Genomic DNA, 276,624 nt, shown 5'->3' with positions numbered 1-276,624 from the left:
AAATTAGCCAGGCATGGTGGCAGGCACCTGTAATCCCAGCTACCAGGGAGGCTAAGGCAGGAGAATCGCTCGAACCCCGGAGGTGGAGGCTGCTATGAGCCAAGATCGTGCCACTGCACTAAAGCCAGGGCAACAGAATGAGAAAAGAAAGACAGAAAGAAAGAGAGAAAAAAAGAAAAAAGAAAAGAGGAAGGAAGAAAGGAAGAAAGAGAGGGAGGGACGGAGGGAGGGAGGGAGGAAGGAAGATAGGAAGATGGAAAGAACAAAAGAGAGAGAGAGAGAAAGAAGGAGGGAGGGAAAGAAGGAAGGAAGGAAGGAAGGAAGGAAGGAAGGAAGGAAGGAAGGAAGGAAGGAAGGAAGGAAGGAAGGAAGGAAGGAAGGAAGGAAAAGGAGAGAGAAAGAATAAAGTATCTCGCAGAGGAGAGATTTTCATAGGATGGGGACAGGTTGTGTCAAAAAGACAATGGTAAAAATTCTATTGAGGAATTGGGAAACATCCACATAAATGTTTAAAGGAGTTACAAATATTAGAAATGTAACATTTGTGTGGAACATAAGGTAGCCCTCTGGAGCATTTAGCACACAGTGCTTGATTTATGTCAAGCCTCCTCCAACTCACTTCTAAGAACTCTGCAAAACCCATTCTACTCGCAAGCAGCCAGCCAGCTGAGTATCTGGGGGAGGTTCCCTAAGCAAAGGGAACGTCAAAACAACATTCTTTGTTCTTAGCGGGATGGTAAGACAACCAAAAGCCCCTTGGTGTCTCATGCTCTCTATGTCCCTCAAGGTTAAGTAATAGGGCACAAAGGAGGCTCTGTAGCAGGATTTCTGAAACCCATAACCACCCCTCTGCACAGGGCCTTCTTCCCAGGCCCTTTGCAGAGAGGGTTATTCCACCAGCACAGCCAACTGCTCTCTTCTTCCGGCACCTACGTCAGTATCTTGTACTCAATGACTTCTTCAAAACTTTTCCAGTAATTTTTTTCTTCTTTTTGATAATTTAAGCTTTGTCTAATTATTCTAGTTGGGGATTTTGTGTTTGTGGGTTGTTTTAAAAGATAACTTGTATCGCTTTTTATCCTAACTATAAAAGTAAGACATATTTCATAGAGAATGTTTAGAAAAATTATAAGCATTAAAACAAGATTCATCCATAATCTTACCACCCTAATATAAACACTGCTAACATTCTGGTCCACTGCCTTGCATCTGTTTGTCTACTAAGATTTTTACATCTTTAATATCATGTTTTACTTACAGTTTTCATCAGATATGTACTATTATTTGTTATATCTTGAACATTTTCCCATGTCATTTAAGTATCTTTATAAACATTATTTGTAATTGATGCATAATATTCCATTCTATAATCATATCATAAATTGTTTAACAAACCCCTAGTGTTGTTACCTTTTTTTCTTTGCTATTTTAAAATGCTAGAGTCAAACTCTTTGATGACCTAGCTGTAAGAGGAGGCAGGCTTCGTGTCCCTCCCTCCTGATCTGATAAATGACAGATCAAAAGTATTTCCCCTCCTGGTAGACCTTCTTTGTTCACACTTCAATTCTGCCACAAACACAGTCTTTGTGAACTCCCCTTACTAACACATCTTTTGGTCCTTTGGAGAAATTTGTCCTTGGAAATGATTCATTCACCCTTCTGAACCGCAGGTAAGTGACAAAGCCATGCCCTGAGTGCTGGAGAAGATTCACTTCTAGAATTTGACTCAGCCTTCCTGGCTGTGATCCTCTATCCAGTTAGGGGAACCCATGTCTTACCCAGGGCCTGAAGTCTATCTGGGGAAAATTTACAGATGGCAAGGTGACCTTTCCTAAAAGGTCATCCCTATTCTAGAGCCACCAGACTACCCAGATCTTAGAACACGAGGCTCTGAGACTCATTATACATACCGAGAATATACACAGTAGAAACATAGATACCCAGTAGTTTTCCATAATCAACAACAAAAGGCTAAGGAGTGAGTTAATAACTGTCTTCAAGCATGTTAAAGATAACTACATAGCATCTAGTTAATACTATGTAAATAATAGTAATCGGGTCAAACTTAGCTGAAAAAGAAACAGTTCACTCATCTGGTCTAACTCCTTTATCTTGCAGAGAAGGAAGCTGCAGCCCAGAGAGGTCAGCTGACTTATACGAATTCACAAAGCAATAATTAAATATTATTGGCCTTATTATTTGACCAGCCATATTTGATTTTCATTCCATAGAATAAAAAGAAACACAAACTTTGACATTTGCCTTCCTTTGTTTTAACATGTATGACACTAAAGAAGCAAACCATTTTATTAGAATCCTTTCACATTTGCTTTTGAAATCCAATGGCATTCGCATATACCAAGAGGTAGAAATTACAGAAATAACATAAGGACCTTAAATCCAGCAATACACAGGATACTGAGACCCTACAACATTTTCAGTAAAAATAATAGCATTTCCATACCAAGAACTTTACATTCCAGATCTCATTTAATACACAACCTGTGAGGAAGATTATTATTATCCCCATTTTACAGATGAGCAAACTGATCTGAGGGGGGTTAAGAATTATCAGAACAAAAGAATGTCATTTTTCACAGAATTTGCAAAAGCAATCCTAAAACTCGTGTGGAATCCAAAAAGAGCTGAATAGCCAAAGCAATCCTAAGCAAAAAGAACAAAGCTTTGAGGTGTCACATTACCTAACTTCAAATTATATGATAAGACTATAGTAACCAAAACAGCATGGTACTAGTATAAAAACAAATACATAGAACAATGGAACAGAATAGAGAACCCAGAGATGAAGCCACTTACCTACAACCAACTGATCTTCAACAAAGTTAACAAAAACATGTGCTAGGGAGAGGACTCCCTATTCAATTAATGGTGCTGGGAAAATTGGCTAACTATATACAGAAGAATGAAATGGGGCCCATACCTCTCACCATATACAAAAATTGACTCAATATGCATTAAAGCCCTCAATGTAAGACCTGAAACTATAAAAACTCCAGAAGAAAACCAAGAAAAAAACTCTTCTTTACATCTGCCAAGGCAAAGAATTTATGAACAAGTCCTCAGAAGCAAAGGCAACAAAATAGACACATGAGACTTAAATAAACTAAAAAGCTTCTGCACAGCACAAGAAACAATCAACAGAGTAAGCAGGCAACCTGTAGAATGGGAAAAATATTTGCAAACTATATGTCTGATAAAAGGCTGATAACCAGAATCTACAAGGAACTGAAACAACTCAACAAGAAAAAAACAACTCCATTAAAAAGTAGGAAGAGGACATGAACAGACATTTTTCTTTCTTTTTGTTTTTTTAAATTTACTTCAAGTTCTGGGATACATGTGCAGAACATGCAAGTTTGTTACATAGGTATATATGTGCCATGGTGGTTTGCTGCACCTATCAACCCATCATCTAGGTTTTAAGCACCATATGTATTAAGTATTTGTGCTAATGCTCTCCCTCCCGTTGCCCCCCACCCCCTAACAGGTCCCAGTGTGTGATGTTCCCCTCCCTGTGTCCATGTGTTCTCATTGTTCAACTCCCATTTATGAGTGAGAGCATGCGGTGTTTGGTTTTCTGCTCCTGTGTTAGTTTGCTGAGAATGATGGCTTCCAGCTTCATCTATGTCCCAGCAAAGGACATGAACTCATTCTTTTTAATGGCTGCATAGTATTCCATAGTATATACTTGCCATATTTTCTTTATCTAGTCTATCATTGATGGACATTTGGGTTGGTTCCATGTCTTTGCTATTGTAAATAGTGCTGCAATAAACATACATGGGCATGTCTTTATAGTAGAATGATTTATAATCCTTTGGGTGTATACCCAGTAATGAGTTTGCTGGGTCAAATGCTATTTCTGGTTCTCGATCCTCGAGGAATCGACACACTGTCTTCCACAATGGTTGAACTAATTTACATTCCCACCAACAGTGTAAAAGAGTTCCTATTTCTCCACAGCCTCACCAGCATCTGTTGTTTCCTGACATTTTAATAATCTCCATTCTAACCGGCATGAGATGGTATCTCATTGTGGTTTTGATTTGCATTTCTCTAATGATCAGTGATGATGAGCTTTTTTTCATGTTTGTTGGCTGCATAAATGTCTTCTTTTGAGAAGTGTCTGTTCATATCCTTTGCCCACTTTTTATGGGGTTGTTTGTTCTTTTCTTGTAAATTTGTTTAAGCTCCTTGTAGGTTCTGGATATTAGACCTTTGTCAGATGGATAGATGGCAAAAATTTCTCCCATTCTGTAGTTTGTTTGTTCACTCATGGTAGTTTCTTTTGCTGTGCAGAAGCTCTTCAGTTTAATTAGATTCCATTTGTCAATTTTGGCTTTTGCTGCCATTGCTTTTGGTGTTTTAGTCATGAAGTCTTTGCCCATGCCTATGTCCTGAACGGTACTGCCTTGGTTTTCTTCTAGGGTTTTTATGGTTTTAGATTTTACATCTAAATCTTTAATCCATCTTAAGTTAATATTTGTATAAGCTGTAACAAAGGGGACCAGTTTCAGTTTTCTGCATATGGCTAGCCAGTTTTCCCAGCACAATTTATTAAATAGGGAATCCTTTTCCCATTGCTTGTTTTTGTCAGGTTTGTCAAAGATCAGATAGTTGTAGATATGTGGTGTTATTTCTGAGGTCTCTGTTTTGTTCCATTGGTCTATATATATATGTTTTGGTACGAGTACCATACTGTTTTGGTTACTATAGCCTTATGGAACAGTTTGAAGTCAGGTAGCATGATGCCTCCAGCTTTGTTGTTTTTGCTTAGGATCCTCTTGGTTATACAGGCTCTTTTTTGGTTCCATATGAAATTTAAAGTAGCTTTTTCTAATTCTGCAAAGAAAGTCAATGGTAGCTTGATGGTAATAGCATTGAATCTATAAATTACTTTGGGCCATGTGGCCACTTTCATGGTACTGATTCTTCCTATTCATGAGCATGGAATGTTTTTCCATTTGTTTGTGTCCTCTCTTACTTCCTTGAGCAGCAGTTTGTAGTTCTCCTTGAAGAGGTCCTTCACGTCCCTTGTATGCTGTATTCCTAAATATCTTATTCTCTTTGTAGCAATTGTGAATGGAAGTTCACTCATGACTTGGCTCTCTACTTGTCTATTAGTGGTGTACAGGAATGCTTGTGATTTTTACCTATTGATTTTGTATCCTGAGACTTGGCTGAAGTTACTTATCAGAAGTTGTTTTTGGGCTGAGACAATGGATATGAACTCATTCTTTTTTATGGCTGCATAGTATTCTATAGTATATATGTGTGATCTCAGCTCACTGCAACTTCCGCCTCCCGGGTTCAAGCAATTCTCCTGCCTCAGCCTCCCAAGTAGCTGGGATTACAGGTTTGCACCACCACGCCCAGCTAATTTTTGTATTTTTAGTAGAGATGGGCTTTCTCCATGTTGGTCTGGCTTGTCTCGAACTCCCAGCCTCAGGTGATCTGCCTGCCTCAGCCTCCCAAAGTGCTGGGATTACAGGCATGAGCCACCACACCCAGCCCATACACGTGCCATAGTTTCTTTATCCAGTCTATCATTGATGAGCATTTGGGTTGGTTCCAAGTCTTTGCTGTTGTAAACAGTGCTGTAATAAACATATGGGTGCATGTCTTTAGAGTAGAATGATTTATAATCCTTTGGGTATATACCCGGTAATGGGTTTGCTGGATCAAATGGTATTTCTGGTTCTAGATCCTTGAGGAATTGGCACACAGTCTTCTACGATGGTTGAACTAATTTACATTCCCACCAACAGTGTAAAAGACTTCCTATTTCTCCACAGTCTCGCCAGCATTTGTTGTTTCCTGACTTTTTAATAATCACCATTCTAACTGGCATGAGATGGTTTTCTAAATATACAGTCTAAATATACAGTCTTCTAAGTATACACATAGGTTTTCTAAATATACGGTCATGTCATCTGCAAGCAGAGACAATTTGACTTCCTCTCTTGCTATTTGAATACCCTTTGTTTCTTTCTCTTGCCTGATTGCCCTGGCCAGAAGTTCCAGTACTATGTTGAATAGGAGTGGTGAAAGAGGGCATCCTTGTCTTGTTCTGATTTTCAAAGGGAATGCTTCCAGCTTTTGCCCATTCAGTATGATATTGCCTATGGGTTTGTCATAAGTAGCTCTTATTATTTTGAGATATGTTCCATCAAGACCTAGTTTATTGAGAGTTTTTAGCATGAAGGGGTGTCGAATTTTATCAAAGGCTTTTTCTGCATCTATTGAGATAATCATGTGGTTTCTGTCATTGGTTCTGTTTATGTGATGGATTATATTTACTGATTTACGTATGTTGAACCAGCCTTGCATCCCAAGGATGAAGTCGACTTGATCATGGTGGATAAGCTTTTTGATGTGCCGCTGGATTCAGTTTGCCAGTATTTTATTGAGGATTTTGGCATCAATGTTCATCAAGGATATTTGCTTGAAATTTTCTTTTTTTGTTGTGTCTCTGCCAGGTTTTGGTATCAGGATGATGCTGGCCTCATAAAATGAGTTAGGGAGGAATCCCTCCTTTTCTATTGTTTGGAATAGTTTCAGAAGAAATGGTACCGGCTCCTCTTTTTACCTCTGGTAGAATTCAGCTGTGACTCTGTCTGGTCCTGGGCTTTTTTTGGTTGGTAGGCTATTAATTACTGCCTGCATTTCAGAACTTGTTATTTGTCTATTCAGGGATTTGACTTCTTCCTGGTTTAGTCTTGGGAGGGTGTATATGTCCAGGAATTTATCCATTTCTTCTAGACTTTCTAGTTTATTTGCATAGAGGTGTTTTTCGTTGTTGTTTTGTTTTTGTGTGTGTTTTTTTAAGACAGAGTCTCACTTTGTTGCCCAGGCTGGAGTGCAGTGGCGCGATCTCGGCTCACTGCAAACTCTGCCTCCTGGGTTCACACCATTCTTCTGCCACCATGCCCGGCTAATTTTTTGTGTTTTAAGTAGAGACAGTGTTTCACCGTGTTACCCAGTACCCTATTTTTTCGACTGTTAAGTCCTCCAGAAATCTGGGTACTTTCAGTTTCTCCCAGGAGCAGCCCTATATTAAAATTCTGAAAAATTAAAAATCTTAACAAATACTTCTTGTTATTAAGCCACGGTTAGAGTTTTGGAGAGGGCCCAATAAATAGAACATACTGGGGAATGATCCAAATGACTGGCAGATGAAAGCCAAAATACCACGTTTGTGATTGGTCAGGTTAGGTTGGAGGAATGGCTTAGTGTGAAGACCTGTAAATCTACTAGCTGAGCCCAGAATTCATCAGTCTTTCCTACCCAGTCTCAGATGGCATGAAACCATGTCAGGGAGAGTCTATTCCTGGAGGAAAGTAGAGTGTTTACTTTTTTTTTTTTTTTCTTCTTGAGATGGACTCTTGCTCTGTTGCCCAGGCTAGAGTGCAGTGGTGCAATCTTGGCTCACTGAAACCTGCAGTTCCCGAGTTCAAGCGATTCTTCTGCCTCAGCCTCCCAAGTAGCTGGGATTACAGGCGTCTGCCACAGCGCCCAGCTAATTTTTGTATTTTTAGTAGAGATGGGGTTTTGCCACGTTGGCCAGGCTGGTCTCAAACTCCTGGCCTCAAGTGATCTGCATGCCTCGGCCTCCCAAAGTGCTGGGATTACAGATGTGAACCACTGTGCCGGCCTAGAGTGTTTGCTTTTTGTGGGCAATTACTCACCAGGGCAAAGCTAGAAGGGTAGAGTCTGGCAAGGGCCCCATGAAGGCAGCTTATGTTCAAGAGGAAGCCAGGTGGGGCTGGGCCACTCATACCTAGTTATTTCTTCAAAACTTAACAGGCTTTTCTGCTGCTTTGGAGAAGAGTGAATTAAGGGCGTCATTCTTTAGTTTATTCAACTTACAGACTTTCAGGAGTTAGCCACACTATTAAACAGATAATTACTAACTTTTACAGATGGAGACACTGAGGCTTGGACAAGTTAAGGGACTTGCTTTAAGTTACAGAAATTAGTTAATGGTAGAGCTAGGATTCAAATCCAGGCAATGTGGCTCCAGGGCTAGTATTCTTAACTCTTTCCCATGTCACAGGCCAGTGCTGGAGACAGGCCTGTGAGCAAATAATTACAGTGTAAAGAATGAGGTAAGTGCTAATGGAGGGACATACACTGCGCTAAGGGAATGAAGGAAGGAGTGACTAAGGTTTTGTGTAGGACATTTGTGCAATTTCCCTTGCCCACTGCCAGAAATTAACAAAGCAGAGTCTTTTGGGGGTATGCTTTGTTTTACTATACATGGATGCAGATATAGAACTCGATTCATGTTGCCTTGCTGCCCCTCCCAAACATAACAACACTTAAAATAATTTCTTCCTGACATCCTGGACCCCCTCCAAGAGTTTGTCCCAGCTTTTGGACAAGGCAGAAACAGGAAAAGGATGTCCTAATGTTCCCTGACCAGAGACCTAAATTGGAACTTGGAATAGTTTTGTAATTTAAATCATTGTTAAGATTTTATTGTCCTGTACTCTGTAGTGTGTGTGTGTGTGTGTATGTGAACATTATATATCAGCCACCACACATGTACTATATATAGTCACTAAAATCAACTGTGAGATTGTTTAAATTTTCTATAGTTTGTAGATCTATGTTTAAAAGATATTTTGTTTTTTCATAAAGGAGAATTAATATTTCTCAACTCAAATACTTTTTTTGCTATGACTTAATCATAATTTGGTAGTAATATGTCACAGTTTCTGCTAATAACACAAAAACAAACTCGCTTCTATGTTTCATTCTCTCTCACTAGAAATTGTTTCAATTTGGCCCCCTATACTGATTCATTTCTCAGCTTATCTTTGAGATATTGAACATCCATACCTTTGGTATTTTTATATTGCTTGATATTAGAGCGTCATTGAGTTCATTTGAATAGACTAGACACCATAAACAGGTGCTGTCTGCCGTCGCCAAGTGATGGCCTATTCATGCCAGGATATTAAGCATATCCTGCAGTTTGGTAAACAGCAGGTGGGATTCTAATCCATTCAGCATGGAGCCCCTCGTTCTTTCCTCTGTAGTGAAGGCAAATCTCTGGGAAATCCCTGCTCAGGAATTCTCTATAGCTTTAGCAGCCAGTGAGTCTCATTCCAAAACGACCCAAGAAGAGGACTGGATCAATTTATCCCCAAGCTTCCTCTCCACATAACCTATTTCTTGAAATGACCTCAGAAATCCCACAAAAGTTCCAAGTTGCGATATAGCGCCTTTCTTTTACTTTACTCCATTGGGGTTTCCGGGTTGGAGAAATCCTCTCTCCTTTCCAAAGCTGAAACTGCCTGGGAGCTTTGAGTCTCTGACTCACTACTAGATTGCTCTCCTATTAGGGCCATAGAGAAGACAGAGTGAGACAGGCCATTCTCACACCATAGAATAACCTCTGGGGCTTATGGTCATCAAAGCAGATTCTTTGGTCTACAGGAAAAAGGTAACACTCTTAGACCCAGCAGAGGCATCATCAAGGGAGTTTTGCAGGAGGAGGGACAGCCCTGCTTACTCAACTGGTCAGGGGTTACCACACACAGTAGCTCTACCCTCATAGCCTTTCCTTGCTTAGGCATACCAGTGTGTCATAATAGTGCAGCTAGTCTGATAAATGGAGCAGTTTTAGAGGGAAGCACACTGCAATAGCTTTGCAACAAAAGAGGCTATGTCTTGTCCATCATGCAAAGGAGTTATCTGAAAATCAACGACTGTAGCAAACCACCAGCTGTCCTCCAACATCAATTCTTTTTTTTTTTTTTTTCCTATAGTAACAGAATTCCCAACATGTAGCTGGGAACAGCCATAGCCATATAGGTCTGAGGTCAGCAGAGTTACATGATAGAAGGCACCTGGGTTCCAAACCCTTAGCCAGCCATACTGGTCCTGGACTGCTTAGTTCCAGATTGTTAGATGAGACAGAGAAAACCATCTAGTGTGCTTAAACTGCTATTATTTTGGGTCTTTGTCAAGGAAGTCAAGCTTTATCCTAATTCAGTGACTCTGGATTTCAGCAGAATAGAGTCAATGTTAGTTGAGAACATGGCCTCATTACCCCAAGTCACCTGTTTTCAACAGGTAGCCTTACTTCTCTCAGAGATAGGTTCCTGGGACACTGCAGTTTCCATTGAGGGTGCAGCCTTTTGGGGACTACTATAGAGATGATTTCTCCTGTCTCATATAAAAATCTGGACGTAAGCAGCCCAGGACTGGTGCGGCAGCTCAAGTATCTGGAGCCCAGGTGCCTTCTATCATGTAAATCTGCCAACCCATATGGCCTGCCTCTTCCCTTTAAGGGTACAACCCAGAAATGGCATCACTTATGCTTACATAGAGAAAGAAAGGGCTATGATATTAGGCCTCAGAAAAGGGAGTGGAGATCTAGACTTTTCACTTCAACTCAAAAATCCTGCCCAAGACTGACACTTACTCCTTTAAACATTGCCATATTTCTCCAGCACACCCAATGATTGACGTCTGAAAGAGCAGCAGCACTTTCTCAGACATGACTACAGTGTTTAAATGTGTTGCTAGGGCATCTATGGAATTTTCATATTCTATCTTGGGAAAGAAATCTGATATTTCTTTGATGCTACATTCTTCTTTAGCCAGAAATACAAGGAAACCACTGTTTGCTGTGGCGTTTTGGCAGAACTCTGAAGTGTGGTCTGGATCTGGGAACCCACAATCTAAGAATAAGGCACCATTTACGTACAAAATTGTTGAATTTGGATGGAAACTAGGTTCAGCCATACTTGTGAAGCCACTGTCTTGCAGGGTCAAAAAGAGCTTATTTTTCAAGTAAGTGTGTTTCACTGTTTACTGGTGACTACCAAAATAATTATTTCCTGTGTGGGTCAGTAGGAGTGAGGTAATCTCAAGGAAAATGTTCCATTGTGCTTACTGGGCTGGGCAGTGCAGCAGCTCCAGACATTCTCTTAAAGCAACAGTAATTGCGTTGAATGGTAAAGTCTGCTTCATATGCCCCTGGGAGGGAGATTCATTTTCTCTTTGATACTTTGAGAATCTTGTCAGAGACAACAGATGTGAATATATACATACATATACACATGAACATATCTATGGATGTGCTTAGCAGGTTGGTTCATTTAAATAGTTTTATAGATGTTTTAGAAAGATAGTTTTGGCTGGGCATGGTGGCTCATGCCTGTAATCCTAGCACTTTGGGAGGCCGAGGCAGGTGGATCACGAGGTCAAGAGATCGAGACCATCCTGGCCAACATGGTGAAACCCTGTCTCTATTAAAAATACAAAAATTAGCTGGGTGTGGTGGCACGTGCCTGTAATCCCAGCTACATGGGAGGCTGAGGCAGGAGACTCACTTGAACCCAGGAGGCAGAGGTTGCAGTAAGCCGAGATCGCACCACTGCACTCCAGCCTGGCGTCTCAAAAAAAAAAAAAAAAAAGAAAGAAAGAAAAAGTTCTTTATGAGCTACGATAATGTGCTCTGCTTCTCTCAATGTGAAAGTAGAACCTCACCTTGTGCAACTTGTCATTGGTTTACTTGTCTGTTACAAGCCACTTGAGGGCATGCTTTATTTGTCTTTGTCTTCCCAGCCCATACTAATGGGTCTATCACTGAGTAAAATTCTGATTAATCATTTGTTGGATGAATGAATGGCTTGCAGAGGAAGTGAATTGCAGGAAGGTGACTACCACCCACAAGTTGACTTGTACCATGACACTGACATGAGAGAGTTTGCCAGAAGGAGTGCTTAGCCAGCCAGGATTGGAACATCCTTGAGGTGCCAAACTCCATGGTTCCAGAGATTAAACAGCTCTATGCTTCATATCACCATCTTTCCTGGAATCAGAATTATCCACCCCAGTTGTTAGATTCTGGCGCAACAAGTAGGGTGAATTGTGGCAGCTGGATCAACAACATGTGACAGACAAACTAGGCCAAATGGGATATCACTTCTGGCCCATGAAATAGAGGGATGCTTTTGAATATTTGATACTTCACCCCACTCACTACCTTCCACGACTGCTCTCATATAGGAGCCAAGAGCGTACATTGTATATTATAGAGACTATTCCCCTATTATAAGAGGGAATATTTACTATTGATTAATCCACTTACCAAATTTTCGTTGTGTGCCTGCTATGCGCCAAGCGTTGTACTGCTGCTGGAGTACACAGGTGGACAAACAAGATGTGGTTCTTGCCCTTAAGAAGTTCACCCTTTGGCTGGGTGCGATGGCTCATTCTGTTATCCCAGCACTTTGGGAGGCTGAGGCAGGTGGATCACATAAGGCCGGGAGCTTGAGACCAGCCTGGCCAACATACCGAAACCACATCTCTACTAAAAAACACAAAAATTAACCGGGCGTGGTGGCACACGCCTGTAATCCCAGATACTCAGGAGGATGAGGCATGAGAATCACTTGAACCAAGGAGGCAGAGGTTGCAATGAGCTGAGATTGCGCCACTGCACTCCAGCCTGGGCAACAGAGTAAGACTCTGTCTCAAAAAAAGAAAAAAAAAAAAAGTTCAGCCTTTAGTGGAAGAGTCAGACAAACAAAATACATAAAATAATTATGTTTTATGTGGCCAGTTATGAAAAATAAACTAGATACTGAGATAGGGATGAAATGGAAGTACATAGGGGGGTGAGAAATAACTGTCAGGAGGAAGGGAAAGGCCTGAGATGAGTAAAGGGGAAGAACATTTTAGAGGAAAAAAACACATGTTAAAGACTCCAGGCCTAAAGTAAACTGGCGTTTCAGAGGATAAAAAAAACAATGCCCATGAGTCTATAGCAGAGTGAGTGAGGGGGTGAGTGTGTCCTCACTGGCAGAAGTCCTCTAAGGATTTTTGGATCTATTGTCAAGGACATGATACCAAACGGTGGATGCTGACTGTTTGCAGAGCACTCAAGAAGCTTTACATCATTACCCACAGCAAGAGGTCTGAGCTTGAGTGTGGTCCTCCCACTGCACGTGTAATCTCAGATACTACATGTACCACCCTGCTGAGTAATAGTGAGTAGAACTGAATGTTGGACTTTATCTAAAATGTGGGAGTAAAAAAGTACATGTGAAACTGTAGAGCTTATCATTCTGGTCCAGGTATCACGAAGAAAGGAGAAAACCATGGTTGGGAGCGGCCATCCACACCCAACTAGTATTTGGAACTGGAGGCTATAGCGAATTCTGCTACTGAGGTCTACAATATTATTTGCACTTTCTGCTCCTTGATCTTTCACTGCATAAACCATCTGGGAAATGTCCTTTATAGTTGTCATTAAAATGCTGCCAGATTCCAGTATTGAGACCATAGGGAATGCAGTGGTGTGCATGCATGTGTTTGTGAGTATATATGTGTATGTGTCATCCACGTGTGGGTAGATGAGATGCTAACAAGAACAGGATATACTGACATATTCAGGGGTTCTTAACTAGGTGTCCAATGTAAACTCAGTTGAGAAAAAATTACACCTTCATTTTCATTATCATCTCTAACTGAAATTTAACATTTCAATGATATATTTAAATAACAAACTACAGTATTTTTTGCAGTACTTGTCACTTTGTCATCAACAGAATCACAGATATTTTCATGTCACATTATAGTTGTTGTAGGTATCTCAAAATATGACTTATGCTTACCACACTTCAAAACTATGGTAGTTATTGACTGGATGCAGAGGCTCACGCCTGTAATCCCAGCACTTTGGGAGGCCGAGGCGGGTGGATCACGAGGTCAGGAGATTGAGACCATCCTGGCTATGGTGAAACCCCATCTCTACTAAAAATAAAAAAAATTAGCCGGGCGTGGTGGCAGGCACCTGTAGTCCCAGCTACTCAGGAGGCTGAGGCAGGAGAATGGCATGAACCTGGGAGGTGGAGCTTGCAGTGAGCCGAGATCGTGCTACTGCACTCCAGCCTGGGAGACAGAGCGAGACTCTATTTCAAAAAAAAAAAACAAAAACAAAATTATGGTAGTTATCATACCATAGTTAGATTTAATATGTTAATGAAGCATATTTATTACTATATCATGAACATTTGTTTTTAAAAAAATTTTGAAAACTACATTTCAAAACTTTCAGTTTTCTTTGCAATCCTATGTATTTTATTTTATGCATTTCAAAACATAATTGTGAGAAGGGGTCTTCAGGTTTCCAGACCACCAAAGGGGTCCCTGACACAAAAAAAGGTTAAGAGCTGTCAGACTTATTGGACAGAGTCTTGCCAGTTGGATATAAGAGGAATGTTGGGGACAAAATGCCCACACATCCTCTTTCATATGAGACATTTTTTTGCATTCTGACTGAGTGGAAGAAGGGAAGAGGCAATAAGTACTTAATCTCATGCTTGCACAGAAACACATACATAACTTTGTCCAGCTTGTAGACTAATTCAGAGACTGAATTTCTGAGAAATAAAAAGAGAGTAATAGATATAGAGAGCTTAGAGAGAGATCTGAGAGAACAAACCCACAATCTTGGGTACATATTGTGCATTTCCATAAACCTTCCCTAAGTAGAGATCTGGGAAAAGAAGGGACATAATTTTCTCGAAACTCTGACCCCTAGGACCTGGAGAAAGTCCATTCAGCCAGCCAGAGCCCTCCCTGTTCCCTTGGGTGGTAGCCTCAGAGTCCTCAGGGACAACATCTGCAAGCGGAATGCAAATCACTAGCCTGTCTGCCACCCGTCATTGCTCAGCACCTTATCGATGCTATTTACAGGAAGTCTGAATTTCTCAATAGAGCCACAGCATCAACAGCAAGCCCTGAGAAGTTAGCCTGATTTTCCACATGTCTGAGGGTGGACCCAGAGTAAACACTTCACCTTCACTTCCCTCTGCTGAAATTAAAATGCTTCTATTTCTGCAGCTTGAAGGGAAGAAAGAGAGAGGGAAGAAGAAATGTTTGTTCATTTCTTCAGAGATTTTAGAAATTGAACTTGCAAGGAGGGTTTGTCTCCAATTAATCAAATAAAAATTCTTCGTAGTATCACAAGACAATTTAAACTAGAAAAACTCAGAAACTGCATCTGACAAAGGTCTAATGCCCAAAATCTACAAGGAACTTAAATAATTCAACAAGCAAAAAACAAACAACCCCATTACAAATTGGGCAAAGGACAGACTTCTCCAAAGAAAACATACATGCAACAAACAAGCATACAAAAAATCCTCAACATCCCTAATCATTAGAGAAACACAAATCAAACCACTATGAGATGCCATCTCACATCAGTCAGAATGGCTATTATTAACAAGTCAAAAAATAACAGATAATGGCAAAGTGGCAGAGAAAAGGGAACACATACACTGCTGGAAAATGAGGCCATTCACTCACCTCCATCCTCCACTTCCCACCCTCCACCACACAAACCAAACGATGGTTTCTGATAATGCCCCTTTCACTCATTCATACAGTCTAGTGGAAGCTCATTCTGAAGTGATGGTTTAATGGCAAAGAGCAAGAAGCCACAGTCAAAGAATCCATCAGCTTTCCCAAGATTACAATCTTAGACTGGAAGGATTGTGTTTGAATCCTCTTCTGCTACTTACTAGATCTTTCCATCTATAAAATGGAATAATACTGACTCCTATACAGTATTTCTATGAGATAACATGTGTGAATTGAAAAGTGCCTGATCAACGCTAGTTAATCTATAACTGCTATAACTTCTGTTTTCCTAGAGAAGTGTGACAGTCTCAAAGGAAGCTTGCTCCTGTTTAATGAGTGCTAAAGTATTAGCTGGCATCCTAGGGCCATTTCTCATTGCCTCGTTTTTTTCTCCTGCACATTATCCTCTTCTGTTTATATCTTCAGTCTTTCTCCCTCTGCCTCCTGCTGCCACCTGCTCCCGCCTTGGGGACCTGCCTCCCTGCAGAAAGCAAGCGTCCTGCTCTGGACCATGTGGTAGCTTCGTGGTAAAGACTCTCTCCCTTTAGGTGGTACCTGTGGTTTCTGGGCAAGAACTGTGATGGGTGGGTAGGCCTGCCTAATAATTCTGGGGTGCTTGTTGTGACTGCATAGCTCAGCCACGTTCTCGGGTAGTCCTCTTATCAGTGACATTTTCCTCTGTGTCTGCCTGACTCCTTTGTCTTTCTTGGTCTGTCTTATAGGATTTAGATCTGAATTAGCAAGTAGGAAGGAGTAATTTATTAGCCACCTCAAACTTCAACAATGGAAAAATGCCAGGATTTAAGGGACAGGTGGGGAACAGCAGCCTGCAATCTGATCTGGGTTCATGACTTTATTCTCACCCTGACCCGGGAGTCCCAGGAGTACTATTTCCTATGCACCTCCTCCCCTTCCTATGCTCCCATTGAACTGATAGGAAGTTTCAGAAATCCTGTACAACACAGTGAGTCAGACAGCTGATTTCAATCCGTTGGCGCTGCTGTAAGAGATTCAACCTATTTGAAATCCTGGCTTTCATATGCTGCTGCCTCCTAAATCTGTCCCAGCAACCCAGACCTGTGTGCTGACCCATATCATGTCTCGGGCTGTAGCCTCTTTACTTTTGCTCTTTACCTTACTATTGGGTATCTTGCAACATCTCAGATTCAGGTATTTTTTTCTCCCTGAGTTCCTTTATTTTTCCTCCAGTATTTCTAGGAGAAAGCACACAGTCTTCAGTTTTATTACCTGTACCTATGAGAGGTTAATAAAGGCTTTGTGTGTGTGTATATATTAAGATGTGGAAGTATAGTCACTTAGGGAGAAAGAAAGTTACTGCCTTTTCTAAAACTTAAAGGAAAAATTAAGGCTTAAAAACTTGGGATGCTTTTAGCTTTGTGCTATATCTAGCATCTAGCAAATGCTTGATACATTTTGGCCATAATTGTTATTATAATTATTAATATTATTAATAGCAATGATAGGATTTGGTACGTGAAAATAGGTTGTATTTATACCAATGCCAAAAAGCAAGTGTGGGGAGTATACTCTGCTGGCCCTAAGTTCCCCATAGGAAGTAGAGATTGCATATATTAGCTGGAACTCGCCCAAGCTACTTTTGGGACAAACAGGATAATGTGTTCGGAACAGAGGTCAACAGCTGTTACTGCTCTGTGACATTCTGGAGATGTGGACAGATGTATTCAGATTGACCTTCCTTATTCAGTGAGTGTGGGAACTGGTGGGAAGGGGTAGGGGGAAGGGAGATACAGTGAGGGGGAGGATGAGAAGGTTCCCATGGGGGCCTGGTAACATGAGAGACCACTGAGAGCAATGTTGAAGTTAACAGTTCTATTTCCTGGAGGTGCTGTACTAAACAACATGTTAGGGGAGGAAGGCCCTTAAAATTGTTCCAAAAGGAGGAAAACCAAGCATGACAGTTTTCCCAAGGCTAGGACAAGATTGCAGTTCCTGAAGGGGTCAGAGGTTGCTTCCTTACCATTCCACTGATTGCACAGTAGGGAATCAGAGAGGGTCAAATTAGGTTCAATACAAGATGTGGAGTGAAATGCATTCCTTACCTTGCCCTCTCAACTCCAGTCATATTTAATTAACATTCCTGTTTCCAGAAAATATACAAATGTCCTAGTGGTTTCAAAAAAATAAAAAAAAAATAAGCCAAACACAGAGCTGTTGATACCTTTGTGGAATGTCAGCAACAAGGCAGGTAGCTGGGTCTCAGTGAGCCCAAGAAGAGCATGGCTCAGTGAGACCATTAGATCTTCAGAATAACAGGATTTTTGAGAAGTGTAGATTTCCCTAATAACAATCTCTTTGGGTCCTAAGACTTATAAGTTTACACTGTCATAATAATTTAGATGGAATATGATTGGTGATAGTTTCCCCCGCCTTTAATGATGGCAATTGACTTTTTTTTTTTTTTTTTTTTTTTTTTTTTTTTTTTTTTTTTTTGAGACAGAGTCTCACTCTGTCACCCAGGCTGGAGTGCAATAGCACGATCTTGGCTCACTGCAAGCTCTGCCTTCCGGGTTCACACCATCCTGCCTCAGCCTCCCAAGTAGCTGGGACTACAGGCACCCACCACCATGCCCAACGAATTGTTTGTATTTTTTAGCAGAGACGGGGTTTCACTATGTTAGCCAGGATGGTCTCGATCTCCTGACCTCGTGATCCGCCTGCCTTGGCCTCCCAAAATGCTGGGATTACAGGCGTGAGTCACTGCGCCGGCTGCAATTGACTTTTTTCTATCTGTCACTCCCCTTCTGCTTTTTTTCAGATGATCAAGTGAATGGACCTTTTGTCATGGAGCTATCCTGAAGCTCAGATCAGCACTGCCTGGGTTCATGATGTATCTCTCTTGCTGACAGTACACAAATTCATGATCTGGTCAGGATTAATTTCTCCAGGATGATGTCACCACTACACAAGTTTTGCATCTTCTATTGTCTGGATCTATGTGAATATAAAGTCAGCAGGGAAGTAATAAGAACCACCTCATATCCTGGAGTAAAGGAAGACTTTGCAAGTCACACATAGACTTCTGCTGAATCTTTATAAAGTTGGTGGCTGAAGGTCAGATTTGCCTATACAGAAGGTACATTTCTCTGTAAAAACCTTGCTCTTAACCTCTGCATTATCAATCAATCGTATGATTAAGCTGCTAGTTTGTCAGTGTCTATCTTTCACATGATGCTCAAATCTAGAGTTTCATTTTTTGAGTCAAAGTTGAGTTCAGATCTCTTCTTTTCTACTTGCTGTTTCATTGTGGACAAATTACTTAAGTTTTGTAAGATTAGATTTGCTTATCTATAAAATGGAGATAATAGTAGTACCAACTCCCTAAGTTGTCATCAGGATTAAATGAGATAATGCATGCATAATGTTTAGCACAGTACCCGGGGGCAGGATGCCTCTAATAAATGATAGCTGTTGCTTTTAGAACTTGAAGTAATAGGCCTGTCTCTCTAAGTGATCAAAAGATTTTTAGGTAATTGTTTTAAGCGATTTTTAACCATGTTTTTCATGTAACACATTATTTTTCATGTAATCCTTGATAAAGCCTCATGGATTGTTCCTGCAAATATGTCTTTTTGTGATATTTGTTTATTCAGTGGGATTAGTCAATCAATATGGCCATTATTTCTGATTTTTCTTTCTCTTAGGCTTAGCATAGTGTTTGTTTGTTTGTTTGTTTGTTTGTTTGTTTGTTTGTTTGTTTTCAGGCTTTGGTCCTGCTGGTGTGTGATAATATGCATGACTTTCTTAACTTCATCTTTGTCTTTTTTTTTTTTGACAAAGTTTTTCATAGCAACAGCTGGAATAATAACACACAGCTCAAACATAAAGTCCCAGGCTTCATTATTTCCCCACAATCACCATGTGATAATTCGAATCTCTGTAAGGCAGAGCTTTGAGGAAGATTAGAAACTGAAATGAAAGGCAAGTTTCTATCTGGAATTTAGACCAAAGAAGATACTATCCTGGTAGGCTTGCTGTGTACAAGAGAGCCATGGGACTTCTCATTGACCAGCTTGACCACAATAATTCTTAATGACACTTTGCAGTTTATACTGGTATATGTTATTAAAGGATTGTACATCAAGGAGGAATACTATGTTAATTTAAAAATAGGGTTCTGGTGGCATTCATGCTGTAGAGTAAAATCAATCCACATAAATATATTGAACATATATTCAAGGATACATTCTGGTTGCTCCAACAAAGATTTATTCAGCCCCTACAGTAAGTGTGAAATGGAGATTCATCAAACTTTCTTTGTGTCTTAAAGCCAGGGGAGATTTACACTTTGTGTAAGATATGGACAATATATCGAGTGAGGTATTCTCATCCCTATTTGACACATGAGGAATTGCGGCTGTGACTTTCTGAAATTATTATATAACTAGAAAGTGGTCCAACTACATTTGATCCCTAAATCTGTGAGACTTCAAGTCTGTGTGTTAGCTGCTGGAATTCCCAAGTCAGTTACCTTTCCTGTTCTGCATTCTAAATGGTAAACTGAGTCTGGGTTTGCATTCTGTGCAGGAAGCTCCTCATCTCTCAAGGTCCAGATGGGAACCACAGGAGGCCCAGGAGAAAGAGGAGGGAGATGCTGAGTAGCTAAGCATGACTCTGGCCTTGGCTGTAAGAGAAATGAGTTGGGAAGGTGTTAGGTCTTTGAGTCTTCTGTATCACTGAGCACAGCTCAGACAGGAATATAGGGTAGAGAACAGACAGCAATATATACGTCCTAGCTAGTGGCAAAATGCTATTTTCAGCAAGAATATATCTATTATCATATCCCTGGGAAACCAGGGATGGGAAGATTACCATGCCCAGAGTACCAGAGAGAAAAAGATTCACAATTGCAGGCATATTAATTGGGGGTCAGAGAGCAACGGTGGGTGTTTCATTCCTTCAGTAAATGCCTTATTGAGCCCTTACTATGAGCTAGACAGAGGGGATACAGCTGGAAATGACAGAGACATGGATTCATCCTCATCATGTTTATAGTCTACTGGAGGACACAGACATTTACACATAACACTTAATGGCACGAACACAACTGTAGTTACTTTTTTTTCTTGGCATTCCCACTATGCCGTATAGAGTGCAGTGGACATTATAGCAGGGAGACTTGGTTTAGATGGGTCAGAAGTGGGGAGTGTGTGTGTGTAGTCTATGATGGCTGGAGACAGTATCTTTGAAGAGGTTCTGTTTACTCTGAACCTGGAAGAATGAGGGCAATTTACTCAGATTGGAGAGAAAAATCCTGACCAGAGAGCAGTAAGTGGTGAAGGCCTTGAGATTCATTCCTCACTCAACTCCCTCACAGGATCTTATTTTCAACCTTAGTTCCTGTTATGTTTCAAACAACCTATAGAATTTGGTCACCTGTATTATATTTTTCTCTAGCAAGCAATGTGGTTGGGACTTCAGTCTGTTCATTGATTGACTAAGGTTGTTTGTTTCATCATGATGCATATGTCCTTGAATATCAAGGGCTCGTGTGGATTTAACAAATCTGGAATTTCTCCAGAAAAATACAGGTACACTTTTATGAAGCACAGTTAATTATGACTTCCCGGAGCCATTTGGGCCACTCCACCATTTCCTAAGTGACTCCACTCAAGCTCTAAAGAGATACACCATATTAGACGTCTTGCAACTGAAAGGTAAGGAATACCCTTATGTTTTTGTCCCGATAACTCTTAAAATTAAAAATATATATACTTAGGAGGAACAAATACAGGTTTCTAACATGCATATATTGCATAGTGGTGAAGTCTGGGCTTTCAGTGTACCCACCATCCAAATAGTGAGAATTGTACCCCATAGGTAACTTTTCAACCCTCACCCACTTCCCACCCTCCCACCTTTTGGTGTCTCTAATGTCTGTTATTTCACTCTGTATGTCCATGTGTACATTGTTTAGCTTCCTCTTTTAAATGAGAACATATGTGTTTGACTTTCTGTTTATTAGTTATTTCACTGAGAATAATAACCTCTAGTTCCATCAATGTTGCTGCAAATGATTTCATTCTTTTTTATGGCTCTGTATTATTCTATGGTATCTGTGGATGTGGATGTGTATATCTGTGTGTGTGTGTGTGAATATATATATGTACACACGTACACACCACCTTTTATACATATATGTGTGTGTGTGTATATATATATCCCATGTGTAGCTATATCCTATATTCTTTATTCAGTCCTCTGTTGATGGACTCTTGTGTTGATTCCATATCTTTGCCACTATGATTAGTGCTGTGCTAAACATAGGAGGGCAGGTATCTTTTTGACATAATGATTTCTTTCCCTTTGGGTATATACCCAGTGGTGGGAGTGCTGGATCAAATGCTAGTTCTATTTTTAGTTCTTTGAGAAATCTCCATACTGTTTTCCATAAAGGCTGTACTAATTTACATTCCCACCAATGGTATATAGGCATTCTCTTTTCTCCTCACCATTATTAATAAATAGCCATTCTGACTGGTGTAAGATGGTATCTCACCGTGGTTTTAACTTGCATTTCTCTGATGATCAGCGATGTTGAACATTTTTTCATATCTTTATTAGCCATTTGTATGTCTTGTTTTGAAAAATGTCTGTTTAACAAGCAAATGCTGAGGGATTTTGTCACCACCAGGCCTGCCTTACAAGAGCTCCTGAAGGAAGCACTAAATATGGAAAGGAAAACCTGGTACCAGCCACTGCAAAACAAAACCAAAATATAAAGTCACCATGAAGAAACTGCATTAACTAATATGTAAAATAACCAGCTAGCATCACGACAATAGGATCAAATTCACACATAAAAATATTAACCTGAAACATAAATGGGCTAATGCCCCAATTAAAAGACACAGACTGGAAAATTGGATAAAGAGTCAAGACCCATCAGTGTACTGTATTCAGGAGACCCATCTCACATGCAAAGACACACACAGGCTCAAAATAAAGGGATGGAGGAGTATTTACCTAGCAAACGGAAAGCAAAAAAAAAAGCAGGAGTTGCAATCCTAGTCTCTGATAAATCAGACTTAAACCAACAAAGATCAAAAAAGACAAAGAGTGCCATTACATAGTGGTAAACAGATCAATGCAACAAGAAGAGTTAACTATCCTAAATATATATGCTCTGAAAACAGGAGCACCCAGATAACAAGTTCTTACAGACCTACAAAGAGACTTATATTCCCATACAATAATAGTGGGAGACTTAAACACCCCATTCAATATTAGACAGATCAACGAGACAGAAAATTAACAAGGATATTCATGACTTGAACTCAGCTCTGAACCAAGTGGACCTAATAGACATCTACAGAACTCTCCACCCCAAATCAACAGAATATACATTCTTTTTAGCACCGCATAGCACTTATTCTAAAATCGACCACATAATTGGAAGTAAAACACTCCTTAGCAAATGCAAATGAATGGAAATCATAACAAACAGTCCCTCAGACCACAGTGCAATCAAATTAGAACTCAGGATTAAGAAACACTCAAAACAGCGCAACTGCATGGAAACTGAACAACCTGCTCCTGAATGACAAAATTAAGGCAGAAATAAAGAAGTTCTTTGAAATCAATGAGAACAAAGTACCAGAATCCCTGGGACACAGTTAAGCAGTGTTAAGGGGGAAATTTATAGCACTAAATACCCATATCAGAAAGTGGGAAAGATCTGAAATGGACACCCTAACATCAAAAGTAAAGTAACTAGAGAAGCAAGAGCAAACAAATTCAAAAGCTAGCAGAAGACAATAAATAACTAAGATCAGAGCAGAACTGAAGGAGACAGAGACATGAAAACACCTTCAGAAATTCAATGAATCCAGGAGCTGGTGTTTTGAAAAGATTAACAAAATAGATAGACCACTAGCCAGACTAATAAAGAAGAAAAGAGAGAAGAATCAAATAGACACAATAAAAAATGATGAAGGGGATATCACCACTGATCCCACAGAAATACAAACTACCATCAGAGAATACTATAAACACCTCTATGTGGCCAGGCACGATGGCTCACGCCTATAATCCCAGCACTTTGGGAGGCCAAGTGGGTGGATCATGATGTCAGGAGATCAAGACCTGTAGTCCCAGCTACTTGGGAGGTTGAGGCAGGGTGCTGGTTGTTCTCTTTTTGCCTGTCCAGATCTATTTTTATCACTTCTCTTCTTCGCTGCCTCTCAGGAGTTGACCACCTTGGACCGCATCATCTAGGCTTTCTTGCTTTCTGGCTTCCAGTTGGGCTCCACCAATTGCAGGAGATTCAAGGGTGAAAAGAGAGAGACCAGAGTATTTGCTCTGCCTACTCTTTCCCTAAGTGGATGCATTCCTCTACTTACGTCCACAGCTTCTCTTCTATAGATGCCCCTCTCCCAGGGCTACTGTTCTTTCTGGTTCTTTAACACCACTCACTCTCCTTGTCCCTGCAGGCCTAGGAGCAGAAGTAACAGCTTCCCAACGATGCTAGTGCCCTAGGTGCTTCATCATCTTTGTTAGTCCCCTTAATCCTACCTGCAGCCCTACAAGGAGTCCCTTTGTTGAAGTCTCTTTCTCTTCAAGGAAACCTTTGACTGTGCCATCTCTTTCCCACCTGGACCATGATTGAAATAACTGATGAAGAAGGACAGGAAGACCCATTTGGGGATGGACCCATAGGTCATGCAAAGCCCAATATCAATACACATTTGTCTCAATTAGAAAAATTACCCTTATTTTGATTATACCTCTTTTAGCAGCCTTCTAATAGTCTGACCTTCCATGTTGTTTTGGCTAAAGACACAGAAGACTTTGGTCAAAACGTCCCTATAGTCAGAGTCTTGTGAGAGCTTAATATCTCTTCTCAAATCACTAGATACTACATGGGAAGTCAAAAGGAAGTGGTTGTGACAGAGTTAACTCAGTTTACTTTTAGTTCTCCAGGAAAAAAAAATATATATCAGCTGGGCGCAGTGGCTCATCCCTATAATCCCAGCACTTTGGAAGGCCAAGGCTGACAGATGACCTGTGGGAGTTCAAGACCAGCCTGACCAACATGGAGAAACCCCATCTCTACTAAAAATACAAAATTAGCTGGGTGTGGTGGATTACATGCCTGTAATCCCAGCTACTCAGAAGGCTGACGCAGGAGAATCGCTTGAACCTGGGAAGCAGAGGTTGCAGTGAGCCGAGATCGTGCCATTGCACTCCAGCCTCAGCAACAAGAGCAAAATTCCATCTCAAAAAAAAAAAAAAAAAAAAAAAATCAGAAATTTGAAGGGGTGGCATTCTAAGATGAAGAGCTCTAAGATCTGGGTTCAAAGATAAAGAATCTGAAGTTCAACAGGCACAAGCTTCTGAGAATACAGCCACTAAGCGAGCTTGGATTCAGACTCAATTTTTGTAGTCTAACTTTCTGATCTATTTCCATCTGCCCCTTTATATTTTAACATGCATGACTATTGACCTATGTTTACAAATGAAGGCAATTTCTCACAACCTAAGATTTTAATACAAGAATAAATTCTCACTCAAAGGATAATATCAGTAAAGATTAGTTCATTGAAGCTGGGTATGATGGTTCATGCCTGTAATTCCAGCACTTCAGGAGGCTGAGGCAGGAAGATCCCTTAAGGCCAGGAGTTCAAGAACAGCTTGGGCAACATAGCAAGGCCCTGACTCGACAAAAATAATTTTTCTTTAACTAGCCAAGCATAGTGGTGCACACCTGTAGTCCTAGCTACTTGGGAGGTTGAGGTGAGAGGATCACTTGAGTCCAGGTTACAGTAAGCTATGACGGAGCCACTGCACTCAGCCTGGGTGACAGTGCAAGACCCTGTCTCTCTAAGACACAAACAAACAAAAAAGATTGCCCCATTGAGAGAATTCTAAAAGGCAGCAGCCAAACAATAATTACTCCTCTATAGAAAAAGTGGGAAAAAAAAAAAACCAACCACCTTGGTCTAGCATTCCAAACCTTTTACAATCCAAAGCCATCACACCTCCTAAACTCACTGACATCAAAAACATACCATGCTCCTTCCTGCCATTTGGCCTTTGCTCACTCTGTGACTCATAACCTGAAACACCTTCCCCTGTCCTCTCCATCTATCCCGACTGATTCTTCGGCCTTCAACCCTCAGATGCAATCCCCATTCCTCCACAATGCTTTTCCAACCATGGCAACACATAATGTTTTCTGTCCTCTGAGTATCTCTGGCACTTACCGACATTGCTTACGGAATTACATGACACCCTATTCTTTGATCATTTCACTGTCTCCCTCCAATTACATTCCTGGGGTAATTCTTGGTGATTTCAGTATCCGTCCAATAACCTGACCTCTGCTGTCTTTTTGTTTACCCCTATTTAGTTGTCCTTTACAGCACTTCACCACCTAATCCCTTCTTGTCATTACCATTACTACCATTAACTGAACCCCCTTCATAATCTTAATTTCAAGCATTTCATCCTCTATCACAACCTGTAATATTTCAGATGACTCTGACTATAACCCAATGCCCTCCAGTTGACAAAGCCTACCATCTTATCATCACCTCTCAAGACTTTCATGTTCTTGTTTTTCTCCTTAACCAGCTTAAAGTCCAATATTCATCACGGTATTCATTAATCTATTAGGTACACCTTTAATTCCCTATACCTTCTCTACCTCCTTCATGCTCTGCCTATTCTGTACCTGTATTTGAATACGGCTTGGAAGAAGCATAGAATCACTTTGACTGTTCTTAATTTAAATTGTGACTTTCCTTACTGACTCTTTCTTAAAGCATTCAACTTGGGTTTTGTAGAAACAATAATCCTCTTTCCTTTTGCATTCATAGGCTTACCTCTTATTTCATTAAATAATAACTAAGTATAGTAACGAATGCAACCAGTATAAATGGGTTTGGGAATAAACCAAGTTTACTCTAAGTAAGCATAAAACTGAAGATAACAGAAGCGTGGGGTATAATAGTGAGTAGCCTACTAACATAGAGTGTGCAAAGTGCCATGGACCTCAGCGGGATGTATTACAGAGGATGTGGAGAACCTCTATTAATCTGGCAAGTCAATTAAGTGAGAGTCAGTTGTGAAAATGTCTACTGTACATGTATCCCTGAAATTATAGATTCTGTAAATTAAAATCTGCAGGCCAGGCACAGTGGCTAAAGGCCTGTAATCCCAGCACTTTGAGAGGCCGAGGTGGGCAGATCACGAAGTCAAGAGGTCGAGACTAGCCTGGCCAACATGGTGAAACCCCGTCTCTACCAAAAATAAAAAATAAAAATAAAAATAAAAGTAGCCGGGCGTGGTGGTGTGTGCCTGTAATCCCAGCTACTCGGGAGGCTGAGGCAGGAGAATTGCTTAAATCTGGGAGGCAGTGGTTGCAGTGAGCCAAGTTTGTGCCACTGCACTCCAGCCTGGGCAACAGAGCAAGACTCCGTCTCGGGGGAAGAAAAAATCTGCAAATAAGCCAAAACTGATTTACCTCTTATGACTTCTTTATTTCCAGTACAAGTAGTCGATTTGGGGCTATATTTGTTGGGTTTATAGTAAGGCTATTGAGAAGCCTATCCATTTGCCTCAAGCTTCTCCACCATTTGGTAGTCATGGTACCATTTTAGCTTCATTCAATAATGGTCATTTCCTAGTTGGTGTTGCAGTATAAATATCAAGCTCTTTAAGATAAAGTAGCTTCACCCAGAAGTAAATTACCTCCTCTACAAAGTATGAAGATACAATTAAGGCCAGTGTCTCTCTCAATCATTCGTTTTCATTATTGTTGTCCCCCTAAAAAACATTTTCAGACGTTTTTTCTTAATTGCCCCCATGAAATTTTAATATTATATAAACTATGTATCTATGTGTTTTATATACATATATATATATATAGCTTTATACATTAAAAAGTAAGATTACATATACTCATGACCAATTTTCACTTCCTTGGGGATGACATAGCCCCTGTTGAGGATGCATGACTAATGGCATATGAAGTGCACCCTGTATAAGGTTCTTATTTGGTTGTCCTCCATGGTTGACAAGGTAAACACAAATGGGAAGCTCATTGGGGAGGTGGAGGAAGTCTACTACAATAGTGAAGCAGTGAGTAGTGTCCCATACTTCTATTTTTTTTTCTTTTCTTTCTTTCTTTTTTTTTTTTTTTTTTTTGAGATGGAGTCTCACTCTGTCACCCAGGCTGGAGGCCAGTGGTGCTATCTTGGTTCACTGCAACCTCCGCCTCCTTGGTTCAAGCGATTCTCCTGCCTCAGTCTCTCACATAGGTGGGATTGAAGGCATGCACCACCATGCCCAGCTAATTTTTATATTTTTAGTAGACCCAGGGTTTCTCCATGTTGGCCAGGCTGGTCTCGAACTCCTGACCTCAGGTGATCCACCCACCTCAGCCTCCCAGAGTGCTGGGATTACAAGTGTGAGCCACTGCGCCCAGTTCACTTCTTTTACTCTGTCTTTCTTTCTATCTCTCTTGCTGTCTTTATTCTTACTAACTCAGCGCTCATATTTTTATTAAAATGGTAAGCAATTCAATACCAGACTAGGAATAAAGAAGACAGTATTTTCATCAAACATTTTACAGTATTAAGCAACAGTAACAAATATACCTTTCCTTTTCAAATGATTAGCAGTTTCTTTTACCTGAGAAGTAAAATATCTGTGAATACCATTATCCAGTGTCATCACACCATTTCATGTGCCCTCTCACCTTCATACTTGCTTATTGTCAGTAGCATATATATCATGTGTGTTAGCAGCACAGTTCAGAGATCCACATGATAGCATTCCGAAAAAAAGAAAAGAAAAAAAATCAAAAACGAGAAAAATGTGGAAAGAAAGGGAAAGAACACTGGGTGGAGGAAGAGGAATCCTGATTTACATCCAAAAATTTCAAAGGGAACTATGAAATATCAACTTAATAGTAGTTTATTGTCCTACTATATTAAGGTCAGTTCCTTCAATGTTCATCTTCTAATACTGAAGAGTTATTTTCTTAGATCTGGAGCCAAAAAAACATGTGTATCCTGTTTTGTGTATAATTATCTCATAAGCTTCTAAGAGTAGTCTTTCTTAAAAAAAAAAAAAAAAAAAGAGTAGTCTTTCTGACATTTGGAGAGCAGTGCAAATTATTATTACTCCTATTTTCTATCTCTATATCCATCTGTCATCTCATTTGCTTTTTTGGTTTGTTTGTTTTCTTCTTGCATTTCCCTTTCCTGGCATATCCTCTCATACTCTTAATGTGCAGGAATAATATCCCTGATTATAGGCGATGGTAATTTTTTAGAGCCTTAAAACTTCTGTGCAAAATTGGATTCTGACTTGCTTAATAGTTATCTGGATGACGAGAAAACAACTTTGGGGAAAATCAAAGTACCACTAACGATTAGCTGGTGTCTGCCCAAAAAATGGGTTTTTGATTTTACAAACTCAATTATTGCAAGAGGCTAGAAGGGAAAAGAGGAAACAAATATAAGACACATTTCTTATAGGCATCCAAAAACTTGGCAAAACTTTAAATTTTCCTGCCATTTTCAACTCAAATCTTTTATTTCAATATTTTTACCTACATTGTTTCTTTTGATAGAATTAGGAATTAAGTATTTGAGTGATTATTTATATAAAGTTTGTCTTCCTCCATCAGACTGTACACTCCACAAGAGCCAATGCCTCGTCTATTTTGCTCACCATTACATCCCCATGACAAACATGTGACCTGTACATGGTAGATGCTCAATGCATTAGTGTTATTGAATAGACTGGATGGGAGATTCGGTAGTTGTGCAATTAAATAGATTGGATGGGAAGAATAGTTTGATATGACACTTTTCTCGATGCAGAATGATGCCATGAGAACAACTGTTATTTTTATTCATTCATCTTGATTCCTTTATTTATTCATCCTAGGGCTATGTGGTGCCTGAACAAAGACTATTAAGACCGTCCCTGGCCTTTAGTGACTCCTAATCTATAGAGAGAGACAGATGTAACCCAATAAATCATAATACAATGAGAGATGAGAAATAATAAATACCAAGTCAAAGGAGAGAGAAAAATAGCAATCCAATTGTCTCTTGTTGAAATCAGAGTTGTATCTCAGGCAGGTAATAATCTAAAGTAGAAAAAAACAAAGGATTTAGAACTGAATTTTTGTTTTGTTTTGCTTTGTAATGGGATCATTGAAAATGAAGCCAAACTAAACTGGGGGCTTTGTCCGTCTAACCCTATTCAGGTCTTGGTTTAAATATCACTCCTTCAGAGAAATCTCCTCTGATCCCTCGCTGCACACACTCACTGGGTTAGGGCCCCTCCATGCCCTTTCACTTGACTGAGAAGTTCATAAGGTCAAAGAACACGTTCGTCTAGTCCACTAACTATTATATCTCAAGAGACTAGAACTATCTCTGGCACTTAGTAGATGCTCAACAAATGTTTAATGAATAAAGTCTCCCTTGCAACATATTTACTTTTCTCTTTTCAAACCAATTTATCTCACTTTTCCACTCAACAAACAGAAAAAAATCTACTCCTCTCCAAATAATCTTCTTTGCCTTTTCCTTCAACATGACTATTTTTCTAATGTTTCAAGACATTATCATTCAATAACTGGAAGTAAATTACATTTTCTATATCTATATCCAGTAGGGAATCGGACCTGAAGAGATACCTGAGGCTTCTTCCTCCACCCCTGCTGAGCATCCTCAAAGACTAGGCCTGTTTGTAGACTCCCAGTTTTCCCATGGAGTTTCTCCACACCTCATGTGCACCGTTTCCACAAGATTTGGCCTGAAGAAGGGAGACTTTCTTTTGGAGAGTAAAGTGTTCTCAAGGGAACAATGAAAAGTCAGCATTTACTATCTATGCCCGAAATTAATTCTCACCCTCTGCTTTCAGTAAAGCGAGGAGAAGCAGCTCAAAATCTCAGTTTAAGGCTTTATGTGCTTCAGATATTTAGAAACAGAAATTTAAGAAGGACCCTGAAAGAGGCTCCATTCCTAAAGCACCAAGTTCTGAGGTCAGTAGATCCTGTGTTTGGTGCTTCCCCAGGCCATCTGGCAGTCAGAGAGAGATATTTTAAGTCATGGCAAGGCATGTGGCAACCTCAAAAACCACACCCTTTGAATGTCAGCCTCCTCCACCAACATGGGTAAGTCTGACATGCAGCAAGAAATAAAGGCCAGGCCATGAGGATATCAGCCCCACTGAAATGCTGTTGACTTTTTTAAAAAAATATGATTAGTACAAATTTCTTATTCTTTTATTTACTAAATGTTCTGCTGTAAACTGGAAAAGTCAGTCAAATTTGGATGTTTCCAGATGTCCAGATGTGTCCTAGATACAGCCTAGATGTCAAGAAGAAACTTGAATTGATTTAAATATGGGGTATTTTTTTTCACCATAGAAATATCTCTTCTGAATTATACACAGTCTTTCACATGACCTGGGAGGAAACAATAAAATATAATTACTGAGGAGGGATATGACTGATGCTCACAAATATTGGCTAAAAGTAGACACAGGATTAGAAAAGTTGAAAAGTTTCTTTTAGTAGTGTCCTTTTCTCACACACACATTAAAATGATTACTAAAAGAACATATGGGGACTTTTCAGCTGGGATGCCCTGTTTAGAGGGGGGATTGAGAGGTGAAGCCAGTAGGACTTCCTTGGTCAAGTGGGGACTTGGAGAATTCTTCTGTCTTACAAGAGGATTGTAAAACGCACCAATCAGCAATCTGTAGCTAGGATTGTAAAACGCACCAATCAGTACTCTGTAGCTAGCAAGAGGATTGTAAAATGCACCAATCAGCACTCTGCAAAACATACCAACCAACGCTCTGTAAAATGCACCAACAGTGGTCTGTAAAATGCACCAATCAGCAGGATCCTAAAAGTAGCCAATCACAGGGAAGATTGAAAAAAGGGCACTCTGATAGGACAAAAACAGAACATGGGAGGGGCCAATAAAGGAATGAAAGCTGGTCACCCCAGCCAGCAGCTGCAACCCGCTTGGGTCCCCTTCCACGCTGTGGAATTTTTGTTCTTTTGCTCTTTACAATAGACCTTGCTACCCTCCAAGAACAAAAAGAAAGAAAGAGAAGAAAAGAAAATATGGGGACTTTGTAAAAGTGTATTAAATATATACTTGCTGTTTTCATTGTAACAGATGTTATATCACTATATAGCAACTGTAACAACTGATATAACTGAAATCTCCTGGAATTTCCTGTTGGTTCTTATTTCATCTAGAAATAAGGATTTCTCTTTGTTTTCTTTAGTTAAAATAATTCACCTTTAAGGGAGGAGTACCACCTTCTGAGGTCCTGAGTTGATGGCAGCAGACAGAACATCTCTGGATGACCTGGTTCTGGTACCAGTCCTACTACATATTATTCACCAGAAAAACAGACCAAAGTTCTCATCATAAAAAAAAAAAAAAAAGGGTAAGTATGTGAGGTAATTTATATGTCAATTATCCTGCTTTTGCCATTCCACAATGTATACATATATCAAAACATCATGTTGTACACCATCAATGTATATAATTTTTGTCAATTAATTGATTGATTAATTAATTGAACTAGATCAAAGAATATCTCTAAGATTCTTCTTCATGCCAGTGTCCCACAATTCTTCAGTGCCCCCACAATTATTTTGAAGACAAATTAGGGAAGGACTGGGTCAAGGGTCTGCCTAAATACAGCATGCAGCTAACTGTTCACTGGAGTTTTAGAGCTTGCTCTCAAAACTTAGGAGCCAAATACTACTTAGCCCAGGACCTGGTGGCTAGGTTGGTTCTCTCATTTCCAGTCGAGGGCCTCTGCTGCAAACATGCTCTGCTAGATCCTCAGTTATTCCAAGAAGCAGCCAAGCTTGATGCCCCTCTTTGTATTTATTGGACCTGGAGGTCCTGGAGCAGCAGTGTATCTCTTGTGTCTGGCATTGTTCAATCCAGATGTTAGTTGGGACAGAAAGAATAACCCAGGGCCCTGGAACAAACTGGGTCCCAAGGATCAATACAAGTTCCACTCAGTGCATTTGGATTACAGCAAACTGAAGAAAGAAGGTCCAGATTTCTAAGTGAAATGTTTCACTATAAAGCTGCTTTAGAATGAAGGTTTTCCAGAAGTCATCCACACAATTTTCCACTTAACCAGGAAGTATTTCTCCTCTAAATACATAAAATCACGTTGATATAATGTGTTGAAGACTACACTTTAATCAATAACTGAAACTTGAAAAAAAAATTATGAGCCTAGAAAAACCTGCTGCTTTGTATTTTTTGTTTTTACTTTTTGTTTTTGCAGAGATGAGGGCTAAACCAATGAGGAAGAGGAAACACAGGGAAGATAGTTAATGCTTCAAAAATGACAACAAACTTAGGAGTCATCAGCTCATAAAATATGAGCCATAAATTGGAATGAAATCACCCTGGGAAGATATATAGAGTGAGAAAAGAAATAAGACTGAGATCTGGGCCGGGCGCAGTGACTCACGCCTGTAATCCCAGCACTTTGCGGGGCCGAGGCGGGCGGATCATGAGGTCAGGAGTTCAAGATCAGCCTGACCAATATGGTGAAACCCCGTCTCTACTAAAAATACAAAAAATTAGCCAGGCATGGTGGTGAGCACCTGTAGTCCCAGCTACTCAGGAGGCTAAGGCAGAAGAATTGCTTGAACCCAGGAGGTGGAGGTTGCAGTGAGCCAAGATCACACCGCTGCACTCCTCCCTGGGCAACAGAGCGAGACTCTATCCCAAAAAAATAAAATAAAATAAAATAAAATTCAACAAAATGTAAATTCAATTATTCAGTCACACATTTCAAGTATTCAATAACCACATGTGGGTTACTGAGTACCAGTAGCTACCATGTTGGACAGCATACATATAGAACACTTCCATCAGCACAGAAAGTTCTACTGGACAGTACTAGTCTAGAAAATCTCTGGCCACCATCACAAAGAAGTAGAAGAAGATGTGCTATCTGCCTCAGTCTTTGGATAAAGGTAGAAAACTCTCCCAGTGAGAAATCGATACATTAAGCATGTGTCCCTTCCAGGTGTGAGGTACAAATTTGTACCATCCTTATGTGCTAGAATCCCAAGCCAAAAATTGTACACTTAGAGTCCCAGCAGAAGTAAGTGCAGAACTTAATACACATCCACAAAATACTCCAGAGTATATATTCACAACCCCAGACACACAGGATTCCACAGTAAAAAGTAATCTTATCTAAAAATGATCTAATGATAAACAAGTACAAACCACAGAAAGAATTTGAACAGGCACTTCACAAAACTCTCATACACTATTGGTGAAAATGTAAATTGTGTGTCTAATGACCCAGCAATTCCATTCCTAGATATACACAACAGAAATGGGTACATACGAACATGTACCTAAGAGCATGTGCCCAGAAACAGTACAAAAGACAAGATATTCATAGTAGACTATTCGTAACAGACAAACTAAAACCAACTTAACTGTCCATCAATAGAAGAATGAATAAATAAATTATATATATTCATACAATGGAATAATTTAAGGCAATGGGAATAAACAAACTACTGCTATACCTAAAGACATAGATGAATCTCTCGAAAACAATGTTAATGGAAAGAAGCCAGACAAAAGAGTCCATATAAAGTTCAAAACAGGCAAAACTAATCAATGATCACAGACATTAGGATCAAGATTACTTTTGAGAGGGGTGGTGACTGAGAACCGCTTTGTGGGGCTTCTGGGGTGCTAGTAATATTCTCTTTCTCGATCTGAGTGGTTGTTACCTGGGTTATATTTCCTTTTTGAAAATGTTTCAAGTGCATAGTTATGATTTGTGTACTTTTCTATATGTATATATAAAATTAAATTTTTGTTCAAATAGTAGTAATTGGAGGGATTAAAAACAAAATGGAACTGAAATTCTAGAAAGCAACAACATGGAATACAGGATAGGGATGTCAGAGCTCAACTATTCCATAGTGTTTATATTGTTCTGAGGGAGAATAGAAATATTTATTAATGTTAGTTAAATAGGCATGTTAAGTAAGTATGTTAAATTTTTTTTTTTTTTTTTGAGATGGAGTTTCGCTCTTGTTGCCCAGGCTGGAGTGCAATGGCGCTATCTCAGCTCGCTGCAACCTCCACTTCCTGAGCTCAAGTGATTCTCCTGTCTCAGCCTCCTGAGTAGCTGGGATTACAGAAGCATGCCACCATGCCCAACTAATTTTTGTATTTTTAACAGAGACAGGGTTTCATCATATTGATTAGGCTGGTCTCGATCTCCTGACCTCAGGTGATCCACCCACCTCAGCCTCCCAAAGTGCTGGGATTACAGGTGTGAGCCACCGCACCCGGCCAGCATGTTAAAACTTTTAAGGTAACAAACAAAGAATAAGAAAAAAATGCCGGGCGCGGTGGCTCACGCCTGTAATCCCAGCACTTTGGGAGGCCGAGACAGGTGGATCACGAGGTCAGGAGATCGAGACCATCCTGACTAACACGGTGAAACCCCGTCTCTACCAAAAATACAAAAAAATTAGCCGGGTGCTGTGGCAGGCGCCTGTAGTCCCAGCTACTCGGGAGGCTGAGGGAGGAGAATGGCGTGAACCCGGGAGGCGGAGCTTGCAGTGAGTGGAGATCGCGCCACTGCACTCCAGCCTGGGCGACAGAGCAAGACTCCGTCTCAAAAAAAAAAAAAAAAAAAAGAATAAGAAAAAAATGTAAATTTTTGAAACAAAGAAAAGAAATATTTCTTTTTTAAAAGTGATGCTAAAATAGTAAAAGAAAAGCACAAAGAAAAAACATAAAATTTCTTTCAAATGGTGATATAAATATACCCAAATAAATCAGTAATCATGATAAATATAAACAAGTTAAACTCACCAATTTAAGAAACTGTTATCCTCAGATTGGAATAAAAACAAAGCAAAATGCAGCTATAAATATCTTACAAGAAACACACCTAAACAAGGAAACACATGTATAAAGTAAAGGGATAAAGCTGTTGGATTAGTCACGGTTCTCTAGAGGGACAGAACTAATCGAATAGATACATATCTACGAAGGAGTTTATTAAGTATTAACTCACACAATCAAAAGGTTCCACAATAGGCCGTCTGCAGGCTGAGGAGCAAGGAGAGCCAATCTGAGTTCCAAAACTGAAGAACTTGGAGTGTGATGTTAGAGCACAGGAAGCATCCAGCAGGGGAGAAAGGTGTAGTCCGAGAGGCTAGGCCAGTCTCTCTTTTCACATTTTTCTGCCTGTTTACATTCTAGCAGAGCTGGTAGCTGATAGATTGTGTCCACCCATATTAAGGGTGGGTCTGCCTTTCCCAGCCCACTGACTCATATGTTAATCTTTTTTGACAGCACCCTCACAGACACACCCAGGATCAATACCTTGTATCCTTCAATCCAATCAAGTTGACACTCGGTATTAGCCATCACAGCTGTCTAGTCAGAAGTTGGATTGATCTAGGGTTAAGGACTTGGGTGAGTGCAATGGATGGAAAGTAAAATAAAATGGTGAGAGAGTGCTCCAAGGGATAGGTTACAAGTCTAGGCTGGCTTTTAAGGAAATGATGCCAGAAAACTGCTGACAGTGGGAAAACAGAACAGTTGAGGAAGTGGGACAGTCAAGAAAATGACAATCTAGTGGGTCCCAAAGCAGATGTGATAACACACAGCAAAGGAGCAAGCTTGGGTTCCGTCAAATTTAAATTTAGATTTAAAAGGCAATTCAGTCTTTTCTGTATCTTATCCAACTTTCTTATTGTAAATAATCTATAGGGCTCTGCAAGTCGTAAAGAACATAATTCACAGCAATGTCCTCTAAAGTTGAAGTAATCAGTCTTTAAACTATAGACAGCCTTGAATTCCATTTTAGAATTGTGTAGGCAGGGCCAACAGAAAAACCAGGCATCTGGTCAACAACCAAAATCTCACTGGGTCTTGAGGCAATCAGGGCACAGAAATTTAAAACAGTATCTAAGCAAACATTGACCTTTCATGTAACAAAATGTAACACACATTTCCTTTGGTAAAGTTCATTTCTATTTTTCTGCATTACCTACCACTTACATGAGGGGAAATAACCCTTACAATGTATGTGAGGTTCACTAAGTGGAAACTTTAGATTTAGGTTCAATATAGTAAGTACATCGCTATAAACTCCTTAACAGGCCTCCATCTACTGAAATCCTTTTTTTTTTTTTTTTTTTTTTTAAGACAAGGTCTCACTCTATTGCCCAAGTTGCAGTACAGTGGTGTGATCATAGCTTACTGCAGCCTCGAATTTCAGGGCTCAAGCAATCCTACCGCCTCAGCCTCCCAGGTAGCTGGGACTACAGGTGCACACCACTATGCTTGGCTAATTTTTTTTCAACTTTTTTAGTTGAAGTAGGGGAGGGAGTCTTGTGATGCTGCCCAGGCTAGTCTTGAATTCCTGGCATCAGGCAATCCTCTCACTTCAGCCTCCTGAGTAACTGAGATTACAGGTGTGAGCCACCATGCCCAGCTATGAAATCTTTTTTTTTTTTTTAGACGGAGTCTCGCTCTATCACCCAGGCTGGAGTGCAGTGGCGTGATCTCAGCTCACTGCAAGCTCCGCCTCCCAGGTTCACACAGTTCTCCTGCCTTAGCCTCTCGAGTAGCTGGGACTACAGGTGCCTGCCACCACGCCTAATTTTTGGTATTTTTAGTAGAGACAGGGTTTCACCATGTTAGCCAGAATGGTCTTGATCTCCTGGCCTTGTGATCCGCCCACCTCAGCCTCCCAAAGTGCTGGGATTACAGGCGTGAGCCACCGTGCCCGGCCTGAAACGTTCTTAATTTTAAAGTCTCAGCCCACGTGCCACAGCCTCCTTAAGCCATCTCCAACTTCCTCAAGCAGAATGTATTACTGTTTCCTCTGCATTCCTTCTTCACATTGGTAGTATGGTTGATATGTCAATTTTTCTATTCTGCCTTTAGTATAATTATTTACATAAATCCTCATCTCTCTTAAAATGATGAATATCCTGAGGACAAGAAGCACTCTTGAACCTACTCCAGAATACAGCACACCATCCTATAGTGAAGAAGGGGCCATAAACTGGACATAGAGAGTTGATCCACTTCCCAGATAGGGAAGTATGATTTTGTTTCATGGTATTTTACTTTTCTCCTTTAAACTGAAGAGGCTGCTCAGCCTAAGAGTACCAGACTGACATAGGAGAACAACTGATCTTCCAGAAAGTGGTGCCAACATCTCTCCACTCCAAAGAGCTAGAATACCAATACACCTAGGGAGATCCAGTGATCTGGATCCTGACCTCGTGATCTGCCCGCCTCGGCCCCCCAAAGTGCTGGGATTACAGGCATAAGCCACCGCGCCTGGCCCAGTTCAGTATATTTTGATATTGCATCTTCCTAATGTTTGCTTCAATTAGGGACAACTCTGAACCACACACACACTTTTTTGTAATGACTTTCTATGAGTAAACCCTTGAGGAGTCATATAAACCATGCCTATCTTTCAAGTGTGTCTGTACCAACCTTCCCGTTAAGTCCGTGAAGAGAATCCATTATATTAGTATATTATTTCTTATGGCAAAGGCTACCAATACATGAGCCACGGGTTCACTGTGTGAACAATGCCTGATGAGAATCTTACTAAAATATTTTCCTTTCTTTTCTACCTTCATCGTAAGGGAGAAGGGAGATGTCAAGAAATAAAATCTCATTGGCTCAGTCAGGTGCAGTGGCTCATGCCTGTAATCCCAGCACTTTGGGAGGCCAAGGTGGGCGGATCACCTGAGGTCAGGAGTTCAAGACCAGCCTGGCCAACATGGTGAAACCTCGTCTCTACTAAAAATAGAAAAATTAGCCAGGCGTGGTGGCATACACCTGTAATCCCAGCTACTTGGGAGGATGAGGCAGGAGAATTGCTTAAATCCAGGAAATGGAGGTTCCAGTGAGCCAAGATTGTGCCACTGCACTCCAGCCTGGCCGACAGAGCAAGACTCTGTCTCAAAAAAATAAATAAATAAAATCTCATTGGCTCTCAGGGTGATCTTTATAGGGGTCCCAGGATAGGGTTAAATTGTTACTACACTTGTGGCAGACCTCAACAATGCAAAGCCCATAGAAACACATTAGTGCCCATCATTGTTAAAAAAAAATAGTATTAAATGTGCTTAGGCACCGGAACTATAATCTAAGAGGCAGAATTCAAGTCTTAAGTCCCAATTCCTGTTTTCTAAAGCATAGCAAAGTAATTTACTCTCTGAGTAAAACAATCTTTCTAGATCAGTGGTTCTCAAAGGATGAGGTTTCTAGATCAGCAGCATTAGCATCACATGAGAGCTTGTTAGAAATGCAAATTCTCAACTGTGCAGCCATAAAAAGGAATGAGATCATGTCCTTTGCAGGGACATGGATGAAGCTGGAAGCCATCATCCTCAGTAAACTAACACAGGAACAGAAAACCATGAGGCTGGGTGTGATGGCTCACGCCTGTAATCCCAGCACTTTGGGAGGCAGAGGCAGGCAGATCACTTGAGATCAGGAGTCAGCCTGGCCAGCATGGCAGAATCCCCATCTCTATTAAAAATACAAAAATTAGCTGAGTGTAGCGGCAGGCGCCTGTAGTCCCAGCTACTTGGGAGGCTGAGGCACAAGAATCACTTGAACCTGGGAGGAGGAGGTTGCAGTGAGCTGAGATCATACCACTGCACTCCAGCCTGGGCGACAGAGTGAGACTCTGTCCAAAAAAAAAAAAACAGAAAAACAAAACCAACACTGCATGTTCTCACTCATAAGTGGGAGTTGAACACTGAGAACACATGGACACAGAGAGGGGAACAACACACACCAGGGCCTGCTGGGGGATGAGGGATGAGGGGAGGGAACTTCGAGGACAGGTCAATAGGTGCAGCCAACCACCATGGTACACATATACCTTTGTAACAAACCTGCATGTTCTGCACATGTATCCCAGTGTTTTGTTTTGTTTTTTAGAAGAAGAAAAAAAGGAAAAAGAAAATGCAAATTCTCAGCCTCACCCTCCACCTGCTAAAGCAGAAACTTCAGGTGTGAGGCCCAGCAATCATGTTTAAACAAGCCCTCCAGGAGAAGCTGATGCACAGCACAATTTGAAAACCATGACTCTAGACCAGATCAAACAGTGACCTGTGGAGCACAGCATTAGCATTTCCTGGGAGCTCATCAGAAAGGCAGCATTTCAGGCCTCACCTCAGACCTACTAGATCAAAAACTGCAGCTGAACCAGATCCTCAGGTGATTTGTATATACATTAAAGTTTGAGAAGCAGGATCAAGGATCAAACTGAGAAAGTTAAAAACCTGAATAAATAGGCAGAGCACGGTGGCTCACACCTGCAATCCCAGCACTTTGGGAGGCTGAAGGGGGCAGATGACCTGAGGTCAGGAGCTCAAGACCAGCCTGGTCAACATGGTGAAACCCCATCTCTACTAAAAATATGAAAATTAGCTGGGTGTGGTGGCACATGTCTGTACTCCCAGCTAGTAGGAAGGCTGAGGCAGGAGAATCACTTGAACCCAGGAGGTGGAGGTTGCAGTGAGCAGAGATCACACCACTGCACCCCAGCCTGGGCGACAGAGCGAGACTCCATCTCAAAAAAAAAAAAAAAAAAAAAAAAAAAACCTGATTTTATAAATATGTCACTGCAAAACTTACAGCATACTCTCTTCCTCATATAATTCTCTCAATAACCTTGTAGATTAGGTATTGTCATGACCTCCATCTTACGTATGAGACACAAGGAGAGTGGATAATTTGCTGGATGCCACAAAGCCAGCAAACAGAAGAGCCAGGATTTCAACCTAGGTATTTTGACTGTGAAAGGTAGGCTCTTAGCCAGCACCTATAACAAGTTATTCTGATTGTAACTCCAGTAAGGTCTTTTTTTCTCTCTCTTTCACATCACACTGCCTCTCTAACAGCAATTACATTCATCACAACCAATTACGCCTTTCCCCTAAAACTAAGAATAATATATATCTATTTTAGTTGAACAAATATTTATGGAGGTCTTTTTTTAGCAGAGAAGCCTGACCTGGTGGAGCTTATAATGCTAGGTTAGTAAATGTAGGTGCTCAATAAATATTTGCTGAACAATGAATCAGTGAATAATTTTATTATAATATGCTAAGTGATTCAGGAGGAGAGATGAGAGCCCTGTATACATTCTGCGGCCTCAGACATTTCCTGTAAATGATGAATGCTGAGCTGAACCCATAAAAAGAGGAAGTGTCGGCCAGGCACGGTGGCTCACGCCTGCAATCCCGGCACTTTGGGAGGCCGAGGCAGGCGGATCACAAGGTCAGGAGATCAAGACCATCCTGGCTAACATGGTGAAACCCCGTCTGTATTAAAAATACAAAAAAATTAGCTGGGGGTGGTGGCGGGCGCCTATACTCCCAGTTACTCGGGAGGCTGAGGCAGGAGAATGGCATGAACCTGGAAGGCGGAGCTTGCAGTGAGCCAAGACCATGCCACTGCACTCCAGCCTGGGCGACAGAGCGAGACTCCGTCTCAAAAAAAAAAAAAAAAAAAAGAGAGAGAGGAAGTGTCAGCCAGACAAAGAATAAGGGAAACAGGATTCTAGTCATGCTAAAGTGCTGGGGTTTTATCTGAGGATGACAACAATCACTAAGTATTTAAGGGAACCATATGGTCAAATAGATACGTAGGAACACACATACATAAACAGTTATACCAAAAAAAAAATCAAAATACCAAGAATCTACTCCCCAAAGCCATTAGAACTTCCAGTGTCAAATAAACCACTAGGATTAGATTATTAGCAACCATACTCTGTCAGAATATATGAATGTGTGGTTTGTAATTAAGATCTTACCTCCCTGTACACGGGAATGCAGAGAAAGGGCTTAGTGGTCTGAGTTGCCTGCAGGATTCAGAGGGCCAAAAAAAGATAAACGAAACAGAGCCCAGGTCTGGGGATCTTCAGAAAATAATGGGAAGCCCCCTGCTCCTGACTTAGTTTCAGTATAAATTCTTATAGAAAATAGGAACAAGAGGGATAAATTTGAGTGACACACCATTTTTCTTTTTGAAACATAAATGACACATCATTAAGATGTCTGCTCTTCAGAATTCCTCAGAAGTGAAATTCTCCTCCTCCTTAGCTTCCTGGGTTTTTTGTTTTGTTTTGTTTGTTGTTTGTTTGTTTTGAGTCTCACTCTGTCACCCAGGCTGGAGTGTAGTGCCGCAATCTTGGCTCACTGCAACCTCCGCCTCCTGGATTCAAGCGATTTTCCTGCCCCAGACTCCCCAGCAGCTGGTATTACAGGCATACACCACCACGCCTGGCTAATTTTGTTGTCTTTTTAGTACAGGCAGGGTTTCACAATGTTGGCCATGCTGGTCTCTTAACTCCTGACCTCAGGCGACCCACCCACCTTGGCTCCCAAAGTGTTGGGATTACAGGCATGAGCCACCACACCCAGCCATGTATGCTATTTTTTTACATAGATTTCCTAGAATTTTTATTAATGATTATAGATGCCCAAGCAATAATTTCCATATCTTACTGTCTGTAAACCATAAAGCAAATATATGTATTTTTTTCTTTCTCTCCTACTTTTGCTTACATTTTGCTTTATCTCCAAATAACTCAAAATTATTAAATAGATTAAACAACAATATTTAGGGAGGGAGGGTTACTTGTATCCTCTGTTTTAGGCATCAAGGTAGTTCCTCATCAAAAAAATAAATTTTCTTAAGTTTATTAGGGCTCCAGGATTAAAAGTATTTTTCTTGAGGTGTTTTATAAAAAGGGCAAATGGTTCAAAAAAAAAAAAATTTGATTCTTAGTTGCCTAAACCAAAGTTCAGACATGTAAAGCTTCCTCTTCAGTAGGGTGTGTTGGAATCTTGATGGATTGGGCCATGCAGCCAAGGTCCCCACAGTTGGGAGTGCAGGGACAGCGTTTCTTCCTTGTCCAAACACCAACATGAACTGGGGATCCTCAAAGAAAGACATGACCCAAGAGATCAGGGTCACTTGTCCGTCTAGCAGAGATCAAAGCAGCCTTCCTTCCGAGAAGCACCCTCAACTCCCCAGCCTGTCCTTAGAGAACATCATCAACAGTCTGCACAGGGGCAGAAGGAAAAGAGGCAAAGGGTGTGTGGGGAATAGCGGTTCACTTCCCACCAAGACATGAAAGCAACTCAAGAATATGCAACCACCTGCCACAGCCTTGTTTGCCCTTAGACTTTAGACTTTTTTCATCCACATCTTGGCATCCTCAGTCAAAAATATAATAGGTCACCCAAATATTTTAATAAAACATTTTCTAGGGCAGACTCAAGAGTATTAAAACTACCTTAAACCAAGCAAGCATAGCAATGAGAAACCTCATTTCAACTGCTCCTTATAAAAAGACTTGGTTCAAAGATCAATTCTTGAAATTCTTTTTTTGTCATAAAAGCATGAACTGCATTTAGCAGAATTTTGATGAATAAATTTTTAAATTATTTATAAATTTCTAACAATTTAATACAAATATTTTCATGGGCATGTATTTGCTGCAGGCTTAATTATATGAGCAAGTAGATATTTATATACATAGTTATGGGTCTATTTTTGAAACTGCTTATGAAATATTCTTCTATTTTACAAAGTACTTATTTCAAATAAAAAGTCCATATAGAAGCCAGGCCTGGCGGCTCACACCTGTGATCCCAGCACTTTGAGAGACCAAGGTGGAAGAATCACAGGAAGACAGGAGTTCAAGACCAGCCTGGAAAACATAGCAAGACTCCATCTCTACAAAAAATTTAAAAATTAACCGGGCATAGTGGCATGCACCTGTAGTCCCAGCCACTCTGGATGCTGAGGCAGGAGGATTGCTTGAGCCCAGGAATTAAAGGCTGCAGTGAGCCATGATTACACCACTGTACTCCAGTCTGGGTGACAGAGTGAAACCCCCATCTAAAATAAAATAAAGGGCATATAGAGGTTGTGCCTACATTGCACTGAAATTACTATTCATTTTCACTACCCCCAATGTTTGGAGACATTTAAAAAACTGGTTATTAATAGATAAGCAAGCATTCGATAAATATCATCTGCTTGATTTCCCACTCTTTAGAAAACCATGAACAAACATTTGATCTTTACCACTTAGCATTTTAACATTTCTTGGTCATACAGACAAGTAGGTTATTGAAGAGACTAACATACTCGCATTTCCTCTTTTAAATATGACTTCTAAAATAGGCAGTTTGAAAATTATAATTGCCATACCATGTCAAGTGGCTCATCATCTAGTGTGATGTTTTGTCTCTGAGTACAGCCCAACCATGGCCTGTGTGATGCTATCGTTGTTCCCCATAATGGCAAAAGATAAATATCCCTCTTCTATTTCCCATCCCAGAAAAAAGAAGCGCACTTCCCCCTACTAAAGGCAAACCCCCTCCTTACATACTCTCAACCCTACCTTCTCCCATATCCTCTGAGAGCTTTTCAGTAATGCCTTATCCCAACCCCATTCCCACCCCACCCCCACCCATTTATCTACACAAACCCCAAATCATATAAATGTCTTATCTCAACTCTTGGCTACTATTTCATCTCTCTCTTTCTTCTCTTTAGGAAATCTCTTGGACTCTATACTCTCTGCCTCTACTTCCTCTTTATCCCAGCTCAATCCTTGAAAGTTGGCTTCAAAACCGTAACTATAGACCAAAACATTTTCTCAATGGCCTCTCAATGATCAAATCCACTGGCCCCTTCCCCACTCCTCATTCCCATCAGCTTCTCTTCCTGGCTGAAACTGATTCCTCACCCCATTCTTAGGACCTTCTTTGCACTGTCCGCCACTTTCCCTTTTCTAACTCTGCTTTCTTCGTCTATCTCTGTCTCCCTTGCAGACTCTACTTTTTCTTCTTGTCCTGGGTGTAAAGCATTATATATGGATCTACTCTTGGGCTTCTCATCTCTCTGGGCCTCATTCTTTGAAGATCCTTTATAGGTAAAAGATCCCCAAGTGTGCCAGTTCTGATCTGAACTCCAGGTTCATATTGCTCACTGCCTGCTAGAGATCTCCACCTACATACATCTCAAACTCAGTATGTCCAAACTGCTCTTAACCTTCCCTTCAATGTCTGTTCCTCTTTTCCAGACACTAGGAAAAAAATCTAGGCATCATCTTCAATTATCTTCTCTTTCTCATTTCCCACATTTAGTTACAATGCCCTATATGTTCTTCTGTTTTTTTTTTGTTTGTTTGTTTTTTGTTTTTTGTTTTTAAGACAGAGTTTCGCTCCATCACCCAGGCTGGAGTGCAATGGCGCGATATTGTTTCACTGCAACCTCCACCTCCAGGGTTCAGGCAATTCTTCTGCATCAGCCTCCCAAGTAGCTGGGATTACAGGCACTCACCACCACGCCCAGCTAATTTTTGTATTTTCTTTAGTAGAGACGGTGTTTCACCATGTTGGCCAGACTGGTCTCAAACTCCTGACCTCAGGTAATCTGCTCGCCTCAGCCTCCCAAAGTTTTTTTGTTTTGTTTTTATGAAGTCTCACTCTGTTGCCCAGGCTGGAGTCAATGGCACCACCTCGGTTCACTGCAACCTCCGCCTCCTGGGTTCAAGCAATTCTCCTGCCTCAGCCTCTCGAGAAGCTAGGACTACAGGCGTGCACCACCATTCCCAGCTAACTTTTGTATTTTTAGTACAGACAGGGTTTCACCATACTGGCCAGGCTGGTCTTGAACTCCTGACCTCATAATCTGCCCACCTCAGCCTCCCAAAGTGCTGGGATTACAGGCGTGAGCCACCACACCCAGCTTCTATGTTCTTTTTACATGTTCTCACTTTCACTATTGCCTTCTGTGTGGATTGTTCCAAAAGTCAAGAGATGGTTCTACATATCCAGTCGTCTTCTTTCCTGACCCCCAATATACCCTACACACTGCTTCCAAAGTAACCCTTGAAAATGTGGTTCTTTATGGTGTCACTGCCCTGCAAAATGAAGCCCCAATACCTTAAGATGCTATTCAAGCCCCTACAAAACAGCCTGCCTCTAAATGCACCTGCTCATGAATCCTTCACTGCAATAATACTGGATGCTTCAGCTACCAGAGTACCACGCTGCCACTGTCTATGGGTATTACTTCTACCCAAAATGTTCTTCTCCACCTCTGAAACCCTCTCCATCCATTAAAACTAAGGAACATTTCAAATTCTGCCTCTTCTGTGAAAACTTCCCTGTTCTCTTAGAAACTTCTCCTTTATCTATGAGACATAGAACTCAGTGACATTGAACTAAAGAAATGTCTTTGCAAACTTACAAATGTGTGTGGAGATTCTGTTGTGCCAAATCTTGTATTTAGGATGTAGAGAATACAGAGTCCCTGTTTTTCGGAAACTTCTGCTTCTATGGGATAGAGAATGCTTAGCATACTAAATTATAACCATGGCTAGGTGTGGTGGCTCATGCCTGTAATCCCAGCACTTTGGAAGGCCGAGGCGGGTGGATCACCTGAGATCAGGAGTTTGAGAGCAGCCTGGCCAACATGGTGAAACCCTGTCTCCACCAAAAATACAAAAATTAGCCAGGCACGGTGGCAGGTACATGTAATCCCAGCTACTTGGGAAGCTGCAACAGAAGAATCGCTTGAACCCAGAAGGTGGAGGTTGTAGTAAACCGAGACATGCCATATGCAATCCAACCTGGGTGACAAAAGAAAGACTCCATCTCAAAAAAAAAAACAAAACAAAAATTGTACCCATGTTTGCATTCTGTGCTACAGATGCTCACAGAGGCACAGGGAAGGAGCACTGAACCCAGCCTGGGGTGTCAAGATGACTTTCCAGATGAGCAACACTGGAGTTTAAGAAAGTACGGTTGTCCAGACAGATAGGCATGAAGAACATTTCAGAAGTAAAAACCTCACATACGGAAAAGCATAAAAAACCATGTTCCATTTCAAGAATTCAAGTAACTCAGTTGCCTGAAGCATAAAACACATGGGAGCCAAGCAGTGTAGCTGACGCCTATAATCCCTACACTAGGAGGCCAAGACCGGCGGATCACCTGCGGCCTAGAGTTCCAAACCAGCTGAACAACATGGTGAAACCCATCACTACTAAATATACAAAAAAATTGCTGGCCATGGCAGGTGTCTACATTCCCAGCTACTCAGGAGGCTGAGGCAGGAGAATCGCTTGAACCCTGGAGGCAGAGCTTAGTAAGCCAAAATCGCGCCACTGCACTCCAACCTGGGCAACAGAGCAAAATCCTGTCCTGCTAAAATAAAACAAAAGCTATGGGGGAGGGGGGACAAGAAGCTGGAAAGACAAGCACTAGGTGTAAACAAGCTTGAGTGCCTGTATCAGTTATTTACTACAATCGTGCTGCATAAAAATCATCCTAGAACTGTGACTTCGAATAGCCGTGTCTGGTGCAATGGTGTGTCCAATCAGTGGGTTCTTGCTCTCACTGACTTAAACAACAAAGCCGCAGGCCCTCACAGCGTTATAATTCTTAACGATGACGTGTCTCGAGTTTGTTCCTTCAGACGTCAGAACTGTCTGGAGTTTTTCCTTCCTGTGGGTTCGCGGTTTTCCGATTTCAGGTGTGAAGCTGCAAACCCTCACAGCGATTATTACAGCTCTTAAGATGGTGCGTCTGGAATTGTTCACTTCTCCTGGTGGGTTCCTGGTTTTACCAGCCTCCGGAGTGAAGCTGCTAACCGTTTCGGTAAACGTTACAGCTCATACAAGTAGCACAAACCCAAAAATTGAGCAGCAGCAAAATTTATCACAAAGCCCAAGAGAACAACCCTCCTACACCATTAAACACGACCCAAATGGCTTGGCACTAGCCGGGGCAGCCTGCTTTTCTTCCCTTATCTGACCCCACCCACATCCTGCTGAATGGTCCATTTTACAGAGCACTGATTGGTCTATTTTACAGAAAGCTGATTGGTCCATTTTACAGATAGCTGATTGGTCTGTTTTGCCAGAGTGCTGATTGGTGCGTTTACAATCCCTGAGCTAGACACAGAGTGCTGACTGGTGCATTTACGATCCCTTAGCTAGACATAAAAGTTCTCGAAGTCCCCACTAGACTCAAGAACCCAGCCAGCTTCACCTAGTGAATCCCTGACGAGGGCTGTAGGCAGAACTACCTACCAGTCTCGAGCCGCGCCTGCACTGGGCCATGGAGCAGGAGACTGCGCCTGTCAGGCAGGCTCGCGCCGTGCACTGGAGCCCACCGCGGAGCGGGGCTCAGGCATGGCGGGTTACAGGTCCTGAGCCCTGCCCGGCGGGGAGGCAGCTGAGGCCCGGTGAGAATGGGAGCGCAACCGTTGCCGTCAGGCAGTGGTGGTGGTCCCGGCGCACCCTCTGCAGCTGCTGGCCCGGGTACTAAGCCTCTCCCTGCCCGCGGCCGGCGGTGCCGGCCGGCCGCACGGAGTGTGGCGCCCCCCGGGCGGTGCACGCGGGAACTCGCGCTGGCCTGTCAGCGTCGCGCACAGCCCGGGTTCCCGCCCACGCCTCTCCCTCCACACCTCCCGGCAAGCAGAGGGAGCAGGCTCCGGCCTCAGCCAGCCCGGAGAGGGGCTTCCACAGTACAGTGGCGGGCTGAAGGGCTCCTCAAGCGCCGCCAGAGTGGATGCGGAGGCCGAGGAGACGCTGGGAGTGAGGGCTGCTAGCACATTGTCACCTCTCAGTGGCACGCAGGTATAATCCCAGGTACTCCAGAGGCTGAGGCGGGAGGATCACTTGAGACCAGGAGGTGAAGGCTATGCTGAACCATGATTGCACCACTGCACTCCAGCCTGGGTGAGGGAGCAAGACCCTGTCTCAAAAGGCCATTTATTCTTGCTTATAAATCTGTGGGTCATCGGAGTGGTTTCTCTGGTTTGAACTGGGGTCATGTAGTCATATGCAGTCAGAGTGTGCCCTGAGAAACACTCCTGCTGATCTTGGCAGAGCTGTCTCACATGTTTCGGAGTCAGCAGGCTATGAGGGGTTTCGGATGGCCATGAATCTTCCCCGCATGTGTCTCACATTGGCAGTACGTTAGCCTAGGCATGTCACGTCCTCATGACAAGGAAGAAGTGAAAAAGAGAACACACCCAGTCATGCAAGAGGAAACGCATGTGCTTTTCAAGCCTCTGTTTGCATTATGTTTGCTAACATTCAAGGGCCAAAGCAAGTCACATCCATGAGCCCAGAGTCAGAATGGGAGGGAACACAAAGGTTCAGGGCAAAGGCTGTGAAAACTGGGAGGGGCCGTTAATGCAATCAGTCTACCATAGTGCCCTGTAAAGGAGTCTGAATTTTTATACTTATAGGCATGTTGTTATTCCTATTGATTAGAAACTCTCGAGCACCAGGACTGTGTTTTATTCATTACATTGTCGTAGCAGTTAGCATAGTAATGTACCCAAAGTACACATTCAATAAATTTTGATAGAGTATAACTGAATCCCTAGTTTATACAATAATTTATTATACATACTAGCTGCAAGTTTTCTAAACACTTATCAAATAAATTTATATATTCAATCTATATCATCCTTGGAGTACAGAGTTCTGTTTATTACCTGCTGTGTAAAACAGTAATGCCTGTTCACTGCCTAAACACCACCTCCTTTAAGCTTAGCTGGGCTAATTCTAATGTTGAAAGGGAAGGTGAACAAATATGTGGGTTTTTTCCGCAGCCCTTCATAATTTTGCAAATTTCAAACTGGCCCTCTCTCTTCTATAAAAAAGACTTCAAGCTTCTTGGCCCATCTTCCAATAGTTTAAACAAAGATTCTTCTTTCTACTGGAGCAATTAAAATGGCCCCCAGGATGGCAGAGGAAATGTTTTGGTTTGGTTTGAGGTTTCCCAAACATCATTACAGACTCAGGACACCAAATATGTAGCTGACAGCAAAACAGTTTATAATTATGCACCAAGAAACAACCCACCGAAATCCCCGTTCTATGCATAGCCTGTCTCCCTGTGCCCTCATTCCTATCTCCACAATCCCACCCACGGTTCTCATCTAGAAAGACCCAGGGAAATGGCCTTTCTCTGGGCACCAAGTGGTATATACATTGGAGTCATCTTTGACTCCTTTGTGTGTGTGTGTGTGTGTGTGTGTGTGTGTGTGTGTGTGTGTGTGTCAGAATCTCGCTCTGTCACCCAGGCTGGAGTGCAGTGGTGCGATCTTGGCTCACTACAATCTCCACCTCCCCGGTTCAAACAATTCTTATGCCTCAGCCTCCAGAGAAGCTGGGACTGCAGGCATGCACCACCAGGCTAATTTTTTTATTTTTAGTAGAGACGGGGTTTCACCATGTTACCCAGGCTGGTCTCGAGCTCCTGACCTCAAGTGATCCCCCTGCCTTGGTCTCCCAAAATGCTGGGAATACAGGCATGAGCCACTGCCTCAGCCTGACTCCTCTCTCTCTTTCACACTCTACATTCAGTCCAGCAGCAAAGCATGTCAACTCTGTCTTCAAAATACGTCCAGAGTCTGACCACCTCTCATCGCTGTCACTGCTATTATCCTGGTCCAGACCACCATGAGCTCTCACTTGAATGATCAAAATAGCCTCCTACCCACTTTCCCACCCACCGTGCCCTCCACACGGTAGCCAAAAACATAAGCCTGATCATGTCATTCCTCTGCTCAAAATCTTCCAGTAGATTACTCAGAATAAGAGCCAAATTCTCACCTCAGTCTGTAAGGACCCACATGATTCCCCTGCACCGTCATCTTACCACTTTCCAGTGCTTTCTTGGCTCACTTTGATCCAGCCAAGAAGACAATGGTCTTTCTGCTGCTCTTGAATGTGCCCACTATGCTGCCTCCTCAGGGTCTTTGCCTATGATGTTCTTCAGCCTGGAGTACAGTTGCCACAGACACCCACATGGCTCACCAGTTCCCTGTTCAAATGTCACCTTATCAGAAAATTTTCCCTACCTACCGGTTATGAATTAGCACTCGTGGCTCCCTCCCCACTTCATCACTCTCGATTCCCTCCTTATTTGTTTGACATGTTATATATACATTTGTATATTGTTTATCACTTGTCCTTCCCACTAAAATTTAAGATCAGCGACAGTAGAAACTGATCTGTCTTGTTCACTGTTTTATCCCCAGAAACTAGAATATAGATTAGGTAGATGGTAGACCTTCAACAAATAATTTGAATAAGGTAGCTATGCCTTACCCACACTGCACATAAGCATTAGGCACAGGCTTATTCTGAATGAAATTTGTTGAGTTTTATTCATTCCTTCTCTTTTTGATTCATTTCTCCAAACTACCCAGGATTTACATTTGCCTATGATGCTAAGAAACTTGAGGAAAATGCATGCTGTAGTATTTAAAAAGGATCAACTTTAGATATTTGCTTTAAGAAAAACGGAAATAAAGTTTCCAGCCAAATTTTCCTAAATTAATGTGCATGATAATAAAATAAACTTGCCTAATCTTCCTGGAATCACTTGGGTAATTCCAAACACAGAGTGATAATACCACAAGCTTCTCTAAATGCAAGGCAGACCCTTGCAAACCTGAGCTTTTAATACCAAACAAGTGCTAACTTTTTTTTTTTTTTTTTGAGATGGAGTCTCGCTCTGTCGCCCAGGCTGGAGTATAGTGGCGCGATCTCGGCTCACTGCACGCGCCGCCTCCCAGGTTCATGCCATTCTCCTGCCTCAGCCTCCTGAACCGCTGGGACCACAGGCGCCCGCCACCACGCACAGCTAATGGTTTGCATTTTTAGTAGAGATGGGGTTTCACCGTGCCAGCAAGGATGGTCTCGATCTCCTGACCTCGTGATCCGCCCACCTTGCCCTCCCAAAGTGCTGGGATTACAGGCGTGAGCCATGGTGCCCAGCCCTACAAGTGCTAACTTTTGAGTATATATGTGTAATGTTATTCTGCACATATCCACAGCTCTACATCATCAAACTGTAAGAACCCACTGACATTCTAGGACGTTATCCAGGCTTCACCAAGAAACCTCATGTCCATATGTCTCCCAGAGCAATCAACTCTTAAGTGGCACTAACTGGAAAAGCAGCCTCCCATTGTCATCCCACAAGGAGAAGGGCAAAGGTCTGCTTTCAGATGCCAGTGTAGGGCCATTGGGCAAGGACCCTCAGATGCTGTTTCGATTTTTTCTTTCAGTTCTTTTTTTTTTTTTTGGTGGGGGGGGCAGTGTCTCACTCTTGCCCAGGATGGAATGCAGTGGTATGATTTCAGCTCACTGTAGCCTCTGCCTCCCAGGTTCAAGTGATTCTCCTGCTTCAGCCTCCTGAGTAGCTGGGACTACAGGCGCCCGCCACCACGCCCAGTTAATTTTTGTATTTTTAGTAGAGACGGGGTTTCACCGTCTCTACTTTCACCGGGTATGGCCTCATTCTGCTCTTCTTTTATTGTGATTTACTCTTCAGATATATAAGGCAGTGGTTTTCCAACATAGTATGCTATGGCACCTCATTTGTTTGCCAGAATTTTGTAAAATCTATTTTTGTTGCAACTGAGTATACATATGGTTACACCAAGGTCTATCAAAATTCATTCTGGAAAAAGTAAAGGTGGTGGCATAATGACAGATTGCAACCAAGAACAATTACATGTTTTCCAAAACATGGAAACACTGTTCCCCAAACATATAAGAAGATATCTTGGGAGGCTGAGGCAGGTGGATCACAAGGTCAGGAGATCGAGACCATCCTGGCTAACATGGTGAAGCCCCATCTCTACTAAAAATACAAAAAATTAGCCAGGCGTAGTGGCGGGCACCTGTAGTCCCAGCTACTTGGGCGGCTGAGGCAGGAGAATGGCATGAACCCAGGAGGCAGAGCTTGCAGTGAGCCGAGATCACGCCACTTCACTCCAGCCTGGGCAACAGAGCGAGACTCCAGTCTCAAAAAAAAATGACATCAAGGTAAGGGCAGTGAACTGAGCAGTCTTCAAACCTAGATGTGGCATGGAAAGGGAAGCATAGGAGCTGTGCCTTTGCTGTATGCACTTGTATGGATACCATAAGATACTGTTTTATCGTAATGTCATACTGAACATGGTGGTATCGTTTCGATTCCTTTAAGCCCTTATTTGTGTTGCCAGTACTTACAGCACTTGAAAGTGTGCTACAAACGCAGGAGACTGAGAGCCTCTAGTATAGCAGAAAGCTTTATACTTGCATGGAAGACCAGGGGAATAGATAACAGATTTATTCTGATTTAGGTTACATAAGGATACTTCCTCATATAGAATATGGAATTAGGAGAAGGCTTAATTTTTTTTTTTTGAAATGGAGTCTTGCTCTATCACCCTAGGCTGGAGTGCAGTGCGCAATCTTGGCTTACTGAAACTTCTGCCTCCCAGGTTCAAGCCACCATACCCGGCTAGTTTTTTTGTGTTTTTAGTGGAGACAGGGTTTCACCATGTGGGCAAGGCTGGTTTCAAACTCCTGACCTCAAGTGATACACCTGCCTTGGCCTCCCAAAGTGCTAGGATTACAGGCGTGAGCCACCACGCCCAGCCAGGGGAAAGCTTAATTTAAGGATGGACTCTGTGTCCCACAGGCAATTTTCAGAAATGAGTAGTCAAAGAAAATTAGACCAACCTGAAATCTGATGTCTCTATCAGAGGATATTCAATAACCTTGGGAATTATCTTTAGTTTGTGCTTTAAGATGTAACTATCCCTCAGGATTCCAAAAATAAAAGACAATTGCTATCTCAGTGCTTGAAACTCCTAGAAGTGTTTCTCCTTCATCTGCCTCTCTTTCACCTGTGTTTCACTGGCAGCATTTGTTTTCCTATGAAGGTTTGTTTCTGAACCAGAGGAAAATGCTGGGACCTCTTTTGGAGAAGTTTTGGCTTCAGTAAATTTTATAAGAGAAATAAATGTGAGACCTTCCCATCTCTGTCAATCATATTCATTCAAAATAATAGCCCTCGCCAGGACCGGGGGTTGTGGGGAGGGAAGAGGCGGGGCAGAAGGTAATGTCATGAATTGTTCCCCTGCAGCTGGTATTTCTCAGTGACAACTGTACGTACAAAACAAAACATCTCTTCAGAAAGCCAGGGACAGACAGGCCAACAAGAAGAGATCATTATAATCATATTTTAGAGATCAAACAGCTTGAATTATATTTGCTTGAGCCCAGTTAGGTTTCCTGGTTGTTTCAAATAGAACATAGCAATTTAGCATACCCTAACATAAGAATATAATATAATGGCAAACATACATGATACTATCTCAAGGCAACTACTAGGTAGCAGGTTTGTTATCTTCTACTTCTTACCTTCCACAGTGCTGGGGATAAAAAGTAAAAGATATTCTAACACAGGGAGGCAGTATAGCACAGTGGTTAAGAGCATAAGCTTGGCATCGCATCACGATAGAGTCCCAGCTTTGCCTCTTACTACTGTGTTACCTTGGGCAAGTTTCTTAACCTCCCCAAAGGCTCAATTTCCTCAACTGCTAAACAGAAGTTGGAATTTATCTACTTGATGGTTATGGTAAGAATTGAGAGAGAGAACACATGGAAAACATTGAGCACAGTACCTGGCCTGCAGAGAGGACTTAGTGAATGTTTGCATTTACAGTCAATAAATGTCTGAGTAAACAAATACTTTGTTTTTCCCTAGACGTCTCATTTTCTATTCTCATTCTACCCCCAATGTAAACAAAAAGGAGGGAAGTATGTGGAAGTCATTGCAGCATGTTCATCATGTCATATTGCTAAAAAGGAATGCGATAACTAACTTGCTAGGCTTGGTTTTGCTGTTGGATCAAAAGCCTGCTACACAGCTGTGCTCCTGCAAAGGACTCTTCCCCTCTCTCCTAGTGTGTCCTCTGTACAGCTGCAGGACTCCAGTACACAGCAGCCACCATGACTGTTCACAGGGGGAGGTGAATATTACATGTAAGCAATCAGTTGGCTCCCATCCAGGAAGTAAGGCTTACAAAACGTTTATCCAGACAGTAGTCTTCTGGGACAAAAGTCTACAGTGCTATCCCCAGGCAGGTATTGGGAGTCGGACCAGGAGGCTTCCAGGAAAACATTCTTATCTTTTATTATTAAATAGACAAAAATATGAAATGTGCCTAGCTTTAGAGCTTGGCCAGTTCTCTAAGATGTTTCCTTAACTGTCTATAACTTATTCAAAACAGCATTAATAATGACCACACACTGGGGCTGGGCCCTGTGGCTCACACCTGTAATCCCAGCACTTTGGGAGGCCAGGGCGGGCAGATTACAAGGTCAGGAGATGGAGACCATCCTGGCCAACATGGTGAAACTCCGTCTCTACTAAAAATACAAAAATTAGCTGGGTTTGGTGGCACGCACCTGTAATCCCAACTACTCGGGAGCCTGAGGCAGGAGAATAGCTTGAAGCCGGGAGGCAGAGATTGTAGTGAGCCAAGATCGTGCCACTGCACTCCACCCTGGCAACAGAGGGAGACTCGGTCTCAGAAAAAAAAAAAACAAAAGAATGACCGCACACCACATAACCAGAAAAAACAAAAAGGGAACTCTATTTCAGTCCACATGAACGATGAAATTAAGGAGGAATTTTACAATTACAGGTTTTCTTTGACAAAAGGGGTTTTACGACTGTTTTGGCCTCAGAAGTGGGTGGTGCTTTCACTTCAATGCCTTAAAAACTAAATGTTCACACCAGGGATAAGAAATCTGGTCACATGCAAAATCCAACTGCTGCTTCTAATGAGATGCTGTTAAAACCACGTTTTAAAAATCCTTCCTAAAAGCATACAGAATGCATAAACATGAAGGTATTTGCCTGTGTCCAAAATTACGGAAGTGCTAAACAACACTGAGTTTAACTGGCCCAGAGCCAAGTGAAGCACTTCACCCTGACAGAAATTATAGTGCCATCATTGTGTTGTAATAAGCCTCTATAAAATGGAGCATTGTGTTTCTGCTGAGTCTTGAACAGAAAATGAATCAGGATCTGGCATCCTTAGACGAATGGGGAGAAGTGTATTTTTGCTTACAGAGAAGAGGATATTCACTAGGTTCCACAAAGTAAATGTTTTGGTCATCTTTTTAAAAATTCTGCCTTTCAAAAGGAGCTGTCTTTGACCCACACTTGAAAATGCTTATGTTCAGAAGATGTTGCCATCTTTTGCTCTATAAACTTTTAGAAAAGCACTTGCTGTTTGGCTTTGGAGTTGTGCTTTTTGTTGTTGTTGTTGTTGTTGTTGTTGTTGAGATGCAGTCTCACTCTGTCACCCAGGCTGGAGCACAATGGCACAATTTCAGCTCACTGCAACTTCTGCCTCCCAGGTTCAAGCAATTCTCCTGCCTCAGCCTCCCGAGTAACTGGGACTATAGGCACACACCACCACACCCAGCTAATTTTTCTGTATTTTTGGCAAAGATGAGATTTCTCCATATTGCTCAGGCTGGTCTGGAATTCCTGGGCTCAAGCAAGTCTGCCACCTCGGTGTCTCAAAGTGTTGGGATTACAGGCATGAGCCACTGCTCCTGGCTGTTCCCACATTTGTAAGACTCAACTGTTACATGGAAAATAAGCTCAGGTACATATGCTCAAGTGCAGAAAGGTAAGCCTGGTAAAAACTAATAATAGCCCTAGTGCAAAAAGACTCAAGTAGACTGTCATTATGAAATTAAGTTGGTTGCTAGTTGGAAAAGAACAAAGGTCACTGTGGTTCAACTTTTACATTTTTATTTTTTTTTTGTTTTATTCCCTGGAATTGTATAATGTGGTGTTTTAGGCTAGATAGGGGCTACAGTTATTTTTTTTTTTTTTTACCCTAATAAAATACTCTTATGGTTACTACTACCTAGCCCAACCCTATTCTTCCCCTATTTCAATACTCCAAGCATGTGTTTTAAAAACTTCATAAAAACCTAATTTTTATTAACTGACATATGTTCTAAATTGATTTTACTGATAGCCTAAGCCCCTAATCTCTATTAAACTTTTAGGTTATTTTTGCCTTCAACCCAGAGGTTGATGTGTCCACTAGAACGGAAGGCAAGAAATAGCCAATGACATACACATATATATACACATATTAGGATAGCTATACCTTTGAGGAAATAGCAATAGTTACAGCTATCCTTCATCAAGTATTATAGTAGGCACCTTGCTAAAGGCTTTAAAACATGATCTCCTTTAATCCATACAACACTTTTTGAAGTAGAATCTATATCTTCATTTTACAAAAGAGAAAATTAGGACTTAAGCAACTTGCCCAGGATCATAGATCTAACAAATCAGAGAGCTAAGAGTGAAATCAGGCTAAATTAACGTCCATTACACAATGCTGTCTCCCAGGCTCCAAGTCTGTTTACCCTGGGCAAATATTACACTTACATTTCAAAAGCAAAGGGAAAAGAGGGAAGTGGATGCTTCTAAATGGGAGAGAAGCAAATGGAAAATTTTGTGGCTATTTTTTCATCCACAAAGTTTATTAAGGGACAAACACACCGTATGAGATGGTTGCAGGATTGCAGTGCAGTTCCTGTCTTCAGAGAGCTAACATTAACTGGAAAGACACCTAAGAATATAAGTCAAAATTTAAAAAGTGCTCCAATAGAGGTATACCCAAAGTATTGTGTGTAGGGGCATAAAGAAAAAAGAGATTTTTTTCTGACTACGTGCCAAACAGTTGGATAGACTTGTTTTGCCTTCTGATCATTACTATCACGTTCATTTAATCTACCCATTAAGAACATTTGACACCTGTTTGCCAAAATTAATGCATAGTAATTCTGAATATTTGAAGACTTTCAAGTCAGTGAACTGAAAAATCTGCTGCTATACTCTCAGATGTTGGTAGCAATGAAAGCTGGTAAAATATATGTATTACATGTATACATTTATATAAATATTTATATATAAAATAAGGTTTTAGAAAGCAAGCCAGTTTTGGAAAAGTAAATCAGTAACATGAATTGGACTTCTAGGAATTTATCTACTTTACCAATAAGTTCTTGGAGTTAAGTGCTAATTCAGTCCTTATTATAATAATAAGTTGGAAGCAACCTAATGTCCATCAGTTGGGGATTAATTAAATTCTGGCACATCCATACAATGGGTTGCTATGCAGTTGCCAAACAGAATTTAACACTCATTAAAAGAAAGAAAATCTCCATGGCAGATTGTTGAATAAAAGACAAAGTACAAAAGAATATGATATCATTTATATTAAAAATATATATGTGTATATATATATATACACACACACAAACACACATATGCACACATATGGATAAAATAAATGCATAGAAAGCTATCAGGAAGGATGTTTTTGAACATGTCAACTTTGGGAATTAGGATAACTATTTCTTAATATATTTCTGTTTTTTGAATTTTCTGCATCAATGTATTATTTTGGTAATCAGAAAAGAAAAACAGGAAAACTATTATTTTGGGAAGAGGAGGAAATGTTGCTCCCTTTAGAGTTAAATATTATAAAATTATATGTTCCAGAAATAATATTTCAAAATATATTTCTATTGAAGTAGTAGTAACTCATTTTGAACAAAACCTTTTATTCCTCAGATAATAGATTTGAACTTACTTTGTGGTTTTGTCATCGTCAGAAAATCATAACCATGTTGATAGCAGGAGGCAGACAAATACTTAAGCCGATGGGGCGGGTCCCTGGTGAAACCTCACCTTCAAGCCAAAAACAGTCTGAAGCTTGAAAGACCAGGCTGCTGGTTCCAGATGAAACTCATGACCCAGAGTGAGAATTTCTATTCCTGTTTGCCCACATTTTCCCAATTCGTTATTTCCGAATAATGCCTTTTAATCAATTGAATGTATTTTCTAATACTACCTACGGACTGCCCCTCCCCCATCCTGCGCCAATTAAAACCCCAGACTGAGCCACACTGAGAGAGACCACTGACTTCGGGTGGCAGAACCACCCTTGCAGCCCCCCTCCATGAGAGCGATTTCATCACTTAATAAAACTCCTCTCCACCCTTCTCACCCTTTGATTGTCAGTCTGATCTCATTCTTCTTGGACACAGGACAAGAACTTGGGACCCCAGTGAACACCAGTACGAAGAAGGCAGTAACAATGTAGCCCCCCACACCCCCACCAGCACCCCGCAGCTGCCCCACATGACAGGAAGCGGCAGGGCCAGCCAGGTCCGGAACCATGGACCCGCTTCATCGGGCTGCAGACTGCAGGGCTACAAGAGCTGTTAACACTTCATAAACCCTCTCTGAGGCTTTGGGATTGCAGCACCACCATGTTCCCCTCATCTGGACACTGGACTCCACCACAGGAGTTTGCTTGCAAAACACCTGGTTCAGCTGCAAGCCCTGCACAGAGCCCACTCCTGTGCCAGCACTTGGAGATTCTGGCCGGGCTTGCATTTGCTTGCTCACACACCCTGCTCCCACCAGGGGCTGAGCACACAGTTGCAGTGACCACGGGATCCATGCTGGAGTGCAAGCCAGGTGCAGCCTCGTTGGCTGAGTGGGCGGGGTACCTCCTGTTGCCAGGCCAGGCCTAGTAAGGCCCTGGCAGGGGCGGGACTGGCTGGAGGTCTCCAGGTGGCAAAGTGGCTGAGAAAAATCTTATGTCAATGTCAAATCTTATGAACATGAGGTTGGACTTGACTACCTTGCTCAATGTAGAGAAACAGTCAAAAAGAGCCAAAAGTTCCATTTAGCATATGAAGTATATTCTAGCAGAGAAAATCATAGGTCTATCCTTTTTGAGTCTACTCTAGAGGCAACAAGGAATATCACTAACTTTAGGGGCCTTTCTAAGATGATTCTGCTAATATGTGACCTGGCTTCATGCCAAAGAGCCCAAGTAGCTGGAAGAAATAGGCTATACTTTTGTTCTCATTTTCTTCTTTCTCTACCAGTGATTCTGTGTTTACAAATTAAATAATAGAATCCAGAAAGCATTCCCAACTTTGCATGCATTATAATACACACCTCCAAAACCACTTCCACTAAGGAAGTAGGCATTATGGACTCATTTAATCAATAATATAAAGAAACATCGTTTGGGTTATATGAGTCAGATTGCTGACTGATGAAAAAAATTTGCACAAAGATCCCTGAACTTTTTTTTCCTTGTGTGCAAAATTAGGCCTCTTCCATGGCTAACATTCTAAGATTATATTATTTACAGTTCTAAAAAGTGTGCTGTTGAGGACATAGTTCTCAATAGATGATATTTCAGAATAGAACTCATTCCAATTATGGGGATACACTGATTATATTAGGAATATGTGTTTTTGTTGCATTCCTGTCATTACCAAAAAAGAATAATTATCAGTTTCTAAAAAATAATCAAGTGCATTTGATGTAAACAATCTCATGCCAAGTGCTGAGATTTAATGAAAACGTATGTAACTCAGTAGTGAAAAGTAGAAAAAAAAGTTTGTGGAGGAGAAGAATGAAGGAAAAAATGTTTTTAAAATTGAAAAGTGTAGAAAGAGGAACTTAACTTTTTTTTTTTTTTTTTTTTTTTTGAGGCAAGTCTCAACTTTTGCCCAGGCTGGAGTGCAGTGGCGCAATCTCAGATCACTGCAACCTCTGCCTCCCGGGCTCAAGCGATTCTCCTGCCTCAGCCTCCCGAATAGCTGAGATTATAAGCACCTGCCACCACGCCTGGCTAATTTTTTGTATTTTTAGTAGAGACAGGGTTTCACTATGTTGGTCTAGAACTCCTGACCTCGTGATCTGCCCTTCTCAGCCTCCCGAAGGACTAGAAGGCACTAGAGGTCTGAGCCACCACACCCGGCCCTTAATTTTTTTTATTATTATTTATGAATTAAATGGAGAAGTAGCCAGAAAAGGGAAAGCCAGTCTCTATAACCAAAATGATATAGAGGTTTGTGCATTTCATACTTCGGTATTAATTTCCTAAATTGCCCCCAGATACTCCTTGGTCAGTTTGAACAATTCTTACCACCTTTCAAGTAAGTGATATATCATCCACAACTTCCAAAATAAGGAAAGTCCCTAACTCTCATACACACATATGAGGCTAAAAACCAAATCATTTTCCATGAGAGCATATAATTTTCATGTTGTCCTAGGACCAAAATGATAAGAATGTTCTCAGGCTCTCAAATAGTTTAAGGTCACCCTTTCATGAATGTTAAATGTTTGATTTTTTTTTTTTTTTTTTTTTTTTTTTGAGACGGAGTCTCGCTTTTGTTGCCCAAGCTGGAGTGCAATGGCACGATCTTGGCTCACTGCAACTTCTGCCTCCCAGGTTGAAGTGATTCTTCTGCCTCATCCTCCCAAGTAGCTGGGATTACAGGCATGCGCCACCATGCCTGGTTAATTTTTTGTATTTTTTGTAGAGATGGGGTTTCTTCATGTTGGTCAGACTGGTCTCAAACTCCTGACCTCAGGTGATTCACACGTCTGGGCCTCCCAAAGTGCTGGGATTACAGGCGTGAGCCACTGCGCCTGGCCCAAATGTTTGATTATTTGACAGTAGGAAATTTCTAGAAGTTTCTCTGTAAGTCCTCACTTAAAGCATTTTCATCCAGGATCTATAAAAGAATAACATTATTGAACATGCTGAAAATTAAATGGCTAGGAAGTCAGTTGTTGCACAGAAGAGCAGTGGGGAGCTGGGCATGGTGGCATGCCCCTGTAGTCCCAGCTATTCAGGAGGTTGACTCGGAAGGATCACTTGAGCCCAGGAGTTCAAGACCAGCCTGAGCAACATGGTGGGACTCCATCTTTTTCAAAAACTGTGGTGGGCTAGGAGACCAGTGGATTTGCATGATCTTGGGTAATTCACTAAGCCTCTGAGCTCTGCTTTCTTAAACTTTAACAGCCTCTTTTCAGAATTACTTTCAGAACTTTAGAGTTGGAATGATCTTAGTTCAACGCCTAACCCTGTTATTTACCAAGCCTGTGTGAATTTGAGCAAACTGACCCTTTTTAAGTCTATCTTCTCATTTACCAAAATGGAGTACGAATATCCACTCCTTCAATCTATGAAACTACTACAAGAAAACATTAGAAAAATCTCCAGGACATTGGTTGGGGCAAAAATTCCTTGAGCAAAACCCCACAAAAGCACAGGCCACCAAAGCAAAAAATGGACAAATGGGATCACATCAAGTTAAAAAGCTTCTGCACAGCAAAGGAAACAATCAACAAAGTGAAGAGATAACCCACGGAATGGGAGAAAATATTTGCAAACTACCCATCTGACAAGGGATTAATAACCTGTATATATAAGGAGCTCAAACTACTCTATGGGAAAAAAATCTAATAATCCAATCAAAAATAGGCAAAATATTTGAACACTTTTCAAAAGAAGACATAAATGGCAAACAGGAACAGGAAAAGGTGCAACAACACTGATCATCAGAGAAATGCAAATAAAAACTACAATGAGATATCATCTCACCCCAGTTAAAATGGCTTGTATACAAAAGACAGGCAATAACAAATGCTGGTGAGGACATGGAGAAAACAGAGCCCTCATACACTGCGTACAACCACTATGGAGAACAGTTTGGAGGTTCCTCAAAAAACTAAAAATGGAGCTGCCATATGATCCAGCAATCCCACTGCTGAATATATACCCAAAAGAAAGGAAATCAGTATATCAAAGAGGTATCTGCACTCCTGTGTTTGTTGCAGCACTGTTCGCTATAGCCAAGATTTAGAAACAACCTAAGTGTCCATTAACAGATGAACGAATAAAATGTGGTACTCATACACAATGGAACACTATTCAGCCATAAAAAAAGAAAATGAGAGCCATTCATTTGCAACAACAAGGATGGAACCAGAGGTCATTATGTTAAGTGAAATAAGCCAGGCACAGAAAGACAAACATTGCATGTTCTCACTTATTTGTAGGATCGAAATATCAAAACAGTTGAACTCATGAACATAGACAGTAGAAAGATGGTTACCAGAGGCTAGAGGTGGGGCTAGTGGGGAGCTGAGGGGAGGTAGAGATGATTAACGGGTACCAAAAAATAGAAAGAATGAATGTGTCCTACTATTTGATAGCACAACACGGTGACTATAGTCAATAATAACTGTACATTCTAAAATGAGTATAATTGGATTGCTTGTAACTCAAAAGGATCAATGCTTGAGGGGATGGATACCCAATTTACCCTGATGTGCTTATTTCACATTCCATGCCTCTATCAAAACATCTCAGGTACTCCACAAATACATACACCTACTGTGTACCCACAAAAATTAAAAATTAAAAGAAAATGGTTGGGCACAGTGGCTCACACTTGTAATTCCAGTGCTTTGGGAGGCCGAGGTGGGCAGTTAACTTTAGCTCAGGTGCTCAAGACCAGCCTGGGCAACATGGTGAAGCCCTATCTCTACAAGAAATATAAAAACTGGGTGTGGCCAAGCACTCCTGTAGTTCCAGCTACTTGGGAGACTAGGGTGGGAGGATCGCTTGAGCCCAGGAGGTTGAGGCTGCAGTGAGCCATGATCCCACCACTGCACTCCCTCCAGCCTAGGCGAAAGAGTGAGATCCTGTCACAAAAAAAAAGAATACCCACTCCACAGAGTTGTTGATAATTATATAAGAAATTATGTAATACACAGAAGGTGCTTAATAAATGTTAGCTCACTTCCTCCCCACCTCTCCTTTTCTGCATCCCTGTCCTATTTCTTTAGAAATAAAATTTAACACTTCAGAATAGCTTTAAAATATGATGATTTTGGTTCACTTGAAAGACTTTTGTATTGAGGTATACAATAAAGTATGTAAAGTATACAAATGACAAGTTTTATATATGTGTATACACCCATGTAGTCACTCAGAGCCAAATATAGAACAAATATAGAACATTTATTTATAGTATCCTCCCAGAGATTCCTGCACGCCACATCCCACCAATACCCCTCCAAAGGTAACCATTATTCTGCCTTCATTATTATTACTGAAGTATTTTTAAATTATATCAAAAATAAATGACAGTATATCTATACCAAGGAATAAAAAAAGTAGCAGTTAAAACAAAGGAAGAGCTATACATGTAAACATGGAAATATCCCAAGATATATTGTTCTGTATTACTAAGGTAATTGAAAATTAATAACAGAAATGTTAATGGAAAGATGGTAGATGGAAAGGAGACCAGAAATATGATGGGTAAAGCTCTTTTAGTCTTTTTGAAATCTTCATTAAGGCTTGGCGCGGTGGCTCACACCTGTAATCCCAGCACTTTGGGAGGCCAAGGATGGTGGATCACTTGAGGTCAGGAGCTCGAGACCAGCCTGGCCAACAGGGTAAAACCTTGTCTCTACTGAAAAACAAGAAAATTAAAAAAAAAAAAATAGCTGGGTGTGGTGGTGCATACCTGTAGTCCCAGCTACTTGGGAGGCTGGGGTAGAAGAATTGCTTCAACCCAGGAGGTGGTGGTTGAGTGAGCCAAGATCACACCACTGCACTCCAGCCTGGGGGACAGAGTAAGACTGTCTTAGCCAGGCGGGATGGCTCACGCCTGTAATCCCAGCACTTTAGAAGGCTGAGGTGGGTGGATCACAAGGTCAGGAGTTCAAGACCAGCCTGACCAACATAGTGAAACCCTATCTCTACTAAAAATACAAAAATTAGCCAGATGTGATGGCACATGCCTGTAGTCCCAGCTACTCGGGAGACTGAGGCAGGAGAATCCCTTGAACCTAGGAGATGGAGGTTGCAGTGAGCCGAGACCAGGCCATTGCACTCCAGCCTGGGTGACAGAGTGAGACTTCGTCTCAAAAAAAAAAAAAAAAATTCTTTACTAAGCATGCCCTCATTTTATGGCAGAAGTATCCAAACTGAATTCAGTCACCTAAATTGGAAGCATAGCAGGAAGCATTGAGAGACCACATATTTACAGAAACAAATGTACTCCTCTCCCTCTAACTTGTACACCACCACATCCTGAGCTGAAACTCTTCGTAAGCCTTGCAGGGCTCCACACTTTCTATCGCCAGCCAAAGGGCCAAAATGAAAGAGAGGCCTGCGGGTTCAAATCATTGCAGCCTTGCTGTGCCATAATATGGATGCCAGCGCTGGGGTTTATCCGACTCTTCCCAAAAGTCACAACCAAATATAGTTTCTCCTGAGATGTAGTGAATAAGCCTGGCCTAAAAGATTGTGGGGGAAAACCAACCTAATAGGGCAAAGCCTTACCTAGAAAGTTCTGAACCGATCTAATTTGCATCTAGACCTTCAAACTAACTTTTTGTTAATATCTCAATTTCAATAGTAAACAACTAAATGAGTTCAAATGAAGAGGAAACAACAGGTTTATTTTCAAACTTACGCAAACGTTGATATCTGAAACCACCTTCACACTCCCTTTGCAAGTCAATGTGAATGAATGGGTGGGCACACAGTAGTTGCACTTTAATCCATTTTTTTTTTCGGTTGCCAGCACGAGGCTTGAGAGCCTCCTTGTTAACAATTCTCACAGCCCAAACCCTTCTCCAGTGCACTGTAAGCTTCTTTTCGTCTTGTCCTGTTGTTTGTGGAGATGAGAAACAACCGATGTCTTTCTGTTTAATGACCCTTCAAATCAGTTGGACCTTTCTTCACTAAGCTAAATAACCCTACAGCTTTCTGGCCTCTCCTCATAGCCTTTATTTTCCAAGCCTTAATTACATTTTTGCTCTTCTCTGGAGCTCTGCCAGTTCCCCACATCCTCCTTAAAGGGGAGACACAAAGTAGCCACAGTTGAGGTCAGACCAGTGCTGGGAAAAGCTGACAAGCCACTTCCTGCCCTTTGACTTTTATGCGTCCCACTATCTTACTGACTTTATAAATAAACAGCACTCATTGAACTAATTCTAGCAGGGCTGTCATTCAAGCTGAAGTCCTCCTTTCCCATCTTGCATCTCAGCATTTTTATTTTGTCCCGTAAATTTTTTGTGCTTACCCCTTTTGAGCTTTTCTAATTCAAAAGGTCTCACCCAATGAATTGTCTGAGCCACTTTACATGTGATCCCTCCTTTTTCTACTTCCTCACAAAAACTTTTGTAAATTCAGGAGTGCCTTTCCAGAAGCCAAGCCAGTGATCAAAATCTACTGAGATTTCCTCTGTCTCCCCAGCACCATCCCCAAGGCAAGTACTGCTGACACTGTTGTAATAAAAAACTACCGTTTATTATGCCAGGAAGTGTGGCATACCTTATTTCATTAATTCCTCACAACAACAAATCTCATTATCTCTATTTTATTGAACAATTTGAGGTTAGCTAGATTAAGTAATTTGCTATAGCCACAGAGCAAGCAACTGCTGGATTCAAATATGAGCCTCTCTGCCCCTGAACTCACTGTGCCACTGTTTAGACGAACGGAGGCAAGATGGTGCACTTCCGGGTTCTTCTTCACCAACTTTTCCCGCATGCGCGAAAATGCAGCCGGCGCCCGGGAAGGTGCAGACCAACTGGGCATGCGCCAGGTGACGTCAATCCGAAGAGACCAAGATTTACCTGGTCGCACCTGTGGAACGCCCCCTGACACGCCCGTGCCCCGCCTATTGCCCTCCCACTCCTAGAAAAGCCGCTCCGGAGGGCCGCCACTCGCGGCCTTCCTCAGTCCTCCACTCCTGTCGGGATGTCAGGACTGCAGGAACTCCGTCCGAGAGCCCCACGGGGGGACTCTTGTCAGCCTTTGCCGGAGGCCGACAGACCTCTTCCCCACACCTTAGGTGACCAAAATAAACTTGCAGTTTTGCTCCTACCCTTGCCTACTCGCTGGTTCTTTTGTGCCCACTCTGGTGGTCTTAGAAAAACAAATCAGCCACAGTGTCACAAAATCAGTGCTCACTGGCATTTGGATGTAATCCACTAGGCAAATGTGACTCCACTTGTAAATTCTATGCTCTCTCTTTTGGAGCTGGGACATCTTTCTCCTGCCCTTGAGTGTCAAAACTCCCGGTTCTCTGGGCTTTTTAACTCTAGGACTTGCACCAGCCACCTCCTAGGCACTTGGGCCTTCAACCTCAGACTGAGAGTTATATAGTCCAAGGCCTTCAGACTTGGACTAAGTCATGCTATTGGCTTCCCTGGTTCTCCAGCTTGCAAATGGTCTATTGTTGGACTTGTAAGGGAGCCACGTTCCCCTAATAAATCCCTTATCCTACCTCTCTCTTTCTCTTTCTCTCTCTGTCTATGTATATACAAATTATATATACAATATATAACTGATATATAATATATATAAATCATACATATTTATAACAATTTTTATATAAATTATATTTTAATATATAATTATATAATTTAATCTTTATATTTATATACAATCAGTTATATATAAAATATATAATATATAAATATAGGCCAGACGTGGTGGCTCACAACTGTAATCCCAGAACTTTATGGGGCCGAGGCAGGTGGATCACAAGGATTTCGAGACCAGCCTGGCCGACATGGTGAAACCCTGTCTCTACTAAAAATACAAAAATTAGCTGAGCATGGTGGCATGTGTCTGTGGTCCCAGCTACTCAGAAGGCTGAGGTAGGAGAAGTGCTGAACCTAGGAGACGGAGGTTGCAGTGAGCCGAAATCAGGTCACTGTACTCCAGCCTGTGCAACTGAGCAAGACTCCATCTCAAATAAATAGTATATTTATAATATACTTATAATACTTATAAACACTCATAAATATACTTGTAAGTATATATTTATAATGTAGCATTTTGTGTCTGCTTCCTGTGGGACGCAGTGGTAACCATTTGGTTGGGAACGTGAGTGATTTTTTGCCTTGTTTCTCCTGCTGCTTTTCTCCTCCCTTTTACTTTGTTGATAGAGCGCAGTTATGGGGCAAGAAGCAGCAGCTGAAGCTGCCGTGCTAAGGGAGGAGACCCCCCCTCATATCATGCTGTGCCCAATTTCTGCCTCCAAAGAAAGAAGAAGTAAAAATTAAAAGGCAAAAATGAAATCCACAGGCAGACAGCCCAGCGCCACACCCTGGGCCTTGTAGTTAAAGGTTGACCCCTGACCTAATCGGTTATGTTATCTGTAGATTACAGACATTGTATAGAAATGCACTGTGAAAATCCCTATCTTGTTTTGTTCTGATCTAATTACCAGTGCATGCAGCCCCCAGTCACGTACCCCCTGCTTGCTCAATCAATCACGACCCTCTCACACACACCCCCTTAGAGTTGTGAGCCCTTAAAAGGGACAGGAATTGCTCACTTCCGGGGGGGGGGGGCAGGTGGGTATGCTCGGCTCTTGAGACAGGAGTCTTGCTGATGCACGCCCCCGGCCGAATAAACCCCTTCCTTCTTTAACTCGGTGTCTGAGGAGTTTTGTCTGCGGCTCGTCCTGCTACAGTGCTAGTATTGTAATAGAGACTTTGATGATGAGAAGACCCTTATACAGCACCAAAAAGCAAAGCATTTTAAATGTCATATGTGTCGCAAGAAATTGTATCCAGGACCTGGCTTAGCTATTAATTGCATGCAGGTGCATAAAGAAATGATAAATGCCGTACCAAATGCAATACCTGGGATAACAGACATAGAATTGGAAATATATGGTATGGAAGGTATTCCAGAAAAAGGCATGGATGAAAGACGATGACTTCTTGAAGAGAAAACATAAGAAAGCCAAAAAAAGAAGGAACAAGATGATTCTGATGAATATGATGATGACGACTCTGCAGCCTCAACTTCGTTTCAACCACAACCTGTTCAACTTCAACAAGTTATATTCCTGCAGTGGCACAGCCAGGACTGTCGCCAGTAACAGGAGCACCAGGAATGCCTCCAGGCATAACTCCATTAATGCCAGGTGTTCCTCCTCTGATTCCAGAAATGCCACCAGTTATGCCAGGCATGCCACCTGGATTGCATCATCAAAGAAAATGCACCCAGTAATTTTTCGGTGAAAACATAATGATGCCAATGGGTGGAATATACCACCTGGACCAGGAATACCACCTCTGATGCCTGGAATGTCACCAGGTGTCCCCTCCATACCCCCAACCCCATTCCATGTCCTAGAGTTCCTCCAGTGACCCAAGCACAGGCTGGGTCTTAACAGACCACCTGCACCAACAGCAACTGTACCTGCACCATAGCCTCCAGTTACTAAGCCTCTTTTCCCCAGTGCTGGACAGGCTCAGGCAGCTGTCCAAGGACCTGTTGGTACAGATTTCAAACCCTTAAATAGTACCCCTGAAACAACTACAGCACCCCAAAGCCTACATTCCCTGCTTATACACAATCTACAGATTCAACCACTGGTACAACAAATAGTACTGCAGCTAAACCAGCAGCTTCAGTAACAAGTAAGCCTGCTACACTTACAACAACCAGTGCAACCAGTAAGTTGATCCATCCAGATGAGGGTATATATCTGGAAGAGAGAAGGGCACAGTTACCCAGATAGCAACGTAATCTTCCTCCGCAAGGAGAGGCCCCCATCAGCAATCCACCAGTTGGACCAATTGGAGATATGATGCCACCATAGCCAGGCATCCCACAGCAACAGTGAGAGCCCCAATGCCACCTCGTGGTCAGTATGCTGGTCATCATCCAGGCATGCCAGGATACCTTCCTGGTGCTATCCCCCCATATGGGCAGGGACCGCCAATGGTGCCCCCTTTCCAGGGTGGGCTTCCTCGACCTCCAAAGGGAATGAGACCTGTAATCCTGCAAGGTGGCGGTTACTGATCTTACCTCATCCTGTCTAATAGGTTTGGAAATTAAACCTTTTCTCAACTTGCGCTGTTTATATAGCTGATTTTCCATCAATAAGGCTTCATTGTGACTTTAACAAATGTTATCTTCCCACATACCAGGAACTATTGGACATTGATTTTACATGGGAAAAAATATTTGGAAAAATAATGCAGGAGCTTTTCCTGAAGTTGTAATTTATACTGTATGGCTTCTTTTTCATGTTTCATCTGGGTTTGTAGAAGTGAAGTACAGTAAATTTGGTTCATTAAATTGTGAAGGTGCTGGAATTCCATGAACATATCACTTCAATAAAGGCAAGTTCTGTAAGCTTACATTGCTCTTTTGTAAAGTTATGCCTTCACAGCAATTCCGATGCTGTTGGACTTCATGTCCCCAGTCTAGCTTGGTGAGGGGCATAACTGTTTCCAAGTACTTGTACATTGAAAGTCTAAATGTATAACAATATTTACTGTATTTAGAGTTCCTCATGTTGCAGGGTTTAAGAAATCTGACACACCAATGTCATCTGACTTTTCTGTACCGGTAAACTTCATTGCAATAAAATGAGAGAAAAATTTATGCCTTTTTATGCATAACCCAGCTGTGGACCACGGCCTAAAAGGTTTGTACAGATGCATGCCACAGTAGATTCATAGTTACCAATGCAAAATATATATATATAAAATACAAGTATGTTATATATAATAATCTATAGAGGCATTACATATAATTAAAGACATTTTATAATCATATATATATACACATATAATTGATTCTGTCTCTCTGGAGAACCCTCACTAAAACAGATTCTGGTTTACCCCTAAAATCAACAACAATCATGCGTTCCTAACAAACACAGGAAAAAGAAAAAGAAAAAAGTAAAAGTAGAGGGAGAAGAGAGGGCAAGACAGACAGGAAAGGAATGGTTGAAAGTCATCAAAATCTGTTTCAGGTGACCCTCTCTGTAAGGCTTTCAAGAGCTCTGTTCTCCTTGATCATAGAAGTAATAATATGGGACAGAAATAAATTATTTATGGTCCTGACAGAGTGTAGACAGAATGCATCTCTAGATTCTCCTGGACACAAAGAATTACCTGACAGTGGACGAGAGTAATACGGCCAGATAAAAGATTCCCTAATGAGACATATTTGTTTAATCAGTTGCTTCAACAGTTTTTTTGCTTCTGTTTTTGTTTTTTTGAGACTGAGTCTTTCTCGGTCGCCCAGGCTGGAGTGCAGTGGCACGATCTCAGCTCACTGCAACCTCCGCCTCCCCGGTTCAAACAATTCTGCTACCTCAGCCTTCTGAGTAGCTGGGATTACAAGCACCTGCCACCAAGCCCAGCTAATTATTGTATTTTTTTTTTAATAGAGATGGGGTTTCACCCTGTTGACCAGGCTAGTCTTGAACTCCTGACCTCAGGTGATCCACCCGCCTTCAGGCGGCCACCACGCCCGGCCGCTTCAACTGTTGATTTACCTCCAAACTATTGGTTTGGAGGAGACAACCATTATTTATCATATAAAGTCTGTTACAGGTTTATCAAAAAATGAATGTTATGAAAATGAAATAGAAATCTGGGGGAGAAGGGAACTGGAAAGTAATTTGTCCACATGTTAATAGAGCTACATGTGTGTAAACCCCTCTGGATGAGAGCTGAGCACAGTACTGCAGCTAGAGGTATCATGGGGATGGGAAGGGTAGTGAGGGGCTCTTTCATACATTATCTTTGAGTCTTTTATTACAAGATGTTTGTATACAACATGGGTCTAAAATATTTAAGAAACAGATTGTTTTTAAGATTTTATCAGCCCAAAAGCCATTTTAATGAATTTTATTGTTTAAATAGAAAAAAAAAAAACACCTTCAGTTCTGTGGATAAAATATTAAGGAAAATACAGTAAAATAGCATAAAGTAAAATTTAATAAGAAATGTGGATTTGGGGAAGGTTGACTTAAAAATTGATTCTCTTAAATCAATTTTTAAAGCTCCTAAGAAGAAATAGAATTCTTAGTTCTCGATCAATATCAGTTCTACAAACTCAATATTATTAGGAAGAATGACCTAAATGCTAAACTTTTCCTCAAGAATTTGAGGAACTTTCTCTATTGTTTAAAAAAAAAAAAAAAAAAAAAAGTCCTACTTTTTAATACCAATTCTGACTAAAATGAGACCCATATTAAATCAAATAGGGATTACTTACAATTTTTTAAACTAGTTTCATGAGTTTAATATCCTTGACATTGGCCAGGGACAGTGACTCACACCTGTAATCCCAGCACTTTGGGAGGCCAAGGCGGGTGGATCACAAGGTCAGGAGTTCAAGACCAGCCTGGCCAATATGGTGAAACCCCATCTCTACTAAAAATACAAAAATCAGCCAGGCATGGTGGCACATGCCTGTAATCCCAGCTACTCAGGAGGCTGAGGCAGGAGAATCACTTGAACCTGGGAGGTGGAGGTTGCAGTGAGCCGAGATCACACCATTGCACTCCAGCCTGGGCGTTGCAACGAGACTCTGTCAAAAAAAAAAAAAAAAAAAAAAAAATCATCCTTCACATTACAGATCTCAGTAACATACTTTTATAGAAAATTGACAAGTCTACCAATGCGTATTTAAATGTTGACAACTGGAGAACTGCACGTGCAGCCAGCCACTCTGATTTAGATGTTTATCTTATGAAATAAAGACATTTGTTTAACTTTCCAAACAAAATGATTCCAGGATTTCTCAATAGGCCTTCTAAGGCTGCTTGCCTCTGTAATCTGCTTACTTGCAAAAATAAATCCATTTCAATCACTGCTTGGTCAAAGTTTAAACTTAAAAAAAGACTCAACAACTAATCAATAGGTTGATCTGCTGATGCAGTAGAATGTGGCTAGGTCTGACCTCTGACTAGTGCAGAGGTCATCCTGCTAACACAGTAAACAAATTGTTGTTGATATAACTCAGCACAGCAAATGCAACCTAGCAATAAAAATTCACCACATGGATTTAGTTATGTGCACAACTTTAATAAATGTTTTGCTGAAATTGGTGTCAAATCAAATATGTGTGTGTTACGCTCCTCCATTGTAGGAGATGATGACAATAATTTATAAATAGTTTAGGTCTACAATGAAAGTATTCTCTGTTTTTCTACAACAGAATTCCTCTAACACTGCAGCATTTATTATTAGGAAGTGTAAAAAGAGTAAACATAATTTAGAGTCCTATCCAAAATTAATGTTCTCTAAGTTCATAGCTATCTTTATATGGGAAAATTTCATAATTATAAAAACAAACAAATTATTCTATGCAACCTGTATGGAATTACCTTAATTTAAACATAATCTAATTAAGTCACCTTCTGGTTGACCCTACATCAGGCTTTTAATTTGTAAGAACAAATGTTTTTTAAAAAATTTCAATGTCAGCCCGGGTACAGTGGCTCACACCTGTAATCCCAGCACTTTGGGAGGTCGAGGCAGGCAGATCATTTGAGGTTAGTGGTTTGAGACCAGCCTGACCAACATGGTGAAACCTCGTCCTTACTCAAAATTACAAAAATTAGCCAGGTGTGGTGGCGCATGCCTATAAGTCACAGCTACTTGGGAGGCTGAGTCATGAGAATCACTTGAAGCTGGGAGGCAGAGGTTACAGTGAGCCAAGATCACACCACTGCGCTCCAGCCTGGGTGACAGAGCAAGACTCTGTCTCAAAATAAATAAAATAAAATAAAATAAATCAATGGTAAACATCTATTCTTGGTTTTATTCTTATAAGACCGTATTTGCCTGGATGATCTACAAGCTCACAATGTTTGGGATCTTTCACAGTAGCTTTGAAAAAAACATGTAGTCAGTTTGAGTTCACAATAAATCTTCTCCATCTGATGGTGACAAAAGGATGCCAGTAAAACACTGAACAATTTAAAATTACATGAGTTCCAACTCTCCCATTTGGGAAGTAAATGCATCCTACAACCACTGAACCAAAGTTACATGAGGCCAGGCGGGTAACATCATTAATGTCCAATGGCAAGCAACAGGGCAGAAAGACCGAATTTCCTTCCTTCTTCTACTAGAATGTGGTGAGCAGTCATGAGGGATATTTGCACAGTATTTATGTCTCACCTTTTCCCCTTCTTTGCTCAAAAGTTTCCTTTGAAATAGATGCGAGCCTTGGCAAGTGTTTTGAGTTTCTTGAAGTTAACACCTGGGCAAGAATGCTGTCTGAGGAAGAGGTCTGTCGACAAACAAAATAGACAGTGAGACAGGGAACAGTCCCAGGCTGGGTCCCAGCCTTACCACAGTGACAGAGGAGGGCCAGGGTCTGGGACACTTGGCTACAAGTAGCTAAAAGGCATTGTAGAGCTTGACTGAAGGCAAAAGCCCTAAAGGCGGACTACCTGGGTTTGAATTCCAGCTCTGATACTTCTTAGCCAGTTAGCAGTGAGCAAGTGTTTTCACAGCTCTAAGCCTCAGTTTCCTTATATGAAAAAGAGTGATTTTACTATCATCCATCTCTACATGCTGTTGAAAATATTAACTAGTGCATGTAAAGCACTCACAACACATATGGACAGCATGCAGTTAATGTTAGCTATTCCTCACTGTAACTCAGTATCCTATTGTCACTGTAAGTCTTTAGATGATTTTATGCTTGAATTTATTATTATTATTGATTTCCAAGCCTCGAGTCTATCCCCCTTCTGAATCATCTTGCAGATGTCTACCTGGTTAAGCTTTCCAAAAGCCTCTTCCATCATTTCACTTCCCTACTCAAAAATTTTCAATGGCTCTCTACCTCCAGGAAAATGTCTGAGCTCTTCAGTCTAGCTTGCAAAACCTCCTATAGTCTATCTCCAACCCACTTTTCTAACCCTTTACTCCAGCTAGTCTGATAGCCCTCTTCTTGGTATCATCCAGCTGATGTATACTTCTATTTCACTTTTTATATACACAGTACTAGATATACCATAAGTGGTTGGTAACTGTTTGCTGGTGTCATTTTTGCTGTGGCAGCCTGGAGCATGGATATTTATGCTTAACTGTAGCAGAAGATCCTTAAGGTTGTGGTCTAACCAGAGGAAAGGTTTGCACAGATGTGCTTAGGAATATATACTATGTATTAAAGCTATGTTTTAGTAATATCCTTGTTGAGGAGTTTGGAGAGAAATTCTCAGAAATTCTCAGATAAGGGGTCTAAAAATAAGGCTCTAGAGCCTTAGAGGATTTTAAAAGCCATAGTTCTATCTTTGTCTAAATATTACTATCCCTACTGTAAATCATACCCATTCAAACTTCTCCCCATTGGAGCACCCAACTTAAGAGAAATTTATTTTTATTTATTTACACAAAGTAACACAGTAATCTCTCTCATCAACAAAAACTTCCGGCCTTATTACAAAACTGTTTAAAACTCACTGTAACGATGGCTTGCTTCCTTTACGGTGCCACTGGGATTTCAGAAGTACATAGCAGAGCCCAGTACCCCTGGGATTAAGGAGCAGTCCAGAGTGGTGTACTGATAACCCCTGAGATTGGAGTGGGGATGATGGAGGGGGACCCTGAGTATTTCCTGCTAGCTATTCATTGAGAAAGTGAAGGGCAACCCTCACCTGGCAATTTCCAAGATGAACATCTTCCTTCCAAGGACACTTCATTTAAAGGCACTAGAAAAGGGATAGGAAAAATGTTTTTACCTAATTTTCGAACATGCAGAAGGTTTGGACAATCGCTTCCTCTCCTATAAAGGAGTTTTGCAAGCCACTTTTAACAAATTAAGTGGAGCCCAAAAATTCAGACCTTCAATTTTGAGCTGTCACTAGATAGCAGGCACAAATTGGTAGCCCCTAAGCAAAATACAGCTCACAGATATGTTTTGTCTGGTCAGCACAGTGTTTTCACTTTTCAAAACCTTATTTAATTAAAATGTCTTTACACTGGAGTGATCCTCCCACCTCAGCCTCCCAAGTAGCTGGGACTACAGCTGCACACCACCACACATGGCTCATCTGCCTCATGTTTGTATTTTTTGTAGAGATGGGGTTTCACCATACTGGATATGTGTTCTGCAATTTGGCATAGTCCCCACCATTCCCTATGGTCTTACACCCTCTCATAGTTATATTAGCTAATAGTCCCTGCCTGGAGGCATTTGGGTTTACAATTCCTACTAGAGCTTGCCTCTTTGTCTGATCCACCATGAACTTTGGTGATACATCTAGCATGTGCCCTCACTTCCCTTCTATCTTGGCATGTCATTCTCTTCAATGCTCCATCATGAGTTTATACCTGGTTCCTTTTCTGAGCAATCCACCGCACAGGTCCCTGGAGGTTCTGTTGTTGTTGCTGTTGTTTTCAAATCACATGATGAGAAGGGCCCACCCCCACTTCATACTCATCCACTATGCTTAGCTCAACCCTCATTTTACCCACAGGCCTCAGCCAGGATTCAAGGCAGATAGGGTCTCCAGAAGTCAGTTTCTGCTTTTATACTGAAAAATCTAGCCTTGAATTTGCCATCAGTCACGAAAGCTGGAGTGCAGTGACCTGATCCAATGGCTAACTGTAGCCTCAACCTCCTGGGCTCAAGTGATCCTCCCACCTCAGCCTCCCAAGTAGCTGGGACTACAGGTGCACACCACCACACATGGCTCATCTGCCTCATTTTTGTATTTTTTGTAGAGATGGGGTTTCACCATATTTCCCAGGCTACTCTCCAACTCCTGGGCCCAAGGGATCTGCCCACCTCGGCCTCCCAAAGTACTGGAATTACAGGCGTGATCCACTGTGCCCAGCCTTCACAATATCTTAATTAAGGATAAGAAATTATCTTCACTAAAAGGAGGTGGGCTTTGCACTTTGGGAGGCTAGGGCAGGAGGATCATTTGAGGCCAGGATTCCGAGGCTACAGTGAGTTAGGAGCCCAACCCAGCACTCCAACCTGGGTGACAGAGCAAGATCCTGTCTCTAAATAAATAAATAAAAGGAGGTGGGGAGGGTAGTAAGCTGGAATCTTAGTTGTTCATAACTTTAAGCCTGTCCAGAGACTTCTCCACAACCTTCAAGTACCACCTGCCTTGTCCAGCTCACCAAGAAAGTAAAGTGGCCTTTGTTGCTTTGGGTTTCACCAGAACGTTTCATATTAAGTAAAATGGATGGGATTCTATTTCTTGGCCATGATAGGGGATAAAGGACAGAGTCAGACTTTGACATAAACAGGACTCATCCAGGAAGCAGCCAGTAGGAATGTTGGCAATGTGTGATTAGCCAGCTGGTCTGTTTAAATCCACCCTCTTCTCTAAATGCCAAGTGTTGAAGAATTAAATATTTTAGCATGCCAGGCATAGTTCAAAACCAGATTTTTAAAATTCATTTTCATGTTGCCTCCTTTCTCAGCCAGTTTTATGTACAAACTAGGGGTCAAGTAAGTTAATACTTCCAACAAAAGGGTGCTGAAACTTTTGGTGGGAGCCAGTTGTGGAGTCAGTATAAACTTTTCCTGAACTCTTGCTCAAGAAGAAAACTTCTTGAGTCTTAATTGTCTTTGAGGCCAGAATGCTCAGAGCCCATCTCACAATCTAGTCCTTCAGTAAGACACATATTTTTTCTTCTTGCCTGGGTTACAAAAGATATGCCGGTTATCAAAACAGACCCAAGGCATGCATGAAGCAACTGAAAACTATGGTTGCTTGATAAGGCCTAGGTCTCATCTTTTTTGCCTTTGCAAATTCCAATCTCCTGTTCTGGAGTCTGGGAGGTAAACAGTCTTCCCTGGAATTTTCATACGTCCACATCCTGGGTCTCCTGCTTTGATAGATTCAGCCTTCTCACATGTCTCCTCCTTATCTTTCTCCTTGGCTTGTTAATATGTTTACTTCAACTAAACTAAACTCAAACATCATGGTCCTAATCAAAGCAAGAGCATTTCAACTCATTAATTTTTCCTTTTGCCTTCTGATATTCAGTCTAAAATTTGCATAAGTTTAGATATTCTTAGACAAGTAACTTAGAGTAAGGGATTGCAAGCATAAGGGCTTAAGTGTCTTACTACAGGAATGTTAAGGTTCTGTCCTGCCTCCCTCTCAGATTAAGCAGTGGCCAGTTCCTTTGAGATTTTAGGAAAAATTGCTCTCACAAAGGAATAGCTTATAGGAACTATTCCACCTTGGGGCATTTATTTACTGAGATATTTCCCATTTTGATATTATTAATTACTCTTTCCAATGAATAAAAATATTTTTTAAAATTCTGTTTTCAAAGAGAAACAACAGCATGTCTTTTGCTCTTCAAATCTCAGAGTAGTATGTTGAATATGAATATAAAATTTACCATATGGCCATATATTAGAATTTAATGTTGTTGTTGTTGTTGTTGTTGTTTTGAGACAGTCTTGCCTATCTAGAGTGCAGTGGCACAGTCTCGGCTCACTGCAACCTCCACCTCCTGGGTTCAAGCAATTCTGGTGCCTCAGCCTGCTGAGTAGGTGGGACTACAGGCATGCACTACCACGCCTGGCTAATTTTTTGTATTTTTAGCAGAGACAGGGTTTTGCCTTTTGGCCAGGCTGGTCTCGAACTCCTGGCCTCAAGTGATCCGCCCACCTTGGCCCCTCAAAGTGCTGGGACTACAGGTATGAGCCACAGCACCCAACCTAGAGTTTAATCTCTGCCTAATATACTACCAATTCTTAGAGGCTCTATTTGTCAGAAAGTAAAATGCACAATTAGAACAACTGTAGAGTATAGAGTTCAGTATGTTTCCCTCAGATCCTGTTATAGTACATAGAGCCAAAACATTTGTTTTTCTTTTATGGTTCCTAGGAGAAAAATCCTCTGCTTTTTCCTTACATGCTTCATTTGGTGCCAAATCCCTGAAATATATATATATCTGGGGTCAGATGCTAAGCAAATATCATGGGCCAAAGACCAACACACATGTGCAGTGGTTCAACAGCCTAGGAAAAGTCTTTGGGTAGACTTCAGCAAGCTGTTCTTTTCCTCCATTAAACCCAAATTCCGATCTCCCCATGTCTGGCAACATTGCCCAATTTCTGAAATTTCGTTTCTTCCTTCCTTGTTTTTAGCATCCACTTGCTTGGCTCTCCAAATTCCTGCTCAGCTGTGCCTGATGGATTTCATATTGAACCAGTCTTCTGCTCCTGGTTACCCAGTACTGTGTCTCAGGTGCCCAGTCTGCCCAGTATATGATAATGCTCTGTGAGAAATGCAGTTTACGAGATTGTTTATACAGTACAAACAAACAACCAAAAGTAAAACTATGCATGAAAAATAACCTAGTAGAAAATCCATCAAAATAATAATATAGTAATAGCCTCTAGAGGGTAAGACTATCTTTTTAATCACCTTTCTACTTTTCCATTTTTCCAGATTATCTGTGCATCACTTTTTCTTTTTCTTTTCCTTTTTTGTTTTTGTTTTTGTTTTTGAGACAGTCTCACTCTGTCACCCAGGCTGGAGTGCAATGGCACAATCTTGGCTCACTGCAACTTCCACCTCCCGAGTTCAAGCTATTCTCTTGCCTCAGCCTTCCGAGTAGCTGGGACTACAGGCACATGCCACCGCACCCAGCTAATTTTTGTATTTTTAGTAGAGATAGGGTTTCACCATGTTGGTCAGGCTGGTCTCAAACTCCTGACCTCAGTTGATCCTCCCTCCTCAGCTTCCCAAAGTGCTAAGATTAAGGCATGAGCCACCATGTCCAGCCCACTTTTTCTTTTAGTTGTTTTCCTGTTTTATATATATTGCTTTTGTTGTGTGAAGGACTCAAGAAACTCTCCTTTCTGAAAAAGCCCACACCCTACTTTCTCAAAATTAATCTGATTCAAAGCATTTTGTGTTTCAAAGGGCAATGATATCTACAAAGGAAAATGTGTATTGCATTAACATTTCCAAATATATGAACTCTAGATACAAAGGGCAAAAACATGAACAGATTCTCCCCCAAAAAAATCAGGCCTCTGGAGAAATGATCTTATACCCACTGCAGACTCCATATATTACACTGGGTGCATCAGCTGGTTATTACCACTTCATTGAGTTTCTATACTGTATTCTATCTAGCTAGCTATAGCTATAGTTTCTGTTGTGAGTTTAATAAAAATACATTCAAGTCCTAACCCCAGTATCTGTAAATATGACATTTTTGGAAATAGTGGATGTAACTGAGTTAAGATGAAGCCAAACTGGATTAGGGTGGGCCTTAAACCCAATATAACTGATGTCCTTATAAAAAGAGGACCAGACCAGGCGCAGTGACTCACGCCTGTAATCCCAGCACTTTGGAAGGCCAAGGCGGGCAGATCACGAGGTCAGGAGTTTGAGACCAGCCTGACCCCATCTCTACTAAAAATACAAAAATTAGCCACTACACTCCAGCCTGGGCAACAGAGCAAGACTGTCTCAAAAAAAAAAAAAAAGGAACAACTGGACACAGGGACCCAGAGACACACAAGAGACACCATGTGAAGATGCAAGAAGAGGTTGGACGATACCGCTGAAAGTCAAGGAGCACCCGGGATTGCAAGTACCAGAAGCTGAGAGAAGCATGGAACAGCCCTGCCCCCATCAGAGCCCTCCAGAAGGAATCAACCTTGCCAACACCTTGATTTAAGACTCCTAGCTTTCATAATTGTGAGAGAATACATTTTTCTTAAGTCACCCAGTTTGCAGTACTTTGTTATGGCAGCCTTAGGAAATGAATACAATTTCTCTCACACTTTGGGAGAATTACTCAGTTCATTTAACAAACATTTATTCAGCACCCACGATCTGCCAGTTCTGCTAGGTGCTGTGAAGAGCACCGTAAATAAAACACTGTTGCTGCCGCTCTGAGACTCATACAGCCTCATGGTGAGATTATGTCATATGATAAGGCCAGGGAAGGAGGCCTGCACCGGGTACTGAGGAAACAAGGTCATTTATTCCAGTTCAGGGTAAAGGGAAGACATCATAGAAGAGGTAATACCTGAGAAGAACCTTTTTTTTTTTTTTTTTTTGAGACAGAGTTTCGCTCTTGTTGCCCAGGCTGGAGTGCAGTGGTGCGATCTTGGCTCACCGTAACCTCCGCCTCCTGGGTTCAAGTGATTCTCCTGCCTCAGCCTCCTGAGTAGCTGGGATTACAGGCATGCACCACCATGCCCAGCTAATTTTGTATTTTTAGTAGAGATGGGGTTTCTCCAGGTTGGTCAGGCTGGTCTCGAACTCCCGACCTCAAGTCATCTGCCCACCTTGGCTTCCCAAAGTGCTGGGATTACAGGCATAAGCTACTGCGCCCAGCTCTTGAGAAGAATCTTAAAGGATTTACTCTGTAAAGGAAATCCGCAGGCTAGTATGAGACAGCTTCTCCTCTGCCACACTCATCACTAAAGCAGCCTCTTCCTGCAGTGAAAGGGTTTAAATGACATCATTAAAGCCATGTTGCCCCATATTATGACTGTCTAGTGCTTTTCCACAGCCTGAAGTTTCTTGCCAGTTGGATCTTATGGGAAAAGAAAAAAAAAAAGATCATTTCTCCTGAGGCTTGATTTTTGGGGGGAGAATCTGTTTATTTTTTGCCTTGTGTATCTAAAGTTCATATAATGAGAAATGTTAATGCGATACCCTTTTTTTGTAGATATCATTGCCCTTTGAAACACAAATGCTTTGAATTCAGATTATTTGTAAAAAGTAAGGTGTGAGCTTTTTCAGGAAGGAGAGTTTCTTGGGTCCTTCCCAAGACAAAAGTAATGTATATAAAACAGGAAAACAACTAAAAGAAAAAGTGATACACAGATAATTTGAAAAATAGAAAAGTAGAAAGATGATTTAAAAATACTCTTAGTCTCACCATCTAGAGGCTATCACTATATTAATATTTTGGTGGATTTTCTACTAGATTGTTTTTCATGCATAGTTTTTATTTTGTCTTGGTAGTCTATAAACAATCTTGTATCCTGCCTTTTTAACACAGCATTATAGCATAAACATTTTCCCAGGCCTTCAGAAACTCTCTATAAACATAATTGTAATGGCTATAAAACATTTGGTTGCATAGATGTCCATAGTTTATTTAACCAAGTCTTGTGTTGGCCATTTAGGTTAGATCATAACTTTTAAAATAGCCTTCAGATAAACGTAGCAAGTTTTTAATTGGCGATTTTAAGTAATTTCATCATAGACTGACAGTGCCTCATGATACGAGGACCATTTTATCATCAGGAAGTTGACTTTAAAACAAACTGAAAAGACAAAGACTTTGACAATGTCAGCAGGTCTTCTCTTCCCCTACCTGCAGTGCCCACAAAGATTTTCCCTCCGTTGGCCTGTGGCTCTCTATTGCTAGACCCACTTATCTTCCCACCTGTACCCTACTTGCCCCAGTTTCCTGGTCAAGCTGAACGTGAAGCAACAGGCTCTGGAGCCTCAGCAGCCCCTCCTCAGGCTGAGAATTGGCTGTGTCTCCTTCCTGTCCTGGCCCACAGCAAGCACTTCAGAACTGGTCCAGGCTCCTGCTTTGCTCCCCAAGTCACTCACCTGTGGGGTTCGTTTGAGTTTTTCTTGCTGCTAGTGTAGTTCAAGATCTGGAAGAGCCCACATTCTACCTAAGTCATCATTCCCACCCCAAGATGTTCTCTAATAAAGAACCTTTGTCATCCAAGTGTCCTGGCCTATACACACACACACCCTCCCCCTACCCCACACAAATTCATCCAACTGGGCTTCTGTATCAGTTCCTATTTGTTCTGTTTCTATTATAGTAGCTGTCTTAGTCCATTTGTGCTGCTATAACAAAATACAGAAGTCCAAAATCAAGGTGGTGGCAGATTTGGTGTCTGCTAAGGGCTCAGTCTCTGCTTCCAAGATGGTACCTTACTGCTATGTCCTTATATGGTAGAAAGGGACAAAAAAAGGATGAACGCTGTATCCTCACATGGCAGAAGAGAATGAAGGACCAGGCAACTCTGAAGTCTTCTTTTATAAGGGTATTAATCCCATCCACGAGGGTGGAGCCGTTATGGCCTAACTACCTCCTAAAGGCCTTACCTCTTACTACTATTACCTTGGGGTTTAAGTTCCAACATAAGAACTTTGGAGAGACACATACATTCAAATTGTAGCAGTAACCTATCTGCAACCAAGATCCCTGATGTCCTAGCTCTTGCCCTGAACCTCACCTGATACCTGATACAAAGACACCCTTACCTGTGCTTATTTATCTAGACTCTTGAGAGTCACTTACCTGTGGGGATGCCCAGCTACTGCTTGAATCACTAAGGCTAGATATTGCCTTTAGGTAAAACACTCTGCTCTCCCAGCTCAAACTTCTATATTGGATGGGCCCATCTGCCCTTATATCTTCAACATGCCTCCACGCCCATCTCACCACCACAGTGAACAAGGCTAGCAGCAGTTCCAGGCCCACGCCTGCCATTCCGAAGGGCTATAAATGAACAAGATATCACAACAACCACTTTTAAAAGTACTTGGATATCAGTCCTAAATTTAGGTTTATGAAACCTGAAAACGCATCTTTTTTTTTTGCCATTGCCCATTTGGCAGCAAAACCTGACTACATTTGTTTCCGATGGCTGCCATAGCAAATCACCACTGACTTCACAGCTTAAAATGATCGAAGTATGTTCTCTTATAGTTCTGGAGGCCAGAAGTCCAAAATCAATTTCACTGAGTCAAAATCAAGGGGTTTTCAGGGCCACACCCACACCTGAGGCTTACAGTGGGGAATCTGGTCCTTACCACTTCCAGCTTCTGGTAGCTGCCAGCATTCCTTGACTTGTGGCCATGTTGCTCCAATCTGTCTGCCTCCAAAGTAACATCATTTTTTCTCTTCCATGTGTGTCAAATCTCCCTCTGCCTTTCTCTTATAAGGTTATGTGTGAGGACCTTTAGGGCCTACTCAGACAATCTGGGATAATCTCACACATCAAACTCCTTAGCTCAATCACATATGCAAAGACTATTTTTCCTAATTAGGTAACATTTACAGGTTCCAGGGATTAAGCCTTGAGATCTATATGTGCCCACTATTTAGCCTATATGAATAAGGCTATTTATGATCTTTATCAAACCCTCTTAATGTGAATAATCATATCTTGGTAAAGAAATACTCATGTGTGAGATTATAGGATGCTGCTCCAGACTTTAAGTGTTGAAGAATATGCAACATGGGCACTCTTCTTCCTTTCTTTTTTTTTTTTTCTGAGATAGAGTCTCGCTCTATCACCCAGGCTGGAGTACAGTAGTGCAATATTGGCTCACTACAACATCCGCCTCCTGGGTTCAAGCGATTCTCCTGCCCCAGCCTCCCGAGTAACAGGGATTATGTACCTGCCACCACACCCAGCTAATTTTTGTATTTTTAGTAGAGATGGGGGTTTCACCATGCTGGCCAGGCCGGTATCAAACTCCTGATCTCAAGTGATCTGTCTGCCTCGGCCTCCCAAAGTGCTGGGATTACAGGCGTGAGCCACTGCACCCAGCCTCTCTTCTTCCTTTCTAAAGTCAGAAAAACATCTGGGTCACTCTAAAACACACTTGTCCCCAAAGGTTTTCGATAAAGGTTTTGTGGTTCTGAATTCTCTGTCTCAGGAACACCAATCCTTGCCATCTGCATAGCATTCTACAGCCCTTTCACCTGCACATCAATCCTACAACAATGCAGATGTAATGATCCCTGTTTTAGAGATAGGAAACAGGGAGTTGAGTGCCTTGCCAGCTTCCCATAATTAATCAAAAACCAGAACCAGAATCCGTGGCTCTGATCCTCAATCCAGTACTTCCATTGTATCAGAGCTGTCTCCCTAGAGAGGCAATCTGAAGCGAATATGACTTGAATACTCTTTAAAGCATATGATTTGAATATTTTTATTGGCAAAGATTAGAAATAGCACTTTGAATCCTGTCAAATGATAAAACAGATAGGCCGTGAGCCAAGATTAAACAAAGGAGACATGAAAGGTACCAAGAAAATATTGTCTAAAAACTAAAGGCAGTCATGAAGGCTATATGCTTATTGACTTGACTTTTTTTATTACTCTTTTTTCTTTTCCATTTATGAATTGTCTACTTTCAGCATTTGGGAAGAAAAAGCTGCATTCATATAGAAATTTGCATTATGTTACAGGCAAGTTGACACATCGTTTATAAAATGAGGATAATGATGCTTCCTTTGTAGGATTATTGTGAGAATTAAATGAGCGTGGGTGAAGTGCCTAACACAGAACTTTAATAAATGTGAATTACCTTGCTTCCTCCCTCTCACCCTCTTCCCTCTTCCCCTAGCCCCACTGCTACCCTACACCCTAATCCTAGTTAAATGAGCTAACCTCTTAAAGCTTAGTCTCCTTTTTTTTTTTTTTTTTTTTTTTGAGACAGAGTCTTGCTCTGTCATCCAGGCTGGAGTGCAGTGGCGCAGTCTTGGCTCACTGCAAACTCCATCTACTGAGTTCAAGCCATTCTCATGCCCTGGCTTCCCAAGTAGCTGGGATTACAGGTGTGCACCGCCACACCCAGATAATTTTTGTATTTTCAGTAGAGACGGGGTTCACCATGATGGCCAGGGTGGTCTCAAACTCCTGACCTCGGGTGACCCGCCCGCCTTGACCTCTCAAAGTGCTGGGATTACAGGCGTGAGCCACCATGCCCAGCGAAAGCTGAATCTTCTGAGATTCAACATCCTTAAGCTGCTGAGCCTGTGTGGGACCCACCAGCCCAGCTTCCCCCATCTGACCAGGTGCTAAGCCGTATGACCAAGCACATTGTCCCATCTGGAATCTGCATGCATCCTCGCCAGCCTTGGGCAGAAGCCAATGTATAATCCTCTCAAATCGTCCTTCTCCCCCAGAACTTTCATCCACTTATCTCCATGATACTCCACTTCCTCTGTAAGTGATAACAATGCAAAAGTAGTTGGATAGCATGCCCAGAGGGCTTGTGCCTTGACTAAGGAGAAGGTTTTAGATGGTATTATCAGGCTTCCTCTTTTCTTCAGGCCTTGTGTTATCTTTTAGTTATCATTTATAAAATCTAACTAGCCTACGCATCAGATTTCCATGTCGTCCTCAACTCTAAATCTACACTCCCACTCCTTGCTCTGATCACTCTTGACCTCTCCACCCTCTCCCATGTTTCCACCATCCTCTGAAACTCCTCTTCAAGGGCAATAAGGTCTTTCCGGTTTCTCATGCAGCGCTCCCTTCCTTTTCAGGCCTTAACTGAGACCTAGTCCTCCTTGGAGATCTGGCTCTCCCTATGATACTCTCTTGAGGGAGGCTGTTCATACCCCTCCACTTAAAAGCTAGATCTGCATTTCCCTCATATCCCGGTGTTGATTCCAACCTATTACTTCTCTACCTTAGTATGAGAGTTTTTAAAGTCCTTGATGAACTGATCAGGAGCTTGTAAGTGATAAAAATGAAAATGCGGGGCCAGGAGCGAGGACTCACGCCTGTAATCCCAGCATTTTGGATTTTGGGAGACTGAGGCAGGTGGATCACCTGAGACCAGGAGTTTGAGACCAGCCTGACCAACATGATGAAACCCGTCTCTACTAAAAAAATACAAAATTAGCTGGGTGCAGTGGTGCACACCTATAATCCCAGCTACTTGGGAGGCTGAGGCAGGAGCATTGCTTGAACCCAGGAGGCAGAGGTTGCAGTGAGCCAAGATCGCACCATTGCACTCCATCCTAGACAACAAGAGTGAAATTTCATCTCAAAAACAAATAAAAAGTAAAAAGAAAATGTGGGGCCAGGCACGGTGGCTCACACCTGTAATCCCAGCACTGCAGGAGGCCAAGGCAGGCGGGTCACCTGAGGTTGGGAGTTTGAGACGAGCCTGACCAAATGGAGAAACCCCATCTCTACTAAAAATCCAAAATTAGCCGAGCATGGTGGCGCATACCTGTAATCCCAGCTAGCTGGGAGGCTGAGGAAGGAGAATCGCTTGAACCCAGGAGGCGGAGTTTGCAGTGAGCCAAGATGGCGCCATTGCACTCCAGCCTGGGCAACAAGAGCAAAACTCCGTTTCAAAAAAAAAAAAAAGAAAGAAAATGTGGAGAAATGTGGAGTGGATACCATGTCCATAGGGCCCATGTCTTAAATAAGGAGAGGGTTTTATATGGTGTTATCAGATTTCCTCTTTTCATCAAGCCTTGTTATCCTTTAACAACAATGTGTAAAACCAAACCAACCTTGGCATCCAATTTCCATGAGTTCCTAAACGCTAATCTGCGACTTCCATTCTGCCTAAGTCACTCACTTCAATAGCCTCACCCAGGACTTTTTTATCTTACATCTCAGTCTAGCGAATTAACTGCTTTATCTCTGAAATCTCTGAAAAGCCAGGATTCTCCTTTCCATCCAGTTTTCTCATATCCCCACTCCAGTTACACGTGTCCTTCCTTTACTTCTCCAACTTAGCAGAGTAGATCAACCCCTTGCCGGCATTGCTTTTGCCCCCATCAGCCTCCAGGCCTATAGCCCATGGCGGATCACCTGCTCTACCACGTTACCTGGATACCTCACTTTCTTTCCCATCTGTACTTCTACTTTGGCAAGAGCACCAAACTCCCATACTGGGTCATTTCCTCTGCCTGCGGCCGGGGGAGTGCTAACTTCCAGAAAGCAATTGCACAACCCTGCAGAATTTTGCTACTTAATGTTCATGTTCCACAAACTCAGCTTTGTCCTTATGCCAGTGGACAATTATTTTAGCTGCCTTGATCAGCAACCTCCCCCATTCTCCTAAGCAGTTACTCCAAAATGTTAATTCTCTGCTGAAGTTCACATTTTTCTTCCTTCATTCTCAGCATGTGGTTTTATCTCTTTATTTAAAAAGAAACTTATCCGGGCACAGTGGCTCACACCTACAATCCTAGCACTTTGGGAGGCCGAGGTGGGCGGATTGCCTGAGCTCAGGAGTTTGAGAACAGCCTGGGCAACACAGTGAAACCCCGTCTCTACTAAAATACAAAAAAATTAGCCGGGCATGGTTGTATGCACCTGTAGACCCAGCTACTCGGGAGGCTGAAGCAGGAGAATTGCTTGAACCCGGGTGGAGGTTGCAGTGAGCTGAGATGGTGCCACTGCACTCCAGCCCAGGCAAGAGTGAGACTCTGTCTCAAAAAAAAAAAAAAAAAAAATTAAAGCAATCACAATCTACCTCAACATCCCAATTACAAACTTGCTTGTATTTGTCACCATCTCCAGCTTCAGAAAGTGAATCATTCCAACTCTGGTTCAAGGCCAAGCCCTCCACCTGTGCTGTTGATCCCGGTCCTCCACATGTACCATCAATTATCCCTTCTCAAACCTCTCGTTTTTCCCTCTCCAGTAGCTGCTTCTTCTGCTGCTGCTTTTTTTTTTTTTTTTTTTTTTTAGATGGAATCTCACTCTGTCTCCAGGCTGGAGTGTGGTGGCATGATCTTGGCTCACTGCAACTTCTGCCTCCCGGTTCAAGTGATTCTCCTGCCTCAGCCTCCCAAGTAGCTGGGACTACACGCACGTGCCACCACCGGCTACTTTTTGTATTTTTAGTAGAGATGGGGTTTCACCATGTTGGCCAGGATGGTCTCCATCTTCTGACCTCGTGATCTACCCACCTCCCAAAGTGCTGGGATTACAGGAGTGAGCCACCGCGCCCAGCCCCTCTCCAGTAGCTTCTTCTCTCAGCCTATAAACATTCTCTGATAACTTCCCTTAAAAAAAAAAAGATGCTTGACCCTAAATCCCACTCTAGCTACTGCCCTTTCTCTTGCTTTCCTTTCTCAGCTAAACTCTTTGAAAAGTCACTAAAGGGCCGGGTGCAGTGACTCATGCTTGTAATCCCAACACTTCGGGAGGCCGAGGTGGATCACTTGAGCCCAAGAGTTTGAGACCAGCCTAGGCAACACAGTGAGATCCCTGACTCTACAAAAAACATTAAAAAAAAAAAATTAGTGGGACATGGTGGCATGCACCTGTAGTCCCAGCTACTCGCAGTGAGGGGCAGTGCTGAGGTGGGAGGATCACTTGAGCCCCGGAAGTTGAGGCTGCAGTGAGCCGTAATCATAGCACTGCACTCCAGCATGGGTGACAAAGTATGATCTGTCTCAAAAAAAAAAAAAAAAAAAAAAGAGTTAGAAAAAGTCATTACACTCCTCACTCTCTACCTCCACTTCCTCACTTCTCATCACCCTTCAACACTCTTCACTAGGAATCTGTTTCATCAAATGTCATTAATGGCCGGGCCTGGTGGCTCACGCCTGTAATACCAGCACTTTGAGAGGCCAAGGTAGGCGGATTACCTGAGGTCAGGAGTTCGAGACCAGTCTGGCCAACATGGTGAAACCCCATCTCTAATAAAAATACAAAAATTAGCCAGGTGTGGTGGTGCGTGCTTGTAGTTCCAGCTACTCAGGAGGCTGAGCACGAGAATCGCATGAACCCAGGAGGCGGAGGTTGCAGTGAGCCAAGATCGTGCCACTGCACTCCAGCCTGGACAACAGAGTGAAACTGTGTCTCAAAAAAAGTAAATAAAATAAAAATGCCACTAATAACCTCCAGTTTCCAATCTCAGCGCACATTTCTCAGTCCTTAGCTTCCTGAGCTTCTCTGCTGCATTTGACACTGTTAACACTTCTCTCCCTTGTGAAACTCATAGTCTATTCCCTTGAGTTTTGTGGAAATGGAAGTATGGTAATAACCAACATGTAGGTAGTCATAACTGACCAGTGGTGAAAAGAATGGATTAACTATTGATAGTATCTAGAGGAGGAAGAACAATCAAGGCCAGAGAAACCTTATGCTTTAGAGAAGCCACTCTGGCCCTTTCTCAGCTATGCCTCTTCTAGGCATCCGCAGGGCCTATATACCAACCATGACTCCAGTATACTCTGCCCAAATGGCCCCAAGACTTTCAAGGCTTGTACATTCCTCTTGCCTAAATCCTGAGGGTGGACTGCACCATCAGGGTGCTCACACCTAGGCCTAAAGAGTGGCTGGAGGCAGCTGTTTACAGAAGTGTGAGCTGAGCTTTGATATGCAAGTGGGGTTAACCACGTGCTTGCAAAAAGGTCCCTTGTAGCAGGGGCTGCAGCCAGGTCCAAGAAGAAAAGGCGGTAAGCCATGGCCAAAGGCTGTTTCTCCCCTGCTGCCATGTTCCAACATGAACTCCAACATGGAATTCCAATATGGAACCCTAAAGAGTAGAATTCCAGATTCTTATGAAGCTATGTTTTTCAAAGTAGGAGAGTAAAACATGTATCATTTAGCATTTTGTTAGATTGATTTATAACTATCTTGGTAAAAAAAAAAAAAAAAAATCTTTGTTTTAGCTTCTTTTCTTTAATGGTTGCTTAGCAAACTATAGGATTTTAGGTTGCCAGGTCTTTGAGGATAACACTAATTTGTTTTGTTTTGCTGTTTTACATTGTGGTAAAATATACATAACATAAAATGTTCTATCAACCATTTTTAAGTCTGCAGTTCAGTGACATTTAAGTACACTCACATTGCTGTGGAACCGTCACCATCATCTGCCCACAGAACTCTTTTCATTTTGCAAAACTGAAACCCTGTGCCCATTAAACAATAACTTCCTGGCAGTCATGGTAGCTCACACCTATAGTCCCAGCTACTTGGGAGGCAGGAGGAGTTCGAGGCTGCAGGAAGCTATGATAGCATTGCTACACTCCAGCCTAGGCAACAGAGTGAGACCCTATCTCAAAACACAGACACATAAACACACACACACACTAATTCTAATTCCTTATTCCCTTCTCCCCAGCCCTAGCCCCTGGTAACCACTGTTTTACTTTTTGTCTCTAAGAATTTGACTATTCTAGGTACCTCATATAAGGAGCATACAGCATTTGTCCTTTTGTGGCTGGCTTATTTCACTTAGCATAATGTCCTCAAGGTACATTGATGTTGTAGCTTGTATCAGAACTTCGTTCCTCTTTCCAGCTGAATACAATATTCCATTGTGTATATAAATCTTTGGCTTATCCACTCATTCATGGGTATACACTCGGGTTGCTTCCACCTTTTGGCTATTGCAAATAATGCTGCAATGGACATGGGTGTACAGATATCTCTTTGAGTCCCTTGATGTACAACTTTTAAATATTTTGACATACAGCATGTGGCCTCTATTTGTACTGTTGCCCCAGGCCCCACAAATGTTAGCGCAGGCCTGTGTGAGAGCTGAGCATTCATATTTGCCAAAGACAGCAACCAGCTTTCACATTAAATACCACCTCCAGTGGATCCATGGAACCTGCTTGGAAATTTGCATGGAGAGTCAGCAGGGAGGAATCCCTGAAGTGATTCGTGATGACTGCCCTGGGCATACCTAACACTTTCCCTGTCTAGTTGCAGCTCTTCATTCACGTAGGAGAAAACTGGGGTCAAGAGCAGTTAAAATACTTCCCCACTCTAGTGAGGAGCAGAATTAGCACCAGGACTCAGGTTCTCTGATGCGAGGTCAAAGCACTGATTCTTGCAATGCTGGAGGTGGGGCAATTTCATCCTCAGGAGGCGTGAGGAAGAAACTCTTCCCAGGTTCCTCACAGAGGAGAGCTGCTGGGCTTGTGCTCAGAAAGGGGGTATAACAGAATGGAATAATTAATTCAAAAAGAAGTCATGTAAGAAAAATGCAATCACAGAGGTTTTCTAACAAAGCCAATAGTGTTCTAAATTATGTAGAAATTATTCTGATTTAATTTTAATGAAAAGGATGTGAACAATCAGTTTGGAGACACAAGGACATATTTTAATAGCAAGACTGGATTTGAGGAATTTAAATGAGGACAAACTAGCTAGGTCTTGTAAATGGACTATTTTAAGGGGAAATTCAAAACCCAATACTTTTTTTTTTTTTTTTGAGATGGAGTCTCACTCTGTCACCCAGATAAGAGTGCAGTGGTACAATTTCGGCTCACTGCAACCTCTGCCTCCCAGGTTCAAGCAGTTCTCCTGCCTTAGCCTCCCAAGTAGCTGGGATTGCAGGCACGTGCCACCGCGCCCAGCTAAGCTTTGTTTTTTTAGTAGAAACGGGGTTTCACCATGTTGGCCAGGCTGGTCTCAAACTCCTGACCTCAAGTGATCCGCCTGCCTTGGCCTCCCAAAGTGCTGGGATTACAGGTGCAAGCCACTATGCCCAGCCTCATAAGCCAATACTTAATTCTACTCTTGTAACAATCCCAAGATATGGGTGGCTGCATTAGGTGAACAGACAAGCATGACTGACAATGGTCTGGAACCGGTATCTGTGGTGGAGTAGCTGTCTGGCTTTGCACAAGATACAGTCCAAAATTATCTTGCACAAGATAATTATTTTGCACAAGATAGTCTTTGCACAAGATAATTACTTTGCACAAGTTAAGTACTCCAAACTTCAACTTCTTCATTTGTAATACAAGGGCAATAATATCTACCGGTTTGTTTTTTTGTTTTTTTTTTTTTTTGGAGAGGGAGTCTCGCACTGTCGCCCAGGCTGAAGTATAGTGTCATGATTTTGACTCACTGCAACCTCCACCTCCCAGGTTCAAGTGATTCTCCTGCCTTAGCCTCCCCAGGAGCTGGGATTACAGGCGCCTGCCACCACGCCTGGCTAATTTTTTGTATTTTTAGTAGATACAGGGTTTCACTATGTTGGCCAGGCTGGTCTCAAACTCCTGACCTCAAATGATCCACCCACCTTGGCCTCCCAAAGTGCTGGGATTACAGGCGTAAACCACCACACCTGGCCAATAGTATCTACTTTTTTTTGAGACAGAGTCTCACTCTGTCACCCAAGCTGGAGTGCAGTGGCACAATCTCGGCTCACTGCAAACTCCACCCCCCGAGTTCAAGCGATTCTTCTGCCTCAACCTCCTGAGTAGCTGGGATTACAGGCACCTGCCACCACGCTGGGCTAATTTTTGTATTTTTAGAAGGGACGGGGTTTCACTATCTTAGCCAGGCTGGTCTCAAACTCCAGACCTCAAATGATCCACCCACCTCGGCCTCCCAAAGTGCTGGGATTACAGGCATGAGCCACTGCGCCCGGCCATGTCTACCTTTTAATGTCACTATGATAATTAAAGATAATAATGGCATAGAAAACAGAAATACAGAAAGCAGGTATTTGAGTCCTTAGCTATGTGGACTCTACCATTCGCTCAGTCATACAATGACATTTTACTAAGCATCTGTTATGCACCATGCGCAACTGGGCTGTGGGTCCCACTTCCCCATCAAGGAAAGAAAAACAAATGCCACTGAAGGGAGCTGGTACCCACTAAATTAAATTAAAATCCTCTTTTGCACATTCAGTCCTGGAAATCAGGTTAATTTCTGAAAATGCTTTCAATCTCCTTTGTGGGAAGGTAACAAAATCTCTAAGGTCAATTCCAACAGACAGTATCTGGTTTAACACATCTTGTTTAACCGGTAATGGTTAGACACATATTATGCAGCAGAAATTCAAAGATAACTGCTTGGGTTCAGCTTTCAGCTGTGCCACTTAATAGATGAGTCAATCCCTTAACTTCACCATACCTCAGCCTCCTCATCTGTAAAATGGGAATAATAATAATGCCTCCACCCGGTGCAGTGGCTCACGCCTGTAATCCCAGCACTTTGGGAGGCCAAGGTAGGTGGATCATGAGGTCAGGAGTTCAAGACTAGCCTGGCCAAGATGGTGAAACCCCGTCTCTACTAAAAATACAAAAAAAAAATTAGCCTGGCGTGGTGGCAGGCACTTGTAATCCCAGTTATTTGGGAGGCTGAGGCAGGAGAATCGCTTGAACCCAGGGGGGTGGGGGCAGAGGTTGCATGAACCAAGATCGCACCATTGCATTCCAGCCTGGGAGACAGAGTGAGATTGCGCCACTGCACTCCAGCCTGGTAGACAGAGTGAGACTCCGTCTCAAAAACAGTAAATAAATAAATAAAAATAATAATTCCTCTTCGTGGAGTTGATGTGAGTTCTTTTGTTTGTTTGTTTGTTTTGTTTGTTTGTTTTGAGACTCATTCTGTCGCCAGGCTAGAGTGCAGTGGTGTGATCTTGGCTTGCTGCAACCTCCACCTCCCTGGTTCAAGCCATTCTCCTGCTTCAGCCTCCCAAGTAGCTGGGAGTACAGGCGCCCACCACCGTGCTCAGCTAACTTTTGTATTTTTAGTAGAGACGGGGTTTCACCACATTGGCTAGGATGGTCTCCATCTCTTGACCTCCTGACCCGCCCACCTCGGCCTCCCAAAGTGCTGGGATTATAGGCGTGAGCCACCGCATTAGGCCTGATGTGAGTTTCAAATGAATTAATATGCGCTAATGTGGCTATTACAGCCTGGTACATGCTCAGTGTTATGCAAATATTAACTATTGCTGTTAAAATATCCATTAATCAATGACATCTAAGATTCTCCTATTTCCATTACAAACACAGGCCTGGTCCCTTTGTAAGTATCCCTGCACTGGAAATTGGTTAGTTGATTTTTTTTTTTTTTTTTTTTTTTTTTTTTTGAGATGGAGTCTCGCTCTGTTGCCCAGGCTGGAGTGCAATGGCTTGATCTCGGCTCACTGCAACCTCCGCCTCCCTGGTTCAAGCAATTCTCCTGCCTCAGCCTCCTGAGTAACTAGGATTACAGGCACCTGCTACCACACCCAGCTAATTTTTGTATTTTTAGTAGAGATGGGGTTTCAGCATGTTGGTCAGGTTGGTCTCGAACTCCTGACCTCAGGTGATCCACCTGCCTCGGCTTCCCAAAATGCTGGGTTTACAGGTGAGAGCCACCACGCCTGGCCACTTAGTAGTATAACGTCACAAAATGTGAAGAATCTCAAACTATTGGCACTAAACAAGTAAGCAAATTATAAGTATATGGAAAAATTCCGATACCTACCCTAACACCACTTAACACATGGTCTAGCTTCTGCATAACAACCTGTTTCATTCCCAATCGGCCCAGCCTTTCCCCTTAAGTCTCTAGGTGAGAAAAACAACCATGAGTTTAGAATGAAAACACTCTTTCCAAATCCTTTGACCCAATGATTTCCCTTCTGGCAAACCATCCTGGTTTTGTAAACTACCCTCCTGAGAGAAATTCAAAGATTTACATACGAATATTTTTGTAACAGGAATTAAAACTGAAACTTCAACTGAGGCGCAAAGATAGAATCGTTGCTGCATTCCAAACGAGGTATAAGTCAAATGCAAAATTTTTACAGGACTCAGCTGAAAATTGGTTCTTTAACTCTTTTAAATTCCTGACTCACATTGAAGATATAAAAGGCACACACTGGGGCCTGTCAAGGTGCAGAGGGAGTATGGGGGGAGGGCGAGCATCAGGATAAATAGTTAATGCATGTGGGGCTTAACACTTAGGTGATGGATTGATAGGTGCAGCAAACCACCATGGCACACGTTTACGTATGTAACAAACCTGCATGTCCCACACATGTGTCCCAGAAATTAAAATTAAATTAAATTAGATTTTAAAAAAGATATAAAAGGGCTGAGAGAGAAGAGGAAAGGGGGTTTTCGAAGAGGATTTCTCGAGAAGAAATTGTGCTGTGTCCCACTTCCCCACCAAAACGGGGAGGAGTGCTTTCCCCTTCACTTCAAGACCCAAGAGGAGGATTCAAAGGGACCATTCAGAACGTTTGATATGTGCCCCTTGCCGTTGAAGGACACAGGCACTGGTACCACTCACATCTGAGAAAGCAGTGGTGACTGGCAGCAGGAAAGAGGGCTTTGTCTGAGCAGTGATATAGTGGATGGAAGGTGTGTGCATCCCAGGAATCAGAGGCAGACTCCCTAGGAGAACGCTGTGCTTGGGGTCTTATTCAAAGGGACCTGGCTGGGCGTGGTAGCTCACACCTATAATCTCAGCACTTTGGGAGGCCAAGGCGGGCAAATCACTTGAGGTGAGGTGTTCGAGAGCAGCCTGGCCAACATGGCGAAACTCTGTCTCTACTAAAAATACAAAAAATAGCTGGACATGGTGGTGTGCACTTGTAGTCCTAGCAACTTGAGAGGCTGAGGCAGAAGAATCTCGTGAATCCTGGAGGGGGAGCTTGCAGTGAGCCGAGATGGCACCACTACACTCCAGCCTGGGTGACAGAGTGAGACTCCGTCTTGAAAAATAAAATAAAATAAATAAATTTTAAAAAGGGACCCTACCCAAGACCACGTGGGTGGCAATGATAGAACCCAGCTGAGAAAGTCTGTACGGAGTGACCTGCTGGAAAGCAAGGGTCCCCCAGGACAGCAGCCAGCCCTAGGAGACTGTAGCACTGCTGCCATCAAGGGAGGGCACCCCTGAGAGGGAGGCAGCTGCAGACGGCCACAGCTTATGAGAGAACCACGAAGGAATTCTCCATCTCATCCCCCTACCCCTCATCCCTCTCCCTGCCCAGCCCCAGGTCAGCAACAGTAGCTATTGAGTAGGGCAAGAGGGAAACAAGAAGAAGCTGACCACACACAACCTGCCACTGGCCTACCTGGGGATGGAAAGAGCCATACCTTTAAATGAAGATTAAAATGTGACTTCTTATTTTGGACTAGACATTTTAATTACTGAATGGAGAGCATGAGGCTTAAAGTAACTTTGTAATTCAAAAATTCATGGGACTGCCCAAGTTTTCAGGGTCAAGGGAAATGCTTTCCTTCCCGGGATACATTGCTAAAGTCAAAATGTTGAAAGACAAAAATGGCTGCCTTTTGTTTATTTCCCATGAGCCTGATTTCTTCAGTGTGCCATTTACATGTTCTTTATTTTTATACTAAAGTTGGGAATAACCTAATTATCAATTAATAGGAAAATAATGGTATGGAAGTACTATATTTAGTTTATGCTTTAAAGTACATACACATAAAGGATTAAATTTAAAATACAAAATGTCAACTTATACATGGTATGATTAGCATATAAAAATGTATAGCTGGCCGGGCGCGGTGGCTCAAGCCTGTAATCCCAGCACTTTGGGAAACCGAGACGGGCGGATCACGAGGTCAGGAGATCGAGACCATCCTGGCTAACACGGTGAAATCCCGCCTCAACTGAAAATACAAAAAAATTAGCCGGGCGTGGTGGCAGGCGCCTGTAGTCCCAGCTACTCGGGAGGCTGAGGCAGGAGAATAGCGTGAACCCGGGAGGTGGAGCTTGAAGTGAGCTGAGATCGGCCACTGCACTCCAGCCTGGGCGACAGAGTGAGACTCCGTCTCAAAAAAAAAAAAAAAAAATGTATAGTTGGCCAGGCGTGGTGGCTCATGCCCGTAATTCCAGCACTTTGGGAGGCCGAGGCAGGTGGATGATGAGGTCAAGAGATGGAGACCATCCTGGCCAATGTGGTGAAACCCCGTCTCTACTAAAAATACAAAAATTAGCTGGGCGTGGTGGCAGGTGCCTATAGTCCCAGCTACTAGGGAGGCTGAGGCAGGAGAATCGCTTGAACCCAGGAGGTGGAGGTTGCAGTTAGCCACGCCATTGCACTCCAGCCTGGGCGACAGAGCGAGACTCCGTCTCAAAAAAAAAAAAAAAAAAAAGTATAACTTACATGATGAGTATAATCATACACATACACAGTAAGATAACTAGAAGGAAACATATTGCAGGTTTAAAATGGTTATTTTGGGGTGGTATGAAGCAGGAATTTTTATTTTCTTCTATATATTCCTCTGTATTTTTCGGCTTTGTCTCCCTTTTTTTCCTGCCTTTTTCATCCCTATCCCTCATTCTCACATGGGGCTGTCCAATGGCATTGCTTAACCATTGACAGTCAAGAAGTCAACTGCTTTGGCAGTTGCAAGGGCTTATGCCTGTAATCCCAGCATTTTGGGAGGCTGAGGCGGGTGGATCACCCAAGAACAGGAGTTCGAGATCAGCCTGACCAACATGAAGAAATCCTGTCTCTACTAAAAATACAAAAAATTAGCCGGGCATGGTGGTGGGCCCCTGTAATCCCAGCTACTCAGAAGACTGGGGCAGAAGAATCATTTGAACCCAGGGGGCAGAGGTAGGAGGGAGCCGAGATCGCGCCATTGCACTCCAGCCTGGGTGACAAGAGCGAAACTCCATCTCAAAACAAACAAAAAAGAAGTCAACTGATGTCCCAAGCATGGGCCATTTCCCCACAGGTTCTTTCCAATGTTCAATGTTTCGCAAACTGTTTTCTGCAATCCTTTAATTCCAAGACATGCAATGCACATTAGAACATTAAATATTTTGAAATATCCTGGAAAAAAAAAAAAACTCTTGAAATTTGTTTAACCCAGGACTTTTCTTTCTTTTTTTTTTCTTTTTTCTTTTTTCTTTTTTTTTTTTTTTTGACCATACACAATGGCTAAAACAAAACAGAACAGAATGAAAATATTAGTAGTTTAAGCAACTTTAGTTTTGGGGAATCCTGTTTGGGAAATGCCACCCTGATTTGTAGCTCACCAAGACAACAATGATTTCAGTTGGGAGATTATTGCTAAGGTATTAGGCATCTCTGGGAGGTCACTTTGTTCTTTTCAGCAAGTCTTCTGGACATAAATCTTGCTTCTTTGTCCATTAAGAGAAAAAAGGAGAAACCGCCTACTGCTATCCAAAAAGCCTCATCCCACCTATTTCAGCCAAAGACAGATGAAATGAAGCAAAAATAGGCCTATGATTGATGGACACATCAAAGTCAAAAGGCTTTTAAGACGCAAAATTACTGTTTGAAGAGTTTCTCTGGACTTTATTACTTTTTATCTCAATGCTTTACCATGTTAGAGGTGATTTCTTCACTATGTCTCTTTCAGATATCACTATTTATCTTATTGAAGTCCAAAGTTGGATTGCCTTAAATGAACCCTGTAAGTGCTGTAAACCTAGCACCACAGCCAGGAAGATGAAGTTGTGTAACAGGAAGGAAAATGATTATCTAACCCTATAAGTTCAGGCACGGGGATCTCCCTTTTCCTCACAGTTGCCTGGAAGTGATGAATCCCTAAGTCTTTCTCATTGTTAAGTCCCCAAGAAGAAGTCTCCAAGGCCAAAGTACCTGCAGCAGCATGAAAAACTTGTAGAGCCACCAATAAAGAAGGGAATCTGTATTAGGTCTAGAGTTTCTAGGGTACCTGCTGGGTCTTTTTCTTTTTACCAATTTCCCACAAAGATTTCACCCAGCAATGTGAGGTCCTCTGCAGGAATTTACAGATCACTGGGGACTTCTTCACACACACCTATACTTTATCATTCTGAATACACAGCTGCATTCCTCCTGTTCACAGACGGACCAAGCTCTGTATTTTCTGACACACTGAAAAGTGTGTTGTTTTAGATTTGTTTGTTTTCTGGAGGAGAGACATAATTTCACTGTATAGTGCTCAAAACCTTCTTATAGAAGTGTGATATTTATTGTATCCAATTTTATGTTTCTCAATACAATCATGCATTGTTTAACGATGGGTACACATTCTGAGAAATTGTCATTAGGTGATTTTGTCGTTGTGTGAACATCATAGAATGTACTTACACATATCTAGATGGTGTAGCCTACTACACACCTAAACTACAGGGTCTAGCTATTGCTTCTAGGCCAGAAACCTGTGTAAAACATTACTGTACTATGTACTGTAGGCCATTGTAACACAATGGTAAGTATTTGCCTATGTAGACGTATCTAAACACAGAAAAGGTACAATAAAACTACAGTTTGTAATCTTATGGGACCACTGTAATACATGCAGTCCATCCTTGACCGAAATTTTATTATGAGGCACATGACTGTACTAATCTCCTGAAACACTGGCTTTAATCTCCAAGTTCCCACTTTTGAAACAGAGCAGGGAAAGTCCCAAGTGATAAGCATTAGCAGATAAATGCTTACATCCAGAGGGAATTGTAGACACTTTTAAGACCAACTGGAAATCATTTTATTAATGTGTGGGAAGTGTTTCCTTTTATAATCTATATTTCATTTAGAGCCATGTGACTGATAGTGGCAAGAAATTTGTGGTTAAAACGCAATAAATGAGCAATAGAATATTTGACCAGAGGGAAAAAAGATGTTATACTAGAAAAAAACGTGAAAGGCATAAATAATATATTGAGAAGTTCACTCAATGTGAGCTATAAGACACCCAGAGTTATTGACATCATGCGTTATGTATGGACCTATTTTACAAACCACTGTTCTTCTTCCTCCCAAATGTACTCTGAATGAATGACGGGGAGCTCTTGCTAGTCCTCTTGTGCTATTCTGGTTGAATCTGAGGTTTGGTAATTTTCCTAACAGAAAAAAAATCAAATTCATAAAAAATGTTCTCTGACTACCTGGCAGAGGGCCTGAGACCATATTCAGGATGTGATACAACACAATTATTTGATTGCTTTCTTTTTCAACACACATTGGAGCTCTCCAAAATTAGTTTCGCCTCCATTCCAAACTCTGTTGGCACGGCTCTTTCCCAGGTCCTCTGATGAAGTGAAAGCATCTACTGCTGATGTGTTATCCAAAGAAACAGATGATACTAGTGAAAAGATTCAAATGGAAATTAATATGGATGTCGTGTGTGAACCTACCTTGGTGGAAAGGCTCAAAACCTCAAAACTATGCTCGAATTGCGTGATTTAGTAATATTGACACCACAAAAAGCAACGTGAAAGAGACAGGTAAGTGAACACACTTAGGATAGGATGCAATGGCTGGAAAGACCATGCACCTGAGTCCTGGCAGGGGCAATGCGTGTGTCTCCTGTCTCTCTCTGCCACATCAGCCTCTCCCACTGATGTGTGGTTATGAGGACCAGAAATCAAGTGATGAGGTTGCAGCAAGGGGATCCCAGAGAGAAGGTGCCCTGGGCCAGTGACACACTTGCTCTATCAAAGAGGTCCAGGGGAAGTAGGCTTGGCCACAGCTGTGGCTTCCCAATCAGCCTGCTGAGCACCTCTTGGTTTTAGGTGCATTTCTTGGACATTAACATGTGGGATCAGAATGGGCATCACCATTGGATGGGCAATTTAGGAATGACAAAGCTGTCAGACCAGAGGGGCATGATTAGGACTTAATCTTTTCATCCCTTTCTATTTATAAATAACATTCATTCTTTTCCCATCATGTATTCCTTTATTCCATCTTTCTTTAATATGTTTTACAGATTACTAACTTACTGTCTATATTTAACACATCTTATGAATTCTGCCTGCCTCGCAAGCTATTTCCTTATTCATTATCTAAACTTAACATCCTGGGAGTTATACCAATATCTCATAAGCTGCTAGCTTGGTTACTATGTGCACTCGGTATTTCTTGTATGCTTTATCCCTCCCATTTGCTTTCTTCTATAGCAGAATTGAATATGCATTATACATGGACCTTCTCTTGTACCTTTTAACAGAACCATCAGAGAACATCACATTAGGCAGAGACAAAGCACAGTCTTCAGGCTCTCTCCTGTATTTTATAAACATTGATTCCTTTCAACAGAGTAAGAATAATTATTTTGGAGGTATTTTGAGTATTTGGGGGCTTGACCTGAAACAGGAAGAACTGATAACCTATGAAATCTCTGGGACTGTGAAATGTTTTAACTCCATTTTTAGGTTGTCTAGTTGAGCATGCACAAAAAACAAACTTTGGCCTGTTTTCCCTCAGAAGTTCACTTACGGCCAGGTGCGGTGGCTCATGCCTGTAATCCCAGCACTTTGGGAAGCCAAGGAGGGTGGATGAGCTGAGGTCAGGAGCTCAAGACCAGCCTGGCCAACATGGTGAAACCCTATCTCTACTAAAAGTACAAAATTAGCCGAGCGTGGTGGCACATGCCTGTAATCCCAGTTACTCGGGAGGCTGAAGCAGGAGAATTGCTTGAACCCAGGAGGTGGAGGTTGCAGTGAGCCGAGATCACACCATTACACTCTACCTGGGCAAAAACAGCAAAACTCCGTCTCAAAAAAAAAAAAGTTCACTTAGTATAAAACCTTACATGTAAGTAGAAAAGGAGCCTGAGACCATCACACCACTGCAACAAGGTACAGAGTTAACAGAGCACGATCTGACTAAGCTAAGGCTCTGGCAAGCAGACGACTCAGCAGCGACCGCATTGAGATACCAGAAACAGAATCACTCTATTGCCGCTTCTGTGAGACGGAGACTCAGTCAAGGCAGCCACTGCCAGCTAATCGTGTATTTATGGCCATCTGTGCAAGAAGGGCAGGAAAACCTACAGAAAGAAAGGTAAGGAGGACCTTTGGCCTGTCTCACAAAGGTTCCCCCAAAGCTTAGTTTTCTCCAGTATGGCATGGAGGATGAGTCCACACCCAGTCTCTGAAGACATACACAGCCCTAGCTTCAAATCCCGACTCTTTTTTTTTGAGACAGAGTCTCGTTCTGTTACCCAGGCTGCAGTGCAGTGGCACGGTCTCGGGTCACTGCAACCTCCTCCGCCTCCCGGGTTCACACCATTCTCCTGCCTCAGCCTCCTGAGTAGCTGGGACTACAGGTGCCCACCGCCAGGCCCAGCTAATTTTTTGTATTTTTAGTAGAGACAGCATTTCACCATGTTAGCCAGGATGGTCTCGATCTCCTGACCTCAGGTGATCCACCTGTCTTGGCCTCCCAAAATGCTGGGATTACAGGTGTGAGCCACCGTGCCCAGCCCAAATCCCAACTCTTTAACACCTACTATCTGTTTGCTCCTAAGCAATCATTTAACCTATCTGAGCCTCAATTTCTTTACTTATAAATGGATAATATAATAATATCATCCTACAAGGGTTGCAGTGAGGATTGAATAAAATGATTTACATAAGCTGGGCACAGTGGCTCACGCCTGTAATCCCAATACTTTGAGAGGCAAAGGCAGGCGGATCACCTGAGGTCGGGAGTTCGAGACCAGCCTGACCAACATGGAGAAACCCAGTCTCTACAAAAATATAAAATTAGTCAGGCGTGGTGGCGCATGCCTGTAATCACAGCTACTTGGAGGCTGAGGCAGGAGAATCGCTTGAACCTGGGAGGCGGAGGTTGCAGTGAGCCAAGATCGCACCATTGCATTCCAGCATGGGCAAAAAGAGCAAAACTCCGTCTCGAAAAAAAAAAAAAAAGATTTACATAAAGGACATAGCCCACTTATACCTATCACATGTCACTTCAATGGTCATTATAGTCACTGTTATTAAAAATCATTATTGTTGTGGTTGCTATTATTAGCAAGACCAGCCTTAGAGTGAGAATTATGTTATTTTAGGAGAAGAATTTCCAAAATCCACCCCCACCTACTTGCTAATGCCTTAAATCTCTTCAATGAAATAAAGCTTTTATTTTAGAATCAGCAAAGGATCTTAAAATGAGACTATTTCCCTGGAATTGTAACACATTGATTTATTTATTTTTATTTTTATTTTTTTGAGATGGAGTCTCGCTCTGTCGCCCAGGCTGGAGTGCAGTGACACGATCTTGGCTCACTGCAACCCCTGCCTCCCACGTTGAAGCGATTATCCTGCCTCAGCCTCCCAAGTAGCTAGGATTACAGGCAGGCACCATCATGCCTGGCTAATTTTTTGTATTTTTAGTAGAGACGGGGTTTCACTATGTTGGCCAGGCTGGTCTCAAACTCCTGACCTGAAGTGATCCACCCACCTCACCTCCCAAAGTTCTGGGACTACAGGCGTGAGCCACGGTGCCCAGGTGTGACACATTGATTTAAAATTTACACAAAGACTTAAATGTCTACTGTAAAATTCCTCTTCTGAGAGAAGATTTTTGAAAAGGATGTTGTATTCGTCAGGGTTCCGAAGAAAAACAGAACCAATAAGATATATATATATATATATATATATAAAAGAAGAGATTTATTATGGGAATTGACTTAGGCGATTGTCCACCCCAAGAAGTCCCATGATGTGCCACCTGCAAGCTAGAGAAATAGGAAGTCAGGGGTGTGATTCAGTGAGAGTCCAAAGACTGAGAACCAAGAGCTCTGACCCAAGGGCAGGAGCCAATGGATGTCCCAGCTCAAGATGATAGACAGCAAATTCACCCTTCTTCTGCCTTCTTGTTCCATTCAGGCCCTCAATAGATGGGATGACACCCACTTGCATTAATGAGAGCTGACCTTCACTCAGTCTACTGATTCAAATGCTAGTCTCTTCTGGAAACATCCTCGCAGACACACCCAGAAACTATTTTTTACCAGCTACCTGGCCATCCTGAGCCCAGTCAAGTTGACGTGTGAAATTAACCATCACAGATGGGACTAAGGAATAGAACACACCTGAAAAAGGAGAGGATCAGAGAGAGAAAACTGCAAACTTTCAGTCAAGTGCACAGTCTTTGAAATCAGACAAAATGGGATTTGATTCCAGACTCCACCCACTGTCATTCTGACCCTTTCTAACATCTCTGACTTTCAACATCCTCATTCATAAAATGGGAATAATTATGGTACCTACCTCCTAGGGCTTTTTTGCTTCAAAGCATATGAAGTACATTGGCTGATATATAGTAAGTTCTCATTAAGGGTCAATTTCCCTTCCTGTACTTTTACAGTGCTGCCTGGAACTGACCCTGTTTTCTCACACTGGATTCTCCCTCATGGCTAGTGTTGGATTTATCAGCAGAAAGACACAAGCTTTTAGGATTGGATTTATGTATGAGAGAAATAGAAAATAGAAACTGTATGTTGATGAAGCAATTTAGTTGAGAAAATCTAGACACTCCCACCCTGATACCACCACTAGAAAATAGCATCCATACCTGGATGACCTTCCTAAGTCTTAGATCTCCCTGAAGTATAGAAAAGTCAGGCTGATTAGCAAATGGGGCTGGGAGCTCTGCTCTGTTCTATAGTCTGGAGTCCTCCCCAAGCCTCTGGGACTTCCTCAAGAACCTGGGTTAAGCTGAGGGACCAGCAGTTCTACAGGCTCCCAAGATCCTTAGGATGATCTTTGAGCCCCCAGGACTAAGCTGGGGAAGGCGCGAGGTGGACGGAGACCAACAGGAGCTAACATCAGGGCTCTTGCATAGGTAAGGGTCCTGCTTCCACCACTTTTACACTACTGAATGTGCCCCCCAGGAGAGAGGGAATGGTATCCCACAGGTTTTGTGAATTGAGGCATTTCTAGTAGCTCAAATGTAAAAAGAAGATGAGCTATGCAGTCTGAGAATTCCAAGATTTGGGGTAGAGAATGCAGAGCAGGCAGAAGAAGCATCTTATCAACAACAAAGTTCTATTTGCAGAATAATAAAAATAATTAACACTTAGTATGTGCTCACTGTGTGCCTAGCAGTGCTCCAAAGGCTTACTTTCTTTTATCCTCACAATAACCATACAAGTATTTGGTAGTCTTCTCCTCATTTAACAGTTGAGAAAATGGATGAACAGAGAAGTTAAGTAACTGGCTGAAAGTTGCAAAGCCAGTAAGTATTAATAGTAATGGCAGGAGCCGAAGACACACTGGAGTCTAGGTGTTTAGCCACTGGGCTAAACCGTAAAGATAGCAAACATTTATTGAGACCTGGCTCCAGGCACTGCACTAAACATCTGTGGTTTTTTTGTGTGTGTTTGTTTGTTTGTTTGTTTTTGAGACAAAGTCTCGCTCTGTTGCCCAGGCTGGAGGGCAGTGGCGCGATCTCTGCTCACTGCAAACCCCGCCTCCCGGGTTCACACCACTCTCCTGCCTCAGCCTCCCGAGCAGCTGGGACTACAGGCGCCCACCACCATGCCCAGCTAATTTTTTGTATTTTTAGTAGAGACGGCATTTCACCGTTTTGGCCAGGCTGGTCCTGAACTCCTGACATTGTGATCCACCTGCCTCGGACTCCCAAAGTGCTGGGATTACAGGCATGAGCCACCGCGTCCGGCCCAGTCTCTGCATTTTCAAACCCCTTTGCTTCCACTTTCTTTCCCCAGGCCTTTTTCCTTCTCTCTCCTTTGTAGACCACCTTCTCTGTGCTTCACTTCCAGAAAAAAAGACCTCTTTCTATTCCTTGTCTGTGTTAAGTTGATGTGACAGAACGCCTGCTCTCAAGGGATATACAAACCCATTGGGGAGATATGGTGAACACAAGGGTAATACTTAGGGACAGCCAGGGCCAGCACTCACCTACTGATGTTTCCTGAGAATTCAGACAGGCACTAGGGATGCTACGGGCATGGAGAAAGGAGCATGGGCTGGATCTCTGCTCCCACTCAGCTCCTTGACCAGGTGCCCTTGGGCAGAACACAAAATGCACATCCATGGCGGACAACCCTGGGAACAGTCATTACAATGTTCAGCCCATGTTATGAATGTAATTCACTGCAAATAGGCATGGTACAGAAACTGTCTCACACAGTCTAAAAAGGGAGACATAAATGTTGGTTAGTTTTATCAGGAAGACTTTGTGTAAGAGGTGGACTTTGGACTGGTGGGGTGAGCTACAAGGTCACTACCCTGGATAAGGAGTGCATTCTGAAAAGAGAAAACGGTATAAGCAGAGACACAGGGATGAGAAGGAACAGGATGGCCAGGCGCGGTGGCTCACAACTGTAATCCCAGCACTTTGGGAGGCCGAGGTGGGCGGATCATGAGGTCAGGAGATTGGGACCATCCTGGCTAACACGGTGAAACCCCGTCTCTACTAAAAATACAAAAAATTAGCCGGGCATGGTGGTGGGCACCTGTAGTCCCAGCTGCTCGGGAGGCTGAGGCAGGAGAATGGTGTGAACCTGGGAGGCAGAGCTTGCAGTGAGCAGAGATCGCGCCACTGCACTCCAGCCTGGGCGATAGAACGAGACTCTGTCTCAGAAAAAAAAAAAAAAAAAAAAAAAAAAGAAGGAACAGGAGTTCCCATGCTTCTTCAAGTCCTTTCTTTCTCCCTTTTGCTCTCACGTGACTTCATTTAATTGCATTAATTCATCAGTTGCATTAATTCATCTTTTTGTTTTCCCAGATCCCCTTAATAAGGATAGGCAGGCACTCCGTTTGCATGAGGAAGCCTGTTCTGATTCTGTCAGTGCTAAACCTCCTCAGTGGTAAATAAATCACACCAGTCTCCATAGTTACTAACCTCGATCGTGTCATGAGCTTCAGACACACAGTAAAAATAAAGATACTTGAGGCTGCACAAACATCAGACTTCGTGAGCTTTTTAGGTGACCTCAACCCAGACAGCTCAGTTCCCAAAGTCTGACTTTTCGTAATTATTCTTTTGTTCTTTGTCTCTCTGTGTAACTGGTATTAAGAGACATGGCTAAAGTATAAGAGAAATCAACACCAATGTGCTATGACCAGTAGATAAACAGAATTAAGATTGACAAAAACATATCAATGAGTCATTCATCTGCCACTCAGCCTGAATAATATTTTTCAAATGGAATTTTGTTTTCAGATCTCAGCTCTAGTTAGCAAACATAAATGAAAACACAGCAGCAAATTTATATGTTTGTGTCCTTCCCAGTCTAATACAAATAAAATAACAGTTATGGAAACCAGTAAGATTGTCCAGTGTCTTTTTCCATACTGGAATCTTTGCTACAATATCCCTGAAGGACCATTATCTAATTTCCACTGGAAAAGTTGGCAACTTTGGGGGGCTAGCCCTTTCAATATTAGAAAGTTCTTGCCAGTTTTTTTGAAAATTTTTTATATTGAATTTACTGCCTTCTGCTTCACTAATACTTATTGGCCCTAGGTTCACTTTCCACAAAAGCACAGGATGTCTTATGTCATTGAAAGAACACTAAACACAATTCAAGAGACCTGCATTCTAGTCCCAACATCTCCACTTAACCACCATGCTATTTAGAGCAAAATGAAATTAATCTCTTTGAGTTTCAGTTTCCTCCTTTATAAAACGGCTTACCATTTTATAAAGGTCTACCTCACAAAGCCAATGTAAGCATCAAATTAAATAATAAAAATAAAGGCGCTTGGGAAATTGTGAGGTGCTACCTAAGTTAAAATGTTACCATTATTCACACGTCAGTCCTCCAAGTACTTGAAGGCAGCTGGTATTCCCTTGGTCTTTCCTGGCATTACAGATTCTAAATTTATTTTCCATGCTAATTGTCCTAGTCTACAAGCCTCTCCCTTGTCTTTGTCTCTTTTAAGCTTGATTCTCAGAATAACACCCTAGGGATGGTAAAACTATAAGAAGAGAGTGATTCTTTTCCCTGGTCCCCAGGCTGAACACAATATAACACTTCTATTACATTGCATTGGTGCATCTAACAGCCTTTACAGACTGTTGCTATATATTAAGGTCAATTAATATCTCTCTTTTTTTTCCTTTTTTAATAGACTGTACATTTTAGAGCAGCTTTAGGTTCACAACAAAATTGACTGAAAGGTACAGCGATTTCCCATATTCCCCCTGTCCCCACATATGCACTGCCTCTGTGTCTTTTTCACATGAGCTGCTGTCAAACCAGGCCTACCCCTTCCTGAACTCGTTTAAGGTTAGGGTTAACATCAATGAACACTTTTTTATTTATGTGCATTGACTTTACCTCTGTTGAATTTCATCTGATTGCTATCAGCTCATAATCAAGGAAGAGAGGACTATTCCATTATCCTTCAGCTACTTAGCTGACCTTTGTGTATGGAAAGGGGGTTTCTGCAGCAGTGTGTCACAGGAAGACTTCTGAGAAATCTCAAAATGTTCAGTAAACAAAAACACTTGGAGAAATATCTATGGATTGCAGAAGGAAATCTCCCTAACCAAAGTCTCATAACTAGCATTCCTGTGGTGAGAAAAGACTGTTTTAATAAGATTTTATTATTAAGATGATTGATCTAGTAAAGTATTTTTAGCATTAATAGGTATCTCTATTTCTAGAAAGCTGCAAACATAATTGCAGTTCCAAAGTTTGAAAATATTTTCCTATGTTCTGAACATTTAACATGGATTTTTAAAAATTAAAACACTTTTTCAATAAAACAACACCTACAAATGCATATTATCCATCATGTGAAACAGGAGTGTGAACGTTTTCCAAAGGAGGCACCAATTATTGAGTGTAGAAGCATGGGTGTGCCAGGCGTGGTGGCTCACCCCTTTAATCCTAGCACTTTAGGAGGCTGAGGCAGGAGGATTGCTTGAGGCCAGGAGTTTGAGAGCACCCTTGGCAACATAGCAAGACCCTGACTCTAGAGAGAAAAAATTTTTTTAATTATCCAGGCATGGTCATACCTGCCTGTTGTCCCAGCCACTTGGGAGCCTGAGGCAGCAGGATGGCTTCAGCCCAGGAGTTAGAGACTTCAGCGAGCTGGAATCACATCACTGCACTCCTCCCTGGGTGACAAAGCAAGACCTTGTCTCTAAGCAATAAATAAGTAAATAATTTATTGTAAACAAAATAATTTATTGTAAAAAAATAATTTAAGTAAACACAGCATGTCTGGCAGTGCTGAAGGGACATGGAAAAACGCCACTTTATTTTTGGCCTCTCCTAAGAAAGTTAGAGGTGGCCAGCAGATAGGACATGGTGCCCTTCACCTTCAACAAGCAAGGATTAACCAGGCATCCTTTGGGTACAAGTCACATAAACTCATTGCCAATGGCTTCTGCAAAAAGAGAATGCATTGATTATGCAGTAATTAAAATGTCCTGAAGTTAGTGTTAGCAATTCCATTTCTAGATATGTCCCTAGACCTGCATGAAGATGTCAATGGCAGCATTGTTCATGGTAGTCGGGGCTTTACTGAACCTAGGAGCTCCAGCCACAGTTGGGCCAATGGGTTATATACAGTAATGTGGTGAGAACTTTAAAACACCGTACTGGGTTAAAAACGAAAGGAAGAATCTCAGTGAAATCTGTAATACAATGCCATTTGTATTACCTTTTTAATTTAAACTTATATTAAAAACATATACACAAAACAATGCCAATATATATTACTGAGTATGTATGTATCTTTGAAAAATACATAAACACGTTTCAGTGGTGCCTGCCTGTAGTAAGAGGAGAATGAGAGAGGAAATGCTGGATGAAGAACAGTAATTTTTTAAGTGGGTGGTGTCTTTTATACACCAAGTAGTGATGTATGTCAAGAACTGAGGAGTATGATTTACTCAACTCCGTGTACCATTGGTCCAAGACTTTTAAAAATAAAAAATAAAGGCCAGGTGCGCTGGCTCACGCCTGTAATCCCAGCACTTTGGGAGGCCGAGGCAGGCGTATCACTTGATGTCAGCAGTTCAAGACCAGCCTGGTCAACATAATGAACCCCATCTCGACTAAAAATACAAAAATGGCCAGGCGCGGTGGCTCACGCCTGTAATCCCAGCACTTTAGGAAGCCGAGGCAGGCGGATTACAAGGTCAGGAGATGAAGACCATCCTGGCTAACACAGTGAAACCCCGTCTCTACCAAAGAATACAAAAAATTAGCCGGGCGCAGTGGCAAGTGCCTATAGTCCCAGCTACTCGGGAGGCTGAGGCAGGAGAATGGCGTGAACCCGGGAGGCGGAGCTTGCAGTGAGCCGAGATGGCGCCACTGCACTCCAGCCTGGGCGACAGAGCGAGACTCCGTCTCAAAAAAAAAAAAAAATTAGGCATGATGGCACACACCCGTAGTCTCAACTACTTGGGAGGCTGAGGCAGGAAGATTGTTTGAACCCAGGAGGTGCCGAGACAGCACCACTGCACTCCAGCCTGGGTGACAGAGTAAGACTCCATCTCAAAACAAAAAACAAAACAAAAAACAACAACAAAAACACAAAACGAAACTATACTGTAAATGATACTATACTATTTATTTTATTTTATTTTATTTTATTTTATTTTATTTTATTTTATTTTATTTTATTTTATCTTTTTGAGATGGAGTTTCACTCTTGTTGCCCAGGCTGGAGTGCAATGGCATGATCTCAGCTCACCGCAACCTCCGCCTCCCGGGTTCAAGTGATTCTTCTGCCTCAGCCTCCCGAGTAGCGGGATTGCAGGCATGCGCCACCACGCCCAGCTAATTTTTGTATTTTTAGTAGAGACGGGGGTTTCTCCATGTTGGTCAGGCTGGTCTTGAACTCCTGACCACAGGTGATCCTCCCACCCCGGCCTCCCAAAGTGCTGGCATTACAGGCATGGCCACCGTGGCCAGCCTCAGCCTTCTTTAATATCCAAACTTCACTCTCTCCTCTTCTTCAAGTCTTCCTCTCCTACATTCCAGGTCAGGTCTTACTGGGTCCCAGTAACCTGCAGTAGAGAAGTGGAGCATGTTCTTATTCCAACCACACCCCAATCACTCTGTGGTTTGTTGTTCCTCCCCAGTGAGGGATAGAGGAGAAAGGAGAAGTGAAAAAGCAAAGGGTTCTTCATTATTCAGCTGGTGCTGTTTTCTTTGGACGTTGGTGTGTTCTGTGGGACAGATGTTCAAATGCCAGCTGACTCACTCTTGAAGGGAGCTTATGTGTGTTTTTTAGAAAAACCCTCAACCCCCACTGGGGATCTCCAACACTTTCCTTTTTTTCTCAGGTGGAAAGTATACTCCGCTGCTGACCACTAATGATCCTCCCCTAGCTCTGGGTCAGGCAATAATCCACCACACAGACAGTATTCTTGGGCAAGGTCTTTTCAAGATGGTTGCATCTTCCACGGTGTCCACTCTAGTCTTCGGAAAACACAACACTTACCCTGATTACTGTAGAATTGTGGCTTACTCCCACTACAATCTCTGCTCTCCTCTTTGCTCTAAGGCCCCGCCCCAGCCAACCTCATGTCTAGACAAGGAACAGACTTCATACTCTATGCTCACAAACTTCAGGGAACAAGGTCAAATTCTCCTAAGACCACACAAAAACATATACGTGAATGTTCATAGCAGCATCTTCATAGGAGTCCCAAAGTGGAAAAAATGCAAATGTCCATCAACAGATGAATGGATGAGTAAAATGTGGTATATCTTTACAGTGAACTATTATTCTGCTGTAAAAAAGTGAAATACTGATACATGCTACAACATAGGTGAGCCCTGAAAACATTATACTTTTGTTTTGTTTTGGTGTCGTTTTAGTTATGTCTTTTGAGACACGGTTTCCTTCTGTCGCTCAGGCTGGAGTGCAGTGGCATGATTTCGGCTCACTGCAACTTCTGCCTCCCAGGTTCAAGTGATTCTTGTGTCTCAGCCTCCTGAGTAGCTGGGATTAAAGGTGCATGCCACCATGCCAGGCTAATTTTTTTTTTTTTTTTTTTTTTTTTGGGGGGGGAGACGGAGTCTCGCTCTGTCGCCTGTGCTGGAGTGCAGTGGTTGGATCTCAGCTCACTGCAAGCTCCGCCTCCCAGGTTCAGGCCATTCTCCTGCCTCAGCCTCCTGAGTAGCTGGGACTACAGGCGCCGCCACCATGCCCGGCTAGTTTTTTGTATTTTTTAGTAGAGACGGGGTTTCACCGGGTTAGCCAGGATGGTCTCGATATCCTGACCTCGTGATCCACCCGTCTCGGCCTCCCAAAGTGCTGGGATTACGGGCTTGAGCCACTGCGCCCGGCAAATTTTTGTATTTTTAGTAGAGACAGGTTTTCACCGTGTTGGCCAGGCTGGTCTCAAACTTCTGACCTCAAGTAATTTGCCCACCTTGGCCTTCCAAAGTGCTGGGATTATAGGCATGAGCCACCACACCTGGCCTTGAAAACACTGTTCTCAGTGAAAGAAGTCAGACACAAAAAGTCACATATTGTATGATTCCATTCAAATGAAACATCTAGAATAGGCAAATCCATAGAAACAGCAGATTAGTGATTGACGGGCTGGGAGGAGAAATGGGGAGTGACTGCTAATGAGTACAGGGTTTCTTTTGGGGATGACAAACATGTTCTAAAATTAGACAGCGGTGATGGTTGCACAACTCTGTGAATATATTTAAAATCACTGAATCACACACCTTAAAAAGGTGAATCTAGTGGCATGTGATTATATCTCAATAAAATTGTTATTTTTTTAAAAATCTGCAAAGAACTTTCTTGTCTGAGGTGGGTGGGGGCCACAGGTTGTGGAAACTGTTTTGGGCGCCTGTTAGCAAGCCCTGATGTTAGTCTAGATCCTCTCCATGAAATGGGGAGGTACTTGTCCCTTATTGTGCTGTGCTTTGGAGTCTCAAGCTGAGACCACAGGAAATTCCCATCTAGCAATTTTACCTTGGTTCATTTTCTGGGCTCTCAGGATAATCAAGATGCTTATGGTGTTCTCACCAACCTCCGTATGGGATACTCGCTTCTCAAAATATTCAGCAAAGGAACAAATTCTTGCCTATACAGAAACTATCACTATCGATTCAAAAGCCAGGAACACTCCACTGCTTTGTGATCTCAGAAACAAAGGCAGGATTTTCACTAAAGAATGAGGTGTTTTGTTTTGTTTTGTTTTGTCTTTCTTGAGACAAGGTCTCACCCTCAGACCCAGGCTGGAGTACAGTGGCTTGAACATGGCTCACTGCAGCCTCAACCTTTTGAGTTCAAGAGATCCTCCTGCCTCAGCCTCCCAAGTAGCTGGGACCACAGGCGTGCACCACCATGTCCAGCTAATTTTTTTTTTCCAGAGGAAGGGCTTCAACATGTTGCCCAAGCTGGTCTTAAACTCCTGGGCTCAAGCAATCCTCCCACCTCAGCTTCTCAAAGTGCTGGGATTATAGGAAGAGTCACTGCACCCTACCTTAAATAATGTTTTTCAAGGTACTATCTGAAGCCCTGTTACCTTAACTTCACACAGAGAGCTAATTTCTTATTTTGCTTACTTTGTAGCGTTATGCAAATGTTTCCACAGTTGATAACAACAATAATTGCTACAGTTTTAGGAGAAATATGCTTTATTCACCCATGATTTTATTGAGGATCTACTATTGCCAGGCACTCAGGTGACTAGGGTAAATAACATAGGCAGCCTCCTTGCCCACACTGAACTTGTCTCACTTCTGCCATCAGTTAAGTACTGTTTTCCAATGGTTCAGCCATGCTTTTGTCAGAGATTGATTACCAGTGATCAGGAGAAGATGATGGCTCTAGCAGATATCAAAAAGTGGTAGGTCGGGCGCTGTGACTCACTTCTGTAATCCCAGCACTTTGGGAGGCCGAGGCAAGCAGGGTGTAACCACAAGAGTATCTGTTTTACAGCACATAACCTTGAAGGATTTCAATTCTAGGGCTCACACCATGGTGTGTGTGGGTGTGTGTGTGCCTATGTTATATTTTAAATAGCTGCTTCTGTGATTATGCCAGTTTTTTTTTTTTTTTTTTTTTTTGGTCTGTTTGTTTTTTGTTTGTTTGTTTGTTTTTTGTTTTGAGTTGGAGTCTTGCTCTGTCACCCAGGCTGGAGTGCATTGGTCCCATCTCGGCTCACTGCAACCTCCACCTCCTGGGTTCAAGCGATTCTCCTGCCTCAGCCTCCTGAGTAACTGGGACTACAGGCGCCCGCCCCCACGCCCAGCTAATTTTTTTTGTATTTTTAATAGAGAAGGGGTTTCACTGTGTTAGCCAGGATGGTCTCGATCTCCTGACCTCGTGATCCACCTGCCTCGGCCTCCCAAAATCCTGGGATTACAGGCGTGAGCCACCATGCCCAGCCCACTACGTCTTTTTGTTTGTTTCTTTGAGACGGAGTCTGGCTCTGTCCCCCAGGCTGGAGTGTAGTGGCGCCATCTCCGCTCACTGCAAGCTTCGCCTCGCGGGTTCACGCCGTTCTCCTGCCTCAGCCTCCCGAGTAGCTGGGACTACAGGCGCCCGCCACCACGCCCGGCTAATTTCGTTTTTGTATTTTTAGTAGAGACGGGTTTTCACCGTGTTAGCCAGGATGGTCTCGATCTCCTGACCTTGTGAGATGAAGAAACAAACCTTGAGAGTTTAAGTAACTTGCCTAGAGGCATGCAGTTCATAGTCAACAGTGCCAGAGCTGCAAGCAGTGCTTAATCATCAGGATCCTCCTCTTATGCACTTTCTACTTTATTCTCCCACAATCTTTTTCTGTGCCATTATTTTCTCGTCTGTAGCATAGGCATAATAACAGTTCTGCCTACCTCACAAGATCATTGTGAGAATTAATGAGACAGCATTACGTGAATGTGCTTTAAAACCCTTGCAAATGTCAGATGCTATTTAAAATGAAAATTATTTCTATCAAGAAAATAAATGCATACCATAAAAATGGATAATAAAGTAATTCACAAATGAGAAATACTCCGCAGATGACTTCTAGCACTTATAATTAAGTTTCCAATTAACTCTAAGTACCAAATAGAACTGAAGGGAAAATAAGATCGTCTTCTGTGCATGGGGCTAAAAGAAATTAGCATGTGCCTAATGGAAATTAGGCAGCTACAGGGGACTGAATGAAAATTAGGTTATGTTGCTAAGAGCTGGGGATTATATTATGCCCTTTATTCCCCTTCCACTATTGACTCACTTTCATGACACCCTCGTCAGTAATGCAACTTGGAGGTTATTATTGTAATTGAGATGATTAGGTTTTCTTCTTCAAGACAAAAGTGGCCATGTTCAACAGAAGTGATTCCAGGGAAAGGGAAATTATTTGAGCTGACATTGACTGAGAAATCAAGTTTTGGAAAACTCCAAGAAGTAAAAATGGGAATGGTGGGGAGCAGAAGGGAAACCATGACGTCCTAGAATGTTTAACCTGCATGCAAACACTAAGAATGAAAAATACATAGAAAGTATTGAACTTGAAAGCCCAGAACCACAGTATTATGACTTCATTAGAGTAATTTAGCAGCAGTTGGTAGCACACACAACTGATTATTCAGGGAGGACTGGTTATTCAGGAACACAAATTAGTAAAGGAATTTCCTTAACTGGGGCATCAAGAAGAGAAAGTCTTCACATAGGGAACTTTGCAGAGACCAAGCCCCTCCTAATTACACATATGACTATGCATAGTTATTTATGATAAGCTACCCCCAATAGATACACCCAAAAATTCCTTGCTAAACTAAACTAGGTCACTTGATGAGCAACATAGAGTGTCTCACTCAGCCGTTCTTCCTTGCCACCTTCTTTCTTGTCAGTAGGGAAGATTAAGTGGTGGCCGAACAAGGCATAAGTGAGATGATAAGATCAAACACCTGTCCCTAAGGGCCAGGCAGCCGTGTGGAAAATAGGCAATTAGAGACACCAGCCAGGTGGTCAGGGCATAGTGTCAGGAGAGTAGAATAATAGGCAGATGGGTGGCTAAATGCATGGAAGAAGCATAGCAATGGGGACTCCTAGAGCAAGTAATATTCAGAAACCCAGGCAGCAAGTAGGCCTGGCAGCTGGTAGCTGGAACCCTGCTTGGAGAGTGGAGCTTATGGGCGGGCAGATTAGCAAGATCAAGGCAGAACTTATGTTCCCTCAGAAGAACTGAGGGCTTGACCAGAAATTAAGGCAGAGACTAAGGATGCAGGAAAATAGGACAAAGACTCATTTACTGCAACAAAGATGCCAGGTAGAAATTTGACCCAAGGAAGAAGATAAAAGCTCATTACCGGAAGTAACGTGTGGGCTAAGGCCTGCACTAATGCCGCACTGATGCTGAGCAGCCAAACTCTGGCTTTTTTTTTTTTATTTTAATTCTCCTGAGTTGGAAAATGTCCCCACACCTTGGACAGATCTGAACGGAAGCAAAAGTTTGATATTGCTAATTGGACAAGGTACTCCTATAATCCCCTGTATATAGCTCGATTGCTGCATTTATTAACAAATGTTTACATAGCACTTACTATGTTTCAGGCACTCCCCTACATAGTCATAAATATTAACTCCTACAACAACCCTAGAAGGTAGGTACAATGACAGCTGCCACTTGACAAATAAGGAAACTAGGCATATAGAAGCAAAGTTGTTATGAAGTCCAAGGTCACACAGCTAGTAAGTGGCTGAGTAAGAATTTGTACCCGAACACGCAGGCTCAAAGTCCATGTTTCTAACCATGACCCCACACCATTTTGCTACCTTTGTCATATCCACCTGTGTTTCTCTTCCCTTCGAGAGTCTAATATATGGTCATGAGGTGCCGTCAAGAATCCAGTCAGGCTAGGCACAGTGGGTAACATAGCAAAAAATAAAAATAAAGAGCTAGCCGCGGTGCTGTAATCCCACCACTTTGGGAGGCCGAGGTGGGTGGATCACTTGAGACCAGGAGTTTGAGACCAGCCTGGGCAACATGGTGAAATCCCATCTCTACTAAAAATACAAAAATTAGCTGATTATGGTGGCGCCCACCTGTAGTCCCAGCTATTCATGAGGCTGAGGCACAAGAATCACTTGAACCCAGGAGGCAGAGGTTCCAGTGAGCTGAGATCGTGCCACTGCACTCCAGCCTGGATGACAGAGCAAGACACTGTCTCAAAAAAATAAAATAAAATAAAATAAAATATTAACTGAGAGTCTTAGTTACTTGGGAGCCTAAAGCAGAGTTGTGGGGAGTGGGGAGAGTTGAGGGGTCACTTGAGCTGAGGAGGTTGAGGCTGCAGTGAGCTATGATGGTACCACTACACTCCAGCATGAATGACAGAGTGAGACCCTGTCTCAAAAAAAAAAAAAAAAGAAGAATTTCAATCATGTTTACATTCCCAGTGCTTAGTGCAATGCCTAGTATATAGTGGGCCTTAATACATGCCTAAGGGATGAATTAATAAATGAATATGTGCTCCACATATTAAATCCACAAACTGCAGGTCCTTGACAGAGGGAGCAACAAGCGGATACTGGATTCATTTAGCATAATCTGCAACACTGTGTGACAGAAAGCAGCCAGCCTCCAAGACAAGAAGTGGCTACTGGAGCTGCGCGGAGGAGGTGATGGGGATATGGCTCATAGCAGAGGCTGTGGGTCAGTACCTTAAAAAAGTAGCTGAGGTCAGAGGAGGCTGGGGCTCAGGAAATGGTTGTACAATGATCTGCTACTTATAAATGCCCCACCTCCCACTCACTGTGGTATTTTAGAAGTTCTGCCCCACACCTGAGAGAATATATGGATTTAGTCAACCACAACTTGTGTACGGAAATGATTGTTGCCATAGATCATTATCAGTAGTTTCACACGATTGGCACACGACCACCTACGATTAAGAGTCAGCTATAATAAGCACAGTTTGAATTCAACCATCAAAAGGACAGAATGATATTTAAATATAGAACTGATCTGCCTAACAGCATAAAAGCCAGGAAAGTCCCTTTTGAGAAAAATCTTCATAAATATTTGAGCCTTTTTTTTTTTGGCTTTTATACACAGATATGGATACACCTAGAAGTAAAGGTGGACAGATGGCACATCCACACATTTCTCACTCCCTTATAAATCCCTCTCCAGCCAGAAGCATCAAGCTAGACAATGAGTCAGTAGTCAGTGAGCATCGCTTATAATTTCAAGAGAAGGAGAAAATGAAAACAGCTAACATTATCGAGCACTTACTTGTTCCTGAGTATTAATCTATGTGCCTCACATATATTAACATTGAAACCTCACAACAATGCCCATTTCACAGAGGCAAAGAAAGAGGTATAGTGAACTTACGCAATGTGTCCAGGGTCTACTGCCAAACAATTGGTAGAGGCAAGATTCAAACTGAAGGCGGTTTGGCTCTAGAGACTATGCTTAGAACTATAACTTATATAAATAATCCACTTTGTACAGCTAGTATTTGAATGACTAGAATGAAAAACTGGTTTCTAATATCCACACTCGACTCACCTTCAGACACCCGTTTGGAGCCCATGAACTGTGCAGATAAATGCTCATGACTGTGCTAAATTACCCAGGTTGCTTATCCTCTTGGTTTAAGAGATGCAAAGGAGGGTAAGCATTTCAAAGGGCTTCCATACATGCAAGTAGAGTTTCAGGACAGAGCCTTTTCTGGTTAGAGGTGGGGCAAAAAAAGATCCAAGACATGTTCTGTCCAGGATATGACAATGAACTTTGCTCCATGCTACTGGTCAGCACAATCTACTACTTAAATCGACTGTTTTTTTTTTTTTTTTAAGCCAATACTACCATGCCTGTAGCTCTCCAACATACTTTCTTTAGGTCAAATTTATTCTAATTAGAGGATGTCCAGACAGGACTAAGAAGCCGTTGGCATTGAATTTCTATCTTGGCAAGAAACCAGAGTAAGAAAGTCCTCCTCAGCCAATGAGGACCAAGTCCATCCAAAGCAAACAGTTCCCATAACTGTTTACAGTAGAACAAACTTCTTCCTTTAAACAGGACGAATGTGGAAAATCACCCAGCTAGACATTGCTTGTTATTTTAACACTTTTGAAATTCAGGGAGGAGAAAGATCTAGCCCTCTAGTCAAAAGATCTAACCCTCTTCAAGAGGGAAGTGCACAAATTTGGAAGCCCATCGAATATCCTATCAGAGACTAGAAAGATTTCACTCTTTCTCTAAAAGCCCCTTTTTATATAATCACTTAAACTGTGATTATGTTTAATATCTCTACCTAAATAGCACCTCCTGGCCCGGCTTTGAAATTCTCCCCGCTTTTCTGTGATACTACCCAGAGGAATTTCGTAATTTGCCTGTGTTCCTCTGGTCTGGCATTGGCAAAACCAGCAAAAGACCATGGTGAGTTGCCTCCTATTCATTGGCTTCCACTGCTGGATTATCCTAGTTTTATTGGTTATAAATAAAGACTATTACATTATTGCTGAAATATTCTGAGACAAACAGTAATATATGCTAAATTGTTATTATTATTTATTTATTTATTTATTCGAGATATAATCTCACTCTGTCCAGACTGGAGTGCAGTGGCTGGATCTCGGCTCACTGCAAGCTCCGCCTCCCAGGTTCACGCCATCCTCCTGCCTCAGCCTCCTGAGTAGCTGGGACTACAGGCACCCGCAACCACGCCCGGCTAATTTTTTTGTATTTTTAGTAGACACGGGGTTTCACCATGTTAGCTAGGATGGTCTCGATCTCCTGATCTCGTGATCCGCCCACCTCGGCCTCCCAAAGTGCTGGGATTACAGGCGTGAGCCACCGCGCCCGGCCACGAGGTCAGGAGATTGAGACTATCCTGGCCAAGATGGTGAAACCCCGTCTCTACTGAAAATACAAAAATTATTTGGGTGTAGTGGCATGTGCCTGTAGTCCTGGCTACTCGGGAGGCTGAGGCAGGAGAATCGCTTGAACCAGGGAGCTGGAGGTTGCAGTGAGCCCAGATCGCGCCACTGCACTCCAGCCTGGGCGACAGAGCAAGACTCCGTCTCAAAAAAAAAGAAAAGAAAAAAGAAAATATTTGCAAGTATTCACAGACTGAAGTCTGAAATGTGGTGAGCCGAAACAAGACATCTGGATGATATGCAAGTTAGTTGACAGTTTCATGAACCACAGGGTAGGGGGTCAGTTTAAGGACTATGACCTAGGCCAGTAAATGAATGATTTGAATGAAGCTACATGGATTTGAACTGTTGTTGTTATTTTCTAGTTTCCCAAGTATCAGGCATCCCTGATGCAACCTTGATTGAGCCTTTACTACTTTAAATTCAAAAATGACTAGCCCAATTAAAATAATTGACGGTATTAAATGTATTGGGAATAGCAAAACAATATTCAATTCTTATTTATAATGGGACCTGTTCCAGAAATGAAAAAGACAGTATACAAAGAGAAAAATTACCCACTTCAATCTCCATGTTGCTACATTATTAAAAGGGAGTGGGTTGGTGGGGTGTGGGGTGGGTAGCATGAAACAGCAATCTTTAACAGGGTTTTACTTATTCAGGTTTAAAATAAAGTCGGCATTCATTCAGATGCCTTACAGGGGTTAATTCATGATTACTTGAGATCCTGACAACTAACGATCCAGGAAAAAGGAATGATCATGGGAACCCCTGGCTTCACCCTTCTATGTGTTCAGCTAAGAATGAGAAGGCCCTTTGGCATCATGTGCCTTTCTTTGCCCCAAAGTGAAAGGCTGAGAGTAGACGTCAGTTCTGCTGTCAGATTGGCTAATGAATGTGCTGGCATACGCCAACGGCAGCTGCACGTGCTTCCAGAAAACTCTCCTCCCCACAAATCAGCCTTTGTATTCCTAATCCTGGGAATCAGAGTGCCATGCATGGAACTATAGCCGCAGCTATATCAGTCTGGGAAATAAACAGTACTAACTCCAGGCCACAGAGCTGTCAATCTGTTTATAATTCCAAAAAGCCCTAAAAATGCTAATATATACCTTCGTATATGTCTTTTACATGAGGATTGGTTGAAACGTAAAAAGTGTGCTTTACTCAGATGTTGCTGTTCTATTCTTTTTAAAAGTATAGAAGATAAATTGTAAAGAGTCTTGGCTATTTTTTTAAAACAGAATTTTAAGTTTCTTTTTGTTGTTGTGTTTTTGTTTGTTTTTTTTTTGAGACAGAGTCTCACTCTTTTGCCCAGGCCGGAGTGAAGTGGCACGATCTCAGCTCACTGCAACCTCCGCCCCAGGGGTTCAAGTGATTCTCCTGCCTCAGCATCCTGAGTAGCTGAGATTATAGGCACCTGCCACCATGCCTGGCTAATTTTTGTATTTTTAGTAGAGACGGTGTTTTGCCTTGTTGGCCAGGATGGTGTCGAACTCCTGACCTCAGATGATCCACCTGCCTCAGCCTCCCAAAATGCTAGGATTACAGGCATTAGCCACCACACCTCGTCTCAGAATTTTTAGTTTCAAACAGAGGGGAAGCATTAAAAAGAAAAGTTTATAATAAATGCTAGATTATTTACCATTACAAACAGAATTTGCAGGCATATGCAATGAGTGGTTAATACTCTAATGTCTATTATTGGCATGTTTTTATTTTGTTTTATTAAAACAGTCCATATTTGTCCCTACTCGCTATTGAAGGAAATCAAAATATTTCACCCCAGAATATATTTATTTGACATAGTTTGTGATGGCTATTCAGAAGGCCTGCAAACAGAAGTAGCCCTGCAAACAGAAGTAGCCCTGCAAACAGAAGTAGCCCTGCAAAGCTGTCTATTGTGGGGAAGGTATGCATCTGGAAGATATGCATTGCTGCAGCCAGGCTTTCTCTAAGACTTTCCCTTGGCTGGATCTAGGAAAGAATAACTGAAGTCTGACACCTTCAAAGTTCTGAAGGAATAATTTACCTTCTATTCTCTCTGAGGGCTGCTACCCGGCAGGCAAGACTACCTTTGCTAGCCAGGCCTCCTCTTCTCCCCTTCATATAACTTGTTTTGTCACCATACCCTGTTTTACCACAATCCAAGCCCCCATTCTTTGTGTAAGCTCAAGATGGCTTATGAGCTTCTGAATCCCATTGAGAGATCAGGGTAATCACTCTGCAGTTCTCTTCTGTGTACATATTAATACATTTACATGCCTTTCTCCAATTAATCTGCTTTTGTGGATTTTTCAGCCACCCTTCAGAGGGCAAAGGGGAAGCTTTCCCTTGGCCCCTACACTGTCACTTCATACCCTTATTTACAGACCACTGTCATAATCATTCTATTAATCATATGATTAGTACAAGTCCTTGATTGTGTACACAATATTTTTAGACAATGTTGAAAACAGTGATTGCAGTATTTTAGTAATTTCATAAATGTAGAGACCTCAGCTTTCTCTCTTGGGCTACATTAAACACATTCACCTCAAACCAGAGCTGCAAATTTCAGTTTGAGTCAGTTGTGTTTGTTTTCTGTTTATTTATAAACCCTGCCTCTTCCCAGAAAGGATTTGAGGCTACTCTTACAGTTGGTTAGTCTCACCAGTCCTTCTGAGACCAACTATTGGTAGAAACCAGTATTTCTGGTTCCTTACTGCCTGTGGAACCTTATGAGTGCTGATTCATAGCAATCAGGGACCTGTGCAGACTGGCTCAGATAACCACCAGTAGAACTGGCCATGCTGGTTTGCTTCATCAGCCAACAGTAGTGCCAGCCAAGGTCTTGAACTCTACAAAGGCTATGTCTTTCTTATCAGTATAGAATAGGCAATCACTTCCACCTCTATCCCTTACTCTACTAGGAAAAAATATACCCAGCTTAAGGAGAGTTTCTCAAAGACATCATGTCCTGGGCTCTGACTGTCAAATGTCAACATCGTCAACATAATCATACTGCCGCCCACTCACAGGATACACATCTGTGTTCTGTCATCAGTGTACTTTCTTTTCATACAGTTTTCCAAATCTAGCCTTCCCATTCACATATTTCTACTGTTCATTAGGAGCCAGAGATTTTCAAGGGAATACCCTGCTAAATGACTGGATGGCTGATCAGTGTTTTGATAGCCCAGAGACACAATGTTCCTTTTGGGCTATGAACTTGTCACCCCTCATTTAACTCTGGACAGTTCTTATATAAGGGCTTTCAGAGACAGGGAGAAAGATCTGACTGCACAGAAACTGGGGTTGATGATCCAAGTGGTGATTTCCTCCCTTGAGTAAGAATTAAATCAACACACTAGTTGAAACATGACCAGTCCTGGCATATTTTGATTTTCTGAAAATACACCATTGCTTGAAACCAACACCACAGTAGTTTCAAGGTTTTCAAGGAAAACTTTTCCTCTCGAAGGGATATTACTTCTTTTCTTCCCTCAGAAAGTCTTTCATGAAAGAAAGAAAATCCATGTTCTCAGATCCAGTATAATATCTGGTACATAACTCATAGTGGTATCAATAAATGTTAAAGGAATGGATGAATGAAAGAATTCATGAATAAATGAGTCTCCTCCTCTTTAACTGCCCCCCTGCCCCTGCTTTTATCTCCAATCTCTTGAATATCCCTTCTTTAACTCTAAATACTTCAAACTGTTAATCTACCAGGTAAGGGCTTTTATAGAAGAGTTGTCAAATTGAAAAAGTGAAAACATCTTCAGGAATAAGATAAAGTCAGACTGTCTCACTGTAATCCCTTACAGTGTTGGAACATTCCACTTTCAGTGTTAATTTCGATAAATAAAAATAATTATCTAATTTTATCTCAGTGATATTTGCATTGTTTATTTTTTTACATATAGTATCCATGTGGAGTGTTTACTCTTACATATGTCAGGAGGGATTGTTTATCTAATTATCTGATCTCTATCAGCACTTAAGGTTGTAAGAAAAATAATAGTGTAGCAATATTGTCTATCTACATATCTTCAATCCAAAGAAGAAAAATAGCCTTAAAAAAGAAGATAGCATTTACAATGGTGCTAGAAAGTCAACAAACAGATTATATATTCTCTCTGTGTATTTATTCCTATCCAAAAGATCTCTGTCTATCCCCACAGGACTGATTTGAGGTCAAAATGCATGCAAATGGCTTTGAGAGGTACAAAGCAATACAGAAATAAGAGATATCGTGGGCATGTCGCTAGTCCCAACTATTAGCAAGACTGAGACAGGAGGACCGCTTGAGCCCAAGAGCTGGAGGCTAGCCTGGGAAACATAGCAAAATCCTGTCACTAAAAAATAATAAATTTTTAAAAAAGAAATAAAACATATTATTGTTGCAATCTTCTTTTGTTTCCATAATCATCAGCTAGTTAATTCTACTGAAGAAGGCAAGAGGGAGGTTTGTCATACATTTTTTTAGTGATAGTCCCATTGTTTCATCTGTAGTCACTCAAAAACACCATCAAAGACAAATGCTTGGAGTCCAAAGAGAAGTGTACACCAACCCAAGTGCCCATCAATGATAGACTGGATGAAGAAAATGTGGTATATGCCATGGAATACTATGCAGCCATAAAAAGGAATGAGATCATATCCTTCGCAGGGACATGGATGAAGCTGGAAGCCATCATCCTCAGCAGACTAACACAGGAACAGAAAACCAAACACCGCATGTTCTCATTCATAAGTAGGAGTTGAACAATGAGAACACATGGACACAAGGAGGGGAACAACACACATCAAGGTCTGCTGGGGGATGGGGAGTGAGGGGTGAGGTGAGGGAACTTAGAGGACAGGTCAATAGGTGCAGCAAATCACCATGGCATGTGTATACCTGTGTAACAAACCTGCACGTTCTGCACATGTATCCCTTTTGTTTTTAGAAGAAATAAAGAAAAAAAGAAAGACAAAAATTTTAAAAAAAGAGAAGTGTACAAGTCAGGAGGAGAAATTGGCACTCCAAGACAGAAAAATCAATAACTACAGTAGCTTCATACTAAACCCTTTGAAGTGGAATCTTCTCTGCTATGTTTCCTGATCTACTCCAGACATCCACCACTCTGGTGCCTAGTGATACCTGGTTGCTATTCCATTGTGTTAAAAAGTGTGAATAGCAAGTGTGAAGACCAGCCACTCCATTATCTCAAAGGAGGGTTTACATTAGCATGTGTGAGAAAGACTTGGATAACCTCCCCAAATGGCAAGTGTGTGTGTATGTGTGTGTGTGTGTGTGTGTGAGAGAGAGACAGAGTTTTGCCCTGTCACCCAGGCTGGAGTGCAATGGCACCATCTCAGCTCACTGCAACCTATGCCTCCCACGTTCATGCAATTCTCCTTCCTCAGCCTCTTGAGTAGCTGGGATTACAGGCACCCACCACCACACCTGGCTAATGTTTTGTATTGTTAGTAGAGATGGGATTTCACTATGTTGGTCAGACTGGTCTCGAACTTCTGACCTCATGATCCGCCCACCTCCGTCTCCCAAACTGCTGTGATTACAGGCGTGAGCCACCATGCCCAGCCAGCAATGTTTTAATGCTTAATCCATTATGGAATAATTTTCTCTTGCTGTTGGATTACTTCCCTTACATTAAAGCACAGAGCAGTTGTCCTAACAGGAAAAATTGTGATCTTTGTGTCATTTGTTTTGCATACTTCAGGAAATGTTTAATAATTAATCTAGCTTTTACCCCTATCAATCGCTCTCTTATCAATCGCCTTCTAATCACTAAATCTAATTTTCTTCTATCCACATCCTTCTTCGAGCTTTCAATTGCAGTCCTCAATGTTGCCCAACCTCTTCCTGAAATCCTCTCTTAAATGCTATCGCACTGCGCGCTCCAGTTTCTCCTACTACTCAAACCATTCATTCAGATCTTGTTATCACTTCCTCTTCTTTCTCCTGTCCTCTACAACTGGGTTTTCCCTAAAGGTTTCCAGTGCTCTTTTTCTCTCCATGTAGTTTTTCTTGGTGATCTCACCCCTTCTACAACTTCTACTATGATCCCTGCATGTCTATCCACATTCTCAGTTTCAAATTCTCTCTAGACAGGCTTTCACCTAACTCCAAGACATCATACCCACCATATTTCACTGAAATCCCAAACTTGACACATTCACAGGCAAACATGCTCTTCCTCCCAACTTCCCTATTTCCATGAATGGGGCCACCATCTTCCCAGCACCCAGATTTTTGAAGACACACACCTATTTCCTCCATTTAACATTTCCTGGACATTCTTCTGCTTCAAGTCCCCATGGTGTATGGCCTGCAGGCTCACTTATGGCATGGAACGTATCTCCCTGGCATAGCACATAGCCTCCCCTGTAATCTAATCAACTGCCTTTATCTTATGTTCCCCACCAGATATAAGCTCCTTAAGAAAAAGACTATGCTCTACCCAATTTTGTATACCCTGCAGAGTCTAGCTCAGAGTCTCGTACATAGTAAGTATATGTAGTTAAAAAGGTAAAAGTGAGCATTGTTTGATATATTTATTCACATCTCCCACTATCCTTTGCCATCTACAATCAGTGACACTGAGCTAAAATTATATGTCACCTCAATACTCTGGGGAAAACAACCAAAGAAATATTCTAAGTAATACTCTAACATGTGGGGTGCTCACTACACTGAATTTATTGTGTGTGTGTGGCCCACATTTTCAGTCATTGGTACCACATGAAAAAAAATCTATATTTGGAAGGGACACAAATGTGTGGGGAAAAATTCATGTCTCATGTAAAAGCTATTCCCTTGGTTTGCTTCCTCAGTAGTGGAATCGCTTCTCAAGTTCCCTATAATTTGCTTGTCCTGTTATTACTCCCACACTTGGTTATGGGAGCTCTGTGTTGGTAAAAAGCTACATTCAAAACACTGCAAGTTTAATTCAGTGAAAGCATGCACCTCTGAGGGTGAATCATCATTGCATTGTGCACCCGCTCCTGCTTTCCTGTTCGCTTCACCAGCTCCGGGGTTGGTGTTGCCTGAACTTAACTAAGCACAGGCAACAATTTTTGAGTTTAAGGGTTTTTTTGTTTGTTTGTTTGTTTGATAACAGAACCAGCACCATCACGGAAGGCAACATGGTCAAGCTGTCTGATTTCCTGGTCTGCATTCTAGTGCCAAATGCATGGCTTTAAATCTACCACTAGGAAGACAGCAGATGTTGGGTTTACTGTAGCCTGGGGAACTGAAAAGAAGCTTGCACTAACCTGCATTCTGCCACAGAGGTTTAAGAAAATTTCAACAAATCATTCCACTGGTCTCATATTGCTGAAAGGGCTATAAACATATAAATGAATAGAGCTCTACCTTTGTCCTAAGCATTTTTCCAGATTTATCATTTTTATTTTATTTATTTATTTTGAGATGGGGTCTCATTCTGTCATCCAAGCTGGAGTGCCATGGTGCGATCTCAGCTCACTGCAACCTCCGCCTCCTGGGTCCAAGCGATTCGCCTGCCTCAGCCTCCCAAGTAGCTGGGATTACAGGCACATGCCACCACACCTGGCTAATTTTTGTATTTTTAGTAGAAACAGGGTTTCACCATGTTGGCCATGCTTGTCTTGAACTCCTGACCTCAGGTGATCCACCTGCTTCGGCCACCCAAAGTGCTGGGATTACAGGTGTGAACCACCACGCCTGGCCCAGATTTATCATTTCATGGGGAAAAAATATTCTATCCTTGCTTGAGGCATTTTCAAGAGAACTTCATCCAGCTCACAGTTTTTTGTTTTGTTTATTTTAAAATGTCTGGCTAGTGGACGACATAAAACTAACACGTATATACCAACACCATTCATCTGTGAAAAGTTTAATTTATTAATTCAATCAGGAAAGCTACAACTGCAGAATTAAAAATGCATTTACCACTCAAATTTGGTTCACATTTAATGGTGGACAACATCTCAAGCTAATTTAATGTTTGGATATTCGCCAATTGTTGAACATTGGCTGAAAATAGATTTCGCCCTGAAAGAGTGCTACCAGATTGTTTTTAATAAAGCAAAGTTCAGGTGGTATCACTCATCTGTTTACTGCTCCTCACTTCCTACTGCCTGAAGTCTCATTACTTCTCCTACCTTATTTCCAACCCTTACTCTTCACACTCCCACACCCAGACAACTGAACAATTCACTCTTCCCCCTCATGGATTTTTGCTTCTACGGATTTCATATGTGTGATGTGCCCTTCTCTGATCTCACTCTCTAATCTCAGTTCAAACGTTACCTCCTCCAGAGACCATTCCTTGACTCTCCTTCTGACCAATTATTCTCTTTATCTGTACCTCTCAAATAATTTTTATCACTTTCTGCTTTATATTTTTCTTGTTATTTCTGCCTATCTTGATTTCCTCTGCTAACACGTAAACTCCCTCAAGGCAAAATCCAAAGAGAATTCATTTTTCTATTTTTAGAGCATATGCCACAATTTTTACATATAGAAGTCATTTTTAAAATTTTTTTAATTTTAATTTTATTTATTTGTTTATTTATTTATTTATTTATTGAGGACTCTTGCTTTATTGCCCAGGCTGGAGTGCAGTGACATGATCTCAGCTCACTGCAAACTCCACTTCCCAGGTTCAAGCAATTCTCATGCCTCAGCCTCCCAAGTAGCTGGGATTACGGGCTCGTGCCACCACACCTGGCTAACTTTTGTATTTTTAGTAGAGACAAGGTCTCACCATGTTGGCCAGGCTGGCTCGAACTCCTGACCTAAGGTGATCTGCCCGCCTCAGCCTCTCAAAGTGTTGAGATTACAGACACAAGCCACTGTGTCAGGGCAAGACATCAGTTAATATACCTTGGAATAAAAATACAGGCCAGATGCCGTGGCTCACGCCTGTAATCCCAACACTTTGGCGGGGCGAGGCAGGTGGATCACCTAAGGTCAGGAGTTTGAGACCAGCCTGGCTAACATGGTGAAACCCCATCCCTACTAAAAATACAAAAATTAGCCAGGCATGGTGGCAGGTGCCTGTAATCCCAGCTACTCAGGAAGCTGAGACAAGAGAATCGCTTGAACCCAGGAGGCTGAGGTTGCAGTGAGCCAAGATTGCACCACTGCACTCCAGCCTGTGTGACAGAGCAAGACTCCATCTCAAAAAAACAAAAAACAAAAAAACCCCAAATGCTTCCAAAGTTATAAATGAGAGTAGAAAGTCCTTGGTGGTTTGACTACACCTTGCAGGTCAACCATCTATGAGTCCTCCCCTTGGGTTAACCATCACTGACACTATTAACGTGGTCTCTTAAGACTTTCTTTCCTTGTAAGGAGCCACTTCATGTTTGTCCTGTGCCAGGCTTCTTCATTGTCACTGGCCGTTCTTCAGCGTACAGTGGCGTTACTACGTAATTTCCATAAGCTGCATCATTAACAAGCACGAGGCACATGTTTTCTCAGTTGCCATAAAAAAAAAGAGCAAAAAAGGCCGGGCACAGTGGCTCACACCTGTAATCCCAGCACTTTGGGAGGCCGAGGCTGGTGGATCACCTGAGGTCAGGAGTTCGAGACCAGCCTGGCCAGCATGGTGAAACCCTGCTAACCCTAAAAAAATACAAAAGTAGCTGGGCCTGGTGGTGCACTCCTTTAATCCCAGCTGCTTGGGAGGCTAAGACAGAAGAATTGCTTGAACCCAGGAGGCAGAAATTGCAGTGAGCTGAGATCACACCATTGCACTCCAGCCTGGGGGACAAGAGCGAAACTCCATCTCAAAAAAAAAAAAAAAAGCAAAAAACTACCAGTAAGTAGCAATTTCATTCATTCTTTCTAAGGCAATGCCAGCAATCTTGAAGCAGCCAGCACAGTCACTAATGTCTTGCCAACTCTTCTTACATTATCACCTCCACTGATATCAAAGCCAGGCATCATTGTCAACTATTTATTCAGTTGCCACAAAATGCTTGGCATCATACATAAAAATGTACCTGAATTGTCAAGAGTACAGTGCTTAAGTTCTTGGAATTTTCTTAGACCATGTTGGCATGAACTGTAATGAATAGGTTATAAGACTGAATTTTCATAAATGAATTAGAAGTCAAATTTCTAAAGCAGTTACCTTGGAAGACAGTGTAATTCCAATAATGTTGGCATTGCCTAAAGTTATTTCAGAATTCCACTTTTGATTTGTTTTTAAAGTCAATTTATGTGCCATATTCATCATAATCTTTTATTTTATTTTATTTTTTACTTATTTATTTGAGACAGAGTGACTGATCCTGGCTCACTGCAACCTCCGCTTTCCAAGCTATTCTTGTGCCTCAGCCTCCCTAGTAGCTGGGACTACTGACGCATGCTACCACACTGGGCTAATTTTGTGCATTTTTAGTAGAGATGGGGTTTTGCCATGTTGGCCTGGCTGGTCTCGAACTCCTGGCCTCAAGTGACCCTCCCAAACTGTTGAGATTACAGGCATGGACCACCATGCCTCGCTTTTATTCTATTTTATAGTTATCATATTTTGTTTTGTTTTAACCTCAAGTGGAAGTATCCAACTTGACTATCAAGACTTGACTTCAAATGACCGTTGGTGATTTTTTTTTTTTAGACAGTCTCGCTCTATAGCCCAGGCTGGAGTGCAGTGGCACGATCTCAGCTCACTGCAAGCTCCGACGTCCATGTTCACGCTATTCTCCTGCCTTGGCCTCCCGAGCAACTGGGACTACAAGTGCCTGTCACTATGCCTGGCTAATTTTTTTGTATTTTTAGCAGAGACGGAGTTTCACTGTGTTAGCCAGGATGATCTCGATCTCCTGACCTCGTGATCTGCCCGCCTCGGCCTCCTAAAGTGCTGGGATTACTGGTGTGAGCCACCACACCTGGCCAACCATTGGTTATTTTTTAAAATCACATTCATCTTCAAAAGATGAAGATTTTTCATAACTGAGGATATTGCAAAGAACATTCCAGAGGCCCTAAAGGCTACTCTAGAAATACTTTGAATAATAGCAGCATTAATAGAATAAATGTATAATCTTACTGGGAAGGGAAAAAACTTATGGCCAGGCACAGTGGCTCACGCCTGTAATCCCAGCACTTTGGGAGGCCGAGGCGGGCAGATCACGAAGTCAGTAGTTTGAGACCACCCTGGCCAACATAGTGAAACCAGTTTCTACTAAAAATACAAAAAATAGCCAGGCGTGGTGGCAGGTACAGGTCGCACCTGTAGTCCCAGCTACTCAGGAGGCAGAGGCAGGAGAATAGCTTGAACCCAGGAGGTGAAGGTTGTGATGAGCTGAGATTATGCCACTGCACTCCACCCTGGGCAACAGAGCGAGACTCTGTCTCAAAAAAAAAAAAAAAAATTAACTTATGTGGGAGCCAAAACATTGAATCTGAGGTCAAACTGTACTCAGTAAAACCTTCAAACATATCTCACAGGAGTGGAATTGTTGGAGAATGGTCCACAAATGTTAGTTGTGGTTAGATGGGGTTTAATTTGGTTTTGATGCTATAGGATCTCTCTCTTTTTCTAAATCACGCCCGAAGTTTAATGAATTAATGCCTTCAACATGGATGTTTTGCATCTTTGCAGACACTCTTCAAACCTGGCACATAAGCACTTGAACCTGAGCTCTACTTGAATCTGGGGACATTAAGGTGACTCAATCCCTGTACCCTACAGGGCATTTGAGATACCACAGCTGGATCACACCATTTGGCCACATTATGCTGTGACATGAGGGAAGATCAAGGACCACAGGTAGAAAAACAGACCCAGTTTCTGGTGTAATGTAAATGTGTATTTTGCAGGCATGTGTTACAAATACCTTTAGCCTTCCCCCCGCCCCCCCCCCCGAGATGGACTCTTGTTCTGTCACCCAGGCTAGAGTGCTGGAGTACAGTGATGCGATCTCGGCTCACTGCAACCTCCACCTCCCGAGTTCAAGAAATTCTCCTGCCTCAGACTCCCGAGTAGCTGGGATTACAGGTGCATGCCACCAAGCCTGGCTAATTTTTGTATTTTTAGTAGAGATGGGGTTTTGCCATGTTGGCCAGGCTGGTCTCAAACTCCTGACCTCAGGTGATCCGCCCACCTCAGCCTCCCAAAGTGCTGGGATTATAGGTGTGTGCCACCATGCCCAGTCACCTTTAAGCTTTTCTTTTCTTTCTGTTATTTTTTATTTTATTTTATTTTACTTTATTTTATTTTATTTTATTTTTTGAGACGGAGTCTCACTGTGTCACCAGGCTGGAGTGCAGTGACACAATCTCGGCTCACTGCAACCTCCACCTCCCGGGTTCACGCCATTCTCCTGCCTCAGCCTCTTGAGTAGCTGGGACTATAGGAGCCCACCACTACCCCCGGCTAATTTTTTGTATTTTTAGCAGAGAGATGGGGTTTCACCATGTTAGCCAGGATGGTCTCGATCTCCTGACTGTGTGATCCACCCGCTTTGACCTCCCAAAGTGCTGGGATTACAGGCAAGAGCCACCATGCCTGGCCTTTTTTTTTTTTTTTTTTTTTTTTTTTTTTTTTTTTTAACATGGAATGTTGCTCTTGTTGCCCAGGCTGGAGTGCAATGGCGAGATTTTGGCTCACTTCAACCTCGCCCCCTAGGTTCAAGCAACTCTTCTGCCTCAGCTTCCTGAGTAGCTGAGATTATAGGCGCCCACCACCACGCCCAGCTTATTTTTGTATTTTTAGTAGAGATGGGGTTTCACCATGTTGGCCAGGCTGGTCTTGAACTCCTGACCTCAGGTAATTCTCCCGCCTCGGCTTCCCAAAGTGCTGGGATTACAGGCGGGAGCCACCGCACCCAGCCTAGGTTTTTCAACTGCTTAGTTGATCTAATCGAATATGAGGACCCTACCTAGGACCGTAAAAACATCTAAGTTATGAATAGGCTAAAGAAAGTCCTACAAGTAATATACTGCAATTGGAAATGTGCAGAATTATTATTATAAATATTATCTTTTTATAAATAATGCCTTAAGAAAACATCTTCAGTATTATAAAGGTAATTAATTATTTGATGAGGCATTCTAAATCTAAACTAATTATAGTAGTTCCATTTACCATGCACCTATTCTGTACCCATAGTGCATACTTGCAGGTAGCTATTAAGTGTCCTCATGTGACATGTGGAGTAAATGAAACTCAGAGGCACACAGCTGGCAAACGGCAAGGTCTATGATGTGTGTCTAGACCCAACATGAAGGTCTTCCCTGATTTCTGTAAATCCATCTCAGTCCTCAAGAATAATAGGGCTGGTAACAGGGGAAAGAAGGAAAGAAGAGAAGGAAGGAAATAAAGGAAGGAAAAGAAGAATGGGGGAAAGGAGGAAAGGAAGGAAAGAATGAAGAAAAGAAAAGAAGGGAAGGAGAGAGGCTGCAACATCGTATCCGTGGTGGATACCCTATCCATGGTTTGAATTATTCCATCTGTGAACCCACAACCCATATACATGCTATTAGTTTTTGTTTTTGCTGAGCCCAAGGGAGTATAGAGCCATTTGCCAAAGTGAGAAGATGGCTGAGACTGGTATAAAACAATGCTAGCTCCATATATTATGGTCCTTGTCTTCCTGGAGTTTGTATTCTGTGAGAGAGTATGTCTGTTTTCTCACTAACATGTCCCCAGCATTTGGCACACTGCCCATCACAAATTGTGCCCAATAAATACTTGTCGCTGAAAGTATATTGAATGGAGTATTTTGAGGGAATATGAATAAATTTGAGGAAGTGGCTGCTTGAAACAATCGAAGAGCAACAGAAACTGCTCCTATACAAAAGAACCTCTCAGAGACATTCTACCACTCAGAGGCCTAATTGTGTTAATATATTTCTCTTTGAAGAGGTAGGCATAGCAGTCATTCACACCTTGGTGCCAATGTGTTTATTAGATAAGCATCTTTGTGAGGGGGACATGGGAATAAGAGGGAAGGGGATTAGAAAGTGAAACTAAGAAAAAGTAGAGAGGGGCCAGGGGTGGTGACTCACGCTTGTAATTTCAGCACTTTGGGAGGCCGAGGTAGGCGGATCACCTGAGGTCAGGAGTTCCAGACCAGCCTGGCCAACATGGTGAAACCCCGTCTCTACTAAAAATACAAAAATTGACCAGGCGTGGTACCGCACACCTGTAATCCCAACAATTAGCGGGGGCTGAGGCAGGAGAATCGCTTGAACCTGGGAGGTGGAGGTTGCAGTGAGCCAAGAGAGCGCCGTTGCACTCCAGCTTGCATTCATTATGATAACCCATTTCCTCTTGCTTCTCCAACTTCATTCCCACTCCACTTTCAACTTTTAATGAGTCCTCTTCTTGGGCAAGACAGTCCTTTATTAAACAAGACTGAAAAGCGTCTGGTAGCATCATCAATGCTACAGTAAGAAGGTATCTCTTTTCTTGATCAATAGCTACCTTTATTTGGACCAGATGCACACAGATCTGATAATACTACCAACAGTCAGACCAATACAGTTTGTGAACAAAGTGGACAAAAACAGAGAGAACTGACTGGGACCTGTTGTTTACTATCTTTTTTTTTTTTTTCAAGGTTGGCCTTGAGTACAGATTTAGAGAAAGATAATGGAACACCAAGCACTAATGAGCTTCTTAACCTAGGTTTTCTAATCTAATCTTAGCCTAGGGTTTGAATCGCCATTCACTGTTTACTATTTTAACCATTTAATTGTATAACAACATCTATGTCTGAAGCCATGATTCTTAACAAATTATTTTCCCGTGTACTCAGAATATAGATATATAGAGTTATTCGTAATGGAAAACATGATGCAAGATAATTTGAGTTCTTTAAAATAGAAATTGGTTTGTCCCAAGGCTTGACTGGTATTATGTGAAAAGTTCATAAATCTTCAAGTCCTAGTCCTGTATTTATTATGTGTTTGACCTTGAACAAGTCATTTCTCCTTGTCTGTAAAATGTCATAATAATGCATACCTCACAGAGTTGTTGGAAAACAAAAGGTGATAACGTGGGTAACTGCTTTGAAAACTATAGAGCTCTGCACAAATATAAGGTACCATTACTGTTTGAAGAAGCAGAATTATAGGAGTTAGATAAATTTGGGTTCCAATCCTGGTTCCACCACTTTAGAGCTGTGTGACATTAAGCAGTTATATTATCCAAATTTTCTTCATTTGTTAAAGTAGAGATAATAATATATCTCCCAGGTATGTTGTGAGGCTAAAACAAGAAAGTGTTCCTGGAATACTGCCTGGAACATAGTAGGTGCTCAGGAAATGTTAGCTCCCTTTCCTTTCCCTGCTGCAGTTTTAAATGCCTGTATTTTCCTTAAATCAGAATAACTTCCACCATTCTTTGTTGCCCAAGGATATCAAAAATGAGGCATGACAATAAAATGAAACAACAAAGCAACAAGTCAACAACATGTTAAATATGATATGAGCAATATGATAAATCATGGTATTTTCCCATCTAGTCATACTCTCTAATTTTGCTGGAACCATCAACAGCAAATTGCATCAAATGCCAAATAAACAGTCAAAGAGACAGCATGAGGCAACCGTAGCAAGGTAAACCAACTTGGAAAATGACCATAAAAATATGAGGGATAAACCTGAAAACATCCTTATTTATACTCAAAAGATAATTGCAAATTGCTTAAGCAAACAAGTTATGTTCAATTAGATTCTTGAAATTTTACCAGACAAATGGTTTTGGCTTCCTAAGACCTTGCGATGCCCTGAGCTCACACTTTGTGATGCACAAAGATATTGTGCAATTTATCTGGGATTGCTTTTCACCACAAACAGTCCAAAAAATGCATAATATTGCATACTCTGCCACTAAGCTCTACTGTGTGTTAGTTCCTAATTAAGGATGCAGACAGGCTGTGCAGTAACGATGATTGATGTCTGCTGCATGTCTTAGTGAGGAGCAAGGTGAGAATGAGCATTAGCTCCAGCCCACAGGAGAAAGGAGTAATTGCTATTGCTCACTGCACTGCAAGTCACATCTTCCTGGAATTACAGAAGAGGCACTTAAGAATAGAGAATGATCTTGCATAAAATTACAGTTTTGTTCATCCTGAGGAACAATCCTATGAAGCACTGTTTTCCATTAATTTCGGTATATAAATTAATGACAATGTAATTCTTATTTCATTTAAGTTGGGACATCGGAATATCAACAATAATAATAATGGTTTATTTTTGACTTACTGATATGGACTTGTTTTCATCTCCTGTGTTTTATACTTACCTTTGTGTCTTGAGATTTGTTAGTCTTTTAGTCTCTACTTACACCTGCCAGCATGAAACCAGCTATTTTAATGGTAATGGTAATAACTGTCCTTGAAATAATGAGAAACAGTTAATGACTAAAAAGCAAGGCCGGGCACGGTGGCTCACAGCTGTAATCCTAGGACTTTGGGAGGCCAAGGCGGGCAGATCACGAGGTCAGGAGATCGAGACAATCCTGGCTAACACGGTGATACCCTGTCTCTACTAAAAACACAAAAAATTAGCTGGGCGTGGTGGCGGACACCTGTGGTCCAGCTACACAGGAGGCTGAGGCAGGAGAATGGCGTGAACTCGTGGAGGTGGAGCTTGCAGTGAGTCGAGATTGCACCACTGCACCCCAGCCTGGGGGACAGAGTGAGACTCTGTCTCAAAAAAAAAAAAAAAAAGTTCAACAGTCAAGCACTGAATCTAGGCCTACTCCCACCGTCCTGTGGCTTGATCTCTCAGTAACCCACTTCTTTCCTCAAAAATGAAACATTAATTACCACCAATTAACAAATGCCAAGCACAGGTAATACATGCAGCTGTACCAGATATCATGTTGATTTCACAGCATAGGGAAGGTTTGCCAACAGAGACTGTTCCTGTTACTTCCTCAAGAAGCACAAAAAGGGGTCTTTGCTTAAAAGGAGATCTGTATTCTATCCAAAGCTAATCTTACAAAGCAGACTTTCTAAAAAGTGTGGATTTTTATCTATGCTCTCTGACTTATCCAACTAAGAAATTAAAAAGTGGCTGGGCATGGTGGCTCACGCCTGTAATCCCAGCACTTTGGGAGACCGAGGCGGGCAGAACACAAGGTCAGGAGAGCGAGACCATCTTGGCTAACACGGTGAAGCCCCGTCTCTACTAAAAACACAAAAAAAAATTAGCTGGGCGTGGTGGCGGGCACCTGTAGTCCCAGCTGCTCAGGAGGCTGAAGCAGGAGAACCCGGGAGGCGGAGCTTGCAGTGAGCCGAGATCGCGCCACTGCACTCCAGCCTGGGGGACAGAGCAAGACTCCGTTTCAAAAAAGAAAAAGAAAGAAAGAAAAGAAAAGAAAGCAGAAGTGAAATGAATAGAAGAGCTCATTTATATGGAGAGAGAGATGAGTAGGAGAAAAATGTGAGTACATGTGTTGGATGTTTCTATGGATTGAAAACGTCTGGAAGGATATAAAAAGAGGGTCTTTGTATATCTTCATCTATTTATATTATTTGCCTTGTTATTATTTTTTTAAACTGAAAAAAGCAGGGACAGCTTGAGTCTATAGTTCTCCAAACTCTGCAAATCAGTTTTACCCTATTGCTGCTTTGATCAAGAGCAAAAACTGTTCCAATATGAATTCTGTACTTGTTTGTTCTTTCCCATGGAGCACGCTGGTGAACGGACAGAGGCAATAGGCCTGGCTTCTTTCTGATTATGACATGAAGTGTCAGAAAAGGTGTTTAACTTACATTTGCCTAATGATTTTCAGAAATCAGAAAGAACACAGTATCTGGACTTCTTAAGGAAGCTAGCTGGTTTTTTAAGGGCCGGGGTGGTGGTTGGATAAACTGGCTCTACCATTGGAAGGGGTCCTGAGTGAATCGTAATCAGCCTCTGGTAAACTCAATGCTCCCTTTAAAGGGCAATTTTGTCCCACCCTGAAAAGAAAGGAGGGAGGAAATCAGGGATGTAAAGCCCCATAGAGCAGGTGAAATTGAGGCATTCTGGGCTATTTCATGCTCATAGAACAGAGTGTCATTAAAGAGTAGCTTCACAGATATGCTTTTAATAATTTAAAAGCTGAGTACAAGCCAGGCTAGGTGGGGCTCAAAGTGGAGCAAATCTAACCACAGGGATTTTGCTGCTTGATCAGGAATGACCAATCACCTGAGGCAACTCAAGACCAGGCACAGAGCTGAGCAGGAGTTAGAGAGCTGCTTTGGGAGCAGGCCTTCAAGCATTCTCCCTTTGCGGAGACAAAAATGTCAGGACAGGAAGACTCATTGTTACACTTGCCCAGTTTACCTCACTCTGCCTGCTCTTCCTTAGCAGAGATGTGGAAATTTGGAATGGAACAACCCCCTCATTCTACCAATATGTAAAGACAGGCTGGGTAAGGGGAGTGATTTGCTCAAAGTCACACAACTAGCTATTAGTAGAGTGGTAATTAGAGCTTTGATGCCCTTAGTCCCCTGGCCAGCTCATTCTACTGTATTAGTGGCCTCCTGTGCTTAGGTCTCCTAATGTTTCCCAAAATGAATGAATTGCTTATTCCTGAGGTGCTGTCAGCAGACAATGGTCCAATGTTGCATTTCATCCAGAGGCTCCTGCATTTTAATCTGCCACTCCTGAAATAAAATATTTTACTTCAAAGGAGTGAATATCAAATGATGAGAAGTCTAGAGTAGCACATCTGTCTGTTACCAGGGCTTCCCTTTATTTCTTTGCCTGCATCCATTGAGGTTACACAGCCAGCAGTGATGTTAACACATTTGTATTTAATTGAGTTAGAGGGCTGATGGCATGAGTTTCCATAAGCAGCTCCAGACCTCAAGGTTGCACAAATTATGTATGATTTTGTAACTAGTGGAGTTTCCAACTGGTGCCAGTATTCTTTTTCTGAGTCAGTTTTATTACTTGGAAAGTACATAAAAGAAGTATTTTTGTTTTCAGAGACACAATTTTAAACTCAGATGTTTAGAAAAATGTCTCAAAAAACAACTGCAAACAGATACAAAATTATAACTAGATAGGAGGAATAAGTTCTAGTGTTCTATACCACTGTAGAATGACTATAGTTAACAATCATACATTAATAGTTTCGAATAGCCAGAAGGAGGATATTGAATGTTCCCTACACAAATAAATTATAAATGTTTGAGATGATGGATTCACTAATTACCCTGATCTAATCACTAAACATTATACATAAGGAAACATCACTATGTACCCCCATGAGTATGTACAATTGTCAATTAAAAAATTAAATTTAAAAAACTGCAGACAAAAAACAGACATTGCATATTAGCATTCTCAAGCAGAATGGGGAAAAGCTATTTTTTTCAATAAAGGATTTATTTACACATGGAGAAGAATGACTACATATTGACATTGTTCTTTACTGTAATTAGAATCATATACACAAAAATTTATTGACTCTAGATGTCAGACAAAAGCAAACTTAAAGCACTTCCCTTTCATCTGTACAGTAAGAAATGATGCCTTAGAGTGACGTGTTATAAATATGCAATCCTCATCATTCTGAATTAGCAAAAATTACCCAAGATTCTTCATCTGTAGAAAGATGATCTCTAAGGCTCTCGAGCTCACAGGCTTCTCTTTCTTCCATGGGGAGGGGAAAAAGAGTTTGCCAATTAGCTAATTGCAATGAATCAGTGGCAATATGACTTTTACCTTAGGCGATTCTTTTCTATTTTGCCATGTTAATAAAGTCCCTGCACTTAAATGAAAACCCAGATGGTTCAATTTGAACCTTAAGAAATAGGAACAAGATTTTTTTCCTTATAACAAGCCATTTACCTCAGAAGGCAGGATATCTGAGAAACTTCCAGATCTTTTTATGCTGTTTTTATAGCTTCCATTGTGTTAAAGTGTATTCACTAATGATTCAAATAGAGTAGTGTCACAGAATAGGTCCCCTTGTAGAACATGTGGTGTTCAAGAAACATAGAAAATCATTTTTGGTAAGAATATTGCCTTCCCAAAGCAATACGTGAGTTCTACTCCCATAGAAAAACAGAACCATTAATACAGAAGGTTACATTCTTTTGACCATTTCTGTCTTTTCCTTCCTATCATGCTTGACTTTCTTTTTTTTTTTTAGATGGAATCTTGCTCTGTCACCCACGGTGGAGTACAGTGGTGTGATCTCGGCTCACTACAGCCTCCGCCTCCTGGTTCCTGTGATTCTCCTGCCTCAGCCTCTCAAGTAACTGGGATTACAGGCACGTGCCACCACGCCTGGCTAATTTTTGTATTTTTAGTAGAGACAAGGTTTCACCACTTTGGCCAGGCTGGTCTCAAAATCCTGACCTCAAGTCATCTGCCTGCCTCGGCCTCCCAAAGTGCTGAGATTACAGGTGTGAGCCACTGCGTCTGGCCGGCCTTCAAAATAAGTATTGAAGAGTGTTAGTTTGTTTAGTATACTTCCCACACAATTAAATGCATAGCTTAGGTGGAAGGAAACACTACCATCCCAAATTTTGGATTGCAAATATAATTACAATGCTAATGGGGGGAGAACAAACTCAATAATGCCCTACAGCTTCTGCGATGGTTTGATTACAGTTTGTCCCCACCAAAACTCTCATTTAGGCAATCTGCTCTGTTTATCCTGAGGGCAATAGGGATTCATTGAATGGTTTTAAAATCCAAACTTCTTACTATGCCACACAAGAGTTTTCTTTGGCCACTCCCTATTTTTCATGTAATACTATACCTAAGTAATAACAAACCCTTATCATTGTGTTATATGCCAGGCACTATTCTAGGCGATCTAAGCACTTGTATATATCAGGTGTATTACTCCTCACAGCAATCCTATAAGGCAGGTTCTATTATCATTCCTATTTTACAGATGGAAAAAACTAAGGCAAAAAGAGATTCAGTATCTTGCCCTAGGTCACAGAGCAGCAGTCAGAATTCAAACTTAGGTGGTCTGGCTTTGAGATCATGATCTTAACTACTATGTTATGCTGCCAAATAGAGCTGCTTAATTGCTCCTGGAAGATGCTGTGCTTCACATATCCTCTGGCTTACACACACACACACACACACACACACACACACACACACTCTGTCTCTCTCTCCTTCCCTATGTGCTTAGGTAACTCCTACTCATCCTTCATCTTTATAAAGAAACCAACTCTTCTGGGAAGACTTTTCTGACCACTCGCCCACCTCCAACCCAAGGTTGGTGCCCCTCCCAGGGCTCCAAGAGTCCCATACATGCCCCTGTCACAGTCATGGTTGGTCGCTGGTTAACTTGCCCATCTAACTTTCTAAATCTAAAGGCCCTCAGGGTAAGAACTGTGTCTTGATATGATGTGTCTCCAATTCTTCACACAGTGCCTGGCATATGGTAGGGGGTGGGTGGTAGGGGATGGTAATTGCTGAATAAATACAAGAAGAGTGTTAAAATGGCATCAGCAGACAGGCTGGTTTGAGGCAGAGTTGTCTAGATACTGGCCTAAGACTCTTCAAATTCTCCCAGCCCTGACAGAGAACTGTTCCCAAATATAAACATAGGGCTGAGCCTACAAGTGAGGGCTTCGGGATCCCAGCTGTTGGAGCTAAAAACAGGAGATCGCAGAGAGCCAGGAGGAGACTAAAGCATTAGCCCTGATGGGAGCCTGAACAGATCTTATAAAATGGATTAGGCTGTAAGAACAAATGAAAGCAGATAAGCGGGAAGGAGAGCAAAGGATTAGAGAGAACATTATTCTGGGAGGTTAGAATCAAGGGAGGAGTGTGGGAATTTGATATAGGAGCTTGATCTAAATTTAAACTAGACTGTTTAAAGTTCCCAACCCCACACAACTGATTTGGAAAATGCAGCCAACCCAGATAGTAGTCATGGTGCATTTAGAGTAAGCATTTTTGTGTGATTTGGAATGTGCTCTGCTAACTTGTAACTATTCAGTTATTGTAGGTCTGGGCAGACCTGGTATTTTCTGTTTCTTTGCCACTCTAGAGAGAGTTGGAGTCAACATGGCAAAAGATAAAACCCCTGTTCTAGCTGAAGTTCCATTAGCAACCCTTGGGTTATGCTTTCTGGGTGAAGATTGATCTTAGGTTATAATTACTCCATTCACTAACTCTCTTAATAGGATGCCTGAGGCCAGGTGCAGTAGTTCATGCCTGTAATTCCAGCACCTTGGCAGGCTGAGGCAAGAGGATTGCTTGAGCCCAGAAGTTCAAGACCAGCCCAGGCAACATGAGACCCTCATCTCTACAAAAAATGTTTAAAAATTTTAAATTAGCTGGGCATGGTGGCATGTACCTGTAGTCCCAGCTACCTAGGAGGCTGAGGCTGGAGGATTGCTTGACTCCAAGAAGTTGAGGCTGCAGTGAGCCAGGGTTGTGCCACTGCACTGCAGACTGGGCAACAAAGTGAAACTCTATCTCAAAAAAAAAAAAGTATTAAAAAAAATAATACACAAAAAGCACTTCTGCCTCAGCCTCCCAAGTAGCTGGGATTACAGGTGCCCACCACCATGCCCGGCTAATTTTTGTAATTTTAGTAGAGATGGGGTTTCACCATGTTGGTCAGCCTGGTCTTGAACTCCTGACCTCGTGATCTACCCGCCTCTGCCTCCCAAAGTGTTGGGATTACAGGTGTGAGCCACAGCACCTGGCTAGAATTACCTTTTTTTACAATTTTTTCCGTATACTTCTGTCATGTCCTTCATTTCCACATAGCGTACTTTTAAATGTGATTTAAAATGATTCAAGGATCACACAACTCTTTTCTAAACACTAATATATACGAAGCATTCAATAGTGACAAAAATGGCCTCCAATACTTTTTTCTAGCTATAAAAGTGTGTCATTTCATACTGTGCTCACAGCATATGTTGAATGTGCACAAGGAAAAATAATGTCAGCCAAATTTCTATTTAATTGATACAGAATATTCACTTATTTAAATGTCTCCCTTTGGCTTTCACATCAAATTTATAATACAGTAATTTTTGGATAAAAGATACACTTTAAAATATGAAAAAAATCATTTGCCCAAGGATTAAAATGGAAAATAAAAACTCCTGAGTTGGCATTGAAGTCGAGTTCCTAAGAAGTAAAAGTAAACGGGGTTAGGGCATCACAAATATGAGGAGAGAGGATAAGACTTCCACTTCCTCCTATTTGAGAAAGAGATCGAAGCAACAATTTGGGTGAATTATCTGAATTTGCTTATTTTGTAGGTTTCTGTCATTAAGTAATATGTGCATTTGTATTGTCATCATTATTTTAGTTAGCAGAAATAGCAATTAAGGCTGGGCACAGTGGCACATAACTGTAATCCTTACCCTTTGGGAGGCTGAGGCAGGAGGATCACTTGAGCCCAGGAGTTTGAAACGAGCCTGGGCAGCAGAGTGAGACCCCTTCTCTACACAAAATTGAAAAATTAGCTGGATTTGGTTATGTGCGCTTGTCCCAGCTATTTGGGTGGCTGAGGTGGGAAGACTGCTTGAGCCTGGGAGGCCAAAGCTGCAGTGAGCCATGATTGTGCCACTGTACTCCAGCCTGGGCAACAGAACAAGACCTTGTCTCAAAACAAACAAACGACAAACAAACAACAAAAAGAAATAGAAATTAACAATGATGAAATAGTAGCTTACTATGTAAACCTGGACCAGTTCTGTTTGGAATGAAACTGCTTACTTCTACATAATTAGTAATAATAATAATAGATAACAAATAAATAATAACTTTTCTACACACCTTTCTACATAATAAGAAGTGTGCACTGTGCAACTGAAAAGCAATATTCTTGAGTAGAATAAATGACATTTGCCTTTAGAGTCCGCATCTCCCCCCTCCCTTTTTTTTTTTTTTTCCATAGAGTCTCACTGCTGCCCAGGCTGGAATGCTGTGGTATGGTCTCAGCTCACTGCAACCTCTGCCTCCCAGATTCAAGCAATTCTCATGCCTCAGCCTCCTGAGAAGCTGGGACTACAGGTGCACGCCACCACACCTGGCTAAATTTTTTGTATTTTTGGTAGAGGCGGGGTTTCGCTATGTTGGCCAGGCTGGTCTCAAATGCCTCACCTCAGGTGATCCACCCACCTTGGCCTCCCAATCATCTCCCCTTTTAATAAGACTCATTCCAGTCTTCCTGCTCTATGTAGACCTCTCTTCACCTCATCATCCACTTCAAGGAGTCATAGCTCTCACCAAATCAGTCACTTAGGCTTGTTAATTAATTGGCCTATCGCTCTGGTATGAATGAGCTTCAATCAAGGTATCTCTTCAATGAGGAATTTGTCTTCTATCTCTAATTGTCAATGAAAAGAGCTGTCAAGGAAAGGAATTTCAGCATAATCAAGCAGGTAAAGAGATCTTTGTGGGGCCAGGGAGACTCTGGCATGGCCTATGCCTACTCTGAATGAAGAATTAATTATTTTCCTGTATGATAAATGTGTCAGGGTCTCCACAACTAAATCCTTGTTCCTGACCTTGAAAGAACGACGACTTTAGACCGAGGATTCCTCTGACAGGGGGAGGACAAGCCTCCTCAACCAAATTACCCGAATCTCCCTGAGAAAATGGTCACTTCTGTGCAGCTCCCATTTAGGCTTGAAGATAAGGCCTCCCTTTTAGTCATGTTTCTGATCAGATTTCTGGTTGGAGCCAACCATTTGGTCAATAGCTGAACAATGGCTGAAGAGCTCTTTGGGAAACCCATGGAAAGAACCAAATCTGAAATAGAGTAAGGTCTTTTTAACAACAAAATGACTTTGCATGGGTGTAAAGTCAACCAACTAGGTCGGACTTTCTAGTAATGAAACTTCAGTAGGATTTAAACTTTGTTAGAGACAATTCACACCTCAGTAAGCTCTTTCTGGATGAAGCTCTATGTAACCTAGTAAATGAGAGCTTTCTTTGGGTGGGCCTGGAAGTTTGATATCAAGAATAACCAGCCTGTAATCCCAGCACTTTGGGAGCTGGAGACAGGAAAATTGCTTGAGGCCAGGAGTTTGAGACCAACTTAGACAACATAGGGAGACTTTGTCTCTCCAAAAAATAAAACATTAGCTGGACACAGTGGCACATGCCTGTAGTCCCAGCTACTTGGGAGGCTGAGGCAGGAGGATCACTTTAGCTGTAGAGTGAAAAGTTGCAGTGAGCTATTATCATGCCACCTGCCACCTGCACTCCAGCCTGGGTGATGAGTAAGACCCAGTCTCAAAAAAAAAAAAAAAAAAAGAATAACCAAAGTCAGGGGTGTAGTCATCTATCCAAGATGGAGCCCAGACAGTCATCAGGGTCCCTCTGTATCCTAGACCTTCTCCCTACCCACTCCAACACAGGCTATGTCCTCACTTCTCAATCCTAACTTTACCCCTTCCTTTTTTCTTTTCTTTTCTTTTTTTTTTTTTGAGACGGAGTATCGCCCTATCGCCCAGGTTGGAGTGCAGTGGCACGATCTTGGCTCACTGCAACCTCTGCCTCCTGGGTTTAAGTGATTCTCCCGCCTCAGCCTCCCAAGTAGTTGGGACTACAGGCGCCTGCCACCAGCCCAGCTAATTTTTGTATTTTTAGTAGAGACAGGGTTTCACCATGTTGGCCAGGATGGTCTCAATCTTTTGACCTTGTGATCTACCCGCCTCGGCCTCCCAAAATGCTGGGATTACAGGCATGAGCCATCACACCCGACCTACCGCCTCTGCCTCCCAGGTTTAAGCAATTCTCTTGCCTCAGCCTCCCAAGTAGCTGGAATTACAGGTGCACGCTACCACACCTGGTTAGTTTTTGTATTTTCAGTAGAGACAGGGTTTTACCATGTTGGCCCGGCTGGTCTCAGACTCCTGATCTCAAGTGATCTGCCCACCTTGGCCTCCCAAAGTGCTGGGATTTTAGGCGTGAGCCACCACGCCCAGCCTCTCCTGTATACTTTCTACTTTTTAATAAGAAAGGCTTTAATCATCTTTAAATGTGATTCATCTTCTTTGCTAATATAATACTATATTTATTATTATTGTCATATTTTTCTCAACTGAATCACAGGGCTCCATAGATGTTAGTTCTGTAAAACCTCTTGACTCTCATTTTTGTAATTTAGATCAATCACTGTAACAGATATTTTAGTCAATCATTCAATGAGGGAATACACGTTGTGATTTTTCAAAAAGAAAAATAGTATTTATTTTTTGGTTTGCATGATGAAAGACATGATCTTGGAGCTTTCAAACAATGGGATAGAATTTTAAGAGAAATTTGACAACAGAAGACACAGATTTGGCTCCTTCTCTGCCCTCAAAACTCTCCATACCTGCTGGGCACAGTGGCTCATGCCTGTAATCTCAGCACTTTGTGAGGCCAAGGTGGGAGGGTCACTTGAGCCCAGGAGTTCAAGGCCTGCCTGGGCAACATAGTGGGACCCCATTTCTACAAATTTTTTTTTTAATTTTTGTTTTTTTTTTTTTATTGTACTTTACATTCTGGGATACATGTACAGAATGTGCAGGTTCGTTCATAGGTATACACGTGCCATGGTAGTTTGCTGCACCCATCAACCTGTCATCTACATTAGGTATTTCTCCTAATGCTATCCCTCCCTTTGCCCCCCACTTGCCGACAGGCCCTGGTGTGTGACGTTCCCCTCCCTGTGTCCAAGTGTTCTCATTGTTCAACTCCCACTTATGAGTGAGAACATGCAGTGTTTGGTTTTCTGTTCTTGTGTTAGTTTGCTGAGAATGATGGTTTCCAACTTCATCCATGTCCCTGAAAAGGACATGAACTCATCCTTTTTTATGGCTGCATAGTATCATATACACCATGGAATACTATGCAAAAACTTTTTTAAAACTTAGCCTGGGCCAGGCACAGTGGCTCACGCCTGTAATCCCAGCACTTTGGGAGGCTGATGGTGGGTGAATCGCCTGAGGTCAGGAGTTCAAGACCAGCCTGGCCAACATGGTGAAACACCATGTCTACTAAAAATACAAAAATTAGGCCAAGCGTGGTGGCTCACACCTGTAATCTCAGCACTTTGGGAGGCCAAGGTTGGCAGATCACTCAAGGTCAGGAGTTTAAGACCAGCCTGACCAACACGGTGAAACCCCGTCTCTACTAAACATACAAAATTAGCTGGGCATGGTGGCACATGCCTGTAATCCCAGCTAGTCAGGAGGCTGAGGCAGGAAAATCACTTGAACCCGGGAGGAGGAGGTTGCAGTGAGCTGAGATCGCACCATTGCACTCTAGCCTGGGCAACAAGAGCGCATCTAAAACAAAACAGAAACAAAAAAACAAACAAAAAAAATTAGCTAGGCATGGTGGTGGGCGCCAGTAATCCCAGCTACTCAGGAGGCTGAGGCAGGAGAATTGCTTGAACCAGGGAGCCAGAGATTGCAGTGGGCTGAGATCGTGCCATTGCACTCCAGCCTGGGTGACAAGAGCAAAACTCTGTCTCAAAACAAAATCAAAAACAAACAAACAAACAAAAAACACACTTAGCCAGGCGTGGTAGTGTACACCTGTAGTGCCAGCTACTCGGGAGGCTGAGGTGGGAAGATTCCTTGAGCCTGGGAGATCAAAGCTGCAATGAGTTGTGATTGCGCCACTGCACTCCAGCCTAGATGACAGAGACCCTGTCTCAAAACAAACAAACAAACAAACAAAACACCTCTCCATGCCCTAATCTAGATGCCTTAGCCTTCTCCCGGGTTCTGAGTCCAATCCTGTTTGGTCATAGGGTATCTAAGAAACCTGAAGATCAGCCAGGCGTGGTGGCTCATACCTGTAATCTCAGCACTTTGGGAGGCCAAGGCAGACAGATCATGAGGTCAGGAGTTCGAGACCAGCCTGGCCAATATGGTTAAACTCTGTCTCCGCAAAAAATACAAAAGTTAGCCGGGCATGATGACATGTGCCTGTAGTCCCAGCTACTTGGGAGGCTGAGGCTTGAACCCAAGAGGCAGAGGTTGCAGTGAGCCGAGATTGTGCCACTGCACTCCAGCCTGGGTGACAGAGCGAGACTCCATCTCAAAAAAAAAAAAAAAGAAAGAAATCTGAAAATCAGCCTTCTGTCAGTTGTGCTCTGCCTGATCCTTATCACTGAGTTTCACCCTAGTTTCCTGCGTCTCTCGTCTCTTACTCCCACTTTAATAGCTGAATCCCCACATTCATCCCATTATTTTCCATAGAGTTTTAACCTTGGTTTCTATTTCAATTAGGTATATGTTTGACAGTAAGCAACAGCAATCCCAATCGTGGCTTAATGAAACAAGTGTTCCTTTTTTTTTTTTTTCACTTGACAAGATGTCTGGAACAGGCCATCCAGGGCTGGGACTATGGCTGTCCAATATCAAAGACCCAGCCTGCTTCTCTCTTCTTCCACCATACTTGGCTTGTTGCCTTTGTTCACTATATAATGCTGCAGCATGCAGCATGCTCATATTCGAGGCTGGAAAACGAAAGTAAGAGAAAATGTTCTTGCCAGGTATGCTTAACCCTCTTTATCAGGAAAGCAAAAGATTTCTCAAAAGCCTACCCCTTACTCCCAACAGACATCTTTTAATAGTTCTTGCGTTAGAATTGGATCACATGGCAACCCCTCATAGCAAAGGAAGGAGGCTGGGGAAGCTTTGGGGTGGTAAACAATACTATCCTTCGTAGTTCCCACCCTAGGTACTTAGGCCTGTGATCCATCTCGCTCTTGACCTCTTGGGAAAAGGAGTAGCACTACCACAAACCAGGGCAGTGCTACCCACTTCCAGGCCTCCCTACTACAGACCACCTGCCTGGGATTCTACTCATTGCTCTGATATGACTGCATGGCTGTTACTCTCAGGAGACTGTCTGGTTGAACAGCTTCCCATTGCCTTAGCCCTCAAAGCACCCACCCTATGCCAACTGGTCAGTCTGAAACTCAGAGTCACCCTCCCTCACCACCACCACCCCAAACCAAGTTAGTAGAATTCAGCTCCCACAGTGACCACGGGACACAATTCACCAGTTCGGCCGTAGACTGCATTTGCTTTTATATTTCTAAGAACATACCCGATTCATAGTAAGCTTTCAGTAAAAGTTTTTTGATGAATCAATACATGATGGATGAAGATTAGAGTGACAGAAGGTCAGGCAAAGCCAAAAATCCAGAAGCAATTATCTATGGTAATTCTTTGTTCTGTATAATACTCTAGGAGTACACATTTCTATGTGATAAAAATTTTGATGTAGCTGATTTGTTCTTCAATTGCTATGCCACTTAGAGAATGCTGGAGGAAAAAGGTTTTTCTCTCCTTTCTTGGAATCTTAAGGAAAAAGTCAGACACACATCCTCACGTTACACTGACAGCTAATTGCTGGCTTCCATGTGTGCAGTTTTAATGTCCCAGAGTCTATGAACCATGATATATAGACATGGGTAATCAGTGGCAGATATATTTATCTTTTCCTCTAGAATAAGTTTAGGGAAATATAAGTAAGGAATAGTTTCAACAAACATTGATATTTATTTGTTTTATTGTGGGGTTTTTTTTGAGACACAGTCTCACTCTGTCACCCAGGCTGGAGTGCAGTGCGCCACCTCAGCTCACTGCAACTTCCACCTCTCAGGTTCAAGTGATTCTTATGCCTCAGCTTCCCAAGTAGTTGGGATTACAGGCATGCGCCACCATGCACAGCTGAAACATTGATTTTTAATTAAAAGCCATGTTCTCTTTAAATAATACTTAAAGGAAATAATGTTTTCATTAAATAAGTTTATAAAATATAAGTAAGCAAAATGGTAAAAATATTTAGCAAAGAAATCTTTCACTTAGTACACGGTAGGGATCTGACAAATATTCTATATAGATGGCCCTTTAAATAGAAAAGTGCATGAAAAACCCTTGTGGTTTCCCATTATTTGTTGTGGTAACAGCAAAGAATCTGTTTTTTTTTTTTTTATGTATATATATATATATATATATACGCACACATATTACTCATCCTACATTACCATATATTCTAATTGTAACTTTTACTTAGCATTGTTATCATATGCATAAATGTATCCAAAACTAAAGCAGAAGAATAGAGAAGTCTCCAGACAAAATGGAGTCTCCTATGTTTCCCTTTGTCAATGCATGAGCTTCTAGGAAAAGAAAAGCAATAATTATAGAGCAAAAGTTATTACAGAAGTTGCAAACATATCACTGAAGAAACTGCTTGCAGGGACTTGACTTGCTCTTTACCAGATTATTTTAGGAAAAACAATCAGTGGATGTAAGTTAAATGTAAATATACATGAGAGTAGTTACTACAAATCATCAGGTGATTCTTCTTACAGTACAATTGTAACTATCAAAATTACATTCTCATTGACATTTTTAAAGGTAGAGTCATGCTCCGAAAGGACAAAATACCTACTGGAATTTTCTAACTTTATCAATTGACCCTGATTACAGGTGCTCATACTTTTAATATTTTACCTACTGGAATTAAACTTGTACGAAAAATAAATGTAAACCATGAAAACAATTTTACGCAGCCATGTTATTCCTCTGACCTTTGACTTTTCTTTCCCAATCAGAATTTCTAAGTGAAGTTGTAGAAGAGGGTAGGTATCAAGTATAATAGCTTACTGGTGATTGACCTGTTTGCAGGCAAAAGAGTCTCCCTTTTAACTCAGCTGAGCAAGCTTGTGCAATTTGACTGTGTGGGAGGATGGAGCTTTTGAGATATGTATTTATGGCATTCTCTGTGTATTTTCCTCTTTCTTGTCCCATATTCAGGAAGATAGTAGGCCCCGTGCTTCTTTGCTGCAGGCAAATATTAATATGTCACAAGGAGGAAAGCAGAAGTGGCTTGCAAGATACTTCCCTTCTTGGTCTTTTTTTCCAAACTCCTAAACACGTAGAGAGGTTTATGCTGGATTCCCTGGAGGGAAAAGAGAACTGGGTTCGTTTGCCTCTGGGGAAAACGGTGGGTATGTCTTGACAATGAGAGATGGTTGTTTTTCTGTGTCGTTCTGAAGTCCTACTAAATAACAAAAAAAAAATTTAAATACATGACAAATTATTATAAGAAATTTTAAATTTTTTTGAAAGAGAAAATGAGAGCTGTCATGCACACCTGTTCTTCTCCTGCACTTTCATCCCTGGTAGTGCCTTGAAGATGGGGCCAAGCATTTCTGGCTCGCCAAAGGCTCTTGTACCCAACGGTGGTATGAAAGCAGCAGAGTCCTTGGATCTGAGGGACTCTGAGGACTAAAACAGTGGGCACCTTCCGTGGAACCCAGTGTGGGCAGATGAAGGAAGGGACCTCCCTGTGCTTGAAGCTATGTAAGGCCTCTGCACCTTCCTGGCAAGGAGTTGGGAACAACAGGGGTGAGGAGCACCAGCAACGACTCATCTTGAATTTCTCACTTGTAGAAGGGGAGACTTGGAGTCAAAGTTAATTTAATTCGTGAAAACTAAAAAAGATGACATTTTTTCACCCAGGAGAGTTTGAGGATTGAGATTCATAGCCAGAACAACTAAACAGAGATGCTTGAAAGCATAGAAAAAGAAGATATACCTCCTTCCCCTGCTGAAAAAGGGTAGTGATCCCTTTCACCAGCAGCTGGTATTCTTTAGAAAAAAATCCAGTTTTGTTTACTGTGGTGAACCACATGTAAGAACTAGCTGTGTTCAACTGAGAATGTGATCTTTAAATATATGTGAAGCATTTGGTGTACCAGTGTACATCAAATGTATAATATGCATTTATATATTAATATATACATATTATATTTATAATATAAATGTATACATACTTGATATGTTAAATATACAGTCCTGTGTCATTCCTCAAACCACCCCATTCATAAAAGTAATTATTTCATTCCCCCTATTCATTTGTTCCCTGAGCTCACAGACAACATTCATTCCCCAAGTGTATTCCTCATTACGTGCTCCCATAGAACCCTTTTACTTGCCTTTGGTAATACCGTCTAACTTCTGTACTTGGCTGTAATGTTCATAAGAGAGGGCTTTGAAAGGAAGTATTCTTTCTGGAGAACTGGTAAGCCCATTATTTGTTCCAGTTCTAAAATACAGTGTAATGACAAAAACAGGGAATGAAAACATTTTACCATTATCTGTCCATGATCCAGCTTTGATGCCAATATTTTTAGCCAAATAAAGGTTGAAATGGATACTGAGTTGTTGCTGTACAAAAAGAGGTAGAAAAGGAAAGGGTAAAGTTTATCGTAAGTATTATAAGTTACTTATGGAGGACAATATGGTGTTCTCCCCAATATTGGCACAGAGTGAGTAAGCAAAGTTACAAAAAATATTCATGGCTTCAAGTTTAATTTATTTCCAATGAGTCTCTGGTCATTACCGCAATAAGATTCTTTTTTTTTTCTTAGATGCTTAAAATATAGGAGAGACAGTTCACTACAGATAGATAGCTGTTATTATGCATAACATTCTTTTTTTTTTTTTTTTTTTTTTTTTTTTTTTTTGATACGATGTCTTGCTCTGTCGCCCAGGCTGGAGTGCAGTGGCACGATCTCCGCTCACTGCGTGCTCCGCCCCTGGGTTCACGCCATTCTCCTGCCTCAGCCTCCCGAGTAGCTGGGACTGTAGGCGCCTGCCACCACACCTGGCTAATTTTTTTGTTGTTGTATTTTTAGTAGACACGGGATTTCACCGTGTTAGCTAGGATGGTCTTGATCTCCTGATCTCGTGATCCGCCCGCCTCGGCCTCCCAAAGTGCTGGGATTACAGGCGTAAGCCACTGCGCCCGGCCCCCATGCATAATATTCTTAACAAAATATAGCAATATAGTTATTTTATGCTTCCTTTCTTTTCCCCAACTAAGTACTAATTCAGGCGTTTAGAATTACTTTTTTTAATAGGCATTTTTGGAGCAGTTTTAGGTTTACGGAAAAGTTGAATGGAAAATACAGAGTTCATGTATTCTTCCTTCACACTTCCTCCCCAGCTTCCCCTTTTATTTTTATTTTTTTATTTTTTTTTGAGACGGAGTCTTGCTCTGTCACCCAGGCTGGAGTGCAGTGGCCTGATCTCAGCTCACTGCAAGCTCCGCCTCCCGGGTTCACGCCATTCTCCTGCCTCAGCCTCCCGAGTAGCTGGGACTACAGGCACCCGCCACCTCGCCCGGCTAGTTTTTTGTATTTTTAGTAGAGACAGGGTTTCACCGTGTTAGCCAGGATGGTCTCGATCTCCTGACCTCGTGATCCGCCCGTCTCGGCCTCCCAAAGTGCTGGGATTACAGGCTTGAGCCACCGCGCCCGGCCTAGCTTCCCCTTTTATTAACATCTTACATTACTGTGGTACATCTGTTACAATTGATGAGGCAATATTGATATGTTATTCTTAACAAAAGTCCATAGTTTACATTGGGGTTCACTCTGCGTTATACATTCTATGGATTTCGACAAATGTGTAATGTCATGTATCCATTATTACAGTATCAGGCAGAACAATTTTATTGCTCTAAAATTGCCCTATGCATTACCTACTCATTTCTCCCTTGACCCCAGCCCCAGACATGGGCTGGGGCATATCACTGGTGTCCTACTGGTCCTGATGCACAGTACTACACAGAGTTGGGCTCTGTTTTGTGTTAATGTTAGAATTATTGGGGAAAGGATATCATTGTCCAGGCAGGGAATATTGTGCAGTGTTTGTAATACCTGATTTAGACTTAAAATTTATGCTACCACTTGATGCAAAAAAACACAGATATTAATGTAATTTCATAAGCAGAAATAGGGTTACAACTGAGCCTAGTTAAGTTTTCCCTTGGAAGCAAGCAGATAAATAGATCAGGCAAAAGTTTTTAACTTATCTCTATGTATTTGGAATAAGAGATCCTCCTTTTGTGGAGAAAATGATAAAAGCATCTGCATATGGGGATCTAATATTTAAAAACTTTTCTCCCTTCTGCATGAAAGTCTTGTAAAATAGATTATTAGAGTTTGTAAAAAATTTTTGTGGTCATCTTATTCAATTCCTTACTTTTTTTTTTTGAGATGGAGTCTCGCTCTGTCGCCCAGGCTGGAGTGCAGTGGCCGATTTCAGCTCACTGCAACCTCCTCCTCCCGGTTTCAAGCAATTCCCTGCCTCAGCCTCCCAAGTAGCTGGGATTACAGGCACACTTCACCACACCTGGCTAATTTTTGTATTTTTAGTAGAGTTGGTGTTTCACCATCTTGGCCAGGCTGGTCTTGAACTCCTGACCTCGTGATCCACCTACCTCAACCTCCCAAAGTGCTGGGATTACAGGCGTGAGCCACCACACCCAGCCTCAATTCCTTACTTTTAGGCAAAATTACCCTTAAGCCATTTAAAAAGACTTTTTTAGAACTACCATAGAAATACATTATACAGGCCTGGGATGGTGGCTCACTCCTATAATCCCAGCACTTTGGGAGGCTAAGGCAGGAGGATCGCTTGAGGCCAGGAGTTCGAGACCAGCCTGACCAACACGGCAAAACCCTGTCTCTATAACAAACACAAAAATTAGCTGGGTGTGGTGGCACACACCTGTAATCCCAGCTACACAAGGAGAATTGCTTGAGCCCAGGAGATGGAGGTCATAGTGAGCCAAGTTCTCACCACTGCACTCCAGCCTGGGCAACAGAGAGAAACTCTCTCTCAAAAAAATAGAAAAAGAGAAAGAAATACATTATGCAAAGTTCAGAACTCATTTTATTGTTTGACACCCTTGTGGTGAAAAATCTATCTAGACATACTTAAATTTCATCATATGAGTATATGCTTATTTCCCACCTCATTCTTAATTCCTAAGGAGGGAGAACCTTATCTTCTGGATAGCAATTTTTCACAAATATTAAGATTGTTAGGTCCTCCTCCATTTTTTCTTCCCACAGCTAAATAATTCTGGCTTCTTATTTCCCCATCGGGTCTTACTTCCCATTCTTAAATTATCTTTGTGGAAATGATGAGAAGACATACAGCATAAAAATAACAACTTAGTGTCATGAAACTGTCCTCCAATGTACCAGGCCATTTCTCACTTACAAATATTCACAATGCCCACTACACTTTCTTCCACAGAGGACTCTCCCTTAATATTTCTGAGCTTTTTCTTAACATGTGATTGAATTAATCATCATGCACAGGTAGCTCTATGAGTGCAATATGTAAGACATGGTATAGTTCTAGTCCTCATGGGGTTTATAATTTATTTGGAGTGACCTCAAACCATAAAAAGTGGACATAAGGGCCGGGCACAGTGGCTCACGCCTGTAATCCCAGTACTTTCGGAGGTTGAGGTGGACAGATCACGAGGTCAGGAGTTCAAGACCAGCCTGACTAACATGGTGAAACCTGTCTCTACTAAAAATACAAAAATTAGCTGGGCATGGTGGTGCATGCCTGTAATCCCAGCTACTTAGGAGGCTGAGGCAGGAGAATCACTTAAACCTGGGAGGTGAAGGTTACAGTGAGCCGAGATTGTGCCACTGTACTCTAGCCTGGGTGACAGAGGAAGACACTGTCTCAAAAAAAAAAAAAAAAAAAAAAAAAAAGAGGACATAGGTGTGAAATGCATGATATAGACCTTACATATTATAAACATTCTGAAAGGGAATTCCATGGCTGATTTGGGGATTGTTTCATGGATGTGTACTGGGAGTGGCTGGGAAGGTTGGACAGGATTAGGATGGGCAGGGCGGGGGAAATGAAGATAGTCCAGACGAGGAGACTAATAAGAGCAAAGAGCAAAGCCACAAAAGCGAACTCCATAAACTGAGTAAGAAAAGATGAGGTCAGCTGAGTGGAGGCAGAGAAGGAGGGGGTTATGAACAGCTTTGAAGTCAGTCAGAGGAGCTAATTGGAAACTGTTACAAGAAACAAGGAATTGTTGCAGGCTTAAAAACATTTCTATTTTAATCCTGACTCTTGTTGCAAATGATACAAACAGCCAGCTTTGGCAGAAAAGGGAATCTATTCCTTTATATATCCAAACCTCGGGAAGGAGGGAAATAGAATTGGTCCTCAGACAACCTAAACCAAGGATGCAAATACCGCTAGGATTCTCTCTTTCTCTTTGTTTTCCTCATCTTTGCTTTGCTCTCATGTTTTCTATGATATTAGAGTCATAGTCACCAACATTTTCTGGTTTGCATTTTGCTGAGAGTCTCATCACAAAAGAATGAACTTTTTTTCCTAATTCCAGCTGAAAGAGAGAGAGAAAAAGGAGGAGGAGGAGGGGGAGGAGGAGGAGGAGGAGATAGAAGAAGAAGAAGAAGAAGGAGGAGGAGGAGGAGGAGGAGGAGGAGGAGAAGGAGAAGGAGAGGAAGAGGAAGAGGAAGAGGAAGAGGAAGAGGAAGAAGAAGAAGAAGAAGAAGAAGAAGAAGAAGAAGAAGAAGAAGAAGAAGAAGAAGAAGAAGAGGAAAAGGGGGAAGAAGGGGAAGAAGGGGAAGAAGAGGAAGGAAGGAAGGAAGGAAGGAAGGAAGGAAGGAAGGAAGGAAGGAAGGAAGCTGGGAATGCCTTTGGTAACCTTAGTGTGGATCACATGTTCTCCCCTACAATCAGGATAAAGAAAGAGGTACTTTTGATTGGCAGCATCCCTAAGAACTACAGGGTTGAGTTAGGGGCTGGGTTGGGAGGAGCAGTTCCAGAAGAAATTTGCTGTCTCCAGAAGAAAAAAGAGCAGGGCAGAGGAAATAGTACATGTCCCCTGTAGTAACATTTATTGAATTATTTTTGTTGTTGGCACTGTCTATAAATACAAAAGTAATGCAAGATCATTTTGAAAACTGGAAATATTGCTCAAATACAAAGAAGTAAAAATCGAAATCACCTAACATTATTAACCTAAAAATAATCAACCCATTAATATTTTGGTATACTTTCTTTCAGTTTGTTTTTTCATGTATACTGTGCATTGGTGTGTATCTACGTATGGGAGTAACAGAGTAATGTCCCACCCCACAAAAGATATCCATATTCTAATTCCTGGAACCTGTGAATGTGGGTTTGTTTTACATGGCAAAAGAGATTTTGCAGTTGTAATTAAGTTAAGCATCTTGAGTTGGAAAGATTATCCTGAATTGAGTGGAGGGCCCAGTGTAATTGCTACGGTCTGTATAAGACGGAGACAGGGGTGCGGGCATGGTAGCTCACGCCTGTAATCCCAGCACTTTGGGAGGCCGAGGTGGGCGGATCACGAGGTCAGGCGTTCGAGATCAGCCTGGCCAACGTGGTGAAACCTCCATCTCTACTAAAAATACAAAACTTAGCTGGGCGTGGTGGCAGGTGCCTATAATCCCAGCTACTCAGGAGGCTGAGGCAGGAGAATCACTTGAACCCAGGAGGTGGAGGTGGTTGCAGTGAGCCAAGACCACACCGTTGCACTCAGGTCTGGGCAACAAAGCAAGACTCCATCTAAAAAAAAAAAAAAAAAAAAAAAAGAGGGAGACAGGGGAGTCAGAGTCAGACAGAAATTGGAAGATACTATGCTGCTGGCTTTGAAGATTGAAGATGAAGCCCTAAGTCAAAGAATACAGACAAACTCTAGAAGCTAGAAGAGGCAAAGAAAGGAATTTTCCCCTATAGCTTCTAGAAGAAAGGAAGTTCTGTTAACACTTGAATATTAGACCACTGAGACTGATTTTGGACTTCTGACCCCCAAACTGTAAGATAATAACTGTATTGTTTCACACAACTGAGTTTATGGCAGTTTGTTACAGAAGCAATAGGAAACTAATACAATAAATGTATATTCACCTTTATGGGTTTGGGTTTTATGTTTTCAACAATATCTGACTCATACTATACATGGTATTTGCTGATCTGTATTTTTCAAAATAAAAACATTGTACATCTTTTTTGTTGTTGTTGCTGTTTTTTTTTTTTTTTTTTTTCATTTGGACAGGTTTATTGAAGCTGAGCAGTTTCCCCATAATCTAGATGACTTCAGGTTACAGGCTGTGTGGCTCTCTCCAGCCACGAGTCCTCATCACCGAATGGGATGGATAAACATCTGTTCAGTCTGCAATATAATTTGGCATAAAGCTGCAGCCACAAGTGGGCTCTGCTGCTGGATATGGATCAGGCTCTCTGGAATGTCTGTTTGCACACTTGACCTTCACAGAACATTTCCAGGTGGAGTTTGTCTCCTTCGATCCAATGGGTCCAGCCTCTGTTCTTCTTTTCTCCCTTCTGGACACAGGTGAGCCTGTCATTGTCCCAGATAACCAAGCTCTTGCATTTTCTGTTGTCCAGGCCTTTGTTATCTTCCTCAAATTCTTCTCCAATTTTAAATTTCACAAAATAGTTCCTTAGGCTGCTGTTCGTGTGGATGGTAAAAGAATCCTCATTCTGCTCAATCACTTTCTGTGGCTTCAGCAACTTGGCTATTTTACGAGTGGCAAAGTCAATACCTAGGGCCAGCATGTAGCCCTCGAAGTTGTCGCTGCTGAGCAGGGTCCAGGTACCACTGAGGTCGGCGGGCATGGTCGGAGGTCGCAGTACAAACTCCGGCCTGTTGTTGTTTTTTTAACAGAAAAATGGTGCGAAAGTAGTCCTAGTGGTTCCAGATTGGTTAGGAATGTTTCAAAGGGAGGAGAGAGAGGTTTACAGGAAACCAGCCCACAGGCTTCTGCAAACCCCTGTTATGAGATGATGAAGGTTTCAAGAGGGTGGTGGCAGAGAAAACAGTAAGGAAGAAACAATCTAGGAATATTGACTGATGGGGCTCAGTGACAGCACTTAGGTGATGTCATGTTCTTTGGCATAGCCTTGCCTCAAAGAGCATAACTGAACAAAAGTTCTAGTGATCAGCTATGCATCTGTTTATTTTGTTTTTTCCATGACATATTTTTCAAATAACCTTTCTCAAGTAGTTCAAAGAATCATACAAACATGACCATGAGGTAGCAAAGGGAGAGAGCAATTTCTTAACTCACTCATCACTCCTCTAAACGAATTATAAAGGAAAAATGTGTTAAATGCTGAACGTGTAATATTAGGAGAACCTAAAAATGCTTTTCATTAAATAACAGGACTCTGAAACTTCCATAAAAGCACATTTTGCTTATTTGTTACATATATACAGGTTGAAGATAAAATCTGGAAACCTAGATAATACTTCATTTTTTTACAGATTGAACCTCCATGATTACTTCTTCTGGGGTATACTAAAGACGCACACTTGGCCAGGTGCGGTGGCTCACGCCTGTAATCCCAGAACTTTGGGAGGCTGAGGCAGTCAGATCACCTGAGGTCAGGAATTCGAGACCAGCCTGACCAACATGGAGAAACCCCGTCTCTACTAAAAATACAAAATTAGCCGGGCAAGGTGGCACATGCCTGTAATCCCAGCTACTAGGGAGGCTGAGGCAGGAGAATCACTTGAACCTGGGAGGCGGAGGTTGCAGTGAGCCGAGATTGTGCCATTGCACTCCAGCCTGGGCAACAAGAATGAAACTCCATCTAAAAATATATATATAAATAAAAAAAATTCACATTTTTTTCTTGAGACGTAGTCTCACTCTGTCGCCCAGGCTGGAGTGCAGTGGTGCGATCTTGGCTAACTGCAAGCTCCGCCTCCCAGGTTCACACCATTCTCCTCCTGCCTCAGCCTCCCTAGTAGCGGGGGGCTACAGGCACCCGCCACTATACCCGGCTTTTTTTTTTTTTTTTTTTTTTTTGTATTTTTTAGATGAGGTTTCACTGTGTTAGCCAGGATGGTCTCGATCTCCTGACCTCGTGATCCGCCCGTCTCGGCCTCCCAAAGTGCTGGGATTACAGGCGTGAGCCACGGCGCCCGGCCAGTATTGGCATTTTAAGAAGAGATTAGGATACAGAGACACCAGACACATGACTGCATAGAGGGATGACCGTGTGAAGACACAGGGAGAAGACGGCCACCTGCACGCCAAGAAGAGAGGCCTCAGAGAAGAAATCAAGCCTGCCAACAGCTTATCTCAGACTTCCAGCATCTAGAACTGGGAGAAAGTAAATTTCTGTTGTGTAAGCAACCGAGGCTGTGTCTTTTTATCATAGCAGCCCTAGAAAACTAACCCAGCGATGTCTTAGACACTTTGATAAAAGGCAGAGACTGGATATTCAGTGATTAAAAAGACACAATTCTTAGCCTTGAGGACAACCCAGTTCTTTATTTCCAGTAAGCTAAAGAACAGATCCATTTGGATGTTCCATCATTACTTCAAATGCAACTTGTCCAAAACTGAACTCATATGCCTCTCAGCTGTCCTAGTTAGCAGACACTTCCCTGTGGCTTCCCCATCACTCAGCGCTGTGCCTTGAGCTCGACAGGCACTCAGTAAATATCTGTTGATTCAGTGATGCTGTTAGTCCTCTGCTTTCAATATTCTTCCTGTCTAGAAACCCTGGAGTAATCTTGGACTCTTCTTCTAATTTTTTTTTTTTTTTAATTGAGATGGAGCCTCGCTCTGTTGCCCAGGCTGGAGTGCAGTGGCACGATCTTGGCTCACTGCAAGCTCCGCCTGCCGGGTTCACACCATTCTCCTGCCTCAGCCTCCGGAGTAGCTGGGACTACAGGCGCCTGCCACCACGCCTGGCTAATTTTGTTTTGTTTTGTTTTGTTTTGCATTTTTCAGTAGAGACGGGGTTTCACTGTATTAGCCAGGATGGTCTCGATCTCCTGACCTCGTGATCTGCCCACCTCGGCCTCCCAAAGTGCTGAGATTACAGGCGTGAGCCATTGTGCCCAGTCAGACTCTTCTTCTTCTTACCCTTGTTCGATCTGTCCAATCTTCTTACCCTTGTCCAATCTGTCGCCTGTGTCTGTCAGTTTTTCCAAATGTAATTCAATTTCCCTCCTTTCTTATTTCTCATCATTTCATGCCTGGATTAATACAACCAGCCTTCTGATTGTTTTCCTTACTCCAATCTATCTTCAAAATGTTGCCAGACTTCTGCTGGGTGTGGTGGCTCACGCCTGTAATCCCAGCACTTTGGGAGGCTGAGGCGAGCGGATCACCTGAGGTCAGGAGTTCGAGACCAGTCTGACTAACATGGTGAAACCCGTTTCTACTAAAAATACAAAAAATTAGCGAGGAGTGGTGGCACGCACCCATAATCCCAGCTACTAAGGCTGAGGCAGGAGAATCACTTGAACCCGGGAGGCGGAGGTTGCGATGAGCTGAGATTGCATCATTGCACTCCAGCTTGGGCAATAAGAACGAAAACTTGTCTAAAAAAAAAAAAAATGTTGCCAGACTTTTCTTTTCTTTTCTTTTCTTTTCTTTTTTTTGAGACAGAGTCTCGCTCTGTCGCCCAGGCTAGAGTCCAGTGGTGCGATCTCAGCTCACTGCAAGCTCCGCCTCCCAGGTTTAGGCCATTCTCCTGCCTCAGCCTCCGGAGTGAGTAGCTGGGACTACAGGCGCCCGCCACCTCGCCCGGCTAGTTTTTTGTATTTTTTAGTAGAGACGGGGTTTCACCGTGTTAGCCAGGATGGTCTCGATCTCCTGACCTCGTGATCCGCCCGTCTCGGCCTCCCAAAGTGCTGGGATTACAGGCTTGAGCCATGGCGCCCGGCCAACTTTTCTTAACTATATCTCTCATCATCCTTTTCTTGACAAATACTGCTGAATTTTTCTATGTATAAGACAACATGCAAGGTGCTAAAGAAAATATATGCATGAGTAAGTCACAGTCTTTGCCCTTGGAAGAACTCATGGTTTTTCGGAGGAGTCAGACGCATGCACAAAACATTCTAATACCAATGTGCAAAGTTTTTTGAGAACGCGTAGGATATAGCAAATAGCTTTATCTAGGGGAACTGGGAATGAAGGAGGAGACTGAACTGCAGTGAGTAGGAGCAGACCAAACAGAGAAGGAAAAAAGGACATTCTAGACAGAGGGAATGAATAGTCATCGCAAGGGTGTGGAATTGGGAAAATGGCTGGCACTTTTAAAATTGGACTCTACTGCATTGGTTATTAGACCTCTTCAGCTCTGAAAAACAGTTTTTCCCAGTGTTTACTAAGAAAACAAACAAACAAAAAAGATGGAAGTTCAGGTTCTGCCATTCTTTCCCACTGCAGGCATTTTTGAGATGGGTGTAATATTTTTGGTTTTATTAGGTACCAAACACAAGTCATTCACTCACTCTAATATGTGTAGCTAATACTATTAGTAGCAGTTTAGTTATCACCTTGGAAAGCTGGCTTAATAATTGCACTCTAACATGTGTGTAATCAGATAATTGCTGGGTTCTGGTTGGTTGAATTCATTTGTGGTCTGACTGGTATAGACGTCAGAACATTCACAAGCGTTCAGGTTATTGTGATAACTGCTCTTGCATAATAGTTTGTACTAGTTCTAAGTAAATACCTGGAAACGTCCAGTTTTATAGATTTTGCAGATAAAAAGCCTCCCCAAAAGGACTACTCTTTTTTTTTTTTTTTTTTTTTTTGAGACGGAGTCTTGCTCTGTCACCCAGGTTAGAGTACAGTGGCGCGATCTTGGCTCACTGCAACCTCTGCCACCCGGGTTCACGCGATTCTCTTGCCTTGGCCTCCTGAGTAGCTGGGACTACAGGTGGCCTCACCATACCCAGTTAATTTTTTGTGTTTTTAGTAGAGATGAGGTTTCAGCAATGTTGGCCAAGCTGGTCTTGAGCTCCTGACCTCAGGTGATCCACCTGCCTTGGCCTCCCAAAGTGCTGGGATTACAGGCGTGAACCACCGCGCCTGACCCAAAAGGGCTACTCTTTAGAAAAAAACAACTAAAATAATTGTTTTATGAGGTGTAGGTATGTCATACTCTGTTTACTACATATTTATATTACATAGGGTATTTAAATCTCACATTCACAAAGCAGAAATATACTTAAAGGTAAGGATCAAGTGTTCTGCAGCTGTTAATGTTTGACCGGGAGGAATGAGATGTCTCTGATTTGGGCCATATGAGGCCCCTGATTCACCCCTCTATTACTACCCCTAACTCTGTTTCTCCTCTTGGCATTCAGATTCTAAGTGTCAGCTAAGTATCATTTGTTCCATGAAGTTATCTTAACCTGCTCTAACGTCTGTTGAATTCCCTCTTCCCTTAACTCCTACTGTACTTATAGTCTGTATCAGAGCTTAATACTTAGTTGTTCTCTGGTTATTGCATATGTTCTTGTCTCGTGAGTAAAATTTATTGAATGTAGAGATCCCCTTTTAAAGTAAAATTAACTATTTTTAAATAATATACATTTTATATTATTGTTTTCCTCAACATTTTAAAAGAGCTTTGTCTTCATAAATATTGATTTAGTGCAATTCATTTAATTGTCAATTAAAGAATACAAATTTGTTGTTAAAAGATAAAATAGGGAAAGAAAATACCACAATCATGCCACTCTGCAATAAACACTTCATCTTCCTGCATTTCCTTCCAGGTTTTTCCTATATGTTTTCTCATGGGTTCATATTGTACATAATGTTTGTGACTTGTTAATCAACATATTGTGAACATCTTTTCATATCAAAAAAATTCTACAAATCATCATTTTCTTTTTTTTTTTTTTTTTTTTTTTTTGAGACAGAGTCTCACTGTGTCACCCAGGCTGGAGTGCAGTAGCGCGATCTCTGCTCACTGCAAGCTCCACTTCCCGGGTTCACGCCATTCTCCTGCCTCAGCCTCCCGAGTAGCTGGGACTACAGGTGCCCGCCACCACGCCCAGCTAATTTTTTGTATTTTTAGTACAGACGGGGTTTCACCATGTTGGCCAGTCTGATCTTAAACTCCTGACCTCAGGTGATCTGCCTACCTCAGCTTCCCAAAGTGCCGGGATTACAGGTGTGAGCCACCATGCTCAGCTTTCATTTTCTATCTTTTTTTTTTTTTTTTTTGAGACACAGTCTTGCTCTGTTACCAGGCTGGAGTGCAGTGGCACGATCTTAGCTCACTGCAACCTCTTCCTCCCAGGTTCAAACCATTCTCCTGCCTCAGCCTCCTAAATAGCTGGGACTACAGGCGTGCGCCACCACGCCTGGCTAATTTTTTGTATTTCTGGTAGAGAAGGGTTTCACCACGTTGGTCAGGATGGCCTCGATCTCCTGACCTGGTGATCTGCTGGCCTCGGCCTCCCAAAGTGCTGGGATTACAGGCGTGAGCCACTGCACCCAGCCACAGCCTTCATTTTCTTAAACAGCCTCCTATGGCTAGACATTGAGGGGCTTTCCAAGTATTTGCCATCATCCCACAATATCCTAGCTAATGTTTTGTTCTCACTCCTTTGAGTATCTATTGCCAAACTGCCTTATAGAAAAAGGTTGCAATGATTTATATTCCCACTTGCAGGTATGAGAGTGCCTATTTCTTCCCATCCTTGTCAACAATGGGTGGAATCATTTTTTAAAATCAGAGACTATTTCATGTATTTCTCTAGTGATTCTAGACACAGCTGGAGATGCCATGAACATTAAATAAATAAATGCAATTGATTTGATAAATGGATTAATAATAGTGTTTTTTGCGCTGGGTGCGGTGGCTCACGCCTGTAATCCCAACACTTTGAGAGGCCGAGGGGGGCAGATCACAAGGTCAAGAGATCAAGAACATCCTGGCCAACATAGTGAAAACTAGTCTCTACTAAAAGTACAAAAAATTGGCTGGGTGTGGTGGTGCGTGCCTGTAGTCCCAGCTACTTGGGAGGCTGAGGCAGAATAATCACTTGAATCCAGGAGGTAGAGGTTGCAGTGAGCTGAGATCGTGCCACTGCACTCCAGCCTGGTAACAGAGCAAGACTCTGTCTCAAAAATAATAATAGGCGCAGTGGCTCACGCCTGTAATCCCAGCACTTTGGGAGGCCTTGGCGGGCAGATCATGAGGTCAGAAGATCGAGACTGTCCTGGCTAACATGGTGAAACCCCGTGTCTACTAAAAATACAAAAAATTAGCTGGACCTGGTGGCACATGCCTGTAATCCCAGCTACTCGGGAGGCTGAGGCAGTAGAATGGCGTGAACCCAGGAGGTGGAGCTTGCAGTGAGCCTAGAATATTGCCACTGCACTCCAGCCTGGGCGACAGAGCGAGACTCCATCTCAAAAAAAATAAATAAATAAAAATAAAAATAAATAAATAGTAAAATAAAATAAATAATAATAGTGTTTTCTCCATGACCTATAGCTACTGAAGTTTTAAAGTAATTAATTCATGGCTGGGCGTGGTGACTTACGCCTGTAATCCCAGTACTTTGGGAGGCTGAGGCAGGTGGATCATCTGAGCTCAGGAGTTTAAGACCAGCCTGACCAACATGGTGAAACTCCATCTCTACTAAAAATACAAAAACTAGCTGGGCATGGTGGTGCATGCCTGCTGTCCCAGCTACTTGGGAGGCTGAGGCTGGAGAATTGCTTGAACCTGGGAGGCAGAGGTGGCAGCGAGCTGAGATTGTGCCACTGCACTCCAGCCTGGGCAACAGAGTAAGACTCTGTCTCCAAAAAAAATAAAATATAAAAAATAAAGTGATTAATTACTCATTCACTCAACATATTTACACCACATATGATGGTCTTGATCTGCCTACTAAAAATGAATATAGCATTCAGTAATGAAACAAATACTTTATGAAGTACGAAACATAAAACACTGATAACTTGTTTCAAAGGTAATGTGTATAGAAGCTACTCTTAAAATTTGTCCCAGAGTCCTAAGCGGTCTCTTGAAAAAAAAAAAAAAATTGTCTCATTTTTCTAAGAATAGGAAGTACTAAAATTCCTCCTTTGGGAATTAAGAATACAAATTTAGGATAAGAAAACTCTCTCATCCATTAGCTATTAGAGTTTTCAGAATCAGGGGAATTGTGCCAGAGAGGAAGTTAAAATCTGGTGTGGATTTTCATAGCACCAGACATTTCCTTCCGTGTGCAGGTGGAATAAAATCAACACTAAAATTTGGACAGGCACGGTGGCTCACGCCTGTAATCTGAGCACTCTGGGAGGCCAAAGTGGGCGGATCACAAGGTCAGGAGGTCGAGACGATCCTGGCTAACACGGTGAAACCCCATCTCTACTGAAAACACACACAAAAAATACCTGGGCATGGTGGCAGGCTCCTGTAGTCCCAGCTACTCGGGAGGCTGAGGCAGGAGAATGGCGTGAACCCGAGAGGCGGAGCTTGCAGTGAGCCGAGTTTGTGTCCCCGCACTCCAGCCTGGGCGACAGAGCGAGACTCCATCTCAAAAAAACAAAACAAAAAAACACTAACATTTTTGGGGAGAGTTTTAATGTTTCTATCAATTCCTGAAAGTTTATTTTATTTAAAGCTACTTCAGGGACAGGATGACTAGATGAATGTTCTATTTAGTTAGGTAATTTCATTTTATAAGTCTCCTGTTCAATTATCAGAAAGATCATATGAAGGTGATCATCAGTCCCACTTCTCCAAAGTACAATTCTTTTTATCTTATGTAAAATATTAACCATTAAAAATTAGCATATCTTTAAAAATCACTGATTGGAAACATCATTTAAAATGATATATTCCATAATTTTTTATTCCCCTCCCCATGATTGGTGGAAGGTGCTGGAATTGAGTTTGTAACTCATAAAGCAATATGTATTGGAAACAGAATGTGACTAGGGTCAGAAGATACAGACCCTACTCCAGCATCTTCTAGTAATAGCTGTGTAACTTTAGACAAGTCACTTTATGTCTTAAGCTACAGCTTCCTTTACTACAAACCAAAAATCTGGTTTAGGTCAGCATTTCCCAAAGTGTGCTGTGGAACTCATGTCTTATAAGATGTTCCATTGGAAAAAGGCTTTCATGGTTGAATACATTTGGAAAGCGCTTGTATATAATATCTACCTCAGAAATTCCCACTGTGCATTAAAATATTAAAACCACCAGAAACCTCTCTAGTTTAGAAACCCATTGAACTGTTTGGGATTCTCATTTGATTAAAGGAACTTAAAATTTTGAGGGGGCATCACATCTACTAAAATCCTGTGGGACTAGAGTTCCAAAGAACACACTTGGGGAAACGATGGACTAACGTGCCTGGAATTATGGCACCATTCTTTCTTATACAGGTATTCAGCCAGTTCCCTGAAACCTGCTCTTTTCCTATGCTCTTTATATCAGAAGTCACCACCATTCAGTCACTCTTCTAAACCAGAATCCCGAGGGTCATTCTAAATGTCTCCGTTGCATTCACTCCCTCATATCCAATTATATATTCTGTAGATTCTACCTCTTTAATATATCTCCCATCTAGTCCCTCCTCCCCATTTTATGACCTCTTGCTTTTATTGAGACCTGCAGCACACATCTCATTAGGATTCAGGTTGTTGCCATCACCTCCTAATTTTCTCCTGCTCCAGTCTGGTCTTCTTGGTCTCCCAAACACAAACTCAGTTGTTCTGGAGCTAAAATACTTCAAATATTTTATTATTTACTACATTTTCCAGAGTATCAAATTCAAATTCCTTAGTTTAACCTGAGCCCCTTCATGAATGAAGCCCTTCCTACCCTTTCCTCCAACCTCTTTGACTCTTCTCTATGCCTGTTCTGACAAAATGGAATTACTTACTAGTACGGTTTGTCTCTGTGTCCCCACCCAAATCTCATCTTATAGCTCCCATAATTTCCACCTGTTGTAGGAGGGACCCACTGGGAAATAGTTGAATCATGGGGGTGGGTCTTTCCCGTGCTGTTCTCGTGATAGTGAATAAGTCTCAAGAGATCTGATGGTTTTAAAAATGGGAGTTTCCCTGCACAAGCTCTTTTCGCCTGCTGCCATCCATGAAAGATGTGACTTCCTCCTCACCGCCTTCCACCATGATTGTGAGGCATTCCCAGCCATGTGGAACTGTAAGTCCATTAAACTTCTTTTTCTTCCCAGTCTCAGGTATGTGTTTATCGGCAGCATGAAAACGGACTAATACACTTACAGTGCCTCTAAAGCATGGTGATGCTTTATGCCTCCACACATCTGCACAGATATTGTTTTCTTTGTTTTGAATGCTTGCTCCCTCCTTCTTCTGGTTAGCTCCTCCCTGTCATTTAACATTCAGTTCAAGAATCTCCCCATTGGGAAGGTTTTCCTGATCTGGGAATGGACTTTCAGTCTAACAGTGACTTCCTTACCTGCTTTACCACTAGACTGTATGCTTTTTTGTGGGCAGGAAGTATCATGTCACGTCTTTCTTGTCTTTGTATTCCTGGGCCTTAATTGGAGCTTAATAAACTCTGATTGAATGAATGAATGATTTAATGGTTTAAAGAAACTGATGAGAACACCCTTTTCTCAATGACTGAAAGTGACCTTTTTTCTCTTTTAATTAGCCTTGATCTTAGGCTAAGCACTTGGAGGAGAGAGTTGGCTAAGACCTATGTAAAAGGCACTCAATGGTCTTTTTTTTTTTTTTTTTTTCCTGAGATGGAGTCTCACTCTTGTCACCCAGGTTGGCGTGCAATGGCACGATCTCGGCTCACTGCAACCTCCGCTCCCGGGTTCAAGCGATTCTCCTGCCTCAGCCTCCCAAGTGGCTGGGATTACAGGCACCCGCCACCATGCTCGGCTAATTTTTGTATTTTTAGTAGAGATGGGGTTTCACCATGTTGGTCAGGCTAGTCTCGAACTCCTGACCTGAGGTGATCCACCCACCTTAGCCTCCCAAAGTGCTGGGATTACAGGTGTGAGCCACCACTCCCGGCTTCAATGGTCTATTTTTTTAAGGAGGTTTCAATGAATCATCTTCCTTGTGAGGTATCACACAGCCTAGTACATTTAATGACAATAGGATTCATTAAGTTTGGTGTCCTAGGTGTGTCTAATGTCAACAAACTTGGTCACAAGGGAAATGAGGTTAAAGACTAGATACATTTGTATAAAATATCAATTATGAAAAGTTTTAAAGCATTTATTAATTTATAAATACTTATTGTGCAAGATACTATGCTAGATATTGTGGAAGATATAAGGATGAATAAAGTGTTGTATTACATTCACTTTGGGAGGATAACTTCTTGAAATAATTATAATTAGGTGGCAAATGATGATTCCCACAAGAAAGGAAAGGAGTCTAAAAGAAGTGGTCAGCAGGATCATCTTCATTTATAAGAGATAGTATTTTTAAAATTATTTTTATTGTTTTATTATTCTTTAAGTTCTAGGGTACATGTGCACAACATGCAGCTTTGTTACATATGTATACATGTGCCATGTTGGTGTGCTGCACCCATTAACTCATCATTTACATTAGGTATATCTCCTAATGCCATCCCTCCCCCTACCCCCACTCCCAACAGGCCCCAGTGTGTGATGTTCCCCTTCCAGTGTCCAAGTGTTCTCACTGTTCAATTCCCACCTATGAGTGAGAACATGTGGTGTTTGGTTTTCTGTGCTTGCCATGGTTTGCTCAGAATGAGGGTTTCCAGCTTCATCCATGTACCTACAAAGGACATGAACTCATCCTTTTTTATGGCCGCACAGTGTTCCATGGTATATATGTGCCACATTTTCTTTCTTTCTTTTTTTTTTTTTTTTTTGAGAAGGGGTCTCCCTCTGTCACCCAGGCTGTAGTGCAGTGGCAGGATCTCGGCTCACTGCAAGCTCCGCCTCCCGGGTTCACGCCATTCTCCTCCCTCAGCCTCCTCAGTAGCTGGGACTACAGGCGCCCACGACCACACCCCGCTAATTTTTTGTATTTTTAGTAGAGACTGGGTTTCACCGTGTTAGCCAGGATGGTCTCGATCTCCTGATCTTGTGATCTGCCCACCTCGGCCTCCTAAAGTGCTGGGATTACAGGCGTGAGCCACCGCGCCCGGCCCACATTTTCTTAATTCAGTCAAGAGATAGTATTATTCTATACAAGAATATTGACGCACCTACTGAACTTAAAATACAAAAGTGCAGTATGTTTCAAAAGTACAGATATCTCAAGTGTATTGTATGATTCTAAATACCAGTTTGAAACAGATTGTGTACCAGTTTGGAACAGATTGTACAAAAAAGACTGAAACCACTTGAAAGTCCTCAAGAATATCAGGAAGAATGTAATTAACCAAACCAGGATTTGGCCCCAGGACAGAGAAATGAACACTCTCATTCTTAGAGAGAGAGCTAGGATTTCAGAAATGTACAGTCAATTCTTTGTGAAAATTTAAGATAAATTTTTAGCAAGCAGATGGAAAGAAAAAGCCACGTTCATTGCAACCAATTTCAGGTCACACTCCCAATTTCTCAATTGTTTTAATGCTGTCAACAAACTTGCTTTTGCATGTAGCCAAGCAAACATAACTTGGTTCCATTTTTTCCTTTCTTTGATCAATTTTAGGTGAAGGTCAAAATAAGGACATAACTTAAAATCTAAAAGTCTGCCGAAGTCAAGCCTGCATCAAAATAAGCAGCAGCTGAGCTTAGCGATAAGAAAAAATGCCAACACCTTACTACTACACAATTCCGATGGTGTGGGGGGACAGAAATTAAGGAGGCAGGATAAACAGATTTCGAAGTTTAAAAAGTAATTAAAGGTCATAGAAATGTCCCATTTCTAAAAGTTTCCCAACACATTGCATGAAACTGCAGAGACTTTTTGGCCAAAATGGGATTTCCTAAAGAAGGGCCTCACAGATCTCAACGACAATGGTCCTGCAAATGACCAAGCCAACCCTGGATGCGTGGAATCTCTGAATACACCTATAGCATATAAAGGTGGATGCGTACAGCTCCCTGACAGACTCGCCCGAGGCTGCTGTGCCTCCTAGGGCGCTGGGGCAGAGGCTGCTGGGCCCGCTTCCTAGGAAAGGCGAGCAGGGGGTGGGGCCGCACCGGGATTTTCCTCCCCACTCATTCATTCTCTGATTCACTCGTTCCTGGAGGCGACTCACAGGGACGTGCGAAGGAAAGGCGAGGCACGACCGGAGCCGCGGCTGGGTGCGGCCCGGCGCCTAAAGGGAGGGCGGGCGAGGGGGCGGAGGGAGGGCGGAGGGCGGGTGGGGGGCGCGAGCTGGGGAAGGGAGGCGGGCGCGGCGGCCTGCGCCGGAAGTGAGTGGTTGGCGGCGGGCGGGGGCAGCGCGCGGCTCGGCGCGAGCCGGCCCTACAGTCGGCAGTCCAGCCCTCAACCCCGCCTTCTGCGTCTCGGCTGGACGCGACCACATTCGGCTCTGCTGCCGCGGGGCGCTGCGGCCGCCCCGCCCCCGCTCCCGCTCCCGCCGCCGCCAGCCAGTTAGCCAGTCAGCCAGTCAGCCAGTCAGCCAGCCAGCCAGCCAGCCAGCCAGCCAGCCAGCCAGCCAGCCAGTCAGTCAGTCAGTCAGTCAGTCAGTCAGTCACGGAGCGCTCTGGCGAGGGAGCGCTGCGCCTGGGGAGGAGGCGGAGGCAGCGGCTGGAGGAGCGCGAGCGGCGGTTTTCTTGCCCCCGGCCGCGACGGTAGCGGGGGCAGCTGAAGGGCCGACCGGCTGCGGCGGTGAGTGGTTAGCTTCGCCCTCGGGGCCAGGGGAGGGGGCTGGCTGGGCGCGGTGCAGTGAGGCGCTCCTGCCGCTCCCGCCTCCATTTTCCGGGCGCCCGGCCCCGCCATCCGGGTGCGGTGCGGGCGGCCGCAGCCTGGGGCGGGGTCGCTGCCAGATTAGGGCTCGGGCTGGGGCTGGCTGGACCGCGGCCGGCCGGTGGATGGGGGTCGGTGGGGCCTGGATTGCACCCTGCGCCCCTGGGGACCGCGACGGAGGGAGACAATGAGATAAGGGGCCGCCTTGGGAGGGTGCGGTTAGACTTTCCCGACCCAGCACCGTGGTTGGTGGCCGGGGACCGCAGGGAGGAAAGGACTCTTCTCCCGACCAGCTGCAGAAACCAGCCACTGGATGTCGGGTTGCTTGGGTGTCGATGTCCCCATCTTTCATAGATGAGTTAAGTGCAGAGATTTTCAAAGGCGGGGCGCCTTCTCTTATTTCTAATTAAGCAGGCTAAGTAATTGCTTCATTGCTTCTTAACCCCATCTCTTGCGGTGTGTATTATACATTCCCGCCGGAAATCCAAACTGCAATTCTTGGGGGGAGGGGTGGACAGAGGGAGGGGGCAGTGTGATAGTATTAGTTAGGATGCCTTCGTGTTAAGACAGGTTGAAAGATGTGGTTTTCTTAAGGCAGTGACTTAGGGTGTCCCCACTGTGTGAGCTGGAAACCGCATAAACCTTACTGCTTATAAGCTCGAAGACATGGTTTAATATGAAATAAGAGCCTTGAGGGAGGGTGTAAATGTTACATGAGTCTTGCGTGTTTGCATTTCTTAAATTGTTTGGGAAGATCCGTTGGGGAAATCCGGGAGAATGGAAAAGTTCTTCACTCAGTCTTCCAATAAGGGTTGATGTTGTCTGCAGTATTTCTCAGGGAAATGTGGAGAGCTGCTTCGTTAAGGAACAGTAAAGGTAACGGGTTTGGGATGAGGCGTGATCGGATTATTAAAGGGTCAGTCCATGGGGATATTAAATTCAGCAAACATTTATGGAATACCTACTCTCTGTCAGTTAGGCGGACACCAGGTGAACAAGCATGGGCTGGTGGAAAGAGCTCTTTGGAGTAGGGGAAATCGTACGCCCTGTAATTGGTTGGCAGTGTGATGTTGGATAAGCTATTGAACTCTGCAGTACGTTCCCTATCAGTAAAATAAGAATAACACCACCTGTTTACCTCCCCAGATGTATTTCATGCAGATTAAATGAGATAATGTATGCAAAATGCGTAGCACCTTGCCTGGCACAGAGGTGTTTAACAGCACCTTAAATTCCTTTCCTCCTCGGGATGGTTTTTTTTGGGGTGCGGTGCGGGGGGTTAGTAAATGCAGGCAATTGTAATACAGTGCATTATATAATAAAACGTTGAGGTGTAGAATAGGAGAGCGAAGAAGAGAGATTAATTCTAAATTGAGGGAGGAATGCATGGAAGCGTCGGCATTTAAGTGAAACCTTTAAGGGTGAGTAGGATTTCAGCAGATTCAGATGGGGAGGAGGAGGACATTTCATATGGTGGTGGTGGTGCTATCCTTTGAGAACCGAATTGAGTGGGAGGACCTTTGGGGGAGGGGCAAAATAGAGACGCTCAATAGCTTTTAACTCTTGTTGAGTCTGACCTTCAAAGATTGTCTCGGTTATTTTGCTTTTTGTGTGGTGAATTTCCCGGAAACCAGATTCAGCCCTACTCAAGTAAGTATAGGAAGCTCAATTCATGATTTTTTGGATTAGACATTTTGTATAATTTAGATTTCTGTCTCTTGTTTGAATTTAATAAAGAATTATTTGTAGATGTTGCCTTGTGGTAAATATTAGCTTTATTTGGTGGAAGCAGCAGCTTATTTTTCAGACTCAGAGGTCTCACTAAGATTATAGAGTATGTGACTGTATGAAAGGAGTGGAGTGGTGGGTACTATTGGGTGTGTTTTCACAAATATTTAACACCTTATTTTCCGAAGAGGTGTATTTAACCATTGTCTTTGAGGATGATTGTCTTTTGGTTTTGCTGCCTTTTGGTTCTCACCCCATAAATACTTATTAGATTGGCATCGTAGATAACTGTCAGACTATTCACAGATTCTTGGATACACATTATAGAATCTCATGGCTTTAGTTGCCTTGGTTTGGAAGTAATTGAATGTCAACATTAGTATTGTTAATCCCAAACACTTAATTTTAGGAAAATTAATATTAGTGAAACAAGATGTGACCTCGGGCAGATAACTTATCTTGGACTCTTAATTCCTTTACCTATAAAATGAGAAGTTTGGATTAGATCACTGCTTCTTAAACTGGTTCTCTGAACTTGAGAATTTCAGAGATTCTGCAGATGTTTGACTTAAATCTCAATAAAAATGTATTTTAAATTTGTAATAATAAAAAGTGACCACTGTATGACATACACTGTTTTAAACACTTTATATGTGTTAATTTATTTAATTCTCACATAACCCTATGAAATAGAATTTATTATTTGAGAAAACAGGCACAGACAGTAAGTTGCCCAAAGACTGCAGAGCTATAGTGGGAGAGCTGGCTTTGAAACCGGGCAGCCTAATTCTTAAGCTTGTATTCTTAACCGTGTTTTTACACTGGCACTAAAGCAACACACACATATACTCTTTTAAAAAAATGTGGTAAAGTATATAAAACGTACAATTTACCATTTTAACTATTTTTAAGTGTATAGTTCAGTGGCTTGAGTACATTGTTGTGCCACCATCACCACCATCTCCAGAACTTTTTTATCCCAAACTGAAATTCTTCCCATTAAACAGTAATTCTAGAAGCTGCAGTGAGCTATGATCATGCACACTGTGTGACAGAGTGAGACCCTGTTCAAAAACAAAACAGTAACTATCCACTTCCCTCCCCCTACCCCCTAGTAACAAATTTTCTACTTTTGACTCATACAATATTGATTCTTGTGTCTGGCTTATGTTACTTAGCATACTGTCTTCAAGGTCATCCATGTAGGATGTATCAGAATTCCATTCCTTTTTCAGACTGATTAATACTCCATTGTATGTATATACCACATTTATGGATATTCAGGTTGTTTCCACTTTTGGTGTACTGTGAATAATGCTGCCTTGAGTATTGGTGTAGAACTGTTTGAATTCCTGCTTTCGGTTCTTTTTTCAGTATTTCTATATACCCAGAAATGGGATTGCTAGACTGTATGCTAATTCTATATTTAATTTTTGAGGAACTGCCATATTGCATTCCACAGCAGCTGCACCATTTTACATTCCCGCTAGCAATGCACAAAGGTTCCAGTTTCTTCGTATCTTGCCAACACTTCTTTTCTAGTGTTTTTTCTTTTTATGTTTTTGATAATAGCTATTCTAATGGGCGTGGGGTGGTATTTCATTGTGGTTTTGATTTGAATTTTCCTAATGATTAGTGATGTTGAGCATCTTTTCATATGCTTATTGTCCATTTGTATATCTGAGGAGAAATGTCTATCCAAGTCCTTGACTCATTTTTAAAGTAGGTTGTTTTTTGGTGAGTTGTAGGAGTTCTTTGTATACTCTGGATATTAACCCCTTATCAAATATATGATTTGCAAATATTTTCTCCCATTTTATGGGTTGTCTTTTCACTGTCTTGGTATCCTTTACTATCAAGTAAAAAAAAAATTTGTTTTTTTATACTTGAAGTTCTGATGTACATGTGCACAACTTGCAGGTTTGTTATATGCGTGTGCCATGTTGGTTTGCTGCACCCATTAACTCGTCATTTACATTAAGTATTTCTTCTAATGCTATCCCTCCCCCAGCCCCCCACTCCCCAAACACAGAAGTTTTAAATTTTGAGGAAGTCCAATTTATTTTTTCTTCTCTCTGTGCTTTTGGTGTCATGTCCAGGAAATTGTAGCCAAATCCAATGTCATGAAGGTTTTCCCTGTTTTCTTTTAGGAGTTTTATCGTTTCAGCTCTTATGTTTAGGTCTTTGATCCTTTTGGGGTTAATTTTTGCAAATGTGTTAGGTAAGGGTCCAACTTCATTCTTTTGCATATCCAGTTTTCCCAGCACCACTTGTTGAAAGGACTGTCCTTTCCCCATTGGATGGTTCCGGCACTCATACTCATTCATATATACACGTGTGTATATTTATATGTATGCATATGTGTATATAATTTTTTTTTTTTGAGATGGAGTCTTGCTCTGTCACCCAGGCTGGAGTGCAGTGGCACAGTCTCAGCTCACTGCAGCCTCTGCCTCCCAGGCTCAAGCGATTCTCCTGCCTCAGCCTCCCGAGTAGCTGGGATTACAGGCACACGCTGCCGTGTCCAGCTCATTTTTGTATTTTTAGTAGAGACAGGGTTTCATCATGTTGCCCAGGCTGATTTGAACTCCTGACCTCAGGTGATCTACCTACCTCGGCTTCCCAAAGTGCTGGGGTTACATGCGTGAGCCACTACGCCTGACCTAAATTTTTTTTAGCACATTGAAGACCATAGTGCTACATGGTTATACGTGGTTAATTTTGGGGGTGCGATGGGGCAGACATTCCTAAGAATAAAACTTTTCCTTTTATTGTTTAAAACATTTGAATCAGTGTGTTTGAAGAGTATCCTGAAGACTGCAGATGGGACTGTTAAGAGCTGCAACTGCTTACCTGGGTGAAATCAAAACAAAGCATACAAAAATAATTGGATTATTTAACCTTAATTTATCTCTTTATTTGAGTTTACAATAAATTAACATAATGTATTTGAACATAAAATAGCAATGCTTTTGCCAGCTTTATATATTTGGGAGGCTGTGTAAAATTTCATCTGAAAGAGTTTTGTTGTGAAATAGTTTTTAAAACCCCAGATTATATGATCTCTAAAGTTTTTTCATATGCTCTTCTTGCTATTATTTTAAGGTACTTTTCATGTTTTAAGGCAGGTGTCTTAAAATGTATCACTTATGACTTATATAAATTGGCTTTTTAAAAAGTATATATGTATTTGCTCTTAATAAAATGCATACTGTTTTTCTGCTCTAAGCAGAGCTAGGCATAATAGAGAAATCTAAGATAGGTATTCTGTTCTCCACAGTAGAGAGGATGCCAGTTTAGGTATAAAATACAAGGAATCAGTAGAAGATGACACTGAAGAAGCAGGGACCACAAAGAAACAGAAGGGTCTATGAGTTGAAAATGGGTGAACAGATAAGGTTGAGAAAAGGAGGAACAAGTCATCCCTTTAGATAGGAAGAAAAGCAAGATCGGGAAGCCAAGGACTTACCATTATGTTAGACTATTAAAATTTAAGCCCTGTGGTGAAGAATGGTGATAGCTAGCAAAAATTGGAGTGTAAACATATTCAGTAGGCCCAGTACTATTGTAGAATCATAAGTCAGTTTTGCAGTGGTATTTAAAACTTTGGCCAGGCGCGGTGGCTCATGCCTGTAATCCCAGCACTTTGGGAGGCCGAGGTGGGCAGATTGCCTGAGGTCGGGAGTTCGAGACCAGCCTGACCAACATAGAGAAACCCCCATCTCTACTAAAAATACAAAAAATTAAACGGACGTGGTATCACATGCTTGTAATCCCAGATACTCGGGAGGCTGAGGCAGGAGAATTGCTTGAACCTGGGAGGTGTAGGGTGCAGTGAGCTGAGATTGTGCCATTGGTACTCCAGCATAGGCAACAAGAGCAAAACTCTGTCTCAAAACAAAACAAAAAAAACTTGGATGCTTTTTTGGAAATTACTTTTAGAAGGATCTTACTGAGTTTGATAAGTGAAGAAAAGTATTAGCTAAATCAGTAGAGCAGGCCAGGTGTGGTGGCTTATGCCTATGATCCTAGTACTTTGGGAGGCTGAGGTAGGCTGATCGCTTGATCTCAGTTTGGGACCAACTTGAACATGGCAAAACCCTGTCTCTACAAAATATACAAAAATTAGCCAGGCATGGTGGCACGTGCCTGTAGTTCCAGTTAACTGGGGAGGCTGAGATTGGGAGAATCACCTGAGCCTGGCGGGTCAAGGCTGCAGTGACAGAGTGAGACCCTGTCTCAAAAAAAAAAAAAAAAAAAAAAAAATCAATACAGCAAAACAACCAATAATATGACTTGAAAATATATTCTTTATATATCCCAAATTTTGCATGTTTCCCAAATACGATTTGTTCCAATAATGTTTACTTTATAAAAAATAATTATTTCTTGACTCATTGGTTTATTTCATATTGTAACAAATGACATTGGAAACCAGTAAAGGAAGTCAGTGGTCCTACTTATCTGTGAATAGTGTACTTAATAAACAGTAATGGTTCAAAACAGTTTTTACCCTAAGGTTTTACAATAAACATAATACAGTTTAAGGCAGCAGCAATGAATATGATACGTTATATTTGAAAAATCTTTGTTATAGTACTCATTAACACAGAAATTTCCAAATCTGGCTCTTGAATCTGTTTATTATGTTACTGGTTTTTAATGCTTGTCTTAGGTGACAAGGCAGCTCGTGTAGGAACATATACCCACAAAGAAAAAGTGCCTCTTTGGCTGTACTTTCTATTAGGAGATACTGTTTTGTTTCTATCCATCAATTATGCAGACTGGGCTAGTACAAAGTTTGCTCTCCCTGTTTGTCAATCAGTTATTCTTGCAAATCAGTGTGAGGATTTATATTTATAAATTTTTAATAAATGGATTCAAAATCCACCAAAACTGTGTTTGGAAGGCATTTAAAAAGTTAGAAATGGTTTCTCTGTTCTTAGAGTGTGCACATACGAGTGTTTTAAGATGACACACATTGGTTTTTTTAGAATACAGCTATTTTCTTACTAAGTTTTAAAATGTCTCATTTACCTTTAAGGTACAGATGCATTAACCATGTTTTTGTTTTTAAAAACTTTGTCTAGGTAGCATACTGCCACAGCACAGCCACTTATTACAGAAATTCAGCAAATTTAGAACTCTACTCTTTTTTATAAAAGGTAACTGCTTACCTCATCTTTAAATTGCACAACTTTTTTAATGATTTGCCATGAGACAAACCTATTTTTGTATAAGATACCGTGGTCACTCCTTAACAACATCAATAACAACATCCTTTAACACTTGGCTCTTTTCTTGCTTCAGTTTCTCTTTTGTTCCGCTTTGCTTTTGGAGTTAAACCTTACCCTCTCCTCCAACTTTGTTTCATTGAGGTCAAAGCAGCTGCTTCATGAAGGATTATATAATACAGTTTTCTATAAATTTTTTTTTGAGAGGGAGTTTCACTCTTTTGCCCAGGCTGGAGTGCAGTGGTGCAATCTCGGCTCATCACAACCTTCGCCTCCCGGGTTCAAGCGATTCTCCTGCCTCAGCCTCCTGAGTAGCTGGGATTACAGGCATGTGCCAACACGCCTGGCTGATTTTTTTTGTATTTTTAGTAGAGATGGGGTTACTCTATGTTGGTCAGGCTGGTCTCGAACTCCTGACCTCAGGTGATCCGCCCACCTCAGCCTCCCAAAGTGCTGGGATTATAGGCATGAGCCACCATGGCCAGCCCATAAAACGTTTTTATTGAGGAAATCATTTACTGTTGAGAATATGTCTTCTCTGGAATACCAGTCTCTTGTAGAAGCTTACAAAAGGGTAGATCCTTTATTATTGAAAAAGAATCAATATATTAAAGATAGTAACTGCTGTCACTCTAGCCTCACAATACCTAGAATTATTTAGTACCAGAATACTTACGTTACTTTATATGACGTTTGATTGACAGGTGGCCACAGTGAAGACGCCAGTATCTGTATGTTAGGGATAAATATGTATTACACATAAAATACATGTGTGTATTAAGATAAGGATTAAATAAAAATAGAACTTCTAATAAGATGTTCTTATACCCCACATCCTGGGGTATAATTACCTCCATTTTGGAAACCACTATACAGTCTTACTGAAATGTTGTTAGGCCAGGCATGGTGGCTCACGCCTGTAAACCCAGCACTTTGGGATCCCGAGGTGGGCGGATCACCTGAGGTCAGGAGTTCTAGACCAGCCTTACCAATGTGGCAAAACCCTATCTCTACTAAAAACACAAAAATTAGCCGGGTGTGGTGGCATGTGCCAGTAATCCCAGCTACTCAGGAGGCTAAGGCAGGAGAATCGCTTGAACCTGGCAGGGAGAGGCTGCAGGAGCTGAGATCACACCATTGTATTCCAGCCTGGGTGGCAGAGTGAGACTCTTGTCTCCAAAGAAAAGAAAAAAAGAAACACTGTTAATAATGAACCTTTCATATTAAATTCCACTTCATAGTGTATAGTGTTCTTTTTTTATTTTTGAGACGAAGTTTTGCTCCTGTCTCACTGCACTCGGCTCACTGCAACCTCCACCTTCCAGGTTCAAGCGATTCTCCTGCCTCAGCCTCCCAAGTAGCTGGGATTACCAGTGCCCACCACCACACCTAGCTAATTTTTGTATTTTTAGTAGAAATGGGGTTTTACCACGTTGGCCAGGCTGGGCTTGAACTCCTGACCTCAGGTGATCTGCCTGTCTTGGCCTCCCTAAGTGCTGGGATTTCAGGCATAAGCCACCTTGTCTGGCCAGTATATGGTATTCTTATACGAAGTCGTCTTAAAGCACTTGGGACAAAACATTCTGGTTCTAATACTAATTGGAAAGTAATGTTTGTGGAAGAAAGTAGATAATTTCAGCAAAGTGAAATCATTCCACATTATATCAGAAATCATAATATCTATCACTTTGTACCCCGTAAATGTGTACACCTATAATTTATCAACATATACAGTAATAAAACAGTTTTTAAAAAGAAGTTAGCAAATTGAGTCTTTAATAAAATTTATTCTTCAACACAGTTGAAATTATAGGCTTATTTCAGAAGCCTAAATTTGAATTTTGCATTATGCTTTTAGGAATTATTCAAGGTGAATTTAAAAGTACCCTTAATTAAAAATAAAAAATTAAGTATTTAACTTAGTAATTGAGTAGTGTTTTATAGACTTATAATTTTTTCATGTCCGTAGTATTTTTTTTCTGAACACCTCTAGCAAGGTATACAACATTTTCCATCACCCTGCTCTTTATCTTTTCCTTCTCTCTGTTTTCTTTGCCTATCCCCAGAGCAACTGCAATCATAGTTGCTGCAGCACAGGTAAGTTTTGCCTGTTTTATAACTTTGTATTAATTAAATCATAACTATGTATGCTTTTGTCTCCAGCTGCTTGCACTCAGCATGTATTTTGTTTTTTTTTTCTCGGTTGCCCTGGGTGGAGCACAGTGGCCCAATCTCGGCTCACTGCAACCTCCGCCTCTCAGGTTCAAGCAGTTCTCCCACCTCAGCCTCCTAAGCAGCTGAGATTACAGGTGTGTGTCACCACGCCCGACTTATTTTTATTTTTTAATTTTTTGTATTTGTAGTAGAGATGGGATTTTACCATGTTGGCCAGGCTGTCGGCATGTTTTTAGATTCATCCATGTTGTTGCTTATATCAGTAGTTCCTTTTTAGTGGTAATATTCAATTGTATGAATATGTTAACATGGCCAGGCGTGGTGGCTCACGCATGTAATCCCAGCACTTTAGGAGGCCAAGGGGATGGATTGCTTGAGGTCAGCAGTTCAAGACCAGCCTGACCAACATGGTGAAACTCTGTCTCTACTAAAAATACAAAAATTACTCAGATGCAGTGGTGGGCGCCTATAATCCCAGCTACTCTGGAAACCGACACAGGAGAATTGCTTGAACTCAGGAGGTGGAGGTTGCAGTGAGCCGAGATTATGTACTGCACTCCAGCCTGGGCGACAGAGTAAGACTCCATCTCAAAAAAAAAAGAGGAATATGTTAATATACCAGATATCCATTTTCATGTTGGTGGGCAACTGGGCTGCTTCTAGTTTGGGACTATTCTGAAGAAAATGGCTATGAACATTTTTGCACAAGTCTTTTTATGGACAGATGTGCCATTTATCTTGGATAAAGGACTGGGATTGCTAGGCCATTTAGATAGATGTTCCTCCTTTTAAAAACTTTGTATTGAAGAACAATATATAATCAGAAAATTGCATGTATCAGAAGTGACTTCTAACTCTAATTCTGCTATAAAGTCTTTTAGGTTGCTTGTTTCTTTAAAAAAATTTTAGTTGCTTTACTGAGGTGTAATTTCTATATAATAAACTGCACATATTAAAGTGTACAATTTCGTAAGTTTTCATACACTCATGAAACCATCACTATAATCAAAACTGAACCTTTCCATCATCTCCCAAAGTTTCCTCATACCTCGTTGTAATTTGTTCCCCTCTACCCCGTCTTATGGCTATCTGTCACTATGGATTAGTTTCCTTTTTCTAGAATTTTATGTAAATTTTATGTAAATGGATCATACAGTTCCCTTCCCCTCCTAACCCACCCAAGTCTGGCTTGTTTTCCTGCAGAATAATAATTTTTAGATTCTTCTGTCTTGTTGCTTTTTTTATTGCTGAAGTATTCCATTATGCACATATGCCACATTTTGTTTTTCCAGGTGCCTTTGATAGACATTTAGGCTGTTTCCATTTGTGGACAGGTTTTCATTTCTTGAGGATAAATACCTATGAGGACATGTTGGGTTATAGGGTAGGCATATTTTTAACTTTAATTTTAAAAATGGTCAAGTTTTTCCAAAGTTGTATCATTTTATATCCAACAGCATTATATGACACTTGTAATTGCTGTGTATCCTAAGACTTGGTATTGTCAGTCTTCCTCATTCTGGCCATTGTAATGGGAATGTAATGATACAATTGTAGCTTTAATTCGTCTTTCTCTGATTATTATTGATGTTGAGCAACTCAATGTTCTTAGTCATTTGGGAAGTGACAGCAAGTCTTTGCCCATTTAAAAAATAAGATTGTATATCTTTAAAATTTAGTTTAACAATTATTTATTCTAGATACAAGTTCTTTATTGGATATATTTGCAAATATTTTCTCTTAGTCTGTAGCTTAGCTTGTCTTTTTTTTAAATATTTGAGACGGAGTCTCGCTCTGTTGCCCATGCTGGAGTGCAGTGGCGTGATCTCGGCTCACTGCAACTTCCGCCTTCTGGGTTCAAGTGATTCTCCTGCCCCAGCCTCCCGAGTAGCTGGGACTACAGGTGCATGCCACCACACCCAGCGAACTTTTTGTACTTTTAGTGGAGATGGGGATTCACCATGTTAGCCAGGATGGTCTTGGTCTCCTGACCTCATGATCCACCTGCCTCCGCCTCCCAAAGTGCTGGGATTACAGGCGTGAACCACTGCTCCTGGCTGTCTGTTTTTTTAATAGTGTTTTTCAAAGAGCAGAAGTTTTTATATTGGGCTTCAAAATTACCGAATTTTCCTTTTATGCTCAGTGTTGTCTCTGCCCTAATGAATTTTTGCCTACACCAAAGTTCAGAAAGTATATTCCCATATTTTCTCCTTGGAGTTTATAATTTTAGTTTTTACATTTCCGTCTATAATCCATTTTGAATTAATGTTTGTTTATGAGTGATATTGAGGCCTCTCCCCCATTTATATCTAGTTGTGCCAGTGTCATTTGTTAAAAAATACTTTCTTCATTGCCTGCTTCACTTGTGACATCCCTACTGAAAATTGTTTGACATTTTGTGTGTGGGTCTATTCCTGGACTTTCCATTCTGTTACATTGATGTGATTCTCTATCCTTTTTGCTAGTACTACATCGTCTTGATTATTTAGCTGGATAGTGAGTCTTGAAATCAGGTAAAGTAAGTTCCTTCCCTACTCTTAAGGTTCTTTTCTTTTCTTTTCTTTTCTTTTTTGAGACGGAGTCTTGCTTTGTTGCCCAGGCTAGTGTGCCGTGGCACGATCTCGGCTCACTGCAACCTCTGCCTTCCAGGTTCAAGTGATTCTCCCACCTCAGCCTCCCTAGTAGCTGGGATTACAGGTGCCCACCACCGTGCTCAACTAATTTTTGTATTTTTAGTAGAGATGGAGTTTCATGATGTTGGCCAGGCTGGTCTCGAACTCCTGACCTCAGGTGATCTGCCCACCTCGGCCTTACAAAATGCCGGGATTACAGGTGTGAGCCACTGCACCCAACCCTTTTCAAGGTTCTTTTGACTATACTAGGTCATTTGCTTTTTTCCATATAAATTTTAGAATAATCTTGTCAGTTTCTGTAAAAAATGCCCACTGGGACATTGGTTGTAATTACACTGAATACCAAGTTCATTTTGGGGGAGAACAGGCATTAATATTGCATCTTCTAATCTATTAAGATGGCATATCTGTCCATTTATTTAGGCCTTACACAGCAATGTTTATATTTTTCAGTTGCCTTACAATATATTACATAAACACTGCATGCTGTCCTATTTCATTTCCTACAGCCAAATCATTATTTACACATGGCTTTTTTTTTTTTTTTTTTTGAGACGGAGTCTCGCTCTGCCGCCCAGGCTGGAGTGCAGAGGCTGGATCTCAGCTCACTGCAAGCTTCGCCTCCCACGTTTATGCCATTCTCCTGCCTCAGCCTCCCGAGTAGCTGGGACTGCAGGCGCCCGCCACCTCGCGCAGCTAGTTTTTTGTATTTTTTAGTAGAGACGGAGTTTCACCGCCTTAGCCAGGATGATCTCGATCTCCTGACCTCGTGATCCGCCCGTCTCGGCCTCCCAAAGTGCTGGGATTACAGGCTTGAGCCACCGCGCCCGGCCATGGCTTTATTTTTATGATATAAATTGAGATTTGGTATGGAGATTTTTCTATATGATAACATTATTTAATGCATAAAGGGGCCATCTACTCTGATGTGACAATGCTAGAAATACAGGAGACCAAAACAGGTATCTTTTGTTATGTAAAAGTTGAAGTTTAATGCTGTATAGTTTATTGGCACAATTCTTTTGGCTTGTATTGTTTTGGATAGTAATATTTAAAAAGGCCAATCTTTAATGATAGTCTGATACTTTTAGAATCAGAAGTAAAGTAGAATCTTGTCAGGTGAATTAGTGCATAAGTTTTTACCCAATGATGATTTTGAATTTGCATTTTATAGTTTCCTTTTTTCTTTCTTTCACTAATAACATTAATGGAAATATGCAACACAGAGAAATGTATAGAGAAGAAAATAAGACAATCCTACTATCCAGAAATGACTACAGTTAAAATTTTTGGTATATTCTCCTCATATGTGTGTATACATTTTATAGTTCATTGCTGCATGCACAATTTAGTTCTTTTATTTAAATGTGTATCATTAACTTAGAACATCTGCCTTATAATAATATAATGGGGGGTGTTCTCTTTATGCTTCCATGTTGTTTAAAGTTACTGCACAATAAGCATATGTTACAGTTTATTTAGAATATTTTTTAAAAACAAAATTTGTTTTTAATTTTGAAACATTTTAAACCAAAGTATAAAACATGATAGACATCTACATATTCACCACCAGTAGTAGCTAGTTGTTACACTTTGCTCCAAATAATTTCCTTTAAAGAGGTGTAATGTATACAAGGAAAATGAAAATCTTCCTCCAGGTAATTTGTGGTGTTCTCACCATGTTTTAGTCCAGTTAATACATACATACATATCCATAAAATTTTACTTAATATTCTTCTGTGCTTTCAAATTTTATGTAAACCATATACTATACATTTATATTTTTCAAAAATCTGTATTTGTGGCTGGGTGCGGTGGCTCACACCTGTAATCCCAGCACTTTGAGAGGCCAAGGTGGGCAGATCACCTGAGGTCAGGAGTTGAAGACCAGCCTGGCCAACATGGTGAAACCCTGTCTGTACTAAAAATACAAAAATTAGCTGGGCATGGACGCATACCTGTAATTCCAGCTACTCGGGAGGCTGAGGCAGGAGAATCACTTGAACCCTGGAGGCAGAAGTTACAGTGAGCCAAGATTGTGTCACTGCACTCCAGGCTGGGCAGAGCAAGACTCCATCTCAAAAACAAAAAAAACCCAAAAACCTGCATGTTTTACTCATCATATGATTGACATGATTTATACTGGTTCATAGATCCAGTTCATTCTTTTTGTCAGAATGAGCCAATTTTTCCATTACCCTTTTGGGGGACAGTTAGATAGTTAGGATGCCCCAGTGAACGTTATTTTCCATTTCTCCTGGTGCTCCACTTGGACACTTAAGAAGTGATATTGCTGGTTCATAAGATATGTGATTTTCTAGTCTAGTGACTCTCCAAAGTGATGAGGAATATATGTCCTTCCAGCATGTTCCTGTTGTTCCACATCCTCACCAATCCCTGGTTTTATCACACTATTTTTGCCAACTTTATGAGTCTGATGGGTATTTTTTTTTTTTGACATTCTTTAGTATGTTTCTAGAAGTATACTTATTAGAAATAAGGAGTTCTGTAGTTTTTTTTTTTCTTTTTGAGACAGTTTCGCTCTTGTTGCCCAGGCTGGAGTGCAATGGCACGATCTCAGCTCACTGCAGTCTCCACCTCTTGGGGTTCAGGTGATTCTCCTGCCTTAGCCTCCTGAGTAGCTGGCACTACAGGCAAGTACCACCATGCCCAGCTAATTTTGTATTTTTAGTACAGATGGGGTTTCACCATGTTGGCCAGGCTGGTTTCGATCTCCTGACCTCAGGTGATCCACCTGCCTCGGCCTCCCAAAGGGCTGGGATTACAGACATGAGCCACCGTGCCTGGCGTGGTTTTTTTTTTTTTTGAGACAGGGGCTCGCCGTGTCACCCATGCTGGAGTGCAGTAGTATGATCACAGCTCACTGCAGCTTCGATTTCCCAGGCTCCAATGATCCTCCCACCTCAGCCTCTCAAGTTGCTGGGACCACAGGTGGGTGCCACCACCCCTGGGTAATTTTTTTTTTTTTTTTCTTTTGGTATAGATAGTGTTCCACCCTGCTTCTCAGGCTGGTCTCAAACTCCTGAACTCAAGCGATCCACCCACCTCAGCCTCCCAAAGTGCTAGGATTACAGGTGTGAACCACTGTGCCTGCCTCTCTGGTATATTTTTTAATCCGTGGAAACAGTATTATTTCAAGTGTCTTTAAGAAATTCCTATCGCAAAGCTTTTAAAAGAATTTTGAATAAAAGTACTATTTATGTTTATTCACTCACTGTGAGGTAAAAGTGCTATCTCTAAAGAAAAATGTTAGCTGTTGTGGCTGTATGAGTGTTTGTTACTGGAGAATTGCCTGAAATGCATTAGCTCCCGTGTTGTGACATCTGTGTAGATAACTTAGATGATTATTTGTCCAACAGGACCCATGGCTGCTTTTACTTCCTGTCGGTTTTTTTGTTGGGGAACATATTTAATTTTTGGTAATCATGGATACTCGAGTAAAAATATCGTTATGGTTGGGTTTTTATTTTATTTATTTCCTTTTATTATCTTATTGCATTAGCTGTTATTTCCAGTATGATATTGAAAAAGAATGGTCAGAGTGGACATCCTTTTCTTGTTCCTGATCTTAGTGGGAAAGCTTCAAGTTTCTAATCATTAAGTGTTACGTTAATTGTGGGGTTTTTTTGTAGATATTTTTTATCAAGTTGAGGAAGTTCCCCTCTTTCTAGCCTGCTGAGAATTTATGAATGAGTACTGGATTTTGTCAAATGCTTTTTCTACATCTATTGATATGATCATGTGATTAAAAAACATTTTTTTAGCCTGTTGATATAATGGATTGTATTAATTGATTTTCAGATGTTAAGCTAGCCTTGCATACTTGAGATAAATCTCACTTGGTCATGGTGTGTAATTATTTTTATACATTGTTGGGTTCAATTTGTTAATATTTTTTGAGGCTTTTTGCATCTTTGTTCATGAGAGATAATGGTTTATAGTTTTCTTCTGCTATAATGTCTTTTTCTGGTTTTGGTATTAGGATAATGCTGGCTTATGAGTTATGATGTATTCCCTCTGCTTCTATCTTCCAGAAGAGATTGTAGAGAATTAGTATAATTTCTTCCCTAAATGTTTGGTAGAATTCACAATGAACCTCTGGGCCTTGTGCTTTCTGTTTTGGAATTAATTATTGATGGAGTTTCTTTTTTTCTTTCTTTTTTTTTTGAAACGGAGTCTCGCTCTGTTGCCCAGGCTGGAGTGCAGTGGCCAGATCTCAGCTCACTGCAAGCTCCGCCTCCTGGGTTTATGCCATTCTCCTGCCTCAGCCTCCCGTGTAGCTGGGACTACAGACGCCCACCACCTCGCCCAGCTAGTTTTTTGTATTTTTTAGTAGAGACGGGATTTCACCGTGTTAGCCAGGATGGTCTCGATCTCCTGACCTCGTGATCCGCCCGTCTCGGCCTCCCAAAGTGCTGGGATTATAGGCTTGAGCCACTGCACCCGGCCCTTGATGGAGTTTCTTTACAGGCCTATTCAGATTGTCTGTTCTTGTTTGAGTTTTGACAAATTGTGTCTTACAAGGAATTGGTTCATCTCATCTGAGTTATCAAATTTATAGGCATGGAGTTTATTCATAGTATCCTTTTTTAAAGAGACAGGATTTTGTTCTGTTGCCCATGCTAGAGTGCAGTGGTGAGATCATAGCTCACTATAACCTTGAACTGGGCTCAAATGATCCTCCTACCTTAGCTTCCCAAGTAACTAAGACTACAGGCACATGCTATCATACTCAGCTAATTTTTAAATTTTTTTGTGGAGAAGGGGTCCTGCTATGTTACTCAGGCTGGTCTTGAACTCCTGGCCTCAAGCAGTCCTCCTGCTTGGCCTCTCAAAGCACTAGGATTGTAGTTGTGAGCCACCACACCTGGCCTGTAGTAGTTTTTTGTTGCTGTTGTTGTTGTTTTCGAGATGGTGTCTCACCCTGTTGCCCAGGATGGAGAGCAGTGGTGCAATCTTGGCTCACTGCAACCTCCACCTCCTAGATTCAAGCAATTCTCATGCCTCAGCCTCCCAAGTAGCTGAGATTATAGGTGCGTACCACCACACCTGGCTAATTTTTGTATTTTTTTAGTATAGAGATGGGGTTTCACCATGATGGCCAGGCTGGTCTCAAACTCCTGACCTCAAGTGGTCTGCCTACCTTGTCCTCTCAAAGTGTTGGGTCTACAAGTGTGCACCACTGTGCCTGGCCTTATAGTATTCTTTTATTTTCCTTTTAATGTCTGTAAGATCTGTAGTGATGTCACCTCTTTCATTTCTGATATTGGTAATTTGTGTTCTCTTTTTTTTTTCTTAGTTAAGCTACCTAGAAGCTTATCAATTTTATTGATTTTTTTAAATTAAATTTTATTTTTTTAAGAACCAGCTTTGGTTTTTATTTTTCTCCTTGATTTCCCATCTTTGGTTTCATTGATTTCTGCTCAGATTCTTATTTCTTCTGCTTATTTAGGATTTAATTCGCTCTTGTTGTTCTAGATTTCTAAGGTGGAAACTTAGATTGTTGATTTTAGGTCCTCTTTTCTAATGCAGACATTCTATGCTATAAATTTCCCTCTAAGCATCGCTTTTGTTGCATCCCACAAACTTGGTGAATTGTGTATTCATTTTCATTTTGTTTAAAATATTTTTAAAATTTCTTTTGAGATTTCTTCTTTGACCCAGGTGTTTTTTAAGAGGGTGTTGTGTAATCTCATGTATTTTGATATTTTTTTCCAATTATGTTTGTTACTGATTTCTAGTTTAGTTACATTGTTCTCTGAGAGCAGACATTATATATGGTTTCTGTTCTTTTACATTTGTTAATGGTGTGTTTTATGGTCCAGAATGTGATCTGTCTTGGAGTATGTTCAGTGTGGGCTTGAGAATGATACGTGTTCTGTTCTTGGATGAATTAGCTTGTAGATGTCAGTTATATCCAGATGATTGATGGTGGTGTTGAGTTCAGCTATATCTTTACTGATTTTTTTGGCTGCTGAATCTGCACATTTCTGACAGAGGGTTATTCAAGTCTCCAGCTATGATAGTGGATTCATTTCTTTCTTTGCTGTCTTTTTTTTTTTTTTTTGCCTCGCATAGTTTGATGCTCTGTTATTAGGCACATATGCATTCAGGATGTAATGTCATCTTGGAGACTTGACCCTTTATCATTATGTGATATCCTTCTTTATCCCTAATAATTTTCCTTGCTTTAAAGTCCACTGTGTCTGAAATTAAGTTAGCTCCTCTTGCTTTCTTTTGATTAGTGTTAGGATGGCATATTTTTCTCTATTGGTTTACTTTTCATCTATATGTGTCTATATTAAAGTGGGTTTCTTGCAGACAACTGAGTTGGGTCTTCTCTTTTGATCCACTTTGACAAAAATTTTTTCTTTCTTTTTTTTCGGAGACAGAGTCTCTCACTCTGTTGCCCAGGCTGGAGTGCAGTGGCGCGATCTTGGCTCCCTGCAAGCACCACCTCCCGGGTTCACGCCATTCTCCTGCCTCAGCCTCCCGAGTAGCTGGGACTACAGGCGCCTGCCACCATGCCCGGCTAATCTTTTTTGTATTTTTAGTAGAGACAGGTTTCACCGTGTTAGCCAGGGTGGACTTGATCTCCTAACCTCATGATCTGCCCGCCTTGGCCTCCCAAAGTGCTGGAATTACAGGCGTGAGCCACCGCGCCTGGCCTCTTTTTTTTTTGAGACATAGTCTCATTCTGTTGTGTAGGCTGAAGTGCAGTGGCGCTATCTCAGCTCACTGAATCTGCTTCCCGAGTTCAAGCCTCCCAAGTAACTGGGATTACAGGTGCACACCACCAAACCCAGCTAATTTTTGTATTTTCAGTAGAGACAGAGTTTCTCCATGTTGGCCAGGCTGGTCTCAAACTCCTTTCCTCAAGTGATCTGCCCGCCTTGGCCTCCCAGAATCTGGGATTACAGGCGTGAGCCATCACGCCCAGGCCAACAAAAATCTCTTTTAATTGATGCATTTAGACTGTTGATGTTCACAGTTATTATTAATATAATTGGATTAATATCTGCCGTATTTATTACCATTTGCTATTTCTTGCCCTTGTTTTTTGATTCCATTTTGTATTCTACTCTTTTTCTGCCTTTTAACTGAGCATTTTATATGATTCAATTTTCTCTCCTTTCTTAGTGTATCAGTTGTATTTCTCTTACTGTTTTTGTAGTGGTCACCCAAGACTTTCCAATTTACATTTACAACTAGTTGAAATCCACTTTCAGATAATACTGTAATGCGTCATGGGCGTAATGTGAGTACCTTATAACAAAATATGAATTCCTCCCTCCCCCGTCTCTTGAACCATTGCTGTAATTCACTTATATGTAAGCATACATAAGCATATATATATTATTTATACATAAGCTTACCTAATCACATATATCGTTGCCATTATTATTTTGAACGAACTATTATCTTTAGATCAATTAAGAAGAGTAGAAGTTATACCTTCGCTGATTTCTTCTTTGATGCTCTTCCTTTATGCCAGTTTGAGTGTCTTAACTATATCATTTTCCTTCTTTCTAATGTACTTCTAATATTTCTTGCAAGCACTTCTACTGGCAACAAATTTCTTCAGTTATTGTTTGTCTGAGAAAGTATTTCTCCTTTCGAAGGGTGATTTTGCTAGGTACAGAATTCTAGATTGGTTGGTTTCTCTCAACACTTTGAATGTTTCACTCCACTGTCTTGCTTGCGTGGTTTCTGAGAAGTTGGATATAATTTACATGTTTGTTCCTTTGTAGGTTAAGTGAATGGAACTACTCAGTGTTTGAGTTGGGATTCCAACTCAAGTGATCTAATAACCAGACAGCCCCAGTTCTTAACAGAATGAAGTTCATTTTCTTTAACTGGCAATGCATACCAAACAGTGATAAAATAAAAGACACCAGCTTAGCCATTCTGCCAATTTAGCCATCTGTGGAATGATACAGTCATTCCACCAGAATGTCATTTTAGCATGTTGTGGATATGAAGCCATTCATGTGAACATTTTAGCTATGATCAAAAACAGGGCACTAAACTTGACACTGCCTGACCATTATTAGTTCTAGCCAGTGTGGCAAGATTAGAATCGCTGATATTTTGAAAACCCCCTTCTCTTTTTACACAGCATACCGTCAGACAGAACTTGCAGTGGTATGCACTGTTAATGGTTTCTTTATTGATTAGTTAATATTAGTTACATTTAATATTAGTAACTTTAAGATTAGCTACATTACAGATTTTTAAAGTTTTGCTTTAATTTTATTGAGAGGTTAATACAAATTTAATTTTATTGAGAGGTTAATATATTATCTGAGACTGGGAACGTTAGTTTCCTCATTATAATAGGATGGAGATGATACCATCTAGTTTCCTACTTTGCAAAACTGGAGTATTTTACCCTTAGGTCCCCTCAAAGTGTATGTACACATGCACACAGGGTTGGGGATTGAGAGGGAGAGATTGGGAATGCAAAACCACATAATTAATATGGCAGCATTATTCTGAAGCTTTAGTTTTACTTAGTTTTAAACACTTTTTCTATTCTTAATGGTATTATATGAGGCAGAATTTGGAATTGATGTGGATTTTTAAGATTGTTAAATGAAGGCCGGGCGCGGTGGCTCAAGCCTGTAATCCCAGCACTTTGGGAGGCCGAGACGGGTGGATCACGAGGTCAGGAGATCGAGACCATCCTGGCTAATATGGTGAAACTCCGTCTCTACTAAAAAATACAAAAAACTAGCCGGGCAAGGTGGCGGGCGCCTGTAGTCCCAGCTACTCGGGAGGCTGAGGCGGGAGAATGGCGTAAACCCGGGAGGCGGAGCTTGCAGTGAGCTGAGATCCGGCCACTGCACTCCAGCCTGGGCGACAGAGCCAGACTCCGTCTCAAAAAAAAAAAAAAAAAAAAAAAAAGATTGTTAAATGAAAAACAAATTTGGCCAGGCGCGGTGGCTCATGCCTGCAAGCCCAGCACTTTGGGAGGCCACGCCAGGCGGATCACGAGGTCAGGAGATTGAGACCATCCTGGCTAACACAGTGAAACCTAGTCTCTACTAAAAATACAAAAAAATTAGCCGGACATGGCGGCGGTCGCCTATATTTCCAGCTACTCAGGAGGCTGAGACAGGAGAATGGCGTGAACCCGGGAGGGGGAGCTTGCAGTGAGCCGAGATCCCACCACTGCACTCCAACCTGGGCAACAGAGCGAGACTCCATCTCAGAAAAAAAAAAAAAAAACCCACAAATTTTAGATACGCAACATGCTGCTCATTGTCTCACTGGTAGCCACCCTCTAGGCTTCCTGGAATCCATATTTTGTTGTACACTAAGTTGAATTTTATTCTCTCTCATAACCATGACCATGTTAACTATTCAAACAAATGAATACACCAAGAGAAAAAAAAACCTTAAAGTGTTAAATTAGAAGCCAAAGCACCTCAGACAATTTTTAAACTCCTGAGACTTCATTTGAACTAGGGCAGAGCAGAGATGGCTGTGGCTGGCTTTGGACTGTGAAGGTGGGAAAGCTGGCTCCCTAAACTGCTCCCTCCCCTTAAGTAGTGTGAGTAAAGAGTAGCTGGCAGCAGATACCTTACTCTGGAATTAAGATTGGAGAGAGGGCCAGGTGTGGTGGCTCATGCCTGCAATCCCAGCACTTCGGAAGGCTGAGGCAGGTGATCACTTGAGGCCAGGAGTTTGAGACCAGCCTGACCAACATGGTGAAACCCTGTCTGTATTAAAAGTACAAAAATTAGCCGGATGTGGTGGCACGCCTGTAATCCCAGCTACTCTGGAGGCTCAGGTAGGAGAATCACTTGAACCTGGGAGGTGGAGGCTGCAGTGAGCTGAGATCACACCACAGCACTCCAGCCTGGGTGACAGAGGGAGACTCTATATTTGTTTGTTTTTTGAGACTGAGTCTCGTTCTGTCTCCTGGGCTGCAGTGCAATGGTGTGATCTCAGCTCACTGCAACCTCTGCCTCCCAGGCTTAAGTGATTCTCCTGCCTCAACCTCCCGAGTAGCTGGGATTATAGGCACCCACCACCACGCCCGGCTAATTTTTGTATTTTTAGTAGAGACAGGGTTTCACCATGTTGGCCAGCTGGACTCGAACTCCTGACCTCAAGTGATCTGCCCACCTCAGTCTCCCAAAGTGCTGGGATTACAGGTGTCAGCCATCGCACCTGGCCTTTTTTCTTTTTTTTTGAAATAGAGTCTCCGGCGGGGTGTGATGTGGTGGACTGTAGTCCCAGCTACTCAGGAGGCTGAGGCAGGAGAATAGCGTGAACTCGTGAGGTGGAGCTTGCAGTGAGCCGAGATCGTGCCACTGCATTTCAGCCTGGGTGACAGAGCGACACTCCATCTCAAAAAAACAGAAAAAAAGATTGGAGAGAAAAGACTGATAAATAGGAAGAAATTGAGAGTAAAGTCAGTAATTAAATAGTAGAAATTCAGACAAAAATAGAATGGGTTGGAGGAGTGGAGGAAATCTTTGCTATCAACTAGTTCATCTTTTCCCTCCCCCCATTTTTCTGCAGATTAAGAAAATGAGGGCTAAGGATTTAAATGATTTAACACAAAGTTCTAGCTAGTTAGTGGCAGAATTAGAACAAGAATTTCAAGTCTCCTGACTCCTTGTTTAGTCCTAGATAATAACTAGGGAGATCTGGCAAACTGTTTATTAAACTAACCTTTTCAGTTGTGTAAGATAATGAAAGTCTGTTTTTACTCATTCAAACTTAGGACATAAACATGAAAGTTTTACCTATTTGAGATTTCTTATAAACCAGAATTTGTGTTAAAATGTTAAGAGATGGCCGGGCGCGGTGGTTCACGCCTGTAGTCCCAGCACTTTGGGAGATTGAGGTGGGCAGATCACGACCTCAGGAGATCGAGACCATCCTGGCTAACACAGTGAACCCCGTCTCTACAAAAAATACAAAAAATTAGCCGGGCATGGTGGCATGCGCCTGTAATCCCAGCTACTCAGGAGGCTGAGGCAGGAGAATCGCTTGAAGCTGGGAGGCGGAGGTGGCAGTGAGCTGAGATCAGTACTCCAGCCTGGACGACAGAGCAAGACTCCGTCTCAAAAAAAAAAAAAAAGTTAAGGTCTATTTGGCATCTGTTGTTTAAATACCCAACAAACTCATTCCAAAAATTTCAGTGACTTTTGTAGTACTGTTCTTGTCACCCAAGGCAATTTTTGACTGTTAAATTCTATCTCCATTTGTGTCTCATTAATGTCAGGAATAATGATCCATCTCTGGTTGGATTTCTTACTCCTGGTGGAATAAAATGTTAAGGCATACAAACATGGAGGGAGAATTTCTGTTTGTTTTTTGTTTTTTGGGTTTTCTTTTTTTTTTTTTTTTTTGAGACAGTCTCGCTCTGTCACCCAGGCTGGAGTGCAGTGGCACACTCTTGACTCACTGCAATCTCTGCCTCCCAGGTTCAGGCAGTTCTGCCTCAGCCTCTCAAGTAGTGGGACCACAGGTGTGCACCACCACACCCGGCTAATTTTTATATTTTTAGTAGAGATGGGGTTTCATCATGTTGACCAGGCTGGGCTCGAACTTCCAACCTCAAGTGGTCCGCCTGCCTGGGCCTCCCAAAATGTTGGGATTATAGGTGTGAGCCACCACCCGGGCCCATATTCTGTTTAATTCTTTTTTTTTTGAGACTGAGTCTCAGTCTGTCACCAGGCTGGAGTGCATTGGCCCGATCTTGGCTCACTGCAACCTCTGCCTCCCGGGTTCAAGCGAATATCCTGCCTCAGCCTCCCGAGTAGCTGGGACTATAGGTGCACGCCACCACACCCAGCTAATTTTTTGTGTGTTTTCAGTAGAGATGGACTTTTACCATATTGGCCAGGGTGGTCTCAATCTCTTGACTTTGTGATCCTCCCACCTCTGCCTCCCAAAGTGCTGGGATTACAGACCTGAGCCACTGTGCCCAGCCAATTCTTAAAGTCTCTTTTAGCAACTGTGTGGATTTTGGTTTTTCCTATGTAGGAATTGGGAGTAGCTTTTTTAAGGGATAGTGAAAGAGAGCTCATGGGTTAAAGTGGGGAAACAGCAAAGACATGGAAAATAGAATTCTAGTGTAAAGAAGGTAGAGAATTTTGGAATGAAACCCTGGAAGGGAAGAGAAAGGGAGATGAAAGAAGTTGAGAGGACATACATGTTGACAAATGTACTGATGATTATACTTTGAATAGATTCCTTGTTAGAACTAGTTTGAGTTGGGTTTCTGTCAGGTGCAAGAACCCCCTTACTAATAGTCATTTGTTAATTTTTACAACAGTCATTAACATAGCTATTGAATCAAATCATATGCCTTGAAATAGTCTTATAGAGATATTATTCAAATATTCTTCTGAAGCTAAAGTGCATTGCAGAATTTTCTGATTTTTCCTAACCATTCCTCTATCTATAGGAAATTAATTTTGGAATGTGTTGGTTTCTTTTGATTAATATTTCTTTAAACTAGAACCAGATAAATTGGTTCTAGTTTTTTTTTTTTTTAAATGTACCTTTTTTTTTTTTTTTTTTTAAAGAAATGTACCTTTAGCTTTGAGTTATCTTAAATTAGAACTATTTGGCAGAAAAAAAGTCGAAATTTGCATCAAGAAAGAATATATTTCTGTAGTAGTTGCTCTGGGATGAAAAATGAGAGCAATATGGTCTCTCTCTTTCCACAGCTTGCAATCTAGTTGGGTGTGGAGGGAGATAAGGCAAGTGCACAAATAACCACCACATAATACAAAGCTGATTAGCTCTAAATGCCATAGAGAGGTACAAAGTTCATGGGCTTCTCAGAGGAAGTGGTATCTAACTCTTCTCTTGTTTAACTAGCACAGCACTTAAACTTTTAGCTTTTTTAAATTGAGATACAATACATAATATTTGCTCTTTTTTTAAATTTATTTTTTAATACAGACAGAGTCTCACTATGTTGCCCAGGCTGGTTTTGAACTCCTGGGCTCAAGCAATCCCGCTGCCTCACCCTCCCAAACATTTACACTTTTGAAGTGTACACTCAGTGAGTTTTATTACATTCACAAGGTCTTGCAACCTTCACCACTATCTAATTCCAGAATAAACTTAAAAAAAAAAAAAAATCCAGTGTTTTTAGCTGAGGTGTGGGGTCACAGTTCTCACACCTCACCACTCCCTATTGATTCATATCTAACTACCATCACCAGTATGTATATTGGCTGCCTGACACCTGCAGGCATTTGAGTTTGCATCCCAGGCCCGAGAGTTGTTTTTCTAGTTTCAGTGACCACGGAAGAAAACGTCTTAATTGCCTGGGGATGCCACCCTGAAGAATACTCTGCTGTCCTGCAGAGCATCCTTTTTCCCATTTCTATTATCTTAATCCTCTGGCTTCTTTACAAATGGTCCCTACCTTTACTACAGCCTTTGGTAAGGGATTACTTCCTATTACCCTCAAGAGCCTTAAGAGGACTCCCCCACCCCCGAGATGGAGTCTTGCTCTGTCACCCAGGCTGGAATGCAGTGGCACGATCTCGACTCACTGCAACCTCCGCCTCCCAGGTTCAAGCAATTCTCCTGTCTCAGCCTCCCCAGTAGCTAGGACTACAGGTGCCTGCCACCACGCCCGGCTAATTTTTGTATTTTTACTAGTGACATGGTTTCACCATATGGGTCAGGCTGGTCTCGAACTCCTGACCTCAGGTGATCCACCCACCTCTGCCTCCCACAGTGCTGGGATTACAGGCGTGAGCCACCGCGCCCGGCTGAGGACTTCTTTAGTATAAAATCGAAACTCTTTTTCTCAGTTTACAAATCCTTGCATGATCTGTCCCTTGCCAAATCTGTACCCTCTCTACCTGAAGTGCTCTTCTTCTCTGATCTTTGCATGTCTGATTCTTTCTTGTCATTAGTACATTAATATCTCAGCTGAAATATTACAACTCAGGGTTTCTCTGTTGATCAAAGCTAAAGCAGACACCTGGTCACTCTCCACACCCTAGTTTAATTATCCCCACACTTGTCACTATCTTTCTTGTTCTATATTTCTCTCTATATATACTCACATATATTCTATATGTGACTAGAATGTAAGTTCAGTGTCAGCAGGTCCCCACTGTAATATTTATAGTTGTATCCTGAACTCCTAGAACAGTGAGTGAGTGGCATACTTACAACATATCTGGTGAACAAATGTTAAGGGAAAACGCTTGCTCTGAGCAGTGCCTTCTGCTGTTTTGGTTCATCTGCTTGTGTGATTCTACCTGTTTTTGTCTTCCAGAAATTTGCCAGAATCTCTGGTCTGTTAATGCCTTTGCCATCTCCTGTTTCCATGTCCTTACAAGTTTATTCGTTTTTGAAACTGTTTATTGTCATTTTAATGGTATCTTGGGGAGGCGGAAATGCTTTCTGTGACTTTTTTTTTAACAGGTTGAAATGTTGCAGTCATGTTGAAAATTAAAAAGTCAAATTGAGAAAGCATGGCTTGTATTTGGAGAATATGGTTGAAATTTTACATCAAGGCCGGGTCAGAGAGAATCTAAAGTCGTTTGATGCAAAGTTTATACTTAATTCAGAATGTCATAAGGAACTGTTTTGGGTATTTGAGCAAAATCACGACGTGAAAAGAGTCTTTAAGAAAGATTAGTCTGACAGTGATGTATTAAAGAGAGGTCAGTTAGGAAGTTGCTAGAATAATCTGAGGATGATATAACGTAGATCTGAACCAAGATAGTGGTCATAGATAGGAAAAGAAGGCATGGAATTGGAAAAATAGTTAAACCTCCTGGCACCAACACTAATGAATTGCTCTGTGATAATTAGTTTAGCAGTATGACTTTTATTTTGATGGTTTGCTTGATTGTATGTTTCCTCCAGCCCCTTTGCTGTCTCTCATCTCCCACCCTCTTCCCCCAGGCAACCTCTGTTCTGATTTCTATCGCTATGGCTCAGTTTTGCCTGTCCTAAAACTTTATTTATTTATTTATTTTATTTATTTCCAGTCGGAGTCTCACTCTGTCACCCAGGCTGGAGTGCAGTGGCACGACCTCAACTCACTGCAACCTCCGCCTCCCAGGTTCAAGCGATTTTCCTGCCTCAGCCTCCTGAGCAGCTGGGATTACAGGCAGGCGCTGACAGTATTAAATGTATCTTCTATCAGTAATAAGTGGTAAAATGTGTTTCCTAGGAATTTTACATTTGTGAGATAGAAACAGAAAGCAGACATCTTGAAGCTTTTTTGATTGTATTAGGCCATTCTCATATTACTATAAAGAAATACCTGAGACTGGATAAATTATGAAGAGGTTTAATTGCTTACGGTTCTGCAGGCTATACAGGAAGCATGATGCTGGCATCTGATTGGCTTCTGGGGAGGCCTCAGGAAGCTTATACAATCATGGTAGAAGGTGAAGGGGGAACAAGGCAGGTGACATGGCCACAGCAGGAGCAAGAGTAGGGGGCAGGTGCCACACACTTTTAAATGACCACATCTCATAAGAACTCACTATTGGGAGGACAGCACCAAGAGGATGGTATTAAACCATTCATGAGAAACCACCCGCGTGATTCAGTCACCTCCCACCAGGCCCCACCTCCAACATTAGGGATTACTATTTGATATGAGATTTGCAGGGACACACATCCAGACTGTATCAGTGGGGGATATTTGATCAACTCTAGTAGCACCTACTATCTGGATGTTGGGAAGAGGTCAGGAAATATGTTAACGAATAATGCAAAATGGAAGTGTTTTACTGTTGTACTCCTTTTGTTCTGACAGTAACAAAAGTAACACAGTTTTAATAATCAAAACATCTTTAAAAAGACCCATCTTGAAGTCTGTATTTAGTGTAAGCATTTCAATTTAATTAAATACTAGCTTTGGATTTGGAACCGAATTCTGATTTTTTTCTGACCTACTTGTGATGTTAAAGAACTTTTTTAAAAATTACTTTTTTTTTTAGGGCCAGGTGTGGTGGCTCACACCTATAATCCAGGCACTTTGGGAGGCCAAAGTGGTTGGATCCCTTGAGGCCAGGGGTTTGAGAACAACATGGCAAAACCCTGTCTCTACTAAAAATACAAAAATTAGTCAGGTGTGGTGGCACACACCTGTAATCCCAGCTACTTGGGAGGCTGAGGCACAAGAATCACTTGAACCTGGGAGGCAGAAGTTGCAGTGAGCCAAGATCGTGCCACTGCACTCCAGCCTGAGTGACAGAGTGAGACTCTTTTATCTTTAAAAAAAAAAAAAAAAAAAAATGTGTTTTTAAATCTAAAAGTTAGAAGTGAATTTTTTTGCATCTGTGAAAGGATGTCTGATGAGTAAATATTTTTCTAAGATGCTAAATTTTTACAAATAAGCCAAAAAGGTTAACTGAGTAAGCAAGACAAATATACTTTAGGAAAGGGAACATATGCATTCATAATAAAAACCATATTTTGGAGAAATACGCAATTATTTTTCAGTGTCCTTAGACTAAACGTATTAGTTTGGTAAAAGTGTTTTATAGCTTATCTTTTTCTCCTTTTCCTTAAATTTATTTCTGAAATTTAGATCATCTGTTTGTTAAAGCACTTTTCCTAATTATAGCTTTCTGAGGGTAAAGACTGTTTTTTCTTTTCTTTTTTTTTTTTGAGATAGAGTCTCGCTCTGTTGCCCAGGCTGGAGTGCAGTGGCGCGATCTTGGCTCACTGCAAGCTCTGCCTCCCGGGTTCATGCCATTCTCCTGCCTCAGCCTCCCGAGTAGCTGGGACTACAGGCGCCTGCCACCACACCTGGCTAATTTTTGTCTTTTTAGTAGAGACGGGGTGTCACCTTGTTAGCCAGGATGGTCTCGATCTCCTGACCTCGTGATCCGTCCGCCTGGGCCTTCCCAAAGTGCTGGGATTACAGGCATGAGCCATCGCGCCTGACCAAAGACTGTTTTTTCTTTTTATCTCTCCTCCTTCATCTTTCTCTTTCTTAATTTATTTTGATATACTGTTGACACTTGAACAACACAGGTTTGAACCGTGTGGGTCTGCTTATATGCAGATTTTTTTTTCAACCAAACGTGGATCGTTGTGATGTGAAATGTATATGGAGGGTTTACTGGACTTGAGTGTACACGATTTGGGTATAGGTGGAGGTCCTGGAACCAGTCCCCCTGGTGTCAAGGGACAACCGTAATTTCAAACGTACAGAAAAGTTGTAAGAAAAATATATAAACAACCTCCAGGCTAGGCGTGGTAGCTCACGCCTGTAATTCCAGCACTTTGGGAGGCTGAGGTGGGTGGATCACCTGAGGTTGGGAGTTCGAGACCAGTCTGACCAACATGGAGAAACCCTGTCTCTACTAAAAATACAAAATTAGCCAGGCGTGGTAGTGCATGCCTGTGAACCCCAGTGTATATTTCTTTTTTTTTTTTTTTTTGAGACCGAGTCTCGCCCTGTCCCCCAGGCTGGGGTGCAGTGGCGCTGTCTCAACTCACTGCAAGCTCTGCCTCCGGGGTTCATGCCAGTCTCCTGCCTCAGCCTTCTGAGTAGCTGGGACTACAGGCGCCCACCACCATGCTCGGCTAATTTTTTTTTTAATTATTTTTTTTAGTAGAGACGGAGTTTCACCATGTTAGCCAGGATGGTCTCGATCTCCTGACCTCATGATCCGCCTGCTTCAGCCTCCTAAAGTGCTGGGATTACAGGCGTGAGCCACCGCGCCCGGCCGCAGTGTATATTTCTTAAGATCAAAGATGTTCTCTTATGTCACTGCAGTACTGTTATCAAAATCTGGAAATGTAACATTGATTCATACTGTGATGTAATCCACAATCGTATTTTGTCGACTGTTCCAACATTGTCCTTATGGCTATGTTTGGATATTTTCCCTGGGTCTAAGATTCAGTCCAGGTTCAAGCATTGTATTTAGTCGTCAGGTCTCTTTAAGTTCCATTGAATATGGAACATTTCCTTAGCTTTTCTTTGTTTCTTAGCCATCACATTATTGAAAAATGTTGGCCAATTATTTTGTCAAATGTCTCTTATGATTTGATTCAGTTACTGCATTTTTTTGCAGGAATACTACAGAATGATGTTGTACCCTTCCCAATGCATTATAACTAGAACCCTCTGATATTGGTTTGCCTCTGTAGTGATGATATTTTGGTCAGTAATTTGTGGGGAGATATTTTGAGAATATATGTCATCAAATTTTCACTCTAAGTTTTAGCCTCTATTGATGATTCTTGCCTTGATTTTTTTAAAACTTAATTATAACAGTGGTTGCAAAATGGTATTTTTTTTTTTCATTTCATCTACATTAATTAGTTGGCGTTCTACAGTAAGAAAGAGCTTTCTTCCTTACTGTGTATATTTTATTTAATTCAACATGGATTTTATGGCCAGGCACGGTGGCGCACGCCTGTAATCCCAGCACTTTGGGAGCCTGAGGTGGACTTAGCACCTGAGGTCAGGGGTTCAAGACCAGCCTGGTCAACATGGTGAAACCCTGTCTCTACTAAAAATAAAATTAGCCAGGTGTGGTGGCAGGCGCCTATAATCCCAGTTGCTTGGGAGTCTGGGGCAGGAGAATCGCTTGAACCTGGGAGGTGGAGGTTGCAATGAGTTGAGATTGTGCCATTGTACTCCAGCCTGGGCAACCAAGAATGGAAGTTCATCTCAAAGAATAGATAAATATATGGATTTTATTCAGTGGATTGTAATTTGTTTCTATCATAATTTATTTCAATATTTATCTTTTCACAGATTAGGCCCCTGATCTGGGCCTTCAGGCTGGTTCCTGTGTCCATTTGACATGTGCCTATCATTAATTGAGGACTTTTCCTCATGAGATGATGTTCTAGAGGCTCATCTTGTTTTTATTTTTCCCTGCCCAGCCCTGGAATTATTACTCCAGGTATCTGTTACTTTTTGTGTAGAGTATATACAGTACTTTGAAACCAAAAACTAGGAACTAAGTGTGCCAATTAATTACTACTGGGGTGTCATTGCCACCAGGCTTTTTCAGTGGACGTACCTACAAACACATATACACCCTAGGCTGGGCCCAGGGTCCCTGTGCTGTGTGCAGCCTAGGGACTTGGTGCCCTGTGTCCCAGCCACTCCATCCGTGGCTGAAAAGGGCCAACATAGAGCTCAAGCTGTGGCTTCAGAGGATGGAAGCCCCAAGCCTTGGCAGCTTCCATGTGGTGTTGAGCCTATGGGTGCACAGAAGTCAACAATTGAGGTTTGGAAACTTCGCCTACATTTCAGAAGATGTATAGAAATGCCTGGATGCCTAGGCAAAAGTTTGCTGCAGGGGCGGGACTCTGATGGAGAACCTCTGCTGGGGCAGTACGGAAGGGAAATGTGGGGTTGGAGCCCCCACAAAGAGTCCCTACTGGGACCCTGCCTAGTGGAGCTATGAGAAGAGGGCCACTGTCCTCCAGACCCCAGAGTGGTAGATCTACAGACAGCTTACATTGTGCACCTGGAAAAGCCTCAGACACTCAATGCCAGCCCGTGAAAGCAGCCAGGAGGGAGGCTGTACCTTGCAAAGCCACAGGGGTGGAGCTGCCCAAGACCATGGGAAATGGACCTTTTGCATCAGCGTGACCAGCATGTGAGATCTGGAGACAAAGAAGATCATTTTGGAGCTTTAAAATTTGACTGCCCCACTGGATTTTGGACTTTCATGGGCCCTGTAACCCCTTTGTTTTGGCCAAGTTCTCCCATTTGGAACGGCTGTATTTATCCAATACCTGTACTCCCATTGTATCTAGGAAGTAACTAGCTTGCTTTTGATTTTACAGCCTCATAGGCAGAAGGGACTTGCCTTGTCTCAGATGGGACTTCGGACTGTGGACTTTTGGATTAATTAGTTAAGGCTTTGGGGGACTGTTGGGAAGGCATGATTGGTTTTGAAATGTGAGATTTGGAGGGGCTGGGGCAGAATGATAGGTTTGGCTGTGTCCCCACCCAAATCTCGAATTGTATCCCCCAGAATTCCTGTGTGTTGTGGGAGGGGCCCCGGGGAGGTAATTGAATCATGGGGGCTGGTCTTTCTTGTGCTAATCTTCTGATAGTGAATAAGTTCATGAGATCTGATGGGTTTATCACGGGTTTCCACTTTTACTTCTTCCACATTTTCTCTTGCCATCGCCATGATTCTGAGGCCTCCCCAGCCATGTGGAACTGTAAGTCCAGTTAAACCTCTTTTTCTTCCCAGTCTCTAGTATGTGTTTATCAGCAGCATGAAAATAGACTAATGTAGATAGGGAGTTCCTATTTGGGGATTAAGAATATCCAATATTATGAAAATCTAATGTAAATAAAGGAATGCTTATGCTTATTCTCATTAAAATATGGTTCATATTTATTGTTTTTTGTTTGTTTGTTTTTGAGACAGAGTCTCGCTCAGTCGCCCAGGCTGGAGTGCAATGGCCGGATCTCGGCTCACTGCAACCTCCGCCTCCCAGATTCAAACGATTCTCCTGCCTCAGCCTCCCGAGTAGCTGGGATTACAGGCGCCTGCCAGCCACTATGTCCAGCTAATTTTTGTAATTTTAGTAAAGATGGGATTTCACCATGTTAGGCTGGTCTCAGACTCCTGACCTAAGGTGATCCGCCTGCCTCGGCCTCCCAAAGTGCTGGGATTACAGGCGTGAGCCACTGTGCCCAGCCTGGTTCATCATTCTGTAAAAGGGAATTCTTTTACAGAATTAATTTTTTAGCTTAGGAATTCTTTCATCTAGGCTGGAGTGCAGTGGTGTGATCTCGGCTCACTGCAAGCTCTGCTTCTGAGGTTTATGCCGTTCTCCTGCCTCAGCCTCCCGAGTAGCTGGGACTATAGGCGGCCACCACCATGCCCGGCTAATGTTTTGCATTTTTAGTAGAGATGAGGTTTCGTCGTGTTAGCCAGGATGATCTCCATCTCCTGACCTCGTGATCCGCCCACCTCGGCCTCCCAAAGTGCTGGGATTACAGGCATGAGCTACCGTGCCTGGCCAGGAATTCTTTTTCTAAGGGTTCGTTTAAGTGCCTGATAAATACAACATAAACAAAATTGCCTTTGAATTTGATTAATAGCTCTTAGGCATTACAGTCTCTACCAACTGTTAAAATAGTTCTAGTTTGTTTTTATGCTTCATTATATGATCTTAAATTACTTCACAGTTAATGTAGATGATAATGTAGTGGATGTGTTAGTTACATCCTGGGTTGTCAGAAATGAAGGCTTAAATCAAAGAGATGGCATAAGGGTGTAAATCATCTTCCCTAGTGCTTCTCTGTCCTCTGGGTAAAGAAAAATTTACCATGACTGGCCCAAGAATAGCATACCTTTCTACTAGGAAGGTTTGGTTCCATGTGGCAATTTTACAAAACTGAATTCCAGGTGTCAGCTCACTCTTGAGAACCAGGCCATCCATGCAAGTTCCCTGGTAGCTAGTTAACTCACGCTTGCTTCTATGAAGCCTCTGAATCTGAAGAGCATAGCACATTACTTCCTTCTTAGTCCCTTTCAACACGTAGGAGACCGTAACTTCCTTTAAATTTGCTTCGTGCACTGGTCTACAAAAGGAACTTTGTTGCTAGATAATTTGTTAAGATATCTTGCCCCTGTCGTCCCAGCTACTCAGGGAGGCTGAGGCAGGAGGACTGCTTGAGCCCAGAAGGTCAAGGCTGCAGTGAGCCCTGTTCTCTCTCCTGCAGTTAGCATTAATGTTCTTTGAAGTTATGGAATTTGTTTTTTGCTTTTTTTTTTTTTTTGTCTGCATAATACTTAGCTTGATGCTCTGTACGCAGAGTATTTTCGAAGGTTTGGATCCTAAGTAGAACCTTTCTGTAGGCCCTTTCTGTTGAGGGTCACTAATCAACAGAGGAAACTTCAGTGATGGGTGTATAAACAGCAACTTTTAACTTTTCTTTTTTTTTTTTTTAACTCGTCTGCCTTATAAATTGGGAGCAAAAGCTATAAAATTATCCTTATTTTTTAAAGAGATGAGGTCTCGCCATGTGGCCCAGGCTGGTCTCAAACTCCTGGGCTGAAGCAGTCTGCCCGCCTTGACCTTCCAGAGTGCTAGGACTACAGGCGTGAGCCACCATGCCTGGCCATGCAAATTCATTTTTAAAACTTCCCAGACTGTTTATTAAATACCCAGTTTCCATTTGGCAATTTATACATAATAGCACTTCATTCACAGCAGAACTAAAGGTCCTGTTTTAAAATAAGTGTAGTTGTAGGTCGTGACAGAAAGAAACCAAACATACCAGGCACTGCCCCATCTGATAAGTAATTAATCCCCTACAGTTATCTTTCCATTTTACGTTATGAGTGTCCTACTTCTTTCCTTTTCCTTCTCTGCTCTGACTTCCTCTCTCCTCCTTTTGATGAGTCCTCTTCCTCTTTTTGTGCCTTACTAAATTTAACATTTTTTTTTTCTTATTGTTTCTCTTGTTTGATTTAGATTTCCTTCCTCTTGCTTTTATTTTGCAACAATTGTAACTTGCACAGTTGGGGGTACTCCTTGAACATGGAAGTCTTCGTCTCCCTCCTGTCCCTTTCTCTAGTGCATGTTTTTCTTTAGAATTATTTTTTTCAGGTTAGAACAGCATAAGAGGTGTTTCTAAAACCATTTTTGTGAGAAAGCTACTGAAACATAACTAGAAATAAAGAACTAAAATTTATTTGCAAGTGAATAACTGTGAGAGGAAGCATGAGACTATTGTAATGGAAGAGGAGTAATTGGGGTGTGTTAATGATGTATCCTCTTGGTACCTAATTTCCTTATGGTTTTAAAGAGTACTCATTCTAGTACTCATTTAAGGAGCCCAGATTTACCTTTAACAAAATTTTACACAAAATGGCATTACTTATTGTCTTGTAAGAGCTCCCAGTAATTATTAAACAACATAGTTGTTTATACTTTGTTAAACTTAAGTGGGTATAAGCAATACCCTGAGTAACTTGTTGAAAATACCCCATCTTCTTGACATTAGTATTCAGTAGATCTTGAGTGGGCCATTTTAAAACTGACTTTAAAAGATCCACCCCAGGTAATTTTGATGCAGGTCATCAACAAACCACAATTGGAATAACATTGCCCTACGGGATACAAAGTCCGAAGTTTTTGGTATGGCTTAGGATTTTGCCCCTTCTTCCTCTCTAGCCTCATTTTCCATGAGTCTACACCACCCATCCTATGCTTCAGAAATGCTAAGTCACTTGAGTTCTAACATGTCGTTCTCACATCTCTATACCCTTGTATGGTTTCGCCATGTTGGCCAGACTGGTCTTGAACTCCTGGCCTCAGGTGATCTGCCTGCCTCAGCCTCCCAAAGTGCTGGGATTACAGGCGTGTAAAAACTCTTATACATAGTTACGTTCTCTATAAAATGCCATTTCTGCCCCTGACCCTTTAACTTCTATGCTTAAGAATCCAGTTGTTGGCAGGGTGCAGTGACTCACACCTGTAATCCCAGCACTTTGGGAGGCCGAGGCCAGAGGATTGCCTGAGTTTAGGAGTTCAAGATCAGGCCAAGGCAACCTGGCGAAATCCCATCTCTACAAAAAAGTACAAAGGATTAGCCGGGCGTGGTTGTGCATGCCTGTAGTCCCAGCTGCTTAGGGGGCTGAGACAGGAGAATTGCCTGAGCCTGGGAGGTCCAGGCTTCAGTGAGATGTGTTAGTGCCATTGCACTCCAGCCTGGGTGACCCCATCATTAAAAAAAAAAAAAAAAAAAAAAGAGAATCCAGTTGCTTCGGGCAAAAAAAAAAATAGGCTTGGCTTTCAAGGTCCCACTGTAGTTCTCTTCGAGTCAATCTCATGACATTCTCAAAAATACACACCTTGTCTTTTGCCCTTTATAATTGCCCTATATGTAATGTATTTAACCAAATTTTAAAGCCCTAATCTAAGCTCAACCTTCTTGATAATCACTGTTTTGTTTTACAATGAGGGTATTGAATAGTAAACCAAAATATCTCCTGAGAGGAAGGTTAATAGGGAAAATAGGCTTGAATAAATAACTTTATGGAAAATTTAGCAGGAATAATACTGTTTCATACTAAAGAATACTGAAATAGATAGCTTCATTATGCATAGTGGAGCTTACTATATACAGGTTTTAACCTGTAATAATTGGGCACAATTATTTACTGTTATTGGTAAAATGAAACCAACCAGTGTATAAGAAGGAGTAGATCATTCTTCCATTATTCTGTTTTTCATGAATAAACTACATGTAAATGAGTTTAAAATATTAGTTAAATCATTGTTAGCTGTATTCTGTGATTTTTCTGTAATAAATATGGTTTCAAAATAATAGATTAAACTAAGCCTTCTTATCAGCTGAATCTTAACCTTTCCTCATAGTTTTCCTAGTTGGATGATTGCTAGACATCACTACTCTATCTTCAAAACAGAATCCACCTCTTCCCCCAACTTGCTTCTCACTAGTCTTAGTTGATGTTATCACCACCACTTACTAAAACAGAAATCTAGGCATTATCCTTGATTACTCTTTTCTTTGCCCCCCTCCCCCCATTTAGTGTTTCATTAAGTTCTTTTGACTTTACTGCAGAAAAATATCCTAAGTTTGCACATTACTTCATTTCATCTCAGGGAGAGACAATATTATACAATAGTTAAGAACCTGGGTAGTAGTGGTAACTGTCTTAAGTTTGAATTCTGGCTCTGCAGCCATGGCAAACTATGTACCTGCTCAGTTTCATCAGTAAATGGCTTAATAGTACCTACTTTATAGGGTTATTATAAGGGTTAAATGAATTAATACATATACTACACTTGGAATAATGCCTTATCCATATTTATTCAATAAGTATTAGCTATCATCATCATCATCGTCTTTATCTCCGTTGTTCATCTCCATCAACTTAGTTGAGGTCTTTATCATTTCTCAACAGGACCATTGCAGTAGTCTTCTTGGTCTCGTCTAGTTCTTTCCATCCTTACAGTCTTTTCACCAAAAGCAATTTGAGTAATCTTTTTAAGAAGCATTAAATCCTTTATACCAAGACCCTGCTTATATATAAAGAAGGGACTTAAAATAAAACCCTAAGTTTACTAAGTTTACTAGGTCATAGATGCTCTATTCCCTGTCTGCCTCTCTTGACTTCAGATTCTACTACTCTTTTACTAGGTCTCTGGGTTCCAACTATAGTAAAGTTTTTCCTTGCATTAAATACACATGGCTTATTCCTACCTTAGTCTTTGGTTGTTTTCTCTGCTCATTCTTCCCTAGATTTCTATAGCTGACTCTCCTTCATTCTTCATGCCAGTAGACGAAGGATTCACTAGGAAAGAGACTTTATCTCACTTGTTTCACTGCTTTATTCTTGGTTCCTAGAATAGGGCCTGGCCTGTGGTAACTACTCAGTAAATATTTGTTGAATGAATAAAAGTTGTGGGGTTTTTTGTGTTGTTTTGTTTTGTTTTAGCATACCCTTCTCAAGCTCATGTATGCACATGAGCACCTCTTTGGAAGGGAGTTTGTCCTTTATTATATTGATTTTGTGTGTGTGTGGATTTTGGCCATGCTAGCTCTTTAGAGACCTTTCAAAAAATGTGCATCATATTTAACCATATGTGTGTGTTTGAATGTTAGGTATTCATCTGGCAGATATTTAATGACACCTGCTATAAGCCAGGCACCATTGCAAGCATTGTAGATACAGAAGGCAACCAAAGTCCTTGCTCCACTCTGGAGCATTCCTTCTAGTGGAAGAAGAGAGATGGTGGGACAGATGGTGATCGGTGCTGTGAAGAAAAATAAAACCAAACGAGACCGGAAGTATCAAGGAAGGTGGACTCTTTTGGTAGAATGGTCATTTAAGCAGACTTGAATGAGTGAGCCATGCTGCTATCTGGAGGAGAGAGTTCCAGTCAAAGGATCTGGCATTGAAAATGCTGGATGTTTGGAGCAAGTCTTTGTTCCAAGGATCAGCAAGCAGTACAGTGTTGCTGGAAGTGGGAGGAGGGAAAGGGGAGGGTGGTAAGAGAGGTCACTGAAGGTTAGGATTGGACAGGCCATTGTCAGTCTGTGAATGACTTTGGATTTTATTCTGTCTTCAGTACATCTGTGCTTTGGGGAGTAAACTTTATTTGTAGTAGGGTACATTTACTCTTTCAGGACATAGTTTCCCTTATGTGTAATGGAGCACGGAATTTAAGTAGAACCTCAATATATTCCCCCCAAAGTACCTAATACTATAATCATAGAATAATTTAATAGGATTTGTTATAGTATGCATTATAGTTTCCTTGGGTCTATTTGGATACCATTAAGGAAGAGCATTATGTTAGAAGCTATCTATTTTTAAATCCAATTTTTTTTTTGATGATTTATAAGTTGTTTTCTTTCATTTTTCTTCCCTTTGATTGGAAGGACAGTTGACTGTTAGATTATTTTCTGATGTCATTGTTTCTAGTAGGGGCATTATGTTTAGAAAATTCAGGTTTAGACTTGTGATTCATTTGGCGATATATAGCAGTTAAAATACAAACGATTTTTAGGATGGGTAGGATGTGGATGTCAAGGAATTGGCAAGAAGGATTGCATTTCCCTACTAGATTTGCTGACCCAAGATGGTGCCGAGCCTATAAGCAAATGTCTGGGGGTACCTCATTTGATGTGTATGGTTAATGGAAATTATGCTCTATTGGGGAATTGGAGAACAAGGTTCATCAACGTCAGCATTTAGAGAATGGAGAGTGTGTTTTAGATTGTGAATTCTTTAAGAAATGTTATAGGACCTAAGTCTTTTTTGGAAAGTCTCCGAGTAAGTTACTTAAGTTTTTTTTTCTCTGAGATGGAGTTTCATTCATTGCTCAGGCTGGAGAGCAATGGCACGATCTTGGCTCACTGCATGCAACCTCTGCCTCCTGGGTTGAAGCGATTCTCCTGCCTTGGCCCCCCCAGGTAGCTGGTATTACAGGCGCCCACCACCATGCCTGGCTAATTTTTCTAGAGACGGGGTTTTACCTTCTTGGCCATGCTAGTCTCTAACTCCTGACCTCAGGTGATCCATCCTCCCCGGCCTCCCAAAGTGCTGGGATTACAGGTGTGAGCCACTGCACCCAGCCAGTTTTTTTTTTTTAAACTAGTCCACATAGGGACAAATTGAAAATAGGACAGAATTGGCAAAAGTAACATAAGTGGTTAATGTTCAATAGATACTTCAACTTTCTGTTAATTTTATGTTTCTCTGTCATTGCTGTCATTGTTCTCTAGTGATATTTTCCTTAAGTCTGCAGTAGTAGTCTAGATAAAAACAAAACTATAAATGAAAAATTTTAAAGGGATTTTTAAAACCCAAGTAGCTTGTTTGAATAGTAGGAAAAAACTCAGTTTAAAACACACTAGCTTTGGATGCAGTGTCTGTACAGTCATGTGTCATTTGATGATGAAGATACTTTCTGAGAAATGGTTTATTAAATAATTTCATTGTTGTGCCAGCATAATAAATTGTACTTACACAAACCTAGGTGGTATAGTCTACTCCACACCTAGGCTATAGAGTATAGCCTATTACTCCTAGGCTACAACCTTTCAGCATGTTACTGTACTGAGCACTATAGACAATTGCAATACAATGGTATCTAAACTTAGAAAAGATACAGTAAAAATACTTAATGGGACCACCATTGTATAAATAGTCTGTCATTGATCTAAACATCATTATGAGCACATGACTGTGGTTCTCTTTGACTCCATTGTAATTTAAATTATTTCTTTATTTTGAACTATTTTATACTTATCTTATAATGTTGTTTTCCTGTTGTTTTATTTTTCCCAGTATGCCATTTTCTTATGGGCAGTTACAGTCTGTTCTCAGAAGTCCAGGATTTAAACCTTTTTTAAAATCATTTTTTAAAATATGAACTCTTGGTTTAAATGATATCTAATATGGAAGCCCTATCTGTAAGATGCCTGAAATTGGAGGTGTTGTTTGAAACAGTGAACCTGGAGTGCTGTCCTCTAAGCCCTTCTCCAAGAACGGAGCTTGCCACCCTTTCTGATTAGCTTTCCTCATTTATAAAATGGGAATGATATAATACCTGCCTATCACAATGGTTCGTGGAGGGCTATGACTAATGTTCTCTCCCTGTTCTCTTTGATTGTAACTTCCTCTTAGTGTGTGTTATGTTCATACATCACAGATTTTCCTGATGATGAGTCATCTAAATATTCTATCATGTGACCAGATTTTTACTATGGATAATATAGTCACCATAAATCCAGTGCCTTGCGTATTATTGCCTAAAATACTCATTAAAGTTACTAAAGCTGCTATCTCTGCCAATAGTGACATAATGGTATCTGTTGGACAACAGTGCTGCAGGCCCAGTTATTTTAAATGTACTTAAGAAATATAAAATGTAACTAAGAATAAGTATCACTATCTCAAAACAGAATTCCTCCTAGGATATTTTCTGGGTTATTCCAGTGTGTTTACTTTCAAAGATTAGGGAGTAAAAGCAAGTATGTTCCAAATTATGTTACTTATTAACCCTCTTTATGAAAACTGGCTATTACTGCTCCTTGGTGTTCTCAGACTAGCAACTATTTGAGTAATTAAGTCATCTGGTCAGATGAGGTTTTTCTTTTCTTTTTTTTTTTTTTTTTGGAGACGGAGTCTCGCTCAGTTACCCAGGCTGAAGTGCAGTGGTGTGATCTCCCACTCACTGCGAGCTCCACCTCCCGGGGTCACCCCATTCTCCTGCCTCAGCCTCCCGAGTAGCTGGGACTACAGGCTCCTGCCACCACACCCGGCTGATTTTTTTGTATTTTTAGTGGAGACAGGGTTTCACCGTGTTAGCCAAGATGGTCTCAATCCCCTGACCTCGTGATCCGCCCACCTCAGCCTCCCAAAGTGCTGGGATTACAGGCATGGGCCACTGCACCCGGCCAAGGTTTTTCTTTTCACTAATATTTTATGTTTTTCATCAGTAGATCGCTTAATGAACTCTGATACCAAGTTTCTATTGAGATTGACCTATCAATTATGTAGTAATGAATAAAATCTTATAAATAATAGTCACAAATTATAAAAACCAAATCTTTTTAAGAATCAGATTTATGAATTGGGAAATTGGTAGATCTATTTTTCACTTGCCACAGTAGAATGACCTGGTTTATATATGATTTCAGTGATAAAAGATTAAGAAATGGAAATTACCAGTTTCTATTAGAGATATATTTATTAGAGATATTGGTTAGCTGTGGTTCTTCCCAGTATTAGGAAAATTAGAAAATTATTTCCCTTAAGTAATTAAATGAGGGATGATCTGATTTTCAGCATCTGAAAATACATTCAGTTTAATTTTGCAACATTTGACCCTTTCTGCAAAAGTTTGTATAGTGAAATAAGATTGAAAATTTAACTTCATGATACCTTGTCAGATAATTAGATTCCTTACATTGTCTTCTAATCTTTAAGGATCCCAGATATAATTTTGTGGATTGCTTCTTTGAAGATGTCAGTCATTGTGTGCTGCTGCAATAAAATTCCCGAGACTGGGTAATATATAAAGAACAGAAATTAATTTTCTTATTGTTCTGGAGGCTGGGAAGTACAAGATTAAAGCACTGACATTTGGCGTCTGGTGAGGGCTTGTTGCTGGCTTCCTCCACAGGGAGGCACGAGATGTGCCCTCGCATAGCAGAGAGTAGAAGAACAAGGTAACCAGTGCTTCATGAAATCTCTTTTATAAAGTCCTTAATACCTTTAATAAAGAAGGAGGCTTTATGGGGCTTTATTAAGGCCCCACCCCTTAATACTATCACATTGGCAACACTTGAATTTTGGAAGGGACTCATTGATACCCTGGCATATGTATATCAAGCTCGTAAAGATTAGGCCTATCTTTTTTAATGGAATGCCCATGCACTATATAATCTTGGAGGAATTGCTTAAACCAGCTGACAGGCTATATTCCAAATATTGCCTAGATCTACCGTAACAAAATTCGTGTTTTAGAAATGTGAGTCAGGAGTATTTAATGTAACATATGGTGATGATACTCATTGTGTCCCTGGGACAGAAGTTGAAGGAAAAGGGATTGTGGTCAAATAACTTAGGAATATGCTGGGTTTTCTTCCAGAAATAACATTTTATCAGATTTTAGTAACTATGATATTAAGAAACATAAAGTACCTACCATAACTTTGTAAACCAGGGGTTATAATCTGCTAACTTGAAAAAAATAAAAGCATTTAATTTGTTTCAAGTTCATACTAACATGCCTGCCTGAGTTTAATTTTAATTTTGGAATATGCTGACTGGTTAAGCAAAGCTAATGTTTATTTGAAGATTTCCTAGGGCCCTTAATGTTGAAATATTCATATTTATCAAATTAATCAGTTATTGATCTTACATTGTTTTATGTAATTTTTCTTCCCGTCTTCCCAAAATAATGTGCAAGTTCCATGTCAGATACCACACTATTTTATTTTATTTTATTTTTTATTTTATTTTTTGAGATGGAGTTTCACTCTTGTTGCCCAGACTGGAGTGCAGTGGCATGTTCTCGGCTCACTGCAACCTCTGCCTCCCAGGGTCAAGTGAGTCTCCTGGCTCAGCCTCCCAAGTAGCTGGGATTACAGGCATGCGCCACCACGCCCGTCCAATTTTGTATTTTTAGTAGAGATGGGGTTTTGCCATGTTCGCCGGGCTGGTTTCGAACCCCTGACCACAGGTGATCCACCCGCCTTGGCCTCCCAAAGTGCTGGGATTACAGGCGCGAGCCACTGCGCCCGCTCACACTATTTTATTAGTGGGAAGAAGGAAAATAATTTCTTCTTTCAAGGGACTTATATTTGAAAAGTCACCACATACAGGATTTAGATCTGGATTTAGAAGTTTTCAATTCTGTTTCCTCCTTTTGTTGGAACTGATGAGGAAGTAAGGTAGAGAAAGAAGACAAATGGGATAGAAAGTGAGGGTAAGAGGATAGAATAGAAACAAAACTAGATTAAGATTTTTGTTTTGTCAAATTTTCTCTTAAATACTTGTTGGACTCAGGTTTTGTGGGATACCTATTGATATCTAAACAGATTTTTACAGAATAAACAGGACAATAACTTCTTCCATTAAGTCTTCTGAAATGGCTTCCTTTTGGTGTTTGGGTGTCCTAGGATCTAGTAGTGGAGAGAACTATACTACTCTTATGTCCTCTGCTGATTGAAAGGAGTGCTCTGTTAAATTTTTTAGTAATGTGATTCTGGTCATAATTTGATACTGTTGGCTTTTCTTTTACAGTTTCCTAAAAAAATTGAAACTTTATTCTTTGTTTGTACTCACTTGTCAACACTGTCTGCATTAATGACTTAAGATTTTCTTTTAGAATGTAATTTCTAGTTTTCAAGATTTGACTCCAGAGGCTAATAATATATCAGAGCATATACAGCATAATTTTTCAAGTTAAACCTGTAACTTACTATTCATTCTACACAAATGTCTGTATTTCAGATGGAGCAGCTATCAGATGAAGAAATTGATCATGGTGCTGAAGAAGACAGTGACAAGGAAGATCAGGACCTGGACAAAATGTTTGGAGCCTGGCTTGGAGAACTAGACAAACTTACTCAGGTTGGACGTAATGCTTGAAAAACTGGTTGAGGATTTGAAGTCATCATTGAGTTAAAAGTTTAATATGCAGAAGAGGATATGGATATAAGTTAAATTTTAAAATATTGCCGGAAAGGAAGAAATGTTCAAAGTATTGACAAGTAAATGAAGTCATTCTAGAACAGAAGATGTTAAGAATCTATAGTTATTTTAAGGATGTTAAAAAAAAATACTTGTGAGGGAGGCTCTGTTCATCTAGAGGGGTTGCTTAATATATGTTTCATAAATATGGGATAATTAGCTAAAAACTTTTAAAGCCTGAAATTCAAAAGTCTAAATTTTAGCAAACCCTATTACCTTAGTAAATTTGAATACATTTTCAACATAAGTAGTTTCCTTCCACGTAAATATTTTCTTTTTTTCTTGAGACGGAGTCTCACTTTGTCACCCAGGCTGGAGTGCAGTGGTGCGATCTTGGCTAACTGCAAGGTCTGCCTCCTGGGTTCACTTTATTCTCCTGCCTCAGCCTCCTGAGTGGTTGGGACTACAGGTACCACCATGCCCGGCTAATTTTTTGTATTTTTTAGTGGAGATGGAGTTTTACCATGTTAGCCAGGATAGTCTCGATCTCCTGACCTCGTGATCCACCTGCCTTGGCCTCCCAAAGTGCTGGGATTACAGGCATGAGCTACCGTGCCTGGTCCCATGTAAATATTTTCTGTGACATGATTGCAGAATACTGACAAAACCTAATTCTGGGCTGCATTTTAAAGCAGTGGCAAAATCTTTTCATTTTGCTTTATTCGATCTTGGGTTTTTAAAATCGGTAACTTTGTCCTCTAAACCAGCACACTTTTTAGAATAAAAGGGTACTATTGTTATTGCCCCAGTAATACATTATATTCAGTATATGAAGATGGTTATGTTTACTAAATAAATTTGACTTCATGGCAATGAGAACATTAGAACAAAACGTATTTACTCATAAATAATGTCTTTGGGAAGAACATTTGTGCAAAATTGCATGAGTATGAGATTCCTTAACTGAAGGAAAAGTAAGGTGGTCAAGGTGGAAGCTTAAAGTACTAGCAGCTTATTTTTGTAGCAATCTAGAGTTCAAAGTGATAAACTCTTCATGTAATTCTTGCTAGATCATTTTGAAAGGCAGACATCTTTGTGACCATAATCTGTTAATACTGTATTTTGGGGGAATTTTTTTTTTTTTTTTTTTTTTTGAGACGGTGTCTCACTCCTGTCACCCAGGCTGGAGTGCAGTGGTGAGATCCTGGCTTAATGCAACCACCACCTCCCGGGTTCAAGCGATTCTCCTGTCTCAGCCTCCCGGGTAGCTGGGATTACAGGCATGCGCCACCATGCCCAGCTGGTTTTGTAGTTTTATTAGAGACAGTTTCACCATGTTAGCCAAGCTGATCTCGAACTCCTGACCTCAGGTGATCCACCCACCTCAGCCTCTCAAACTGCTGGGATTACAGGCGTGCTGGCCAGGGTAGAATGTTTTCAACTCCTACTAGGATTTCATAGGTATCATTCCCTCTAATCAGAAGAAGTGACATTTTTTGTCAGAGATGTCTTATATCTCTAAGTGCCAAATTCTTTGTTTAATTCTTAATTTATAAAAAGTGTGATTTTGGCATAGAGATTATCGCTAGGCTATGCAGTTCTGTGCTGGGAGAGAGAGGAAGCAAAGAAGAGCAAATAGAAAATGATATTGCATGGAGAAAGTATGCAAGGGCCAGCTGACATGTGGGGTGTTCTTGACCATGTGGTTTTATTGTCCATGCTTGGGACAAGGGGCCCAAAAGAGAAAAGGCAGGTAGCTATTGGTCCAGCTGCTCTCAGTGGAGTAGGAACTACATGATGCTCCCCTGAAAGCAGTGTTTCTACTGGTTTGGTACCTTGTACTTTCCCCTGTATTTTAAGTTGCCTGACATAAAAGTGTGAAGAGCCACTAGTGATGTGGCTGTTCTTTTCATTATATAAATCTGTCTTTAGAGAGAAAAAAAGATTAAAACCATTGTATAGTGTGACTCACTGCTTTATAACACTTAGAACATTTTCAAGAAATGTTTGACTTATGAAGTTTATGGCTAAAACCTCAAGTTTCTTGTTTATTTCATTACTTTAGTTCATTACAGTGTTATCTGTACACCTATATCACGTATTCAGTGGTATGGTATTTTCAACTTAGAATTAAAACAAGTTTAAATTTTAAAGTTTTTAGGTAGTTGGTCAGTCTTCTAAAATAGTTTGTAAAATTTTGTATGTATGTACATTTTTCTGGAAGAAGGTTCATAGCTTTTATAAAATTCTCAGCAACCCCTTTAAAAAGGTTAAAAGAGTTCATGCCTGGGCAACAGAGCATGACCTTGTCTCCAAAAAAATAAAAAGATAGCATTATAAACCAATAGAATATCCAGCATTCTTTTAAAATTTGAAGCTTATTCAGTACTTACTTTAGATAGAAATTAAAGTTTTAAAACACTAATCCTTATATTTTGTGAATCTGTTAAACAAACAATAACTACTGACCCTTTCTCTGAATTTCTCTGTTGTAAATATCTTTTTTCCTTGCTGTAGAAAGGTTAGAGAGAAAAAGAGTATCATTTAAACTTACAAGTGTAACTTACAAGTCACCCTACCCAAAGTATACAGGCAGTGTAGCTGGGTTACAATTTGCCCTCATCTTGATAGAACTGGAGAAGGACAAGAACATTTCATCATTGTTTGAACTTGTAATCACTTTTCATTAAAAAAATTAGTGAGTCTTGGGTCTCAATAATTTTAAATCCATAACTGTCCATTATCTTCAGAGTACTTCATATAGCAAAGATTGAGGCTTTTCCTGGACCTAAACCAAATCCCTTTGAGGAAAGAAAGAACAAAACGCCCTGTGTAGTTTCTATGTCTTTTTTTTATTTTTTATTTTTATTTTATTATTATTATTATTATTATTATTATTTGGAGACTTTGAGTCTCACTCTGTCACCCAGGCTGGAGAGCAGTAGCAGTGATGTGATCTCAGCTCACTGCAACCTCCGCCTCCCAGGCTTAAGCCATTCTCCCGCCTCAGCCTCCCAAGTAGCTGGGATTACAGGCACCCACCACTGCGCCCAGCTAATTTTTGTACTTTTAGTAGAGACGGGGTTTCCCCCTGTTGGCCAAACTGGTCTTGAACTTCTGACCTCAGGTGATCCGCCCACTTCTACCTGCCAGAGTGCTGGGATTACAGGCGTGAGCCACCACACCTGTTTCTTAGCTTACCGTGTCCGTATTCATATACCTCACTTATTTTATAGTGCATGTATATAAAATGAAGTCAGTCACTATACTTAATATATTTGAAAAGATATTTACTCTGAACTATGACAGTGTCAAGTGCCTTTAAAAGTAAGCATAGGCCGGATATGGTGGCTCACGCCTGCAATCCCAACGCTTAGGGAGACCGAGGTGGGTAGATTACTTGAGGCTAGGAGTTCGCAACCAGCCTGGCCAACATGGTAACACCCTGTCTCTACTAAAAATACAAAAACTAGCTGAGCATGGTGGCACATGCCTATGGTCCCAACTACTCGGGAGGATCTCTTGAACCCGGGAGGCACAGGTTGCAGTGAGCCAAGCTTATGGCACGGCACTTAAGCCTGGGTGACAGGATGAGACTTCATCTCCAAAAAAAAAAACAGTAAGCATGTATCTAAAGATTGAAATAAGTATAACCAAAATAATAATGTGAAAAACAATTATACTTTTCCTTAAGGCTATGACTTAGGAGAACTTTGGTTTTATTAATTATAGTGTGGCAGTTCACTTAATCATAAAACAAACTTCATCTTTTTTATATTATTGAAACCTGAATTTAATATGACTATTAAACTTTCTTTTTATAAAGAGTTTGGATTCTGACAAACCCATGGAACCAGTAAAAAGATCTCCTCTTCGCCAGGAAACAAACATGGCCAACTTTTCTTACCGCTTTTCCATATACAACTTGAATGGTAAGATGTAATTGGAAATAAAATGTAAAATAGTGTGCTAAGTCACATAATGTAGGAGCAGTACAACTACAATTCCAAATATAAAAATTCAGTATAAAAGCTACATGCGTAACTTGACCAAGTTCTTAAATTTCTTTTTTCTTTTCTTTTCTTTTCTTTTTTTTTTTTTTGAGACAGTTTTGTTTTTGTTGCCCAGGCTGGAGTTCAGTGGCACAATCTCGGCTCACTGCAACCTCTGCCTCCCAGGTTCAAGCGATTCTCCTGCCTCAGCCTCCCAAGTAGCTGGGATTACAGGCATGCACCACCACACTTGGCTAATTTTGTATTTTTTTAGTAGAGATGGGGTTTCACCATGTTGGCCAGGCTGGTCTCGAACTCCTGACCTCAGGTGATCTGCCTGCCTCGGCCTCCCAAAGTGCTGGGATTACAGGTGTGAGCCACTGCATCCGGCCCTTAAATTTCTTGATTTGTGTATTTTATTAATATTACTAATTGAAAATATCACAGAAAAAAGCAAACTAGAATGTAACTAAAAGATAGTTGGTTTTATTAATAATTCACAAACTACATACCCAGGTGGAACCCCACAGCAAACTTAATTGCATTGTTTTCTCACTGGATTAAAGTCCAGTGAAATTACTTGTTAGTAATTTTTAAAGCAGCCACTGTGGCCTTTATCTGTTATATTCCACCTAGTCAGGTTTATAATACTGACCTCTCAGTCTGTAATTTTTTAGACTTTTGACTTCTCTTTTTATGCCCTCAGCTCTGCCGAAGCATTGATCATATTAACAGTGTATTGAAGCCTGTGCTAAAAAGTTGCACAGAGAAATGTGGTTAAAACCATGGAATAGTATAAGATTTTTGTGGTGTTTTTGTCTTTGAACTCATAATTTATTCTTTTTTGATTATTACAAGCCTTAAAAGAGGAGGACTGTGTACTTCTAAAAATTTCTCTTGGAATTTAAAACAAAAACCAGTAATACTTAATTTTATTTGCTTTAGGCCCAACAGAATATATTCTTTTGCTTCATCATCTTCATTTATCAACTTATTTATAATAGAATGTATAAATTCTGGAAACATTATGTGTTGTTCATTGCAGAAGCTCTGAATCAGGGAGAGACTGTGGATCTGGATGCCTTGATGGCTGATCTTTGCTCTATAGAGCAGGAGCTCAGCAGTATTGGTTCAGGAAACAGTAAGCGTCAAATCACAGAAACAAAAGCTACTCAGAAATTGCCTGTTAGCCGACATACATCGAAACCTGGCACCTTGAAAGGATTATCTTCTTCATCTAATAGGATAGCTAAACCTTCCCATGCCAGCTACTCCCTGGACGACGTCACTGCACAGTTAGAACAGGCGTCTTTGAGTATGGATGAGGCTGCTCAGCAGTCTATACTAGAAGATACTAAACCCTTGGTAACGAATCAGCACAGAAGAACCGCATCAGCAGGCACAGTGAGTGATGCTGAAGTACGCTCTATTAGTAATTCCTCCCGTTCCAGCATCACTTCTGCAGCCTCCAGCATGGACTCTTTGGATATTGATAAAGTGACACGCCCTCAAGAGCTGGATTTGACACATCAAGGGCAGCCAATTACTGAGGTAAATAGATGGAACTTTTTCCCTGCTATTTTATTATTGAAATAAAGGATAAATTATATTAAAATAATGTAATTATAATTACATTTTTTAATTCTTCTACATTTATAATTTGTCAGAGATACTTCTGAGATAGGTTTCAAGAGTACAGAAGGAATATATTATCAGATATGGTAGTGGCACACAGATGATTGAGAAGAAATTTAGTTTCTTCTTTTTTATTCTCATGACTAGTATTTGGAAGTTCTTGAATGGTATTTTTTATTATAATTTGAGTCATTTCATGTGATTTGAAAAATTAAAATGATTTGCAAAGCCATTTATTTATTCAGCTGATAGTTGCTTTTAAATGTATGTTGATTTAAAGTAAAACTTAAGAAAACACTCATATCATCATTGTGATCCTCCAAGACTCTAGCTTACAGGGTTAACCCCAGTTCATTGTCATTTTTTTTTTTTTTTGAGATGAAATTTGTACTCTTGTCGCCCACGCTGGAGTGCAGTGGTGTGATCTTGGCTTGCTGCAGCCTCTGCCTCCCAGGTTCAAGTGATTCTCCTGCCTCAGACTCCCAAGTAGCTGGGATTACAGGCACTCACCACCATGCCCAGCTAATTTTCGTATTTTTAGTAGAGATGGGGTTTCACCATGTTGGCCAGGCTGGTCTCAAACTCCGTCTGAAACTCCGTCTGACCTCAGGTGATCCACCCGCCTCGGTGTCCCAAAGTGCTGGGATTACAGACGTGAGCCACTGTGCCCGGCCGTCCATTTCATTATCGAAGAGTCAGTATGGTTTATTGGAAAGGGCCACCAGGTGTGGAATCAGAAACTTGATTCTAAGTTTTCCTTGCCACTCACTAACCTTAAATGAGTTATTCTCTTCAACATCAATTTCTCACAAGTAAAATGGAGTTCGTAGTACTATATCTGCCTTCCTGATAGGGTGGTTCAGAGAACCAAAAGTTATTCATAAACAGATTTTTTTTTTTTTTAATAGAGTCTTGTTCTGTCGCCCAGTCTGGAGTGCAATGGCATGATCTCGGCTCACTGCAACCTTGTCTCCCGGGTTCAAGTGATTCTCCTGCCTCAGCCTCCTGAGTAGCTGGGATTACAGGCGCATGCCACCATGCCTGGCTAATTTTTGTATTTTTGGTAGAGATGAGATTTCACCCTGTTAGCCAGGCTGGTCTTGAACTCCTGACCTCCTGATCCGCCCACCTCCCAAAGTGCTGGGATTACAGGTGTGAGCCACCGAGCCCAGCCGGAGTTTGTAGTACTATATCTGCCTTCCTGATAGGGTGGTTCAGAGAACCATAAGTTATTCATGAACAGATTTTTAAAAGATGGAATATTTTTCAGCATGTGACTGGATAAGGTGGGGAATAGATTTGTGATAACAAGTCTAACAAAAGCTGAGTTTGGTGAAAGAGAGTCCTTTATTGAATTCTTTTCATCAAAGAGACGGTAATTCTGTCATAGGGTAGCAGTAAGAAAGAAGAAAAGTGGGGCAAAGTTAAGTCAACCTTTCCAATAAGCTTGTGTTTACAATACTCTAATATGGGATAAAAGAATCTATTTATGAATAATCAGTACTAAAGTAAAATCTTGAATTTTAACTCTTACTTGACATCATTGATTTTTTTTCCTAATTTAATTCTTTGGATTAATTTCCATCAGTCAGTAACTCTTGGTACCCACCCATGTGCGTAACTTTGTTTTTGGTATTGTGGAGCACAAAAGGAGTATTAATCATGGTGATTTGGAGATAAACTTGAATTATTTCTAAGAAAGTTAGCCAGTCTTATCAATCTGAAGAATAAACTTTCATTTATTTAAAATGAAACTTATCTAAGTGGTATGTATTCTATAGAGAACTTGAAAACTGATTTCTAGGCCTGATGCGGTGGCTCACACCTGTAATCCCAGCACTTTGGGAGGCTGAGGTGGGTGGATCACCTGAGGACAGGAGTTTGAGACCATCCTGGCCAACATGGTGAAACCCCATCTCTACTAAAAATAATTAGCTGGATGTGTTGGCGCATGCCTGTAATCCCAGCTACTCGGGAGGCTGAGGTAGGAGAATCGCTTGAACCAGGGAGTCAGAGGTTGCAGTGAGCCGAGATTGTACCACTGCATTCCAGCCTGGCAGCAGAGCAAGATTCCATCTCCAAAAAAAAAAAAAGAAGAAAGAAAACCAATTTCTATTTTGTGATACCTGGGAATTGTATTTAGGATATGAGCAGTATTTTACTAGGGGTGTGCTTTCTTGGCCATTCTTTGTTTTGTACGTTGATATTACTTCCAGTCAGTTTACAGTATTTTCAGTTGGGTTAAGATGCATGAGGACAAGTTATAAACTAATCATTAAGGATCTTCTAATACCATATGCGTGTCTGTTTTTCTGTCTGTAAAATGTGCTTGTTATAAAAGTTCATACAATATAGGGGCAAATTGAAGTAAAACATGAGAAGTTCCCCTCTCCCAGCAAGGACACTTCAAATGGTATCTAGTGGTATCCATGTATATCACTGTGAATACTGCAAAGAATACCAGTACTCAATGGTGTAATGTTTAATATGAGAGTTTAATGTAAGGTTTGGTGAGTAAACCAGGACTATAGCAGGGAAAGGAGTTAAAAAGTCTTACCTAGCTAGCCTGTTTTTTGCTTCACCTAGGAGTATAGAAAGGTGGTTTAACAAACCTGGAACTTGGTTCAGTATGCTTTTTTCGTAGGTCTAGTCTGTTCTGATTCAAATAAACTGAGGCAAGCTTTAATATATCCTGAACTCATGTATCAAATTGTCTTTAAATGCAAATACGGTTTTAAAAATATTTTAGTTTTTCATGCATGGTGTTAAATAGTTCTATGAAATATGTTACAGACAACTGTCCTCTACCCATATACACATCATATTCTGCTCCCAGAGGTAATTTTTGCTTATTTAGCTGACTCTTAGGGAATTTACCTCTTTATCATTAAATCTGCATACACATTGCCATTTCTTGGTTTTTTTTTTTAGTTGTATGTATTTGACTTTTCACTCCAGAAGATGAGGCTATAGCTGTCTATACACAACTTCTTCTCACTTCTCCCTTCCTGTTCTTCCATTCTCCAAATATATTTTGATTGAACTAATACTCAGTGTTTATGTTAAAATGACTATATACTTGGAATTTACTGCTAACCTTCATATACTCTTATGACTACATTCCCTTTCTAGAATATCATTTTACTTTTACTGGAATGAATAGATTTTTAAAAATATTTAATTTTCTATATAGTGATCACTATTTCAATTTCAGACTTTATCTCAGTTGATTAAATCTCTCTGGTTCAAGCCAAATTGTGTTCCATTAATTGCATCTTCTTAAAATTCTATTCTTTTTTTTTTTTTTTTTTTTTATAGTCTTTGGGATTATCCTTAGGTCTTTTTTCTTAGGCTGGTGAGCTTATCTGGAGAAGGTTCTTCCAGTCTTCTATGCTGGCTGCCAAGTGTTTCAGTAGCCCATTTGGGAAAGAAGGGTTGGAACATGAGGATGATCCCCATTGTTCCAGTCTGTGAGCTTTCATCAAATCCTTTTAGGTCAGGGTTTCTCAGCTATGAGCACTGTTGACATTTGGGCTAGTTTTCTTTTGTGAGTGGCTGTCCTATGCATTGTAGGATGTTTAGCAGCATCCCTGGCCTGTACACACTGGATGTCGGTAGTACACATACCTTCTTCAGTTGTGACAACTAAAAACGTCCACAGACATTGTTACATGTTCCTTGTAGGACAAAATCCACCCCCATTTGAGAATCACCACTGCTCTAGGCAGAGACGGTTAACAGTAGGTCTGAGTCCTTTTCTTCATGGAAAATGACCTTGGGTTTTCCTTCTCCTGACATTCTTTTCCTGGACACATACTGGATTAAGAATTAAATATAGAATATCTCCAGGTAATATTGTTTATTATGAAATTGACCCCTGTTGGTGAATGTATATGGACCAGGAAAACTGTCCATGAATAACTAAATTAGCCTATGAAAAGACACAGACTTTGATTTCGTGGTGTGCAGTGTAACTTTTTTTTTTTTTTTTTAGAGACAGAGTCTCACTCTGTTGCCCAGGCCGTAGTGCAGTGGTGCAGTCTGAGGTCACTGTAACCTCTGCCTCCCAGGTTCACATGATTCTCGTGCCTCAGCCTCCCGAGTAGCGGGGATTACAAGCACGTGCCACCATGCCTGACTAATTTTTGTATTTCTTTTTTTTAGTAGAGACAGGGTCCCCTCATGTTAGCCAGGCTGGTCTCAAGCTCCTGACCTCAAGTGATCTGCCTGCCTCAGCCTCCCAAAGTGCTGGGATTACACTTTGGGAGCCACTGCACCTGGCCAGCAGTGTAATAACTCTTGTAAATGAGCATGAACATGTTCTTTAAGGGGCCCTGGAACTTACCCTCATTAGCTGTTACAAGGTACTGCTGGTTCCCGTTGAGCATGAAGTTTCCCTAAGCCAGGGTGTTTTCTGCACTTACCACGTGGTCTCTTTCCCTTACAATGAGATATCACTTACGGGCCCAAAAAAAAGGGCCCGTGGTGAGCTGTCTGGACTCCCTCTGAAGATGGCATGTCTGATGCTAGCATGCCAGCATGTCCTCTTTTTCTTTATACAGAGCCGAGTGAATCTGGCTTCAAGCTGTAGTCTGTTGAGTCTTGTGAGTGGATATTAATCTGTACCTGAGATCGCTGCTCATGGGCAAGTGAGTAAAGGAGGGAATCTGAGAATTAGCTGCTTTCTTAAATGTGTTTTCAACCATTCTTCCTGCTTTTAGTCTCACCATCACTTGTCTGCTCTTGCTTCTGGGGACTTCCGAGGTTACACGATATAAATTGAGTGCTCCTCTGCTTTTCTCCGGTGCTGGCCCAGCATTCAGCTTTGCTAAATTGGTTACCACTCAGTCATATGCTTATTTTCCCCATCTTCCCCCCCCATTTTAATCCCTGTAAAACAATGCTTCACAACTTGGGCTACTTTATCCTGCTGGGGATATGCAACATTTTTGGTTGTCCATCAAAGGAATGTGCTACTACTGGCATCTAGTGGGTAGAGGCCAGAGGTGCTGCTAAACATCCAACAGTGCACAGGACAACCCACCTGAAGGATAATTATCTGGCCCAAAATAGTGACAAGGTTGAGAAACCACATTTTAAATCGTGTGGCACCTATTAGTCACGATCAGCAAGGTGGCAGTTACAGTGTGTTGCATGAAGTTCTTCTGTTGAAAGTTTCTGATAAAGATCAAGAAAGTACCAGCATCAAATCTTCTTAGATTCAAGGAAATATAGGTATCTTTGGCCAGTCCCTTTCTCCTGAACTCCAGGTACATATATTCCATCTCTAATCATTATCTCTATTTGGATGTATAATTGCGTATTATATTTCTCCAAAAAGATAGAACCAATAGGATATGAGTGGGGATTTATTATGGAAATTGACCCACACCTTTACGAAGGCTGAGAAGTCATATGACAGGCTGTCTGCAAGCTGGAGACCATAGGATGGTAGTCGTGTGGCTCAGTCCAAGTCAGAAAGCCTCAGAACCAGGAAAGCCCATGGTGTAATTATCAGTCCTAGGCTGAAGGCCTGGGTACCCAAGGGAGGCTGCTGGTATAAGGCCTGCGGTACAAAGACTGGAGAGCCTGGAGTTCTGATGTCCAAGAGCAAGAGAAGAGTGTCCCATCTCTAGGAAAGAGGGAAGAAAGCCCCTTTTCTCTGCCTTTTTTGTTCTATCTGGGGCCCTCAGTCAATTGGATGGTGCCTACCCACAATGACGATGGGTCTTCCCCACTCAGTCCTGGTTCATACACCATCTCCTCTGGAGACACTCTTCAGAGACATACCCAGATGCTTTACCAAGTTCTCTAGGTATTCCTTCATCCAGTGAAGTTGATAACCTAAAATTAACCATCACAGGTAGATTGCTCAAATTTAACTGGTCTAAACCTCAAGTTCTGCTCTTTTTCTTCAGACTTATTTCTCCCACTGTCTTCTCCATCTCAATTGATAGATATTCCATCCATTTAGTTCATAAAGCAAACTCCTTGGAGACTTTATCTACTTATTTTCTTTCTACCTCTCTTCCAATCCAGCAGCAAATTCTGTTGGTCTTATCTTCAGAATATACCTAGAATATGATCACTTCTCACCGCCTTCACTGCCACCAAGCCAACTTCATCTTGATCTAGATTTTTGAATAGACTTCCACCTGGTCTTTCTGCATTCACCTTTCCCTTGACAGTTTATTATCCACACTGCAGCCAGAGTGATCCTTTTGAAAGGTAAGTCAGATCATCTCTTTTCAAACCTAAAGGCTTTGCATCTCAAAGTATAGCCCAAACCCCTATAATGGCCTATAGAGCCTTGCCTGATCTGCTTTCCTGTTACCACTGACTCTATTTTTCTTCCTTCTGTCCCTTACCCCACTAGCCATACTGTCCCATACTGGTTCTCTTCCAGTAGCCAAAGTCTGCCTCTTAGCCTTTGCACTTTCTCAACCCTGCCTGGACGCCCTTTCCCAGTCTTCTGTATAACATACTTCTAGCTACCTTCTGGAATTTGCTCAAGTGTCACTTTCTCATTGAGGTGTTCTTTGATCATGCTATTTAAAAATGGAGCTCCCCTTACTCTACCCTATTATTACCTTTTTTTTTTTTTTTTTTTTTTTTTGAGACAGATTTTCGTTCTGTCACTCAGGCTGGAGCGCAGTGGTACCATCTTGGCTCACTGTCACCTCTGCTTCCTGGGTTCAGTGGATCCTCCTGCCTCAGTTTCTGGAGTAGCTGGGACCTCAGGCATATGACATCATGCCCATTTAATTTTTTAAATTTTTTGAAGAGATGGTGTCTCACTATATTGCCCAGGCACTGTATCAGACTCCTGGGCTCAAGCAATCCCCAAACGTTGGCCTCCAAAAGTGCTAGGATTACAGCTGTGAGCCACCGTGCTCAGCCTTTGATTACTTTTTATCTCTCGTTTTTTTTTTTCTTTTTAGTACTTATCTCCATTTAACATACTATATACATTACTTTTTAATTGTCCTCTCCAACTTGAATATCAGCTTCAGGAGGAGAGAGATTTTTCATTTTTTAAATTCCTGATGTACTCATCACATCTAGAATAGTACTTGGCTCATACGCACTCAAATATTTGGCCCGGCGTGGTGGCTCACGCCTGTAATCACAGCGCTTTGGGAGGCCTGAGCAGGTGGATTGCTTGAGGTCAGGAGTTCAAGACCAGCCTGACCAATCTGGTGAAACCCCGTCTCTACTAAAAATAGAAAAGTTAGCCGGGCTTGGTTGTGCATGCCTGTAATCCCAGCTACTCCGGAGGCTGAAGTAGGAGAATCACTTGAACCCGGGAGCAAGGATCGCACCACTTCACTCTAGCCTGGGTGACAGAGTGAAACTCCGTCTCAAAAAAAAAAAAAAAAAAAAGCACTCAAGTATTTGAATGAACAAATATATGCATGTGTTCATTCCACCATTTTAAATCTAGAAGCCTACACTCTAAAATTAGCAGCATTTTTTTTTTTTCAGGATGATGACTGTGAAGTAACATACATAAAAACTCTTTAATAGTGAACTCTTTTTTCATATCTAGGTTCTCTAGAGCCAGTAATTATACTTAACTGTTTAGAGAAACCCAGCATAGAATAGTGGCTTTTACTGAAATTTAGTGATACAAATACCAGTTAAAAATACCAATTTGAAATTAATACTGTTTCATCTTGGGGACATGAGTAGTTAAGTTGCCCATCTAAAAGTAATATTGTGGCTCGTCTTTCTGCCTGTCACCATGGACAGGCACAGTACAATTTAACTTCTCAAAGAGTTTATCTTTTTTGCCTGCCTTTCTTTTGCTCGGCTTTTGTTAAAATACTGTACTTCCAGCACTTCACATATGTTATCTCATTTAAGCCTCATACTATTTCATCAAAGCCAATACTGACAAGATTAAGTGGGTCAGATAACTGAGAAATCCTGTGTTTGAGTTCTAAAACCACAACGTTTGCTTCCCAATCTTCATAAAAATCTTAGTGTAGCTGATTGTTAAAAATAATTATTTCCCAAATGAATTATAGAATAACTTCAATCAATATTATTATAAAGTCTGTCAGCAATAATGACCATATGCTATGTTTTTAAAACTAGAATTCACTGTAGTTGAAATAAATTGTAATAAAGGCTATTTCTCAACCATTACAAAATATGTTGCAACTGATTTACTCATCTTTGTGGTACTTTTATTCCTGTTAACTGATAAAACATCTCAATAAGACAACAGTTTGCAAATTTAAATGGTAATTTCATGTTATAATTTTCATATAAAGTAGGATATTACTAATTAAAGGTTAATGTTAGAATTTACCTTTATTTTTCTGGTGGGATTATTAAATTTTAATAATTTTTTTGAATTTGGAATTTTATACATGACAATGTATTTTTAAAATGAAAATACTTTGTAAAGCTATTACTTTATAGCAGATTCAAAGGATTTTTTCATCATGATATACATAATATAATCATCAAGTTTTCTTAAGATTCAGCAAAACCTTTTGCCAAATTTAAAGGAATAGGTAACGTCGGCGCAGTGGCTCACGCCTGTAATCCCAGAACTTTGGGAGGCCAAGGCAGGCGGATCACTTGAGGTCAGAAGTTCGAGACCAGGCTGGCCAACATGGTGAAACCCCGTCTCTACTAAAAATACAAAAAAAAAAAAAAAAAAAAAAAAAGCCTGGCATGGTGCCAGACACCTGTAATCCCAGCTACTCAGGAGGCTGAGGCAGGAGACTCGTTTGAATCCAGGAGGCAGAGGTTGCAGTGATCCAAGGTCACGCCATTGCACTCCATCCTGGGTGACAGAGCAAGACTCCATCTCCAAAAAAAAAAAAAGAAGAAATATATTCATCTATTTAAAATGAATAGGGGCTATAAAACAAAAAGAAATGTTTTAAAAACATTCACAAATTTACTGGCTATATAATATCCAGTAGAAGGAGAGCAGAATAAAGAGGAAAGGGGGCAAAACAGAAAAATTGAGTGCTTGTTCTGTTAGCCATTGTGTTTTATGTCTTAACACACGTTGTGCAGACCCCAACACCTTGTGGAGGGCACGATTATCCCTCTTTTACAATGGAAGGAACTGAGGTAGAAAGAGACTAAATAACTTGCCTAAGGGTTTGAACTCAAACATACTGGTTGTAGAGCTCATACCACCATATTACGCTACTTCATCACAGAATTGAAGGAAAATCAAGACGAGTAGACTGGCCAGTGCTCTCAGAGCCGGGCCTAGAGACAGAACTACATAGGCAGGAGAGAAAAAGGCAGAGGAGATGTATGTAATAATATCCCCATCTTGTGGTGGTTTTGTATTTTTTCTCAATATTTTAAGTAAAATTAAGTTAACTTCTAGCTCTAAGCTAAATAAAGCTTAAATACAATTAAGATGAGGGCTGGCAGTTCCCATTCTTAGTAGTAATATTAATCATTCATAATTTTTATGCCAACCTTTGAAGATAAATGCTGTGATTATCCCCATTTTGCACATGAGGAAACAGGTTAAATCATAGGCCCAGAATCACCTTGTCAATAAATGGCCAAGCCGGGGCTTGAACCCAGGCACTCTAGCACTGGGGTCTCCATTCTTAACCATCATGCTATTCTTACTTTCGACATACGATTTGTGGAAAATGCATACACGTGTTAGTAAAGATGAGGGAAATGTATTTTATTGAAACACTAATGAGTGGTCATAAGCCTCCACTTCTTTCTGGTTGTAATCTAAAGTGTTAGCTGTCACAAGGAAGTGTTTTATTTGTAACCACTACTTTGGTACAAGGCCATTTCTTTATAGTGGTTTGGCTCCTATGTTCAGATAAATGGTTTTTATTTATTTTATTTATTTTTTGAGACAGGGTCTCACTCTTTCACCTAGGCTGGAGTGCAGTGGCGCAATCTCAGTTCACTGCAGTCTCCACCTCCTGGATTCAAGCGATTCTCGTGTCTCAGCCTCCCTAGTAGCTGTGACTACAGGCGTGCACCACGACACCTGGCTTGTCTTTGTATGTTTTGTAGAGACGGAGTTTCACCCTGCTGGCCAGGCTGGTCTCGAACTCCTAACCTCAAATGATTCACCCGCCTGGGCCTCCCAAAGTGCTGGGATTACAGGCGTGAGCCACTGCGGCTGGCCAGATCAATGCTTTTTAATATGTGCATTCCCATCCCACCCCAAGGATTCTGGCTTGTAAATGGCACTTTGTTTTAACATGTTATAGATTCAGTTCAAGAAAGTAGTGGTTCGTAACTTTGCAGAGATTTGTGGTGAGTTTTTGTAAGATTGATAGAAAGTTTTTATCAAACAAAATGATACAACACTTTGTAATACAAATGAAAGTTTCAAAACTGAGAAAATTTATAGCAAAATTTATATAGAGAATTGACCTTTAAATTCATTTTTTTCCCCGTGGGAGACTCACTGGACATTTTTTGTTACATATTTTGAGCACAGCTTTTAGATTTATGAAAGTAGTGATAAAGAGTAGGCAAAGATTAGACTTGGAGCAGATAATATTTTTTGGTAAGAAAATAGGTACTTTATGGAAATAGACCTAATTAACATTAAAAAGCTATATTATTCCATAATCCCTTTTTATTCATGTTACTGTAACATAAATTTTTAATCTTTGTTTATTTACTATTTTGTATTGTTTTTGTCATTTCACATACATCCTTTTCTGGTAAGGGTATACTGCGTAATAGCTCTAGTATTCCATTGTACTGTTTTACATTTAACATCTCTTGTTGAATACTTCGGATTTAATTTTTTTTTTGTTTTGATTCTGTTGCCTCATTCTGTTGCCCAGGCTGGAGTGCAATGGCGCCATCTCGGCTCACTGCAACCTCTGGCTCCCGGGTTCAAGCAATTCTCCTGCCTCAGCTTCCGGAGTAGCTGGGTGGGACTACAGGCACAAGCCACCACTCCTGGCTATTTTTTGTAATTTTAGTAGAAACGGGGTTTCACTATGTTGGCCAGGCTCGTCTCGAACTCCTGACCTCAAGTGATCTGCCTGCCTCAGCCTCCCAAAGGGCTGGGATTACAGGCGTGAGCCACTGTGCCCAGCCCAGATTTAGGTTTTTAAAAAGTTTAACCAGTAAGCATTTGAAAATATGATGGACACTTGTGCACGATGGAGTCTAGAAAGAAGTGATGTTTTTTAAAAAAATTATTTTGAAATATTATACTTACAAAACCTTTAAAGAATAGTACAGAGAACTCATGAAATTCATTAGCCATGTAATTTTTAACATTTTACCACATTATTGTGCTATGTCTGTATTTATTTTTCCTGAATCCTTTGAGAGTTGGTTGCATTATCATTCCCTTATATTCCTTAATACTTCAGTATCTGTTTCCTAAGAAAAGGGAAACTGGCAGTATAGATTTGATGGGCCTCCTGTTGATGTAGTCATTGAAACAGAATATGTTTAATGAGAAAATACAGAGGGAAAAACAAAAACCATCTTGATCTGGTTTCAAGCATGTGGCATGAAGGTCAAGTAGAAAGTTATTCATACATTCTGTAAATATTTGAGTGCAGGCACTGTGGTGGGATGTAAGGGATAAAACTGGAATATAATACACAATGTTGGCCGGGCACAGTGGCTCATGCCTGTAATCCCAGAACTTTTGGAGGTGGAGGTGGGTGGATCCCTTGAGGTCAGGAGTTCAAGACCAGCCTCACCAACATGGTGACATCCCATCTCTACTAAAAGTACAAAACTAGCCAGGCGTGGTGGCAAGCGCCTGTAATCCCAGCTACTCGGGAAGCTGAGGCAGGAAAATTGCTTAAACCCGGAAGGCGGAGGTTGTAGTGAGCTGAGATCATGCCACTGCACTCCAGTCCAGGCGACAGAGTGAGACTCCATCTCAAAAACAATAACAAAAAAAAAAAACAAAAAACAATGTCCTTATGAAGTGATAATTTATTGTATGGAGTGGTGGAGGGGAGGATATAGACAACCAGACAAGTGATTTTGGTACAGTGTGGTAGAAACTATGATGGAAAAAACAGAAAACCTTTTTCGTTAAAAAGTTCTTGATGACTTTGAGAATGAATTACAGAATACATTGTAACTCAAAGGATGAAGGCTTTAGGAAAGAAAGATGGCAAGAAATTAAGGGATAAATGAGTGGTTGGGAAGTGGAGGAGGCACCTTCTAGCATGAATTCAGGGAATTTGGCAGTGGAGAGGAGAAACAAGAGGACAGTACCCAGAATTGAACACTTTCCTCTTCTCCTCACCCTCAATGGACTGATCTAGTTGAGTATCAGACACTAAAGATACTCTCTCTTTAGGAGGGGGAATGAATGAGATCTAGAACATGCTTAGCTTTGGAAGGGGAAACAAAACACATTTATTCATCTAGAATTTGAGGGAAGAATAAAAATATGGGTATAATTACAAGGTACATTCTAATGAAGATCCTCATGATAAATGGGTGTAGCTTTCTCACATGGAAGGAAGTGCAGTCATATGAAGAGAGGGAAGAGGGAAGCTAGAAGCTTGAAGAACATAGAGACTTAGAACAGGCATAACATAAGGGGAAAAATTAAGAGCACTGCCAAACAGTGGTTAAGGGCCAGTTGAGGTTTGTTAGCATGAATTGGTATTGGACATAATGTTTCTGCACAATTATTTCATAGAACTCTACTGTCCAGAAGTGGAGTGAGGTTATCCTTAAATTATCAAGGGTTAGGATCATCTGGGTCTTACCTTTATAATTTTTGCATATAAGAGAATGAAAGGTAATTGCATGCAACTTTTCATTACTATTTTGTTTCATTACTGTTTTGTTTCACTTCATTGATCTTTTTCTCTTCCTGCATGGTAATGAGAGCTGCCCGTTTCACCTCCTTTACCTATCATTTTCTTCCTTACTCCATTTTCACAGCATGCTATTTCTCTGAGATGTTCCAGCAAGCAGGCCAAGCGTCATATTGACTTCACAGAAGAACAGGCTGAGCTGACACCTGTAAGTTCTATAAACATGCCATGGCGTGACTTAATGAAGAGGAAAGCATTCGTTAGAACTCCAGATGATGAAACCTTTTCATATAACTTCAGTTTTTCAAATAAAAATTAAACTTAATAAATTAACAAAAACAAATAAGCAACTTTAGATATGGTACCATTGAATAATACTCCTGGTATGATTATGTAGGTGGTGGCATAATTGATGTAGATAATTTTTGTTTTAGAACCTGAAACAACATGCCTTCTTTATTCTGAAACTGAGAGCTTTTGTAAATTTCTTAAGATACTAACAAATTTAATTGTTCTTCACAGCAGAGATACCAAATGGAATGATTCTGCACTGATGCTTAACTGAAGGCCTACTTTCTTTCTTAATAAAATGTATTCTTTGGTCAGTGATTGGCAAATCTGGATGCTTCAGAGGTGTACTGTTCTGTATGGTAGCCACTAGCCACATGTGCCTATTAAGTATTTAAAATGTGGTTAATCCAAATTGTGGTGTGCTGTAAGGATAAAATACATACTGGACTTCAAAGACTTACTATGAAACAAAAATGTAAAAAAATCTCATGGCCGAGTGTGTTGGCTCATACCTGTAATCCCAGCACTTTGGGAGGCCGAGGCAGGCAGATTACTTGAGGCCAGGAGTTCAAGACCAGTCTGGCCAACATGGTGAATACAAAATTAGCCAGGCGTGGTGGCACATGCCTGTAATCCCAGCTATTCAGGAGGCTGAGGCAGAAAAATTGCTTGAACTCAAGAGGCGGAGGCTGCAGTGAGGCAAGATCATAGCAGTGAGCTGAGATCACACCACTGTACTTCAGCCTGAGTGATGGAGCAAGACTCAAAAAACAAAAACCACAAAATTTATTTGTATTAATTACTTGTTAAAATTTCGGATATTTTTGGTTAACTAAAATATATGAATATTTCAGTGTTTTCTTTTTATACTTTTTAAAATTAGTGTGGCTAACAGAAAATGTTAAATTACCTTTGTGATGATTTCTAACACCATCTTTACTGTTCAAGTGAAATTTGTAAAAAATATAACCTACTTACATACCTACTTTTTATATGAATGTAATGCCCCAACACCTATGAAGGAGAAATATTGAAAACATAATTTATAATAAAGTAATGTATCTGTTTCAGTATGTAAATACTTAGCTGCCACTATTAAAAGACATAATGAAGTAGTCAAACCTTACACCTACCTGTAATCAAGAACTTTGGGTTTAAGAGAAATGAGATCAGAAGGCTTTTTTTTTTTAAAGAAGTATAGGAAAAAGAACAGAAATATAAGTGGACCCCAGAAGTGAAACATGTTATGATAAATGATAGCAGATGTGTGACATATTTGTATATACTATGAGAAAAAGGGAAATAATCTTAATTGAAGTAGGGATAATGTGCTGAGACAGTTTATAGACAAGTAGAGAAAATGGGAACATGTAAAATTCTTGCAAATGAGATAAGATTATTTGTAATTGTATTGACAAAATAATTTCAGTGTTATAATGTGGGATGAGATGGTAGTAATAAAATCATTTGATATCTGATATTTTACAGTGTAGATTTTTCATCATGCTATATATTTTATTTCTTTAAGGTGGAGTCTTGCTCTGTTGCTAAAGCTATAGTACGGTGGTGCCATCTTTTATAGTCAGTGGTACTGACTGCAATCTCTGCCTCCCGGGTTCAAATGATTCTCCTGCCTCAGCCTCCCAAGTAGCTGGGACTACAGGACTGCGCCACCACACCTGGCTAATTTTGTATTTTTAGTTTTGCCATGTTGGCCAGGCTGGTCTCAAACTCCTGACCTTAAGTGATCCACCTGATCCACCTGCCTCAGCCTCCCAGAGTGCTGGGATTATAGGCATGAGCCACCACTCCTGGCCTTCTGTGCTATATATTTTAAATATGACAACAGTAGTATGAAATATTTTAAAACAATTTTTACTAATAAAGTTAATTTCATGTTTTCACTAATTTAATATTATTTAGCTTTTAACTTATCATTTGCTGACATGTGACAGAGTGTACACTGCCAGTTGTGGTACTGTCAACTCTTATTTTAAGCTAGTTTTCCATTGGTGAAATTATTTTCCAACATTATGAGCAGCTCTTTGTAAACTCAGAACAAAAGAAAGTGCAGACTTCTTTCAATTTATTTTAGAGAGTAATAGCACTCCTGGAAAATTCATTCAATATTAAAATCATGCAAAAACACTTTTTAGATGTAAAATGAAATTAGATTCTAAGCTCAGATTGTTGTAAACAAGATTTCCCATCTCTACGACTCTCCGTATAAGGATATTTAACAATCATGTGGAATGTGGGACTTCTGTTGTTATTGACATTGTACCATGCTCGCAAGGCATCTGGCATTTTTGACTTCCCAATAAATACCAGTAACTCTCCCTCTCCTCTTCATTGTGGCAGCCCAGAATGTCCTCAACATTTTCTGAAATTCCCGCTTGAGGGCAGAACTACCCTCTTTTGAGAACCATTGGTCTCAGATATCCCTTTGCCCTCTGTTTCTACTCTGCCACACTCCCTCACACCGCCACCCCAGCAGCCTCTTAATCATCCTCCAGGACTGTAGCTTTTTCAGAATTAACTTTATTAAGCCCCTAATTTGGGGTTAGATACTTGTCTCCTTGCTCACCTACCACTTAACACACTGTTCTGTAGTTGCAAGTTGGTCTGCATCTCCCTATTAGACTACATTCTGTGAAGCAAGGAATGCCCATCTTGGTCACCTTTGCATCTCTAATGCTGGCATGGTTCTATGCTCAAAAGTTGGAGCCTAAAAAATGGTTGAATAAATGAAGAGGAAAAGAGAAATAAATCAATAAAATGGATTAAAAATAAGCTCCTGACTTTGTGTCTATAGTTGGTAAATAAAAGAAAATATAAGAAGGCCCTGTTTATATGAAGCTGTATGCATTTTTGTTAACTCGCAACATAAACCAAGACTGAAGGCTGATTGGATGCCATGCCCAAACCATAATTTTTTTTTAACTAAACTTTTAAAATATATTTCTAAACAGAATGGCCTTACTCAGTCACAGTAACTGCTGATCTCCATAGCAGAGCAACCCACAAAGACACAGCACTGATTTTTTCCCCTGTAATCAAGGGTGAAAAATACGCAACTTGTTTCTGACCCAAAACCACAATTTCTGCAGTTTAAAATGTTTCACTGATAATATGGCCCTGGTAGAAATTGTGTCGTTTTAAAACCACATGATTTACTCTCCTTAGTCCTTCAGCTGTGCAGCACTCTTCTCATCCCTCTTGCATCCATCCAGTAACCAGTTTCACCCTACCCCGTCCCTTTTTTCTGAAGAGCAAGGAATTCTAGGATCAATGTTATGACTGGTACCAGTTGGAGGAAGATACTTTATTTTCTGAGACAGGGTCTTGCTCTGTTGCCCAGGCTGGAATGCAGTGGCATAATCCTAGCTCACTGCAGCCCTAAGCTTCTGGGCTCAAAAGTGGTCCTCCTATCTAAGCCTCCTGAGTAGCTGGGATTATAGTTCAAGCCACCATGCCCAGTGGAGTCTGCTGCTTCTGGTTTCTATATGTTTGTTGTTTCTGTTACAAATATCCTATAGTTTGAATAAAACCTGGAGATCTGGCCTTCCTCACTGCTAGTAACTAAATAGTGAATAGCTACGTAACCATCCATGTGGGATATAATTTATGATCATGTTTAGCTATTGTTTGTGGTCTCATTTTTTGAATGTGGCATATTTTGGGACCACCAACCATAATGATTACCCTCTTTTTATTTTAAGCTATTTAAATATCTTAATATTTCAAAATGGACTTCTATTTCTGTGTCATTAAACAGATACAGTTAAATATCATTGCCTCATACTTACCAAATTATCAGTTTTTTTGGTGACTTGAAGTCTTGAGGTCATGAGTTTGAGAACTGATGAAATCTTGTGGTTTTTCTTTAAGAGCTTAAATTTGAATTTGATGTTTGGAATTACATTTACCAAATCATACTTTGTTTTGATGGCCTGAGGCAGATTTTATTTTTTTAAATTTGAAATATAATTATCTGAATATAGATAATCTACTCACTTGGAGATCATTTTTCTAAAAAAGTAACTTAGATAAGTAGCAGTAAGTTTTCAAGAAAATAATTTCTTAAAATACATGTTACATGTTTTACATAGTAATTGTGTAACAGTACATTTTTCCCCATTATATTTGAATAGCTAAAAATGAATGGGAATAAGAGCAATGAAAGTTATAGTTGCTTTTACTTTTAAGTGAAACCAAGTTTATTAAAGAAGTAAAGAAATGTGGCTGGGCACAGTGGCTCACACCTATAATCTCAGCACTTTGGGAGGCCAAGCCGGGCGGATCACCTGTGGTCAGGAGTTCAAGACCAGCCTGGCCAACATGGAGAAACTCTATCTCTAATAAAAATACAAAATTAGCCGGGTGTGATGGCCCGTGCCTGTGATCCCACCTACTTAGAAGGCTGAGGCAGGAGAATCGCTTGAAGCTGGGAGGCGGAGGTTGCAGTGAGCTGAGATTACATCACTGCATTCCAGTCTGGGTGAGAGAGGGAGACTCTGTCCTAAAAAAAACAAAAATAAGAGAACTAAAGAAACCAAAGAATGGCTACTCTTGTAAATTGTGCTTTTTGTTCTTTGTTTTTCCCAATTCCCTCACTTCTTGGCTGAGCATTAACCTCAAACTAAATTGCATTTTCAGAAATTACTACTTACCTAGTGTCTTTATGGAGAAGCCAATCAGTCTTACCTTTAAGAGGACGATACAATCTAGTTAAATGAGGACCTAGGGATAGTTTTCTATGTTCTTGTTATTGTTTGACTTTGTTAGTGCTAATCTTGATGAATATGTCCAATTAAAAAAATTGGACGTTAGGTTTCTTTTTTTAATAAGGAATGGGTGAGAGGGACAGGTATGCTTACAAAGTTTACCTTGCATTAAAACACAGCTTTAAAAATGCAGGCAATAAAATACCATATAGCAAGCTTAGCATAGTATAGATGTAAGCAAAGATTGTATTATCTTCTGTAACATGTTTTTAATCTTGAAGTAGTGTATTTTATCTATGACCATGTATGTACTTTTTTTTTCCCCCCTGAGACAAGAGTTTCACTTGTCGCCCAGGCTGGAGTGCAGTGGCACAATTTCAGCTCACTGCAACCTCTGCCTCCCAAGTTCAAGCGATTCTCCTGCCACAGCCTCCTGAGTGGCTGGGATTACAGAGTCCTGCCAGCACACCCGGCTAATTTTTGTATTTTTAGTAGAGATGGGGTTTCACCATGTTGACCAGGCTGGTCATAAACTCCTGACCTCAGGAGATCTGCCTGTCTCGGCCTCCCAAAGTTCTAGGGACCATGTACTTTCTTACAGGGGTTGCTGCTCTAGTATTTGCATTAGTTTATTTCCAAAGAATTTCCAAGAATAACTTGACCTATATTTACGTTTATAAAATATAACACAATATTTTCTATACTTTTACTCAGCTGTATTGTACATTTTTTTAATAGTGATTAGTAACTGTGTACTGTTAAATACTAATTTGGAATTTTTTCATGAGAGGCCAGTCCAAATTACATGTAGATATCAAAACAACTACAATTTAAGGATAAATAAAATACAATTGTATTATCTTACAACATGTTACTGAAAAGTTATTAAGGAGAGAATGATAAGTTCCATGCATGCCATTTACAAATTATTTTCACGAAAACAATTACTTGAATTAATTTAAGTGTGTGATGCTTCTGAATATTTTGTTCATGTCATTCATTTGCTCTGCAAATTCTTTACTGTGCAGTGTACTCCTATTTTTATTCTGATAATAATGAGTGGGTTAATAAAGTTTTACTGAAAACAGGTGTATCCATTAGGCAAAATATTGATGAATATTTTTCCTCTTGGTGCAGCTATCATTGAATTGACCAGAAATACTTGGAGAAGCTTTTAAAAATGATGTCATCTTATTCTAATCAAAATATACTATTTAAAGCCATATAGGTCTTGATAGGCTTTAACAAGAGAAAGGAAGTTTAGTCATTGGTCTCTGACATGCATTTATTTGTGTGCTGTGCACAGCGTTCATGAGCATTGGCCTAGAAGGCAGACTGGCTCTGCAGTCTTTGCATGTACTACCCATTTCCCAAAGAGGGAGGGATCAGCAGGAGTCAGCTGGGACACGCCTGTGGGCACGGTGATGTCTTTACCTCCCTGCTCCTTTTCTTTTTCTTTTTTTACATTTTCTTTGTGGACATATTTCATTCAACTTAGGGAAAAGATACGAGATTAATTATAGAGAATCATTCTTGCTTTGTCTACTTTATGTTTTAAACACATAAAACCTCCACTGACTTCTGTTATTGCCTTTTTTTGTTTTTGTTTTTCTCTTTTCTGAACAAGCACTCCTATCTGGACAGGGAAACCTCCCTTCTTCTGAGAAACATTGCAGGAAAACCTTCTCATTTGCTGACCAAGGTGATACTTCTTTCCACATGCATGTAACTATTTACTGCCTTGTAGGTAGAATATGATTTCTGTTTTTGATCATGCTTTTATATTATTATTTTCTTATTCTAGCATCTTTGTCATTAATAGAGATACTTTTTCTTTTACAGACGGTAATTATTTACTGATCTTAATGACTGTCAGGCAATATTGAGAGTATAAAATATATTCAGTAATTTTCACTAGTTTTTAAACTTTTGTAAATGCCTAATTTTCCCAAGTGTGTTGCACTTTTTCTAGTTTGACACTATTGCATTTTAAAGTCTAAAAAGCATTGCTTTTACTACTAATGGTTGTCCATACTCTGGGTTTCTTTAGCAGACTTTGCTTCCTAGTTCTTATTTATATTATTACCTCCTCATTTAATTAAAACATTTACTCATGTAAACAGAATCTTAGTTAATATTAACTTAGTCAAATTGGAAGAGGAGGAAGCTATAATTTTAATTGCCTGGTTCTCTGCCCTTGGAATGTTTTGAATCAGTCCAGCCAGATTTTCACTGGGCTGGTATTTTATATCCAGTTAAAATATTTTAGCCATTGTCATCATTAACTAGGGAATAATACAGTAGGGAAGCTGAATTGCTTTCTACCTCTTTTTAAGTCGTGTTTTTATTTCATTAGCTTATTTAAATAATGTTAAATTCAAGAATATCAGACTTATTTCTGAAAAATATACATAGTTATGGGTAATGTCCCTAAGTTGTTGTTACTGTATCTGAGGTTTGTTTGCTTTAATTTCTTTCTAACCTTGTACATTTATAAAAGAAGATGGTAGACCAAAATGAAAATCTCCCCAAGAAGCAGCTCAAAGAAAAGACCCTTTAACAAAGTCAGCAGTGGGACCCTCTCTCTACCCTGAGTTTCTCTTTTTAAAGCAGATCTATGCGTGCTGGTAGAAATTTAAAGATCAGGGAAGTATAGAAGTCTAAGCTGGTCATGGCTCTTTTTCCCTTTTCCTCAGCTGTCCCCTCTTCGTTCTCTATTTACTCTCTTTCCCTAGACTCCACACATGTATCTTCAACTAGGATCTCTATTCTAGATGGATCTGTCTCCCAAGAGCACGTTTCCAAACAGCTGTTAGGCATTTCCTGGAAGACCACCAACATCTTACAAGCACCTTAAATCCCACAGGTGTTTAGCTTACCTCCATTATCCCTGGGCTCCATAATTTATATCAGTCATCATCTCTTCTGTTTCTGTTTAGGATGCTGACATTCTCCTAATTACCAGGTTTGAACCCTCTGATCATCTTTGCTACCTTCCTTCTCATTTAATGTCTCCAATTTATAATGAAGCTTGTCTTAATCTGCAGGATTTACTGAGCTCACCCATTTGTTGCATTCCCATTACCACCACTCTACTACAGGCTCACTCTTAGCTCTTTGTTATTACCCGTCCCCCTTCCAATCCATTTTATACACGGCTCTCAGATTAAGTTTACCATTTTACCATTTTCATTGCCAATTCAACAATACTTACTGAGCCGTGACCTGCTGGGTGCTGGGATAGAACATTGCATAAAGTATACCTATTCCTCACCCTCAGGAGCTCACAGTCTGTTTATGAAGATAGATGATAAATGGTGACAAGCAAGCATGTAAAGAAGTTCTAAATCATGTTAAGTGCTATGAAGGAAACGAGTAGAACATACTGGGGAAAAGATTAGGGGTACATTTTATTTAGATGATGAGATCAGAGGGTTCTAGGAGGGTAACATTTAAGCTAAAGCCTGGAGGATGCAAAGAAGCCAGCCTGGGGCTTAAGGGAGTGTTCCATGTACATAGGTCAAGGGAAAGAGCTTGGCATGTTTGAGAAGTTGAAAAAAGACCATTTTGCCAGAGTCACCCTAGTTGCATTAATGAAAGTGCAAGTGTCTTGATTTGGGTTTGGAGAGGTAGGCAGGAGGAGCCAGATTACTCAAGCCACACCGAGGCCTTATTTTTCTCTAACTGTAACTGGAAACTATTGAAAAGAATAAATAACTTCATTTATCCATTCAACAAATATTTACTGAGTATCTATTATGTGCCAGACAATGTTTATGACCCTGGAGATACAGCAGTGAACAAAACAAAGTTCCTACCATAGGCAGTGTTATTTTTTGCAAGTTTTGGATAAACATGGTCAGTGGCTCATGCCTGTAATCCCAGTACTTTGGGAGGCTAAGGCAGGTGGAGTTCAAGACCAGCCTGCCTAACATAGCGAAACCCCATCTCTACCAAAAAATACAAAATTAGCCTGGCATGGTGGTGCATGCCTGTAGTCCCAGCTACTCAGGAGGCTGAAGTGGGAGAATCACCTGAGCCTGGGAGGTCAAGGCTGCAGTGAGCCATGATCACACCGCTGCACTCTAGCCTGGGCGACAGAGTAAGACCCTATCCCCCTGCCAAAAAAAACAAAAAGTTTAAAAATAAACCACAGTCATTCCTTCGTATATACACAGGGAATTGCTTCCAGGACCCACATTGATACCAAAACCTGCACATACATACACAAGTCCTGAAGTTGGTCCTGAGACCTTGGATGTGAAAAGTCGTCCTCTATATAGCAAATTTTAAAAATTTTTATTATTTATTATTATTTTGAGACAGAGTCTTGCTCTGTTGCCCAGGCTGGAGTGCAGTGGTGCCATCTTGGCTCACTGCAACCTCCACTTCCCAGGTTCAAGCAATTCTCCTGCCTCAGCCTCCCGAGTAGCTGGGATTTATAGGCATATGCCACCACGCCCAGCTAATTTTTGTATTTTTTTTATAGAGACGGGGTTTCGCTGTGATGGCTAGGCTGGTTGTGAACTCCTGACCTCAGGTGATCTGCCCGCCTCAGCCTCACAAAGTGCTGGGATTACAGGTGTGAGCCACCATGCCTGGCCTGTATAGGGAATTTTGCATCCAGAGAATACTGTTATTTTTTATCTGAGTTTGGTTGGGAATGCAGAACCCTCCAGTATGGAAGGTCACATATATTTACAGAAAAACATTTGCATATAAGGACAGTAGTAGCTCAGACTCCCGTTGTTCGATCAGCTATAGTTGTTACTATAACTATATTTTGATTCTAAGCAGTGTTACATAATAAACTATTTAATGACCCTTAAACTGTTTATATCACTCCAGGTTCTATTTGAATCATTTTAATTTACATAACTGTATTGCAGTCCTATGAAATCAACTAGATCCTGAAGGAATTATTAACCCCTGTTTAGCCCCTTAATTTCAACTGGGTTTGTTCTGAACCTACAAAGCTTAAGCTTCTCAGTTGAAGAAACAAGTTAGCAACAGTAGCACTTTCTGTAAGTATTCTAATTTTTACAGCATAGAGAAAGTTGTAACACTTTGTAACCACAGTGTTGGCTTTCATTTAATCATAGGATATTCACATAGTTTTTGTCCTTTATGTAAATTTGAGGTTTGGCATTTGGTGGTTATTGATAGCCACATAGGAATTTTTCAGTAGAAAGTAGATTGTCTCTTGCTCTTTTAAGAGAAGGTATCGGAGAGAAATTTAAGTTTTTACATGTGTGAGATGTTTTTTACTTATGTTTAGTATAGTTGTGAAGAAAGGGATAGTCAAAGGATATGGGGCAGAAGACTTAACACCTGACTTTGGCAGCAGAACATGAGATGAATAAAGCTTTGTCTTTTGTATTAAACTTGTGCCGTAAACACTGAATGTAGATTTGCGTTGCCTTTATAAATAAACTATTGGAGGTCTTCTAAGTATGTCATCTAAACGTATCAGCAAACATTTATTTATTTTTCCTGTATTATACAACACCCCTTGAGCTTAAGACAATTTCTGTTTTCCCCAGTTAAAAGATACGGTGTTTGCTTAAATATAGTAGACACAAATAGAGCTCTCTGAGAAAGAGCTTATTACCCACAGGAAGCATAAAAATATTAGGAGTCTTGCAATTTGACATAAACATTTTCATTTCCAATTTTGTTCCAGGGATGATATTCAGACTCTAAAAGAGGTATCATGATCAGTTCTGTTTCTTCAGAAGGCTGCTAGCAAGGATTATCCTTTAATAACACGAGAGAAGTATAAACTAAAATATGCCTATGTTGAAATTAAACCAGCTCTTAATTTCATACAGTTTTAAACTGGACCAATTTATGTAAGCATAAAGAGTAGCATTTTGAGCAAATGGAAGAGCGGCTAGATTTGGATTTGTTAAAATAGCCTCCATCTAGCTGCTTTATAAAAATTCTTATTGATGGTTAGGAAATTTAATTGGTTTAATGTATGTTAGTTGATTACACAGGTCTCTTCTTTGTTTAATCTCTATGTCCGTTGTGTGACCTTTTTTTTGGGTGGGGGGGAAGGGGGATGGAGTCTTGCTGTGTCGCCCAGGCTGGAGTGCAGTGGTGTGATCTGTTTACCTCAACCTCCGTCTTCCAGTTTCAAGCAATTCTCCCTTTCTCAGCCTCCTGAGTAGCTATGTTTACAAGTGCCCACCACTGCACCTGGCTAATTTTGGTATTTTTAGTAGAGACAGGGTTTCACCACGTTGGCCAGGCTGGTCTTCAACTCCTTATCTACCTGCTCGGCCTCTCAACGTGATGGGATTACAGGCATGAGCCACCATGCCTGGCCGGTGTTGTACATTCTATGTATATTGGCAAATATATATGATAACATGTATCCACCATTGTATTATCATACAGAATAGTTTCACGGCCGTTAAATCCTCTGTGCTCTGCCTATGCATTCCTCCTTCCTCTTTAACCCGTGGCAACCACTGATCTTTTTATTGTCTTTATGGTTTTGGCTTTTCCAGTGTCATGTAGTTAGATTTGTACACTAAGTAGCTTTCTGAGATTGGCTTCTTTCACTTAGTATTACACACTTAATGTTCCTTCATGTCTTTTCATGACTTGAGAGCTCATTTCATTTTAGTGCTGAATAATATTCCATTGTCAGGATGCACCATAGTTTATCTGTTACTTACTGGGTGACGTCTTTGTTGCTTCCAAGTTTTGGCACTCATGAATAAGATTGCTGTAAACGTCCATGTGCATGTCTTTGTAGGCATCAATTTTCAACTCATTTGGGTAAATATCAAGGAGCACAATTGCTGAATTGAATTGTATGGTAAGAGTACATTTAGTTTTGTAAAAAACTGCCAAAAGTGTCTTCTAAAGTGGCTGTACCGTTTTACATTCTCATTAGCAATGAATGAGAGTTCCTATTGTTCCACATCCTTGCCAGTATTTAGTGTTGTCAGTGTTTTGGATTTTGGCCATTCTGATAGGTGTGTAGGGGTATCTCATTTTACTTGTAATTCCCTAATGACAAATAATGTTGAGCATCTTTTTATATGTTTATTTACTAGCTGTCACTTCAGTGAGGTATCTTTTCAGGTCTTTTGCCTATTTTTAAAATCATGTTCATTTTTATTTTAAAGAATTTTAAGAGCTCTCTCATTTTTTTTTCTATAACAGTTCTTTATCAGATACGTCTTTTGCAAGTATTTTTTCTCCCAGTTTATGCCTTGTCTTAATCTCTTGAATATTCCTTTTTTTCTCAGAAATATGTTAAGCTTTGAGGGCATCTTCTAAACTTTTAAAATGTTAAATTTATAGATTATATAATACCATAAAGAATTTGACCTTTTAGAAGTTCATGCTTGGCTGGGCACGATGGCTCACGCCTGTAATCCCAACACTTTTAGAGGTCAAGGCAGGTAGATCACCTATGGTTAGGAGTTTGAAACCAGTCTCACCAACATGACAAAACCCTGTCTCTACTAAAAATACAAAATTAGCCAGGCATTGTGGCGGGCACCTGTAATCCTAGCTACTCAGGAGGCTGAGGCAGGAGACTCTCTCGAACCCAGGAGGTGGAGGTTGCAGTGAGCCAAGGTCGTCCCACTGCACTCCAGCCTGGGCAACAGAGCTAGACTCCATCATCTCAAAAAAAAAAAAAAAAAGTTGTTCATGTTTGTATTTCAGATATACAAAATATTGATTCCACATATCAGTTTTTCCTCTTCAGACTTTAAATTTACTTTTCAGGGGTATGAAGTGAAACTTGCAGATATACTTCAGTAAACTTTCTTTGCAATTCATGCCAATATAAGGATGCGGCAAATGAGCCATGAGGAATATAAGATAATTATCCCATTGAGAAAATATTCATGAAACTTCTGCCTTCTTCTTTCTCTTTCCCTAAATGTGTCAAGTAACTAATTTCATAAAAACTGCTGGAAAATGGAAGTATTGCGGATTCCTTTATAAAGTAGTGCTCTGTTCATCAAAAACGCATATAAGTTTTGGTAATTTACCTAACAATTTGTTTCTCTAAGACTCATAATTCTAAAAACTGAGAGTTTTAATGACAGTAATTTAGTTTTCTCATTTCAGAGCTTGTTTTAAAAAGAAAAATTTGTGTCTGAAAATGTAATCAACATGTTTCATAATTCTGCTATTTGTTTATTTGCATAAAGGATTTTTAAAAAAAATAGGATGATTTAATCTTTTAGTCAGAGGAATATATAATAGTATAAGAATTGAGTCTTGTCTTAGCCCTCTCCATTTAAAGAATAAAATTCTTTGTTTTCTGCCTAATTGAGTTTACAGATAGTATTTCCAGACCCTGGTTATTATGTTAATTCATTGGCTCCTTTCATTGGAAGGGATCAGATTTCTGGCAGCCAAGCCCACTGCCTTCCCTAACCACTGTTTTCTTCTCTGTTCCACAAAATAGTAAATACTAAGCTTGAAATGATGGGAGACAGCCTAGAGTATAAAATAGAAAGAAAAGCAGTTCATAAATAAGAAAGCCAACAGGATTTAGGCAGACAGAATAAATCTGTGAACTGAATTGAGTTTCTCTTTTTGTTTTTTGCCCTGGAAGCTTTAGCTTTTTAATGAATAACATATGGATTGTGGTTTTCACCACAATGCAAAGAGGATAAAGTTTGGCTGATATGATTAGGTTTTTTTCTTAGACTTAAATAAAGGAATATTTAAGGTGGAAGTTTCCATTTTTCTTTCTTTTTTTTTTTTTTTTTTTTTTTTTTTTTTTTTTTTTTTTTTTTTTTTTTGAGATGGAGTCTCGCTCTGTTGCCCAGGCTGGAGTGCAGTGGCACAATCTCAGCTCACTGCAGCCTCTGTCTCCCAGGCTCGAGCATTCTCCTGCCTCAGCCTCCCAAGTAGCTGGGATTACAGGCACACACCACCAAGTGCAGCTAATTTTTGTATTTTAATTAGAGATGGGGTTTCACCAAGTTGGCCAGGCTGGTCTCCCAACTCCTGACCTCAAGTGATCCTCCTGCCGCAGCCTCCCAAAGTGCCAGGATTATAGACATGAGCCAATGCGCCCAGCCAAGAAGTTTTTATTTTTCTTAGGTATTTTCTAGAGTAATCAAAAGCCTAGAAATAGAAAATAATCCTTTATAAACAAAAGTTTACTTATGCAAGTTTTTTTAAATTGGAGATTAATGCCACAGCATATTATGGTCTATTGCTGGAAATTACAAGTTAAGTACCACTAGTAGAGTACTATGTGCTAATTCAGAAAAAAATAGACAAATGGTTTAAGTATATTTTTAGTTGTTATAATTTTTATTACTCTTTTTAATCTAAGTTTTCTGAGGTAGAAGTTACTAGAAATTTTAAGTTATTTGGAAAATCATATTTAGCATTTAAAAATATTTTCAGTGAGTTAATGGAAACAAATTTTGAATTTACTGACATAAGACATTGATTACATTGTATGATTTTCCAAAGCAGAGTGAAACTTAGGCAGTAAGACAGCTTCTTATATTTGTATTGGTGTATTAATGAGATTGTACCTACATTTTTTTATTTTTTAAAGGGTTTTTATATGGTTGTAAATAGGCAGATACTGTTTTTTGCTGGAGATGTTTTTGTGACAGTGACACTTTCACTGTAACAGAACAGAACATTAGTATGCAAGAGTATGCCGTTACTTTGGAGGAAGTGTAAATTCAGAGTTGAGGGGTTGTGCAGGTAAAACAAATTGTCAGACCCAAAGATGGCCACTATGTGTTCATTTTTCTCCTATCCCAGAACCTGAAATTCATCTGCTTCACATTGACAAAATCAAATTTGGTAATTTACTCCATCACAGAGTTCTTTTTTTCCTCTAGAATATTGAATGTAGAAATGCCTAATGTATGACATCTTCAAGTCTGCATCTATAAAATGTTTCTTTACAATATGTCTGCTCTTTGTGAACAGTTATTTTTAAAATGTGCTCTATGTGTGTGAAGTTATATTCTTAATGAAATTCATTGCTAAGAACATCCTTAAGGATAAAAAATATTTCTTAAATATTTCATCATCTTAGCATTGTTTATCTGAAATGCTTTGTGTTCACAGGAAGAGCAGGCAGCAAAATTGAAAGCTGAGAAGATCAGAGTTGCCCTAGAGAAAATTAAAGAAGCACAAGTGAAAAAGGTGATATGTGGGCCTCTTCCTGGTTTGGGATTTTTTATCAGTTTTATGGATTTGTAGAGAATTGCCTTGTTTATGTAATGTACCTCTGAGATGTGGAGAGATACAGAGGCATTTCTTCCTAGTAATATATTTTTCACATGTAGTATTTTTTGTGGGTAAAATGCATTATAAAAGGAGTAATTTTCTGGTTCTGAATTCTCCTAAAGGAGTAATCATAACATTATAACCTTATGTGTTGTTAATATTTTTAAAGTGCTTTAAATTTACTTAAACAGGGTATTTGATGTCTGATTTTTAGCCTATATTTTTGCATAATGAAGTCATTATTTGTGTTTTAATTTATATACAAATACATTAATCTAAATTTTATTTGATATCAGATGAATGCCTTTTCTAGAATGCCATTTTTTAGTGTTCATTTACTTTTCTTTTTACTTGTTATAGCTGGTGATTAGAGTCCACATGTCTGATGACAGTTCTAAAACAATGATGGTGGATGAGAGACAAACAGTAAGACAAGTACTGGATAACCTAATGGACAAATCCCACTGCGGTTATAGTTTAGACTGGTCACTGGTAGAAACTGTTTCTGAATTACAAATGGGTTAGTAATATCATTGCTGTAATTGCTTTCTAATTTTTGTGTAACTTCATCAGTTTTCATGTTGATAAAACATTTCGAGTTACCTTTATAGATATATGTTTTTATTTTATTTTTGGGGGGACAGAGTCTCACTCTGTTGCCCAGACTGAAGTGCAATGGTGCAATCTCAGCTCACTGCAGCCTCTGCCTCCTGAGTATAAGCAATTATTCTGCCTCAGCCTCCCAAGTAGCTGGGACTACAGGTGTGCGCCACCACACCTGGCTAATTTTTTGTATTTTTAGTAGAGATGGGGTTTCACCTGTTGTCCAGAATGGTCTTGATCTCCAGACCTTGTGATCCGCCCACCTTGGCCTCCCAAAGTGCTGGGATTGCAGGCTTGAACCACCACACCTGGCCGCATCTTTATATATTTTTTCGATAAAATTACCTTTCATGATTTGGCTTCTTTACATTATTTTTTTCTGAAGTATTTTAAGAGTTCTTTGAATACAAGATCATTTCTAGTTCACTTCAGATTTTATAATGGCTAAAACAAAGTTTTTTAAAAAGGTAACAAAATAGTTTTTTTCTTCAAATAAGAACTGGATAGACTGATGCATTTACTAAAGATTATTATGTTAACTTGAATTTGTACTGAAGTCTTTAAACCAGCATTTGACTCAGGGGAAACATAAAGCACGTTAACAAATTTCAAAGAATCCATATCTAGAACATGTTCTTTAACATATGTTCAGTATACAGGACACGTTCTTTCATTTCTAATTTGGAAATTAGAAAATACATCTACATTTAAGATTAAACAACAGTCATGGATCAAAGAAGAAATCATCTTGGAAATGTTTTAAATGCCAAGAACTAAGTACAACTGGAAATACTTGATATTGAAACTTGTAAGATGTAACTCATGTTTTATTTTTAAGGGTGGATGGGAAAATGTTTAAGACTGAAGAATGGTGTACTGCAAGTCAGAAAGCCTAGATTCTAGTCCTAGTTCTTCCATATATCAGCTGTGTGATCTTAGTTATGTCACTTACCATAATTAAGGCATATTTCTTTGTTTGAAAAATTAGGGAAGACCAGATAATTTTTAGTTGCTAAAATGTCAGTTAAGACTACTTGGTTCTGAGGTTAACTACTTCGCAAAGTTTCATGTTTTTCATGCAGCTCTAATGAATACTAATAAAATATGGATATTTTATTTTGGGACAGAGAGAATCTTTGAAGACCATGAAAACTTGGTTGAAAATCTTCTTAATTGGACAAGAGATAGCCAAAACAAGCTTATATTTATGGAGCGTATAGAAAAATACGCACTTTTCAAAAACCCACAGGTAAGAGCAAACAGCTTACAGAGGTCAGGATTTTTAAATATGTCTCCTATTTTATTTGATTACTGCTAAGTTAATAGCGTTAAAAGACTGGTAAACACCTGGTTGGAGCGATATACCTGCAAAATCCTATAGGAGCATCATCATCTGCTGCTGCTGCTGCTGCTGCGGAAAGTCAGCTGGTGCCCACGTGTTAGGCCCCAAAGAGGTTCCCAGTCCTCCAGAACCAGATGGGGTGAGCCCTTTCAGAAGCAGAAGTATAGCTCTAGTGAATTACCAGGTCTTTTGGCTCTGTCATCCAGAGCTGTGTTGAACCCAGCTGTTTATTTGGTGAGTTTGTCATCTCATCAAAGAAAAGTACTTCTCTACTCCAGCCATTTATCCAGTTGACACTTCTTTTTAAACATCCTAGTAACCTTGATTACAAATGGCTCTACATTCTAATAAACATAGTTAGATTTATTTGACATCTTTCCTTGTTCCGAAATAATGTTTGAGTTAATACTTCCTGATACCTAGACATTTTACAAAATTCAGTAGGCGAGGGAAAACAACTCCACAGTAAAAAGTAGTAATGAGGAAAAATAGCAGCAGTGTTAAAGGTATTGCGTAGTTATGCTTCAGATGGCTTAATCATGACATGTCTTTTCCGGATGTTTTAGTGAAAAATACATATTTGGGGGTATCAACAGATCTTTTTGTAGGCAGTTATGAAAAATAATTACAGGCTGGGCGCAGTGACTTGCTCCTGTAATCCCAGCACTTTGGGAGGCTGAGGCGGGCAGATCATGAGGTCAGGAGATCCAGACCATCCTGGCTAACACGGTGAAACCCCGTCTCTACTAAAAATACAAAAAATTAGCCGGGCGAGGTGGCGGATGCCTGTAGTCCCAGCTACTCGGGAGGCTGAGGCAGGAAAATGGCCTGAACCTGGGAGGCGGAGCTTGCAGTGAGCCGACATAGTGCCACTGCACTCCAGCCTGGGTGACAGAGCGAGACTCCGTCTCAAAAAAAAAAAAAAATAATAATAATAATAATAATTACAGTCAGCCCTCTATATCCATGGGTTCTGCATCTGTGGATTTGCCCAACTACAGATCTAAAATATTCAGAAAAATAATTCCAGGTTCCAAAAAACAAAACTTGAATAAGCCACGTGTTGAGTATTGCATTGAATTCATGCGAATTAAGTGATATGTAGGCATTGTATTAGTTATTATAAGTACTCTAGAGATTATTTCTAGTACAAGGGAGAATGTGCATAGGTTTTATGTAGATGTGACCCCATTTTTATAAGAGACTTAAGCATCAGCCGATTTTGGTATACCGGGGAGGTCCTAGAATCAATCTCCTATGGACAACAAGGGATGACTGTGTACTAATGAGTAGAATTCAGTTTTTTTGTTTTTTGCTTTTTGTTTGTTTTTGTTTGTTTTTTTGAGACGGAGTCTCGCATTATCACCCAGGCTGGAGTCAGTGGTGTGATCTTGGCTCACTGCAACCTCCGCCTCCAAGCGATTCTCCTGCCTCAGCCTCCTGAGTAGCTGGGACTACAGGTGTGTGCCGCCACATCTGGCTAATTTTGTGTTTTTAGTAGAGACGGGGTTTCACCATGTTGGTCAGGCTGGTCTCGAACTTCTGACCTTGTGATCCACCCGCCTTGGCCTCCCAAAGTGCTGGGATTACAGGTGTGAACCATCGCGCCTAGCCAGAATTCAGATTTTTAGTTGAGTCAAGTAAATGAGATTATTAATAAATGAGTCCCAGAGAATTTGGGATTTCTTCTTAAAAAGCCAGAACATAAATTTTCTGCACCTAGATCAGTATATTTCTAAACCTTTCAGATCCTTTAACTGTAGCTTTCATTAGATATCCCAAAACATATTTGCCAGCTGTTGAATGTAGTATCACCTCACAGTCTGCGTGAGGACAGTTTATGACAAGTGGTCAGGCAAGGAGGAGACTGGTGTTAAGCATTTTAGTGATGATGCCCATATACAGGTAACTTTTCAAAGTTTATTCTACTTTATACCAACAGAAATTAGAGTTGCTGTTTCTCTAGAAGAATACACACACCTGTGCCAAGGGAATAACAGAATGGATTTATGCTTTAACCTTCTTTTTTTCTCCCCCACCTATCCCTTCCATGTATTTGTTTTTTCAGAATTATCTTTTGGGGAGAAAGGAAACAGCTGAGATGGCAGATAGAAACAAAGAAGTCCTGTTGGAGGTATGACACCCCCCATTTTCTTGTACATTTAAAAATTAAAATATGAGGCCAGGTGCTGTGGCTCAGACCTGTAATCCCAACACTTCAGGAGGCCGAGGCGGGTGAATCACGAGGTCAGGAGTTCAAGACCAGCCTGGTCAAGATGGTGAAACCCTGTCTACTAAAAAATACAAAAATTAGCCGGGCATGGTGGTAGGCGCCTGTAATCCCAGCTACTCGGGAGGCTGAGGCAGAGGATTGCTTGAACCCGTGATGCAGAGGTTGCAGTGAGCCGAGATCGTGCCACTGCATTCCAGCCTGGCAACAGAGTGAGACTCTGTCTAAAATAAAAAATAAAATAAAATAAAAATCCTTTTTGAAGTCAAGTATGTCAGGGTTCTATATTTGTAGTTACAATTTTAACTAAAGAAGACTGTGTATTCTTTGATAGTATGAGGGAGAAAGTTCAACTGTGTTGAACGTGTTAGGCCACTGAAGACCCTTTTAAAAACTATTATTTTGCCAAGCCATATTCTAGTGGTCTAAGAGTAATGAGCTTTTAGGGGCTGCCAAGTGGGAGAGATGGCTGGTCAGTGAAGGATGTGGTTTTGCTGTTTTTATCTGCTTACTCAGAGAGAAATTTGAATATAATTAGCTGTTCACAAAATATTTCCAGCTTTATCCTTAAATAATTCAAATAATTTTTAAAATCATGGTCATTTTTCTTGGAAAAACGTAATTGAATTTTTGGCTGATTTTAAAGAACTAAAATCAAATAAGTTAGTATACTTGAAAACCTGAATAAACCTTTACTTACCAGCAAGGCAATTAGGAAGTGAAGATCAGCATTCAGTTTTCATAGTGATACACAAGCTACAGTTAAGTAAAAATCCACCTTATAATTCCTAATTTTTCTGTACTTTGAGGAGAAATTAATTTAGGCCCAAATGTCCTGTATTAGTGTTCTCTGAGGATTTCTCTTTTCTTTCACAATTACATGATTGATTTCTTTAATATTATATTTTTATCAAAGCATAGTGTTTAGAACTTAGAATTTTGAGTGTTTATAGTTCTTTCAACCTAGTATTAAGTATTTTTTAAATAAATGCCCTCTTTGTCTTAGAGTCACATAAATGGATAGTTTTTAAATTCTTAAAGTTTAACCATACACTTAGCACGTTGCATTCTTTTAAAATATATTCCTGTTTAGTTTGACAGCTAATCTAAATGTGGAGAAAAAATAAAGTCTAATGCTTGGTTTGCCCTGACAGTTTTATTAAATTTAGTGTAACTATGCTGTTTACATTAGCTACTGTTATATGCAACTCAGTTAATGTGTCAACTTAGTTTTTCTCCGAAACACTAACGTGTTTTAGGTAAAAGTTTGTAGGTAAAAATTCGGTATCACATTTATGACTGGCATTTTTATTTATTAAACATTTTAGGATTGCCATAGTAGTTCCAAACTCGTGTTGTCTTTAGAATAGAAAGTGGTTTTTTGTTTTTGTTTTTGTTTTGAGACAGTCTTGCTCTGTTGCCCAGGCTGGAGTGCAGTGATGCGATCTCAGCTCACTGCAACTTCTGCCTCCCAGGTTCAAGCAATTTTCGTGCCTCAGCTGCCCACATAACTGGGACTACAGGCTCGCGCCACCATTCCCGGCTTATTATTTATTTATTTGTTTATTTATTTATTTATTTTTTAGTAGAGACGTGGTTTCACTATGTTGGCCAGGCTTGTCTCGAACTCCTGACTTCAAGTGATCCGCCTGCTTCGGCTTCCCAAAGTGCTGGGATTACAGGCATGAGCCACCGCACCTGGCCGGAAAGTTCTAATTGAGGTTAAATTAGCAGCTTGGTTTTAATATAAAACCATTTGGGTTTAATAACTAACTGTCATGCAGTTCACAGGAGTAAACACAACTTTGTTCTGAGAATCCAACGATCATAAGTCTTAACAAATAATCTTGTTATTTTAGGAATGTTTTTGTGGAAGTTCCGTAACTGTACCAGAAATTGAAGGAGTCCTTTGGTTGAAGGATGATGGCAAGAAGTCCTGGAAAAAGCGTTATTTTCTGTTGCGAGCATCTGGTATCTACTATGTCCCCAAAGGAAAAGCAAAGGTGTGTCCCTTCTGTTGGAATTTGAACTTCCTCATTATGCTAATTGCTTTTAATTTGTATTGAGTATGCTGACAAGGTGAACCCAGGCTATGATTTGTTTGAATTCATGGAAGACATAGAATATTGCTTTGTTTATTAATCTATTATAAAGAAGAAGAAACCTGAAAGTTCTTACTTCTCTGGTCACTAGTTGAGCCTAGTGACCAGAGAAGTAAGAACTTAGAAACATTAATGGAGCATCCCATTAATGGAGCATCTCATTGTCTTGTGTAAAATAGCAATAATTTCTATTTAGTATTAGCAAAAGCAGTTTTGATTCTCACCTAGAAACTGTTAACCAGGTATATTTGCTTGTTTGTGCATTATTAATTTTATCTTTTTGGTATTTTTATTTTAGGTCTCTCGGGATCTGGTTTGCTTTCTCCAGCTGGATCATGTCAACGTTTATTATGGCCAGGACTATCGGAACAAATACAAAGCACCTACAGACTATTGTCTAGTGCTGAAGGTAAATACGTATCTCTTTTTAGGAATTTTAATTGATGTTAGACATAGAGCAGGTTATTGGACATTTTAGAATTGTTGAGATACCATCAATTATACTGTTTTTGCTTTATTCTCAAAGTTTAAAAAGGAATGGTGAAGTGTGGTAAGGAAAAGAAGCACGTGCTATATCATAGCAGACCCTGAGCCAGTTATCTCTAGGTAAGGAGTGAATATTAGATTGTAAGTTTTGAGTTGTGAGCTATAAAATGTATTTGATTATAAATTTGAGATTATCATTTAACACTAGGCTTATTTTAGGAAAACTTAAAACAGAGCCAAATGTAGGTCATAAATGTGCTTTCGTTCTTTTCCTGTACTTACTCAGCAAACCATCAGAGGGCACTGTGTCCAAGTTCAAATCAGACTGGCTGTCAATTGGTCCAGAAATAATTCTTGTCTCTTTTTTTCCCTCAACTATAGTCATGATAGCCCATGCATGTATTGTGACCTCAGCTGTTTTTAGGAAGTTTTTTTTTCTTCTTTATTCAAGCTTTTGTACTTCTTACAATGATTATATCTGTACTTTTGAGAAGAACTGACATTTTAAGCAAATTTACAGTGATCTATTAGAACACTGATAAAAACGACATAGAAAAATTCAAGAAAATTATGGAGATAAGTATTTTTTTTTTCCTTTGGCTCCATCTTTGTAATTCCTTGGTAACTACTTAGGTCTACATGTTGATACCATGTTTAGTTTCACTTTTCTCAGAATTGTCACTTTAGTTTGGTGACGGCCATTAGTTTAGGAGTTTTAGGATTTTTAGGATTTTGGAGTTTTGATTGCTTTGATAAAGTTCAGTACATTGTAATGGCAACCTTTTTTTTTTTTTTTTTTTTGAGACAGAGTCTTGCTCTGTCACCCAGGCTGGAGTGGAGTGGCGCAGTCACAGCTCACTGCAGCCTTGACTTTTCAGGCTCCAGTGATCTTCCCAGCTCAGTCTCCCAAGTAGCCGGGACTGCAGGCGCATGTCACCACACCCAGCTAATTTTTGTGTTTTTTTGTAGAGACAGGGTTTAGCTGTGTTGCCTAGGCTAATCACAGACTCCTGGCCTCAAGTGATCTGCCTGCCTAGGCTTCCCAGAGTGGTTGGGTTACAGGCAGAGCCACTGCTCCCGGCCATAATGGCAACCTTTTATTAAATAATTGTGTTTTTGGGGGACACCGCTGAATCATTTTAGGTACCTTTAGGTGCAAATACTTTTTTAAAAGTCAGTGCAAAGTAGCTTAATTCAGCAGTTTTCAAAATGATGTCTACAGTCTCCTAAGAGTCAGTCCCTAAGACCATGATGTCAAAATTATTTAATAATGCTAAGATGTTATTTGCCTCTTGAACTTTCATTCTCTCACATATGTATAGTAGAGTTTTCTAAAAGGTTATATGACATGTGATGGTATCTTCATGCTAGTGTAATGTGTGTTTGTCTATTCTTTTTTATTTATTTATTTTTGAGACAGTCTCACTCTGTCTCCCTGGCTGACATGATCTTGGCTCACTGCAACCTGTGGCTCCCGGGTTCAAGCAATTCTCATGCCTCAGCTCCCCGAGTAGCTGGGACTACAGCCACATGCCACTACACCCAGTTAATTTTTGTGTTTTTAGGAGAGATGGGATTTTGCCATGTTGGTCAAGCTGGTCTTGAACTCCGGACCTCAAGTGATCCGCCTACTTCAGTCTGCTGAAGGGCTGGGATTACAGGCGTGAGCCACTGTGCCTGGCCTGGCCTGTGTATTCTTGTAGTTTAATTTTTTCTTAGTTTTAATTTCTAATGTAAGTATTGCTGGGGTGGAAAAACTTCACTTCCATCCTCTTAGGGTCCTGGCTGGGCACACGAATTAAGTTGACATAAGAGATCAACAGAAGAAAAGCATAATTACTTGTATACTGGATTGGACAAAGAATAATTTGTGAAGAAGCAACTAAATTATACGTGAAGCCTTAAAGATACGAGTTATTTTAACAAGGTCTGTACAGAATTCTGTTGGTTTCAACTTCTCATCCCTGAGGAGAAAGATATTGTCGCTTTCTAGTATTGGGAAGGCATCTTTCACATGATAATTTCATCTTCTAAGGCTTTTAAGAAATAGCATGAAGGTCAGAGTGATCTTCTGTACCTGCTGTTTTTCAAGTGTCTTTTAACTTAATATGCCAAGGTGGTACATTTTTAACTCCTTCAATATCAGTAGATATAATCCACACAAAATAAAGTTATTGGGGGAATCTCATAACATGAAAACAGTAAGGTTGGTTGGTTATTTCAGTGGCTCAACGTTGTCAGTGAGAACTCAAATTCTTTCCATCTTTTCTTGTTCTACTTCCACATATCAGCTTATTCTCGGGCTGACTCACCTCACAGTCACAAGATGGCTGCTGCAGTTCTATGCATCACATGTAGACCCAGCAAAATCCAGCCAGCAGAAGAGGGATTATTGCTCCTTGTATTTGTCTTTTATAAGAGGAAGGAACTATTTCACAGAAGTTACTCAACCACCCCCCTTTTGAGAGTTACTAGCCCAGAGTACATTTTCTGCTGACAAGCCAATCACTGACAAGGGAATAAAACTACTGTGGTTGGCTTACACCAGTCAGAATTCACACCCTGTGGGATATAGGTAAGAGGTAAGGCTCTGCCAGGAAAGAAGTGGGGAGGAGGAGACAGCCATAGGGGCCTGCACACAAGCCATCAGCGTCATTTTAAAAATGAAATGTTGACCTTACTTTCTTAATAGGTATTCATCTGTTTTGGGAGCAGTTTCATTATATGTTCTCTGGACTCTTTTAAGAATCTAAATGTTGAACTTCTGGTGTGTGTGTGTTTTTTTTTTTTTTTTTTTTGAGATGGAGTCTCGCTCTGTCACCCAGGCTGGAGTGCAGTGGCCGGATCTCAGCTCACTGCAAGCTCCGCCTCCCGAGTTCACGCCATTTTCCTGCCTCAGCCTCCTCAGTAGCTGGGACTACAGGTGCCCGCCACCTCGTCTGGCTAGTTTTTTGTATTTTTTAGTAGAGACGGGGTTTTGCCGTGTTAGCCAGGATGGTCTCGATCTCCTGACCTCGTGATCCGCCCGTCTCGGCCTCCCAAAGTGCTGGGATCACAGGCTTGAGCCACCGCGCCCGGCCCGAACTTCTGGTTTTTAGCAATGAATGTCTCCTCCAGACTTCCTCTTAACCCTGGTGTAATTTTTAAAATGACAGCATAATACTGTGTGGGGAAAAAAGGAGCAGAGGTAGCAGATTCAAAGGGGGCACATTTTAATAAGGCAGTAGTATGAAATAGTAGTTAAAAGCATGCACTCTGGGATGAGATTGCATAGGTTCAAATTCTAGTACTACTTTTCACTTAATCGGAAGCAATTTTGAGTGCTGTTTTAACCTTACTGTGTGCCTTGCTTTCTTCTTAGAACATGGAGATAATACGTAACTCAGAGGGGTTTTGTGAGTATTTAGTGAAAAATATGAAGTATGTGAAATATTTAAATAGTGTGTAGTACATAGCAAGGGTGCAATAAATGCCACTTTTAATGAAATAATGTATTAGCAGAACAGTCTGCAGAGGTACTTGTACAGACCCTGGATGATATAAGGAAAGTAATGAATACCTTTATTATGTGAGAGGATGAAAATTTTTTTTGAGGTTCTAAAAGGAATTTTAAACTAGCAAATAATCTGATACTTGACTTAAAAAGACTCACAGTTATACCATAGTACTCTTCAGGTTATTATCTGTATTCCCAGGTTAGAGAGATGAGGAGAACAGGGTGGAGGATAATTTCTCTCTGATTTTCCCAGATGTTGTTTTGATTTAAAAAAAAAATAATAGTAAACCCTATTTTTGTGCAGAACGCATAGAAGCACACATGCACTCAGGCTTCTGCTACAGTTGAAAACCATGCAGTCAAGTTTGCAAATCACCATTAAGGGAGGGGGTAGTGATACAGCTACCAGCCACCTAAAGCAGCTTGCAGAGGTCTCTGAACCTTGCCCTGCAGGCAGTGCCTCCATGAAGCAGAACAGTCTCTTAAGCCCTCACTGGCAACACTAACAAAGCTCTTTTCAGTTGGCCTATTTTATCTTCTGCACAAACTATAGCTTCTGTTTTGCTCATGACTAAACCTACTTGAAGCACCTGGCAAATAGTTCTCAATAAGTATCTGTTGAATGAATGAGGTAAAATCCTCCTTCCTCCTTTTATAGAAGAATACATACTTCTCTGTCTGCCCTCCTTTGCTTTTTCAAGATCACTATTATGGTTTATTATAATGTAATTTACCATGGACAAAGAGCGTATTCCAAGAGAGGGCCTGTATTATCAGGAGGGAAGACTGTTAGGTATGATTTTGCTGACCTCTTATTATTGAGGGTGTATTGTTTAAAACTGACTATAACCTTCAACAAGAAAATTGGTTTTGGTATTAAATGTTATAGGAGCTGAGCTCTGAAAAACAAAGAATAGAATTAATGGGTTTACTTTTTTTTCCTCATTGTAGACCAAAGTGATTGATCTTTAACAATGCAGATACATATAACTTCTGTTGGTGGCCATCTGTTCTTGATGCATTGAAAACTTCTTTAAATTGCTTGTTTTATTGAGCTTATTGATACTGAGATTATCACAACCAATGAATATGATTGGGGAATTTTGGAAAACTAAATTCTTTTGAAGCTTTATTTCTTTCTTTGTTTTTTTTGGAGACGAAGTCTCGCTCTGTCACCCAGGCTGGAGTGCAGTGGCACAATCTTGGCTCACTGCAATCTCTGCCTCCTGGGTTCAAGCGATTCTCCTGCCTCAGCCTCCTGAGTAGCTGGGATTATAGGCATGCGCCACCACGTCCGACTAATTTTTGTATTTTTAATAGAGACAGGGTTTCACCATGTTGGTCAGGCTGGTCTCGAACTCCTGACCCCGTGATCCACCTGCCTCGGCCTCCCAAAGTGCTGGGATTACAGGCGTGAGCCACCGCGCCTGGCCTTTTTCTTTCTTATAACTGAACATGAATTTAAATTTTTTTTCCAGGCAAATTATAGCCATTAGTTTTTTTGGTTTTCATAACAGTTGAAAAGAGATGTGGTAATCCTAAGTCATTACATTCAGAACAAGTGTGATTTAGGGCTTTTCTTTCCAAGGACCTGGTGGTTGAGCCTCAGTGGTGTTAGAATTCCTTAAACATATTCCTAACACCAGGATTTTGTAGCCAAGGTTAAGTTAGTCACCTCTGATCCAAGCCTCAACTGAAAAGTACAGTGGGTTGTGAAAACTAAATGTGATTATGCTGTTGACATCTACGTGTCCCTGGAGGCACGTGCTGCAGCCCTGCAGTTTGGTAGAGAGTGGGGCCTACAGGGCTGTACTCACCTGTGACAGGCGTGACTGTAGATTCTTGTCCCAGGTGCTGTGCCATAGGCTTGGTGTACCCAGCCCAGTAATTCACCTCACCTCTAGACACTGAAGCTTTGTCAAAGTCCCTGTCTGATTTGGAGTCTTCTGCATTCATAATTTCAGTGGGTTGAAAGTGAAATTAAACATTCTCTTCCTTTTTCATAATCCTGTGGACTTGGTTAACCTTGATGAACTTTGTTTCTTTGAAATGTAGAAGGAATGTTTGGGAATTTCCCAATCTTGACCTAACATTTCACAGAAGTTTCTTTCTCGTTCACTTTGTAAAAATTCTTATGGGCTACTTTATTTGGCCTTCTGGCCATATGAGAAGCGTAACTGTATTGGCCATTACTCTAATGGCCTGTAACTTGTCAGGATATGTTTAAGCTTTGATAAAGTTTGTTTTTCTTTAGTTCTCCAAGGGACTTAGTTGGATTTTGTCTTTAATCTTGCAGCATCCACAAATACAGAAGAAATCTCAATATATCAAATACCTTTGTTGTGATGATGTGAGGACACTGCATCAGTGGGTCAATGGGATCCGCATTGCAAAGGCATGTTTCCTTTTGATTTGATGATGGAATCATGAGGTGTTTGATGATACAGTTTCGTTGTCATGACAGTTATTCTGACTTTGATGTTCATGGATTTACCAGTGCCTAGTTTTTTCAGGCCTAAGTTTCAAGTTTTAAATGTTGTCTTTTTTCCTTATTTATAGGGATAAACTTTTAACATTTGGTATACTTGGAATAATACTGCTGGTAAAAGCTTGTGTAGTATCAAAGTGATTTAATTTGGGTTTGGAGAATGCATTATATGATTCTTAAATAGTGGAGTTTAGCCTAAGCAAAGTAAGTTTTGGAAAAATTTAATTACTTTAAGTAATGATCATTTACCAACCACATTTGGAGCAGTATCCTGAAGAGTGCTGAAAAGCTGCCCTTGGATCAAGAATTTGGGGTGAAAAAACATTAATGTTTATAATGAACAGAATCAAGTGTTGACTTCTTGCTGTCCCTCTAAAAATGAGAAGAAATCAGAATAGATTATAATTTATGGTATTAGAAGAATTTTTGAAGTATCATAGGTATTAATTTTAATACAGACCATCAATCAGTAAACAGCAATATGTCCCCCCTTTTACCTTATCGTTCTGTATCATACTCAGTGAAGTTTAGATGTCACCATTTCCTGTCTTTGCTTTAGTATGGGAAGCAGCTGTATATGAACTACCAAGAAGCCTTGAAGAGGACAGAGTCAACCTGTGATTGGACCTCCTTATCCAGCTCCAGCATTAAATCAGGATCCAGTTCTTCCAGCATCCCAGGTAGTTCAAAATGCTTCAAAGCACTGTTTTGTGATTAATATGAAGGTTTCTGTAGAGACTGATAGTAAACCTGGAAATTTCAACTTGATTCTTAAAAGCTGGAGCCATATTTAATTCCTAAATTATAATCAATAGATGCCTTTTTAAAAATTGTTAGAGGGCACAGTATCATGGGCTAGTTCACAAATGTATTTGACATGAAAAATCAGTATATAGACTTTTAAAACCAGTTTTATTTATATTTATAAAATTTATTCAAAACACACATACTGCTGGAAAACCACTGTTACTGCATAATTTGGGATAAAACATTACTTGGAAAAAGTCTTTGTACTCAGAATCCATGAAGAAGCTGTACTCCTTCAGATTCCTATATCCTTTAAACAAGTGTGTGCTGTGATCATCTTAAGATAAATCTTTCAATTAAAAATGTTTCATGAATGAGATCCATGTCATCTAAAAGCAGAATTTTTAAATTTTTGCATTGGATGTGATGAAAGAAATAATAACTTTAAGTAGTAGTATATTTAAAAGCTGTATGACTCTATTTCATCTCTATTAAGTAAAAACAAATTTAGAATGTGTATATACACATACATTTCCTAGTTCTGTCCACTGAGAGGGACAGAAGCAGTGATAGCCCAGGAACATGAGAATACCCAGTCCCTAGATCATAGAGGTTTCTTTTTGTTTTTTTGTTTTATTAAATTTTGGCCAAAGATGCTGCTTAAATAGATCATGGTTTCTAATACCGTTCTTCCAAAAAAAAAGAAACCAGGGCTGTCAGAGAAATGGCTAATTATAGGTCTGCAGCAGTGAATATATACAGGATGAGCCTGGAGCATATCGTAATGCCAGAAAGTAAGGGAATGCTTAAAAAAACGACAGTGGGGCCAGGCACAGTGGCTCATGCCTGTAATGCCAAGGCTTTGGGAGGCCTAAGTGAAGGGATCACTTGAGCCCAGGAGTTCAAAACCAGCCTGGGCAGCACAGCAAGACCGCATCTCTACAACTTTTTTTTTTTTTTAATTAGCCAGACTTGGTACTACACATAGGCCCAGCAACTCAGGAGGCTGAAGCAGGAGGATTGCTTGAGCCCAGAAGTTCAAGACTGTAGTGAGGTATAATCACACCACTGTGCTCCAGCTTGGGCAACAGAACAAAATGCTGTCTCACAAAAAACAAGATGAGAATATGTCAAAGGGATACCTAGAGGAGCCAGTCTGAAAGAGCTCCAAAGGTCAAAGCTGGAACAATTCGAGCAATATGATAATTAATGTAGTTATAGGATTGTAACCCATGGACATAAATATCCATGAGTTTATACCGATTTAAATAAATCACTGAATAAATAAATGGGGAAGAGGAGACAACTGTCCTGTGTAGATTTCTAAATGATTTATGAAGACACTTTGTTCTGAAGGAAGTGGAGCTTACCTCTTCAATCCTCAAGTGTGGGCCGTGCTTAGTGACTTGCTTCCACTGATTATGGAGCAGGGATTAGGGGTAACTTCACAGTGGAGAAACCTGACAAACACTGCTGCAACCACATGATCAAGGTCAATATCAGTAATAAGTCATATTGGTTATAGCTACCTTTGACATAGTGTGTGAGAATGGCTTTTTTCCTCTATGATCTTCCTCCCCAAGTTCCATAAACTCAGACTAATCCAGAGAAAAAGCATCAGACAAACCAAAACTGAGAGACAGTTTACAAGATACCTGACCACTATTCCTCAAAACTATCGAAGTCATCAAAAACAGGAAACTCTGAGAAGCTGTTATAGGTGACTGGATGATTAACTGTAATGTGGTGTCCTGGATCAGAAAAGGGACATTAGGGAAAAATAGTGAACTCCGAATAAAGTTTGGAGCGTAGTTAATAGTAGCAGGTCATTTCCTTAGTTGTGACAAATGTAGCATAGTAATGTAACATGTTAATAATGGGGTAAAGGGAATAAAATTAAAAGAGGACACTTTTTTCCCCAAGGAGAATTTCTTTAAAACCAAACATATTGCTAAATGAGTAAACTGGATGCCAGGTATGTAGGAATTCTGTGCTAAAACTGTTCTAATATTCAAATATCTAATATGTAGATATCTGAAACTATTCTAAAAAAATGTTTATTAAAATGGAAAACAAAAGCAAAAAAACAACCCTTTCAGAACATGGGTTAGGAAGGACAAGGTAAAAAGTATGTAGCAAGTAGGATTTTAGAAAAGGAAATTAAAGGATAGAAGAGTGAGAAAAGATGAGTATTTTTTTAAAAAATTACCTAGCACTTAAGTGCTTTAACACATTATTTTATGAAGTAGTTTAGGCATAGTGCCTTTTCCTGCTCCGGCAGCATTCATATACTTTGTGTAAAGTATTAGGCAGATACTAAAAAGGGATGATAAATGAGGCTAGTGAAGTTTTAACTTTTTTAAAAATGACTCAGCTATTGGGTGATCAAGAATGAAGAAAATACAGTAGGTTTTACTTTATGTTGCATTGTATTTTTGCCCTGAGGATATTACCTTAACTGTCTCCAAAGGAGTTTGGGTTTAGGGTTTATTTGTGGCTCTTTGACTACCCTGGCTGAAGTGCTTAATATGACATTCTAATGATACCCACCCATCACAGTGATTGGTTGGGATCAGCTTTAACATTTGAGTTTCCTTTAGATACCAGGCGTCAAGTTAGGTGCGTCCACATGGTTACATTACCTGCTGTGGAGTCCATTGAAACAATTTTGCTAGTCCCTCAGCCTTCCCTTCCCCCTCCCCTTCCCCTTCCCCTCCCTCTTCCCCTCTCCCTTCCCCTCCCATCACCCAGGCTGGAATGCAGTGGTACTATCATAGCTCACTTAAGCCTCCTGGGCTCAAATGATGCTCCCACCTCAGCCTTCTCATTTAGGCAGCAGAGACACACCTAGCCATTCCTACCAGGCCCCACTCCTTTCAAGACTTTTTTTGTGCCTTGCTGAGAGGCCAAGATACAGCACAGCTGCCACCCTGTGGGGCCAATACCTAAATCCCTAGGAAACACACTTCCCACTAGAGGGTCAAATTCTAAGTATTGTTCATTGCTAGAAAAAAGGAAATAATCATTGTGTACAGATCCAAATTCCTAAGTTACAATTCTGGGGTGACCTTAGGCCAGGGGTATTAAAAAAACTGATTCTCAATGTAGCGCAGACATGATTGAGAGACTCCTGTACTGATGGTTCATTAATTCTTTTATTGTTTAGAGTTGATTTCATGCAAGACTGGGTGTCAGGATACCAATAATGTTATGTGAATCATTTATTATAATTATCAGTCTCTCATGGTGAAGTATTTAAAACTAATCTGAGATTTCCTATTAATTCCAAGGTAAGGAAAGTTTTCTAGAAGATACTGGCTATGTTTATGATGAAACGAGTAAAATAACCTGGTGCTGTTCTACACAGCACTTGACCTTGTGTAAAAGATCTAACTAGACATATATATTAATACTGTCAGAATACTGACTCTTTTAATCTTATGTTTTAAAAACTATTTTAAACAGAGTCTCAGTCAAATCACTCCAATCAGTCTGATAGTGGAGTTTCTGACACCCAGCCAGCAGGACACGTCCGTTCGCAGAGCATTGTGAGCTCCATATTCTCTGAAGCCTGGAAACGAGGCACTCAGTTGGAAGAGTCCAGCAAGGTAACAACCTCGTTTTAATTTACATAGAAAATTCTGTGGTTTTCTGTTGGGTTTAAATTGGTACTCTTTTATGTCTTTATTGGGGATCTTATTTGGCCTTATTTCGGTCTCCTTTATTAATTTTCAGTTTTCCTAATTGTAATGGGTAAAGACGGTTCAGAGAGACCTGTTGATTTGACTTCCCCTTGGAAACGAATATTTACAAATTGGCTCTAATGACTTAAAATCTTAAAAAAAAAAAAAAAAAAAAAAAAAAAAAAGGCAGTTTAGTTATTTTATCAGTGGCTCAGATTTTTAAGAAATAACAATTTCTTCCTTTCCACCCTTAAAGAGTTTGGATGGCAAAACACCATCTATTGCGAATGCCCTAAATTCTAAAGAAACTGTTTACAGTTGTCTCTCTTCTTTTCTGTCTCTCTCTTTTTTTTTGGACAGAGTCTGGCTCTGTGGCCAGGCTGGAGTGCTGTGGCGCGATCGAAGCTCACTGCAGGCTTCGCCTCTGGGCCTGAAGCGATCCTCCTGCCTCAGCCTCCCGAGTAGCTGGGATTGTAGGCACACACCACCACGCCCAGCTAATTTTTGTATTTTTAGTAGAGACAGTTTCACCGTGTTGGCCAGGATGGTCTCCATCTCTTGACTTTGTGATCTGCCTGCCTCAGCTTCCCAAAAGTGCTGGGATTACAGGCGTGAGCCACTGTGCCCAGCCCCTTTTTTTTCTTTTCTTCTTTTTTCTCTTCGTTCCTTCCCTCCTTTCCTTCCTCCCCTTCTTCCTCCCTTCCTCCCCTTCCTTCCTTCCCTTCCTTCTCTCCCTTCTTTCTCTTCCTTCTCTCCCTTCTTTCCCTTCCTTTCCTTCCTTCTCCCCCTCCCTTCCTCTCCCTCGCCTTTCCCCAGGCTGGAATGTAGTGGTGTTATCAGAGCTCATTTAAGCCTCCTGGGCTCAAATGATCCTCCCACCTCAGCCTCCTTGCTCACCTCAGTCTCCTGAGTAGTTGCCTGAGTAGTTGGGACTACAGGTGCACGCCACCATGCCGGGCTAGTTTTTTATTTTTTGGTAGAGGCAAGGTCTGGCTATTTTGCCTGGGCTGGTCTCCAACTCCTGGCCTCAAGCCTCGGCTTTCCAAAGTGCTGGGATTACAGGCATGAGCCACCATATTCAGTCCAGTTATTTCTTTATTGGTTAATTTATTCAGACTCATTCCTTACCTTTTTTTTTTTTTAAATGGTTTTGCCACTTCTTTGGGCATTGATAAATTTTTTCAAATTATACTTTATGTGGAAGACTAAATTAAAATCAGTTCCCTTAAAATTTTGGATTCCTGAGCCTTGCATAATAGATTGTTCATTGAGACTGAAGGATGAGTATAGTTATTGCAAGGCTATAAATTAGAAAAATAGAGAAGTTCTTTAGTTCATTTTAAAGACATCATGGCCTTGTATCAGACATCCTCTGTAGTTGTGTAGGCAGGGATGTGTCCTGGCTGTAGGCACCATTTCAATATGCGAGAGGCCACTCCATCATTGAGGAACCAGTGGCACCCTGGGCTTGACTATTTTATTCTTATTAATAATTGTTTTTATTTATTTAATTTTTTGGTGGGGGGTGCTTTTGGTGGGGAATCACTTATACAGGTACATTCATGAATGAGAATAAATGGACATTTTTCCTTTTATTCCTTCATTCGCATATGTGGTTCACTAACTGGGCTCCCGCAGGGTAGAGAAGGCCTTAGTAGCACCATGTGGGGCTGAAGCCCATTCCTTCAGAAATGACCATTTGAGAATTGGTTCTAACGATCTAAATTTTCAAAACACTGAATTTAACTCCCTTATTAGAGACCCAAACTTTTAAGCAATAATTCTCTCTCCCTTCCCCCATTTAATCAATTTGGATGGAGTTAGTACTCTAAAAATGTACTAGAGAAGTTCGTTTACACAGTTCAGATGGCTAAAGAAAAACCCCTTTGCCTTACCAAATTACTAATGGTGAGCTCCGTGTGCATTTTAAGTTATAGAACCTACTTATGTGTAAGGCCAAGGAAAACAAAATCACAGACCCAAAATGTTCTGTGATTAAGCAGCAAAGTCCATCATTGCACAGAGTTTCAGAAGAGTAGGAACCCTGCTGTCAGCAGTAATGATTTAAGGCTTGATCACTCTGTGTTTCTTCTCCTGTTACCTCAGTCTCAGGTGCCAAATGAGAAGGCCAGCACAGCTAAGGCCTGCGCCCTTGAAGCAGCCAAGACAGGGTCAAGTTAAGGTCAGGGGTTGTTCTCTGGAAACACATTAACCTCAATGACGCCTGTAACCCAATCTCACAGACTAATACTTTTATCTTTTTGTGTAATTTTAAAAGAAACATGTGAGTGTCCTGATGGCCATTAGAATTCAGCCCTATAATGAGCCTTCTAGTTCACTAACCCATGCATTCTCGATGTCATTCATAATTGAAAACAAATGGTTTATCTTGGATCCTCCAGGTTGGTTCAAAGAGCCTAAAAGATGAATGTAAAGTTTTTAAAACAAGGGTCCTCCCTTTCCTCTTTTCAAAGTACTACCTGAACCACCATCGTGCATGATTAGCTCCATGAAATAAACTACCAGATGTGATCATTTCAGCTACCCAGATGGGTTGGTTGTTGGCAAATGCTAGCTTCCATTTCTTGATACATTTTCTTTATTCTAGCCTTTCAGGGCTTCCTCTTAATTTCTTCTGGCTTTTTCTGTATGATATTTTTATAGTCTCTTTTGCTGTAATGTTTACAAAGCATTTCTTTATGTATTTTCCAGTAAAACGAATGTAAAGAATGTCCCCCCTTTACCTGCATTGTTGGACTTCTGTGCATGTTGGATGCAAGTGTCTCACACGAACACGAGTGTGTGTGTCAAGCTTATTCATTCCCGTGTGACTGTGCACGCCTGCTCAACATTCTCATACTCTCCTGTGTCAGCTTACTAGCATCAAAAAGCCATCCTCATTCCACCAGGAAGCCCTCCTAAACCCAGTTATAGCATCTGCTTGATGTGGATGCAGTCATGGACTGAAAGGTGAACTGGAGCCATCACATCTCCCTTTGCAAGTCCAGTGCTCAGAGGACCGTCACACAGGGTTCCATTTAGGGCAGGCTGTGTCAAAGTCAAACAGCCAAGGTCAGAAGTCATGCATCCTGTCACCATTCAAACAGCTTTCGCAACCGGACATTTTTCCTAGATTGTTAGGTGGTCTAGCTACTTTACTGTGGGGTAAAACAAGTTTTCTGTTTCCTTCTTGCCCGCAGAATCAGATTTTAGCCTTCCTGACATTGTCCATCTTTATGATCACCACCAACTTCTGCATCCTCTTCATGCATGTCCCAGACTCCCTGCTTTTTAGTTTTACACAATCAAAGCTTACCTCTGTAACTGTTTTGTTTGTTGTGTTTTTCTCTCTCCCACTCCCTTTTTATACTCCTTTTAGGCCAGAATGGAGTCTGTGAATCGGCCCTACACTTCACTTGTGCCCCCTTTATCCCTGCAACCTAAGATAGTCACCCCCTACACTGCTTCACAGCCTTCACCACCTCTACCTCCTCCGCCACCCCCACCTCCTCCTCCCCCACCTCCTCCACCACCCCCTCCTCCCCCGCTGCCCAGCCAGTCCGCACCTTCTGCAGGCTCAGCAGCCCCAATGTTCGTCAAGTACAGCACAATAACACGGCTACAGAATGCGTCTCAGCATTCAGGGGCCCTGTTTAAACCGCCAACACCCCCAGTGATGCAGCCACAGTCAGTGAAGCCTCAGATCCTGGTACCCCCCAATGGAGTTGTTCCACCACCCCCTCCCCCTCCTCCACCCCCAACCCCGGGCTCTGCCATGGCCCAGCTAAAGCCTGCACCGTGTACCCCATCCCTTCCACAGTTCAGTGCCCCGCCTCCTCCACTGAAGATCCATCAAGTTCAGCATATTACTCAGGTGGCTCCCCCAGCACCCCCCCCACCTCCTCCTATCCCTGCACCCCTCCCTCCTCAAGCCCCCCCAAAACCTCTTGTGACCATACCCCCACCAACCAGCACCAAGACTGTGGCACCTGTTGTGACACAAGCTGCACCACCCACACCTACTCCTCCAGTACCCCCAGCAAAAAAGCAGCCAGCTTTCCCTGTTTCTTACATTCCACCCTCTCCCCCTACCCCTCCTGTTCCAGTACCCCCACCAACATTACCCAAGCAACAGAGCTTCTGTGCAAAACTCCCTCCCTCTCCACTGTCACCGGTGCCCTCAGTCGTGAAGCAGATAGCCAGCCAGTTTCCACCCCCTCCAACTCCCCCCGCCATGGAATCTCAGCCCTTAAAGCCTGTCCCAGCAAATGTAGCTCCACAGTCCCCTCCTGCAGTAAAAGCAAAGCCCAAGTGGCAGCCCAGCTCCATCCCAGTCCCTTCTCCGGACTTCCCCCCTCCCCCTCCTGAAAGCAGCCTGGTGTTTCCTCCTCCACCCCCATCACCTGTCCCAGCCCCACCACCGCCACCTCCACCCACAGCTTCTCCTACCCCTGACAAAAGTGGATCTCCAGGCAAAAAGACCAGTAAGACATCCAGCCCTGGGGGAAAGAAACCACCCCCAACCCCACAGCGCAACTCCAGCATTAAATCCAGCAGCGGTGCAGAGCACCCCGAGCCCAAGAGACCCTCGGTGGACAGTCTAGTCAGCAAGTTTACACCGCCAGCAGAATCAGGGTCTCCCAGCAAGGAGACCCTACCACCTCCTGCAGCACCCCCCAAGCCTGGAAAACTCAATCTTTCTGGTGTCAACCTTCCTGGAGTTCTCCAGCAAGGGTGTGTGTCAACAAAAGCCCCTGTTCTGAGTGGGCGTGGAAAGGACTCCGTGGTGGAATTTCCTTCTCCTCCATCTGATTCTGATTTTCCACCCCCTCCACCTGAAACAGAGCTTCCTCTGCCCCCCATTGAGATTCCAGCAGTATTCTCGGGAAACGCCTCTCCAAAAGTGGCAGTCGTTAATCCTCAACCACAACCATGGTCTAAAATGTCAGTGAAGAAGGCCCCTCCACCCACACGACCCAAACGGAATGACAGCACCCGCCTCACTCAAGCAGAGATTTCTGAGCAGCCAACAATGGCCACAGTTGTGCCACAAGTGCCCACCTCTCCCAAATCCAGCCTTAGTGTCCAGCCTGGATTCCTGGCTGACCTCAACAGGACACTGCAGCGAAAGTCCATCACTCGGCATGGCTCGCTCTCCTCCTCCCGCATGTCCAGAGCAGAACCAACAGCTACCATGGATGATATGGCATTGCCTCCACCACCCCCTGAACTGCTGTCTGATCAACAGAAGGCTGGTTACGGAGGTAGTCATATATCAGGCTATGCAACATTGCGGAGAGGCCCCCCTCCTGCTCCCCCAAAGAGAGACCAGAACACCAAGCTCTCCAGAGACTGGTAGCCGCCATAGGACTTTATTTTCATGATATCTGTAATCACTTCTACAATCAGCTCACCTGATCATCTGTGAATTCAGGTGTTCAGAGCCTCCTGGTATGATGTTATTCAGGTAGTGTCCAGCTATGTGTGTGTGTGTGTGTGTGTACACAGCCATACGGTGTGTGTATATATGTATACATATATGTATGTGTATGTGTATATATAGAGAGAGCTGAGAGTTATTCTATTTATTCCTTTTCTCTCCTAATCTGAAAATGGGTGTTCTGTATTTTGGGTGGAAGAGGCATAGAAGGGGATGTGTGTTGTCTCTTAAGATTTCTATATCATGTGGATTGGACCAAAAACTTCTAATCACTTATTTAGAAGGTATTTGTAAGTGTCTGTCCATGTGTAGCCTATTCGTGCATGTTGTGTATTATATAACTAAGAAATAGATGTAGAATGTGCTATTTCTGGTTGAGAAAAATCACCAGAATGTGTGGTATATCTATAAGGCTTTTGTGTTTGTTTTTTCCCCAGTTGGCTGAAGTTAGAATTGCTTGACTGACACTTCATTGCTATACATAAAGGGGCACTTTAAATCAGGAAAATCTCTCAGCTTCATAGAACGGGTAACTAGTGCAGGATGGGGAAATGTTCACAGACATCTCTGTATGCGGTTATGCATAAAGTAAATACATGGTGTAACTAACTCAGCCGTTCTAGCTGCAGTACTGCTGCAGTGATCCACATTTGGGATGTGCTGACAGGTAAGCTCTTTGCCTACAATACATGGATAATTAGTGCTGTAATTCTGGAGAGTTCCTTTTTAGTGCTGTTTTATGAAGCTTTATCAGCTTGGCTTCATGATCCTCACTTTGATTGATTTTAAGAGGATGGACAACACAGTTATCTCTGTAATGCTCTGTCCCAGTATGTCTTTGGGTCACCAGTTACCCTCTTAAAATATGTGCTTTAGGTAGATGTTATTACATATCTGTAGACAATTGGTATATGAAATATACACATCCTGTGCCCCAATATGGTGCATCAGTATGAAAAACAAAATCATTTTCTAAAATGCAGTTTTTGAGCATTGCTCTATAGAAGGGAAGGGTGATGAGAGAACAAAACTGGTCCCTGTGAAAGTGTCATTAATCCGGTTGTATATGGATTATAATATGTAATACAAAAAATCATTAAGTATGGCACTACCATGGAGAGGGAAGACAGTATCATTTATAGCTACTGGGGCCACCAGGACCCTTGCTGACTGCAGCCTGGTTGTGATTAGTTCAGGTTACCAGGTGTTCTGATGGAGTGGGACGTCCAAGTCCAGTAACTGACATTACGTATTATGCATGTGCATTCTGGTATAACATGGAGTCACTGCTGTAATGACACACTATATACTTCTATATGCTTTTTTCTGTGAATTTTCCTTGGCACATGAGAGAACTATGTACTGTCTCATCAACTATGATAAATTGAACCATTAGGAATGAAACACAATCTTAGAGCGGTTCCCAAACGAGAATAAAAATGGGCCATCCCACCTCTTATAAAGGGAGCACATCTTGTCATCAAAGTCTGTGCCTATTGTTAATGATTACCAATGCAAACCGCAGAAATCAGTTGACACCGTCCCACAAGGAAAAAATGATGCCAGTAAAGTGGGGGAAGAGACGGTCAATAATTCTAGAATGAGCAAAAGTGCTTAATTAGTACAGTATACTCAAGGTCTCGCATAACCCACACTCCACAAAAACCGCATCATAAACAGAATGAGTGGCACCTCTCCACTGCTGCATCTCCAGAAAATTGTTCAGCACGTTCATGTGGTTATGGAGCAGTAAGAATATGCACCGTTAATTTTTAGGCATTTCAGATTGTTCACCAAGTTTTATGTTTGATGTTTATGAAGTGATCTTTAACACATCTGCATTGTTAATTTAAGCATGCACAGAAATTTGGGTAATGTTTGAGTAGATTGCCAAGCTCCACTGTGATTCATGAATGAGTATCTCATAGTCTGCTGCCTGAGGTTTTATAGTTTGAGGGTCACCCATATTTCTGGGTTAGAGTTAAGAATATGAATCCAATTATCAGAGTATTCATCCCTGGGGTTTTGAGTTTTATTGTGGTGATTTTCTTATGAGAAAGTAGGCAACTTCAGTTTTCCTTGAGGGGGAAAAAACATACCCCCCCAGCCTTTTTTCACCCATGACTTGAGCCCTGAAACAACAGCCTTTGTGTTTTCAGTGCAGGATTTCTTGGAATTTCTTGCTTGTATCAATCCTGATGATAGCCATCCTGAACAGATGCTTCTGGTGTGTTTTCCTGGAAGAGCAGACATCCTTTTGAACACTAATGATGCCAGGAAGAGGGTAAGGCTAGAGGAGGAGACTGTCATTTGAACCCCAATCCAGTGGCTTGTCTGCCAACAGGCCATTTCCCTTTACATTCCTTCACAGACAGAAATGGCTGTTAAAAATGTTTTAACCTCATGTATGAACTGAATTTAAAAAACCACTAAAGTGATACTTTATACTTCTGATGTTTTACTCCCTAGTGGGTTTTCTTTAATTTGGATTTTTGTCGGGATGTAGCTTTTCCTCAACTGTATTTCTGTAGCTCTTTTTCTCTGGTGTATTCATGGAAAGCATCTACTGCCGGATGACACTAGTACTGTGCCTTCTTTCATTGCCCTCTGCTCTGCAGCTCTCACCCAGCTTGGCTGCTTCAAGTCTGTGCAGTTGACTTGACTGTACTGAAAAGTGAACAGCATGAATTAACTCATCCTGCTGCCGAGGGCAGTGCAAACAGGTGCTTATTACAGGTAGTGACTTGCTTAATTAGTGACACTCTTAATTTCTACTATAGATAATTTCAAAATAGAATCACTCTATGCTTAAAGTTTTGGCACCAGTGCTGTAGGGCAGCAGAATCTATTCTCAGTAAAATAACTTCAGGTTTATTAGATATTCTGTATTGGATTTTACCAGCTTGACTTTTAATGCTCAAATACCTTTTTTTTATTTTTTTCTTCCCCTCCTCTACCCCCTTTAGATGCTATAAATCTCTTGGGAAGAGTAACTATTCTTAACGGTTTTTACAGATACCCACCTTAGTTGTAAATTGGATAAATTTCTGGGACTTTTTAAATGAAAAAGAATGTGGAATCTTAAGTTACAGAAGACTATTTTCATCAGAAAATTTCAAACGAAGTAGACATGGTGTTTCATAGTCCTGTAAAATTGAGGTGCTCCCACCACCAAAGGTACACCCTGCAAAGGGCTGTGAACTATCTTGGTGAACTGTCTTGGGTCCCCTTCCCATGTATGTTTTCTTGTCACTGAAAACAATGCTGAGTTTATCAAGAAAATTTAAATTGGGGGATCATAATAATTCCAGCCAAGTGACAACTCTGAGGTCAAGGTTATTAGGAGCTGTACATCCAATTCAAGTTTTATTTGCTGCTATTCTGGGAGAATACAACTACTAATAAACTTGTATCAAGGAAATCCATAAAGTTATAAATTAGCCTGAAAAATATTTCAGGTAATGGTGTGGATTGGCCTGCTTTGACTATCAGCCACCAACAGAACTCTGTCGCCTTTGTTCCTCAGCTAAAAGTAATTTTGTTATAAACACAAAGCGATTTTAAACATAAAAAAACCATTCCTATTTTTGTACATTACCAAAAGTTTTTCATATACCTAACAGAGCTAACTAATTATAACTGATTTAATCCCACTCAAGTTTAAACCAATTAAACCCATATGATCCTGTATGGTTATCGGTGTGATGACTTGATTTTCATAAAATAGGTATAATTGGGTCATACACTTGATGAGAGGGTGACTGTTTCTGGGGGGAAAAACCCCTTTAGATTGCAAGTACCTTTTGGCACTTTGATTTTTTTAAATATACACTTTACATTTGTATAAATTATGCAGGGTACTCCTAACCCTGTAGGAATATATGACCTCTCACAAAGTTGAGATTTGATCCAAAGAGAAATGCAAATATAAAAGAATTAGATAACTATTATCTTTTAAGGTTTTTTGTTGTTGGTTTTTTTGTGTTTTTGTTTTGTTTTGTTTTGTTTTTTTGGTAGAGACGGGGGTCTCACTGTGTTGCCCAGGCTGGTGTCAAACTCCTGGCCACAAGTGATCTTCCTGCCTCAGCCTCCCAAAGTGCTGGGATTACAGGCATTCCTTTTAAAATTCAAAGAGAACATTTCTACACCTTTGTCCCTCAGACAAAACAAGTGCTCAGTTCTTACCGTGCCCTTGCAAGGTCTATATGTAAAAGAAATCTGAAATTTAGCTGTAGAATAAAACTTGCTAAAAAAAAAAAAAAAAAAAAAAAACATACTTGGTAAGTGCTGTAAAATTTCTCCAGTTGGTTTTCTCTTTGCTTGTTGAAATAATAAACCGTTTAAAGAGAAAATACTTGCTGTAAACCCCCAGTGCCTTCAACTCTTTTGGCAGAATATTTTTAAAGAAATCCAGCAAGCAAACTTTGAGGTGCTAATGAAAGTAAAGGAAGGTGGTATTTCTAGTTTTGGCAGAAATGGAAAGTGTCTCACAAGAGACATCACTACCCACATGGGGTCGGGCTGCTTTCTACCAAAGACATTTAGAGAAGTGAATTGAGTCAGGATGATGGTGAACACTACGTATTTTATAGATGGTTGAGTTGGGAAGTGATTGTGTTTATCATGGTGGCTACTAATACCAAGCTCACGATTGCTGAAGCCTCAGCCTCTTAGGCAGTAAAACTTGTCTGCAGCACTAAAGGGGGGGAAACCCTTATATTTTGCGAACTGTCCATTCGTTAAATTTATTGTAACCTAATACCAAAAACAGCCATTTTTCATATTTCCCCACCTCCTACATTTTTTTTTTTCACTACTTGTAAATAATCCCTCCTAGAAAATAAGCATTAACTGGAATGTTTCAAATGATTTTGCTTCATTTTACTATCAGCCACTAGTGAACTCTTACAGAGATGTATGTACATTTGAGATGAAATTAGCTTGTGCTAAGTGTTGTAAAAACCTTGTTTACTGTTAAAGGAGAATTGCACATTATATTTAACTGGGATTATTCCTCCCTCAGTTCTTTAAAAAACAGTCAAGGCTCACACCAACTTCTAGGCTGTGGGAGCTTTGCCATAAGTAGATACAATGTAGAAATATACTTTTTTAAAGCATGAAAAAGACAAGGAACTTCATTATAATGTACCAGGTAGAGGACATTATTATTCAAAGGATTATGCACAGCTCAGTGAAGATGAAGTTACAATTTTTCTTGCAGCTTTGTTGCTATTATTTTCTTCTGCATAAATGTATGCTCATTTCATTATGTGCCTTGCTCCCTGATTGTGCAAAGCTATATATATATATAGATATATATATGAGAGAGATATATTCAGTACTACTGAGGATGTTTTTGTTCTGCTGGATTAAGTTATTTTCCAAGTTACTCTTGCCAGTTATGTCAGTAAACTATTGTAATGGCTTAGCACACTAGTCGTACAGTCAGTGTAAATGTTTTTCAGTTACATGTTTTCACTATGTCAGCTTATCAAATGCTTAATAAAAAAAAATCATAGATTTCATTTAAACATGGGGACTTTGAGTGTTTGTGGATCGGCACCATTAAGAACCTGGTTTTGCATTTCGTATCAGGGTACCCAAAACATAGGCCATACACAGAAGAAATTAAGTGTGGTAAATAAATTAGTTTGATATGTTCAGTTTGTTAACTTTTTTTTTTTTTTTTTTTTTTTTGAGACGGAGTCTGGCTCTGTCTCTCAGGCTGGAGTGCAGTGGTCGGATCTCAGCTCACTGCAAGCTCCGCCTCCCGGGTTACGCCATTCTCCTGCCTCAGCCTCCTGAATAGCTGGGACTGCAGGCGCCCGCCACCTCGCCCGGCTAGTTTTTTGTATTTTTAGTAGAGACGGGGTTTCACCGTGTTAGCCAGGATGGTCTCGATCTCCTGACCTCGTGATCCGCCCGTCTCGGCCTCCCAAAGTGCTGGGATTACAGGCTTGAGCCACCGTGCCTGGCCAGTTTGTTAACTTTTAAGAGTATCTGATACCAACTAGGGAAATTTGGCCATTAAATACATTGGTGATTAAGTGACAACAGCTTTTAAAGATTTTTCTTCTTTAAACAAAGAACTAGGTACAAACTAATACGAAAAGGAATGCCTTTTGTTTCAAATCTTTGGAGTCACAATTACGTGTTGGACTGCCATGTTAAGGTATGTATAAATGTGTAATGTGTTTGCAATCACTTTATTATGTACCAAACTAGGGCAAAAAAGTGGAAGCCTTCCCCTTTCGTTCACCATCTGTCAATCAGTCATACGTGGTTGTGGAAACTGCACCTATACTTACGCCTTCAGAAACAGCAGCGTACACAGGCTGACAGGAAAACAGAATGCATTGCATATGCCCCTTAAT

The 276,624-nt window shown here is 41.1% G+C and overlaps 2 protein-coding genes and 2 pseudogenes across 4 annotated transcripts; 3 read left to right on the top strand and 1 right to left on the bottom strand.

Annotated features, from left to right (window-relative positions):
• The first annotated feature begins 32,275 nt into the window (after window positions 1-32,275).
• On the top strand, window positions 32,276-32,524 carry LOC115893141 (annotated as a pseudogene).
• Window positions 32,525-67,845: 35,321 nt separating this feature from the next.
• Window positions 67,846-69,125, top strand: LOC104653589 (annotated as a pseudogene).
• Window positions 69,126-156,908: 87,783 nt separating this feature from the next.
• On the bottom strand, window positions 156,909-157,542 carry LOC104653588 (retinoid-binding protein 7). Its single transcript, XM_010352627.2, has one exon. The coding sequence runs from the start codon at window positions 157,518-157,520 to the stop codon at window positions 157,116-157,118; it is 405 nt and encodes a 134-aa protein (XP_010350929.1). The 5' UTR covers window positions 157,521-157,542; the 3' UTR covers window positions 156,909-157,115.
• Window positions 157,543-170,107: 12,565 nt separating this feature from the next.
• RAPH1 (Ras association (RalGDS/AF-6) and pleckstrin homology domains 1) lies at window positions 170,108-275,781 on the top strand. Of its 3 annotated transcripts, XM_030916195.1 has the most exons (16): window positions 170,108-170,455; window positions 213,788-213,907; window positions 217,794-217,899; window positions 219,005-219,510; window positions 232,498-232,578; window positions 239,016-239,090; window positions 247,472-247,549; window positions 247,994-248,153; window positions 249,364-249,485; window positions 251,647-251,712; window positions 253,668-253,811; window positions 254,209-254,319; window positions 260,189-260,287; window positions 260,940-261,060; window positions 264,593-264,735; window positions 268,190-275,781. In XM_030916195.1, exons 2-16 carry the CDS (start codon window positions 213,788-213,790, stop codon window positions 270,167-270,169), a joined length of 3,912 nt encoding a protein of 1,303 aa, XP_030772055.1. In that variant the 5' UTR covers window positions 170,108-170,455; the 3' UTR covers window positions 270,170-275,781. The 3 variants fall into 3 exon arrangements, with proteins under 3 accessions (XP_030772055.1, XP_030772056.1, XP_010350923.2); XM_030916196.1 differs by lacking the exon at window positions 239,016-239,090; XM_010352621.2 differs by lacking the exons at window positions 232,498-232,578; window positions 239,016-239,090.
• Window positions 275,782-276,624: the final 843 nt, after the last annotated feature.

This window comes from Rhinopithecus roxellana, chromosome 14 (assembly GCF_007565055.1).
Source record: "Rhinopithecus roxellana isolate Shanxi Qingling chromosome 14, ASM756505v1, whole genome shotgun sequence".
NCBI lineage: Eukaryota > Metazoa > Chordata > Mammalia > Primates > Cercopithecidae > Rhinopithecus > Rhinopithecus roxellana.
This window is presented reverse-complemented; position numbering and strand designations above follow the sequence as displayed.

Coding starts and splice junctions, on each gene's coding strand:
- RAPH1 (XM_030916195.1), top strand. CDS start 213,788: ATGGAGCAGCTATCAGATGAAGAAATTGATCATGGTGCTGAAGAAGAC. Junction 219,511..232,497: donor AAGGGCAGCCAATTACTGAG/GTAAATAGATGG, acceptor CCATTTTCACAG/CATGCTATTTCTCTGAGATG. Junction 247,550..247,993: donor AAGAAGCACAAGTGAAAAAG/GTGATATGTGGG, acceptor TACTTGTTATAG/CTGGTGATTAGAGTCCACAT.
- LOC104653588 (XM_010352627.2), bottom strand. CDS start 157,520: ATGCCCGCCGACCTCAGTGGTACCTGGACCCTGCTCAGCAGCGACAAC.